At 45.7% G+C, this 247,774-nt stretch overlaps 3 protein-coding genes across 7 annotated transcripts; 1 reads left to right on the top strand and 2 right to left on the bottom strand.

Moving 5' to 3' along the window:
• Nucleotides 1-17,356: 17,356 nt before the first annotated feature.
• Nucleotides 17,357-54,713, bottom strand: CHRDL1 (chordin like 1). Of its 2 annotated transcripts, none has more exons than XM_088527544.1 (12): nucleotides 54,591-54,713; nucleotides 52,211-52,357; nucleotides 50,196-50,308; nucleotides 46,559-46,652; nucleotides 30,947-31,092; nucleotides 29,901-29,994; nucleotides 26,770-26,837; nucleotides 25,629-25,803; nucleotides 22,563-22,757; nucleotides 20,761-20,928; nucleotides 19,593-19,682; nucleotides 17,357-18,360 (listed from the first exon to the last, which is right to left on the bottom strand). In XM_088527544.1, the coding sequence occupies exons 2-12, from the start codon at nucleotides 52,305-52,307 to the stop codon at nucleotides 18,230-18,232; spliced, it is 1,371 nt and encodes a 456-aa protein (XP_088383670.1). In that variant the 5' UTR covers nucleotides 52,308-52,357; nucleotides 54,591-54,713; the 3' UTR covers nucleotides 17,357-18,229. The 2 variants fall into 2 exon arrangements, with proteins under 2 accessions (XP_088383670.1, XP_088383671.1); XM_088527545.1 differs by having other exon boundaries at nucleotides 30,947-31,089.
• A 16,374-nt stretch (nucleotides 54,714-71,087) lies between these two features.
• On the top strand, nucleotides 71,088-178,321 carry PAK3 (p21 (RAC1) activated kinase 3). Of its 3 annotated transcripts, XM_088527524.1 has the most exons (16): nucleotides 115,723-115,795; nucleotides 144,043-144,239; nucleotides 152,759-152,859; nucleotides 156,302-156,346; nucleotides 157,483-157,636; nucleotides 158,918-158,955; nucleotides 160,899-161,030; nucleotides 162,148-162,310; nucleotides 166,566-166,629; nucleotides 169,799-169,847; nucleotides 170,644-170,756; nucleotides 171,706-171,823; nucleotides 172,451-172,550; nucleotides 172,949-173,145; nucleotides 176,953-177,090; nucleotides 177,606-178,321. In XM_088527524.1, the coding sequence occupies exons 2-16, from the start codon at nucleotides 144,065-144,067 to the stop codon at nucleotides 177,693-177,695; spliced, it is 1,677 nt and encodes a 558-aa protein (XP_088383650.1). In that variant the 5' UTR covers nucleotides 115,723-115,795; nucleotides 144,043-144,064; the 3' UTR covers nucleotides 177,696-178,321. The 3 variants fall into 3 exon arrangements, with proteins under 3 accessions (XP_088383649.1, XP_088383650.1, XP_088383648.1); XM_088527523.1 differs by lacking the exons at nucleotides 115,723-115,795; nucleotides 156,302-156,346 and adding an exon at nucleotides 71,088-71,108; XM_088527522.1 differs by lacking the exon at nucleotides 156,302-156,346.
• A 7,261-nt stretch (nucleotides 178,322-185,582) lies between these two features.
• On the bottom strand, nucleotides 185,583-231,006 carry CAPN6 (calpain 6). 2 transcript variants are annotated; one of them, XM_010227427.2, is made up of 13 exons: nucleotides 230,856-231,006; nucleotides 224,383-224,557; nucleotides 204,669-204,800; nucleotides 203,981-204,189; nucleotides 203,426-203,618; nucleotides 200,859-201,052; nucleotides 199,088-199,165; nucleotides 198,639-198,834; nucleotides 195,733-195,855; nucleotides 193,901-194,103; nucleotides 193,133-193,254; nucleotides 187,304-187,440; nucleotides 185,583-185,866 (listed from the first exon to the last, which is right to left on the bottom strand). In XM_010227427.2, the coding sequence occupies exons 2-13, from the start codon at nucleotides 224,545-224,547 to the stop codon at nucleotides 185,684-185,686; spliced, it is 1,935 nt and encodes a 644-aa protein (XP_010225729.2). In that variant the 5' UTR covers nucleotides 224,548-224,557; nucleotides 230,856-231,006; the 3' UTR covers nucleotides 185,583-185,683. The 2 variants fall into 2 exon arrangements, with proteins under 2 accessions (XP_010225729.2, XP_088383630.1); XM_088527504.1 differs by lacking the exon at nucleotides 230,856-231,006 and adding an exon at nucleotides 227,602-227,709.
• Between the last annotated feature and the right edge of the window lie 16,768 nt (nucleotides 231,007-247,774).

Below are 247,774 nucleotides of genomic sequence, written 5' to 3'. Positions count from 1 at the left end.
ATTTTAAGCTGAACGTATTTGATATTATGCAGATATAAAAAGGCTGCAGGTGGCTGCTCTCTCAGCTTCACCTCTTGGCTTTTGGACTGTGCCTCTACAGAGGATTTTCAAACACTTCTATGCTGGGACAACAGTCAGTGGAAGGCTGCCCAGATACAACTCGTATCCTACTGAGAGGAGGAGAAATGACCCATCCTCGTGTTCAGCTTCCCTGTGCATGAGTGTTTCACTCTGGCCAACAGACATAGAGAAGGGATAAACAACTGAGCCGCACTCTCATAAACGCTCCTGCTCCAAGACCTGATCAGAACAAAGGCTCCAAATGGGCTCAGGAATAAGCTACTGAGTCACCGTAGAAGAGAACAAGTTTTGAGCAAATATCTTACTGTATATAGGAAGCTTTTCCTTTTGACGTATGTAAACAGATATTTATTCCTGTCCATTAAGTTTTCTTTTAGTGCTACTAAAGGAGTGGGACTGGGAAAAGCTCTTCTGCATTGGCTTTTATGAAGTGATGAATCTCATCAATTGTTCATGCTTTTATCGTATTTTATTATAGGGACGATTACAAGTTTTATTCTGAAACATCTCATATTAGGCTAATCCAGTCTAGACATTGATTTCTGGGGGCTTTGGAACTTTCTTAAATGTTTTCCAGAAAGATTTCTTTCATCACTAGTAAACTTGGACAGCAGACAAATGAAATGGATGAAAACTATGTGTTTGGATTATGACATGTAAGAGAGGGATCTCACTGCAATAGCCTTTCCTCAAGATGTTTGCTTTTGAAGTCGTTATTTTTCAGAAAATCCTTGACTTGCTGTAAAATGTAGTGTTAGTGAGAAGCTTCAAAGCAAATTATTCTTCCCTCTCACTTTTGATTATTTGATAAAGCAAAAGATTCTTTACATAATCATATGGTTAAGCTGATTATGTAAAATAGCTTTTTAGCAATTAATATTTGAGTGCAAGCCTACTCTGAAGGGAAACCATAATGGATGTTTGTTACCCTCTCAGATTTCATAAAGAGGATGTTTAGCTAAGCTTTTTTGGTACAAACAAAACAATAAAAAACAAGCATGAAAAATGGAGTTTTTAGGAGCTGCTGCTGTGGAATATCACTCTCCTTGCTGATAGGATGGCAGATTTCTCTACAATTCTCAATCTTTTATCTGGGGTTATTTTAACATAATCAGTGCTTTTTCACTCGCATCATAAGGTTTCATTAATTTTTTAAAGCTGCTGAAAGAGAGAGTGGTGCTTTGCGGTGGACTCACAACCAGCTTTGATGAGTTCCAGAAAAGTGACTGTTACCCAAATACAAAGAATGAAAAGAACTTGTTATCTTTAACAAGAGCTTGATTGAATGTAATAAAAGTTCCTTGTTAATTTACTGAAGTTAGCAGCTATGCTGGTAATGAATTTATAATCAACAACATTTGATCTTCTGCGGAAGCTTTTGCCCCCTTCTCCCCCCCAAAATGCTTCTGGAGAGAGTCCAGATAATTTCCTTTAATAGGGATTAAAACTTTAAAGGAGTGTTGCTTTATGGTGACCCTTTTGGGCAGTTTCTCAGAATCCTTATGCAGCTGGTGGAGGTAACAATGATAGGTTTCCTTACACAAGCTCTTCTACCCCTGCCCTGCCATGGGCAGCGCGGTGTTTACACCAATGCTGACAAAATAAAGAATCACAAAAATGAGTTACGTGAGTGGCAAAGCTTTGTTTAGGGGGAATGACTCCAAAAATGTCTTTTGTATAATGCATTTTAAGTGAAGTCATTATACTAGAACTTTGAAATAATCATATAATCCTACCCAAGCAGGGATAACTTGTTTTTTTAAGTAATTATGTTACATTTAGAGTTCTGAGAAATTGCCTGTGCTTTGAACACAAATTAGTCCTGGGGTTTGCACGAGACTCGCACACAGGCTTGCCAGGTCTGCTTGGCGCTGCGGGCAAGTTTTCCTGTTGCCTTATGGAGACTTACAGACCTTTTTTACAAACTGGTACTGTTGGAATTTGGATTTGGGGGCAGTGGTGGGGCGGCAGGGGGAAGATTATACATGCCTTGTTATTTTTGTTAATTTTCTAAAAGCCTCTCAAAGGCCTCTGCAGTCCTGCAGGTCCAGCCCCTCTGCCCTGGTCTGTGGGGTGAGCACCAAGGGCAAAGCGACACATGGACGGGGCAGACAGGCGGCCCATATAATCCATCCTAGGCTGGCTTTATAAGTCCATAGAAACGTAATAAAGAAAAGGGTCTCATTAGCTAGAGGCAGGGGGCTGATGGATTTGCAGGCCACACTCAGTTTATAGCTGCCTTCTGTGTGAAAGTGCCTGTCGCGGGTGAGCTGCCCTGGGTGCTTTGGGAGCCTTAATTTACTTGTGCCGCTGCTCGACGTTACTCAGGTGTTCGGGGTGACTTTCGCCGCTATCTGGCACGTAGCAATGGGTTTGATCTCATTTTGCTTTGTGCAAATGAAGCTCTTAAGCCAGAGATCAGGACAAAAGCTCCCACCAAGCATGTGTTGCCCTTGACGGAGGCGCTGTTTAATGGAAAAGGAAACTGAATCCTGCCCAAACTCTGGTTGCTATTTGCATATATGTCTATGCCTTGCAGCAAGCAGCACCTCTGAACCCCAGCAAGGGCTGAAGGAAAAGCATTTTGCACATTATCGTTTCTCAGAGCATTCCCCTTGGTATTTTGTTCACGTGAGTCTTTCCAGGGAAGAGCATCCTGTGCCACAGGGAGGCCGAGGGCCTGTTCTCACCTCTGCTGCCGGCCCAGGGCAAGCTGCATTATCTCCCTGAGCTTCAGGTTCCCTGTCTGCAAAATGGGACCAGGGACCCTTGTCATTAAGAGGCTGGAAGCCTTTCTGTTTCACATAGATAGGATAACTAGGATAGGATAAATTAAGCTCTTTCTCATGTATTGTCTCCTGTGCTTAGGAGTTTAGACAGTCATGTTCCTCATGACATGTTTTCTTTTTACCCGTTTTGAAATAGCTGCCTTTAAGTTTTATTTGATAATACAAATATTTAGTAAGAATAGTGATTAATAAGCATATGTGGTATTAAAGAAAGGACCAGTTTTTAATTAAAAATGCTTATACATCCAGTTAATGAAAACTGGATTGGTGTATTTGGGATTATTAGTATTCCTGCCAAAACAATTAATTGAATAGCTAAAAGCTCTCACAGTCTATATCAATGATATTTCAATTAATTTACTGTTTCTTACTGCGTATCTACAAGCTTTTCTTTAATTTTAGAGAATAAAATGAGAAAATTGGAAAACTTAAAAATAAGTAACATTATTTCAGCCAAAATGATTTGTTAGATAGTATTATCATGTCAAAAAAGATCTGAATTACTATATGAGCCTTTAAAGTCCATTGGGAAAATTTCTGTGTTTTTAGCTCAAACTCATTTGTTATTATTACTATTACTATTGTTATTATTATTATTACTACTATTAATATTATTACTATTAATCTGTCTTCTCCCTCCCACTCCTTTTTCATTCAAAGAAACATACAAGCAAATAAATAACTCTTATGTGATAAATAACTCTTATGTGATACAGCGAGCCAGGGAACTCATCCCTCCCCTTTGATACTACCTCTGCCCCACACAGTTGATTCTTCAAAGTCATTGACAGGATTCGAGGAGCCAGTTTCTGTTAATTTTAATGGGGATTAGACATCATACCCTAAGGGATCATTGAAAAATATCCACCAGTGTCTTTATAGCTCTTCTTGGGGGCAGCAAAACAGTTACTAGTTATTTAGCTTTATTTCCACAAACAATGCTAGCAAAAAATTCGAGGTCTTCTTACTTTCTCAGATATAGGCAGCTCCATTTTTGTATTCAGCTAAATATGCTATTTCATTTCTATTGAGACAGTTTCAAAGGACAAGTTTGGAAAGAACTTAGTAGATTGTCTTTGCATGCAAAAGAAATAATACTTCGTTTTGTGACAGGTACTTTGTAGCAACCAGTTCCCATCCTGTTCATTTTTTCTGCATGGCCCCATGGCATCCTTCTGCAGAAACCCTATTTCCTTCCATCCCTGAGTATTTCCCTTAAAACATAGGTTTCACCTCAAAACTATAGACTTTTGAAATAATGACGAAACCAGAGGGTGAGAGGAGAGCCACTTTCAAGCAAACTAGAGAGCAGTAAACCAAGGTACCTTTTCCATCCACTGGCACCCTGGCAGCAGCCTGGATGCCCTTTCTAAGGCTTCGCTCCTATTCTGTCCGGGTGGACTCTGTGCAGGAATAAGATCAAACCTCAAACCTTATGTTAGACCAGCTTCCTGAGAGGTGTCTGCTTTGCAAACATTTACTTTGAGAAAAGTAAGATGTTTGCAGTGTGTATAAACAGAAGTATTCCTAGTTATAGTAACGTGGATGGCTGCTAAATTGCTTTTAAATTGCCTTTGTTTAATTTATGTTCTACGCTGTCTCCCCTATGTATGTCCCTTAGTTATGTTTTTGTCAGTTGTGTTTTTTTAAAATGTATTATAAATCTGTATTTCCCTCATAAACCAGTCTGGAAAAGGCATCTGTACTGGAAACTGTTTTTAGTGACTTGACACTTTGGCTCTTTTATGTTGTGAAACGAGTTGTAATTTTCTTAACATAGGCCAGGCATGGCACATAAACCTCTTCCCCCCAGGGAGGCTTTTATGTTTGATTCCTTTAGTGGCAGAGCTTTTGAATTTCTCCCCTTGATTGACTTGATTATGATCTTCCCAGTATATATCCTTCATGCTGATGAATTCCTGGTAGGTATCCTCAAAGGAGTTTACAAGCCTCGGTGCTAGATGAAACAGAGGAATTAAATGATCCCCGCAAAAGCTGCTACTAGTGAAAATGGCAAGTTGAGTAGTTGTGGTGGTGATGATTATTAATTATTTGGGTGTCTAATTTGAGATACTGGAGAAAGATTCGTTTTTAGACAAAATGTTCCGAGGTGTTTGCCAGTTTGACTCACACGCTGCACACACTAAATCCGAAGCCTGTTTAGAAGTGTAGGTCAAAACCTCTAGCAACCCTGTCCTGGCTGGGTCCGCCCCTGCGCTGGGTTGTTGCGGAGATGGGGCGGAGGTGACGGTCCTTGGGCCGGCGTCCTCCTCACTGGCAGCATCTCCCTGCTCCTGGCACTGGTGAATCCAGCAGCCTGGGTGTAACCAGGTAGCAGAGTCGTTCTAGGGGCTCTCTGCAGCCCTCAGTACTGATTTTGCTAGAAAGGATGTTGACCTCAGCTCTGCCTAATGCTTAATAAACTATCCCGATTGAAGGATGAGTAATTTTTGGCACCCAATTTTACAGCCTTTTCTCTTTACAGACATAAATGTTAGTGCTTTTTTAACTGATTCCAGTTGGATGCCACAAAAAGCCTAGCAAGGACTTAGGAAAATCCGGCAGAAAGGTGGTGATTCTCCTGGGTGCTGCACATTTAAATGTAATCTTTGGACACAAAGGAGGCTGAGGAGCATGTCCATTAGGAGATGCTTCCAAAGCACACTGACCCACTCCTTCCCCTCTTCTACTTTCACATCCATCTTCTGGTTTTTCTTCATGCAAAATAAACAGAGATGATTGGAAAAGGAAGCAAAGTCGGGAAGAGGATAGTTTTAGGCATAACTTTAGGCCTGTTCACCTTTGTATATAAATTGTTTTCTAAGATAGGTAAGATAGAAATAATGCAGAAATGAAATAAAAGGAAGCATGACTCCCTCACAGCACAGGGCTCCCCGCCTCGCTGACGGGCTTCCAGCTCCCAGCTCGCTTTTGTTGTTGCCGTTGGAGAGTGCTGAAAATTTTCCAGATTTGATGAAATCTGTCATGACCTTTTTTCTTGATTTGAGAAAGAAAAGGATGTTTTTTCAGGGTGGGGAGAAGGGGAGAAGCCGCTGGTGAAAGCCAGTTTCTTTTTTTTTTTTTTTTCTTTTCTTTTCTTTTTCTCTTTTGGCAGGATTTAATGCCTGGTTTGTTGTTTGTGTCTTGCTAGATCTGTGTGTGTGGAGAACGATGGCAGAGTGCTCACAGTGTATCCTGCCAGAAAGCGCTTCTGATTTCCCTCTCTCTTGCTTTCCTATTATAAAATTAGCTCTCAGAGAACAGGAAATATGACTAAAAATAAGGAAATGAAATGATTAAGATTTTAATTATTGATTATCGCATTCGCATAAGTTTCTAATCTATTTTTAACACTCTACGTGTTCTCCTTTTGCAGCATTTTCACACTCACAGAGATCCTTTTTTACCATTTTTTGTAGGTCAAAAAAGAGGATAAGAAACATGTATTTGTTAAGGAATGTTGCTGGGTCCCAAGGGGTTCATGCCACTACTATGTTGTATATACCGACATTTGTGAACCATGCAGGGGAACCATTTTTGTCTTAGGAGCAGGCATGTGGCTGGGGGAATGTTTCATGGTCCATTTGAATGGTTGTGGTGGGGGAAGTATGTCTGGAAATAAGGTTCTCCCTATAGAGGAAATATGCCAAAGATTCCCATTTCCCAGCCAAGACCACAGCAGAAGGGCTTGTGTGCAGGCGAAACCATGAAGCGCTGAACAGGGAACTGCTCAGGAATTTCTAAAGTCGATTGACTTTTGGTCACCAAGAGATGAGGGAAGACTGGTAGCATGGTTTCTTCACTCTTTCTGTTCCGCTATAGATCCTTTCCTCTTGTTTGCCATTCGTTCAAGTGTCCAAGCTCTCTTTTTTCCCCCTTTTCCTTCCTTGTCATCTGCTGTCAAGAGTGAAGCTCTGTATTTCAGAAGGGCTGATCTGAGGAGAGTGGAATAACCTCTCACAAACATGCAGCTCTCAACAACCACAGGTGCTGTGTAGGGAGTTCAGGCTTTGTTTTGTATCCTTTTCTTTATCCTTTTATTCTTCAGGCTTGTGTTCTTGCCTATAAGATGACAGAAAAACCCCACTGTTTTGCAGTAGCCTCTAGCGTTTTTGAGTTGGTGGCCAAAACTAATTGGATTTGTGGAAGGAGAAAATAATGAGTAAAAATGCAGATGAAGTGGTAGAGAATGTGGATGAGGGAAACAAGATCCTGGGAATAGCATTACTTCTATTCTATTAACCAGGGTGAATTGAAAAATACATATTTATTTTTGCCTTATTTAATGGTGTAATCGATTTAGCTGTCACCCAGAGGCACCTTCCTGCATAGCAAGATAGGGTGACACAGTGTGACACCGTATTTCTCCCTTGCAGCTTTTTCTTTCTGGCACAAGTTTACTCAAAATGACCATCTGTCATCACTGCCTCTGTGCTGATATGATCAACTTCATAAAGAAGATGTTTGGAGAAGAGTGTGTTTTGCCAGGCAAAAGAGTAGAAAGGTTCCTTTATTTGTTGAGAAAGTGAATATTTGGAAAAACTCAACATAGAAATAATGTAAATGTGGACATGCCACCTCATGGCAGCTGGTGACTCCATCCCTGCTCCTCTCACTTGCCCAGGAGAGCGTGCTCTCGTGATGACGTGTAGCCAGGTCCTCGTGTGGAGCATCGTCTCCGTGTGAGCTTCCCGCGCTGGGAAGCAGGAGCCAACAGGGAGACTTGTGGAGGAGAGGGGGCTGAGGGGTACTTGGGCTTCAGCTCACAGCGGGTCAGGGAGGTGCTCCCTAGTAGTGATGCTTGGCTGCCAGTTTTCTTCCAAAGCTTCACAGTTTCACATGAGAAACTTTTATAGGGACAGGTTGTTCAGCCTTTTACTTGAGATAGACCTTCTGCACAAGGTGCAGGCGTTTTTGGGCTCCTTGCTATACTGTATCCTTGGAGCGTGCCATGGCTGTGCCAATCAGGTCCCAGAGCCCCTCGAATGGGTTGTCCTTTCAAAACCCTTGGCCTCTCTTGGGCCGAGCAGGAATTAGCAACACATGCCTCCAAAATGTGAAAGCTCCAGAGCTTCAATCCCTTAAAACGCGGCTCCCTCGCTCGCTTTCACTGCAGGATAATGAAGCCGCCCTGGTGCTCCGCGCCTCGCCTTCCGCCTGCTTCTCTGCATAGCTCCCGTCGTGGTCAATTATCGGGCAGGAGAGGCCCCAGTCGCTGGGGCTCATTTTCATTTCTAACACATCCAGTGCACCCTGCATCAGGAGTCCTGTGAACTGCACAAAAGTTAGAAAGTGGCAGCACTGTTCCTGGCCAAAGGCTCATTAAGATAGACGTCTGCGGCTAGTGAACATCGCCCGGATGACACAGACAGCTCGCTCCAAACGAGCAACGTGCCTTTGTTCTGCCTCACTGGGGCTTTCAGATAAAAAGAATTCGAGGCTACTCAAAGGGCCAGCTGTGATATGAAGGGAACAGGTTTAAAATAGCTCTCACGGGCAGTAAATCCTTAATGATCAGATCTTTCATTGGTCTTGGAACATTTGAGGAAACTCAGCCAGCTAAAATTTTTGTTGATTACTTTAACAGAGGCCCTTTGTTCATATTATCATGCCGAATAATTAAGCCAATGCAAGCAAGTCCCCTTAGCTATATACATAATTAAATGTTAGACTGTGATTAAGCAGACTGTATTGGCACAGAGAGCACCTATTCACTTCATAAAAGAGTTCCATCACTGCCTTAAACTTGTTTTCACCCTCTTTTATTTGTTATCATTTTGGAAAAATGAACTTTATACAAGACAGAGCGATCAACTCTATCTGCCAGGAGTAACATAAGCAGTAACTGTATGTTTTGGTGACACTTCACTACTCCAGTCAATTCTGCCGGGGTTTTGTCTTAGTCACAGTATGAGTTTGGATCAGAGAACCAAAAAAGAAAGAGCAAAACAAAATTAACCCCAAAAAAGCAAACACTACAAAGGGTAGTTGAAAATATGTCCACTCTTTTTGAGACAGTGAAAGTGTTGGGTTTCGAGGGAGGAGTTAATGAGATTTAATAGTGGAGAAAAGGGATGTAAGCATTTCCAAAGCATGTCTCTACAGGGCGACATTCAAGAAGTAAAAAAGATCCATTTTAACTCACTTTCAAAAGCCACTCTTCAAACATAGCATCTTGAGGTCTCCCAAGCCTCATCATCCACTTTATTTTGGGATTCTTTCTCAGCTGGCAATTAGTAGAAATAACAGTTATTTTTTGGCAGAAGCACACTGGCTTTTCACATATTTTTACAGAAGTAGGTCAGGATCCTTTTCAATATCCAGGGCAGCAGAGCTAGAATTTTACAAAGAATTTCTCCCAGATCCCAGATCTGAGATCCCAGAATTCTTTGGAAGTGGGTCTTGTTTCTTCTGCTTTTTAGGTCACAAAATCTTGCTTTGCTGGAATTTTTGCAGGTACAAGAAGTAAATGCAAGAAGTGGGTGTCCATAGATCTGACTGGGAAGAAGCTGGTGGGGAGGAGACTTTTGATAGAAAACAGGTTTATTTTGTTACATGGGAGATGACTGTATTTTCCTGGCTCTTTGGCTTTATATTTATTAAGACTGGTAAGTGAAAGTGTCTGTGTGAAGTAAAAAGGTCTATTGCTAATGTATATTAGATAACATGCTTGCATTTGGTTGTAGATCAAGAGAGCAGTGGCTTTAAGATATGCTCGCTGGCTGAGGCAACACCTCCTGTAAAGGACCTGAAAAGTGTGATTTATAAAAGAACATATATAAAGATGAGAAAAACCTGTGTCTTTACACTTAAAATATGCTAATGTCATATTTCTCCTACTATTTTCCCTTGTGCCTTCTGGCCAGACTTAAGTGCTCATTGCTCCATCTGGCCAGATGTTCCTCTGGTGGGGAACAAGACTCATCTTCACAGCAGCAGGGTCTGGCCTGGCTGGAGCTGGGCTGGTCACTGGATTCTTTGCTTTAAGAATCTCCCTGAGGACTGTTTTTGCTGGAGCTTCATTTTAAAGGTACTCTTCTAGCAACTGCTCCTTTCAGCATTTTAATCATTGGCAAAAAGATAAAATGTCTATTCAGAAATCTCCTACTAGGCGGAGAGGCCAGAGAGAAGAGCTCCAGTTTTCAACACTTAGTATTCAAATGCAGTTCTGCAGTTGTCAAGAGTTTCTATGCTCTTTATTTTCTCTAGGGTTTTCTTATCTTCCTGCTTGAAAAGTAAATTATCAGTGACTACTTTTTGTTAGGCTCTCTGTGCATTAATGTGGGCAGTGATCTCCATGAGCACGGTAGTTATGATAACTTGGTCTTTATTAAGAGTGATCTCATCACAGACATCATCTGGATGGGGTAAATAATTCCCAACACATGCTGACTAGAAAGAACTTGGGAGCTTGTTGCAAGCTTAGGTCATGGGAAGAGCCCAGCACATCAGCGGGAGACTCATCAGAGCAAAGGTCTCTAAAACTTGTCTGACTTTGAATTAAGAAGAAAAACCTAGTGGGAAAAGCTGTTGTAATTTCTTAAGTCTCTGTATAAAAAGCAAGGCTCTGACCATTATTATCAATTGAATCTTTCAGTTATTTATGGTTGCAAAATAGAAAAGACTCTAGACTGGGTTTTCTTTGAATTCATAAAAAATCCATTATTTTCCCCTCCCTTGTGAAAACAATCTGTAATTTATAAACTAAGCCTTTCAAACAAAATAGCAGCAGGGTTTTTATTTCCAGAAATTTAGCACATTGCTGAAGTTCAAACAACCCCTTAAAAAAAAAAAAAAAAACTTTAGCACTTGGTTATGGTTATTTACATGGTGTGAAGTGAGTGAGAAGAGCTACTGGTAGGATTTGGTTGCATAATTTTACAACTATTTTACATAGATACAAATGATAAAATTAAAATCAGTGGGAGACCAGTGCTGCTTGTAAACGTCCTGCAATGTTTCCTAATGCAGGCACTGGACCATTTTTGGAAGGATGCTACCCTCTAAACAGATTTAGAAATCAAGGTTTTGTGAAACTAAGTTATGTGAATAAATAATAAGACATTCAAAGCAAGGAAATATTTTCTAATAGTATCGAAAGGATACCATGATCTCAGGTACTCCCTGAAGCACAGCTTTCTGCAATGTATCATCATTTGGAGCTGTGCATGTGCATCTAAGAAGAAATTTTCCTTAAGTAAACAACTGTGTTTACAGTCAAGTCTTCCTTATTCTTTACAATCAAGTCTTCCTTATTCTAAAAAGAACTTTATGAAGATTAATTGATGACTGTTGTCTTTCAGCTTATACATATTTGTGCAACCACAACTATAAATACTTGCCTTTCACTAGTGAAAAAAATGGCACTTTTCTTGTTTTGAGCTTCTCCAGCCTTTGTCATTCCCAAATATCCTACCGAACGTGTTTCTAGGAGCAGTTGCAGCCTGTGCCGAGCTGCATGAGCTGCAAGGTTAGCAGCGTGCAGCCGGCCGTGCTGCACAGCGCCTTAGCACAGGAAGCAAAAAGAAAAGACATATTCCCTTCAAGTTAGATATTTTAACAGAAAAGTCAGAATTCTCCCACTTAGGGATGCAAAGCAAAAACACCCCCCGTACGTAAACCTTAAGCATCACTTAACTCCTATTTATGCCTTTAAAAGCGGAGCACACCCAAGGCTAAGGCTAAGGCGGTTCATGCCCATTCTGGCTGTGGGCCGGGAGAAGCGAGGAGCTGGGAAGAGCAGGTCCCAGCACAGCAGGGGAGCCTCCCGCAGTGTTCGTGAGTGGATGTGAAGGTCAGTCTGGCTTGCAGCAGTTTATAGGATCCTCCGAGCAAGCTAAGATAATAGAGTAAATTTTAAAGTAATATTGATACACCTGCTGATGGGTTAACGCTGACCAGAACAGGCTGGTGCAAGTTGAGACCACAGCTTTTTTTACTCATCAAATCAGAAATAACATCGTTTCCCAAGTCTCTATTCTCTTATCATCTTTCTTCCTTTCTTTCCTTCTTTCTCTCTTCCTCTCTCTCTCTTTCTCTCTTCTTTTTCTTTCTCACCTTCTTTCTTTTTCTCTTTCTTTTTCTCTTTCTTTCTCACCTTCTTCCTTTCTTTCTCTCTCTTTCCCCCTTTCCCCCTTTCCCCCCTTCCCTCTTTCCCCCTTTCGCTCTTTTCCCTTTTCTCTCTCTCTTCCTTTCTTTTTTTCTCTTTTCCCTCCCTCTCTCCCTCCCTTTTGTTGCTTTGCTTTGTACAAAGCCTTAATCTCCGAAGGGGCTCATTCCTGCCTTCCATATAGAGTATTCTAACAAGGAGCTTGAAAAATCAACAGGCACCAGAGTGGAGAGCTCAAAACTGGCTCCTGTTCCCTTTAAGGGACTGGGACTTTTGCTGATTGCTGCAGTGGAAATAGAAGGCGGTTTCAATTTATCTTGGCTTTAACATGGATGATTTCTTGGTGTTGTGATCCTGAAACAAACAAAAAGCACAAGAAGAACAGGAGAAATAAAACTACAGGGGATCAGATTGATCTTTGGGGAGAGATCAAGTGATGGGAGGTGCCACTTGAGAGTCCTGCAGCTGCGCTGGCAGCCTCATGTGGCCCCGATGTTGCAAACCAGGTACCTCCTCTGCCTCCCGAGCTGGGGTCCGCTGAGGACACCGTGGGAGTTCTTGCTTGGAGTGGCAGTGAAACGGGGCTCATTACCTTGCCTGATTCTATTGAACCACTATCCAGGGTTTCTACACTAAAAACTGCTTTCTTGGGTTAAAATCAGTTGTTTGTTTTTGCTGTGGATGCTTTGCATTCCTGCTCACAGTCGGCTGGTGCTACGTGAGAAGGGCAGGGCTGTGGGTGCGCACTCAGATGCTGGTGTAGGCGCAGACAGACTTTACCAAAGAGTGGAAGGGTCCAAAACCTCAGTGCAGAAGATGAAGACATTTTTCAAACCCAAAATGAAAGCAACAAATGGAAGTAAGGGCAGACTTTGTCAACTTCCACCCCTCCCACAATAAATCTTCCGAATCTTGGCTTTTATCGCAGATGGATAACACAATAGGCACCACAACACACCAATATTACGCAAATACTTCATGTGCTATCAATTATTTTGGAAGTATTCATCATCTGAATTGTGAAATGCTTTGACCTTTTTTCCCTAATGGAGCAAGTATGAAGATAGCAGTCTCGGGCTAACACACTCTTTCTCTGCTGCGGGGTTGGAGGTGTTTAAAATCAGAAGGGCAAAGCACTGAGCAGGCCTCTCCGCTGCGTACCTGGCCCTGCCTGCTTGGCCTGCGCAGTCACGGGGATGCAGGGACGGTGTCTGTCCTGTGATGGGCAAAGAGGAGACAAGTGAGAGGCGATTTAGTGCTGAGGCCTCGCACGGGGCACAGCGGGGACAAGTCAGGGCTCATCTGCAGTGGGGCGGCCGGTGACTTCCAGCCACAGCCCCTGAGGCGTCAGGCGAGGCCTGGGGAAGAGCAGCTCAGGCTGGGGCAGGAACAGGTGCTTAGCACGTGTACCCCTGGAGAGCAAGACGTTTCTTGTAATAGGCGTCCTGTTAAAATAGAAAGGTGGCTACGAGGAATATGCAGGCTAGGATGAAATAGCAGAAAATAATTTCATGCAGGATTTCCAGAGATATCCTGAATTTCAGATCTGATTGCCAGTAATTTACTGTGGAATTACTTTGAACAATCACTGAGGCTCTCCACCGAAGTTACACTGTTAGCTGTATATGAGATATTTTACACCTTTTTTCTTATTTTTCACGGGAGCATCTCTTTTTATTGTTTAGCAGAGATTCACTCCGTTAACATTTCCCTAATTATCTTGGTCTTCATCCAGTCACAGAAGGCAATATATCCTATACTGTTCACTCAATTGTCAATGTATGTTGTCGTTTTCAGTTGTGCTAAACATCTGCATGTTAGCACTTTGATTTTCAGAATTAGTCATGCTGGGTAGGTGAAAGCTGAATTAAATCTGGTATTTCTCAAGGGTCAGACAAAGTTCTGAGCAGAAAATCTCAGTACTGCAGGTCCTCTGCTATCTCCTCCTGCATGCGACTGTCCTGCAAGCAGAGACATGGCCCTTGAGAGTGAAGCTTGAGCTTCCTGCTGCTCCTTGCAGTTTGTCTGTGTGATTACCGAGTTGCAATTGCTTTAACTGCTTTCAGGCTAGCTAGGATGAGTGCTAGTGTAACCTGGCTTGCAAAATTCTGTATGGGACATTCCTGAGACATAACCAAAAAGATGATAACCTGACTAACACTGTATCCCAGCTCTGCATGCGGGTGCTTGTTCCAAGCCAAGCGCTTAGCATTGAATAGGCTGTCACCAGGGACAGCCTGCTGGGGTGACCATCACTGAAGGGCTTTCCTTGGACAAACTGGGCCATGGGCCTTTTTAGTGACATGCCCACCTGAAGCATTGCAATAAAACACACACACCTTTCTAAAGCACGGGGAGGTATATGGAGTAAACGTAAACTTTGAGTGCTTATTAACTTAAGGTATTTTTATATTTGCATGGTTTTTGTTAACGATTACCTAAAACCAAACTTTTTCTCCTACAAGTATCCTCCCACTTTTTATCTCTTATAATTACTTTAGTGGAAGCATAATGGCCTAATTAGGTTTAATCATTCTGTATGTATTAATGCACCTTAAAGGCTGCAGCAAGAGACTTAGGATGATAGAGCAGCAAAATGTGAAAGTGAAGTCACATGTGTGTAGAAATCTCGTTAAACTCATTCTTTCAGCAAGTATTGAAGTATTTCAACAACTATTGAGTACACTTCTGTTGTGACCAGGAGACTCTCAACTTTGAAAATACTATATCTGAATTGCTTTTACGAGCAGGGCAAAAGGCATAACTGAATAGCATCAGGAACAGAGAAGGATTGGTGTGAGAGATTCCTTCATCAATTATTAGGGTAGCTAACTACCATCTTTGTTAAGAAATCAGTTTCACACAGAGAAACTATGCAATCAGTAATGATTTTAAAACGCCTCCTCTCAATGTGAAGTGAAATAATAACTCTTAACTGATCCTTTTGAAACATTTAGTCTTAAAAAAAAAAAAAAAACTGCCATAGTGCTGGTGACACAGATGTCCCACTGCAAGCTTTAAATGTCAGATTTTGGCTGAACAGCCAGGACTCAATCTTGGTCCTGTGCATGCTGAGTTCCTTTAAACAAGAAGCTTTTACTGTCCTCGTCTGAAACTGCCCCTGCTTTAGTGTCTTTCCTGATTATTTTAATAGGAGCAAGATTACCAGCCCTATTGATTACAGTGGCACTGAAACTAGTTAACTAATTGTTAACAGGTAAATTCTGCCTGGCGAGGACCGTAGAGCTGTGCTGAGTGCACAAGGGCTCCCATGCACAAATGCCACCAGCTTGTGAGGCCTGGATTTAAGCGACTCTAAGTCAGAACCTGTTTTAACCTGAGAATCTCTCCTAAGTTTTTGGTAAACTGCTGTCTTAGGTGCACTGCTGAAGCTGGTGTGGTTTAAGCTCTGTTTTGAAGCATTAAGGATAGGAGTAGTGCTAAAATCCAACTTTGCCTTCTGTCTGGCATTCTAAGCTTTGCATCAGATTTTCCCTTAATTCAGTATCGGAATGCCACAAAATGCAGCCTTGCATTTCACCCACTGGATTAAACAGAGCCCAGCCCTGGGGGCCATGTTGCCCCTTTGGGCTTTCTGTGTCAGGTGGCAGCAGCAGAATGAAAATGAGAACTACAGCAGCACACACTGCACCAACATCATACACAAAAGGTCTTGTTTTATTAACAACTTTAGAGTTTATTAATTTATAAAATCAGGTCAAAGTGATACAACAAGTACATAAATAAGTACCATAACAGACATACATCCCATGAAGAGAATGAAAAACCATGACACTGTGTATTTTATTGCCTTAAGTGACCAGAGACTGTAAAAATGCAACATTGCATTTACTAAATGATGATTATGAGGTTTTTTTTTGTTTTCCTTTTTTGAAAGAGTGTTTATTATACAAATAAATACACAATCTGGACTCCACCTGACCTGTCACAAATACAAAAAAAAAAAAAAAAAAGAACAGGTTACCTTCTTCTTAAAAAAATTACAAACATTGTACACTTTCCACTTAGTCTTTGTCCACCAACTACTGCTACAGACAGACTGTCCATGAGGTGGGCCAGATCACTGTGTGTTTCTGACCGGGTTGCTACAAACGCCTTTGCAATGTCTTCGCCAGAGGAATGATAAGTTTCAGCCATGAGTTATTAGAAGATTTATAGTAGTATCTAGTACTTCTACAGCACATATGAACCCAGAAGACGCCACAGTTCTGGGTAAACTGTTTCTCCTCCAATTACATTGCAGTAACTTCAGGTGTGAAACCGCTACACAGCCCACAGCACCGTAACAGGGCTTAGGACACACTGTACCCCTTTCAGACAGCAAGACTGAATGTATAAAGGCAGAAGGCTATGTTCCTATTGGAAAACTGGCTGGGACAATTCACTTAACTCTCCTTTTTATAAAGTGATATAGAGCTTCTAACGGCCGCATGCTAGCTAAGACTTCATATATACAGCCTGATGCCAGTTCTTGGTCTTTCTTCTCTATATGGTCCTAGTGATATCAAAAGATTGTTTTGTTCTTGCCAATCCTGCTGGAGGAGCTCTGTTTTTAGCATGTTTTCCTGGTGTGCAATGGACCATGCTGAGCACACTGCAGTGAGGGAAGTGTCCCTGTCTACTCTCTATCCTGGCCTAGGGACAACTTGTTGGTTATATATAGGCAGAATTACAAAGGACTGAGAATTAGAAAGTCCTGGATCACCTTCTGTACTTTTTCCAAATTTCCTTTGCCTTTTCCATCACACTCGTGTCTGCCCTCCTCACATGGCTCCTTCTATCCAAGCCTACCGGGGCTGCAGGCTGCCCAGGCAGGGGGCCTGGCCTGGGAGCCCCTCTGCAGAGTGACAGACCTCCAGGTCCCCATATTCACTTCGCCCACCGGGAGGACCCAGCCCTGGCGCAGACCTTTCCATGGAGCTGTGCTTCCCAATGTAGGCTGGAGCAGCAGGATCCCTGTCTGCTTGCAGAGCAGAAAACAGGGGCAAAGGCAGGCAGGAGGCACCTTCATCTTGGGGATGAATCCAGGAGCGCAGCCACAAGCCAGTGTGGCAGGATTTTGGTGTCTCTTCAGAGATAGCGTTTTTCCAAGTTATGGCCTTGTACTTCTTTTTCTGGAGATGGGAACCACCTTCCTTAAGCACACCATGGGCACACTATACTCCACTTAACCTTCCAACTGCCTATCGGAGCTTTCTTTTTCAGGAAGAAAGCAACTTGCACAAAGCTGCTCTGCCATAAAGGCCCGCTACAGCCGATCGGTACTTGTCACGGGGGAGGCTTGTCCTTAAAGTTTGCTTCAGAAGTGAGAGGCCACCACGAGAAAATGCAGCACTTCCAAATTGGAAAGCATCAGTGGAGGAAGGTCACAATCCTAAGGAGTTATTAGTGGGGATGTTTAACCTGCTAGGAGTTTTGGAAGTGCTGGGAATACTTCCCCACCTTCCGCCACACGCCGGGTAAGGCAGGATATCAGCCAAGACGTGTGTTAATAGGGCCCACAAGAATGAAGTTATTAGGGCCGTGATAGGGAGCTAACACGTTACACTTTATTTAGAGAAGTGGGTGGTGGAAACTGAGTGAAAACCACTTAAAAGTGAAGATTTTCTCAAATTGCTGCAAAAATATAGTGATTCCCACTAACACCTGCTGTTCAGTTTATGGACTCAGTTTGCTCAACTGCAAGACATCATCCCAAAGGCAGGCTGCTTACAAATTTGTTAGCTTAAATCTGTTTTTTATGTCTCCAACACAAGTATTGTGTTATATTTGTGTTTTTCCTCCCCTTCTAAAAATCTGTGAGTCATTTCAACACCAGAAACGGAATAAACTCAGCACAGGAAATAATACTCTCTGTAGCTCCTGCACATTTATTAGGTGTCCTTCTTTTCATTAGTTTGAATAACTTGCCAAATAATAATAATAAAAATGTTCTGTTTTCTTTTTTTAACTTGTAAAGAAATGCAACTCTAAGAAACTACAGTCTCTTTTTCTCCTTCCCCCACCAGTAATACAGAGCCTCCTAGTCTTTTTGAGGAGATATTTAAACGGTTGACACAGACCACTACACATAAAGCAGCAAATTTGCTGTGCATGATGTGAATAATTACTGCATTATAGTTTTGAGTTTTAGGGCAACTGTTGACTTAAGCAAAATAAGCCTGCAGTCCAGCTGCAGATCCAAGTTTTCATAAGTTTTCTTGTGTTTCTCCCTCCAGTGCTGTCTCCCTTAACAGTGACCCTTTTCAGACTTTTCAAGGTACAAAACCTTTACCAAATCCTCGAGCTCAGTCCTGCACACTCTGCTTTCACACATTTGGCTGATCTGAGCTTCTCCCTCGCTAAATATTTTCCACTGGCCTGAAAACAAAAATACAAAGGAGAAAGATACTCAGAAAGGGCACAGAGAACGTCGGAGTCATTTACAAGCACTCTCTGGACAAACTGATTCACAATGGTAAAGAGAGACTGTCTAATCCTCCCATGGAAAATATTTGAAGCATCTTACAATCATGTAATAGAGTCCATGCAAAATAACTTGTTTAAAAAACATAATCTAGGACCAGAATATTATCTCCCTCTTTAATTCAGTGGTGCTATAATTGGCCCCTATTCATTTCAGCCATTTCTGAAGTGAGATACTCTGGTTTATGGCAAAGCAATGTGAGAACTGGAATCTGATGGTGAACTAAAGTTTTGAAAAGTCAGGAGGAAGTCTATGTGTTTCATGCAGTGAGAACTCTGCCTAACTGTGCTAAATACAGACTGTGTTCCTTGGATATTACCATTACTATACATTTTTGGTAATGTGAATAGACATGCTTGTGGTTCTGGTAACTCGAATAAACAGTGCAGGTGACAAGGACTGGGAAGCTTAGGAAAGGCTGAAAGGAAAAAAATCGGGAAACCTTTTACATGAGGTGTCTACCCCTCACTAATCCTGTATCCTCAAGTCTAGATTATTCCTGTGAAAAATACCTCCCTGCCTAACTGGAAGCTCATAAAAATGGCAACTAGTCATGCAAAAGAACTGGGAGATAAAAATAGCTATACTTTAATTAAACTGTCAAGTCAACTGTCATATCCCAAGGTGGATGAAATACAAAAAAGAAATGTAGTCAAGAGTGATAAATGAATTACAACTCCTTTAAAAAAAATCTGAAACATAGGAGTGTCTTCTTTCAAATATAACATATATATATAGGAGAACTCCTTTAATCATGTTGAGTTTTTCTATCCTGAATAACTTCCAGAAAAATTATGGTCGCTTGAAACGTTGCTTACACGAAGCCAAATTGTGCTGCTGCGCTGCAGCTCCGCTGCCATCAGTCATGGCAGTGAGAGCAGAGACCCGTCTATCCTGTATGTTCTCAAAATGACAGGCGGCCAGCACAGCATGGCCACGTTCCCCTCTTACATGTGCCTGTGTTTTAAATTGCTGCATTTTCATGATTTTGATTTATACCTACAAAATACTGAAGGCATGTACTGGGGGAAAATTAGCTTATCTGCTTGAGTATGTGGAGTAAAAAGGAGAATATTCTCTTCTCATATGGAGAAGAGAAACCCGAGGAGATCAGGATGTTACTTACTAGGGGTTGTTCTTGTTATCTGCTTGAAGTAGGGAAGTTCTTCAAATTCGCTCTTGGATATTTTCTCAGTGTAGAAGTGGCGCAGGATCCCTTGAGCAGAGAGAGGAGGAGCGCGTGTTAGCGGAGCGGCCGCGGAGCGCGTGCCGGCCTGCCCTGCGCCGCGGAGCCGAGCCGCCGCCGTGCCGAGCGCGCACCCAAATCCTGACCAGCAACCTGCATTTTGAGCCTATTCCCTTTGGCTCTATTTGCTACCTCCATGTTTTTCTTGCGTGAGTTTATGGTTGCAGAGAGTTTCTGGGCAGGGGGAGAATGAGCTGACACTTTTCTACCATAGCCAAACCTTTCCCTAGTACGAGTGAATGCAAGATTAGAGCAGAAGCCAAAATCCCCGTGTCCTGAAGAAAAGCACTATCATTTTGCTGTCAGATATCATTTTGCCTGTCATGAGCCAGCAGGCAACATCACTGTCAAATCATCATTTCTTGAACACACAGGGTGTTTATTAACCATCAGAGCCTCTGACTGCTCTTCTGGTCACAGTTTGGGTTTGGCTTTGTGCTTGAAAAAGAAATCTGGAAGTGTATCGTTTACATGGAAAAGGCTTGCGCTAAACACACTTCTCCTAAGAGAATTACATGCTTTCTGCTTAAAGTAGGTAAAATTTGCAGGGGGCTGGAGAAAGTATTTTTTGTCATACTAACTGCTGAAGACTTGCAGAAATGCTTGGGCTTCTGAAAGTTTTCTAGTTTTTTTCTAACTGTACCAGTTGTTCTGCTGAAAATTACTACTTCCATCCAAGAAATACTTCTTGCTGGTAGTTTAGACCATTACAGATGTAGTAACACATCACTAAGGCTGTTTTCACTGGAAAGCTTTTTCATCTATGCTAAATAAGAACCTTCAAGCAGCTGGTTAAACCTTGGCTGTCTGCTTCTCAGTGATAAATGACATAGCATTTTTCTGACAATCTGCCTGCTCACAGTGAAGGCCAGGCACTTTCAGAACTAGAATTTGGGGGTTTATTAAGGCTTTTGTGTAGCAAAATTTGAGTATGCTGGAAGGGGTTGTCATGGTGCTGTGCCAGTCAGAAGGACTGCACCCAGCATCCAGGCTTGAGATTTTAATGGAGAATGATGTGCTGTGTAAAGAAAGAACTTGCCTAACTCACCTTTTCTAATTGTCCACACATGTATTTCTATTTGAGGTGGCTTTTCAGTCTCTACTGCAATTTTTCTGATGGTTTCTCCTTCCTCTGTGAAAACGGATTCATAGACAGGCAATGTCTCTTTGCCACAGAAAAAATCTTTGTTGTCAAAGCTCTGACTTGGCGCTTCTTCTGTTAAGGAAAAATAAAAAAGCACAAAAACCAAAACACATATTATAGTTTTAACCATATCTATTCTGCTTGGTTCTGAATGCCTGTGCACGGTAGAGAGATAGTATATGGATTTATAACCCAGTTTCTTAAGGAAATGAGCTGTATATAGCTATGCTATTGATCTATCAGTATCCTCATAATTTTTGAGCCCATTGTCCACTTTTCTAGAAGATCTGAAATAATGGTAGAAGTCTCAGAGGTAATTAAATAACTAAATGAAAATCAGTGGTTGGACAGAGTGAAGAGACCCCAGTTAGTGTTTTGCTGAGGGGAGGAGCAGGGAGAACCGACACATCCTGCGTTTTGCTCGGCAGCAGCCAGCGAGCCAGCAGGCCCACAAGAACGCGGCCAGCTCTAGGTGTGTGCGGGCCCGGAGGAGCCCCGCTGCGCCTTATCTCTGCCCACCTGGACGAATAATGGGCCATACAATTGAAATCGTAAATATTTTGGTGGTCACTGGAGGTCGGACAAGAATGTAAGAGAGATATAAGATGCAGTTTAGTGAGAAAGTCAGACTTAGTAAGTTCTCCAGCTTGAGGTAAAACCTAGTAATAAATACATCTTAACATATATAAGACAGACGGAGTAGAAAGGCTCAACTTTCTTAAAAACTGACACATAAGATCTCAAAGAAAAAGTCAGTAACTTTCTTTTTACTATACTTTTTCCATTCAAGCCAGTCAGCTAAATTTTGTTGACTGTTCTCATCTTCGAATGAGCCCCATAAAAGCCAGGGGGTACCCAGTATTCACTAACATCCAGAGGGATCCAGCTGGTCGCCTCCCGCCTACCCACGGCCACTGCGCTGCGCTCCCTCCCAGGGAGTGAAGTGGGACGTGCCTTCGCGACCAGGTCTGTTCAGGAATGAACAACTCATTTCCTCAGAGTGTTTCTGCCCAGTGCATCACCAAACAAACAGGATGGGCCATACAAATCAAAAATGAAATGCAATAGGATACGCCTTTGCTCTTTATGTCATATGCAACATGGCTGGTCATTTGGCAGACCTGCCGGTAGATCAGCAGATTAGTTGTGGCATTAATTTTACTAAGTAATGATACAGAAGTTTACTGATTAGCGCAGCACAGAAAGGTAATACTAAGCTTGTATTAACTTAGTATTCATATCAAGGATTAAATTATATAATTGAGACAAATCATTTTGTAATCAGTGCTTTTGAATGCTTGTGGTATGTTTTGCAAAGCAGGAATGATAGTATCTCCATGCAAATCTTGCAAGCTGTAAAACGATCTGCATGTTTTGTGAGCTCCACGGTTGGGGCAGCAGAGGAGAGTCTTCGAGGGCACTGCACATGCACATGCACTTTCTGTGCGTGTTTTTGTACCCCTCTCTGTGGAAATGAGTGTCAAGAAGCCATGCTAATACTAGAGGGAAAGTCAGTGAGCAATGAGAACCTGTGTGCCCCAGGCAGGCTTGCAGAGGAGCAGTGAGGGGACTGCTCTGGCTGTCCCTGCACACAGACAGGATCACTGGGCACAGCTCGTGCTGGTTTCATGAGACGTCTCGTGACCAAGCCAAGCCCCTTAACATGCACAGCAAGAAGGTGGTCTGCAATCAACTTTTTGTTTTACCTGGACAGACTTTACAGCATTTTCCTTCTACTTTCTGAGGGTATTTGCAGGGATATTGTTCTGGACAATGAATTTTCTTACATTCTTGTTTGGTGACGTTGCAGGTGCACAACACACACTCTACAATTCCAAAGGCCCGGAGATTAGGATGCCAAGATTCACCATGTGAATATGTTTTGCCGTTTGAAACACACACTACAAAAGAAGAGAAAATGAAGAAAACATACAACTGGAAAAGGTATGCTCACCTCAGTGTTAGATTGCTTCATGCACATTTGTTTAAAGCAGTATCCTTGTACATAATTTGTTAGCATCTCTGGCCCATTCCACTGCCTGATAACTTTAGTGGGAGTTTTGCCCCTTAAAAGACAATGAGTATAAGCTTTTGATCATTCTTTTCTGAACCGCTTTGCCTTTATTCCAACTCTGCCAACACTGATGTCCCTGACTAATTTCAGCAGAACAGTGAAGGTGGCTGTTCTAGGTTTTGACCAGCTCTTCGCCAGTGCATGCGTTTCTGTTGTGCATCATTACCTGGCTTATAAAACACTCTCCTTCTCCCCCTTCGTGCTCTCAGTCACATACAGGACACAGCTGCTAAACTGGCTCTGGCTTCTGCAATTAAATCTGCACCCAACAACATCATGACATTTGCTACTGAGCCATCTGCACAATTTTTCTCACCATTAGCTGTGCGCTGCCTTTGCAGGGAGAGCCTTGCTATCAGCAGGGTGGATTAGTGCCACATGGGACTTTTATTGCTTTCACATGGGCCGGCCTGCTACACAACACATAGAGTAGAGCAGGATAATTTTGAAAACTGAAGTTTGATACTTTTTATTTTTGGAGGGAGATAGATATGTCTATAGGTATGTAGAGGTGTTTGATTTTTGTAATCCAAAGATAACATTAACATGAGAAGATGCATATGGCAATGAAATTTCATTCCAACAGCATCTAAGCATCTCAAAATATTCATTCATCAGTGCCCCTGAGACAAATACAGCTGGCAAAATGAGTGTGGAGAAAATCCATACCTGGTAGAAGGCAGTTTGGGTCACCCTACAGCTAATGGGAATTATATCACTTTACAGCATGTCTGCATTTGCCCTATAAACCATACTTCTTTCTTTCTAAATATTTTATAAACACAAAGAAAAATGCAAACTAATCCTAACAAGGTGAAGGAAAGGGCACTGCCTGATTTCTAAGAGCAACTGATCTGAAGCTGGGATATGTTGTAAATATTTCCAATTCTTCTAATATGCCATCATTTTTATTAATGCTTTTATTTGTAAAATATGTTCCTATTTTGCCTGTAACTTTCAAAAGCAATTTAATTTTTATCTGTAATCTGAAATTTACATCTAACTGGTAACAGATGTGACCAACTGGCTTATACTTTACTGAGTTACTGAGATTTATGGTGGGTGTTCTTTGTAATGTATTGTCTTTCATGGGGTTATGCCATCATTTGGTATATAATTTGCTACTTTTTAACTCTTTCCTAAGAACTGCTTTTATTACAAATGTAAAAAAACAGTTTTGCTTCTTCCATAAAAATGAATTAAATGTTATCTGTATAGTCAGAATATGAGAGAAAGCAAGTATAAGTGAGATAGAATTGGTAAGTATTTAGGTTTATTATATGATTAAATGATGTATTATTGGTTATATTGATGCTTATGTAGCGTTTTCTCCTAGAATTTCCTAGACTTCTTAGGGACATACTTGCTCTGTGATTTTTTCCTGATATCACGTGGATAGATATTCTTGCTGTTTTAAGGATGTGTTTAACAAAGTACTCTGGAGTAGCAGCTGAAGCCTCCAGTACAAGCCAAAATACGGCACATGTCGTCTTTTCAGTGCTCTTTATGTTCGGAATCATAAATCTCTATCCGTGCAACTGCACAGTATTTGCATGTTTATTTTTTAGCTTGTTGAAATGTGTCTCAAGGGGCATGTGCATTAATTAATAAAATACTTGTTAATTGCACAAGAACAAAAGAAAAGATGTGGTCAGCATTCTGGTTTCCGTTGTGGGGACCTCTCAGACACTCTCCGGGCAGTGACTGTCTGAAGTTGTGGCTGTTACTATACGGCGTCCAGAAATATGCTGCTCGCCTGTATGCTTTTTATTTGCTGAGACAAATCAGTTAGAAATTGCTTTGATGATGTCTTCATGTGTGAATTACACGTCAAAGATATTGCACTGCATGGAGATTCCTGCTCCTAGATTCAGCATAAAACACTGGCATGATCTGAATGTTTTTTCATGGTTGTTCAGGTGGATAATAAAGATCCTATGGCCAACATTCCTGCTGTTAGCTAATACCTTAAAAGATTAGTTGGCCATAATACAAGGGCTTTTAACTCTTTGTGGGTTGCTCTGGAGTTTGCACTGACTGGTACTTGTGGGTAGCTGTTCTTTATGGTTGCCCTTTACACCTATTTCCTTTATGGCTTTTAGTTGTGCTCCTGCAAGCCTCTGCACCCACAGGAGCAAGCTGGAACGGGACATTCCACCCTTTCTGCTGTCCCCACTACCTCTGTTTTTGTCCTTTCTGCAATGCAGCAGGAATACGGCCTATTCAAGGTTTGATGTATAAGCTTAAAGCCCTGACGTCCCTGTAACCTAGTGCAGTTGTGGAGCACTGGCTGCACACATGCTGCTTACAGGCACTTAAGTTACAGGATAGGAGACAACATAAAGAAAACAACCACAGATCGGTTGTTTCCTACTGACCAAGTCTCTCTGTGAACCTGTTAGCAAATCCAAAGGCTGGTGGTGCCCTCCAGCCCCGTGCTGCAAAGTGACACAGAGATGGGCGATGGAGCAATGCCCAGGCAGTGACAGGCACCTGTGTCCCATGTGCAGGCATGCAGACTCCCGTCAAGAGCTATTTTCATACCTTGAATCATTTACTGCTTTTCAGCTTTCCGATTTGGGTCTCTTGGTCCCAGTGTGAATTTGCAAGACTCTGCCCTATATATTGGGCAGCTTTTAGAGCTCTAGGTGGCAGATACCTGATCCCAAGTACCAGTGTAATAAAGACTGCTCTTTACCTCGCCCGTGCTTGTGCTTGTTGTTGAGGACGATCTGCACGATGGTCCCCGATGCCTGCTGGGGGTCGGGCAGGACGCCGCGGTTGCTCCTGGCGCCCGGGAAGCGCGGGGCGCTGCCCGCCTGCCTGGCCGAGCTGGGCAGCGGCTCGTAGTGCGAGCGGGGGTACGAGTGCCTCTGCAGACAGAAAGCAGCAAGGTCAGCGGCCTGCCCAGCAAACACGAGCAGGAGGCTGCGCTCCAAGGGGAGTTCAGGCAAGTGTGTTGTCACTGCCATCAAAGAGGCTCACAGTATAACGGATGGCACCTAATTGAATAAAACACACGGTGAGGATGACTCTCCCGCTGCAGCTTTGTGCTCCTTGCTAGAGCTGGTGCAACCCCGCTTGCACAGGCGAAGCACAGCCAGACTAGAGACTGGCTGAGCTCGCAGACTGCAACATTTCATTCCATGTGCAGAAGAAAGTAGTCCGTGCAGTGTGTTTTCTAGAGCAAAAATACTATGGTTGTTTTTGGAAAATTATTTTCCAAAATGCCCGTGAGCATGAAGGGAGAGTGTGTATTACAGCAGCTGTGGTGAAAGGCACAGTTCTTCTCAGTAATGTAAAGACCTGGTGGTTCATGTGTTGAGGTCGTGCCTCTGAATGCTTAAAAACTCCTCATATTTTCTCTGAATGCTACCGTAAGAATCCTCAAAATCCTCTCATATGAAATATATTGTTAATTGTTACTCTTAACGCTGGAGATAGTGAAGCCCTGAAGTAAATGTGGATATGTCAGCTGAGAAATGTTTGTCATTATGATTGAAAAGTAAATCTTTTTTTTTTTTTTGTATGACAAAATACCACGGTATTTTATTCACTGGTGGCATATACAGCCAATCCAGAAGAGCAAATCCAGAGCCCATGGGAGCTGACTGGAGTTTGTCTTTTGGAATTGTTCTTGAATTCAGGTTGAGTTTATTAAGCAGCTTGTAGAAGTGGAAGAAATCAATTTTGGGCTAGATTTACAGAACCCAGGACGTAGCAGTAGATATTTTTATACCTTGTCAGACCTAGTAACATCCTTTTACTTTTTTTCCCCAAAGTACTTGCATGCACAGCACAGCAGGAAAATGTATCTTTAAACTGCAGGCCCCACTTACAGCTTCCCTGTTGGCCGGCTGCCGGAAGATGTCTCCGTCGGAGTGCTCCCAGGATAATTCTCCATCTCCTGCAGGCGAAGCAGAACGGGATCACTTAGGGGAATAACAATGTAATGCCTTGGGAGATGTGGAGCTGCTGGAGAGAGTCCAGCGCAGGGCTACAAGGATGATCAGGGGCCTGGAACATCTGCCCTATGAGGAGAGGCTGAGGGAGTTGGGCCTGTTCAGCCTGGAGAAGAGAAGGCTGAGGGGGGACCTGAGCAGTGTCTATAAGTACCTCAAGGGAGGGAGTGAGGAGGAAGGTGCTGGCCTCTTTTCACTGGTGGCCACCAACAGAACTAGAGGAAACAGCCATAAACTAAAGCATCAAAAGTGCCACAGGAACTTGAGGAAAAATTTCTTAACAGTGAGGGTGCCAGAGCACTGGAACAGGCTGCCCAGAGAGGTTGTGGAGTCTCCTTCTCTGAAGATCTTCCAAACCCGCTTGGACGCAGTCCTGTGCCACGCGCTCTAGGTGACCCTGCGTGTGCAGGGGGGTTGGACTAGATGACCTCTAGAGGTCCCTTCCAACCTTAAGCATTCTGTGATTCTATGATACTTAGGAGAGAAGTCTCACCTAACCTTACAGCTAAGTTTAAAGTGCAAGTTGCATTTGTTTACCCTTGGATTTATGTGCTTATTTATTTATTTATTTATTTATTCTTCATTTAAGAGAAACTGATAATTTGGACTTCATCTCTTAGGTATGATATGAAGCAGGGAGGCTCTGTCATCTGTTCCTGCAGGCCAGACCTCTGCCAAGATGGACTATTTGCTAAACAGGAATGACACTGCCGAGTGCATAGTGCACTAAACAAAAAGCAGAAGCTGTTTCAGGCGCATGCAGAGAGTTACGTCAGGATGTATGAGAAATGGGCCCACTGCGGCTGGATCCCATCTAAGCACGTAGGAACCTCTGTTTGCATGTGTGGAGTGTGAACTGTCCAGCCCTGCTGTTCCAAAGCAGGCAAATAAAATACTGCAGAGTAAGACTCTCAACACCTAGTGCATTCACAGCAAAGTAAGGACATTCTGCTGGAAAAGAGACAGGGATTTTGCAGGGCAGTCTGTGTTTGTGCTGCAAAAGGAGACAAGTTGGTGAGACACCGTGAGGGCCTCACAGGGCCAGGCTCGGTTCCTCACAGCCAAACCTGTCATTTGCAGAGAGGGAGCTTGGAGGGAAGGGGGACCCCTCCATTCCTGCTCAGGAGCAGTGTTAGCTGCTTGCTGGGTAAAGGCGGCTTCATAAATACAAACATTACTGAGCAGGAGCCACCGCAGAAACTTTCACAGGGAAAAATCAGTTCTGGTTGGAGGGAGAGGGAATGTGGAAAGAGAATGCGGTTTAAAGAGGTTTTAAAGTCGTAATGAGAGATACTCCTTGATACGATGAGCTATGAAGCTTGAACTGACATTCAATTCTTGAAAAAATTATATGAGGAGAAATCATTCAGTGTGGAGCCGAGCTTGGCATTTTCCCCAGCCTGGGAGCTGAGACAGAGACAGAGATAAAAGCGAGTGGCTCCGAGCGGAGCTGCGGCTGGAACGCGGCGCCACGGCCGGCCCCGGCGGCCCGTGTGACCGGCAGCATCAGCGCCGCGCGGCCACGGGACACACAAACGGGGGGGCTGCCTCGAGAGCCGTGGTGCTGATATGGGAATGATGCCAGTCCGGGGCCCGGCTCGGTTCATTTAACTCAGTGGGATCCATCAGGGACCCACCTCTTCATTGCACCCTGCGTGCTCTCTGCTCGCAGCGTTTGAGAGCTTTGCCCTTCACTTAATAGAAGATGGATCCTGCTGTAAACTAACATTCGAGCTGTAGGGTTTGGAGCCTTCTCTAGTGGCTCCATTCTAGTGGAGAAATGAATGGGATATTCAGCAAGTTTGAATATGTTGTGTTAGTATTTCTTGGCCATGCAGGGAGCAGGAATTGACTCTCAGGTTCCTCCCCCCGAGCTGTGCTGGTGTCTTGGTGCCGACATTGCACTTAGGTTTGCATTTTGTAGGCGTCACAGGGGGAGATAAAACAGCTTGAGCCATGTTGCAAAGGATATGGTTGGGTAGGAGAGAAATGAAAATTCTTAAGGGTTTTGTATAAGACTATAAACAGTAGGAAACATTTCAAGAAAAAAGTCTGCAAAAATGGAGACACTGGGTCTCTTCTACTGCATAATCCAATTTAATCTCTTAATTTTATACAAAAATACTACTTGTAAAGATCTTATTTTCCTTAATGATTGCCTCTTTGGTTTCAGTGACTGATTTCTGCAGCAAAACTTTGATTTTTATATCTGTAACAGGTTGGTTTCAAATCTGCATCGCTATGGAACGTGCACAGAGATGCAAGTGGGAGAGATTTTCAAAGCAGCCTGGTGTCACTCATCTCAATAGAGCAGCACATCTGAAAACTATAAACACCATTATGTCCTGTCTGCATCTTTGAGAACTGTCCAAAGGTGCTTAGAGACCCTCGAGATGGTAATTCAAAAGCCACAGTGTCAATGGTGAGATAAAATGCATTTAGAAATTGTTAGGCATTTACATAGGCTTTTAGACAAACTTGTAGGCTTGGACATTTGGGAAGGATGCGAGGGCTGGCAGCACTTCTGGAGACTCAAGTTCCCTGTGTGTGCAAGATCTAAGATGCAATTACTAGTAAAATCCCCAAATTATCTGAATATAGGTTAGCACCTAGTGTAAAGGAGAGCAACTCGCCTTATCCTTTGAATTGAAGCTCTTGTGTCGTGTACAGCTAGAGCTGGTCTGGTAACTTGATAGGGGCTTATTTTTAATTCAGACCTTTTCTACCCAGAGCTGTGGCAGCTATTTCAGTTCATTGTATGAACCCTTGATTCACCTCTTGGTAGGGATGCAACTTTGCCATCGGTGCTTTCTCCCCTGTTTCAGTTTAGGAAAATGGTCAAGAAACGGTTCACTGCTGGAATGCAAGGTTAAATTTTCCCACATTTGCTACTGAAGGTAAATGGGAAAAGTGCAGGCCTGAGTGGCAGCACACAGGTCTGGCAGGACTCTGACAGGAGAAGAAGCAAATTCAAACCTGTGACCTCCTATAGATGGGCCAGGACTTACCTCTGCAAACTGGACAGCAGGACTCCGGAACAGAAACTGGGAAAGAGCAAGTTAGTTTGGGACACGTCTTCAGCCCACAGTACACATTCCCTTCCTGCCGGTGAAACACAAGGAGCATTTAGAAGGAGAGGCATTGATTCATATGGTACTGTGTGTGCATTTTTGATAGATATATGTACTGATGTTTACACAAATGTCACCCTGGTATTCAAAAGCAGAATGTTGGACCAATGAAAAGTCTGGATAGCATTTCTTAAATTTATCGTCATGCAGAGGAAAGTCTCCCTTTGAAAAATATGCAGGGAAAAGGAGAGGAGGTGGGGGAAAAGAACCACGATGATTTTAGGCTCAAAATATACCTGAGAGGGTTGGGACTAAAACAACCCTGGGTCAATTAGCCCTGCTGCCTCTTACCATCGATCTGCAGGGAAGACTCAGCAGTGACTGAAACCTACACTCACAAAGTCACTCCAGCACTTGGCCTGTTAAATCCCTAGTTACTGTTAATGTAGAGCATGGCCATTTGATCAGATGAGGTCCGGAGCTGCCAGGGCTTCTTGCTGAAGAGCTGCCTGGAGTGAGAAGGCTGTTTTGTTCAGCAGGAGCTCACAAGTGTCCCGGGGTGACCGCTGGCATATGCTGCATTTGACCTGGACCAAGCCCCCTGTTTTGAGATGGATTTGTGGCCTGAGTGAGCTCCCCAGTGCCAGCCTTGGGCTGTCAGCTTGGCCCAAATGAATCTAGTTTCAGTGGTGACTTAGTGCTGTATTTTCCAGACAGGCTGAAGCAAATTCCTCTCCATATGCCAAGCAGCAGTATTTTACCTGCTGCCTGTGCAGCGCGCGCTCACCTAGGGTAGCTGCTGGACAGGGTGAGCTTTGTACACTGTTTTAGTAAGAGGCTGCCTGGCATTTAGCAGGTGCTGCAGAGCGGCTCTGAGCACGCTGCGAGCTTCGGCATTAATTCCCAAATCCCGTTTCCGCGGCCTGTCCGCTGCAAAGGGGAGGTGAAGCACAGGCAGAGCATGGCTCCCCCGTGTTACTTACGGAGCAGCTGCACTGCGCGCACTGGTTCGCTTGCCGGTTCTGGAAGAGCCCCTCGGCCACAAACATTTCGCCATGGTGGTAGGTGGTGCCGTTGTACTCGCAGGATTTGCCCGTGATTTTGCTGCTCACTGAGAAAAGGGAGTCTTCTGGAAGCAATGGGAAAGGAGCACTTCACGTTCATGACAGTTAGCAGTATCACGAGTACAGGGAAGGAAAAGCATCGTGTCTCCATTTACCTTACTTCTCAGGAAAGGACAGGTTTGTCATGCTACGAAGTAAAAATGACTTTCTTAAGCTGCTTTTTTGCTCAACTTCAATAATTCTTGCTTAAAGAGAAGTGTCTTAGGATTTCTATGATCAGCTGCAGTGCCAGCATTGAGGGCTCATGCAGCTGCATTTCCTCTTGCCCTCTTACAGCACTGATGCCTTCCAGGGTAGACAAGTGCAGTTATGTGCCCACTTGTTACCTTCACATATTTTTAAAGCCACCCAAAAGTTTGTTTCTCCTCCGTGTGTGTAAGTAGCAGCTGCGCAGATCAGCACCCGCTGTTTGCAGAACGCAGCGCCCAGGACGGAGTGCCCAAGGTGACAACGTCAGTTCAACTCTAAAACCTGCTTGGCACCACATGGGTCAGAATTTCTTTTACAACCTAAAGCCATCCACACCTTATGGTAGAACATCCCCTGCACCGTTTTAACTATTACCAGTTGACACACTGTGCAGAGAAATTAATTTCACCTATAAAACGTGAGCCACTGATTCTTACTAGGCTATGATTCTGGCACTATGCATTTACATTCACATGAATTCAGCATGGGAAGAGGCACTTGGAACAAGGGCTCCATGGAAGTAACAGTGGGGTGTTTGTTCTCTGGAGCCAGAATTACTGCAGATTTTTAGGAATTAAGCTGAAATTTTTAGTGAGATGGGCCTTCATGTAAAAGAAGCCTGACCTGAAAAAACAGGTTTTGCTGCATCCACTTTCCTGTCTATCAGATAACCATGGGGAGATCTTTCTGTGAAATTATGCTGCCAGAGAATTCAAGCTTTTCAGCTGAGGGCTCAAGCAAAAGAGCAGAAGCTTTCTGATGATAAGCACTGCTGTTTGAGGCAGATATTCAGAGCTTTCCATAAGAGCATTTTTGCATGTTGGCACCATCGAATATTAATAATCTTTTCAATGGTAAATGTCAAATCTGACTGCGAAGCACATGCATCCGACAGTGTTTGAAGGTCTAGTTAGGTTAGCAGAGCAGCAGCAGAAGTGAAGTTGGCCATTTAGGGCTCCTTCACTGGCATTTCCTTTCTCTTCAGAGGACAGACACAGTCTTTGCACCTTTGAGTGACCAGAGATGGCCTTATTTCAGTGCAATTACAGAAGTCCATCGACACCTTTACAAAATCTTGTGAAGAATGCAAGGCCTGTGCTTGGCACAGCAGTGCGGTGCTTTCAACATGTTCTGTATGTTCTAGCAGTAATACACATCGTGGACGGGCAGGCTGTATGCACTCATTAAGACATATCTTGTGTAAATCATCAGCAAGAGATTCAAGTGAGAAACTCAGCTACTGTCACATTAGGCATGGATATTGGAAACCATGGATAAAGAGGCGCTTCTCAGACTCTGCCTCCTCCAGAGAGTTGTCGCCACAGTTCCATGGGCCTTCTGGAGATCACCTCACAGGAAGCAGAAAGAGACTGCCAAACCCCTGGTTATCCCCTTGCACCCCAGGCAATTGGAAGAGCAGTAGAACTGGAAGGGGAATGAAAGCAGAAATGAAAGGGGGATATGGAGGGTTCTTGCCTGTTGAGGGCCTGTTAGCGCCTCTGCAGGGCACTGCCTGTGTGCAGTACCTGCCCGACAGCAGCCGACGGTGTTTGGCCCATGCTTGCCAAGACCAGTGCTTGAAAGACTCATCTGGACTTTTCAGAGAATTTGGTGAAGAGTGTACATTTTACTGCAGATTTACCTTGGTATGCAACATTCCTCAATTAAATTCCTATGAAATCTCCAAATGCCTTTGAATTGTTGATTCTAAATATGGAAGAAGGATGGTGAGATTTTTGTTTACATGATGTTTCTACTTTTACTCCGACATCCATGGAGTTGTTGAACTACTGCAGTGCTCCTACAGGACCCCAGGCAGCCGGAGATTAGCCCCAGCATACCACAGCCAAGACGGGACACGCGGGCTGCGACGCGACCACCGCTGCCTTTCCAGCTCCAAGGAAGGAAGGAATGTGGCCGAGGGAGGAAGCCGACGTTCCTGTACAGCCAGTGCTCCCTCTGATTCTCATTTCTGCCTTGGCTTCCAGCACTGTCAGGTTAAGCAATCATCATATCTCCTAACCTGCTTAAAAAGAAGATGCTTTTGGTTGCTGCGTTATCTGTGGAGGAAGAGGCTAGGCAGCAATCAGGTGACTTGCTCTGCACCAGCTCAGGCCAGCAACTTAGTCTCTGCTGTAGTATTGTTTGCTTAATGGTAGGGCCTGCATAACAAATAGGTGGTCTCCTTGATAACCATAGTTTTCTCTCTGAGACCCTTGTAGGTCTCATGGAGCAGGGATAGGAAACTAAGTGAATGTGTCAGAAACGTGTCTGCAGACGATGCAGGCTGGCCGTCTGGGATCAGCAGAGGATTAGGAGGAACATAACGTAATTGCGAATTTTCTAAATGACACTTCAGATGGAAATGGGATTATTTGTCCCAAGAAGATCTTTTGGTAACAAAAGTATCATCAAGGGACTGTGCCTCATCCAACTCTGCTGCAGATGCTAGTGAAGAAAGGCTTTCATTTTAAACGAAGCCACTAAAATGTTCTTTGACCATGCAACCCTGTAGCAGATAGTTTTTCTCGCCTATATTTGTTTTGAATTTAATCATAGACATTAGGTCTAAAACAGATAAATTATAACATATAGCCCAAGACACCTGCCTATCATGGGAAAAATGGGACTGAATTCTATCAGTGCTTTCATGTAATGCCTATTCTGTCACTGCTTAGGTGATGTATTGACTACAACCAAAATCATTTTCTACCATCAGCTTTAGGTCCTGATGCAGCACATACCTGTGCAAATGATAATCTTTTAGCACCTAACTGAATAGTGTTATTTGAGTACATAAAATAAAGTTTGAAAGAAGGTTTCAGAATCAAGATCTCCTTACTGTTATTGCAAGAAAATACATACCATCATATACTGGGGACAGCATATTAAAAAGTACAGTTGATCCTCTGCAAACGAAGTATCTGTGTAGAATTGGAATGAAGCTGTATTTATACTGTATATCTATATATAATTTCTGTCTGGTACAATTTTTCTTTCTCTTTCTGTCTTTGCTAGTTTATTGTTGCCTTCCTACAATGAGCATTTGCCTTTTTTTTTCTAGTGCTCTTTAAATCATACCTAATTAGAGGACTTCAGACTCCCTCATGATATCATGTTCTCCTGCAGAATGTGAAATTAGAGTGATTGTGGATTGTTTTAGCAAGGGCCAGGTTTCAACTTTGAAAAATCTTGGCATTAAGTTCATATCAGCATGCAGTATTTTGAACTGCAGTTATGTTAGAATCAGATTAATTAACTACAAATATACTGCACTACTCAAAGTGCCTGTTGGTAAACCTTATTTCCTAATGAGTGTTGTTCCCAAAGCTTTATCTGGCATTTTAATGGTGCCGAATAACATTGCTTTAATTTGCCGCCTATGCAAAGTACCAGACAAACCATCTGTGCGAATCCTTTTAATTAACAGGGTTCAATCTGAGCTTTTGTTTTTGCCATTCACAGCATGTCAGTGGAAGCAATATAAAATGTATAGGGAAAAGATAATGTAGCATCAATGGAAAAGGAAGCAGCCTTGTTTCTGAGGTTGATATTTATTCTCTAAGGGCTCAGACTTCACTACAGAAGATGATCAGTGATGCTTACTTACATTTCTTGTGATTTTAGGAGGATCAGGATAACACCATGAGTTAGCAATAGCACTGATTTATCCAAAACATCAGCATTAGGTAGTGCCAAGGGGCTAAGATGTGCAACCTCAGCTTAGCACGTGACTTACTCTGGATTTGAACTTAGCCTGTAAGTAGCTTTAAAGATTGAACATGGATGAAGGAGTGTTTCAGATTTTACCAACAGGCAACAAAAGACAACTGTATCAAGGATGTGTTTAGTTTCAAATAATCTTTAAGATCCATTGGAGACTATGGCTACTATAACTGAATTGCTTGGATACAAGCATTTTTCTCTTCCAAACCTGGGATTTTGCCCACTGCTAGTCTACATAGGCTTTTTTTTTTTCACTGATTTTTACCATATGATCAGATAAATCCTGGCCTTAATGAAGTCAATAGGAAGATTCCATTCTGGATTCAGTCTAGGTTCCTGCTGTAATTCTCTTTGCTTAGGATGTGTAACTGGAAGGTTATCCGAGGAGAAACTACTGATCTGGACAAGCAAGATTCATATCAGTTCAGATCTACAGTACAATCTGATATGAAAATTCTCCTGAAATAGAATTGCATATTCCTATATTTCACTTATCCCGTGAACTATAGTCTCTTTGACAGAGGGTGCGGAGAAATAGTATGGCAAAAAGCTGACCATAAAGGGATGCTAACTCAGAGTGAAGTGGCAGCAGGTGCTGTGCTAATGCTTTCCTGATAGTTTCTGACAAAACAGTGCTAGATATGGATTTAATAAATAGGTGTTTTATGGAAATATGGAGTTTCCTCAGATTTTTCCACTGAATTTTCGTGGAAACCTGCCTGGTTCGTCATGAGCTAGAGGTTTCCATGGTCCAAGGCTCTGAAGGGCGTAGGACCCATGGTTTCTGGAGCTTTCAGGATGCCAGTGATGCCGAGTTCATGGATCACAGTCAGTTTCACAAACACCATCATTCATCTTCTTCTGTTTATAACTGTATTCCTTCCTAGATTCTTATAAAAGCTTGTTCCTGAGATGCTTTACCCTTACTTGGAAATGGAGCAGAAAAGCAGGAGTTATCTGCAACTAATCCCTTGAACAGCTGAGAGAAATTCCACTGGCAGATCCTGGTGTTTGAAACAGTGATAACTCCTGCAAAAGTATTTCTGTGCAGAGAGGAGAAAACAGTAACTAGCTAAGGGCAAACCAGCTTTTGGAGAGCTTCACGGAAGTGTGACCTATGTAAGGAAAGGCTTGAAGATCCAGACTAAAGTCAATGAAATTTTCAACGTGGATCCCTTAGGATGAAGTCAGGATGCTCAGATGCAAGAGCTCCCAGGCTGACAAAACAGCCTCAGGGTCAGGGGACGATCACAGCATGCTAGTCAGCAAGTTGTTGCGATTAGATGAACCTTCGAGACAAGAAAATCCATCACTTTGGGGCAGCCTTAGCCACTGTGGGGCAATGAGACCAAGTATCCTGGCTTTCTCCAAGTCACTGTGTTGGGTTTACTGATTATTCCTGATTTTACTGGCCTATTACTTCAGCAATAGACTGAAGTGGTAGCAGAGCGTCCCCCTGAAGCAGAGGTTGTACAAGAAGGTGTGTAGGTGACAGTCGTGCTTCTGTTCCCCTCTTGGTATGGTCTGTTAGGACCCCGCACAGCACCAGTGTATTTTATTACATCTCTCTTCAGATACTTTCTTGTACAATCCTCTGTCTGTTCTTGTTTGTACTTTCCTTAACACTCTCACTATTGCTTATTTTAGTATCAGAACATCTGGCAAAGATCACTTAAAAAATCTTACAGACTCTTGGCTTGCTGACTTAGAAACTATTTTTAAACTGCAGCATTCAGAGTCACCTAGTGTCATTTACTGCAAAAGATGGGCTTTTAACATCAAGCAGAAACACAAGGCACTCAGCCTCGCTTGCGTTTTGCAGTTGTCTGGTTTATGAACCACCCTTATAAAAACAAGCAAGTGCTAAACAATATGAAATGAATCACGAGGGTTCATGTCTTAATAAGCTTACCATACTGGGAGCTGCGCTGCAGATAGTCTCGCTGGTCTTTTGTAAGTAGACAGATGATAGATTATGAATTTGAATCCAGGGAGGATTTTGTGAAACATGTTTGCTGAAGCTCCACAGAGCGTACACATGCACAGACCACGGGGATGGGGCCTGGGTCCGGGCACCTTTTGGCCAGGTAAGCGCTGCACCCGGCTAGAGCCGGAGGCCCCGCTGTGCTGGCGCCCCTCCTGCACAGCCCCGGAGCCCCCAGCGACCTTCCCTGCTTCCTGGACACAACTGGCAACGCCAGGGTTGTTGAAACCACGTTGTGTCCTGGAGCAGGAGACTCTGTTTGGGCACCAGCTAATGGGTCTGCTCGTGTGCTGCTTCTGTATGGAAATCGGGATATCCCAAGTACACCAACGTAACATCACGTGAGACCATAATGCTTGCCTTGGCAGCTTGAATTCAGGATTTTAAATTGGTGTTTGGGGGAATTTTAAATTTGGCATGTTAAACTGTAGGATAATACTCATCTGAAGCAGTATATAAAGAGCAGTTCTGAAGAATCTTAATTGGAATAAAACCCAGGTCTTGCAAACGTGCAGATCATGAGCATGTCTGATGCCAAAGGAGAGCATAACTAAATGAATCCCCTGGGATTCATGTTTTGCTTATTGAAAATTATATGAAACCAGAACCTGCTTAGGTACATACAGTGTCCTAGACAGTGGGCAGCACTTTGATGACCTCAGATCTGTGTTTGGAAAACCACTTGTCTGGGTAGAGTTGCACATCCCCCTAATTCTCCTTGATAGAAATTTATTGTTAGCTCTCTCCTTCACAGCGTCAAGGGCTTTTCCCTGCAACCAAAATCATCTCTAGGGTAACTCACACAGAAGTCAGCAGAGATATACAGGGATTAATCTTGCATATCAAGTCTGTGTCCTGCTGGTTTTTATAACAAAGTTAAAGGCTAATAGAGTAGCCTTCACATTCCATTGAGAAGGATAAACTCTTAGGAGGGCTCAAATATTAACTGTAGTAGTGTAGAATAACAGTAATGGGATAATGTATTTATGTGCAAGACGTTACATTTCTGGATAAAATCCTGCAGGTAGAATTGCAACTTACACAGTGGGTTGAAATAAAAGTATTGGCAGCCATGGAGAATAAAAAGCTAATTTGCACTGACTGCAATTCATGCCAGGAGCTGGAAGCATAAAGTGCAGGGAGCAGAGTTGCAGATGAGATGCCAGAACTTTGCTTTAAGTGTCTTGTTACCTCCGTAGCTCTTTTCGACTGCTCCCAGCTTGCAAGTTACATTTGCCAAAGATCTACCATAGTGCAAAAAGTACTATTTATTCCTTTACCACTGATATATCTTTAATGTGAAACAGGCTATCATGCACAGGGTGCATGCATCTGTCTCAGACTGGATTTCACTTTGTGTTTGTGTATGGGACGGGGGTTCCCAAATTAGCCAGCCTGAGTACTGTCATTAGTACTGAATACTGCATTAATAGCAACAACTTTGTCCTAGGCCAGGCAGAGAGTAGGAAGGCCTCCTGCTCTGGTTTCCTTCCTTCATCTGAAAGTGGAGCTAGAACAGTCCCTGTCTGTTTTGCCAGGCACACAAGATATTGGAGTGACCCATAAATGTCTGCTTTGGAGCTCCTGGTGCAGAGCATTACAGTAAATCCAATTACTTTGAAATTGCCTTTGCAAGGTGACCTGGGCTAAACTCTTCTTTCCAGCTCTAAAAGGATGTGTGTGTCTCCCTGTTTTTTGGAACAGCCTTTTTGACAAAGGGATAACCTTGTTTAGATGCAAGCAGTCCTGCAGCTGTTCTGATTAATGCTATCTGACCCAGCCTGCTGTCACCAGAGGAATGGGGCTCTGAAAAGGTGGTAATGAGTCCTCTGACCCCTCCTGCCTTCATGTCTGCATCCACGAGGGTCAGCTGGAGCTCTCCCCAGTCCTGGAAAGAATCTAAGTGCTAGTGATGTTTCCAAGTAAAAGAAAAAGAATCCCGCTTCCAGGCAGAAATGCTCTATTTCTTAGGCTCTCCCCTCTACTACACCTAAGCTAATAGAAGATGGTTATTATACATCAGAAACAGCTACTCAATATAGACAGATATTTGGAATAAAGGAATAAATATGTGTTGATAATGTGATCCTTACAAGTTCAAAACAGAGCAGCCTGAAACTTAAAGAGGTGAGGGAGGCATCCTGCAGAAAGAGATTACAGAGCTTGCAAAGAGAGCACCAGTCAGCCAGATTTTGATCTTAGTTATGTTGAATAAATCTGGAACAACTCTGTTGATTGGACTAACCCCAATGCTTTGTGTTCAAACTAAACTGTGTTTAGAATATATATATAATTTTCAAAATGATCCTCATGCTTATATGGGAAAAGGATCACATAAATAATATTCATCTGTGTTTATGCAGTGCATTCATTCACAAATAGCAATATTTGTATATCATGCAGAACATTTGCCTGTTTTCCTGCAGTCCCAGTGAAAGTAGAGCACAGTGACAGCAGTGGCCTCCCTTTGGACGCAGAGATGCAGTTAGTGCTTATCTCGCGCGGTGGAAGGGCTGCCGCAAAGAAGCACAGAGCTGGGAATCTGGAGTTCCTCCTGCTGCCAACGTGGTTCTTTTCCCCGAGAGGTCTTTGGTGCTGGTAGTGCTCTTGGATCACACACGGCAGGACTGTGAGGTGTGGGGTAACTTGGTGAGAGGGCCAGAGAGATACAGAGAGGAAAAGCTGGCAGGGAGTCTGTGTAGCACTGGTAGCCCGGGGCACACGTGTCACGGTGTTTGGCTAGTGTGTGCTCTATTTCCGTTATTTGCCAATCCTCAGTATCCGTGGTGGCCTCTTGCTTGCGGCTGCCCCGGGAAGCCCTGGAGCTTGCGCTGCCCGTGCAGGCAGTGAGCACCTCCCCAGCCTGCTGCTCGTGCAGCCTCGGGCTGCCCCGCTAACCCCAGCCCCAGGGACCGTCAGCGTCTGCTGCCACAAGTGGCTTTTCCGTTAGACTGTTGCAAAGTCCACACACCAGCTGCTGAAAAAGCAAATGTTTTCACCACTCTCATGTCAAAAATGATAAAGCACAAATATTTTACAGCTATTTCATCACTGGAACTAAGTTCTTATTCATCATCTCCTGGGAATGCAAGAACCTCAGGTATAAAAAACCTCTTACGTTGTTTCAGTGCAAGGTTATCTTTGAGGTTTTACTTAGTATTATTTTAAATAATCTTTGTGGCAGGAATCCTTGGAGGATTACAGTAGTGTAAAAGAGCAAATTGATTTTTCTCCTATTAAGAATTCTCTTTACTTTTGTTTTTCCTCTACACAAATGTGTCACCTCAAGGTCTGATCTGAAGTCCATTGAATGAAATAGGTTTCGAATCTGGCCTAAACACCTACTCTGTGTGGGACGGTGTAAAGGCAGTTTCCTCTTTTACCTTCTGTCTCACATTTCTACCATATTACTTAGCATTTCTAGAGAAGGGACTATATCACAGTCAATAGCTACATCTGTTGTCATAGAAGGCTTAGTCCAAAAACTATCAAAGCTAATAGAAATTTGCTCATTGACTATAGTAGACAGAGGATCAGTCCCTCAGTCCCTCTGCATTTGGCCTTTCCCTCAGTCCCTGCATCACAAGCTTCTTATAAACCTCTGATTTAAAGAAACATAAATGATGTGTGAAGGTCCCTTTAAAAAAACAACAAAAACAGTTCAGTCATGTTGCTTTTAAAGCAGTGGCTAAGGTTGATGATCAATTTGGATCGAAAAGCTGTGCTATCCAAAAACTGCAAACACAAGTCCTAAACAAAATCCATATGTGCCTCTCAGTGATGCAGGTGTCAAAGATATTAAGGTACGAAATGCTTTACATTAAAATAACTTCAAGAACAAGGTTAAGCTCCAAAAACTCCCATGTAATTCAGAGTTAAGCGCAGCGGCTAGTCTTTAATACAATCAGATGGTAGAAAGTATATGAAACTCATTGCTTGAAGGTACTAGTAGCACCTTATCTAGGCAGTATGAACTTTCATACAGATTCATGCCAAAGATGTAGTTTCAGTTTAAACACTCAGAAGGTTGTTGGGTTTTGGTTTTTTTTTAGCTTTCTAGGGCCAAAGACAGGCTCTTCACATTATTTTAATATATTTTCTGCAGCTTAATTTCCTGTGTTTTCTTTTATAGTGGCATAAAAAAAAACAAAAACTCCGAAGTAGTTATAAAACACTTTCTAGTTTGCTTTGCTTTAATTCCTGGTGTAAGGTTGAAGCATTATATGAATATATCAATCACTCTCCCAGCCAAGGAAACAAATTGAAAGAAGTTTTAGTACATTTTGAATCCTGTCTGAGGTATCTCTGAAGCTCTGATGAAACAGTTGCATTGGAAAAATTCTGATCAAGCCATCGCGTCAATCCAAAGGCTTGAACTTCTAATCCTGCCCTCCACACGTGCAGGTACCTGCTTTCCTCAGTGCATATTGGAAGCTGGGTTACAGACAGCGATAAGATAACGACGGACATTAGAGGGGAGCAGAGCATGCACCATTTCTTCCATGAAATGAGGCCGATGCTGAACATGTAACAAAGTGGCCAGGATGCTGAGAATGTGGCCAGGCTTTCCAGAAAGTGAGATGTGCCTATAGCTCCAGACTCATAATTCTGTCAATATTCTCTTATTCAAGTGCCAGTTGTCTATTCCTTAGTGTCAGGAGAGCAACCATAGTAGGACTCACTGGCAAGGTGGTTATGAATTTCAGAGAGATGTTAATCAGGTAAGGAATATAGGCAGGTATTACTCTCTGGATGAACAGTTCACACAGAAGCATGCATGAAGGTTGCAAGTGGTCAAGATTTCCAGGGGTCTGACTGTTTTTATATTATCCGACAGACAACCCTGCTGCTTCCAAAACTATAGACAGTGTTGTATGAATAACAATATATTAAATCTAAATCTAAAATGTATTGTTAGGGCTTTTCAGCATTCATATTGATGATAAAGTCTCCTTGCTTTTGTATTTCAATAGTAATTTTGCAGATTGCTCTGCACATTGAATTCTCTTCTTCCTCACTTTCTTAGCACTGTATTTTTTATGGAGACACGTCAAGGGATTTTTGGTTGTACGTGTGGTACATTACCCCATCACTGACAGATTGGACTTTGTAGGTGATGTTTCGGTCAGATGTTTGATCTCCTCCAGGACTAGTGCTTGATAGATACAGCGGAGCTGCGTGAAGGCTGCCTTGCTCACAGCGCTTGTAGGAACCGCAGCTATTGTAACGTTGTAGTTTCAATGCCAAATATAACTGTTGTTTGTGCTGCCTTTGATTTTTTCATCTCAAGATTTCTGCCAAGATCTAACCTTTCTCAAATAATGACTTATGCAGAGATACTCCTCCAAGATCCTTAATCCCACCCAGTCTAAGTACCCTTGATGCATCAAACGTGATGTGCGTAGTGGACTCAGAATTCAGTATCGCAATCAGTAGCTGCTATTGATGTTTTCCACTAACGATGAATTTTATAAGGTTTCTCCATAGTTTTTCAAGTCTTTCATAAAATGAAAACTCTTACTGTATTTTTCATCTTACACACTGAATTTGGGCATGTGCTTCTTAAGAGGGTTTTACCCTGCAGTGAGCTCTATGCTGCCCTAATCCAGGCTCTAAAGTAGCTAGCACTTTGCAAGTGTGGGTATCACTAAGTCAAGCTGCAGTTTATCATGTAGATATAGCCTCATTTATTTTTAGGTGTTGTTCTCAGACCACAATGGTCAGATACCTGATCTGGTCCGTCTTTGTGTTTGGTCCAAGTTTTTATATATGTACCACCCGACATTTTGCTGTTATTTCAATATCTAAGTAACAATGAAAAGTACATCAGAAAAGTAGCTTGGTTTCAATATAGACAGAAAAATCATAGTACCACTGAGGCCTAGACATAAATATGTTACTAATCATGAATGTTCCTGGAATCCACTATGTTCAGTCATGGCAGCAAGCTTAAAAAATACTGGACCCAGATGGGCTGATTCATACATCAGCGTGCAGTCTAATCCACTGAGAAATCAAACCAGGAAATGCAATATGGAAACCCTGTCTAAATCTTGCACTATGCATCTTTATTTCTGGTGCAAGCTTGTTCCGTCTTGTATTTACATATTCCCCAGTGTATTCAAAAATTCAATTCTTAAACAAGAGTCCGAGAGCTTTCAGTGACAAACATTCAGTGTAGCATCTGAACAGTTTAGCATAAATGTTCTGTTTGTAAAAGCACTGTCCATAATAGTGCCATAAAGATGCTTTAAGAACTTGTATATTAAACTTATTTTCATGACAGGAGGTAGCAGGTCTGAAGTCCTCTTGGCAGCACCAGAGCTGATCCATCTCTAAAAAGGGCCGTAAATTATCTCCCTCACTCTGCAGACCATCTCTCCTCGGGGCTGCCTGGAGTATCCTGAGGTGGGAGAAGGCAGTTCAAGCTCTGAGGCTGTGCTACAATGTGCAGTTCTAGTCCCAGTTCAGGTGAAAACCCTTAGCCCAGCTTAGCATATCTGACCACAGACTGCCAGCCAGGGCACCAGAGCCCCTGACGTCCGGCTGGGGCTCACCAAGGAGGGCAAAAAAAGTCCCAGGGAGATGGGGAGCTAGTTTTGTTGGTCGTGTGTGTGATGATAAGAATCTTAATTGAGATAATAAAACAAAATATTTTTCAGAGGAATATTTAGTTCAGTGGAAGACACAAGGTCTGGATTTTGCCCAAACTGTGAAGAGTAAGTTTCAACAATCTATGAAAATGCTAGCAACTAATCTGGTAGAAGCTGGTAGGACAAACTGCTGTCAAAAAGTGGAAGATGCTTCATAATATATGTCTGACAAGTATTTAGGATTCATGGTGGCTGGTGCCAGGGAGACAGGATACAAACACTGCATCCCTTTGTGCCAGCAAGACCAGTGTCACTTTGGACGCGGGAGACATTAATTCCAAGGGGGGAGCAATGCCAACTTTTGTCAAAGGAATCCCTTCAACAGCTCCTCCACATAGGTGGTTATGAAGTTCAGTTTCCAATGAAAGTTGCTGCCTCCTGGCATTACCCCAGCTTCATTAAATAAGGAGGCACTTATTTGGGCAGTTACGCTCTACAGGGCCTGCAGAAAGTCAGGAGGAAGAGCCAGAGGTCACTGCGACTAGCACTGCTCAATTCTGAAATGCAGCTGGGGAAAGAGAGGACAAACATATGTGACAGACTGTAACAAGCATTTATGAGAGTGATTCAAATCTATGGCTAATGGCCAGAGCTTAGGCATCTTCCACTAAAAAATAATCTAGGGAACATGAGAGGTGAAATTCCTGTGTATCCTGGGATGCTGCACAAAAGACATCTTATGTCAGACACATGGAAACAGAAAAGTGGAATGGGATGTGCAAGAGTAATGATGGAGATCCTGTGCAGGTCAGGCATGAACATTACAACTGAACACAGAGCATGCAAATACGAGGTCTGTAATCACTGCAGAAAGCAGAATACAAATAACCATGGAAATCACAGGAGATTCTTGTGATTTGCCTAATATCAGCGCAGATCTATATGTGAATCACACATTCAATTAAGGAAAAAAGTATTGCCTAGGAGCATTCTTACTCATATTTTCTAATGCCCAACTCATACTGCAACAATTTAACAGCCCATCATATGTGGCAGATAGGCTGCAGCTGGATTCTGGGAGGGGTGAAGGGAAGGTAATGAATCATAATTCAGGAAAGGCTCGTGCTGATATTTTTCAGGACTTATCAGTTTAAACACACAGTATAAAATGCTTGCTGAAGGCTCTCTGAATAACAAGAACTTTATTCGATAAGAGATATTGGAGAGTTTGCAGGGGCCCTTACTCACTCTCTCTAGGTTATTGCAGAATGCCTTAGGTTCTCCATTGGTGTCATCAGCACACTCACAGCCAGGCGTACTGAGAAAAGCCACAGCTCACTACCAAAAAGCACTTCAGTCAGATACAATCAGTCTAGAAGCATTTATGATTATATACTAAATACTGAGCAAAGATATTAAAAAAACACTTCCTGTCACAAATGCCAATTACATACAAGAATGGGATCTCTTTTTTAGCTTTAGCTGTCCAAAAAGTAAGTATCGAGATAAGCTTTTTACCTGGGCTCCCTCAGCAGTCACCAGAGAAATACCTTGTGATCAGAAAGCCATAAAGATACAGCGACAGTAGTTATGACGCATTTTTATCTGTAAATTGGATCAGGTTGCTTTCGTTGACTATACAGAGGTCTATGCAAAGAAGTACTGCTTACTGAACAAGATAGAAAAGACAAAGTGCTAGGAAATGTCTTGGAGGAAACCCTGATGAGCAGGAATTAATCATATAAGTTTGGGAAGCTGCTGCATCCCTTCAATGATAGCTGTCATTCTGTTAAAACCAGCTGTTACCATCTTACGGCATACATAATATACATGCTCTTTGTACCCTGGGACGAGGCAGGAACATGCTGCAGGAAGGATGGGACGCCTTTCCCTCAGCTACCGACAGTAACAACGTAGGTGCGTAGGTGTCTGTGTCCAAAACAGCAGGGATTCATCTCTCTAGATGCAAAGAGCACTATCTGGATTGATGAACCCTACCAAAAATTGACGAGTGGGTTCCAGCTACACTCCAGTGAGAGCAACAGGTCCGCTCTGCTCCCTGCTGAGCAGCTAACGGGTCCCTGCACCCTCTGCTCACAGGTTTGGGTCAGGAAACAGCTGTTTTCCTCAGACAATGACACTCTCTCTGGAGCGAGTCAAATAAACCCCTTTCCTTGACGCTGCATGAATACTCTTTTATGCGTGGAAATGAGGGGTGCCACTAAGAGAGACATTTAGGGAAAAGCCCCAGTCAGATGTAGCAGCCATTAGGCCATGTCGGGAATGCTTGAACAGCCTCATGAAAGATCCTGCCCAGTCGCTTTCATACACTGGTTCTTAATAATGAGTATATAATAAATGTACAGTCTGGAAGAATTTACTATACAGTATCCAATTGGATTTATATAGCCATAAACTTCCACAGCACTGCTTCTGTGATTTACAACAGTGCCTAGTAATTATGAAGCGGTGCCTGGGTACGAGAGGTAGGAGGCAAACATTACCAGGCTGCTTGCATAGCGATATTATACAAATGCGCGTTTGCCGCAGCAATTTCAAATTATGTATTAACAGAGAACCATTGCAAGGAACGATGTATTTTCGCCTGCTCCTTTGGAAAGCACCAAGCAGGGACTGAAGGAGGGCTGTGGGACTGGGTGTTTATTGCGGTAGAGTTGAGAGGAGGGAATGCGCCTCGCACTCTGTGAAATGAACTTCTGCCTTCTGCCTGCTTGGAAGGGTCCAGACTTAGCACCTTAGCTGATCCCTCCCGAAACCTATGCTTCTGATTTTCTGAAAAGAAACCACCACAGAAAATACTATATCTTACTCTAGAGCCAGTCACCCTCTTGACCTGCATGGGTACAGAAGGACATTTACTTCTCAGAAGTTTTCTAGCACTGACATTTCACGACTGCTGCTACTCGGCACAGTAAAGAGCTATTGCAGAAAGCACCGTGTGTCATTAATATAAATTACCTGGGCATCGGGGGCAGCACAGCTGGGGTACGTGCACGGGAGAAGGACAGTGTAGGCTTGGGCATCGTATCCTGCTGCACAGCACATTTCCATTCTGCAGGCAGAAAGTGAAAAAAAGTGTTTTAATGGGATGGGCCAATTTGCAGGTTTCTATGCTCTCCGTTCTACAGCAAGATATTTGTAAACCATCTTTTTTTTTCTTTAACAACATCCTGATTTCACTCGCACTGTGGTAAGCACAGCCTGCTTCCGCTGCCTCTGGATTTATGCTGCAGGTCAGAACGTAGCATAAACCCGTGCAACCACTAGAATGATAGGAAGTGCTTATAAATGGATTTCAACAATCTTCATCCATGTTTTCTTTAGAACAGATTATGCTGAAGAATTGCTTTTGCAGAGCTAAGACTCTGATAGTGAATAGTAGGTCTCTGAGATATCCCCTACGGAGGGTTAGTTTAAGCCCGCAAGAGACAATAGTGCCTGTATTTTTTCCTGAAAACTGTGGAGTGTCTTTTGTTTGCCTGTGATGGGCTCCCTGGTACACAAAGAACACAAGTTGGGAAGTAGCCATTTTTCTAAGAAATACGAGCAAGTTTGAGAATAGTATTCATTATTCCTGTCATTAACATAATCTTCTTTCTGACCACATCTAAGCTTGGTTTATAATTAAAATACAGTGAAATTTCAGTCTCCAGTGTCTGTAACCAGAAAAGACTATCCATTTCAGATTCCCATTTCCCATCTATAATTCATCCTCCTAAATTAGATCGGAGTTGCTCATGTTTATAGCAAGAAAGATCTCTCAGCATGGACACTGATCCTATGCTATGACTGTCCTTTGGGTGGCATTAGAAACGAGGCCACTTCATTTTCCTGCGCCCTCCGGAGCACTGAGATGGTTCCAGGGGAGCTGCAGGCTCAGATTTTATGTGTCGGCTTTTCTAGCCACCTCCTTCAAAATAATCCTTTGGCTTCTAAATGTCTGCTGGCTAGAGGCTAGAATCACATTGTTGGCAGATCATTACTAGCCACAGACTATGTCTGTGCATCTCTGAAAGTTGCTCTGAAGGTGATATTGGCATCCCTTTCTGATATAAAGACTGAAATTAAATATACTGACTTTACAGAGCAGGGGTGACTTGTTGGATGACAGGGACTACAGGACTCCTCTAAGCGCTGAAGCCCAGAGGAGGCTAGTGACTCTGCTGGCCTCAGGCACAGAGCTTCTCACAACACGGCCTCCCTCCCCTTTTGCTTACTAGTCCCGCCACGTGCTTGTGCTTAATGGGACTCATGCTGACGTTCACTGAGATATTTGGGAGACGGAGCCCTGGTGACCTGAGGGGGACGAGAGCTCCGAGGCTCCCCCGTGAGTCAGAGCCGTGGTGAGCGGCTCTGGGTCGGATACCGCGCCGGGCTCTGCTCAGCCGTCCCAGCCGAGCTACGTGCAAAGGGCTCTTCTTGTAGCCCCTCAAGTCTGCAGATCTGATTTTGAACACAGGCAGGAGGCTGCTCTGCTTTACAGAGTGAAATAATGATCTGGCAAATTGTGAGTGCTCTTATTTAGCAGACAGTAAGAGTTAACTGTCTCCGCTGTGTATGCAGGGAGGGGAAGAAAAAGGAGCGGGGTGAAGACACTGAATTATGTTCAGTTTTATTCTGGTTCGAGTGTGCAAATCCTAACTTTAAAAAAACAATACCACACAAAACCAGGATATTTTAATGCCTTATAGAATAATTTGGCCTCTGTTTGCTTAGGTTTGCCTTGTATGCACATCAGCAGTGTGTGTGCTGGGCTGGGGGCACTGGGTAGAGCTGGTGTTGGGATCCCCCTCAGCCATCCGGGGCTCGTGGTGCTCCCAGGGCTGATGAGGAGCCCTGGGGACGTGTTTGCTTTTCTGTGTAGGGCGAGGGAGGAGATGCTGCTCCAGACTCAGTGCACGCCCTTTGTGTAGCTGGTGTCCTGCCGGGGCGTCACAGTGGGTGACACTCAGCCTTCTCTTATTCACTATCTGTGGCAAACTCTGTTTTCCTTTCTTCATGCTGTAATGTTATAAGGTCTGTGCCTGTGGCCCTAGGATGTTACCTAATGCCTTAATTTTAGCCTTTAGTAGCCTTAATTTTATTAAAATCAATAATGACTGAGAGTTCCTGCTGATCTGGAGTTCTCACTGCAGACCAGTGCTCTAGTGGCATTTCTCTTGTCCCGCAGAAAGCTCAAAGAAAAGGCTGGAGCTGGATGCTGCGGATGCTCCTTGGGGGCTTCCTCCCAGGCAACAAGACAGTCCCGCTCCAGCACTCACCCGGTGTCTCCTAGCTGTGTCGTGCCCCCTCACTGCACATCAGAGGTAAAACAGGGTGAGCGACAACCGGAGCCCAGAGCCAGGGAACAAGCAGAGCTTCCACTTTTGTTCCCCTCGCTGTCCTCCACTGCCACTCTGTTCTTTCACCTGCGTGAGAGCAGGACAGGAACAAACTACGTCCCGCCGCGGGCACTCGCAGTGCACGGGCCGGCCCGCTCGGCACCGCTGCTCTCCAGGGGAGGTTACTTGTGCTTGTCCAGCCCGCTGGGCTCTCCAACATCTTCCTGAAAGCCATTGAGCAATGACTTGTATCCATGTCTCTGGGGCTCCCAGCAATTTCATCCCCACCCACGGCACAGCCTTCCAGCAGTTTGATGAGTGTTTTACCACACACTGTTTCTGAGCGAGCTTTCAGCTTTTGCACACAGATCAACAACAGGGAATGGAAGCTCCTATTAGCTCAAAAGGGAGGCTTTTCTCTTCCTTTTCCTATGCTCCTACAGATGCTCTGTGCACAGATGTGAGATGCAGCCAAGCTGTGGGACTACTGTTTGTGTATCTCTGCACAACAGTGTAGTAGCAGATCCCTCAGAGCAAAATCCTGCACAGGGGCCCAATATTTTACACTTGCAGGGGGAGAATAGCCAAGAAGATTTTCTTTCACATTAAATACAGCAGGCAAAATTCAGCATCTGGAGTGTCTCATATGTTAGTGATTAAGATCCCTTATTGTTTAGTCATTTTTAAAGTACTTCAAGGGACAAATTCTGCCCTCATTTTCCTGTCCCCGCCAAGCTGCATAGGACATGCTTAGGGGGTCTGTGACTGCTGTGTCTTAGCATCAGGCATCAACTAATGGCAGCAAAAGGGCCCATCCTTTCATGTCCTTGCCAAGTCCCGCTGCTCCCCGTGTCCATCCTTGTCTCATTTTTCATTGCCTCATTCCTCTCTCCGAGGTTTCTGTAAATGGCGATACCCCTTGCTCCTCCTTCAGCACGGTAAGACAGCAGATGCCCTGGGTGTGGAAATGCCTTTTGGAGACTGTGGGCACTGTCTTTAGATCAAAACACAACCAAACTGGTACATTGCACAACCGTACCCATTCCTCTGCCTGTTGGAGCCTTCATGTCCGTCCTGTGCAAGTATTTGTGCCAGTCTCAGCTTCATCTGTTACTGCTCTCCCTGGATCACCTGCCTCTATTATCTACAACCTACAGGAAACCCAGCACAAACCAGAACCCCAGAGCAAACCAGGCTGGGCTCTGCCCTGGGGTAGATAGAAGGTAAAGGCCCCAAGAGGCAGAAGTTGTAAGAGCCGTAGCTGAGAGTCCTACCTCTGAGCAGAGACAGTTAACGCAGTAAACAAGGCCGTAGGGCTCTAGGTAAGGGTGCCATCTCTCTCCTACGCGGTACTTCTTATCTTGAAACACACAGTACGTATCTGAATCTGTAAAACAGGGAAGAATTGAAAGAGCAGTGAAGAAGTGATCCCCTGCCATGCTTTCCACAGCCATGTTTTATGTCTGCAGCTTTCTCTGTAGACCATGTTTGAGTCTCATAGGCAAAATTTGGTGAAGAATTACTTTTTTACTTTCTCTGGAGAATCACACTTGATAATTAGGATACCCTTAGTTTTTGATGCTGTTATTTCTAACTTCCCAAACTAAACTAAATAAAGTGACCTCTCATCTTCTCCAAAGCTGCAGCTCCTGAAGCAGGGGGAGCTGGGCCTTTCACTTAGGGAAAATGTAGGTTCAGATCCTGTTTAGGTCACAAAGTTAAAGCTTTCAATGACTCAGACAGGTTCATAGGAAACAAAACCTGTTCATTGCTAAGCCAAAGTAACTTCCTCCACTCAGGAAAAGCCCAAGCACTACAGCAGAGAGAACTACAAACAGAAGATGGGTGCATTGCATTTACACTGATATTCAGCATCACCATATTTTAACAATTCAGTTGTTTCAAAACACTTTGGGTTGGGTACATCAACCCAATACATCAGCTTCCCAGTTGTTTAAGCACTTCTAATCTTCCAGGTGTACTTTTGCAGGAGTCTGTCTACCTTCCAGATGTTACTGCCTCTCACTGTCACATTATAATGTCACATTAAGACCTCAAATCTCTTCAGTAGAAAGGGTTTTATTAGGGCAAAATGTCCATGAGAGAAGTACTTGCTGTTATCTTAATGATGTCAAAGCTCAGCTTGATTCACCATCCTCAGTATAAATGGTATTTTAGAATAGCAAACTGCATGTCTTCCAAGAGACAGTCCAGGGAAGGAGCTTGTTTAACATTCCCTGAGCTAAAAGGAGGTAGCAAGAGGTAGAGATTGCTAAGTAGCAACTGCGAAGTGCTCTGCTTTGACTATGTACAACAGTCTGACAAGTGAAATGCAGGGTGTGGAGAAACAGCTGGCTGAAGTGCAGGCTGGTGATTCCTCTCTCCACTTTCTCTGAGCAGGGAGACCCACACAGTGTTTGCTTGTGAGCAAGAAGGCCGTCTCTAAACCCTTTCCCCCTCCTTTTTCCTCTTTTTTATTTTTCCCCCTTTTTCATCTACCTACTTACAAGCAGAAGCTGCTGACACTGAGCTGAAGTTTTTAACTACTTCTCAAGTGCAGGCAACATGCTCTGCAAGAGGAAAGCCAAGACCCACGTGCACAGGTGGGGAAAGCCTTCCAGAGAGCCGCTAACAAGGCTGCAGCAGGCAGGAACTTCTACAGACTTTTGTGGGCAGTTATCCCTCCTTGCCAGGCTTTCTGAAATGTGTTAACATCTCCCATGGATGACAGGCTCTGTAGAAATATTCTCTTTGCTTTGTTTGTGTTCTTTTCAATGCATGTCATCAAGTTTTTGACAGCGCTTAGACCTTTAATTTTCTCAAAGGATATATCTAATCCAGTTCATATGAGGTTGTTTTTGGAACACCACAGAGCAGTCTTGGAAGAACTTTACACTAGCTGAAAACCTCAGCACAATAGTCTTACACATGGGACAAAATCCAGATAATCCGTCAGATGTTTATAGAGGTCACTAAAATGGCTTTAAGTACTCTCCTGATTTGGAGCATTTGAAATTAAACAGATTCTTCAGCTGATGTGTTATGTTCCCTGGGTCGCAATGAAGCCCGCTCGGCTTCAGGGAAACGCAGCCCGGTTGTGGGTGCGACCTGCTCCTCCTAAATGAAAGATTAGCAGGAAGAAGGCTGCGAGCGGGCTCCGAGTGCAAGCCCATGTGCCCCAGTGCTCGGAACATCTTTGTTTGAAGATCATTTCCAAAATGCATTTGTCAAATAGAAGGAAAACTCCAAACGCGAGTGAATGTGGCAGTGGGATTTGAAAGTTACTTACGTTTTACTTGTTCTAGTTTACCTCCGTCTAGGAAAAGGAGACAGAGCACAGTGAAAAAGATAAAGTGAAAGTTCTCCAATCTCCACTTTCTTCTCATCTTTAGCAACAAAAGTGAAAGAAGGAGCCTCCAAAGTAGAGAATGGGGAGCTGTTGGAAAGAAAAAGACAAAACTCAAACTAGGAGCTGTAAGATACTTAAGTTCTCTGACTTAATTTCAGCCAGCACACAGAATCCTGAAACTGCCCCAACCAAAAAATCTCTGCATCAGACCCCTTCATTCAACAGAAACAGCTTTAGCTTTAGATCGTTTCATACTTGGAAAAGGGACCTCATTCCCATTCTTGAAAGCTGAAACATAGAAACTGCATCCTAGAAAGCCCTTATCTTGCTCCCCAGCAGAGATACGCAGGTGTGAGGCAAGCTGAACTGATAAAGTTCTCTTTCATGAAAAAAACTACTTCAGTATTTTTGCAGAACAGCTCTTTTGGACGTAAGTAAGGAAATACAAGTGACAGTTGTAACATGTAACATAAAATTAACCGTGGATATTTCCTGCTGCGTTAGCCCCACAAAGTGGCAATAGAGACTTGGGGTGAAACGCTGGCCATGCTGCAGTCAGTGGGAATCTTCCTCATTGAATCTAATGGGCTTCCACCACTATTGAATTCACCCCCCATCTCCTGAGACTATTGTTCTGCCATTGCGTGTAATTAATTTTCCTACTGTTAACCCTTTCGTCGCCTTGAAATCGGAAGGCACAAGCCGGGAATGGCCCTCCATCCCCACTCTTGTGCATCTTTACTATCCTAACCTTGCACATGGAGCACAGCCTGATGTATCGTTGTCCGAGATAGTGCTGTGTTTGCTGCAAGCACCATTCTGCTTACGTTTTTTCTGGCTTTTTTGAAGATGAATTATTTTATAATAATAAAGGAAATACTCAAAGTGGGAGAATAATTACCTAAAGTAGAATTTATTTATTTTTAATAACCAACATAAGATTCTAAATTAAGAAATGTGTAGGCTCTTTACTGTTCAGACATCATTACAAAAGTATTATCTTCCCCAAATACACTTTCCCCAAATTTACAGCATTGGAAGGACTGGTTTTGATTTGAACAGCTTGCAAGGGGATTCACAAGGAGTTTCTGAAAGTGAAAAAGAGATTCACTGTCGGAAAAATAAACAATCTGCTTTGTAAACTAATTTGACCTCTTTGGAGTTCAAGTTAATAGCAGCACCATATAGAAGAGGTTTCAGTTGGCTGATACGCAAGGCAGCAGTGCTTGCTACACACGAACCTGCAGAATTAACCAGCATATGGACTGTTTAGACAATCTAACTGAAATGTTATTCAAACCATAAAGAAGCCGCTGCAGGTTCCCCAGCCCTCAATAGCCCATTCCTTAGCAGGACAATCCTGCGGGGCCTGGGAGAGGGAGCCTCACTGCATCTCCCTGGGGTGCCTTTCCTGCCGGCCAGGGCTTCTGCCCTCAGCGCTCCCAAAACACATCCATCCCAAAAGGACCTTGCCCGTGGCTGCCCGAGCCCCCATGCCCAGCAGGCTCGCTCGGAATAACACGCGCTGAGCCTAGAGCATCCACACGCACAAGGCTGCTCGGAATGCACCCTCCCTATGCAGCAACAAAATATGATTTTCCATTTATTTTGGAAGCAGAGAATAATATTCCAACCTCACAAGAAAAGCTGAAGTCATGTTTTTCTTTCAACATCTTCAAATCACACAGGACACTTGCAAGCCAAACAAACTTTTAAGAATTGTTTAACAGGAGAACCTCACCGTTTAGTCCCGGGACATAGTGCCTGCTCTGCAAACAACAGTAGCACATCCCTGGCACTGGCAGAAATGGGAATGTTCAAATACTTCGGCCTTTCTGGGGGCTGCCTAAGCAAATATTATTTATAAGCGGAGCACAATAATCCTTTGTGCAGCTCTTTACCTGCCTGCCGGGTCGGTGAGGAAGAGCTCAGAAATCCAGCCATACTAAACGTCTTCCAAAGGAAGGAGTGTTTGGAGCTCGCACCGCTGCGGCGCGGGGAGGGAGGCGCAGGAGTTAACAGCGCGCACGGGACTTTTGATGTCTTTCTTAATTCCCTTTAATTTCTGCATTGTTGTTACTCCAAATATCAACACATACTTTGCACTATTAGCACACTCCCTGCGTTTCCCCAAAGGGCACCGTCCTAAAAATATCCCTGCATTTGAAGCACCTCGGTCCGGATTAACCTGTTGGTTATCGGCGCGTCCCGCGCGGGGCGGCAGCGCGGAGCGGGGCTCGCTGTCCCCGCCGTCACCGGCCCCGCGCTGCCCCGCACCGCGAGCCGCGAGGGGGGACCGGCGCGCGGGGCGGCCACTCACCTGCCCGGGGGGAGCTCGGCGCCCGCAGATCCGCTCCGTGCCCGCGCTCACGTTGCCATCCCCTGCGGCCGCCTTCGGGGCTCGCCGGCTGCCGCCGCGCGCACCGGGGCACCTGCCGCCGGGCTGCTCGGGACGCGGCGCTGCCTCCGCGCGGGTGTCCGCCCGCCCCGCGCCCCTCCGCGCTGCCGGGCACCGCGCCGGCACTGCCGGGGCCGGGGAGGAGCCTGCGGGGCCCGGGGCAGCTCCGCGCCGCCCCCTGCCCTGCCCGCCCCGGCCCCGCCCGGCCCCGCGGGGAGCTGCCCCCACGCGGGCACGTCCGTGTGCCCCCCCCGAGGGGGCTCGTGACGAGCGGGGGGCCCCGCGGGGCCGCGGCGCTGCGTGGGGCGCCCTGTGCCGACACCCAGCGCCGCTCTGTTGTGCTGAGGGTTTCAAGGTCACATTGAGATTCTGGAGGGACTAAACTAAACCCATGACTCATGACATTATATGCTTGGTCAAACATTCCTGTTCCGTCTTGTTGTAGCCCCTGTAACTAATAAGAAGAGATCGGGTGAACCCTTGACAAATGATCTGAGAAAAAGGGTGAGGTAGGAAAGGACATCATGTGGAGAAACAAATTACGACCTATTTCCCCGGCTTTGGGAGCAGGGTGTTTAGGGAGCGCTGCTGGGAGGTCACACACCTCCAGGGCTTGGTGGATGTTTGCAGAAAGCTGGAAAGTGCACAGAACCCTCGTGCCTTCCATTTTAACTGGGCTGGATGAAATGCTGAAAAGACAGTGTGGGTGAAATCACGTTGTACCAGCGTCAGGGCTGGGTAGATGACTTGCTAAGTGTTTTCTACCCTGACATGATGAGTGAGCCGGGCTATGTGTAGTAAAGAATGGCTTTCTCACTATTCAAAAAGGAAAAGGAAAAGAAACCATGCTCTACTACTGAGCATTTTGAAAGCACTGCTCCACACTTACCGCTGTGTCACACTGGCACCCTTTGGCATGGTGTGCACAGGCAATAATCCATGTTCCTAAGGAAAACTCATCCCTTGAAGCCCTCAGTGGCTCCTTTTGCAGACTGGCAGCTCTGGAGGAGCCACCATGAGAAGTTGAAGTAAGTAACTGTGCAAACAAATAGTAACTTGGAGCCAGAAATGCGGCTGTGACGCGCACTGGAAGGCAGGCGGTCTGGGCTGCGCATGCCCAGGTGGACGGACAGGTCTGCGCTCAAGGAGAGCAGAGCGTGTCCACGCGTCCTTCCAGGCTGCAGGGATGCTCTGCCTTTAGGTGCTCACCTGGCTGGACTGCACGGGCACAGCCTGAGAGGTGAACCATGTGGGGACCAGACCGGTGACCGAACCAACCCTGAAGCGCTCAGCAGAGAGCCTGGCCAAAGCCAGCGTCAGTCCCCCATGAGCTGCCTCGGCTATCTGGGATGTGGGGGCACTAGTGCGTCCTACCCCAGTGTCCCTTCAGATATCCACATCTTACCCCAGAAAGGGAGGTGCAGATGCCTCCCAGCAGTGCGAGAGTGAAGGATGTAACACAAAGGTAAGTGAAGTCAAAAGAAACAAAGATCACGTTGCGAAAGGATGGCAGTTTTTTTACTGGAACAGTCCAGCAAGACATGTTGTGTGTTGTACATCTCCTGACGGCTGTAAATTTAAACTGGATTGCACTATCAGAAGTTTCTTCAATTTAGTGAAGGAATTATAAGTGAAATTCTGCACTTCTGTCCCGATGGTTTGTAAGGAGCTGAAGTTGGGCTGGTGACTCCGTATGGAGCGTTTTTTCATCGTAATCAAACCCCAAGGCATCCCTACAGCTTTAGAGGGGACTAAACTGATAGGACATCGCACTGCTCAGGAGAGGGTGAGATACTAAAATGCCTCTAGTAACATCATTAAAATGACTTCTAGTTAGAGAAAAAGCAGCATTCTATGTCCTGTCCGCATTGCAGCATGCTTTTCTCTTCTCCTCGCGAATTCCCATGTTACTACAATTGGATAAGGGCTTCTTCTCCATGCTGGACCCTGATTCGCAAGGGTTTGTTCTGGTGCTAATGTCACTGTTTAGATGATCTCTGCCGAGATGGCGGCAGCCAGAGGGAACATACATGTGGTGGGATTTGCAAAACTGCCTCAGGACCCCGAGCATCATAAGGAATGTACTGGTTTCCTTCAGTATTGCTGCAAACCCAGTGCACAGGTTGTAGGTCTCTGAGAAGAAACAAGGTGGCAAATCCCTGCGATTCAGGGCTCCTTGCAGCCGGCTAGAGCGTCCGGGTCGTAGTGCCGGCGTGGTTTTGGTAGGCGCTGCCTTGGCTCTGGGCAGGCGCTGGGTTCCTGTGCCCCCTCCAGGGCCACCTGCCCACGTCTGCCCTCCTCTGCCACGCTTCATCTCCACCACGTTCCTCACGGCTTCCTTCTCTGATACGAAGTCCCATTTGCGTAAATATGGACAACACAATTGTAGCTCTTCGAGCAGTGCTCTGTGTGCATAGTCAGAGCAATAGTAATGAGGAATGAAATGTTTTCTATAGACTTCTTGACCTGAATTCTTTTGCAGAGAGATTCTTTAAAGACGAATTCCTTATTTGGCCTGAAGAGCGCTTTGCGAAGCCTGCCGAGATGCCAGCACTTGTTGCTGCACTCTGTAAGGCTCTTTCCAAGGATGATGATGTCTGGCAGCCTCAGAAGAGATTAGTTCAGGTGTGAGACCTTTGCCGAACATAAATATGTATAAAATGGAGCTCTTTACCCACTCTTTGGCAGATCTAGGTTGCGGAGAATTGGCAGACGTTGAAAGAGCCTTTCCCTCCAGTGCGGCCTGGGACTCCCTGGATGGACAACATGGTGACCACCTAGGCAGGTGCCTTGGCTCTTGTCCTAGCCCTGCTGCCTGGGCTGGACTGGCCCCATCCACCGTGCGCCGTCCTGCATGGAGCTGATAGAGCTGAGGGAGCCTCTCTCACCTCCCACACGGGACAGTCATGTGAAGGCTCACACATTTTTGCACCATGTGGAGTCGTCTTAATTGGGTTAGACATTCAGTGTGCAGAGATGTTAGGCACGTGACACTATTTCCATTTACCTCCCTGCCTTGCTTTTTCCTCTATTGCTTTTAAGAAAAAGTTATTTTCTATGGTCAAGTTTTGGCTTCTGAAGAAGTGTGAGAGAAATCTTTAAACTAATGAGTTCCTTAGTTTCTTTCTGCATTCCTATAACTTCAGTTGAGTGCTTTGGAAAATGTGTCTTAAAATGCTAAAGATCCTTCCCAGGGTTTGATAATAATCTCTAAATTACTTTTTGTGGTTTGGATCAGCCCTGGAACCACCACACTGGGAATAGAGTCTGGATGTTCATCAAGCAGTCTTCTCATACTCTGTTAAACAGAAAGGGCTCGGGATGTGCGTGATTTTGTGATTATGGCATAGGATGGTCATGACATTCTCCACCCTCCTGTTCATTTTATAGCACTGACTTCATCTGGAGTGGGGGCTCACTCCTCGCACACAAGTAATTAACTACTTGTCTAGCAGTGAGCAGAGAGGCTCAGTGAATCTGAGATCCTTGCAGAGTATGTCAGAAAGCAACGTGACAGACAATTGGAAATTTCCCATTGATCTCAAAGCGCCCATCTGCAACTGCCTCTATTATCGTGTCATCTAATCTAATCCAGATATTGATAAGATTCCAATCACAACAGTCGTGTCTGTGCAGCTGTAATTGGGATCTTGTAGTTCTTCCTTTTACCTGCAACATCGAAGTCAGTAGGACAATTTGAAGGAATCAAGATTTTCCACGTTCAGGAGCTGCATGTAAAATACCCTTCAACCCAGTGTGTCACAACATCAGTGTCCAGCTCTTGAAATAGTAATCACAATGTAACAGTGTCCTCACCCAGATGTGCTGAAGCAGTTAGCGCTCAAACTTTCAAAAGAGCCCAAGGAAAGGGCACGAACTACAAGGAAATTGTAAAAAGGCTAATCTTTGTAACTTGTCCTGAATGTTGTCCCATCTTTCCTTTTACCTTCTCACCCAACTGGGCTAATTCTTGATCAGATACATCTTGTTATCGTAATCTCTAACTGAAACCACTGATCTTGAGTTTATTCTTTTTGCTTGTTTGTGCATCAAATTTCTTTTTTTTTCAAAAGGAAATTATTAGTCATGCCAGCTTTGCTTTTTTCTTTTCTATAGTATTAATAGCAGCAATAAATGAGTTTTTCATTATTTAATCTTATTAGTTATTAATATTGAATATTATTAATATATTGAATATATTAATATATTGAATTAATATATTGAATATTATTATTAATATGTTAATATATTGAATTAAGGCAAGGGGGTTTGGAGACATAAAATCATTAAGGCATTTGAAAACAGAACTGTGAAACCTTAGCTGATGCCACAGCAAACTAAAAAGACCATTTTTTTTGCTCAAGGTATCAAGTCCAAATCCATAGTCCAAACACCCACATAGAACTGTCACACAGAGACTCTTTTTCCGTGAAGCCCACACAACACACGGTCACTGCCCTACCCAACCAACAGCCACTAGCATGCCATGGCACCTGGGTGACCGTGGTAGCACCTCGGCATGACATCTTGGCCACTGAACCAGGCTCCGATATCTCAGCTCGCAGCTCCGATCTTTCCTAGGCTCCTGCTTAGCCACTAATCCCTCCTCGCTCCTTGGCCATCGAGAGGCAGCGCCGTGGGGCCGGGTAGTGCCTTGGCTGCGGTGCAGCCCTTGTGCTGGGGTCAAGCTCTCCTGAAAGCCATCAGCGACGTGGCACGTGCCAAACTTGGGACAGTAAGTCCTTCGGAAGGTGAGTGAGCAGCTGCCTCCCTTGCACCCTGCTTGCTCGCACTGTGTCCCTGGCGCGTGGATGTGTCCCTCACCAGGCCTCGTGTCATGGACCTGCTGTGGCCCCGGCACTGGAGGAGCCCCGGGCTGGCAACCAAGGTGACCACCTAGCAGGCCAGAACCTCCTGCCACTTGTCACTGCTGTCCTAGAGCTGGTTGCCAGCTTTGCTTGAGGTTGCAGGAAGAGGGCAGAAATACCTGTGCTGTCTCCAAAGGCATCCTGAGCGTTCGTCGGGGATGGGAACAGTGGAAATTTCCAAGGCACCAAGGGCGCTGGAAATAGCTCGTGGAGAACAATTGGCTACAGAGAAAGCTTAGAAAAAGGGAAGGGGGGATTTCCCTTCATCATTAAAAAATCAGTATAAAGCACATGGAGAAAATAAACAAACAGTGAAGACGCTGTGTTAGTGGACTGGCTTTTTAAGTATTCCTGGAAGCTCAACAACAAGAGTTTCCTTTATTCTTTTTACCCCAGCTGCTGGCTCGCAAGGTTCGTGTGTGAACATGCAGCAGTTTCCAAACTCAAGGCTGTGAAATTATCAGGCCTGGACCAATGCCAGTACAAACCAATTTATTGGGGTCCAGCAATTAACTAAAACCTAGAAAGCTTGATTAATTGTGGCACTGCTCAGCAGGGAACATGCAGGAAAAAAATCAGGACTCAGCTCCATGCAGTGTCTCTGTTCCATACCCCAATTTACGCTATATGTAAAGAAAGTTTCCTCTCTGTAACCACCCTTCTTATACTACTTTGCAGCAGGCACAAAGAATAATTATAATGCCATGTGTGAAAATGTTAGTTCATGGTTCTCTGGATAATCATTTCTTAATAGCTCTTCTCCTGTTATAGTTTTGTCCTGCTGAATTCATCTCGTAACTCACACAATGGGATATGTTATTTAAAATACTGTTTTGTTAAGCTCCTCTCTGGAGAGACATTTTGAGAATCCAGCACTGCTCTGTTTCTTTATATTTCCTCAAACAGTGTTGTGCGCGGGAAAGGTGGAGGGTTGGTAGCTCTTCAACATTATTTAGGCTACAAAAGGCAAAAAAAAAAAAAGAGTGCACTAAGAACAAACTTACCAGGGCAGAATGTGTTGGCTGAAATGAAGTCTTATAGTCTGAGGAGACAGACAGGCACTTATACAACTGGGATGTTTAAAAGCTGAATTAGAAATGTCTTACACATTATGAGAAGCAATTACAAGGTGTAATTGAGGTGTTAGCTGATTTCATTATGATAGTGCTAACAAATATTGTCCATGTTGGGTGTTTTACTCTAGGGCTTCTCATAAAACCCTACGTGTAAAACAGAATTTCAAAATCCCCTTTCTAGTTGCCTTACCAGTACATTAATCACGTTTATCATAGATTACTGAGCAGAAAGTAAATATTCTAAGTTAATGTAGAGCATGACTGCAGTGTATTATAATTGGAGATGCAAAACACTGGATCTAGCAATGCATCTTAATACCTCTTACCCCCAAAACAATTCAAAGGCTAATACTGGGGGGAAAAAAGCTGTCTGAGAGTAAGAAAATGCTTGTAAGAAGCTAGTCACTCTGCCCATTGGAAGGAAAGATGCCTGAAAACAGTTTTAGTTTTTCAATATCATTTTATGTCCCAATCTGCATCAATCGGTGACACTCATGGTTTCAGATTTGAGGAGCCATTAAGCAGTGGTGGAATGGAGTCTCTGCCTGCACAGCACCCCGCAAGGCAGCGAGCTGGGTCTGGGCAGTGATTTGGGACGTTCAATGAGGTAGGAAGGGTTGTCTCCTCCAATTTCACTGTATTTATTGGGGATTTAATGTATTGCTTTTAAAGATATTTGCAGGGGAAAAGGGATTGTCGGAGGTCATCTAATTGAATCTCCAGCCCTGGCAGCCCTTCACAAAAGCTGCCAGAAATGACTGAGTTGCTAATGTTGAACTGTGAATACCCAGCAGGGATCCTCCGCAGGGCTGAATATAGTCAATTATGTTATTTTTCTAAATATTAGTGACTCAGCTGTCTCTGCTTGTGAAGAGTTGCCAGGGTCACAGATACAATCAGACGGATCCTCCCCCCTTCGCCTCGCCGGGACGGGGAGACGCTCTTCACTCTCGCCTCCAGCGGGCCCGCGGGAGCGGGGAGGGCTCCAGCGAGGCGCCGCTCCCGCTCCTGCTCCCGCTCCCGCGCGCTCCGCGCAATCCACGCGCTCCCTGCGCCGCTCCGGGAGCCAGCCCCCAGCCCTGGCACGTCCGGGCACCCCGCAGAGCTCTGCGCATGCCGCTCCATGCTCTCGAGACTCCCCGTTGACTTAAACGTGCTTTTTGTCCTTCCTTTCGCCTCCCGCTCTGTGTTGCTCCAAATAACTCTCTGAAAAGAGCATTTTTTATGTACTATAACCATTCCGTTTCCTGTTTTCTCCTGTAGATTTGGCCAAGTGAGGAATACAGAGCGGGGGCTAAGGGACATGCACTAGAAGCAGCTCCTGAGCGATGCCGTCTGCCCAGACAAGTCTTCAGCAGGGACCTGCAGCTCCTGCAGCAACCCCGCTCCTGTGCCCCTTCACGGAGCTCTGCAAGTTCCTTAGCTTTTGATCACAGTTTCCTTAGTTTTTCACCAAGAATCTTTTCCAAAGCACAGCCTCCTGCAGCAGCAACACCCCTGTGCTTGCGGTCCACAGCCCAGCTTTTCTTATCTGATCTGCATTTGGCAGAAGGGAACAAATCCTTCTAAAGCACTTCTGTGCCAGTGCATCGTTTTTGGCCCAAATTTGGGGTAGTGCTTTGGAGTTGGCCAAGTTTCCTAACTTACTGCTGTTAAATTTTATCCAACTTTAGGAGTACTGTGTGAACATGGCCAATGCCCAGCTATTCTGAATCTTTGGCAAATTCTTTACCAGTGTGTGTGTGCAGATATAACCCGGTTCTGATGCCTTCAGTGCTGATACACTCCACTTCACTGTAAGTGCTTTCAGGCTTGACTTTTGGCCTGTGGTGCCCAGGAAGTCAGATCTGTCTGGAGCCCTGCTCCTAGGAGATGACAACTAGTTTTTCTTTGCTGTCCTGTTTCTTGTAGAGCTGGAAAGCTCAGTGCAGCTCTCCAGTGACCACTGCTCTTGCATGTCTGACTTGTTGGAGCATATACATTGTGTTGCATGTGGGGATCCCAACATCTGCTTGGGCTAATCAGAAAATTAAGCATCCTGAAATGTCTTTTGCTATTTGCATCATCAGTATGTTTTAGATTAGGGTCTTGGTGTGCCAGACATCCTAGGAATACAGTAGTCTGATAAAACGACAGTGAAAGCAGATGTTTAAAACCCATTGGTGTGGCAGAGACCTTCTCTCTGAAGAACTGGGCATTATCTAAAAGGTGCCTTTGTGCTCACTCTTGCTATAAAAACGGGGAGGAAACCAAGCCACCTTCTCTTCAAGCTGGAGTTCCCCTGGCTGGAGCACCCCTAGGGACAAAGAAAATAACCCAGCAAGTGAGAGGAGACTCGCTGTGTTTAGACAGCCTTTCCTCTGCGTGGGCCTCACAGGAGGAGCAATTCCCGAGGAAGGTTTTGATGCTTGGCTAATTACCAAGGCCCATGTCTCCCTCCTGCAGGAGGTAAGGATTTGGGGCAGGAGGAGGAACTCTACACCAAAGAGGATCTGGTTCCCTGAATATTCTCATTTTCTAATGCTTTGCCTTCTCCCCAAATTTTTCTCATGATGGACATAATGTCCTCAGGCAGTTAGGAAGACTCCGTTGTGTATAGCTGGGATCTTGACGTTACTAGTAGTGGAAAGCTAGACGATCAGGTCAACAGCGTCTTGTCTTGCACTGCAGCTCATCCAAACATTCATCATGAGCACTGAGGTAAATCTTGTTGTCTATTACAATCAACACCTAAGACTTTACAGTTAAAGGTATGTTACAGATAAAGGAAGATATTTGCAGCTTCTCTTTCAGCAAATACACCTTATTTTTTTGGTCGACATCAGCACAGGTTGTTGTTCGCAGACTTTCTGGTCTTCTGTAACATGCAGTCGCTTCAGCTACTGGCTAAGCTATATCAATATCAATTCTAATTTATTGGTTAGTGTGGCTTGCCTTGGTTTGTAAGGGGAGAATTTGCTGATGACTCGATCACCAAAGAACCTACCTGCTCTGTGCATTCGGAAGTTCAACTCTTGCACCAGAGATGATGAGATGGTTTATAGGCTGACTTCGTGGCCTGGGTAAGCAGGTAGACAGGTTTTCTCTCCAGTTCACTTGAACCCATTCCTGCAAGTAATGAGTTGCTTTTTAGTTCTTTTATGCCAGTGTTTTTTGACCAGCCGACAGAACTAGTTTAGGAAATATTTAGCAATATGTGATTGTATGATTTAAACACAAGGAAATTGCCATTGCAAAATCATGAGTTACTTTTGAAATTTTTCATTTGAAGCCAGGGTTGAATCCCTATCATGAACAAGGGGCAGAAGGGAGTGGGATTTCCAGCAGCTCCAAGTGGATGTGCCCCATCTGCCAGTGGGGTCTCTGCTAACCAGGGAATTGTCCTTGAGCTCCTTCAGTGAATCATAGCAGTGATACCTACTGCTATACTGCACTATCTTAGCTCATGGAGCTTTAAAAATTGTGAGCATTTTGTGTTACCTGTTTTAAAAATGGAGAACCTGAGACCCAGGAAGAGAAAAAGATTTGTGTGGAATCACCTGTCAAGCTCAGAGCAGAATTACAGGAGACTCTGTCTCTTGAAGTTCCCCCTGATGCGCTAACACCTGGGTACACTAACACCTGGGTGACATTTCTGCAGCGTGGACAAGCCCTTTCCTACATTTTGCATTCCTTTATGGGATTTCAGGGTTCAGGAGGATCCAAGTCTCCCTCTCCCTCTACTGCATGCAAGGTCACATCCTTATTTTTTCTTGTACAGTAGATGTCTTGTCGTGACCCTTTAAAAGAGAAAGGAGAAGAAGCTGATATTAAAAAAAAAAAAAAAAAGCAAGGAAAGAAGTTTTAAAATGAGCCAATCCTCTGTTTGCTTTTCCTTTTATAGGCCACCTTCCAAATTTACACAAGGGTAACTGTATTACAAGGGGCGGATTAACACAGAAAGGTTCTCTGAAGCAGACCTGTTGGAGTTATCTTTAATATTAAAAGCAGAGTGTTTGTTTTCTTTAATATGGAGGGCAGCACCAATAAAAACACCAGTGAAAGAGGCCAGTATTACTAGATCACATGTCTGCTTTTATCTCACAGTGGAGTTATAGTAGAATGATTCTTGCTTGGAAACTTTAAAGCTGGACTGCATCCTTTCATGCTGAAATCATATCTGCTGCAAGGATTATTGGAGGATATAATGTTTCCTTCGGCTTCTTATTTTCCCTACTCCTGAACTTGGACTCCTGACCTTAACTTTTCTCTTGTTATGACCGAGTGCCGGCCTTCAATTGAATAGCCGAACTTTTTACAATCACATCAGATCCTGCTCTTGTAATTCCAGACTCATTTTGTGACATTGATATTGTAGATCTTAATTAAAACGTCAAACATTTTATATCTTGGGTAATAGCCATACAGGAACTGCCAGCTTTTGCTCCCATGCGCGTAACCATCCCAAACATTCGATCTGTGCGATTGAAGTCGGCGGAGCCGGGCCGCGTTGGTGGGTGGCCCCCTCCTGCTCCCGTGCGCCCAGGCAGGGCTGCACCTGCGGCTCCGTGCGCCGCACAGCCCGGCACAAGGGGCAGGTAACTCAGACATCCTGGTGGCTGCTCTGGAGCCTCTCCTTAGCTGAAGCAGCTAATCAGGCAGAAATCTGTGAGGCTCTGCAGTTAATTACGGGCAGGGCTCTCTGGTGGGGAGCAGAAAGGTCTATCTAGCTTGGCTCTACCACCGCCTCTTGCTAGACGTACTGTTCAGAAGAATACTGAGATCTGGGCATCGTCCTGTTCAGGCAGATTTATTTTTTCCTTTTTATTTGCTCTTTCTTAACTGTATGTGGTTTGTCTTGTGCTTTATGTTGCCAAAGAGACTCCAAGGAGGTCACATCTTGGCTGTGCAGCTACAGTTGCAGCCTGATCGTGTGGTGACTAATCTTGTAGCCAACTATATCTGAATGTCTTTGAATGTTTTAGACTCCTAACAAGATGGTTGTCTTGAAATCACACTGCTGTGGGCTTGACACTGTTATTTATTTATTAGCACTGTAACAGTGACTGCCTGGACACTTTGCTGTTGCATGCGAGTGAAAGCAAGGAGAAGTGGGCACCTGTGTTCCATCCTCCTGTACCTGCCTGGCCTTTTGCATGTAAGCCTCAGCCATGAAGTGTATGAGTTTCTCTCTGCTAAGTGTGGGCCGTTTTTCAGAAATGCAAGTTCAGAGAAGATTGCTTGACCCTTGCGTCCCTTTTCTGCAGGAACACACTTTGCAGCATATAGCAATGAAGAGAAGTGGAGTTTCTCTGGTTAGTTTATTTCTCAGGACATAAGAAGGGCCTGATGAAATGGACCACTAAAGAAGTTTGTCCCTGCAAATAGCAACCATTTGGACATAATCTTCACTCTATGGGAAGTCAGAGACAGAAATGCCTTTGATATAAATGGAAACATAATTGGTACCTATCAAGAGCATCAAGTTGCAGGGCTATCACTGTTTAAATTGCCAACACAGCTGAGGACAGTTTATGAGGTTTTTCTAGGTACAAATAATGTATCTTGAAGAATATACCAAAGTGATACATTTTAGAAAACTATTTGCGCATTTTTGTTAAAACCAGATTATAAATCAGTTATATTGGACTAGACATCCTAAGGCTTCTAGTATCACAGGAGGAACTGCCTCAGTATTATAATATGCTTGTTTAATTGCTCCATGCAGCCTGCTGGTAGTCGAGAGAGTTCGTAATGGGTCTGTAATTCACTTAAACAAACATATCACAGAAAATACAACACCTCAAGCTCTAAAAGGAGGCATTGCCCGTTGCTAATAAAAACTGGACTTTGGTCTTGCAGAGTTGCTGTTCCCATCAATAGAAATGTAGGAAACACTGTCCCTTAGTGGTGGTACAGCAGCATTGCTCGAGGACAGACACACCTTCAGGCCGGCTGCCCACACTGTGCCACTCTTGGGCACTTGTCTCTTGAATCCTGCGTATAGAGGGTTCGTATAGAGTATGATTTAGTAAAGCTTAGCAGTCTCCTAAGAATCCGTTGGGCATAAAGAAGGCTCCGCCTGCATGTAAGATGGGCAGGAGCCTGCTCAGAAGCTTCAACTATTGATTTTCATCTGCTGCTCTCTAGATAGAGCAGGAAAAGGAATTACTGTTTTTAGCAATAAAGTAGCTGCCCTCTCGCCACTGCTTTTAGCTGTGTTTCCTGTGTTCAGTCTTCTGCAGTCATGGTCTTGTCCAATGTTTGGTCTAAATCCTACATGTAAAGCTCTGCGATGCCTTCACCTAAATCCTCGTCCTCCATCCTCCATTTCTGGGAGAGCGGCCCAACCTACCTGAACGCCTGCGCAGATGCTTTGTCTGAACCTTTCTGCTTCTTCTCATGGGGTCAACCTTACATGGCTTTAAAAAGCAACTTCCTTGGGAAATGTCTGTGGAGACCTTCTATGGAAACTTGGGAGTTACTAACCATCAATTTACTCTGCTAACTTAACAAGCAGATGTTTGGCTACAGCATCAGCCAAAGTAAAAGAAGTGATAGTGAATAAAAGCAACATTTTTTATTAAAAATCAGTAGCATGATATGAAAATTGCCAAGTTTTGAAGAGAAACAGTCTTCTGCTTCATTTTTCTCTCATAATTACTTCATATGTAGCAGTGTTTTGTTTTTTTTTTGTTTCAAATCCATGATTTTTAAGAGCATTCATTTCCTTTGGGAATTTATCTGTTTTATTAACAGCAGATTGTTTTTTTCCATCTTCTAGCATTTACGTGGGGAAATATGCAATTTTTGCACACAATAATAATATGTTATTAATAAAATACTAAATAATATTAATGAGACATCGATTACCAGGCTTTAGAAGAAAAAAAAAAAAGGAAGCAAAAAAAAGGCAGCTCACTTCCCAGCAGTAACCAAGAGGTGATGTCTAGAAGTGCGGGGGCATCGCCACCTGCTCTTTCCCCAGATGGTGCCCGGTGCCCGTAGCCACCAGGCAGTCCTGCATTCAATATATATAATGCGGTGGAGGTGCAGTAATACCAGACTGGGACTCTGCGTTGTGTCTCTATATTTTGTAGGCCCCCCTGATGTCTGGGAACCTTTGGCTTCTCTCCATACGTGCCCCTGGCTGCACTTCAAACAAGCGGCTGTGATTCCCGAAAGGGAAGCGTGTGCTGCGCCCGGGCTGCCACGCGGCCGCTCTGCGCAGCCTGGGCAAAGGCAGCGCTCAGTGGGCTCCAGCAAAACATCATTTCTCTGCCCTTCTCTGCCTGTGAAACTGCCACGGGGTTGCTCAGTGCATTCCTTAACAGACTAACTTCCTCACTGTGAGCAGACTACTACTCAGATTGCTAACTGGTGGTGAGAGCTGAACGTATGTGCACCCAGGACACCCGTTTCCTTCCGGACATTTTAATGCTTCCTGTCAGGCGGTGAGCAAGTCTCTTTCCTTCTCAGTTTCCCCGATGGAGAAATAGCATGGAGGTGTTGCAGGATTTACTTCAGCACCATCTGCAAGATGCTTTGCAATGGCTGAATGGAAGCAGGGTTGTGGCATGTGTGTGTACTGATGTATCCTGGAAATCAGAATAGGATTTTGGGGAGCAAAGAAAGATTTGTAATAGTCTATGTTAGACTTTTAATGGCAGTTTTCTTTAATTAAACAGTTTAGCAGGACATATTTGGGACAGCCTGGTCCCTTTTCTAGTCTCTGTGTGGAGCCAGGAGGGGATGGTTGGTTTCCTACATTCATACACACTGGAGAAGAATTTAAAACACTTGAAAGTATCAATAGCACTTTAGTGGTTTCATGAAACTGTCAATTTTTTTCATTGGTTTTATGAAGCTGCTAGATTACAACAGATGGATTCATTTATCTAGCTCTGTCTTTATATATTTAGATGGCTTCCATCTCTGTGGGATTTGTGTGCCTCCCAAGTATTTTAAAATAGAAAAAAGCTGTTTGCTTTTCTGTCTTGCTTTCTATCTAGCCCATAAGAGAAATCACTTGATTAGTTTACAGAGCTTGGATTTGCTGGGCTGCATATTAGCATTCTCTGCATGTTTCTGCATGAAGAAATGAAGCTGTGGGAAGAAGTTTTACCATTATTTCTAAATGCAATGGGATCTGTGTTATTTGTGCCTCTGGAAGGCAAAATAAGTTTCCTTGGGCAGGAATACTGCCTGTGAAAGATCAGACTCCGGTCTTGTCTTCCCCCATGCTGTAGCTGGCTGCGGTGCTCCAGTGAGAGGTGGAAGGGATGCGACAGGCTTCGCACATCAGAAAGCAGAAACCCCACGTCTGTGCTTAGTGAGGAACTAGTGCGAGCAAAGCAGCAGGCTGAGCTCCGTGGCTGAGCAGACATCTGCTCGCTTTTGCACCAGCTGTGGTTTATTTCCAAGCAGAGACAGTTGCAGTAATTAAGCTGCAAGGCGCAGATTCACACCGCAGCGTGTCCAGGCACGCAGGGGTCGGCACCGGGACAGTCTGCCGGCCAGTCCCGCTGGACAAGGCCATTCCTGCCGGCATGGCTGGTTGGGCACTCCCCAGCAGCACGCGGGGCCGCAGGGCGCTGCCCGCTGACCAGGGTGGTGGCAGTGCCACTGGCTATTTCACTTTTCCTGGGAATAGTCCCCATGCTGTGAGCAGGTGGCGGGTGCACCTGGAGTGCACCCGGAAGCGCCAGCTACCTCTCGTGTGGACCTGCGTGATGCGACGTGAGCGTGGTTCGGAAGAGCCTCGTCCTGCCCATCGGCGCTGACACCCGTGCAGCTCCGCACGGTGTGCGTGGCCTGCCCGTCGTCTCCTGGTCGGGGCCATGGAAGCAGTGTGAACACGGTGGCCCGGATCTCGCCAAGCTCGCCAGGGGCTGCAGAGCATCTTTAGGTTGGGCGCTGCCAGATTTTTGTGACTCCTGGAAGCTGGATCCCTGGTAGCTCTGCTGTGCCTGGACGTGCTGCCTTCACCCTTTACTCCTGCACATGGATAGGGTCTGGTTTTTGGTCTGTGCACCCAGCTCTGTTCCATCAGGTTTTGCCTTCTTGCCATTTGTGCCATCAGCTCTGCAGTGTGCTGTGTGAGAAGGGGATGGACAGGGAAGCTGGAGAGGAACAGGGTTCCACTAATTCATCCCTTCCCTGTGCTTCTTGGCTGGGTGAAATGTTCCTCCAGTCTGTTTCGACATGATACCGCATGCTGAATTAAGAAATTAGCATTTGCCTTAGGTGGATGTTCATTCAGTGCCTCTCACTCGTCGCTCCTCAGTCTAGACAGGGTGCCAGTCGTGGCCTCAGGAGATGCTCCATGTCTCTAGAGCGCGGTCATCGCAGCCAGCACCTTCCCGGAGCAGCGGAGCTCTGTGGCAGCAGCAGGAGCCGGCTGGTTTAAAACAAACCTGACTTGGTTTCCTGAAGCACCATCCTCTGGCTCCAGCACGCCGACTGTGCGGCTGTTCGTGCCACAGTCCGTGGCAATGCTGAGCCCACAACCTGCCAGCCCACTCGGGCCCTTGGGGACAAGTAGAGCTCCCTTGGCCTCGAGCAGTTGTGCCCCCATGCCACAGGATGTCACTACGGAGCTGGGAGAGGCTGCTGCGTTCGGCTGCGTTTTACAGCTTCTCCTCCTGTGCCACAGCCATAACTGTGGGGCACTGAAGTAGTCGCAGCTGCTGCCTGGTGCGTCCCCAGCCCATGCTGCATCCACCGCTGCAGGTGCTGCCTGAACCTCCGTGCCACAGTGGGATCATGTATATAGGGACACTGCACCCGTCGCGTGTCCCCTCTGCATGTGGGGAGCGTGTGGCACTGCCCTATGGTGCCCTTTGCAGTGCCTTGCTCAGCGACCCAACAGCTTAGGGACTGCCCAGCTCCTGGCACAGGAAGCAGCACCAGGGGACATCAGACAGCGGCAGGGACATTTCCCTCTTAATGAGATTAAGAATTTTTTCTTTTTTTTTTTTTTTTTTCCTTTCTTGGCTCAAGAGCAACCTCTACACTTCAGGGACAGGACTGCATCCCCATCCCGCCTCGGGGCTGGCAGCAGTGGGGATGCCCCAGCCACCCGTGAGCCTCAGGGGGAGCTGCTAGCCCAAGCAGGGCACCTGGGAATGCATCCCCATCCTCCCTGGTCCCCATCCTCCCCGGTCTCCATCAGCCCCAGCCAAAGGCAGCGCGGCCACCGCTCAGCTGCATCCAGCCCCAGAGCATCGTGGAAGGAGGAGGGGGGCGAAAACGGGTTTCACTTCCGCCCGCTTGCAGGAACCACAAGCCCCCAGAATATATTAGAATAATCATAATAGAGAGATCCCCCCTCCTTCTCTTTCCCCCTGCAAAAAGGGGGTGGAAGGAGGAGGGGGAGCACAAGTGCAAGCGGCTGCTGGTGGGCAGAGCGATGCGGAGCGGCTGAGGCACCGCGAGCCGCCCCGGCCCCGCCAGCAGCGCGGCCGCAGCCAGGAGGACAAGCGCAGCCTCCCCGCGCCGAGGAGGCCGCCGAGAAGGTCTGTCCTTTGCTTTGTCTCCTTGCCTGGCCCGCCTGGTGGAGAAGGCAGGCTCCTTCCCGCTCGCCCAGCCCGCAGCCGCGCAGCCACAACGCTGCGGTGAGGTCTGCGGGGCTGTGAGCGGTGGGGAGCGTGCCCGAGGGTCTGACTGCCCCTCTGCTCCCTGAGCACAGCCTGCGCTGCGGGCCCGGGCAGCGCGAGGCTCCCGGCAGCACCGTCTGCATGGAGAGGGTCCCGTGGGCGCCTGGCCGTGCCGGCGGGCCTGGCTGCTGTGGGCGCTTGGGGGGCCTGGCTGGAGCAGGGCACCTGTGGGGCACAGGGAGGGCTGTGCAGCCCCAGGCTCCTCGATGTTGGGCCAGCTCCTTGTGCTGCAGAGCTGAGCCAAGACCATCCTGTTAGTTATGCTGGAAGCGGCTTCCCCTTCCAGTGTTTTGGGATTAGGCATTTCCCAGCAAGTTGGTCCATCTTCATTTTTAACCTGAGGGCTCTCTGGGATAGCCTGGGCCATCTCTGTGAGTCACTTGAAGAGCCACAGGAGGAGGGTGACTGGAAAGGGCTCCTTCACAGCCAGTCACAGCTTCACGCTGCTTGTGTGGCCGTGCCGTAACCGCTGGGGTTGGCTGAGGTACTGGATATGGCCTAGCAGAGCAGCATCAGCCAGCCCAGCGGCACGATGATGCTGAGCAGGGTATGGGAAATGGTGACAGGCAACATGGATTTCTTTTGTTTTGGAAGTAGCCGTCCTAACAAACTATTGCACCCTCACTTTTAAATAGTTTCCACCACAAAGTTGAAGCTTGTATGTATGTCTCTAAGTTAATCTCATCTAACTGAGAATTGCAGGATCATATAGAGATTCAGCCTGGATAAATATGCCGTAAATGAGAGCATGTTGGCTGTTGTGGTCTGTACCGTGCATTTTAGCAATGGAGCGACTGGATGTAAGGATGGCTCCTTCCATAGCTCTGACACTAATCGTAAATGTGCTGCTTCTGTTTATATGTATGTTCTTTTGCCTTTTTAACTTGATCTTTGATGCCTAAGAGCCGAACACCTCAGATTCCCAGGGTGTTCTGATGACTTAAACCTGGATGCTGGCATCCAAGCCTTGTACTTGGAAGAGTCTTGCTGGAAGCCTGCTCAGTTTAATGTTACTTAGATGTATATAGCAAAGTATAAGGGAAGGGATTTGCTTAAGAACATTACAAGTCTTTGACAGAGCTGGGAAACTGGGCCTGACCTATCTCTGCCATGTTGTAGGCTGTGCTTCCTCAGCCTTTTAATTTCGTTCTTCATCTCTTGGCGAGCTGCAGGTGTGATAGGTGGAGGTGGTTAAAGGTCCTTTGCCCTTGTTTTGTAGCCTTTTGCAAGAGCCGTAATCACAAGAGGGGAGAGAGAGTACGGCCTGTTGAGTCCACTAAGACTTGGAGAAACCCAGCGTGCTGGACTTGGACAACAGGGCAGAAGAAATAACTTAAGAAGCAGGGAAATAATGCAGACCAAAAGCTTTCTGAGAGAGGAAAAAAAAAAAAAAAAAAAGATTACATCTGTCATCTTGTCTGTTTCTTCTGTAAAGTCTGAAGGTGTGTTGAAAAAAATGCAAAAGTTGGAGTTCTGGAGCAAGTGAGCGAGGTCCCTGACCCGCATCTTTGCCCATGAGGTGACTTGTTGGTGGCTCCATGTTGGCTGGCTTGGCTGGCACTGCTGGGGGCCGCAGGCTGCTTTAGGAGTGGGCTGTAAAGCGGTCATCCTGGTGAGTGTGCAGGGGAAGGGATGCAATTTCTTTTGGTTCTACTTCCCTGAGAATAATTTCTTCCAAGGCCCTTTCTGCCTGTGATGTGTCTGGGACAGGCGGTGGCTTCAGCTCCTGGTGCTGCTGGGAGGAAACCCAGCTTGACTGCAGTTCGGGGTTGCACAGACATCTGCTGTAGCCTGGTGAGCAGCTACAATAACGGGGCCAACCAGTGTATGTCTCGTGCAACCCGAGTCTCACCAAGGTAGTCAACATGTCAGAGCTGGTTGCCCAGGGTCCATGGGAAGCAGGAGCAGCACTTTTGGGTTGTCTTCCCAGTGCAGATATTTGAGTTACAGAGATTTCATCTTACTCTTAGAAAGTTAAGACCACAGCCCCGTTCTGTCTGCAAAGCCCCCAGGAGCAGCAATGTTAGTTCCATGCTGTGTGCAGATTTCTCTTTTAAACTGGGCTTAGTCTCCAGAAGCCAGGGAAATCTGAATACTTATCTGCATTAGCAGAATGGCATTAAACCCCAAATCCTTAGCTGCAATGAATATTTATGCATTTCTTAGCTGGCTTCAGACTGTACCCTGGCTGATTGCCATTCCTGTAGGTTACTTTCACTGAGGTTTTGGACTGGCCACTCACACACTGATACATCTCCAGATTTCATGCTTCATGATATTTGTAAACAAGTTATCACTAGTTGGCAAAAGAACTACATGCAAACAGACACTCAGCAGAGAAAGGATGGGCTCTAAAGAACTTATGGGCATCAGTAGATATCGCTTTAAATCTTGTCCAACTTTCTGCTCTAAGCAAGACCAATTTACAGTAGGTTCCTCAGTGTCTTGTTCAGCTGAGTTATGAAGAACTCCAAAAATGGAGATCCCATGACCTCTCTGAGCCCTGTTGCAGTGTTGGACCATCCTCATGGTGAAAAAAATAATATTTAATGAGAATTTCCTATGTTTCAGCTTGTGTCCATTGCTTTTTATCCTTTCACTGTGCACCTCTGAGAAGAGTCTGGCTACATCTTTTCTGTACCTTCCTTTTAGGTAGAGCAATGCTAGAAGAGATGTGAAAGGGACCTTTCTGTAGCTGCTGCTGGCTGCAGGCAGCCCTTACAGTTCTCTTTATGGTCTGAAGTTTTCTTTCTGGTTAAGTCTAGTTGAGAGTGGGTTTTGGAGCTGGTGCTGACAGTGCCTGCATGTATGCGGTACACTGAGAACCCGGTGCGGTTTGCTCTGATGGGAAGAGGAGATTGGCACTCCTGTAGCCTGGTGATAATCCCGGATAGTGATATCAGCCTCCCCAAGCCCTGCCTTGAAACCCACTGCTATAGGGCAGGCTCTGGGTATGGTATCACAGGCCTGGACCAACGTGTCTCCTTCCACCTGTGGATTTTTCTGCGAGTCTCTTCCTGTTTCAAGTGCTTCACAATGCATTAAATTCATTTGTTGGCAAGTTTTCCCCAGAAGGAGTTGATTATTTTTTGGAGTGGATCTTGGTATTTGTGTGGGGGGAGATATTTCCTTCTCCAGCACTGCACTGTACTCAAAGCAAAGACAGACACTAGTGTGTCAGTGGTTTCCTGGGCGGTTGGGGCTATCGGCCCCGTCCGTCTCCCCTCCTGGGCCATCGCTGCATTTCCATCCTCCTGTTGTTAGGCCACAGAGGGCAAGTCATGTTTTGCTTATGGAATCTTTTCCGATAGGCTTGAACAGGGTAATGCACTTTGACCTACACATGATGATGCATTAAAAATCAGTTAAACGCTGATTGAATTTTCAGTAATAATTTCTGTCCTAGTCCTTAATGGCTAATTTATGCAGAGGTGAGCCGAGGGCAATCATCAAACTGTCCATCTTACCTAATAGGGCAGAGGATCAGCTGGAAAAACTGATCTGCTCTCCGTCGATCAGCTTGAACTGCTCTTATTTTAGTAGAAGCAGAGAACTGCTGTGCTGGAGTAGGCCTGGAGGTCACCAGCTCTGCTGGAATGGCTGGTCCTGGCTGGTCCAGGGCACAGTGCGGACCCCACGCTGCAGGAACTTGTGGGCTAATCCGTTTGCCCACATTATGTCTCATTTTTGCCTTCAGACATGACCTCGCTATTTAATAAGTTTTTCCAAAGTTTATTGTTATTAATTTTTAAAAGCTTTCCAGCAGCAGTGATATTAAATCCTAGAGCAGCCTGCCTAGGGAGATGGCAGCATCTCGACAGCTGAGGATTTTAGGAGCAAGAAGGCAAACACTGCTGGGGACAGAAGTACGCAAGTGGAGGACTCAGGTCTGCAGCAGCAGCTGAATTTTTGAGAACCGCTCCTGCCTTCTCCTCTCACAGCTCTTGCCATCAGAGACCTCACTGCCATCGCACCCATGGGTGCGTGGACAAGCCAGGGCTGCCCGGGACCGAGCAGAGCCGCTGCAGGAGGAGCGGGCACAGCCGTGTCCGGGGAAGCAACTTTCTTCCACTCTACGGTGGATGATGTTTATGTGTCTTTCTAACCCCTTAAGCAAAGCCTGCAGAGGTTACTGTCCCCCTCTCCCAGGAGACTGCGGGAGAGGGGGGCACAAGTACAGCAAAATATGAGATAGAGCAATGGGAAAAGAGAGAGAAAAACAAATCCTAATTACACTGAACTCAGTAGAAGTTTTTGTCCTTTTCTTTGGTTTTGCTGCATGCCTAACATTTAATGTATCTCATGAATCTTTGCATTGCATAAGGGCCTCATCAAAGTTTGGTTAGTCCTTTTAAGGACAAAAGTTCCTTGCTGAGAAACAATGAATCAAATCCTTCACATTAAATTAAAAAATCAGGGAAAGCCGGCTTGTAAACCCGAACAAGGTGGAAAGACAGCTGCCCTCTGGAAGGAGCTCCTGAAACCACCCTCCTTGCCATCCATGCAGATGCCTGTCACGGGGGTCACCAGCCCATGCGGTCCCTGCACCGAGTACGTGTAGGGAGGGCAGACGTCCCACAAGGGGCCCTGGCAGCACGGGTGGCACCGACCGAGTGCCGCGAGCGCGGGGCTGGAATCACCGACCTGCTTCTGCGTGAGAGGCTCTGCTGCTCAGTTAACCTCTCTGCGCTTCGCCTTTTCCAGATGGGAAATTATTTCTATTTATCTCTTTGAGATCTTTGTGAAGAAGGATGCTAAGTACCATCTTCCCTGTCTGCAAAGACAGCCAAAGGCGAAGAGTACAAAAGCTCCATCGGAGCAGCTCATCGGGGCCTGGCAGGTCTTTAACTACCATTTCACCGGAGCCGCTTCATGGTTGCAAGGGCTGCGGGGAATATTCTGCTCTCTCGTACGCCGGCGACAGCATGTGCTCCTGACAGATGACACGAGCTTTCGTCACAGGGTGGGACTTGGTGTCTGCCTCGGCACCTGCAAACCGGGCGGCCGCGGGACACGTGGGACAGGAGCCGTATGCCAGCGTCTCCTGTGCCTGCGTCAGGGTTTTCCATTCAAAGGAACTCGCAGTTTTTATCTGCTGCTTGTTGTCTGTGGGATTAATTAATGAAGGGGGAGATAAGGAGTTTGCTCAGTTTGCCCCTCTTTAATGTTTAGCAAGGGGGAATAGTATACCTTTAATGACTTATTTATTTTGAGATTTTTTCCCTCTGCAAACAACTAACAGCCCTTGCCGCTGATCTCCTCAGCTACGATTGGAGCATCTTTGTCTTGGAGCCTGCTCGGGAAGGATGAGGGAGGAATAAGCCGCAGGGCCGTTCGGGGGGGCTGCCTGCTGTTTGTTTCTCCGTAGCGCCTGGTGCTTGCGTGAGGAAACGCGCGGGAGCCGCCGCTGCGAGGAAATGCTGACGCCCTGCACCTCGGCGCGAGGGAAAGGTGGGAAACCTGGCGGGGAGGAGATCTGGGGCTAGTGTTTAAAAGCTCTGTTGACGCTTTTGCAAAATATTCAGCATTTGCCTGCAGTACTGTAGGTATTGTGTATTTTTGTTCTGTGGACTGCCCCAACCTGGCAACTTAGCAGAGACTGGGAGGAAAAAATGTCATCTTAGAGATCATTAAAAAGCAATGCTTTTCTGGACACCATCAGCACAATGGCTATGATTCTGCAGCACATGCACGATGTAATATCTTTAATTGCAATGTTTTGCTGCAGCATCTGTGTTTGTCCTCTTCCCTTCACCCACTCGTGCTGTGAGATGAGTGTGAGAAGTCTCAGCAGTGGCTGAAGGGGGAGACACTTCCCCTCGAGCAGGGCTCGGCACCTCTCTGCATCCGCCAGCCTCCCGGACCCCCCTGGCAGGAGGCACCTGCAGCTGTGGAGTGGTCCTTCCTCAAAGGTAGTGTCAGGAAAGGCAGCTAAATTTCCATTTTCTCTCCATTAAATAATGCTGAGTATTTTCAGCAGGCTGCCTTCCACTGGCAGTGCTGCAAGCTCTCATTTGATATTGCTGGTCCCAGAAAAATCTGACTGAAGGAGGTCGAAGCTCTGATTTTCAGGGAGTTAAGTGAAAATTGAAATTCTTGAAGCTCAATAATTCTGAAAACCAAGCCCCAAGGAACTTGTCTAAGCTTGTACAGGGAAGCAGCTTTCCATCCCTGTTCCCAGAGGTTTTCCATATTTCATCTATCCATCACAAAATCCTCAGCCTTCCTCTGAACCCCTCATCCAAGTGAGGACCCTGGTAATTTAGTGGCATCCAATAATTTTTGTGGCTCAAAAATCCTCCAGTCTACACAGCTCTGCCCAATACCAGGGTGTTTCTGGAGAGCTCGTGGTGTTCGGGGCAGTTTGGTTAGTGGGAGACACACTGAGCAAGACACAAAAATTGCAGTTCCCTTTCAGTGCCCAGATACAGCGTCTTGGATTTTCCAGTCATGCTCAAGAACTATTGGTATTTATTCAAGTAGGATGATGAGATGACTTGTTTTCGGTTGGCAATTAGCACATTGGCTTTAGGGAATGAAAACAGTATTCCATGAGAAACAAGAACAGCAACATCAACAGAAGATTGTCTTCTGTTCCTCGTGCCAGTGCATGTTGTGTGCGGAGCTGTTGGCCACTCATGCCTCCCTGCGGGCCCATGCCTGGGATTGGGATGTGCCTGTGGTGCCTGCGGTGCCAGAGATTGGTCTTGGCCTTGACGAGCCCCTGATCATGGCAGGTTGTTTCAAAGAAGGGCTTGGGGAACTATGGCTCGCCACCCTGCTGAAATCCTTGCTGGTGAATCCGTGGCACCTGGATCTTGCCTTTCGGGACTTCAGCCAGGCAGGAGATAAACCCTCTGTCTGAAACCCTGCATTTTTTTTTGTGCCAGGCTTCACTGCAGACGTTCCCATCATGAGGATCCCAAGGATGATCTGAGCAGGCCGAGGCATATTTGATGAGGAAGAGATACACGGGTGCAAACCAGCGTGGATTGGGCCTGCTTCTCTTTTTAATGCTTTGGGTTTCAGAGTAGCTATTATACCTACCCCCCTTTTATTTTTCTTCCTGTCTCTTGGATCGAGAAAAAAGAAGAAATGAGATCTGCCCTTCTGTGTCTTTCTTGCAGAGAACTTGTGAAGTTGTCAGCAATCTCTCAATTCAGTCACTTCCTTTTTTTGTAGACTGACTTCTGGTAGAGTTTTGCCAGCTTTGATTTGACTGATATGCGATGAGTGGTGTCGAAACAGTCTCTTGATGGTTAATCCCCAGCCAGGAAATGAAACTGGCTGAGGATCCCTATCCAAAGGTGCAAGGAGTGGACTGAGTGAGTACTGCAAACTAATATTCTCAGAAATCAGGAATTAATTATTAGGTATTTACTTTGGAAATGTGTCTTAATTCAGTTATGAAGACAGAGCACTGAAAACCCAAAGCTCTGTTCACTGCTAATGGTCACTCTTCCAGGAGCAGGTCCCATACACATGTTCTATGAAACACGTTATTTAAAGAGGAACTTAGCAGCGCTTACCAGAAAGGGCACAACGCCTCGTGATGGGCTGCGCATGACATCCCGACTTGGGCTCGGAGCTGCTCTCTGAGCAGGGCCCAGGCCTTGGCTGCTTTGTGCTTAACACCAACACTGAAATCTGGGGGATAAGTTTTGCTCTGTTGGAGATCGGGACCATTATGATGTTGAATCCAGATAAGCACACAGATTTTATGCTATTAAAAAAAAAAAAAGTGCCCGGGTTACAATACCAAATTTGGAGTGTGTTGTAGTTTTCCACAACAGAGTCAAGTTGGATATGAAAATGCCGCCATTTGTCCTTGTAGCTGCAGTTAATTGCACACAAAATTAGAGGGGATTTAAGGAAAAAAATAATAATAATTTTAAGAACTGTAGGTCACTTGTCCCAAATTGTTTTGGTGCAGATTATGAAGGATTTCTCATTTTCTTTTGTTGTTCCCTAAATTTGAATGTGGAGTTTATGGAGTGCAACTAGTTAGGCAGGAGGTGGATTTTTTTATTGCTTGACTTGCTTGTGAGATGCATTTTATGTAATGAAGCAGCACTGGCTGCCTGCATTAGGAACACCCAAACAATGCTGTTGTCTCATTTGGTAGAAGGCGAGAGATTGTGTGGACAAGGAAAGCTTGCTTAAAGGCAATCTGTGACCCACTCCACGCTATTCTCATGCTAATGTGAGAATGGGTATCCTGGGCACCATCTGCTGTCCCTGAGGTCCCGGCCTTGGGCATTCAAAATTGGTTTGCTTTATTAATGCTAGGCCATCCAGAACAGCAGCAGTGCATATGTTATCTTCTATAAAATCAGGAGTTCCGGTCGTAAGCATACGGAGATAATTGTCACTTTTAATAATGTGCTCACACATGATAGCTACCAATTTTTCTAGCCTCTTAGACAAAGCTGCCATCCTTCAAGCTGCAGTTGGCTTCAGCAAAGCCAACAAAGGCCGCTCCAGCTTTTCAGGGAGATAGTTTTTACTTCCGAGGAAGGCCATTTCATTATATCAAGGATGGATTTATTGGCTGCTTCTGTGTTTTAACTTTTACAAATGCCCCTTAGAGAAATAGAGGGATGTCTGGATATAAATCAAGATTAATAAATAGGACATATGATGTGATTATTTTTAGGAGGGCCAAAGGGATGGAGTATCAAATATCCTCAACTAGTCTAATTAAACCGGTTGAGGTTTAAAAAATACAAAACATCAGTTTTACCTAAGCTTATTGGCAGAACAAATGGCTACAGTCTCGGTTGTAAGTATCTTAATAAAGTCTCCTCTAATGATAATTATGTTTGTGCTTATTAGCTAGTTCTTTGGGTGTCCGTGCCTCTAATTAGAAAGCAATTCCTTCTGCTCAAGCATCTGAGTACTCAGATTGCTTGTTACCAAGTATGAATGAGAAACAAGGGAGGATGGTTCGATGGGCAGCCAGAAGCTAGAGCTGCCCATGCCCTGGGAGGGACGGAGATGGAAGCTCAGGAGCTGCAGGTCTCCTGCCTCCCTTGGCAGCAGCGCGAGGCCGTTCTGAGCAGAAGCAGCACCTGGACTTCCATTATACAGGTGGGCCAGCTGGGACCTGGTTGTGCCCTGGGTCCCTGGTCCTGGATGAGCTCCAAGGGCATGAAGGCAGTGGTAGGCTCTCCCAGGGGGAATATCAGGGAGATGGAGGTGTGAGGACTGCGAGGGAACAGCAAAGCAGTGGGACAGGCAGTGATCCCAGGTGATGTGAAGCTTTTTGTGGCATCTTGGTGAGAGAATATTTCACGTCAGGGTCAGGGGGAATGGGTTGCTCAAGGCTGTCGGGTAAACTAGCGAGACCTAATTTGGGAGTTGCGAGTCCACGCCTCCTGCTCTCACCGTTTCAACAAGGTGTGCATAGAGAATTTATTTACAGTGTCCTCTGGGATGTGAAAAATTAACCAACAAGCCAACCGTCTCCAGCTAACCTGAATGCAGCCAACAGGGAGAACAGCTTCAGGAGTTGCTTTCATCCCCTCCCTTGCCCCCAGAGCTTTCTGTTCTTCCCTTCAGTTCTGGGTGAAGGAGATGCGTGCTCCAGCGCCAGGGAAAATGAGCGTTAATTACACTGTGCAAGGGAAATCATTGCACAATGTTGTTCTTTCCCATCCCTGTCTGAAATACATGGGAGTACAAAAGAGCAAACCCAGCTGTTCCTCAGTACCATCCTTTGCCATTCCAGAAGCAGCTTTTGAAACATGACTTTGGCACCCCATTCCCTGGTGTGAAGATAATGAAGAAAAATCAGCAGAGGAGAATCTGATATGACATATATATTTCAGCAGGGCAAATAATGCCTTAACAGTGTGTGTATGCACTCCATAAAATTCTGGAAGATGATTTTATTCCCCCCCAAAAAAAGCAGTATGCAGCAATTTTTGCTTTGGTCTCCTTGCTGTAGGAAGGTGAGGGAAATCCCTGACACCTGCACAGAAGAGCACCTAGAAGAGGGCTAAGTCTATCAGTGGGAAATGACTGTGCTAGAAATCAGTGTAGGCAACGTTCTCCCTGGATCCCTCTTCCTCACTCTCTTATCTGTCACTCTTGCATTTGGCTCATGGAAAAAGAATCATCATTCAAGAAGTCCTCTGCTAATGGAGAACTGGTGTAAAACAGGGTGAAGAAAGGGGAAATGTGATGTTCTGAGAAATCAGGACGGGGAAACAGAGAAGATGGTCCCTTCGGCACTTCTATATGGATGTGTTGAAGTCGTACTGAGATCTGAGGAGACAGGACACGCTTACAAATTGCTGATTCTCTTAAATTTCTCTGCAATTGGGAATGCTCAGCTCTCTGTAAAGCAGGATACTTAGCAAATGGAGATGCATTGCCAGCCTGTTAGCAGGGGCTGCCACTCATCTGCTGTGCTGTCTGCTGCCCAGTAGCATTCTGCTACATGAAAACACTACAGTAGGTTTGTTTTCATTTAATTGTAGAAGGCACTGAAATACTGAAACCTCAAAAGTGCCATGAAGCAGAACTGTTCTTTTGTTGACAACCTACATGCCTTACCTTCCACTCATGGGAAGGACTGAAGAGTGGCCGCAAAAGGTGTTTATTTGCATCCACAGCAGAGAGGACTTAGAGAAATGCTTATTATGATCCAGGATGCAGATCTTTTTCTCTGCTTCACATCCTATCAGAAAACTCTGCTCTGCCTGCACCTTGCTGATGCCTGTAGTTCATGGCTGTTCACACAGATAGTTCTAACAGCACATGGTGTGAAGCAGTAAAGCATTCAAGGAAGTTCTGGTGTTCCTAGTTTGTCCTTCCCTATCCCATGCCAGATATTATCCTGACATGGTTGACTGAATGCTTTTGAAGTACGCTTTTAGTTTTTGCTTTTGAAATAGCATGTGCCACTCTGCTGGAACTTAGTTGGCTGTAACAACAGGATTCCAACAAATGAGGGAAGTCAGAAGTGGTCCAGCTGACTGCTGCTAGAAATTAGGGTAAGTGTCTGCACATGACCATGTTGTATCCCCAGTGGCTTTTATTGTTGCCTGGATAGACAAAACAGTCCTGTTAGCATGCTGGTACTTACACAAGATGTAGGTATGTCTGTCAAGATCCATTGAAGTGTCTTGAGAAGTTGTGAGATAACATTTCTGAAAAGAGTGCAGGAGCTCTTGGAGCAACTGCAGGGGTGCTAGACAACCTTTCAAGATGTTTATCACAGCCTAGCAGTCTCCATCTTCAAGAAGACCATACTTAGACATTTAGACAAACACGAATAAGAGAAAGTTTGTATGTGTCTGAAGAAATTAAAAGAAATGTTGAAGATAAGCATTCAGACATGGCAAGACTGCAGTGGCTAAGTCTCAGTTCTTACATTCACAACTGTACAGAGGCAGCTTTAGTTAGGTATAATGCAGTTGTTAGCTTTCGGAAGTGACTGATATGGTGTTTCCTTGAAAGTGAGGCAACCAGCATAGGTCTTGGTTATCTTTGTGTCTCTGAGTGTGCCAGATACTCTGTCCCTGCTATGTCACTGCCATATGGAGAGACATATTTTAAGATATATATTTAAGAGATATATTAATATATTCATATTTTAACATGCTGAAATGCCAGCATTATACATATACTTTGGAAAACAGATCTTCTCTCCTTCTTACCATGGTGGCATTTGCCTCTTTGGAGTGTGATGACCCAACTGACCCTCACTGTTACCTAGGGGCCAGGCACTAGAAAGTTGGGACTTGTTCTTGCACCTTTTTTCAGACATGGCCTACAGCTGGATACAGCAGGTGGGCTCTGGAAGCAATGAGTTCTAACAGAAGTGGAAGTACCTCACCCACCACCTTGCAAAGCCAGGAGAGGGCTGAGCAAAACCACTTCCAACAGCGGTGGGCCAGAAATGAGCTGAATGTACCTGACCATGTGGGGATGACTGTTGGTTGGAAATCAAGAGCCATAGTAGGTTCTCCCCAGTCACCAGCTTCTCCTTTCCCCAAATTCATGTGAGTATGCATTTTCTACTGCAAATTAAAATGCTTTAAATATTAAAAAATATTTTGTGGCATGATTTGCAGCCTACCATTACAGCATGGTCGTGTTTCTTTCTGAAGCAGAAAGAGAAAAGCTTCTAACAGAAGACAGAGGGGGAGAAAGCTAAGTAAAACCCCAGGAAAGGGGAGAGAAGAGCACAGCTGCCTTCCCTCCCGCGGCTCCTGCTCTCTGCTGGCGTTGCGGGCCCAGGCCACGCACAGCCCCTTGCTGCATGCGCTCCTCAAGAGCTGTTCCTCAGCTCTGTGTGTGTGTGAAGCCACTGATTTGCAACGTCTAATTTAAACTGGTAGATCAAAATGCTTGCACCTCTGCATACACTTCTCAGGAGAAAGGAATGTTTTCTCATTCCTGTCTTATTTCATATTTCACAGCTGCCGTTTGTCTTGTTTCCCGCTGTCTGAGGCCCAGCAAGTGCTGCAATGCACCAGGGTTTAAAAGATTATTTATTTTAGGGCATTGATGCCACCTTTGAAAAGCCATGTATGTTTAGTTTGTTTTACCAGGGACTCTTACTAGAAAAACATGGGGAGTTTGAAGAGAGAAAAGGAAGGCAGTAAATATTCCTAACTCTTTCAAAAATATGTTCTACAGAGATAGGCCTCCCAGATTATTGTTGGGCGGGACAGATTGTGATGGTCTTTCTCATTGCAAGGGTGCATAAGGTCACTAAAGATATTGCAGCTAGTTTGGCCTTCAGTATACGGTAGAGAAGCAGCTTGGTTCAGGCAGGCTTATATAATATGAGAACTGTATTTAATGCTTTGCTCCCTCATATCCTAGCCCAAAAGGAGTAACATACAAAGCCTAGTCTAGTCTTGAGCCTCTGCAGTGCTTTGGAAATGTTTGGAGCAAGGCCTCCCTAAGAGCCTGAGAGCCCAACCCAAAGCTGTGGAGCTCTCGGTGTGTTCCTCACAGCCTTGATATCTATCTCTTATAGCCAAAGGGACAGAGCCTCCTGCAGCATCTCAGCCTGCATGAAATGGGTCCTTCACAGGTTCCAACAATGTGAGAGATTGCTTGTGAAACACTTCTGGTATAGACCTGGAAGCTCAACTGCATATGGGCTTCATTGCTGAAGGTAGGTGACCATCTTGGGATAGCTGGAGGAGCGGAGGGTAACAGGCAGAACCCAATCAACAGCATCCCCAGTGGAGGGTGCAAAGAGCCAGCAGCTCTTATCTGGAGCACACCTGTACAACCAAACCTTGACGTGGCAAGTACAAGGCAGTCTGATCCATAAATGGTTTTGCTCTGCTTCTAATGGGGATATGGGCTGTTAGTCACCCCTGTGCGTTACTGTGAGTCTGGGGAATTTGTATATTCTTCCAAAAAACTGTTGCTGGAGTCGGGTGATTTATTGGAGGATTCTCTGTTTTCAGTTAGGAGAAAATATTTAGCTCTCCTTGCTGTGAAGGGGAAAAAGGAAGGCTTGAATACATAGCCCCAAAGGGCAGAACCACCAGAAGGCAAATAAAACGTGTAATTTCTAAAGCGGTCCTGTTCTCTAAGCCAGTCTCATTATTTTTTAGGATCTGACTAATAGCTTTTGAATGCCCAGGTTGGCTTTGGAGACAAGAGACCTGATTTTCACAAGTGCTAAGTACTTCGTTCCAGCTGTCGCACTTATAAAAATCACCATTAAAAATCAGGTGTGGGGCCCAGTAGCCACACTGAATCATTGGAGGCTGGTGGGAGGAGAGGGGCAGCCCCAGGCTGCTGTGTGTTGTGGGGAGGGTGGGCAGGGGACACAGGGAGCAGCAGTGGGGCCTGCTCCTGTCTTCTTGGTCTGTTAGAACATAAAATATTAATGTAAAAGTATTCGGTACTAGTTAGCAAATCAGTACAGTTGAGATTTACATCTAAGGAGTGAATTAGGTTAAAGGGAGGGGGAGGCAGAGGAAAGCACGGGCTGGCAAACGGAAGCCCGAGCGAGCTTTCTCCAAGGAATATCCCAGAATGAAACTGCGCAAACTGGGGACTTGGACTTCATTTGCAACAAGGTATGTGTGGATGCCACGATGGAAGGATCTCCCAGAGACAGAGCCCATTTCGCAGTGTTATTTTATTATAAAGTCTGCTGGTTTGAGGTTTGCCTAAAAGCTCCAGCGCTTGGGTTCAGAGGAGATCTTGACCAGGAGACTCTCAGCATCCCCTCTCTTACCATGGTGGAGTGAAAGGAAATCAGAGCCTGTGGTGTGGGACAGAGCAGAAGGTTCTTCTGCACCGGCCCTGCAGTCAGTGTGTGTTGGAATGTGTTTATTTTGCGGCCAGATTTGCAAATTCTGGGTGCTAGGGAGGAGCAGCTCTCACCCTGAGCTGAAGGTGCTGCTGCAGCTCCCATGGAGCTCGCCTCTAGCCCCGGGCCAGGACTGTGCCCCATGTCGCTGCAGGGTTTGGCCTAAGGATAACAGTTTCCCTGCAAATGCACTTTTTTTTGCCTTTCTGCAGTGAAGTTCAGGTTGAAGCCCCACAAATTACCACAAAGAATAGAAGAAGCCAAAGCTTTAAATGTTTTGTAGTTTTAAAATAAAGTAAAAATTTATAGCACAAATAAAAGAGGAGAAATTGCCTGACATAAATTTTGAGGGATCGGGTTTTTTGTTTGTTTTGGTTTTTTCTTTTTTCTTGTTTGGATTTTTGGGGAGGAAAGTCTGGCACGAAGTGCGTGAATCTGCATTTGAGGCGTCAGAAATGAATCCCCAAGTCACAAGCTTGGCCGTCACTTTGCAGCATCTTTTGTGCTTAAAAAATGCCCTGAAATGTTTTTTCCAGACGGTTCTTGGAGCTTTGCAGATTGGAACGGGGAAGAAGATAACTTGGCTTTTAAGTTAAGATGGTAGAAAGTTGTGTGTGAACGGCTGCAAGGAAAGGAGAGGTCTTAACGTGGGCATGTGATCTATATCCTACCTGTTCATTTCTCATATATGTGTGAATATCTGCCCTTGTGCTGGGCAGAGGAGGAGGGTGTCCTCCATCAACCCGTCTGCCCGTGCTGTGTTCAGGAGGCAGCCAACATCCAACGGGTGTTAGTAGCACTCGTGGCTGTCAGATCCCTTTGGGCGGATCCGCTCACGCTCCCTCCTGCCTTATCGCATAGGAGTCGTAAGCAGAGGCAGCATTGCCAGGGAAACAAAAGGTATTAAACTCGCTGCAAAGCTGCTTTTAAAGATGAACAGTGATGAATTAGCAAACTGATGAGCGGGGTCATTTGTTCCATGGGAGCAAAGCATTGATCCCCCCACCCCCAAGCCACCATGTTTTTGCTCTGTTTCAGCAATATAATTGGGATTGGATTCAGCTGTGACTCAGTTTAACCCCTTGTTTGTAGGGAGCGAGTTTGGAAAAATACAACCGAGGAAAACATGGAAAATGATATTTAGTGTCTCAGAAAAGCACTGGACATTTAACAGCAGTTTGCTTGTTTTTCATATTCTTATTGCCTGATTTCCAAGCTGGTAGTATCCTGGGGGATGGAGAAGGGCATGTGGAGATTCACTTTCAGAAACCTGAACAGTCCTTCCTAGTGCTATTTCACCTGGAGAGGGGAAGGGGAAATTCAAACTCATGGTGGTCCATGGAAAATAGCTGTAAGTCCTTCCTGTGTATGAAGCAACAAGCCAGACCATAAGAATTGTCTGCCAAGATATGTCTTCAAAGTAAGCACCACTGCAGGTGGTGTTTACTAACAGCATTGTTTTTTCCTAGCACAGGTACATCCTGTGTGATCAAAAAAGGAAGGGGCAGGAAGGGGCTGTTTGTCTGCCCAGAGACTTCAGAGCTCCTTGGAAACAGCTTCCAAGTGAGCAAGAGCAGGTCATCTTCCTCGCTGTTGCATTAGTGGCTCACAAGCAATCGTACATGTTGCTTAATTAGTTGAGCTTCCAAGCCATGTAATAGAATGTTTGCTGAAAAGGTAACTTTTATGGCACCACGAAGAGTCCTTGAGCAAATTAAAAAGACATCGCTGTGAAAGGTAACTGCCATAACCCACACAGGGGCTTTCTGGAAATGCCTGGGTTGCCTCAGGAAGAAAGACACTTTGTCACCAGAAGCAGCAGATCCACACCTGCTCCAAGATCTGACAGCCAATGTGCCTTCTGGGAAGCACATGTATGTGTGGCCTTGTGGAACTGGTCTCATCACACCCAGCAAGAGGTTCCTCACCAGTCTTATTAGCTTTGGAGTGGTCCCATAAATGCTTTGGTGCCCTATTTAGGGCTTTTGAAGACAACAAACTGGGCTGGGAACTGTAAAATATCAGTCATGCATTTGTTGGCTCTCATCTTCCCATCTTTCTACACTTTTTGCCAATTTATTTTCATTTCTGCCTTTGTCCAGGGCCCTGTTTTCTGGCCGGTTACCTTGGGAACCTGCCCCAGTGCTGTGAGGTCCCCAGACATGACTTCAGTGGCTTGGGGACTCCATTCAGCCATGGCAGCAGGGGAGCTGCCCAGGCAGCCTCTGCCCAGATAACTCCTCTCATTACCTGGGTGCTGACCGTACCAACTCCACATTTTGGACAGGAATGTAATTTGCCTGAGGAATAAAAAAGTGTGGATCAGAACTTTGGTGCCAGAGCCACTGGAGACGGAAAGTGCATCCTAACACCAGAGCCGGGAGGGCTTTAGCTGCAGGTGCTTTCAATTAGCCCAGGATGAGATGTGAAGCTTGAGATGAGGCCAGCCGTTGGTGCTGGGGCTAGTTAAAGCTCATTGCCTTCAGCTGGCCCCTGTGCTGGCTTCCTGAAGGCTGTTGCCCTGCAGTGGAGGCAGGAGACATGGAAGGGTCTTTACCCTTGACTTGCCCTGTTTTGGGAAGAGCAGACATGGAGGTGAGAGGGCACAAGTGAGGTAACAGGTATTGCTTTGGGCTTGTTATGTGGGGGAACAAGTTAGGTCTGCTGTTTTTATTTGCTGGTCTCTTTCCATCTGATCTTCTTAGACACTTTGCTTGGTGAAGTTTTTGCTTTTGTACCTTCTCTGCTGGTGTGGGACATGTTGCCTTGGGGACCATGTCCAGGCCCTGTAGGGCAGCATGTGGAGGAGGTGCGGGTGCAGTAGTGACCCTGGTCTGGCCCTGTGCTGGGAGGGGACACTGAACAGTGTGGGCTGGTCACCTTTGCTGTTGTGCTTCCCTCCTGATGCCCCCAGCCATGTGAACACCCTTCTCTGATTGTTGTTCACCATGTATAGGTCTGCTGAACTTCCACCTCCTAGGGAATGTGAATTTAACACTGAAGTGTTTTGGTTTTTGGAAGTAATTTATTGATTTTATAGAATACAAATTCATTCAAGACCAATATCTCCCCTTCTTTGCCTGATAAATATTCCTTTGATGAAGGAAAGCAGTGTGTGCATGTGAAGCCCTGAAGTGGTAAAAGGGAACTCCCCAGCAAAAGGTGAAATGTTAGGGTGTGTGAGGTCTCCCTACAGGAAAACAAGTATGTTTGTAATAAAATTGGTTCCTGTGTAGAGTGAAACATCTTGATCTGAGCATTCAAGCTGCCTTCTGCTGTGTGTAAGGTCCGCCTGGGTTGTGTGGCAGTCCTGAGCTGAGGACAATTGTGTAGAGGAGTGTGCATGGCAGCCCAGAGACGGGTTACCTGGCACCTGGGGGAAGCTGCTTAATGTATTAGAAATATTTTTATTCTATGTGGGTGATAGTTTGCCTTTTGTATGCCCACAGAAGGCCAGACAGGCCTGTTTGACAGTCAGGTAGCTCCCTGATTTTTTTTTTTTTTAAATATATATATTTTTTATCAAGATATGGAAAGGCAGGGCCTGCTCTGTGGAGAGGAGAGCGCTGCACAGGTGGTTGCCACCCAATGCACTCAGCAGCCCAGAACTAAGTCTCTGGTTATGCAAAGCAGTGTTGATCTCTCCAATGGAATTAGTGGGGAATTAGGTATTGATGATGGAAAAATATCATCTTGCTCTCAGGTAGAGGGCTGGAAGGGAATCATAACTCTTTATTTCAAAAGGAAGTTGTTTGCTTTCTCATCTTACTTTGGATTTTCTTGAATCCTTTTCCATGCCCCCATCATTGCATTTTCATGAATGAAGGTCAAGATTTTTAGGGTTTTATTATTATCTAATTGTTATACTTTTTCTTCTTTGCTTTTTATTTATAAAAAGAGAAAAAAATATAAAATTGACAGAGAAAAATGGAGGAGAAATGCAACACTGGAATTCTGTTACTCCCATTTTATCAGAATTGGAGAGGTCTGGAAAAGGTAGAGAATAAGAAACAGAACAACAAAGAGGAAGAAAAGCAGCAACCTCCGCACTCCTATTTTTACACTTAGGGGCAGAAAAGATGATCTGAAAATCTCTCATTACTGGAAAATGACACTTTAAGTTCCGCAGCGCTGTGCGGGCCCCGTCCTGGGCACTGTCTCGGGGAGGGGAGGCGGTGAGGAGCGTTGGCCGCTCTGCCCGTGTTGCCACCCCGAGCGGGCCCTGCGGATTCGCCTGCCACGCGCTGTGGTTAACCAGGGCTGGAGAGGGTGGCAGGCAGCACTGAGCTTGTGGAGGAGCCGTGTCCATCTAATTAGACTGGATTGATAATCAGGAGGGATGTCTTTCGAATCCTGCATGATTCCCAGGTGGAGGGGGGCAATAGTTGGGAGAGGGGTCTTGACAGGAAGAGAAGTCCCTGCTGCTCTGGGCCGCCCATCACTGGTGCAGGGGGAAGTGAGGAGGGTTCAGGATGCGCCAGGACTGCTGGATGCACAAGAGGGTCTAAATGTTCAGCTACAGAAAAGAGTGGCATAGAGCAGCTTTGGTTTCTTGATCCTGTTCTGGAGTCTGATAGCACTTATTCCTGCGAGATACTCCTTGAATTTGATGGTGTGAGCTGCCCCCCAGGCAGCTAAGGATTGCCATGGTTAGTGAGGAGGGGTTCATTGTAAAGCCTCCTAGGCCTTTCCAGGTATGGATCTATTAAACACAACAGCAGGGAAAGCCCTCTGGGAATAGGGGATTGGAAAAATGGAGCTACCTGCTCGGTATGTTTCAATTTAACGCACTCATGCCATAAGCAGTAGATTCGCCCTGTGTTGAGAAATAGTGGACTAGATTCTGCCCATCTCCTGAGCAGCAATTAGTTAAGGAGTTAACTTTTTGTTTTTGTTGTTTGCTTTTCCTGCTTGGAAAGGAAGCATGATTTATTTATTTCTCTCCTCAATATGATGTTGTTTTGGAAATGTGCTAGAGCTCTACCTTGTGACAAATCCTGGAGGATTTTAAAACTGGGCTGTATTGCAACCAGCAAACCCAGGGTTTTCACAGCTATTTTACCTTGTGGTGTGGTTAGGTGTCTCTAGCAGTTACGCTGCTGCGGGCATGGATGGGCTCCGCATGATCCAAGTGAGGCTGTTAAATTCTCTTGCCTGGGACCAGTAGAATCAATGTTGCTGACTTCTCCTTGTGATAAAAGCTGAGGAAGCAAGAACTGTGTGTTTTGGCTACCAACTTCCTTGGCCTAAAAGTGGTTTGGTGTGTTTTCTTTTAATTGGATAAAAACTGCTTCTAGAATTGCTTCTGCATGGAAAATGCTCATCCTTCCAGATATGGCACTTTCCAATACTCCTCCAATTTGGTTTCATTTCCCACCCCAGGCTTATACTTTCCTGGGGGATGCAGGGGAAGGCAGCACAGTCCTGGTGAGTGCTGTGATGGGCACCCTGTGCAGTGTCCTGCTGTAGTGTAGGGCCTGAAATAGGGCTTGAATTTGATGTTGCTCTTGTGATACTGGTTCTGCTGCTGATCTGCTTTGGTTTGGGGTGACTTACTGTGCTGTGCATCTATAAGGGGCACAACTGTGGTCACTCTGCCCTTGCTATGTGTGTGGACTGGCTGCCTGGCCAGGTCTGGGTGCAGGGTGTGTGGGTGCCAAGGAACAATGTGAGGTTACTTGTCCTCCTGCCTCAAACCCAGCAAGCGGGAGCAAATGAAGCAAGAGCGCTTGTACAGCCGTGCTGGGTGAGGTGCTGTGGTAGCTTGTCATCCCCTTGGGTTGCGCTGTCTGACTGCAGCTTGTCAGGGACATAAACGTGCGTCTCGTGAGCTTACAGGGCATTCGTTCTGGCAGGGTTTTCCCAGCTTATTAGGCTCATTTGGAAAGGAAGCTGGATGTGTCTTGCTTGAACAACATTTTGGACACTCATGTGGCCCTTATCAGTGCCCTTAACTTTAAGGTCTCATTTCTTATTGGGCTTGCTCTGCCTTTCCTGAGGAGAGGGTAGACAGAGCACATAGGATAGGGGTCCTGGATCTGGTCCTGGCCTGGTTCCTGTGCAGGGACACAGGAGCACACAGGGGACGTGTCCCTCAAACCCAGTGGCAGTGCTGGGTATCCCCAAGACCTCATGGGCTGCCAGCAGCTTCCAGGGTGGTCATTCCACCACCATCCCAGTATGTGTGAGGCGATGCAGGCTGCGGCCTGAGATGAGGCCTGTCTGAGCTGGGTTTTTGAGACCCACAAAAGGCACCTCTCAACCAGGAGCAAACACCAGCTGGTCCCACAAAGTATGAAGGATGGTGCCCTCCTTGGGAGAGGCTTCTCCTTTGTTTCTTGTTCTGCTCTCTTACTGCACACAGAACAGAATGGTAGCTCACACAGCTGCTCTTAATTGCTGCTGCTTGGTGACATGGTAAAATGCTGACTTTGCTCCTGGCCTAAGGGGAAAGGAGTAGATACGGCTGCCTGCTCTGGAGGGGCACAACCAGTGATGGGGCAGAGAAGGCAGCTCCAGTGCCTTTACTCTTTGTAATGTCTGCCCAACAGCAGCAATTCTGACCCTAAATTCTAGCAGCCAAGTTCCTGAAGGCCTGAGGTGAATTATTTGGGCTGCCTGTGTCTGTCTGCAGCACAGCCTCCCTAAATAGATCTGTCCAGACACTGCTAGGGCTGCTTGCTCCTGGCGTGCGCGCCGCGCAGCACAGAGCTCCCTTCGGCTCTTCACAGCTGACTAATTCCTTCCTTTTAAGAATGAGTCACTCCTAAACGAGAGGTGACAATGGATTTGCAGACAGCGGGAAGATAGGAGTGAGATAATGAGCATTAGAGAGAGGCTAAACTAAATCAGGAACAGGAGCATAAACTTGCTGCCCTTATAAATAGCACTGCACTAAAAGGATGAGCTTTTTATTTAGAAACATAGTTCCCAAGGAGAATTTAGGTTTCCTGACCCCTAAGTTTCTGTGAACTTGTGCTGCCTTGCTGGCCCTTGAAGGAGAAGCAGGTTGGCAGAGTCCAGGGTTTGGTGAGGAGATTCCTAAGGTAACATCACCCTCTCCATTGACTGGAGGTGGAGTTGGGGACTGCGGAAATGCTGCTCTTGCCTCTGAATTGGTCTCACTGCACTGCAGAGCAGAAGGAAAAGGAAGGGATGGGGCTGTGCTCCTGGGTCTTGGTGTTCCAATTGGTATGGAGAAATCCCCTGGCTATTGGCTAGACACCGCTCTGGCTCTGCTAGAGCCACTGCGAGGTGCGAGCAGCTGTCACTAGGGAAGTGACTGTCCTTCCGTGGAGACGTGAGTCACCCTGGAGTTTTTTTGCATTGGTTTAGGCTGGACGGTAGCACAAGGTTATTGCCTAAGGCAGAGATTTGCAGAGCTCTGAAGGGAGTTAATTGTCCAAATTGCATTAAAAGGCAATATAATTATAAAATCCCAATAAAACACAATATAATAACATAGCTTTATTTTAGCTATATTTTGTGCAATACACAAGTTTTTTTTTGCTTGCATCTCTGTTAAAAGCATTCAGCAAGGCTAATGTCCCTCCTGATGCTGAAAATTAACTGTTTACTCTTCCGAATTCCACACTGTGGAAAAGTAAATGTTCAATTACTAAAGAAATTTTAAAACTTCACTTATCTGTACGCACATCCAAAAGTGTTTGACATGACTAAAGATCAATTATTTTTTTCCTTTCATTCTCAAGATAAGTGAATTGGAGTTGGGAAGCAGTCAGGAATCTTGAAGTGAAATGAGAAAAGGACCTCAGATGCAATTGTATCAGATAAATGGAAGATTATCTGGTGGGGGCTGTCATTGGCTTCCTGAGGCTTTCATTCATAATTAAATTAAATGAAATTTAGCTGTATGGTGATAACATGAGTAGAAGAGGGATCTGAATGTTGTCTAGTAGCTATGGGAATAGCAGGGCTGAACTGAGAAAATTTTGCCTGTTAATATATAAAATGGCCCATGGGGGGTTGAGTTTATTAATTTCTTCTCAGCGGAAATGGCAAGCTGGAAGCAAGAGGAGGACGGTGAGAGGAAAGCAGTTCCTTGAGTGCATAAAGACCACGGAGTCCTCAATGGATGTTCTGGGCCAAAGGTTATCCTGGATGTTTCCGGTATTCTTGGTGGAAATGTTAGGAATAGGACTGAACCCTATTGTGATCCACAAGCATCCCAAAGCAGCTTCCCTTGGGGACTGATTCCCTGTGGCTGATTGTCAGGAGGACATTGGCTGTGCAAACAGTTACAGGATTGTTTGGATTGTTTTGAGAGGGCATTTGTATTTCTACCTCATTTTCCTTGGGAAGAAGCAGAGGGAAAAGGAAGAGGGTATTGCTGGTAAGGAAAGTGGGGGAGGATTGAACAGATAAAAGGGCAGTAGATGGGATAACTTCTCCATTGCAAGAAAATGCATGGTTTGTGGCACAAGGATTTGTTCATTTAGGAAAATGTATGGGAGGGATTGAATTGAGGTACCAAACTTGATTTCTTTTTGTGTTCTGATCTTGGAGACTTCAGAGCAAATTTAATATTCTTTGCTAATGGTGCTGTTTTGTCTTGGTGAATGTGGAGCTTTGGTGTTATCTGCATCACAGATAGCAGCTTAGACTGAATTATGACCTGTGCTTGGGTTACCTTTAGCTACTCTTCAGACTTTTTTTTTGTGCATCCAGAGCATATGGAGAGGTGGCTGCTCGTGTGTGTGTGGTTTTTTTTTTTTTCTTTTTTTAATCATTATTATTTTTTTTTTTTTAAAAAAGTGTAAGTCTCTTCTGTCCAGATCCTTTTATCATCCTTCTCGGAGAGCAACAAAAGCTGTCAAGTCTCGTTTTACCTGTCCAGTTACTGTGAAGGTCGCTTCTCTGGCTGATGGCTTCATTTCCCCTTGCTCAGGATGTCTCCAGTGCCCTCTGCCACCTCTTTTCTGTCGGCCCCAAGCTCTTTATCTTCCTTCCCTGATCCTGTCTGCTTGCTGTCCTGATGGCTCCTCCCAGTGTGAGCCCTGCTCTTTGCCTGCATGTCCCAGGAAACCACAGGCTGAGGAGCCTCTACTAGCCTAAAGGGCCATCAGCCTGGAGCAGTTCCCTGACCACTGACCTTTGGACTTCAACCTTTGCTGTCATGCCCCTGTCACCATGTTCCTCCAAGGTCCCCAGTGTCACACTGTTTTCTTGCATCTTATCCTGCCTCAAAACTGTTTTCCATAGGAGCATTTGTGAAAGATGAGTCTTCAGCTCCTCTTGACAGTGGGCAACACAGTTCCCCATGTTTGTCTTGTGTCTTCTTGTCATTCCTTATGTTCCCTTAGATGTACCCATGGAGTGTCTTTTGCTCTCTGCTTGGCTCCTCCGCTTGCTGGGGAGGGCTGGCTGTGCTTGTTTGGCACTCTGAATTTTGACTCATTTATCTAGTATTTTATAACACCACTGCCAGTCCCAAAGCTTTGTCTAGGGCTGCAGCACTCTGCTGCACAGTAACTGCACAGCTCTGATCTCGGCAGCTTTCAAGCCATTGAGTCAGGGTGCCTGGAGCCAACTGCTGATGTAAGGTACTTCCCACCCCTTTTATTGCCCTATGTAAAACACTTCTGGGCTTCTCCAGATACCTGGTAAGATAGATATTCTCTGCTGTCTGCTTGAAATGTCCCTGGTCCTGGGCTGTTTGAGCAGAAGCCTGAGCGCACAGAAGCTGCTGACCCAAATGTGTGGCTGTTCTACCTCATCTAGCCCAGTAGAGCAGATAAGCTCTGTGTGTGTTGAGCTGTAGGTGAAACGAGTAGGGTAGTCCAGGACCTGGACTATGCAGGCAATCCTCTGGATGTGTCCTGGAAGGCAGGGGTGCTCTTGGGGACAGTCCAGTCCTGCCCTCTCCCTTTGTAGTTGGGCTGGTCCCACCAAAACAGCTCTCCTGGCCCCTGCATAGCATCTATATAGCAGGCATCAAGGTGTTGTGTGTGAATCCCTTCATTTTCTTACCACTTCTTTATTGCTCTCTATAAGGCTGTTAGTAGCTGTGTTGGGAAGAGGTGGCCTCCTGTAAAACAGAAGCAAGCAGAAACCTACTGGAAAATACTGAGTTGTGAATAGCTTAATCTTTCACTTTTTCTTGGTGTTTATACAGAGTGGAATTTGACTTTTGAAGTATTTATGTCTGGACAGCATGCAGTGCTGTGTCCGAGTCCTGTTTTATCTCTTTGCTGGTGAAGAACAACATCCCAGAGCTTTGCTGACCGCTGGCACTTGGGAGTGATTTGGGCTGTGCTGCTGTCAGTGTCAGGAGGGCTGTTGCCAGGCTACTTGAGCAGTCAATAGTGAATGCTCATTAATCTATTTTCCACTTCTTGATGACAGTTTTGTGATTGCCTGATCAATTTTATGATTGCCATTTGTGTGATGGTCTCCTGCTGCTTTACTCTTCCTTTTAAGAAAGGAGAGTAAAAATCTGAGCTGTAACAGCGTCTGCCTCCTTCAGGCCTGAGGATGAGGTGGATTTTTCTTCTTTAACTTTTGCATCAGTTTTCAGCATCAAAATCCCTTGCAGTAATTTCTGTGACAACCCTGAGAGTATAAATATAGAAACCACAGACAGTTCCCTGGAGACTGGAAGCTTAATATGTGAATAATCTCACCTCCCACTTCATAACAATATCATGGGGGAGGAAAGGTGTGTAATGCACACCCGCTGCCTTGCTTCGACAGCGTCTAGTCTGCTCTGGGAAGTGTCTGTAAATATTTTAAGCGTAGATCTCAGCCACCAGTGTGGGAGAGACTACACAAATAAGGTGATATAACAGGGTGCTGACGCTCAGGTAAGGCTCCGGCTCTGCCCTGCTTCCAGGAGCCAGGGCGCTGGTGGCTTGTGCAGTTAGTGCAAGGCTGCTGCTTTCCAGTGCTCACCGGCATGATGTCTTTTGCTGTGCCTGTGACTATGCAGTATATTTAAAAGCACAAGTTCTTTCAAGTAATATTTTTAAAAAAGACGCTCTAGTTCAGCTGTCTGCTTGGCAAGCGGCTCTGAACAAGGAAATTGCTCTGAAAGCGACAAAATCCCCCTAAAATGTTTAATTATCCTAATTATAGGGCTGAACGGGAATGCTGCAGACTGCAGAGGTGACAAGTCCCCTCCCTGCTGGTGTCACCCCTTCTCCTTGGAGCTGTGTAGCTCTTCCATGGGGCCCAGCTGTGGGGTGGTCAGTCCTGCCTGAGCTGCCAGAGTTACTCTTGATCCCCACTGATTATGGTCTAATGCAGGCAAGGTCCTAGAGCAGAGTCTTGTTTAGTTGGGGTAGGAGAAGAATACAGGGAATGGGTACATATACGCACAGGGCTATGTGTGTCTCTACTTATATATACACACATTTATGTAAGCACAAAATGTGTATATACATACATGTGTGTATGTATAATAAGACTGAGTCACTTAACTTTGTTACTCATGCATCCTGTAGAAACATCTCTGAAGGCTTCCTGAGTGACACTGCATGGGTTCTTCTATATAGGAAGCATTTTATGACCATTTGCCTTGGTGCAACAGCATTTCAGAAAGTAACTCCTTTTAGATCAATTCAAATGAGCGTTTCTGCCAGATTAAATGGATGCAAAGGTCAGGCAGTGTTTCATGTGCAGCATAATCAGCTCCATGTCTGTGAATTGCTGATTAGTGTTGCCTCCTCAGCAGCACGCAGCAACATGGAAATTGAAGCAGAAGTTGGGCAAGTGGGATGGTTTGGCTTGTGAAGGGCAGTAGCTGTCAAGGCCTCATTGAGCAGAGCCTTCTGGAAATGGACTCTCCAAAGCTGCCCCTGGCTCCTGTGCTCGGGGTGCTGGCAACTTCCTCACAAAAGCGTTTCAGCTAATCATTGTCACTCTGCTCCCTGTCACCTGCAAGTTTCTGCACTTACCACTTTTGTTTCTAGGAGGAAATGCAAAGCATTTTCTTTAAAGTCATTGAGATGCAGTATAAAGACATGACAAAGTGCTTCTGTTCTGAGTTTTAAGCTGTGTAGATATGCTGAAAGGCTGCTAGTGACCACTGAGATCAGAAGTCATGGTTGAGAAACAAATTACTCCTCAGAGCCCTTTTTATCAGCACAGCTCAAGGTGCTCTATAAATGAGCATGCTCTCCAAGTGTCTCCTTTGTGGCTGAGGAAACAGCATCGGGGAAGGATGTAGTGATCCAGCAGGCCATGGTGGAGCTAGGATCAGTCTGAGCCATTCTGAGATGGGAGAGTTGTCCTTGGAGTCTCCCCACTCCTGTAGGCTTCTTTGTGGACCTCTAGAAATGTTTTGAAGATGCTGGAGAAGGAGCCACAGAGAAGTAGCTTCTCCTGGCATCCCTTCTAGATTATGTCTATGGCTGGTGTTGTGAAAGGGATTGACCTGGATGGTTACACTAATCTTTTAAGAATTAGTGTGAGTTTGCTCGTTCCTGCATGACTTGAGTGTCTACCTGTTCTGCAGTCCTTGCTCCTTGAGGGAAAACCTGCCCTGCTGCTCCTCATGCTTGTTGGGGCAGTCTGTTTCCCCTCTGCTTGCTCCTCTCTGATGGAAAGAGCTGAAAGTAAGTGTGGGCATAACAAGGCTATTACAACCCTTCCTACTGCTCACGCGCCTTCCATTTTGGAGGTCACATCGGTCCTGGAGGTCCCAAGGCACTGGTAGAAGAGCCCATCTTTTGAATCGAGGCTGAGTCATGTCTAAGCATCCTGGGGGCAGGGCAGCTCATCTACCTGCTGCAGCAAACAACCTTCCTCACTGTGTAAATTGTGTTAGCAGGTTGTGTCATGATGTTAACACAGTTCAGCCATAACTCCTCATACAAATGTCCTCAAGTCCAGGCTCTTCCAGCTACATCTTGCATTGGTCCTAAGAGATCTACAAAGTGATCACTTCTTCCCTGAGGAAGACCCCAGCTGCCTCTCCAGGCCCTTTTGGCAGGCCAGGACCGCTCACTGCCTTGTCAATGTCTCCAGTGTCATTTTTCTTCTGAAGGGTTTCTGCCTCATAATCCACCTGCCCCAGAGCACATATTTGGGTCCCCCTTCCACACATGGGGGAAGGGACAGAGGAAGCATCACTGACACTCTCTTACAGAAAGTCTGAATACCAAATTGCATAGGAAATCCAAAGCGGAACAGGGATCTGCATGCAGGCTTCTCGCCACCCCACCGAGCTATCACTCCATGCAGTAACTCTGCTTGGTTTTACCCCTGAGGCATGAGTTATGGCCCTGCCCCTTGAATCTAGGATTTAGTCGTGTCATTTCAAAAAGTTTTGATTGATGGAAAATGAGAAGGGGATGAGAAGATCCTGTACCATGTTGACAAATCACCCCATAGATTTATCTGCAATGAAAATAGCCCTAAATGAAATGCTCTGATTTATCCATCTTCACTTCATACTTGTAACGGGAAGGACTGATTTAGTGATGTTGAGCCTGACAGTTAATGTACTGTGTTCATAAATCATGGTATGCATGTATTTAAAGAGGGACTTACAAATCCCAGGCAGAGTTCCTGATTTTTACCTCATAGCTGTGATATTGGGCACCTTGAATGTTTTTTCTGCTCTCAGTGAAGTAGTGTCAGATAAAGGAACACTATTTGTTCCATCTCATCAAGGGTTTCCCCTCTTGGAGTTTGTGGATGCCTGTGCTTTGGAGTTTGGAGGTCAGATCAACAACCACCAGTCCCCCTTCTTCACCTGTAAGTCAACAGAAGGGAGGATGCAGAGTGATCTCTTGTGGGAGTGCTGGGGAGGAGGAGGGAGCTGGGCTTCCTGCAGCTGTCTGCAGTAACGGCTGGTGCCTTTATCACCTGCTGCTTTATGTTCAGTGGAATTGCAGGAGATCAGCGTGGGGAAGGGGGAGATGTTGAATTTAAAGGGAGCAAGCATTGCTGCAGTCCTTCCATCTGACTTCCTGAATTATTCAAGACCTGGTATTTCACCTTGGAGCTCTTGCAATGAGGCTAATAACTTTGTAACTGAGCTAAGCAGCTGAAGGGATTTAAGCACCCCTCAGCTCCTGGAAAATTTACTTTCAAATCTCTGCTGTACAGAATGAGTTTTCTGGGGTATAAAATACAGCTGTTCCTTTGCCCTGTATAGCTGTAAGCTTTCTGCCTTTCTCATATCTCGCTTTACGTCAATACTGGGCTGTAAGGAGCCAGACTTGGCAAGTCCTGTATTGGAGATGTGCTGTTAATGGCTCACCATGAGGTGCAAGGTGCAGGAGCTGCTTGTCTGTGGCAGCTTCTTCAAAATGAAGTGCTTTTATCCACGAGTACAGGTAGGCCATGTTATGCCTTAAAGTGAAAGCTGGCATTGGCTGCTGAAACAAAGTGGACTTTTAATTAGATTAGGAATTAAACCAAGCTGCCCCTGCAAGCTCTCCCCACACTGCTAATTGCAGATGCTGCCTTGATTATAATAATGGTGTCATGATTGTTAAAGCTTTATAATGCACATAATGATGCTTTAAAAATGACCTCCTGCATACTGAGATCTATCAAGTTATTACCACTTCTATAGTGTCCAGATTAATCTGTCATAAACAGAGCTACAGGAGAGTTGAGGAAACTATCTAAATTGAATGTTCTCCTGAGACTCATATCTGGGCAGGTTGACTGAGTGTTGGTGACTTATCAGCCCACTTTCTCCCTAGTCTGTGGTCTGCTCCAGTGTCTGTGATCCGCATCAGTTGGGGCAGCTGTACAAAGTGTTTTGTGTGTGTGAATACAAATGAATATTTCATTCCCTTCAGCAAAAGAGCATTCTTGCCAAAAGGATGGATGGGTAAATATTTGCCTGTTTGTAGGGCTTCACATGTGCTTGTCTGTTGGTTTACCAGAGCAGGCCTATGCTGGGGAGATGCTGTGGGGTGCCAAGCAGCTGGGTTTGGTGGCCTGGTCCCAGGGCTTCATTTCCACCTCTCAGGTGCTAACACTACCCACACTGCTGCCCAGCTGCCACACTTGCAATGTTCAGATTGCAATGGGTCAGAGCAAGCCTCTCAGACACTTTGTAAAATGAAGTCTAAAGATGTAGAAAATTTTCACTGAGAGGAGCCTTTTCTGAACAGTTAGTTGGATCCATCACTGACTGCTGCTACCCTTTCTAGTCTTTGCTACAAATACTCATTACCACAGGGAAGGGCTCTTTTCTTCCCCAAGTTCTCATCAGGTCTGCAAGTAGCATAGGTCTGCTTTTGTTTATAGGATCAGTAACTCTTTTGTTAGGCAACTGTAGGAAAACCTGTGACAGTTTTTACTTAGCGACATTCCAAGTGCTAACTGTGCTCCAAGCACTAACTGTTGGAGTGAAATCCAACTTTTTTTTAATCAATAGCAGAATTTTTACTGGCATTAAGAGGGGCAATGTGCCTTCTTGGCTTTGTGAATAATTCAAATTTTAGGCTAATCCAGTATCAACTGATGGTGTTTAAATAACGATTTTGCTCTGTAGCAGCTCTTAGATCTCAGAGCAGATAGGACTTTCATGTTGAGGGTTGGACAAGGAGGCATTGAGCAGCAGACGCTGCTTCAGAGACATTAGGGCTTGAAGTCACAAGTCAGGAGGGTGCTTAGTGCGTGTCTAACTTCTGAGCCCATGAATAGCTCCTGTGACTTCAGTGAGATGGCTCACATGTCTAACCTTAAGTAAGTGCTGAAATACCCAAGTTCTTCTAAATTAAGACCTGATACGCAGACAGTCTTTCTTCAGTTCAGGGTTTTCCTCTTTTCTTATAGCTCCTGTCTGGCTGTCTGGACTCTCTAAGCCTGTGGAGGGCTGGAGACTGTTGCTGAAGACAAGCTCAGCCAGTGCCGTTTAAATCTAGTGATGGTAGCCTCAAAAATTGGAATATGTAACCCCACAGCACGTGCTTTCTTACATTTGTGAATTTAAGATGGATCATGCTGTTGAGAGCAATGCTGTATGTGATGAAGTGGAACTGTTGGACATTAAAGTTTGGTGTCTTATTAGTCTGAAGAGCAGAAATGTGGGGACGGGAGCCTTCTGGAGCTGCCTGGGGTGTGCAAGGCTGTTCTGGGGCTGCCTGACGCTGGTTGGGGTGGCTGAGCTGATGCAGTGCATGGCAAGGAAGGTGCCTGCACACCCTGCTCCTCTGCAGTGCGTTGTCTTGTCTGCTGTCTAGTTTTGGGGCTTAGATCGACCTTAAGATCAAAGGCGTTCAGGTGGACATGACAAGCTGCCTTTCTCATGTGGAAAACAGAAATAAAAATCCAGTAAGTTATTTTGCATAACTTCTATGTCCTACCTATCAACTGGGTTTGCTCCTGTGATTAAACTGGAGTATCTTGGTTTAATGAGCTCAGTAGCTCTTATTTTTAGGTGTCTTTTGGCTGCTGCCATCTGAGGGAAAAAAAAAAAAAAAATGCAAGGAGCTGCTGCCTTTGAGTGAGAGCTTGGTCTTTGCAGCCAGGCAGTGGCTCCCCCTTGATCTTGCCTCTGGCCAGATCAAAAGTTGGTTTTTGAAAAAGGTGGCCCCAGTTTTATGGAGGCTGTTTTCTACTTGCTTCCTTAATGTCTGTGAAAAGGCCCATGCGTTGCTCTCGCCGAGCATGAGGCAGACAGGAGCTGAATGGGAACTTGCAATATTTTTGCTGTCATGGTTGTTGCCTTGGCTCACAGTCCCCTTGTGCCACCAGCGTTTTGCTGACAGATGCATTAATTGAAAGTGGTGTCAAAAAGGGACTGGTGCCTCCTTGCTTCTCCATGGAGAAGGGATCTAATCTTTTAGCACATGCCTAGAAACTAATATTATGAACTGATACTTGCTTACCACCTCCTCTGGATAGTAGCACCAATGACTGCATGTTCCAGAGCATCTTTTGGCCCGTGGGAAGATGCCCCATATGCCGAGCGAGTGCTGGCTGACTGGTTTCTCTAAATGGCTGATCCGGGTGGATGAGTAATGATGAACCATCCTTCATCACTTGCATTCCCCCTGGGACCCAAGTAACCCCTCTTGTCTGCAAGCACCGAAAACACCAGTGTGTGCCTCCCCGTGTGGGCTCCAGGTATATTCATATCTGGTTCCCCCAGCAGCTTGGGGCACACTTTCCTTCAAAAAGTTAAGACTTGAGACAGAAGTCTTTCTCTTGGTCCAATTTCAGAGATTAAGTAGAGTCCAAAAAGAACAAAGACTTGAGCACTTCTCAACTGATTGCTTAACTGCAAGTGCTTTTTGGGGTTCAGTTACTGCACTAGCTTTCCCAGATGGTTTCATGCTGCTGTATTGCAGGCCCTGCAGAAGAAACCCCAAGGGCAACTTGTCCAGGGAAGCAGGTGGGGGATGATTCCTGGCTGTGGAGAGGCACAAGTGCTCAGGGAGACTGCATTCAAACTCATGGAGATGCTGTGTTTTACCTCTAGGCATTCTCCCTCATGGAGCCTGCTGTCTTTGTGGCCTAGTTTTAATGAGGCATTTTTGACAGCAGTGGTGAATGGTGATGTCTCTCCCTCCTGTCTTTTTCCTGCCTCCTTTGCTCTTGAGTTGAGCATCCACTGTAGCAAGGAAGCTTGAGGGTGCCTAAGCTCATCCCCTCCAACTGCAGGTACCATGTCCCTACCTAGCGTAGTGAGGGGAAGAGATGCCTGCTCTGCATGGAGAAGGCTGTAGGACACTGGTGCAGCGCTTACTGCTCCTTCAGTCTTTGCCCTTTCCACTGCCGGTGTCACCAGAGAGGTTATTTTGAAGAATTTTTCCCTCTGAAAAGGAAAGGAGATAGAAGTCCTCCCTGTGTCAGTGACCCAGCTCCAGACAGTCCTGTTTATGCTCTTGCTAGACGACATTCCTGGTGCATCAGAGAACCCCCCTCGGTGATGAAAGATCAGCTGGTGTGTGCTGTGAAGGGGGCACTCACAGGGCACTTTGTGCTCTGGGGGGGGGGTTCCCTGAGGTTCTGAAAGGCTTAAAATGACTTGGTCATCACAAGAGCCACATGTGACTTCTAGATATTTTTTTTCCTTTGTGGAGGAAAAGAAATTGCTTAATGCAAAAGCAAAGTGATTCCTTTTGGTACTTGAACTGTTCCAACCAATATTTCATCCTTTAGCTTTCCAAAATACTGTCACTTCCTTTCTCCAGTTAGAGAGACAGCCATTAATTACCATGGTCCTTTATAGCATGCCTATTCTATTTTATTTAGAGCTTAGCTTCTTTAGCTAGGGTTTGATATGCAGTAATGAGTGGGACATTCAATTCCAGTTTGTATGGGCTGGGTCTGAAGTGGTTGATTATTTATAGTTCACAGCAAAAGCTCCAGAATCTGGTTCAATCTGGAGAATATCAGAACAGGACTTGCCAGGCAGCCTGGGTCTGGACTCTGAGCCATGCAGGTACTTCTAGAAAGTGTTTGACTGGGTACAAGTGCCTGTTCAGCACAGCTTGGATGCATGGGAGAGCATGAGGGCATGGCAGAAACACATGCTGGGGAGGGCTCTCCAGCTGGCAGGAGAACCAGAACAGAATTGCAAGGTGGAAAAGGAGAGGCCTGGAGAAACCTGCCCTGGGTCTGTAGAGCTCGGTGAGCGAGGCTCCCTGCGGTTTGAAGGTGTGGGAGGTGCAGGTAGCACGCAGGAGCTCTGCTGCAGCAGGAAGTCACAGGTCAAAGTTTCAGTGAGGGTAATAGAGAAATTGATGGTCTACGTGGCTTTCTGCCAGGCAAAGATCAGCCCTAATATTTGTTTTCCCAAGTAAAAGGGTTCAGTCAATCTCACAGGCTGCCTGGAGAACAAAAGAGTGGGATGATTTAATGCACGCTCTGTGCATTGCCCAGTGGCCCTTCTTTCAGCACAGCTCTGTACTGATGTGCCAGAATAATTTGGGCTTGTGTCTGACACGGGTCTGACTTGTGCAGGGACTTGAGTCTGGGCCGTCATGCCTGGAGGACGGGGAGGTCGGGTCCCCTTGTCCTCATAGTCTGGAACCAGGAGCACCTTGCAGGTAGGAGCTGCAGGCTGGAGGAGGGGAGGGATGTCTAAACCCACCCTTAAAGCAGAAGGAGGAAAGGGAAGAGGCAGGAAGGTCCTGCAGGGTTTTCTTCAGCTGGGCTTAATTCAGAGGCAACACTTCATACATCAACTTAAATTAATCTATTTCAAAGAGCACCCATCCCAGTACCTCAGATGCACTCAAGACAGCAGCTGTGGGAGTGTGGGTGACAACACAGCTGGGATGGGGACAGCAGCGGCTGCGAGGCCCTGAGCCAAGGTGATTCCTGGCAAGGCTGCTTTGCCTCCTAGTGTGTGTGTAACACCCAGCATGTAGTTCACCCCTCGGGTCCCCCCTTATGGCAGGTTTTGGCCTGTATTCTGGTGTGCTAAGCCCAGGTATGTTGTGCAGGGGCCACTGCTTTCTGCAATGCTCTTGATTTGAATAAGGCTTAAATAGGAAGTTTGTCTGGATGCTGAAAGGTTAATGTAGGCAAAAGCAAGCCCACGCAGCTGCAGCCTTGTCCCCTAAATGCAGCTGAAAGGCTTTTGGGAATGGCATGGGGAAATAATACAGTAAAACCAAGGGCTGCACTGTGGGAGATGAAGGGAGCTCAAGAGGGGTGCAGGTCACTTAAGTTAATCTGAAGCAAATAGGACTGGGCTGGGGAGGGGGCCGAGCTGCTTTTATGTTTGGAGTTGCTAGCACTGGGGCTCAGGCAGCACTTCATAGCGAACACTTGCAAAGCAGCCATGCCATTAACCTCCTTGCTGAGGAGGAATAAACAGTGTTTTCCTGCTTCAGTGTGCAGGTCTCGCATTTTGGTGCGTATGCAAATCCTGCTGGGTGGCTGTGTCTCATACAAATGAGCTTGAAATGCAGAGGGAGCTGTGCATGCAGAATGGCTCATCTCTCCCTGCAGCTGGACCTTGGTCACAGTGGGAGGTCTGGGGAGGGAGCCCAATCCCTAAGGAAGCACGGGGAAGAGAGAGGGAAACGAGGAGCCACCCTCAAATGACAGCAGCAAGTGCTGCACCGCTGCCCTGCGCTTCTGACACCCTGATGAGTATCCAGCACTCTGTTTTGCTCCTCTTCTGGGAGTGTCCCTGTGCAAACTGAGGGTGAACGGCGTAGCTGCAGCCTGTACCGGAGCTCACCAGCTCTTCCCTCCTGCTCCTTGGTCTCCTGCCCGTACCAGGGCACGTGTGGGGTGACCGCAATGTGATGCAGTGCTCCGGCTGCCCATGGCCACACCTGAAACACATTGCCTTGGAGCCTGCAGCCTGTCTCCTGGGCTGCTCCCTGCTGGAAGCAGGAAAGCTGGGATTTCCATGTGATTGTGATGCTCAGAGCCCTGGTGAACAGAGATCCTCCCTCTGTGTCTCTTCCTTGCTACTTCTGATCCTTTCTCCTTTCTCCCATGATATCCAGTGCTTCTGAAATGCTTCTCAAAGCACTGTCCCAGCTCACGGACCCCTGCTCCCCTGAGCTTTGCTGGAGGTATCCCATGTTCATCAGGCAAGGCAGGGAAGTGGGCAGAGCTGTGACCTCATAAGGGAGTGTGTCCCTTATCTTCAGTTCACGGTTTCCCCTTCTCTAGAGCAAACGTTCAGGTGTTTGGTCACAGCCTGTGCGATGCTGCTTTGGGCCCTGCTTTGGCACCCTGGCTCTGAGAGCCTTCGTGTCCCTTAGCCTTTTGCCTCTGGTCCCTCGTGAGCCGGTGCATTCATGGTGGCTACGCCAGCATCTTGCTTGTTTGTAGCTCTTCACTGCACAGGCAGCGCAGGTGAGACCTGGAGCCTGACTCGGATCTTCCTTGAGAGCTGAAAAGGCCTTGGGTCCTCCTGCCAGCGCTGCCTGCACAGGCAGCCCATGTGGTGGCAATGGGGGGCTGCCTGTGCCTCTGTCAAACCCTTAAAACTTGCTGAAGGCTAAGCAAGCTAAACTGGTCTTGTTTCCCTGACCAGACCTTACCCTCTAAAAACAATTTTTAGACTAAATGCTCTGTTGATTGTGCTGTAGTTCTCCCAGCTGCATTTTGTGTCTGGAGGTTAAAGCTCTGGCTGATGTTTCCTTTTCATAGTAATGAAAGGCCTGCAGTAAATCATTGCCCTTTCCTCACGGGCGCATCGCAGAGATGGAGCCCAAGCATTGTAACATAGATGTCTGTGTTCACCCAGTTTCCCTGGGATGGAGATGGCACGTGATTGTGGCTTGATTTTTGCAGGTTTCAGTAAATTGCAACTGAACTCTGACTATTCAATGCTCACTGGTGCCAGTTTGCAGCCGCTGGGTTTCTTGCCCCTTTCGAGGGCATGTCCAGACTCTAACTCTCCCGACATTGCGATTAGAGGCAACTTCTGCCTAGTGCCCTGGCCCTGTAGGAAGGGAGGCAAGGTGCAGGGGATGTTTTAATTAGACCCCAGTTGAGCTAGGCCAGCTGTGAACACAGCTGAGCCACGCAGCACCACTGCCTCATGCACCCCTGCTTGTCCAGGGGTCGTTACCTCCCTTCCCTGCATGTGGGGGGAACCTGGGGCACAGCGGGCCAGGGCTATTGAGCTGCTTGTGGCCTTGTGCAAGTCCTGGGTTTGCTTGTAGGGCTACAGATTACAGGAGAGATGGAAATACTTCCCTTGCCTTTCAACACTTGTTGTGAGCCCTAAATAGAAAGCTAGGAGCTTTGGGCTACAGGATGCTGGAGTATATTGCTATGGAAATGCAATTAATAAATAACATGTGGCATAGAGTTCCCCAACTGCGTAAGACAACAGTTTATTTCCCTAGTCTGTTTATTGCCTGCAGTCTGTATGAGTCACATTATCTCCCTGATTTTCATTGGATGGTGTTGGAGAAAACCTGGGCAGACAACACTTCTACCTCCTAAAGCACCAGCTAAATGGCACAGTGATCCTAGGTTATGGAAAACTTACTGTTGAATCCTACTGGGCTTCTGGCTGTAGGGTCTCAGCCTCTAGCTCTCATGCTGGCATCGTTCACACATGGAGACCATAAATGGATGGGATGTTCTCACCAGCCAGTCTGACCTTCTGTGTAAAACAGACCATAAACTGGTACCCAAAGGCTTCTGATTAGGCCAGAGCATCTCACTGGATGGATATCCAGTGGGGATGCAGGGCTGTGCCTCAGAGGGGATCTCCTGCTTCCTAGACTTATTTATCCCTTCTCCTCTGTCAGGGAAATAGGTCATCTTAGCGTTGGGTGAAAGTGCTGCTGTCCCTGTTACAAGGCCAGTCCCTTGCAGAGGGGGCCAGGTCTCATGTGGCAGAGCCCCCCTAGCAGGCTCAGTTAGACATCAGGGCACCTGAGTCCTGAGGCTTTCCCTGTAGCTACAACTGGTAGAAATCTAAATGACATCAATGTTCTGAGGGCCAACTCCCCTTTTGAGGAGGGAGCTGGTATATGTGTGTGTGGATTTTTTTTTTTTTGAATCTATTTACTTTTTTTTTTCTTTCTATCCAGGAAGAAAAAGCAATGATAGAAATCTGAGATCTCAAAAGCTTCCTTAACAGGCAACCACCAAACTTACCTGGAGAACATGTTCACTTTCTTTAAATAAGCCCTGTAGCAGATCACAGAATGAGTGAATCCACCCGTGTGACTTTGCACTTGATGAGAGCAGAGGTTGGCTGTTGCAGAAGGCAATTTTTCTTCCTCCCATAGATGAGGTGACAGGAGCCTGTGCAGCCTGTGTGCGCAGCAGCCAGAGAGCTCCCCGTCCCGAAAGGTGGGTTCATACAGACAGGTTAATTCACACAGATGGTGCCAGTAGATGGCACTCCTGAATACCCCGTGCTGTCTCTGGGGTTTGCTTTGGAGCAGCTCTGGAGACCCAGACAGGCTCATCCCCTATTTACTCAGGCAGGGGTCCAGCCACGAGGCCCTCAGCTGTGCAGTGGGTATTGCCAGTGCAGCCAAAGGGTTTTTACTCAGTCCTTAGCACCTCATGGTAGGGGTCTGGCCATGCAGATTCAAGGGCTGGTGACAGTTTCCTTCCTTGGCAATCTTGTGTTTGGTGAAAGGATACTTGAAGGGGTTGGCAGGAAACTCGTGCAGTTTTCATGCAGGGAATTACCTGCCCAGGAACTGGGCTTGCAATCTAGTGCTGCAGGTCACAGAGCTAATGCAGCAGGGGTGGTCCTAGACAGGAGGGCATAGAGGACAAGTGTGGTGAGGTGTTCTGCCTGTCTTATGTATGGGACTGGCTGTGCCTCTCCATTTCTTTTTCATAGATAAGATTGGGCTGTTTCTCTTGCTTCTGGGCATGTTTGCATCAGGCTGCGGTAGCTCTTGGAGTGGAATTCCAGTGGATTGGCTGGTACTTGTGGGCCAGCATCTGCAAAGGGGTACAACAGGGCAATGCAAATGTAACCTTCTATTGGGCCCTTCGCAGGGCTGCAGCCCCCATCTGGGGTAGACTTTGATTTTATGTTTTTAGAGACAAATAGGGTGAGGAAAAGTTTCATGTTATGTGAGAACACCTTTGGTTTGGTGTTTAGTCTTTAGAATAGCTCAAAGGCTCTGAACCCTGAGATATCTTTGGCCTCAATGCTTTCTGCAAATAACCCCTAAACAGCAAAGAGACAAGACCTTCCTGTCTTTTGAATTCCTCCAGCAGGTCCCGAGCAAACACTTGAGTGAGAATGCAATGCATTTTCTTAGCCTCCTTCCTGGGAGGCTGCTGTTGGCATCACAACCCTCTGCTGTTCCCAATGTGTGCTGAGGGCAGCAGTGATAGGGGACCCCAGCTGGGATGTGCAAGGTGCTGCTTGGTCATGCTCCTGCTTTGGGAGCTGTGGCAGGCCCTGGCACTGCCCTCTTGGGGACCGGAGCTGCCTGTTGCTTCTGCTCAGTGCCCTTCTCTATGGCGAGAGGCTTTCAGCCAGTGCCTGCTGCAAAAAGTAATCAGGATTAGGCTTCATTCTGCCAGTGTTCATTCCTGATGGCAGTTTTTCAGCTTCCATTAGAAGACCAAAATGGTATCATAGGCCATCTGAGGATATGTTTCAGTGGTTGGAGGGACGGTTCTATGGGCTCTGCTTCTGAGGCAATGAGTTCCTGGTCCATGGGATGTGTCAGCCTAGTAATAATCAATGAGCCAAAAACAAAGGCTGCAAAGCTCCTGCATGGCCAGCTCAGAGCAGCTGCTGAGGGATGCATTGTGCAACCAGGACATAGCTGGCAGTGGTAGTGCAAAATGCTGCCAGTCCCTTTTGCCACAGCAGTGTCCAGACACCTTGTTGGCTGCTGTAATTCACCTCGCCATGCAGCTGCTGCACTCAGGGCTTTAATGGCTTTGCAGGGAGCACGGCTGGCATGTAAAGTCAGGTGGGATGGCACAAGGGCTGTGTGCAGGGCTAAGGGCAAAAATTCCTTTTGCTTGTGTGAGGTGTCAGGGAAGCAGGCAGTGTGATCAGCGTGCCTGGGCTTGCTCAAGGTGCTCCATTGGGACTGTCAGCTCGGGTTTCAAGATCACTGGTTGCAGCTGGAGTCTGCAGTGTTGCTGAGGGGTAGCCTGGCCCAGTGTGGGTCTCTGTGCGTGCTGTGGTCTATGAGGAGGTGCTCTCCCCAGAAAAGGCTCCGTACCTGCTGTCCACAGAGCTGCATGCAGCCTGCAAGGTGTGGAGAAGGCGGCGCTTGCTGGAAGGATGGTGCTTCCCTCCCTCTGATGGGGAGGGATATATCTGGCACCTTCTCTGCTTTGCTAAGGCTTTCTGAACTTCTAGCACTTCTCCCTGTCCCCACAGGGTAGCAACGACTCCTGCAGGGGCGAGCACCCTCCTGTCTCCCTGAATAGCATTTCTCCCTGTGTCCACACAAAATAACTGGCCTGATTCCCTAGTTTGGAACCAAATGGCTGTGCAAGAAAGCCAGGGTAGCAACTAGATTAAAAATATATCGAGGCATCTTGGTTTGACTGCAAGGATGCACTGAAGCATAGCAGCCTGGATTCTGCAGTGAGCCAGAGGCAGCGGGCTGGCACGCAGGCTGGCGGCTGCATGGCGCTGGCACCGCAGCAAAGTGACTGCAGGAGCCTCCTCTTACTAAGCTGCTGTCAACTGGAGAAAGGGCCTGGGGTCGCTGCTTGCACTTAGTTGTGTCCTGTAGGCTGGTCTCCCAAGCAGGTATGTGGTGGTAGGAGCTATGGATGGATGCTACAGAGTCAGGTATCAGCCTCTGGCTCTGTTCCTCTCCATCCGTGGTCTAGCTAGGGAAAGCACCTTTGGTTGCAAAACTCCTTTGCATCAAGCCATTTTCTATGAAACAGTTAAGAGCAGGGAGGTGGGCACTGGGACTGGTGATCCTCTCCTGGCAGGCCCTGGCAGAGGTTCAGGGAGATTATCAGTGAAGGTGTTAGGGTGATGACAGAGCAGAGTAGATGCTAAGCATCTTGCTTTTTCTTTAGTAGGGTAAAAAAGGTATTTAGTTTTAATTTCTATTTTTAGGGTGACTGTTCTTGGCTAGGTTGGGTCCTTGTAACACTTCAGAAAGTAAGTTTCAGATAGTTGAAGTCTGTCAACACACCCTATTCATTTTCCTCTTATGCAATGAGGGAGTCTTTGGAAGGAAGGTTTGACATATTCTTGCACTGAAGCAGCTCAGTCTAGCAAGGGCTCTTAGCAGATAATTACTAAGTTATTTCTCTGACAAGGAAAGCTAATGTTGGACCTTGGCTACAGGTTGGGTACATGTGACCTGAGGGGATGGATGCCTTCTATGAGAAGATCTCTTCCCGGAGAAATTCACTCATGTGGATAAAGATCACTTCTCTGTTTATATACTGGGCTTATGGACCATAAATAACCTGAGCTTGAGATTTCATGGGTGCCACAAGGAGGAGATTGCATGGACAATATAGGTTAATGTAATAACTGGGCATCAGTGCAGGTTTGTAGCCTTTTGATCCATGAGAGCACCCATGGCAGAGACTCCCTTACACCATTATGTGCTCTCCCATCCTGTGGCTCTGTATTAAAACTGATGTTCTTGAGTGTTGTGGAGGAAGATGAGCCTATGCAACACACTTCTCCTTGGCTTGCCTGCACACATGCTTTTAAGGGCACAGAATCCTACTGAGGTCTTTTTGTAGACAAAACAAAACTTACTTTTGGGGGGAAAAAGTAGTAATAGATTTGTTAATGCCAAATAGTATTTCATAAGCTCTCATTTCTTTTGCATGATGTGTAGTGAGACACAAACATGTAGCGTCTCAAAGGAGAAAAAGGAAGGTGCAGGAAGATGCCCATGCACAAGGGTGTATGGAGAAGGGAGTAGTCTAGTTTTAGAAGTGACCACACTAGGAGAGGTTGGCAGTAAAGCTTTGTGTCTCACAACTGTATAACCTCTGTGTTGTAGGCTGTGCTAGGTTTTTTCTGTACACAGAAGCTTTTCTGGCAGTCTTCACTTACCATGGTGATGTGGCCAGTCTCGTGAAGGTAGCAGCCCTGTCTCGGGCACAAGCTTATGCAGACCTGTTTGAAATGTCTCATGAAATGAGACTTCAGAGGAAACTATCTTTTGGTGCAAATGGCCCCTGTCACAAAGGCAGTCTCAGCTCTGCAGTGGATGGCATTAGTTAATTTAGTTATGCTAAAGAAAGGAGGTGTACTTCAGCTAGTTCAGTTGATTTAGCCTTAAGCCATTGATCCTTGATCTGATGCTGAATGCTTTGCCTGGTCAGCAAGCTGGAGACTTGCTTTGCATTTTAACACTCTAGGTCACAGCTCACACGTACTCATTCTTGTTCTGATTTTAAGATTTCAGGGTATGCTGTGAGACTAGGGACAAGCCCTTTGTAATGGTACGGAAGGCCCCTAACCATGCTTGAACAGTCATGGTGATTACTGCAGGCAATGAAGCACCCATTCTCTGAGTGTGACCCGCATAAATGATCTCAAAGACCTTTTTCTTCTTCTCTTTCCTTGGGCCAATGTTTTCCTGATGCCTCTAGTACCTTTACATTGCAACACACTGGAAACCCATGTTTCTTTAGTACTTGGGAGCCTTTGCTTAGTGCAGTGCATTTGCACTCATGGCACCTTTGTTCAGAGGCACCCATGACATAGCTGCACTGATGTGAGTAGGGGGTTGTCAGGCTGGGATATTAGTATATTCCAATTACCAGATTCTCATTGCTGATTATTTTTTCTGTGATGTAGTTGAAGGGCAGTCAAGAGAAACTTGATTTTTGGCCTTGCCCCTGACTTTCATCAGTGTTAAAGAACAGTAACTCCACTAATTCTATGAGAGTTATGCTTGTCTGGATGTGCCCAGAATGAGGCCCCTCTTCTACCAAAGGTCTGAGCAAGTAGTAATGCCTTATTTATCTTCCTTAGCTCAGAATAAGTGCAGAATAATCTATACATGGAACCACTATAACCACATCACCAGCAATAACTGTGTTGTGTTCCTAGGAAAATCAATCTTACTCTGCAACAGGAACTGATCTAGTAGGAGACTACTACTTAGTTTCACTGTGTTAATGCTTGTTTGGAAGAAGTGTCTTCAGGTCAGATGAGCAGGAAGTGTGTGTGTGGGGAGGGGGTGCATGCATGGTCATAGCTCTGTGATAAATTTGGTATTTGTGGGATTTGCAGCTATTTGGCCAGATGTTTGCATGAGCTGAGCCCCTGCCCTGTCTCCAGTCATGCCCCTTCTCCAGAGTAGCATTAGCCAGTGGTCCCAGGGCCTCCTAGTTTCCAGCAGCAGCTTTGCCATGGCAAGGCACATGCAGGGCTCTTCAGAGAGGCTTCATAGGGCTCTTGAATCTCTAAATCCAGTTGATGTTTGTACTTGTTGTGTTCAGTTTTCCTAGTTTCTGGAGATTAATTATAAACTAGCTGATTGTTTACAGCAGTTGTGAAGATTCAGCAACATTTTAATGAGGTGTAGCAATCCTATGTTAAGAAATGTCTATTAAACATGGTCATTAGTATTTGATTGGTACTTAATTGGCATGTGTTAATATTCTTGTTATAGCTCAGTAAAATCCACAGTAGAAGAATTAATTTTAAGTATGGAAATTATGATTTAAGGATGAAAATAAACTAAAATGACAGTACAGTTGCTCTTAATGTAGAAAGTTTATTAAGTTTCTCACACTAACTTAAACTTCTACAGTAGTTTCTTTAAAACAGATGAAGATGAAATGTCAATTATTGTAATATTAGTAGTTATTTTTTCAGAAGTAATTTCCATCTCCTCTTGGGAAAGATTCAGACTTCATGTTGCAGGAAAGCGCGTGTGTCTTTTGGGGAGTGAGGGTGTTCTTGAACTGAATGTGGGAGTTTCCTTCCAGGGGAGAGCATGAGCCATGGGGCCTGCAGTTGGGCAGCTGAGTTTAAGCTGTGACATGATGATGACTCATGAAAGTTGCTGCCTTGCTGAAGCCAGAGTGATTTGTTCAGCAGCCTTCAGTTGCCACTAAGGTGTATCTGGGCCCTGGAAGGAGATATCCCATGAAGGCTGTCCTGGATGGGGCTGCCAGGGCTGCCTGCAGAGCTGCTCTGAGTCCCGGCTCTGCCTGACCACTCTCCTATGAGAGCAGGACTACAGAGGAGGTCTTGGAAGGGCTTCTTCATTTTGCTCAAGAAAGTTGTTTCTCTGCTTCCTGGACACATCAGCTTCAGTGTGTGTTTGATTTCTCCCACACAGACTCAGAGTGGTTGAGGTTGGAAGGGACCTCTAGAGGTCATCTAGTCCAACTCCTGGCTCCAGCAGTGACACCCAGAGTATGGGGCACAGGGCGGCATCCAAGCAGGTTTTGAAGACTCTGACCTACTGATTTGGCTGAAGGCTTCTGGTGCTGAGGTGCTCATCCTTGCCCACCCCTGCTGCGCGTGAAGGAGCACTGGCAGTTTTGGGCAAGGTGAGTGTGCAGCTCTGCAGTTGGTTTGGTTGAGTCTCAGGTTAGATCTAAAAGGTGAGGTTGCATTGCTTTTGCCTTTTAAAGTCATCCGGCATATTTCAGAAGAATCAAGGAGAGGCTTCCAGAAAGTCTAGGAGAAGACTGTGTTGCTCAGAGCTAATATATATATATTTTTCCCTCTTGCTCTGCTGTGCTGGCCCTGTATGCAGTTTGCCTGACTCCTGTGTCTGCCCTGTTTTGGAGGACTGGGCCCCTGCATGTGCACACTCCAGTAGTGCAACATGCCGGTTTGTTGCTCAGAGCACTTTAAGGCTTGACAACAGTGTGACCGTCATGTGAGAGTGACATCTCACAGGGGCCTGGTCCCTTTTTCCCTCCCGGGGGGAGGAAGCCAGTGTATTATCCAGCCCTGGGGCCTGGTCTTGCTGGGCAAGATGCTGCTGGCTGGTCCAAGCCTGGGCCTGCCCTGGGCCCCAGAACCCTGGAGCGAGTCCAACCTGCACTGCTGAACCAGGGCCACACGGATGTCATGGCTGTGCAGTCACTGCAGCATGAGATGTTTTTTTCACCTGTTGGGGGGACCATGAACCCAGGCCTTTGTAGACTCCCAAGGCCACCTCTCCTGGCAGAGGCTGATAAAAAGCCCCTGTCATTTTCGAGAGAAACTGCAGCCTGCATAGTTGCTGTTGGGGTGGTTTTCTTGCCTCCCAAGAGCTGACAATTCTGGGCCAGTTAAGGCTTGAGGCTGTGATGCTCTCTCTACTGCTGGCAGTGCCTGTCTTGGGGATGCTTGTGCTTGGCACTAAGACCATGATGAAACTCTCCCTTCATGGGCCTTGGCTCAGGCTCTGATAAATCCAGGCCTAATCCTGGGTGCAGCCTTTGTGTGTCCTGGCCCAGGTCCGTGAGGGGGGAAGGCCCTCTGTTCAGGCCTGAGTGTAGGGCAAACTGTGCTGCCTTATCTGAGACCAGGGGAGAGCAGGTCCCCTGCATGGTCCTGAGGGAAGAGCTGGGACTGGTGGTTATTCCTAGGTAAAGGGTGTCTCTCGCTTGCCCGGGGCCTGCTGCCTCATACTAAAACCGCCGAGGCGCAGGGGCACACGGGCCCACCACAGAGAGGCCCTGGGCCGGCAGAGGCAGCGGGGGGCGCCGCGCCCGCCCGCCATCCCCGGGCCGCGGCGGCCGCCCCCGAACCACAAGATCTGCTGTGGCGGCGGCGCCCCGCCCCTCGCGGCAGCAGCCAATGGCGCGGCGCGGCGGCGGTGACGCCAGGGCGCGGCGAGCGGCGGCGGCGGCAGATGGGCTGCGGCGGCGGCGGCGCGCGGGGCCGGCGCAGCCCGAGCCCGCGCCCGGGGGCACGGCGGGCGCAGCATGAGCGCGCGGGCCGCAGGTAACGGCGGGGGGAGCGGAGCCCCGGGTCGCCGGCGCGGGGCGGCGGGCGGGCGGCCCCTGCCCGTGGGCGGCCCCTTTATCCTCCCTCACCGCCGTCTCTGCCGCCCCCTCGGAGCCCTCGCCCCGCACGCAGGGCCGCGCCGCGGCCCCCGCACCCGCCGCGTCGCGTCTTTGTCCCGGGCCCCGCGCTCCATCCGGCGCCGCGCGGCCTGCGCGGAGCCCCCGCTGCGCGACGTGCGGGGAGGCGGCGCGGCCCGGGGGGCGCTGAGGCGCGATCTGCCCCCGGCCCGTGCGGGGCCCTGCGGGAGGGAGCGCGGGCGCGGCGGGGAGGCCGCCATGGCAGCGCCGCGGCAGAGCGGGCACGGGCCGGCGCGGGGGCCGCAGCGGGGCGGGAGGGCTCGCTCCGAGCCGCAGCGCTTCTTCCCAGCGCCGCTCTGGGCACCGAGCAGAGGGTCCCGCCTGCCCGGAGCTGCCGTCGCGGGATTAGGGTCCCGGCCTCACCAGGCAGCGGTGCGGGGGGCGGCCGCGCCCGGGGCCGGCTGCTCCCTGCGCTCACCTGCCCTGCCCCGTGTTTTAGCAGGAGCCTGGTACCTGCCGGGGTGGCGTCTGACAGGGCCCTCGCACCCTTCAAACTAAGGAGCCTGGTGCGATCCTGGCCTGGTTGCGTCGGCAGGTGTTTTGCTGCTGGCTCGCGGAGACAGGTTTTCACCTCTGCTATGTAGGCCATTTGGTGGGTGATTCCCCTCTAAGGGCATAACCAAAGCTTGATGCTTAAAAGCATATGGAAGTCTGGATCTGAATCTGCTTGTGTGTCCTGAGCCAGTCTGTGAAAAGAAAGCTCAGTGCAGGACATCATTCTGCTCTACTAATATTTCTTTGTGGCCCTTGTGGATAGAGTTCCGAGGACAAGCGAGGTGAGTTCAGCTCTGACTTGCCGTTCATCATGACTGGTCTGGCTCCTGAGTTATTTATCTCCTGGCCTGGCAGCTTTTGCTTCTGAAAGAGAGCGAGTTTGAGGTGGCAGTCCCGTTTCTTTCCCTGTCCCTAGAGGCTTTCTCTTTCATTGAGTAGGTTAAGGGTGATGCTGGATCCCATGGCTTCCAGAGATCTGGGATCCCAACGCCTGGTAGTTAGAAGTCTTTCCACTCTGCCTGCGGCTCCTCTGTCATTTTAGCCACGTTCGCACGGAATGGGGCATGAGGAGAAGCTGCCAGATCTGGCATCTGATCCTGCTCTGGCCGGGCTGCCCGTGACTTGGGGATGTTGACCCTGCTCGCAGCCTCCCCAGCTTGAGATCTAATTTCTGCTCCTTACTATGCTACGGAGCAGGCAGGCAAGAGTTGCTTGTGATCTTTCTCTTTCAGTATCATCCTCAGCTCCTGCAGAAGGTGCTTGTAAGCTTTTCTACAGGTGTTTTATGGGCAGAAGGAACAGAGAAGTGGGTGAAGAAGGCAAGAGAAATACAAACCGGCTTTCGCCTACCTTTCTGCTCACCAGTATTTTGCATTTCCCTGTCGATTTCCTTGTGTAGCTGTCTTGTGTTTTTTTTTTTTTTGTTTTTTTTTTTTACCTTTCAGATGCAAATAGTTAAAGTTTATTATGCTCATGGGGAATACTGCTAGATTAACTTTGAAAAGGGGGTAGTGCAAGGGTAACTAGAGGGTATGTCTATAGGTTCACGTGGCCATCCTGCTAGTCAAAGGAAATTCTAGTCACTCTATCTTAAACAAGATGCTTTTTGCAGCTTCTTAAACTGTAATGGCAGAGCTTGAGGCACAGGGTACTGCAATGTGGTCACGCAAAACGTTCCAGCATGGATTTCCCAACATTCAGCTTAGAGAACTGTTAAGCCCAACTAGTGCTGGCCAAACTCCCTGCGTGGTGTCTGCAAGGCAGTAGCCCCATTTGCTCTCATTTTGGACTACAAGCCTGAAGCAGCTGGGAAGGAGCCCAACTGCAGGTGGTTCTGCCGAAGGCAAAGCAGCCAGCACCAAGGGACACCATGGAGAGGTGAAGCCAAAGCCACGTAGCCCAGTTTGAGAAGACAAGTAGCCCAGGAGCATTAAAGAGGCAGGAAAGTGGATTTCTGAGCTAACTTAAGCAAAGGCTACAGTAGAGATTGAAATAAACTATTGTTTCCAGTAGCTTTAGAGGAGAGAAAATTGAGGCCTTCCCAGGCAGGACTGTTTTGGAATAAATTTTTCGCATACAAAATTACTCAGAATGGTGAGTAAAATGGTACAAAGGAGTTCAAGAGACATTGGGAAGCAAGGCTGTGAATAGTTCTGTGAGCAGCAAAGCTACTGAAACCCCTTCTTCTTACGGCTTTGCAGCTTGCGCTTGGATTCTCTGTTGTCTGACCAGAGATGAGACCCTTTCTCAAGGGCTCACTCTCCCTTGCTGGTTCTGCCAAGTTTTGCTGCTGTGTTAACTTGGGGAGGTACTCTGGAAGGGTCCCTTCCTTCCCTGCCTGCCAGTTGTGACAAATCTGTAAGAAATTGGTGTCTTCCAAGTCTTTAGTAACATGAGGATAAAATTAGCACACGGGTTATGTGGTTTTTTGAAGAAACATAGTGTAAACAGATGCACAGTCAGGCGGGGGATCCCTTATGTTGTGTGTCTAGGACTAAAGCAACATAAGAGCAGGAGAGCAAGGTTAGAGACAGACAGCAGAGCCAGCGTTTTCAGGTGTAATAGTATTACTGTCTTTATAAAACCTGACAAATTTGGTTTGTTGCCTTGGAGATTTTATTCACCTTAAAAAGCTATGACTTCTGTGAGTATCTAGTTCTAGTTGACTATTGGAGTGGGTTGAGATTACGTGGGATCAAGCCTCAAATCTTCCTTTTTCTTCCATGTTTACTTTGATTTGCCCGATGCTAGGAAGGGAACGGCACTAGGATGAACAGTACTTGGTGGCACTCGCTGGGCCTGGGTGGGCCCAGCTGCAGATGCTGATGCCCATGTCTTGTGTCAGACCCCCCATTGTTGGTGTGTCCCCTGCTCCAGGAGCTGCTGCTTTAAGGGGAAAACATGGCCAAAGGGTCTGTGATTTGTTAGTTATTTGTCTCGGTGCTTCTTTGACAGAGAGGTCCCTGCAGACCTTTTCCAGGTGTGACCGATGGCAGGGCTGAGCGTTAACCACTGTGGCTGCAGCGTGGGGACGGCGAAGGGGCTTTTTGCTGTGCATGTTAAGCTGTGCAGATGCAGCCTGGCCTGGGCAGCATTCACCTCCCGGGGTTCTGGGCTGGACAAGGGCTCCTTGCCAGCACGTGGAGGTGCCTCAGGTGCCCGCTCCACACTCCTCCCTTCTCGAGGCAGGCTGATAAAGTCACAGCCGTAAAGCGGGGCCGTATCCTGCTCAGCTGAGGAGGCTCTGCCATGAGCACTGCTTAGCACGAGCAGAGGTTTTTACTGGTTTGTCTTGTTCTAATGAGCTTTGATCATGAGCATGTGTGTTAAGTATTCAAGGGTAAGACAGTGTTATTATATAACCAATGTCATTTAAAGACTTTTTTTTATTGTTTTCAGTTGCTTATCTAGTAACAATTTTTTAGATCTAACTGGCCCTTGACTGATCCAGAACAAAGCGCTTCCCCACCCTGGCATCTTTGCTCCTCAATTCCTGTAGCTGGCATCATTTCCGTGTGGAACCCCAGACCTCGTCCTCTCTCTGTTCAGGGCATAAGGGAAACATTGCAAATGTTTCTTCCTGGTCTGGAGGACACACAATGTGTTTTCTCAGAGACATGGAAGCAGTTAGTCAGTTAGGAGCCCTGCACTCTTTAAAGTGATACCTTACTTGTGGCACAGTGAGAACTGCACTTTGATCAAGCTCTCTACACCATCCTGTGTCAGGTTTCCCTTCCTTCGAGCTGTCATACTGCAATGCCACCTCTGTCCCACCTCAGTACCCAGAAACCCGAAGCAAACTGCCATTTCAGCGCTGCAGCACTGAGCGTTTTCGTTTCCCTTCTAAGCCTCGAGTGTTGAAAACGCTCGGATACCTAATAGGTTCCCGGTTGCTTTGCAGGGGGTGTGTGTGTGCCGGCATGGCTGGCTGTGCCTTACGAGGGGAGTACAAAAACACTCCTCTTGTGTCACCTGGAGCGCGCTTGTTTTCCCCAGGCGACATGGGGACACGGCCCTGGAGAGGCAGCACCTGCCCGTGCTGATGCGGTCACTCACTCTGTCTGGGACTCATTTGGGAAGGACACTGGAAGGTGCTTCTGTGCATCTGGCCAGGATAGCGAAAGGCCTCACGTTTTCCATCTTCTGTTTCCTCCTCCTTGTCTATTCCCCACTACAAAGGAGAAAATCCTCCAGATCTGAACGTTTCTAGCACTTCCCCACAGCGATTTCCAATTCGACCTGCAGTGCCCAGATGCCAGCTCCTATTTGTGAGGTGCGAGCAGCACAGTGAGGATGCAGCACGAGGCTACACGGGACCTGTGAGATGGGATGACAAGTCCCATAAAAACCTGGCACTTGCTAGCACTGTCTTCTCTGTCTCCCGCCTGCACGTGCATTGTCGACTTGGATTTGGGATGCTCTTGTAGTGTCACCAGAAAAGCTGTCAAACGTGCAGTTGCAGAAAAGAAGGCTTGAAAACCGCTTTTAATTGCGCTTCTCCTCAGTAGAACACAGATTGTGGTGCTTTGAGCTCAGGTTTGTTTGTATCAGGGACAGACATTGATACCACAGTTCCTATTGGGCATGAATATTTCAACAACTGAAACTATGCCTGCCTGCTCCAGAAAAGAGTTGCTTGCATCCTCGTTTGATCTTTTTAATGAGCCAAGCCAGCTCAGGTTGGCATCCCGGCTGTTTATTTCCTCGAGGTATGGTCTCTGTTAGCCGAGTCCTGTGTGCTCTCCCCTCCTCACTGCAGATCCTCTGGGAATGCAAGTTGGGAAGAGGTGACATCTCTAGAAAGAAAAGAGGAAAAAAAGGACTAATGTAGTAAGGATTTTCCTGCTGATTTGTTTGTGCTGAGAAGTCTCCTTGGATGCCTGACCCAGATAAAGATGGTGTAATGCTGGGAGCTCTCTGGAGTGGCAGTTTGTGGGGACAGGCTTCTCCTTGCATTCTTGTGCTACCTTCTCTCTTGCCCTTCCAAGTTTGCTGTCCCTTCCTGTAGCTGTGATCCATAGCACGGGCAGGGGACACTTTTGGGGCACTTGCTCTTCAGGGATGGTCCTGTCTTCTCCTAGGGCCTGTGGAGTGCTCTGGGTGAGACCAGGCTTCATTGTGTCGGAGGGAGAGGTTATCCAGAGCCGAGCAAGAGGTGCCCTTCCCGCTGTGACTCCTTGGTGCCGTAAGCTGTTCAGTGAGGGCCTTTAGAAACAGCATGTGGGTGAAGTTAACACTCCATGGATGGTGCCAGAAGTCAGCAACCTGCTTCATTAATGTCTTTTTGCAGCGTGGTTCGTTGTGTTTGCATCACTGCTCCCGGCAGAGAGGGTTTGGTGTCATGGGTATGGCTGAAGGGATGGGATGCTCCATTTGGAGAGACGATTCTGTCTGTGAAGGGAACCTCCTTTAAGAGCAGTTACCCAAATATAGTCGCTTGTGTTCCAGGACAGAAATTTTACACAGAGAGTTAGAAAAGCAGCCTCCAGTGAGGATAACACGAAGTCAGGCCACTGGAGGATTTACTTTAGGGCAAGGAAGGGGAAAAATGGTGCCCTTTCATTTTACAAACTGTCTCCAAAGCAAAAACTCTTGATGGACTGATGGATTTTGTTGGTGAATTCATCTGCTAGAAGATGCCTTGCATGTGTGCTCAGGGGTACCCAAAGCTCATTTGCAGCGCTTGGGTACATGCAAGGCTCAAAAAAACATGTAGCTGCAGGAGTGGCATGCTGAGCATGAGCTGATATTTATGACATACTTGGTGATAAATCCATTGATACATACACAAAGCTTGGAAAAGAACACAGACTGTGCACTACTTGTGCATATGCTTGTGCACGTAGCAGAAACGGTGTGTTTTGGTGCTCTTTTGAGCAGGAGACAAGCCCTGTGGCTTCTAAGGCCGTGCGCAGGTGCCACATAATGCAGCATGGTTTGTAATGGAAGATGTAGCGACTCTTCAGGGCTGGGGATTTGAAGGCCTTTTTTAGAGACTTTGTGTTGCATTTGACTGGTATGTGTTGGGGGGGTGTATGCATATATATCATATGCAAATGTATTTTGAGTTGCTGTGTGTATTTAGAAAAGGAGTAGTTTGGAGAAAGAACCCTCTGGGAAATGTTGGTTTTGCAAGCACAGACTCCTAACTGCAATTCTGGGGGAAGAAGAGGTGGAATGAGGAGGAGGTTCACTGGGGTGTTTTTTTTTTTTTTTCCTTGTAGCATTTTGGGAAAACTCCAGCCAGGGCCCACATACAGTCAAATGAATCAGCCTCCCTTTTTGCCATAAGTAATCGGCAGCTCTAGCTGCAATGCAGTTTTGATGTGTGGCTGATAGTTTTTTGCAGTTGGTTGAGGGGAATCACTGCAGTAGCCACATGATGTTGGGTTTGCCTTTGCATGGAGCCTCCAAGCTGGCAGGGAGGTACTTGAGGCTCCTTGAAGGGTTGGGGTTTGCTACAGTGCACTGAGAGCTCTAGTCTTCAGGCTGGCCCCGCTGTTCGTCTGCTGTAGAAAATGCATCTCGTTGCAGACAGGAGTAGAGGGCACTGTAATCTGATTGCTTGGCATGATGTTTGCTTCAGGAGTCTCGTTTTATAGCAACTTCAACAGAATATTCATGTTCCTGGAGGAGTGACTGTTCCTGTGCTGACAAATAAACCATTTTGGTCTTCTCATATGCCTGTAGCAAAATGAAATTCACTTATTTTCTAAAGCATCTGGTGCCAGTTCAGTCTCAGAGCTTTCTCTGTCTGCTGTAGGGTTTACAGTGGACTTGGAAAACTTATCAGACAAGCTCAGCATTCACCACTGGCCCTATGTGGGGAAACTGGAAGGTTTCCTTGTCTTGGAAACAGGAGTTGTAGAAGTTGCCCTTGGCAGGCCGGCATTTGCCAAATGCCTCATTTCCTGTTGCAAGCCCAGTTTTACATGGAAAATCTGTACCATTTGCACAACTCTAGTATCTGTTGGTAAATATTGACTTTAATAACAGGCACTTGGCTTTAGCAGGGTGACGACAGTGAGGGACAAATGCTGATGGTGCAGAATGCTGCAGGGGGGCAGTGCAGTGGGTTGGTTCTGAAGCATTTTGCACCTGAAAGGAAAGAGAAAATGGCTATTTTTGCTCTTTACCTTTGTGGGGGCAGAATTAACTTGCGGATGTGTAAAGATACAAATAATAGAAAGGAGGGTGGCATCTCCTTTCCATCCCCCTTACCTGAACAACAGGTCTGCTTGTTTGGTTCAATGTTTAATGTCTATCTAGAGAGTGATTATATCCAGGCCAGTGGGGCTGAAGTTTGCTCTTTCTCTCTCCAGTTCACTGGACAAGTGTTTTACGCTTTCTTCAGCATAACTTTAAATGGACATTGTTTTACCCCGTTCTGCAAAGGAGCTGGTATTTCTACAACTCATGCTGTCATGTAAGTAACCTTTTTCTTTTCTGAGCAAGGTCATTACATCACGATGCAGTAATCCTCTGCCTGGGGGATAAAACATATTCTCTGCCTGGGTCTCCGGCTCGGTCTACTGCTCTTATCTGTGTTTGTTCCCTCTTAAAGTGTGCATGACAGGGGAGAGATGAGGAGAGAGAAGTTGTTCTGATTCTGGCCTGTTAAACTAGTCAGTGTTTAGAGAGAATAATGCATGGGCTGTGAGAGGCAAAGGGCTGTTGTCTCCAAGATACTGCTTTGATACTTTACCCACAAAGAGAAGCTCCTGAGTCACAAGTCAGAGGAGCCTGAGGATGAAATTACACCTTTGCCAGGCTCTGACAGGTTCAGCTTTACAGAGATGCAGGTAGCAAATTATCCACAGACTGAATTGCAAAGGAGGGATTTTAAATGGGCTTTAAAAACCTGTTGGAGAGATAGAATGGATAAAAATAGTTAGTACTTGTATCTCTGTTTCCTCTGTAAAGCAGTGTACATCCTCTTGGTCTTGTTCAGAGGATCAGGGGAATGGGCAATGCCACTCCACTAAGGCAGGTCAGCAGGAGAGCCAGTGCCAGGACCCAGCTCTCTGCTGCCCGACCCATGGCCCAGCCATAGGTTAAGGTGCCTCCCTGCTTGCTGCAGCTTCTGATTGGCCTTGGATGCGTCTGCATGCTTTTTCCTGAGTCAGTTTACGTGGCAATTTATCATTCATGGCCAGCCCGGGGCAGGCCCAGTGAAGTTTGGTTCATAACTATTTTCAATTCGTATGTAAAGGGATTAAGTAACGTGGTTGCCTGGACAGCAGGGCCTGCGCTCTATGACTCGCTGGGCTCTCCCAGGCCTCTGCTCCAATGTAACCTGAGGTGATGCCATCTAAGCTGCACCAAGAGGCTGCTGATGTAATTTCAAACTGTCTGGCCTGAGCGCCAGCAAAGTCAGGCAGGCTGCACATGCAGAAGGTGGCATTGGGTTTGATCCTCTTCTGCCCAAACAGAAGATAGGCAGGGTTTGATTCAAAACAAAGCCAGTTAAGTGAGCAGAGAAAGTGGAGCAGACGTCCTGATGGCCGCTTGCATCCTGCACCTGCTGTGAGAGGACATCACTGGTCACGGTTTGCTGTGCAGCTCCCTGGTCTCTTGCAGTTTAGACAGAATAACAAAGTTGAGTCACCAGGTTGTAGTATCTCAATAGGCTACTTGAGAAGGTGTCAGGCCCTTGTTACGGGTGGTTATTATAGCAGAGGAGCTATCAAAGAAATAGACCTGGAATTGTATTAAGGCTTCACTGTTACCATCATGTCGCTCTATGGCTCTTCAGAGCGTTGCAGTGATAGTGTATGTGTCCTAATGGTGCTGGCCGTATCCTCATGGAAACGTTGCAGTGCTCTGTAATTTTATCACAGTCCTGGAGTCCTCTCACAGATGCTGCCTCGCTGACAGCATCTTTGAGCGTGTTTCAGCTGTGCCGCCTCTGCTGTTGAAAACAGGCTGTATTTTTGTCCAATGCCTGAATGTTTTAATGGGGGAGAGGAGATTTCCAAATCAGATTAATTCATTATGCTCTTTTATCATTGCCTGTTATTAGAAAAAATCTAGCAAATGAGTTTGTGCTGCTTCATTTGCGTTACTGGTTTGCATCTCTAATTCCGGCAGAATCCACGGACCGAGATTCCAAAGGGATGACTGCATCGCGGGAACCGCACAGGCGCAGCACAGCCACGCAGCCCGTAGCTAGGAGAGCTCCCACTTCTCCAGCAGATGCGATTTCAGAGCAGCGTTGATTTTTTTTTTCCTCTTTTTTTCTTCGTGTAACTAGTGATTTGCTGAGTTAGAGCTGACAGCAGCTTTTTCCCATCCGTATAGGGTCATTCTGTGTATGCGTGTGCACAAACTGGAGCACTGCAGTCTAACAGAAGCCCTCCTAGCATGCTTAGCTGAGTGTGATACCCTTTCCTTTGCACTTAGTTTTAAAGCCAAATGTCATGAAAACAACTTCCCAGGCTTTCATGTGGGCTCATAATTTTCTCATTGATACTATTAATACTGCATGCCCACTTGCTCCGTGGTGGGTGTCAGCGCTTGCTAACAGCAGCCATCTGTGAGAAGGGAGCTGCTTCCTGGCACGGGGAGAGCTTGGCCAGCTGCGGCTGCCGGAGCCGCCTTGCGGAGGCTCTCCCTTCCCTCTGCCTCGCCCCAGCTCAGTGCTGGTGCTGGGTATTCCAGAGCCTTCTGAGCTGCTTTATTTCCGTGTTACATCCGTGCCTCGTCCTCTGAGGGCAAGAGGTAAAACCCAAGTGTTAGGAGCATCCAGCTCATGCTCTTAGTGTCCCAGAAAGCTGTTAGCCCTCATCTCAGGGGGGTTTTCTCCCCCATATCAATCCTGATAACTGCACATGAGATCATTTCTTGAATTTGGGCAGTATTTGTAACATGGACCCTCCCACTGCATAAATGGTCTCCTCCTTTTGGTGTATGGTGATCTGAATGAAAATGCAATTGCAGCTCTGGCCTAGCAGCCTGAGGAAAGCCAGTTTTTCTGTGCTTTTTCTCATGTGTTGGAAAAGTGTGCTAACTCTGCTCTTTAGCTTTAGTTCCTGGGAGCATAAGCAGGTTAAAATGGACTGGGAGGAGGACCTCCAAGTGCCGTTGCAGGTAGGTCCCACGCAGAGAGGATGTGTGGTTTTCCACATCCTGAATCACTTTGCAGCCCAACTTGTGGGGTTTGAATGGATTTCGAAACCTGTGTTCGAGCTCAGTGATGAGATTAGTTTCAGCAAAAATCTGCTAGCGCAGTTCTCGCAGTGTGGGTTAACAGTGTTGCTCACGGTTTCGTGGGACAGCCGTAGTCTCAGGGCACTCTCCCTGAGAAAAATAGCGGCCTTGGCCAAACTCTGCCTCCAGTTGTGTGGTCTGACCTCAAGCTTTCCATTTAATTCACAGAACCACGTGCTCTAGGTGTCCCTGCTTGAGCAGAGGGGTTGGATTAGATGATCTCTAGAGGTTCCTTCCAACCCCAACCATTCTGTGAAATCTGTGGAAATTGAGGTTTGTAAGAGAGATATGTTTAGTATCTGCATCAACTTCCATCTTGATGCAACACCTTTTAAAAGGCATTTATTAGAGGAACGTGGCTTCAGATTTTCTGTTGTTTCCCAGCAGGCATTCATCCTTCCTAGTGCTCCCTTCCAAACTCCTCTCCCTTTCCTCTAAATTTCCTTCATTAAACAGAGGATAGGCAGCGTGCGGATGGCTGCCGGCATCATCCTGTCGTCCAGAAAGGGACTTCCACCATGGAGGCTATTCCTTACAGATAGGGAACAAATGCAAGTTTCCACCATCCAGGGAGCCTACAGCAGAATGGAAATGGTGTCTCTTTGAGGGCAAACAAACCTTTTGCAAAGGCTTAGGGAGTGATTCATCTACATTTACACAAGCTACAATATCAGCTTGTCAGACTTAAGATCACTTTATGATATAAGACACCCAAGTGTGAATCAGATCAAGGTACTCTTTTACAATTTGCAGCAGTCAAAGATATATTAGTGCTGATGAATATCACTAAAAGAGAATAATGGTTACCTAAATAATCATGACTCAAGTTTATTATTTGTAACAGTGAAGACTGGCCTTCTGATAAGGGTTTTAGCTCTCAACTGGGATGAAAATTTGCTGAGCTGAGAATGGTACAAGCCCAGAAAACATGCCCAAATTTCTCTCTTAGTGGCCATATGAAACGTGTGAATGTTGAGTAGGAATCAGAAGACAGATGAGCACAGAACTGGTTTATGCTTTTCTTACTCAAGCTGCTTTCCCTTGGAGATCTGTGAAACTGCTGACAAGTAAAGGGCAAGGAAACTTCCTTCAAGTTGCAAGTCATCAGAGATCTGTCCTGTCTCATGAATCCTGTTCCAGCCATAAGTGAAGGAAGTGCGCTCCCAAATCCTTCATCAGCTCCTGCTGTTTCCCTGAAAGCACCAAGAAAACTGCTTAACCACCCTCCTGGCAGTTTGTGGGGAGGGCTCTGGCTTGGATGGGCTGTAGAAGCACCAGTAACGCGCTCGTTCACTGAAGTGGGCTCTTGATATCGAAGATTTTGGCTTTGGCGAGACACAGCAAGTACCGTACAGGGCTGTGTCTAAGTAACTCCTGTCTGGCAGATAAATGGAAGTTTGCTTGGCGCTTGGATGGTGAGGCAGAGCTGGGTTCTCCCAGGAGCTGGACGGTGCTTTCTGTGGGAAGCAGCAGAGCAATGCCAATAGCCCAGTAATTCCTGTGCTGCCTTTCTGAATCCCAGAATGTTATTTGAAAGTGAATATATGAGATTTAGGCCTTGACTGGAAAGAAATGTAGGGGCAAGATGTTGAGGGCACAGGATTTTTGTTTCAGGAAAGCTCAGAGGGTAGGTGCAGACACGGTATTGCCTTGGTGGGGGCCCTGCGGAGGCAAGAGCAGGCTGTGGTGTGTAGTTTGCTAGTGTTTTGTAGCCAGGTTGGCCTCTCCTTCTGAACAAAGACTGAGACGAGCTATGTTTTGCCAAAAGAGACTTAGAGGCTCCCTGTCTCTTTTTTTATTTTTTATTTATTTATTTTGTCTCCTTTATAAAATCCTTAATGGAAGAGAGAATTCTTATGGTAAGAAGCACTTGTGCCAAGTAAAACAGTAGAAGGTGATGGCTGGAAATAATATTTCTAGGAGAAACGTAAAATGTGTTCTATTTTCCATGCATGCTTTTATTGCTGCGTTTTAGACTTTCCTTGATAGGGTTTCTGTTGATAGCATTTCTAGTCAGCAGGCCCTTATCCGCTCTCTACTACTATTACTTGCAGCTTAATGACTTATTATATTGATTCTTTATCCCTCAACTTGCCGAGTAATTTATTGCTTAGTGGAGGGGTGGAGAAGAGAATTTATTGCCTCCCTGTTTCTTGCTGTTCTGCAAAACCAGTGCCTATTTTGCCAGTGTCTTGGGAAGGTGAGTTGTCTGAAACTGCGCACCTAGAAGTGGAGGTGCTGCCTGCGTGGATAATCTGGCTGCGTCATTTTAATACCCTGCTACTCTATATCCACAGAGTTTGGTGGGAAGGAGATTAGCAGATAGCTGGATGACACGTGATTATTTCTGATTTTTGATGTGTGCACACACAGCACTGGCATGCACACAGATTGGATTTAAGACAGTTGTTTTGAGCAAGTTATCAAGGGGGATTTTTCTCCTGGCTGTAGATCAGGTGCAGACTGGAGGTACATGATTCCTGTGGTACTGAACTCCCTGCCCATTTCTCCTCCCTGGCCAAGCTGCCAGTGCCTCCAGAGGGGAGGCTGCAGCTTCTCCTCAAGTCTCTCACCACAGCACTTGCTGCTGGGGGGAGGTTGTAGCCCTGCTGCGGAGCCTGCTGGAAACGCCTGCTGGAAAAGTGAGTTCAGGGATGTCTTTAAGAACTGCCGGCAAAGCTTCGACTGCAGTGTACACACTTCGTGGGTCTTCAGGGTTCCAAAGAGATGAAGGTAATCCGTCCTGTCAGCCTGGGAGGAGGAAGTCGTGTGCTTGTCAGGAAAGTGGCAGTGGCTTCACTGCGTCAGGTTTAAATGTGCTGCTCTGAGGGGTGCAGACGTCTGGGGTAAACGCGCTTGCTCCAGTTCAGCCTTCGCTTCAATCCGTTCTGTGTTGGAGTGCCAAATTCAGTAATGCTGATTGCTAATAGAAGTAGGCCCGTTTTAAATGTGTTGACATCAAAGCCTAAATTGTGATTAAATGTTTTACTAAGGCAAGCTTGACTAGCGTCTGCAGCAGGGTCAGCTGGGCCGAGGAAGCCACAGGGCAGGCAGGTGAGTGTCTCCGATGATCCCGAGCCCAAGCTCTCCTGGGGGAACAGGAGCTTTTGGCAGAGGCACTCTTTCAGAAGAAAGCATGTGGCAGAGCTGTATTTTGTGGCTAAGTTTGCTTGTTAAGAGAGTGTGGGTCTGTGCTCTGCATCTTCAGAGCACTCGTAAGAGGTCCTGTGCTAGGATCCCCAGCTCACTTGATACAGCTCTCATGCCACGCTTGGAAAACGTCTTCAGTTGGAGTCCAGCATCACAGATTCATAGGCAGGATGGATCCACGTTGCCTGCGGCATGTTTGTCAGAGTGCCACAGTGATAACAGGAGATGACAGTCATGCCTCACCTTCCACCTCCTCCAAGTACTTTCCAGCCTTTAACTACTTAATAACCTGCACAGGCTCCCCGGGAGGTGGCCAGTGGGCCAGTGTTTCGTGGTTGGAGGGAGGTTGAGTGGAGATCCTAATGTCCTAAGGCTTCTCTGGAAGCTGAGCTTGTGATATCCTAGTCACCATGTGTACATAGCACCACTTCCTGCTGGGAATTGCCAGTATTCCTGGTAACAGCCCCAAGTCCCTGCTCTGCAGATACCCTCCAAGGCAAGGAAAATGCTGTTCCCTCTCTTTTATCCAGAAGCATGTCCATGTGATGAAGTCGTCCTGAACAGTAGCACGTTCCCAGGAAAAGATTCAGTTTCCAAGACGCTGACGCACCACTTGCTGAAAAATTCATGACCACCTCCAGTCGGAGACCTTGGCTCTCCCCAGAGCACGGCCTGTTCCTGTCGGATTGCGTCGTGCCCGTGGGGATGCAGAATCCAAAGCGCTGCATCCGTCCCAGGCAACCAGGGGTTTGTTGCAGCATAACTACAGGAGCGGGGAATCGAGGCACACTGTAATTAGACGGTTGGCCAGAGGTCCTGTGATAAGTAAGCTACAGTGCCAGAGAACATCGTATTCCCGGCCCCAGTGCTCCCACGTGGAGACAGGATGGGAAAAGCCTTTCCACTTCTGTGTCTGGTTTGGATATCGAAGGGTATATTTTTAAGACCATATATCCCCTTGAGAACAGCAGAAATTTTGGGGATGTTGTCAGCGGAATGAGTCATTTAAAAAAAAAAAAAAAAAAAAAAAAAAAAAAAAGCCACTGACTGAGGAGCAGAGGCTGCAAGCTCGAGGGATCGTGGTTGTGCCTTTAGCAGGAAAGGTGTGCATTCAGCAGGGGGATGAGTAGGTAATGCCTATGTTATAGCTGTATATGGCTCTATATGTAGCAGTGTAAATACACCTATCTCTAGCTATAACTCTAGCTAGAGACAGATGTTTAGATGTTGAAATATTGGGAGTAAGCATAGCAGAGTGTGTGCCTTTATAGGGGACAGGACAGCTGTATGGCAGGTAGGAGTTGGTGCTGCAAGTTGCCTCTGCTGTGGGGTAAAGGGCTCATAAAGATGATACTCCAGCTATCTTTATCTGGAGCTGGCTGTTCTGCGTGGTGGATAGGCAGCATGTGCAGAAGTGTGGTAGTGCAGAAGATGATTTTGCTGTCATCCTCTTCAGCTATCACTGTGATTGCTCTTTACTGGAGCATGGGAGATACTTTGTGTGTGTTAATTCAGGGTATAGATTTGAGACTCTAGATGTGGTGCATACAGCAGGGTAGAACCTAGAAACTCTGAATTCATTTCTTGGCTCAAGAGGTCACCACTGCTAGAGGTGAATGCCAGGCAGTGTGTGGGGTGTATGTCAGGGGCAGGTGGTGGCATATGCCTGTTATTTAATTTCTACATCCACAGGCTTATTAGGCCAATTTGGACTAGTAATTTAATCCCTCTGTGCATTGGTATACAAATTTGTAGATTCTCTGCAGGCTGGTGTGTGTCCTGGCCAGCCGTGTGAGCTCCGCTGAGCCGGGGGCAGAGGACGGGCTGGGCAGTGAGCGGGATGCACCGCAGCAGCCTTTGGAGCTGCCTTCGGAGCTGCTCCCCCTTCTCCCGAAAGGCTGGGGCTTGACTTTGGGCAGCTTCTGACAGCCCAGGGCTCTGGCTTTGCAGGCAGGTGTGCGACTTATCTAAATAAAACCTTATTGATCCTTCCGGAAGTACCCTGAGATTATCAGATTTGCGTATGGGTGTTATTGAAAATTACCTGTATGGTGTTAAGGGTTTAGTTAGCTGGTAAAGGGTGTTGTGGACCTGAGGTAAATGGCTGTTTGGATGGGCAGAATATTATCACTCTATGTAGTCTTTTCTGGATAATGAAAGGAAAATATTTTAAAACACCAAGTAATACAGAAACAACACCAGTTAAGTGTTGTATTTATCTAGGAGCAAGAGCTGCTGGAGGCTGACTTGAAAAGGAAGATAATGAAATAGTAATAAACAGTGATGTGGTGGCCCACATTTTGCAGTAGGGACTGTTCATGTGTGCACACATCTTGGGTAGGCAGCAGGCCCAGATGAGACCCCAGGTCCCAGGGTGAGGTGGATGTGTGGCAGTGTGTGCACGCAGTGGTATAGATGTGCCCGTGCTGGGGCCTGCGCTCTGCGCTCCTCCCCTCCACGGCTTCCCCAGCACCAGTGAATTGAGTCCTTGCAGGAGCCTTTACCTCCTCACATGGGAAGGACCAATGGAAACCTGATACAGCATTACTGGAGTCTATTCAGTGACTTCAGTGGGAATTGAATAAGACTCAATGTGTTAAAAGTCTTTGTACTTTTAACTGTGCTGTTGATGCTGATAAGCAGAAATTGAATTAAATAACAGTAAAGAGCCTTCCTTGTGCCTGGCTTCTCCTGGTGGAAATGTCAACATCTAGATTATTTCAGGTTTTGTTTTGCTTTCCTGTAGTATCATACGCTCTTTAATAAATAATTTGTTGTTCTTTGTGGCTTTTACTTATTTTTTTCATCTCCCAAAGAGAAGAGATCCAGTTTCGTGTCCCTCCCGACTGTGAGGTGTGTAGTTGCAAACAGCCCCTATGATCTGCTTTCTTCTTAGTGCTTCCTCCTGTTTACAGTTGTGCCCGCACCTTGGGAAAAGTTTGCTTAATGCCAGGTAAATATTTGCTCTTTTCTGGTGCACCAAGGTTTTATTGTCTTATTTTGTTGCTGATGGCAAATAGGAGCTGTTTGCGCTGCAAGGAATGATTAATTCGGCCAAGAGCCTTCTCTGAAATGTAGGAGGATGGTTTCTTTCAGGTTTGGAGACCAAGCAAACAGGATGATCGCTGCCTTTTCATATGTGCTGCCCTTAAGTTTCCCTCTGATATTTATTACAAGGGGGAAAAGAACAAAACTCTAAACATCTGCTCTAGGGTATCTTTGGCCAGTTCTCTGTGGAACCTTTGTCCTTGCCCAGGTTTGTGACCACAGTGAGAAGGTCTCTGAGCAGCCTAGCAGTGCTGTCAAAGGCGAGGACATAAGCAGACGTTTTATTTTTTTGCTCTGACTGGTCTCACCTGGGGCAATGGTAGCCTGGTGAGAAGGGCTGGCAAAGGTGCAGGTTATCAACATAAGTTGTGAGGATGTTGCTGGCTGCTGTATCATGACATGCAGTTTGCAAAGAGAAGGTAGTATTTTCTTCTTATGATGGGTCCAGTTTTGCAGCTAGCATTACTATGCTGCCTGCAGCACTCTGAAGTCCCCCGAAGTCTCCCATTAGGAGACAGGCAAGTTTTTCTTGGATGCACTCTGCAGGGTTATTTTGGGGTGCTTTCTCCTGGCTTGTGACCAGGCTGTGCTGGTGACTAGCAAGGTGCGGAGGGAAATGTCACGTTCCCAGGAGCGCAGCTTGGCGCTCCTTTTCCGTCTGAGCAAATGTCTGTCGTGATGTGTTAGGCATTAGCTGGCAAAGGGGATGGGTCACTGGCTTCCCACAGTTGCTGTGCTTATTGGCTTCTGTCCCACATGCCTGCAGTGTCCCTCCCTGCCTTGACCGTGCTGGGGCTTCCGAGGGGGCGAGCAGAGGCTGCAGGACGTCTACATCTCACACTAAGAGTTTCCTTAAACACCTCGGGGTAAATACGGGGCCAGGAATGAACCTCACCAGCAGCAGACTTGCTCAGCCATGACCCTTATAGCACAGTTAAACCCGAAGACCTGCTGGTTGAAGTGGGTTTTTTAAATCTATTTAAATTATACTGTGGTCTTTTATTGTTCTTCTGATTTCTTAATCAAAGCCTATTGTAGTCACATAAAACCTCACAGAGACATAAGTTTTTATCTCAGTGGTTTCTATTATCAGCTATGTTTGTCATTTTGTGTTTGCATGGCCCTGCTGCAAAGCAGTGAATCACTCTTGTGTGCCAGCTCCTGTCCAGCTAAAGTGATGAAAGCCACTGGTTTTGTGGGTGTGTTTTTTTTTTTCCCCAACTTGTATTTGCCCACTGGCTTCAGAACATTTTATTTCACATTTCCAAGGTTCAGTGGCTCTTCTGCAGCCCGAGGCCCCTCTTGGTGCCTTGGTTGGCGCTGGGCTCGGGCTGCGCGGTGCCCACCTGCCGCAGGGGAGTGAAGGAGCAGTAGCTGCCGTTGAGGTTTCCTCAGACATCTCCATGCCTAGGTATTAGTTGCCAGTGTTTTCCTCCCCAGTTCTCAGCCTGCTTTGCTGCTTGTGCGGTTTATAACAATGTCATTTTGTGCCTTGTAAATTCCTCAATTAATTTACTTCAATTTTCTTTAAAGGCCTGAAGTTGTTGTAAATACAAAGCAGGGGGTATGGAGCAGTTCCAGGCTTGAGCCCATGGCAGCCCATGGCTGATGAGTTGTTCTAAGAGCAAGTTCCTTTGCAGAGCTTTTCTGCCATTAATGTGATGTGTGGCTGGCACAAGAAATCTATTTTGGGTCCTGTTGTTGTCCTCTTTCCTCTTCAGCCTTTTTTTCTTTGTTTACTTATTTCTGTGCTTTTTGATGGCTCCTTATTTTTGGTGCTTTCTTTGACCTCATACAAGACTGCATTAGTGTCAACTGCTGCTTGAGGAGTTTGTATTTTGCAGGCATTTGCATGAAGACCTGGGGCTGCCAGAGAAATGTTTGCTGAGCAACAGAGGCTCTGCCTTTTTAAAGGAGCAGTTGCAGGCAGCTCTGCGCATTCTGCAGAGACCTTCAGCACCGGCACATGCCCCGATGTGGTGCCGTGAACACGCACAGCTTGGCATCCTGTGCTTGTACCAGACATCTGCATCCTTCTGTGCCAGGTTGTGGCTGTGCTCCCAGGTTGCTCAGCCGAGGTGTCTTTGTGCAGAGAAGCTGCCGTGGAGAGTGGCAGGAAATAGGAAGCAAAATCCAGCCGTGCGCGATACCCACACGCTGGTGTAGGCACGGCTCGTAGCTGACGCGTTGCTGTTCCTAAAAATAGGGCAATCCCTGCTGGCTCACACACTTTCCATTTGGTTGACTGAGGTAAGGATGTCCTTATTCCTGGATCCCACTGCCATTTGGGAGGTCATTTCATCCTGTGCTGGACCCATGTTCTCAGTGGTGGGAGCTGCCGACTGTCTGCAAGGGGCTGTGGGCAATGCAGCTGGATCCCTCTCCCTCCCTTCTGTTTATTTTTTCATATAGGTGGAAAGAGATCTGTAATCTGTTTTCCTGTTGTTAGGTGGAGTTGGATAAGAAGGTGCAGAGCTCTACTCTGGAGCCAAAAAAAAGACATATTTTTTGAGCACTCAGACATAAGCTGACGAATGCTCGTTTTAGAGAGTTGGAAATGCTGGACCTTGGTGGTAGCGCTGGGTTTTTTGCATGTGTGTTTAATTTCTCTCCCGACCTACTTTATTCTAAGAATAGCATTTGAACGTTTGCTTTCCTCGCCGTTCCTCCGAGCCGCTCTGCAGCCGGGGTCTAGCTGGCGACTGGAAATCGTGCGCAGCAACCGCTCCATTTCCCCCTCTGCCTGCTCCGCATCCGCAATACCCCCAAGGTAGATGTGCCATTACGCACGATAAGATCACTAACGTAGCAGGTGAATATTAGATATATGAGGCTAGTCAGCTGTAAATAAAAGGCCTGGTGAAGAATAAAAGGCAAAACGTTGTCCCTGGGGAAGTAAGTGGGGATACGAAGGCCTTCCTGCCCCAGTGCCCTGAGGAGGTGCTGCTGAAGGTGGAGCTCATCCTCCTTGCGGGTGAGGGCAGCGAGCCTCAAAAGGGCCTTTCTTTACTAATGGTAGTGGTGGCTGGGCCAGCACTGCGCTGGGGGTCCAGCAGGTCTGTGCCCCCCCTGTTTATCACAACACAGCTTTGGCGAGGGTGGCAGCGGAGAGTAACCTGCGGAAGAGCAGGGACAGCAGCAGCCCTGCAAGGAGCTGGAGGAGCCTGTCCCTCACTTCCTTCTCCCAAATTTGATTTAATTCCTTTTTATATAAACAAAGACAAAACACACAATAGGTAAGATGCCAACTGCATTTTTAAGAGCCATTTTAATGCACCTACTGCAGTTTAGTAGGACTACGTAGAATACGAAGTCAAGGACATTTTATATATTGAAACTTTTTTACCAAGTGGCAGAGCAAGCATTGGCTCCCTTAGCTCTCACTGGCATGGTGCTCAGAGCCAGCCTACCTTGGCTGGCCCTGTGGCTGCTGCTCCTCTCTCAGCCCAGCTATAGCCACGGTTCAGAACTGCACTAAAGAATGGCCAAATTCAGGTTGTCAAGCTGCTGGTTGCCAGGGCCCTGAGCCCTTCCTTCGCTTCGGCAGAGCTCTGTGGGGAGGGGGGCCTGGGATGCGCCCTGGTGCTGCCCAGGTCTGTTCCCAGACCTGGGGCTGCCTGGTAGCTGTGTGTCCAAGCATCTGTTCTGCAGGCAGCACCGTCTGCAGTGAGGTGCTGTGCCTGCGAGCGGGAGATAAACACTGCCCCAGCTGCAGGCGTGCTAAAAAGAAAGGGAAGGGAAGGAAACCATGGTAGAGATTTTTGACTTGCCAAAGGCCTATGGAAGAACAGGCAATTCAGCCAGCGTGTCCCAAAGCCTTGTCTGCAGCTGAAAGACAGGTTTTCCTACCAGCACTAGGAACATTGCCTGCTTTCCTGGCTCTAGAACTCTTGACGCCCCTTCATGTAGAAGGGAGGTGTGTGATGTTAAAATAAGGCACGTTGGCTTTGATACCATACCACAGCATGACTTTCCCTGGGTGCAGATTAGCCATGAGCGATAGTGTGGCGCCTTACTGGACTTGCCTAGTTTGACGCCTAATGCATCTTCATCAGGCTTTTGGAGAAAGGGGTGAAATTCTTGTGCTGAATTGCCACAATCATTTTTCCGACCATGCTCAAGAGGGATGTGGAGCTGCTGGAGAGAGTCCAGCGCAGGGCTACAAGGATGTTCAGGGGCCTGGAACATCTGCCCTATGAGGAGAGGCTGAGGGAGCTGGGCCTGTTCAACCTGGAGAAGAGAAGGCTGAGAGGGGATCTAATCAGTGTATATAAATACCTCAAGGGAGGCAGTGAGGAGGATGGGGCCAGCCTCTTTTCACTGGTGGCCACCAATAGGACTAGAGGAAATGGCCATAAACTAAAGCATCAAAAGTGCCACAGGAACTTAAGGAAAATTTTTTTAACAGTTGAGGGTGACAGAGTGCTGGAACAGGCTGCCCAGAGAGGTTGTGGAGTCTCCTTCTCAGATCTTCAAAACCCACTTGGATGCAGTGCTGTGCCACGCGCTCTACGTGACCCTGCATGTGCAGGGGGGTTGGACTACATGACCTCTAGAAATCCCTTCCAACCATAAGGATTCTGTGATTGTGTTTCCTGCCATGTAACTCCAGGTACTGCTCAGATCCTGTCAGATCGTAATTTCAGGTGTCAAGGTGCCGTTGTGCTCAAGCCGGTGGTGTAAGTCACCAGACCAGGTTTAGATTCAGAGGATCAGTTTGGAGACTAGTGTTTCTCCAGCTCAACTAATATAAACATATGACGTTGGTTAAGCTACTTGAAATTGACTGTTCCTGACAGAGATGCATTTTTCTAGTAGAAAAAATGTTTGGATAGTGTAGGTTTTTTTGCTCTGAAATCAGATTGACTGGCCAACTAAGCAAAGTATCTTCAGCCTGAATCTGCAAGAAGTTGGTCAACATGGATTATGGAGCCTGTTGGTTTACTGTGGCTGAAGAATTACTGGTTGTCGCTTGAATTGGGGTTGGTTATGGCTCCACTTTACCTGTTAATTATAAAGCATTAATTTAAATCACTTTAAAGATGCTGTGAGGGGTCGAGTACTCTTTATTATGACACTTAATTGACTCTTAGGTCATTGGAAGTAGATTGCTTGGAGTATGTTCACAGGTTACCTTCCTGGGCTGTGCTTTAGGTTTGACTTCAAGTTGCTAACTCAAAACTGAAATAATTGTGTTGCGTATTTTAATCCAAGTTAAGGTCATGTGATTTTTGTTGATGTTGTCATATAGGTGTCTCCAAACAGCAGGTCTTTTTGGTTTATTGTGACTTCTTTGAGAAAACAAAAGTGAATTAGAGTTTAAACAGGGCTTCAGAGTTCACAGCTCCATCTGAAGTGGTTTGACCTCACAGTCCTTTTCACACAAAAGCATTCACTTGTAGGCAAGAGCAAAGGATGCGATCCCATGGGATGTAGGATATATGTATTGGTTTTAAGACATCCTTTCAATTGTGTAGTGCCTCTCAGCTGTCTAAGCAAAAAGGAAAAGGAGTAGAGTGGTAAGCAAGGCTTTTGGCTTTTTTCCTTTTACATGGAACTGCTGATTTTTTTTCAATATATCTCATCAGTCAGCAGGAACTATTAACCATTATATGAAAAAATGCTGCATGGAACAGTGCTGGGATGTGTCACCCCATTTTGGTCATTTCAGCTCTTCCCCTTTTGGTTCCTTCTCGAGTGTTCATCACTGTACTGCTTTAAGCACGTACCAGATGCAGTGATTCAGAGACAACTTCCTTGTTTTGATCTGTGATTCACAATATGACCAAAATGTCCTTGTAGCTGCTTGGGATTGGGTGCAAGGGGGTATTGATGGCTGGTAGATCTTCCAAGGCACCCAGGAAGCTCTCTTCGCTGGGTGACAGAAGGGCCCTAGTGACCTAGTTAATTGGCCACTTTTTCCATCATCAGCATGTGACCCGTCATATGAAGTTAGGTCACTCTTCTGATCTAAAATGGTCACCTAGAAGTGTATTTGTTAACGCTTCAAGATCAATACGCCATCAGCCTTTTCTGAAAATAACCACCAAGAGGCTGCTTGGCCTACTGTTGCCACGGTGGCTTTTGTGATAACGCAGCTGTGAACGCTCCGTTATCTTCCTTATGGCCCCGTGTCTCTGTTTTCGTGCCCGGCAGTGTGTGCATGAGGCGGCTCTGCAGTGGTTTCACAGACCGCCCTCCAATGCTCGTGCTGCTGCGAGGTGCTCGCTGTGCACGGCCTGTTGGAATAGGCTTCCCTGCCTTGCTCTGCTGCTAGGAGGTTTAAGCAATGAATACCCAGGCAAAGTTTCAGTCTGCAAAGCTGTTTTCCTCTCTCTTAGCCTCTATACACACTCTTCTTCCCCTCCTAGGGCATATAGCCATCCCAAAGCTCCATGTGGTTTTAATGAGTGGCCAGGATCCCGGCGTGCACATGGTTTGAATGGATTGCTTTTGTTTTGATGGGATTAAAAAACACCCACAAGGAAAACATGCTGGTCCGAGGTGTGTTACAGGCCTCAGTCCAGTCCCAGCGTGCAGGAGAGCGGCTCCTGCTCCATCCCGTTCCCGCTTCCGTGGCGGCTCACTGCTGCGCTCGAGCCTCGGTGGCCTTTTTGGTGTTACCTTATGCGCTCAAGCACTGCCCCTAAACATATGCTTAGCTTTAAACATTGCTGCCTTTAGTGATTTTAACACAACCCTGTGCTTTGCAGGATTGGGACCGTAGCCCAAGGAACCGTGTCTCAGGGTGGAGAGGGGAAGCTATAGGGACCCTGGTCCCTGGGGAAGTCCTGGTACTTTCTGCACCTGAAAAAGGGAATGTGTGTCAGGCACCATGGAGCTTTTGGAGTCTGCAGAAGAGCAACACATTTCCATTGTGTGGGAAGAAGGCCTTAAAGGGGGTAAAACAAGGAGAAGCTGAGAGATGAAAACGTCAGGCGCAGTTTGCGGAGTGTTACCCATGGTTGGCCTGGTGTCTGGCAAGCAGCGTGATTAGGGAGCAAGGTGGAGGGTTTGGAGAGCGGAGGCTTCGCTTGCAGGTTTCCTTTTTTAGTTTTGGCAAGCTCCAAAATCTTGGTCCATTCCTGCCTGGAATGTCTCATTTGGTGAATTTTTTCGATTCAGGCAAAGACGATACTGAAGAACTACTAGCTGAATAAAACTATGACATTCACTGTTAGTGCATTCGCATTCCTTCTGTGCTCATTTCTGGATTATATTCCTGAAAAAATGCACTTACTGTCAAGAGTGAATTTTGAACCAGAATTAATGAGTCACTTAAAGTGCTTAATGCTACATTTCATAAGAGAAACTTGATTCTTAGCCTTGTGTTTATCCAGTCTCAGAAAAGAAATAGTTATGCGCGCTGGTGACCAGGGGTGGTTTTGATTGGATACAACTTGCCTTCCAGATACCCCTCCATCCGATGAGTTGCCTGTGAACAGTTAGTTCAGAGGCCAGAAGTTACTTGTAGAGTTTCTGGGAATAATTTTGAAATAACTGAAAACATTGGAGGAGATCATAAGCTTCTTACAGGCTGTTTGCTAACAGAAGCAGAGTGTGCTCTCCTCAAAGATGTTATTGAGCTTGAGTAAGTTGTGTGGCTCGGAGCCTGTTTTCCTGCCTTAGTTTAATGTTTTAACTTCTCCGTGTGTGGGGTTTTTTTTTTTTTTTTTTTTTTTTTTTGGAGAAGGCATCAAGTGTCTCTTGTAAGTAGTGAAGCACTCACTGCATCCATTCTGTCCTGCTAACCAGCTGTACTTCCCAGTGAATTGCAAGAAGACTGCAAATATGCAGATGCTGAAAAACAGATGCTGTGCTGGCCTGGAAAGTGCTGTATGAATACCTGCAAATAGAGCTTAACAAACAGAGCGTCTCCCTGCTCCACAGCGAGGAAGGAAAAGCTCCTTCTCGGTTACAGCCCCATGGATTTCTGGGGAATGGACCAGTTGCCCTGGGAGCAGAATTTAGCCTGTATAACCAAGTAATAAAATATCTTTTGGAGGAAGTATATTTATAAACAAAGAGCTCTGTGAGAAAAGAGCATTGCATCTTCAGGTTACGTTTGTGGCGCGCCTGCCTGAGAGTTGGCAGAGCTTCTTCCAATCGAGGGAGCCAAGGGGCAGTTCTGCTGCATCACAAGCTGCAATAGTATCTCCGAGGCTTTGAAAATGAACACCAGTGTCTCTGAAAACAGGATGCTCTTTGTGAGTTTTAATTGGAACCAGTCATGTCTGAATGCTGCAGTCTTGGAAATAACGTGACTAACCTAAGAAAGCTATTTGAAATGGAGCTACAAACAGTGTTCCCCAGATCCATGCAGGTGAAGAGCTCATGAGGATAAAGGCTCTTCATGAGATTCTGCTCTGAACTTGAACTGAATCAAACCATTTTTTTTGCACCTGTGTTGTTTGGAAGGCCTTTGGGTGCCTTATATATCTTCCTTTCCTTTACCTAGCTTGGCAAGAACTAGGTGCAAGAATATTACAAAGCAGGTTTTTGCACAGGGGGAACTGAGTCATGGAGGAGCTGAGTGCCATGGATTTAAAGTCAATGTTTGCTTTTACGCTGGGGTGTTGTGCAGAGGCAACTGACCTGGCTGAGAAGTTTCTTTCAGCTTTTGAGACTGGGCAGCGAAGCCCTGGCTGGAAGGTTTGCATGCACTTTTGTTGCTCTGTTTTAAGTACAAGACTCTATTTCCATAAATAATCCTAAATGCCAATGGATGCTGAAAGGGATTTTCTCTGGGAGTCGGTATTGGATGTCTGTCCTTTTTGTGGCATGCATGTTAAATCATTATCAGCTTATTTAAAATCAAAAGAGTTACCAGAGCAGCCTGGCCCACACAAATGAGATCCTGGAGGACTGAGGTGAGAAAATCCTGTTGATGGTGCAGCCTGTTCTCGTGGCAGGCATGGGCTGCCTCTTCCCAAAGTGGCCCTGAGGAGAGCCCGGCAGCTCCCGCGGCTCTGGCATGGTTTGGTTCTGGGTGCTCCAGCCTGGGCTGTGGACAGGTCCCTTCTGCCAAGTTGGGTCACTGGACAGGTCACTTGGAGCCTCCAGGGAGACACAACAAAAACTCACGGAACTGGTGCGTATTTTAAGTGGAGAATCTCATGGAGGAAGAAGGGATGTTTAATAAGGAAGTAGGTGTCATTTCCAGGCATGGAAATGTGGTGAGAGTCCCTTCTAATCAAGGGGCTGAATGCATCGTTTGGGCCCAGGTTTCCTAGACATGCTTGGTTGCATGTTGCTTATTTATCTGATGATAAGAGCGATTTGTTTTGAAAGGTAAAGTCCAAAGAATGAAAATCTGAGTAAAATTCACATTTATTAGAAATGAAGCTTTTCAGCTTTGAACTTCTAATCTCATCAGCATCTCTTTAAATAATAAAAAAAAAAAGTAAAAGGGCAATAGAATTTGACTGATGCAGTGGATACAGCAGAATTGCTTCCAACAAACAGTAGGAGATTTGGGATGGAGACACCCAGTGCAGTATAAGAATTGCAGGACAAGGACTCATTACGGTTGCAGGGAAAAGTGGCCCCAGGGTAGTCTTTAACAAGGGTTATTGGTGCTTCTCTGCAATATAGATCTAAAGTGTTTGTGAGGTGACTGTATCTTGCTGGCCCTCCGTTATTTGCAGGTTTTGTCCCAGTTGAAATCGGAGTGAAGCAGTGCAAAATGCTGAAGTCTGTGCTGTGTGTGACAGTGAACGTGCTCTTGTCGTTACGCAGTGGTACGTTGAAATGCTCAGAATTCAAGTGACCGAGAGCATGGAGGTACTCAGAGCGGGAAAACCATAAGCTGCCAGTCTCTCGGTGTGTTTTGCCTTGTTTGCTTTAGTTTTTCTTCAGACCAGTGCTAGGAAGCTGATATCAACTGTTAAACCTTTCAAGCTATCTTCCCCCCTGCCTTTTTTTTTTCCTCTTTTTTTCTTTTCTTTTTTTTTTTTTTTTTTTGGCCTCGGAGTGAATAAAAGAGCTTTGTGCAGTTCTTGAACCCACGCCTGAAACAGCTCTGAACAAAAATATAGTGTTCCTTTGAGCGTCGGGGAAATCATTACATCATGGGCAGAGTGGGCCAGGAGCCCTTGACGGGAGCCTTTGTGGAGCCGAGGGCCGCGCGGCCGCTGCGGCAGCGCCGGCCTCGCTCACGGTGGGACGTGGCCGAGGGGCCGCCGAGACCTCGGGCGGTGCCTGCGGGATCCCCCGGCTCTTGGGAACTGACCCGGCTCCGGCCTGCTCTGCTCACCCGGGCAGGTACCCGTCCGTGGCTTGTGGAGGGGACACAAGCTTTCTCGCCTCTGGCTGTTTTTTCCTCGTTACTGGAATACCTCATCTGTGTGATGTTAGGAACTACGCAGTTATTACCGTTCACTGTTTGACCCACATGCACAAGAAGTGCTTGGTTCTGTGGGTAAGTAGGGTGGCCGCGCTGGGGAGCCGCAGCGGCGCTCGGCCTGGGCTTGGTGCTGGCTGCTCCTGTGGGACCGCACAGCTCAGAGCCCATGCACGTGTCCTGTCACAGGGCCCTCTGCCGGGCACCAGCTGCTGCCTCCCACCCAACAAAAGCAGCTTTCTGCCCAAAAAGCAGCTGCCTGGGAGCCCGTGGCTTTGCCAAGGGAGCGTGAGCTATTGCACGATGCCGGGCCTGGGGCAGAGCTCTAGCTGAGCTGCCCTGCAGCGGGGGAGCTGCTTCAGTTCCCTAGGTTTGGGTCTGCCCCAATCCGAGCAGCGTGGATTCAGTTATCCCCTAATAACCTATCAGCTGGAAATCCTAGCAGAACCTCAGTTGTATCCAAGCAAATGTAGTTGCTGGGAGCTTTAGCCTGGCTGTGAGCGCATGGCAGCAATAGCTCACCTAAGCAAGAGCAGCCGTGCTCATTAGCGGTGCTTCGGGACCTGTTGTGTAGGTGACAGTCACCAGGTTTGGCTCATACTTCTACAGGAAATCACGACTTTCACGGCTAAAAAACAAATTGCTTCATTGTAATTTTAGGAGAATAGATGGTGGCTGTAATAACTTGCGTTGTCTGTGAATCAGCACAGGGAGGGAGCGCAGTGGTCTGCACACGCCTGCCTTAAATGGAGCTGCGCTGACTGCAAAGGAGTGGGAATGAAAGGTACTTGCAGAATTATAACCTTTGAAAATATGTAATATAGCCCACATTGCATCTGATCGATTTGAAATCATACTCTATTTTCAGGTCTTAAATCAGTTGGAGTTCGTTTTCCCAAGCAGTGCTCATTTGTTATATCAGCTGCATAGTCCAGACTTGAATGTGAATATTTAAGATACACTAGAGAGGGTGGGAGTTTCACAGGGCTTACCCCACTTACTGAGACATGTTGTGTAACAACTCTGGGTATTTGTTTTCAATTTCTTTTTCAATCAGTGCTGCTTTTCTCAGAACTGGAAGAAGTCTGGTGTTGATTTGAGAGGAAGATTTGCAATTTGCTTTCTAAACAGCAATAGCAGAAAAAGAAAGTTTAAAAGCCTTCAATAGGGGTAAAACCCTTTAATAGTAATTTTTACGAATTATTTATAGTGCCCAGCAGTACCCTATTCAAAGCAAACTCCTAATAGCCAGGTCTCCTTATTCCACCAAAGCTTTTTCTTGCCCTCTCCTTCATGTCCCTGCCAAGAAACCAGCCTTGGTGGCTTCAAGTGATAGGCATGCTTTCTGTTCTGCTTTTTTGCAGGAGGCTGTGAGGGGTGCTGAAGATGTCCGATAGTTTGGATATTGAAGAGAAACCTCCAGCCCCGCCGTTGAGAATGAACAGCAACAATCGCGATTCCTCAGCACTAAACCACAGCTCAAAACCGCTCCCCATGGCCCCGGAGGAGAAGAACAAGAAAGCCAGGCTTCGCTCCATCTTCCCAGGAGGAGGGGATAAAAGTAACGTATCAGCAGTGCAAATGGGCTGCATCCTTGCTGGATTTTCTCTCGGTTGTTGGTTATGTGTCTACTTTCTGCCTCTGTTTTCTTTCTGTTTCAGTTGCTGAACATGGTAATTAAAGTCCTTCCCAAGCCTTCTGTTCCAATTACTGCCATACTTTAAAAGAAGATGTTTAGTCAGTTACTTTCTTGCGTTTGAGAAGCTAGTAGGACATGTGCACACTTTGTGTTCTGTGTAAACCATTTTTAAAATACCTTTCCAGTTAAGATGGAGAATCTTTTTTCTTTAGATTTTGCTTTGCATTTGTGGTGAAACCAGGAAGCTGCGATTCCATCCTTTGGGAATTGCAATTGAAGAACTAAGAAAGCAACATGCCTCATTTTATTTATTCATTTATTTTTTTTAATGCACTCGCCTCGCAGGAATAGAGGCAAGTTATTGCTTGTTACTTTTACAGTGTTGGTGGATATGGATACCTTGTTATAAAAGCTGTTGAGTGTGGCTACACCAAAAGTCTTGGGTTTTTAAACATGCAGGAAACAGCATTTTCTTTGAAATGCCTTTGCAGAAAGGACTGTGGCTTAATTAGGGCATCTGAAGAATTAAGGGAACTGTAGTCCTTTTTTTTAATAGTATGGGACCAAATGAGATGCATGCTGAGTGCGAAAGGGACTGGCCAGTGTCATTCTGAAGGCACTCTTAATTGTCTTTGAAAAGTCATGGTGATGAGAGAAGGCTGCTGAGAACTGGAAGAGCATAAATATTGCTCCCATCTTCAAGAATGGTAAGAAGGAGAATCCAGGGAACTACAGGCTGCTCAGCCTCACCTCAGTGCATGGGAAGGAGATGGAGTAAATTTTCCTGGAAACTGTTTCCAAACACATGAAGGACAAGAAGGTGATTGAGAATAGTCAGCATGGATTTGTGAAGAGAAAATTGTGCTTAACCAGCCTGATGGCTTTCTACAGTGACCCCAGCTAGCTTGGAGGATAAGGGGAAAGCAGTGGATGTTATTCTTGACTTCAGTAAGGTGTTTGACACTGTCTCCCATAGCATCTTCCTAGACCAACTGCTAAAGTATGGGCTAAATAAGTGGAGAGCAAGGCAGATTGAAAACTAGCTGAACTGATGGGCTCAAAGGGTGGTGATCAGTAGCATGATGTCCAGCTGGAGGCCAGTCACTAGTGGTGCACCCCAGACATGGATGCTGGGTTCAGTACTGTTCAGCATCTTCATTAATGACTTAGATGTTGGGACAGAGTGTACCCCGAGCAGATTTGCACCTGATACAAAGAAAGAAGGAAAAAAAAAAAAAAAAAAGAGGGGAGTGGATGATAAATAAGATGGCTTTGCCACCTTGACTTCTGGAGAAATGGATCAAGAGGAACCACATGAAGTTCAGAGAAGGAAAATGTGAAGTCTTGCAGCTGGGGAGGAATAAGCCCATGCACCAGCTGGCTAGAAAGCAGCTTTTTGGGAAAAGACCTGGGGTTTCTGCTGGACAGCAAGTTTACCTTGAGCCAGCAATGTGCCCCCATGGCAGAAGGCCAACACTATCTGGGGCTGCATTAGGCAGAGCATTACCAGCAGGTCAGAAGAGATCCCTCTCTTCTGCCCAGCCCTGGTGAGATACACCTGGAGTGTTGTGTCCAGTGCTGGCAGGAGAGACATTAAGCTATTGAAACAAGTCTTGGCCACCAAGATGATTAAGGGATTGGAGCATCTGTCATGCAAGCAGAACCTGAGAACACTGGAATTGTTCAGCCTGGAGAGAGAAGGCTCAGCAGAAATCTTTCTAATTTGTAAAGATATGATGATGATGGCAGGCCGTAAAGAAGACACAGATTCTTCTTGGGATATTCAGTGACAGGACAAAAGGCAATGGACATAAACTGAAAAACAAGAAATTCATTTGAAATATAAGAAAAAACTTTTTACTTCAGGGATGATTAAGTGCTGAAATAGGCTGCCCAGAGAGGCTGTTGAGCCTCTGTCCTTGGATGCTGTCAAAATCTGACAGGTCATGGTCCTTGGCAACTTGCTGTAGCTGGTGCTGCTTTGAGCAGGAGGATTGGACTATCTCCAAATGTTCTGCTCCTCACACCAACTGATTCGGTGGCAGTTAGCACAAGAATCTGTGTTGTCTTACTGGAGCTGTAACTCATGTCTGCAAATGAAGGCAGAGGTGAATCTTGCATTAAGGCAGAGCAAAAATAGGGTATATTTGTGTGTGATGACTGTGTCAGAGGAATTTTTCTGTTAGGACTGGAAGAAAACAAGTGTTCTTGTACTTGTGCCAAAAGTATAGCACTGAATTACTGAAAGGTAAAAAGAAATGACTTTCCTTGGAGTCTTGCAAAATAATCATAGCTATTCTTCCTGCTCTGGAGGAGCTGTTATTTGGAAAACCTTACTAAGCCTGGTGACGCACGTTAGAAAAGAGCAGAGATGCTTGGGGTGACACTGGGTTGACTGGGGAGCAGATGAGGAAATGCTGCCTGTGGTGGTGAGCATGCAGGCCCCCGGGGGTAATTGCTGGATTTCAGGAAGGATGTGAACCAAGTGATGTTTGGACTGAGGAGTGAGAAGAGCAGCATGCAGTAGGTTCTGGGGCTGTCTCTGTGAGCACAGGTACTGCCCTGGAAAGCTTTTTGCTTGTACTGCCTGATGCTTTTTCCCCCTAGAGTCACATCCCTGCTACTGTGGTCCAAGGGCTTTTCCACCCGGCCTCTTGTCTCTGAGGAAGGGACCATGGGCTTGGCTTGGGCTTGTGAGGAAGCAGCAATGCAGCAGGAAGGATGCAGGATTAAAATGTTTTAAATATTTAAAACAAGTGATCTTGTAGGGAGAAGCAAGCTAGAGAAGCAGGACTGGGAGAGGGGAGGAGCAGAAGGCACTAGGATGTAGGAAACAAGGGAAACAATGGAAATAAACTAAGGAGAGATCAGTGGGAATAGGGGAAATGAAACTGTAGGACCTAGGAAAATCCTGATCCCCATCCTCTCTGGTAATGAAGGCAGTCTCTACCCTGCCACTGCCTTCTGTGTGCATCAGTCCCCTCAAAGTCCCCATCGTGGCCCATGCCTCCAAGCTCCAGCTCACCCTGTGCATCTCTTGTAGGGCATGTGATGATGTTAGAGGGCATTTGGCACTCAGAACTGCTCCCCAGCAGTGGGAGTCTCAGTTTATATATACCTGTTTATATATACACATATGTATAGGCTCAGTTTCTAATATATCTGGTGCTCTTAGCCGTGCTGGACGGGCCCATCCGGCAGGCAGCTCTCATTGTTGGCTCTGTGTTCCTTCTGGGAGCCAAGTTAATTTTCAATTGGTTCTTTCTAAAGGCCACAATTAAAACCCCTCCTAGTTTGTTTAATTCCTAGAGTGACTTGGGTCACCTGAATGACTTGGTATTACCTGTCACTAGGGAACATTTCTGAAAGAGGTGGTGCTGTGTGAAACACGTGCAAAAATGGGGAGATTCAGAAATATCCTTCTTGGAAAGGATTTGTGTCATTAAAGATAGATGCAATTTAACTATCAGTCAGAGCAGGCTTAGCAAACACAGAAGTATCATGATTTTAAATGTGACTGTGAGGGAAAATAAGCTAAAATTTATAGCTTAATTTTGCTGAGTGAAATAATAAATGGAGGAAATTCAACTTGGCTGGCCGAGCCCCTTGAGGTGGATTCATCTCGTGGCTGGCTTGTAGGTCAGGGTATCAGCTGGCTTGTGCATGCCTCAGAGCCTCCGCGACACGCCGCGGGGAGGCCTGCTTATCAAAACAAAAGATGATTAATATGGCTGCTCTCATCTAGTGCAATGCTCTGCGGCATCAGAGATTTATTTTAGTAGTCCGGTGCTGGAGCCAGTAAACAGATGGTAAGAAAACACCATGGCAGGGTGTTTCTGCTCAAAACTGTAGCAACTTGATTCTTTCACGTATGTAGGGTTCCTCCATGCATCTGTAGTCCAAACAAGACACTTCAGGCATTAGTGTCCTGATCTTTTCCTTCAGACCTGCCCTCCTCTCATTGCTTGATACAGCAGCCAAGACAGAGGTCCTGAAATGCTCGTTTGGTGTCCCTTAGGAAATCTCTGCAAAGGAGGAGCTGGAGCAGCTCTCCCACAGTCCACGCTGTGGCTGTAAAACTGCCCGTCCTTTCCCTCAGGTGGTGATGGTGATGGTAGCCTCAGTGGAGCTCACAGCATTAACATCTCTTTAAAAAACAGGACTGTTACCTCAGGAGATTTGGGAGGAGGAAGAAAGGACTTGAATTCTTCCAGTTGTTCGGATACAGCTTTGTTCTTTCTTTGAACCTCCCGAAATTACTGTGTTTTAAAATGAATTAATGTCATGTGTGAACTGGTGGCTCCACGGAGGTACTGTAGAACATTCGGCCTAAAGAAATGGGAGGGGAAGAGACGCCTGTGGGTCAGACCCCTTTCAGCTAAAAAGTTACATCCGTATGAAGGTTATTGGGTTAAAAATATCACACCCAGTGAAGTTGCTTTACATTTGGCGGTAGATAGGAGCAGAGTGTGACCATTAGTCGTCTGGTGGCTTCCTGTATTTAATACCAAGAAAAGAGGGATGGTGAAAAGCCTGAGGGCTTAAAGACTATGGAGGAGAAGGAAAGAACTGGATGCTGGGGTAGGGCAGGAGGGAGAGAGTGGGAAGGAGGGCAGGAGGAAGAGCAGATGAGTGCCTGCAGGGGATGTGAGGGGACAGAGGAATAAGTGGGATGTGATGAGTGGAGGACAGTAAGCTGGAGGCCATAAGCAGGAGGTCAAACCATTCCTTCTCCAGGGGAAAAAAAAATTGCCACTTAGCTGAGTCATGCTTGCCTGCCAAAGAACTGCTGTCCTGGCGTCATGAGAGGAACGGGGATGGCGCAGTCGAGAAGAGCAAACACTTGCCGTGTTCTCTGTCCGCCCGTGGTAGCGGTGCTGGGGTGGTGTGGGTGGCCCTTTGCGGCCAGCTCGCATGGCGGGGACTGAAGTGCCTGGGCAGCTGGAACCTTTTATAAAACATCACATAGAAATGCCCTGTATAAAACCATTAAATCCAGCCGTTCATTGCTTTGGAGCAGTCAGGCCTTCACATTACTTTGAGAGTTTACGTAAAACAGAAGTGATTTGGGTTGCAGGGCGTAGACAGAAACGTCAGTGTTTAGATGGAGGGATGTTACAAGGAGGTGTTTAATTTCCTGTTTGATTTACATTTTATCAGGTTGTTTTGGGATGGAGGGTTTACATACACAGGCTCATGGCAGAGATTTATGAAGCAGAAGAGCCAAATCTTGGGGGAAGTGAGTGAGAATACTTGTCTTGTGGCAGGGACGGCCTGGAAAGGACAAATGCCATTTTTGATGGAATGTTTTGTGTAACACCTTGTTTCGCTTATAGATTTAACTGTTGTTTTCAACTGCATTTGATGACCCTTTAAATCTAACTTTCACTGTACTCGCTCACAAATGACAAGGTAGGGGAGCCAATTTTGATACCTACAATAAAGTTGAATCTGCGGAATGGAGGCAACGTGTTGTTGCTGGCAACATCCATCCTAAGAATTAAAGCAACAGCACCTTAGAGGAAAAAAAAACATGCAATCATATTGAACACATTGCTACTGTCTCTATCAAATGCCCAATGAAAATAATTCATCAGTTGACACACAAAGGGTTTTGGAGTATGGGCAGAAGGTGACAATTATTTACTGAGGATGCATGCGACGGCGCAGAGGAGGGATGAGAGCTGTCCAAGATGCTCTGGATTTTAATTACGAAGTGGAGAGCATCTTGCAACTGTGGGAGGCTATAAGATAGAAGAAAAATGTGGGGAGACACTTTCCTCCACTGCAGTGACTTGCATTGCTTGCATTGACTTGCCTCCTGGAGCTGCTCTGTGTGAAGAGAGGCCCCAGCTGTGAGGGATGTGGGTATATATAGTAAGCTCTGCCTTTACATGAGACTTTTAGGTAAACTCATAAAGTTGGCAAGCATAACACTAAAACACCTAATGAAACTGTATATTATTAATCAAGTCCATGAGCATAGTGCAGTATATAAGAAGGCTGGTGTGCCAGAAAAATGGATTTCACTATGCTCCTGCTGGAAAATGGATTTCACTATGTATGCTCCACCTCACCTGGTAGTGGTAGGAGAGGGAAGTTTGCGTGTGAAATAAAACACACACTAAGTTGTCTCCATCGAATCATTTTTAATGCGTGTGGATGGCAGGCAGTAATGCTGCAGAAGGCAAAGGCAGAAACTGAGCTATTGCTCCTTACTCTCCCACTGATGTGTAGCTATAATGTGTACTCTTTTTCCTATTAATATTGATAAATGGCAATGCACTCATACCTAGAGATCTGATGTGACAGACATGGTACGAACTTCTCATATGTCCTTGGAGCTCCCACAACTGTTAGTGTGAAGCTGTCACATCAGATTCACCAACCCAGCCTGCTCAGGACCACGATGTGCAAATCAGATTCACATTATACCAGTAGGAAGAGGAGCAGGGGAGAGATGGGATCCTGAGAAGCAGAGTGCTTGGTTTAAAGACTGGTGTGATTTTGTGCTTTCAACACATTTTGTGTACCTTATTTCCTGAATTTGTCCTATCAACTTTTGCTCCCTGCAAATGGGCACTTTTATATTTCATAGAATCATAGAATGCTTAGGGTTGGAAGGGACCTCTAGAGATCATCTAGTCCAACCCCCCTGCATACGCAGGGACACCTAGAGCACGTGGCACAGGACTGCATCCAAGCGGGTTTTGAAGATCTCCAGAGAAGGAGACTCTACAACGTCTCTGGGCAGCCTGTTCCAGTGCTCTGTCACCCTCACTGTTAAGAAATTTTTCCTTAAGTTCCTATGGAATTTTTGATGTTTCAGTTTCCGGCCATTTCCTCTAGTCCTATCAGTGGCCACCACTGAAAAGAGACCATCCCCGTCCTCTGCACTCCCTCCCTTGAGGTATTTATATACACTGATTAGATCCCCTCTCAGCCTTCTCTTCTCCAGGCTGAACAGGCCCAGCTCCCTCAGTCTCTCCTCATAGGGCAGATGTTCCAGGCCCCTGGTCATCCTTGTAGCCCTGCGCTGGACTCTCTCCAGCAGCTCCACATCCCTCTTGTTCTGTGGAGCCCAGAACTGGACACAATACTCCAGATGCGGCCTCACCAGGGCTGAGTAGAGGGGCAGGATCACCTCCCTCGACCTGCTGGAGACGCTCTTCTTAATGCAGCCCAGCATTTGTTCTGCTCCTTTCATTAGCTTGTTGTTCTTCCACTGTAATGGCAAGCATGCTTGGTGGGATGGCAGATCCCCATCTCAGCAGCTACAGATATGCTACTTGCATAAAAGAAAACCCTACAAATAGCTTTGCGCAGTATTTTTCAACCACATGATAGTTGTTTCTGGAGTATACTGCTTCTCCAGGGAAGCTGAATCCTTGAGGTACCTGCTGATAGGATGGATGGATGGATGCATATGTGTTACCTGCTACGTTTATCTGTGTTTGGGAGCCGTCCACAACTGTCGTTATCATCACTGTGTTTCAGTAAAGTCTCAGAACCTAGATTCCTGGAGCGCCAGGGCGAAGGCAGCGGCTCTGCCTTGCTTCCATTCATTCTTTGCCAGGGCAATAAAAGTGGACTGCAGTGAGTCAATGGTCAAGAGCATGAGAGATGAGTGACCACAGAGTTGTTTCAAAAGCTGTTAGAGGAGAAACTTGACTGGCTTTCAAGTCTTTCTCCTTCAATAAGATATTCCAAACTCTGTCAATTAAATTGGAGTGATTTAAAAACAAGAGACTAATAAAGCCCCTTTTTATGGATTTCTATCTCTTAGTTAACTGTGGGCTTAAGTGAAGCTTTTCCAATGGTAATGGTATCTATGGGATTTTGTTGCTGTGCAGATTCTCTGTTTCTTAATAAAGATGGAGCTGCTGGTTCAGTCTTTTGCCCAGTGAGAAGACAGGAATAGGATCTGTGTCCTCTCCCCAGCTGCCTCTTCCACAGGGCTTGTAGGAACGTCATTATCTGTAAAACTGCTTCCTCCAACGTGGTTGAGTTTGACAGCAGGTTCAAAATGTGTCTGGAGAAGAGAAGGGCATGTGAACAGGCTCACCCCTGCATGTGCTGGGTGCAAAGTCAAACAGGACTTAGTAGCTGGATGTGAAAACTTGATTAAAAAAAAAAAGAGTGAATAGGAGAGATGGTACTAGTTAGAGATGGCCTATGAAGGCCTTTTGATGAAAGTAGGTCCCTGATTTTGGCAGCTGTGATATTGATTGGAAGAAATCAAAATTGAAATGCACCTTCCAGACCTGCTCAGAATAGGGATGATGATTTCATTTTGTAGTAACTTGAGTCTATTTGTGAAGTAAAATTCACTTTGATTGACTTTCTCTTTTTAAAGTACTATTTTGACCACACATGATTGTGAAAAGTTTTGTGTGAAAAGCTGTGCAAAAAATAAGTGCGTGTTAACGTTTTGCCTCTAGCCAACAAGAAGAAAGAGAAAGAGCGTCCTGAGATCTCTCTTCCTTCAGACTTTGAACATACAATTCATGTGGGGTTTGATGCTGTCACTGGAGAATTCACAGTAAGTAACCCCTGTATTGCATGCTTTACTAAAACTTTTATTTTGCGATGGTAAGAAAAGCCTTCTGTTGCCAGAAACTTCAGATGACAGCAACCAGGCTGTGAAGAAAGAGTTTTTTATTTGTGGGGCTTGCAATTTGGCGTGCTTCACTTCTGATTCAGGCTCCTTTTTTTTTTTTTCTCCAAGGATTATCAGCAGAGTATCTGTGGAAAATGAGAACTAGGGAGAACGTAGGTGTTTGCTTTTATCAGTCCTCTAGGCTGCTATAGGTTTTGGTTATTTGCTGTCCTTAGGAAGGCATAAAAATCCTCACACGTGCACAGTATATGATTTTCTCTAGACAATCACCCCTAAAATGCAAAGTCCAACTGCTCTGCAGACAGCTCTTGGAGATGGCTCAGAAAGCTGCAGTGTTGTGGAAGGCTGTTTATTTTAATTAGCTTCCAAAATATTTCCATAGGTTAGGTGATTCCACGTGTTTCTAGCCCATATGCAGTAGTAAAGGAGCAGGCAATCCCAAATTGTATAAAGCATTGTGGAAAATGAGTCTGATGGAAACTCCTTGGAGTTTGCAGGGGACTTCAAAGCCTTTTCTGGATCAGTGAAGCACAGGTGACAGGCAGCTGGCCTTCAGTTCAGCTGGGAAGAGAGAGGGAACCCGAGTGGCTCCCCAAGCTGCCAGTACCCTGTGAGCTAAGTGGTCAGACTGTGTTACCATCGTACGTCCAACTGTCTTGTGTGCTACCGTCGACCGGCTGCATAAACCCAACAGCCAGGATGGGACAAATCAGCTGTCTGGGCAGAGGAGGAGCTGTTGCCAGAATTTGAGCCCCATGTGTGATTTCTTCCTCACTTTTCCTTAGAGTACTACTTTTTTCCTCTCAAAAAGTTTCAGAAACCTGTAAAACTTAGCATAGGAGTAGCAGTAGGATTCAGCATAATACAAGCAAAAAAAAAAAAATCACTTGTTTGATGGTAGCGTGTCTTCAAAGAAGAACTGAAATTGAGACATCCTTGGTCATTTGCGAGAGTTGTACTTGGAGTGTATAGATTAGTTTATTTGTTTTTAAAAAATAGACAGCACTTACAAAATCTACCTTTAAAACATATTCAGTGCTGATCTCCAAGGCTTGATTAAATGGTCATTTAAAATGTCCAGATGTGCTCATCTCTCTCCAGAAAATATTCATAAATCTGCTACTTCTGAGTTTTCCAATTTTCCAATTTTCCAATTGTACTGTCCTGGTTTTTCTCCTTTTTCCTCTGTCTATCCCTGTAGCTGCTTCATTGTGCAATTTAATTTTCATTGCTGTTCTTCATATCTTACTACCACAATTCTGTTGTTTTTTTAAGTTACCCTTTTGTATTTGCATCCCTTACTTCTTTCCATCCTACTACATTTCACTGCTCTCCCCACTGCACGCTCATTTACTATTCATCCTTTTCTGTCTTCTTTCTGCTTTTCACCCTTCTGCCTCGATCTCTGCCCTCACTTCAGACCCTTCCAGCTCGCACAAACGAGATGGGGCACAAGCAGATGTTTGGCACATGGGTTGGTGACGATGGGCCTAGTTAATTTTGTGTCCCTGCTAGTTGGAGCAGAAAGGAGGGAAGCAGCAGTTAATACATTTCAGTTCTAAATACTTTCTACTGGTTCTTCTAAGATTGCTGTTAATGTAACTTTTATAAGCTACCAGGTCAAAACAGTTAAGAATCAAAAAAGCCTGATGCTATTATGTTAGGTGCTGCATGCGCAGGGCCCAGCCTTTTGCAGAATGCAAGACTTGTTCTTGGCTGAATTTATGTAGCTTAACTCCTGTAGCAGCAATTGCTTTTTAATACATTTGTCCCTTTCACAGTGAAAATTAGCTGGGTAGTCGTTGCTACAGTGGTGCTTATTGCTAAAACTGGAAGGGCAGCACTGCAGACTGAACAGCTTCGAACATCCCCAGGGCCGGGTGGCCCCGTGCAGGTTGGTAGGACAGGGCTTGACTCGCAGGCCTTAGTGGAGCAAAATGTCAACCAGACCAATGGAGTTTTGCCATCAGCCCCCAGATAATCCCCAGCTACAAGGACTGTGTTACGTTCAGCACCTCTGATTTGTCCCAACCTGGATACAACTCCTGTGTCAGCCAGGTTGTCACGTGGTAAGTACCTTTTGCTAAAGGGACTGCCACTAGCCACCATGCAAAAATATTCCCACTGTCTAGTGATCACACTGTCTGTCTCCTTTAAAAAGTTTGGAAGTGCCATGGGAATGTGCAGTAAATGTGCAAATAGCTATTTTTTTTTTCCCAAATAGTTGCCAATATCATCTGCTTTACTGCATTGCAATGCACTGAACAGTTTTCTGATGCCTAACATTCATCCTCTTGGCTGTATGACCTGATTGCTATTAGTTGCATCTCAGAAACAAAGTTGGGAAAACCTGCATGGGCTTCTAATACTTGGCTCTTAGGCTTGAGCACCAAAGCGTGTTGTTAATCATGAACATATGTTATATCTCCATTTCACTGTGCTTGGAGCAACCACCCTTGCTAAAAAGTAGGGTTTAAAGTGCAAAATAAAATTGTTAGGAAACTATTGGTGGGAGCATGCTTCTAGAGCTTAGCATTGATTTATTTTGAAGAAACAGTTGCATTTTCTGAATGGAGGAAAAGGTGTGGTTTGCACTGGATTTTGAAGCGCATGCATTTTTGAAATAGCTACCCGATCCCCAATTGAGGAAAAAAACTGGTCACCTGCCAATCTGTTATAGTTTACACGTTCTGACAATAGCAAGTGGGAGAAAGTTGTGGGTATTATAAATCCAGAGAAGCTGCACATTGTTAATCTAAGCAAGCATTTTAGAGCTGTCCTGGTTTTCAGACTGGCACATGTCGGTTATTTGGATTATAGCAATGCATGAACTCCTGGTGTGAAAGCTGAGCTTAACAGCTACTTTCTCCATTGCATTTTGTAAACTCATGCACTGGCCAGTTGTCATCTGGGGACTTGAGAACCACTGGACAAATTTGTGTAGGATCATTCAAAACTGCTAGCTTGGCTTCAAAAACTAGCTGAAACAGCTGAAGCCCAGTATGTCCTTTTATTATATATATTTTTTTTAATTAAAAAGAGGAATCGCAAGTAATTTTTCCAGTTGCTTGCCGTTAATCCTCATTAATGTATTTTTTTTGAGGGAGAGAAAAACTGTTTTAAAAAAAGGAGGGGGAAATGATGCTTCCAAACTTTGGAACAGTTGTGATTTTTCTGTTTTTCCTAAGCCTGCCTCCCTGTAGCCTGTCCAACACCTGATCTGTTTGATGTACCTACCTCATAACTCCCATTTTAGATGGGATTTTCCCCATTTTAACCCATTGGTTTCATCTCCTACCACCTTCTAAGTTGTCCCACATTCTGTTTTAACTTTCTTTTCTTTCTTTATTTACGTCCATTACAGCCAGATCTCTATGGCTCACAGATGTGCACAGGGAAGCTTCCAGAGGTGCGTCACAGGCCCAAAAGAAGCTTGCATCAAAGTGCTTCTTTGAGATGTCATAGCACTGCAGCAGCAGGTTGATGTGTGTGCAGTAGATTTGTTGCTTGGCTTATCCCACTTTTTTCCATCAATCTGAAACTCTGGAGGCCCATGTCACACATTGTTTTGCCGAGAACTTCTTAGGAAAAGGCCATGTTAAAATGTTTATCTAGATTGGGGTGGCGCCAAGGGTAAGCATAAATGCACTTCAGGTGTAGCTTTTGTTTTTTTCTTCCCTAAGCCCTATGATTCGCTGATAGATGTTGGCTGTGCAGTAAATGGGGAAAATTATAGGCTCTCAGATTTAGGAAATTATACTGGATATTTAAAGCAATTTCTCATCAATATAATTTCAACGCAGAGTTGCGGCTTTCAGCAATTGGACCAATTTTCAGATGCCACCCTCGCTCTTAATGTGTATGAGAGTTGATGCAAGGCTTTGGCACTGTCAGTCTCTCTTCTGACTCCCCAGTTTCCATATATTTGCAGCAGAGAATGTAGAGAGCTTCAGGAGCTCTAAAATGAGGCATCCTTAGCAGCAGCTGCGTTACAGCTGAGTGCTACAGTTTTTAGAATTTAAATGCAGATTCTTAACTCCTCAGTTCTCTCCTGATATGCTGAAAATAAGTGTATCAGGGTGGGATTTACCTTTTAATCAGACAGCAGTAATCATTTCAGCAATGTGCATTTGCACTATTAAGCATTAAAAATCCAGTGTAAAGCTCCTAAAATACACTATATTGTCCACAAATCTAGAGTAGTCTTGTTATGTCTGCATTGAATCACCAGGAAAACAAGCTAAGCCTTAAATCATTATTCCATGGAAGAGCAGATTTGATTTAAAGATGAGTTTCATGCACTTTTTTTCCTGTCACAGTCATAACTTTCTTTTCTTTTTAAAGTTGGATCCTGGTTTTAGCTCTCTATTTTGATAGAGAAGAGAATGATTGCATCTACTGTATTAGCTTCTAATCTTAACTGTAAGGTGTCAATCAAAATTTCTGAAAGCAATCTTACAGGTAGCATGGGATCTTGGTAAAGAACTGTAGTACTGTGACTTTTGGATTATCTAAATTAGTATTTTTTCTGCTTGACATCTGCAGGGCATTCCAGAGCAATGGGCCAGGCTGCTACAGACCTCCAACATAACAAAACTAGAGCAGAAGAAGAACCCACAAGCAGTTCTAGATGTCCTCAAATTTTACGATTCCAAAGAAACAGTTAACAACCAGAAATACATGAGCTTTACTTCAGGAGGTAAGTCTACATCTCTCTGCAAAAAAGAGAGTGTCAGGCCCCAAAGGAGGGAAACTGAAGCTCAAGGAAGTTCAGTGTCAAGAAACAACTTCAGAAAAATTGCACTCAGAAAGATTGTTCACTGATGGAATGAGTTAGTCCCAAAAAAGTAGTTGAAAGTATGACGACTTGTCAGTTGTTTTCAGAGATAGATAAGACGCTAGATGGAACAATCGCTACCATTTTTATTCAGAAACCATGAGTATCAATAGTCAAAAATAATGTTTACTTTCCTTTTGCTGCTTGTTTGCATCCTCATTGCTTTAGTGTTCAGATTGAGATACAAGGTACATGTTTTTGTCCATTATATAAGTAACTCTTGGATCCTAAAAGCAATAGACTGCAGCCTCAAAGGACTTTTTTGGTACTTCTTGGTTGAGAAGAATTTTCAAAGAATTTTGTATATCATTTATAGCCAAGATTAGTTTGCTATGCGTAAATGCACAAATAAATACCAAACAGTTGCTGTCATGGTGTCCTAAAAAGGGATTTGGCCACAACACGTGATAAGGACGGTGGCAATGTGCAGGGTAACCTCCATAGCACATTCATGCTGTGAAGTTCTTCGGATTGTCATTTGGGGAATTACTGTTGAAGAGCCTAGGGATGTGATGTTGCTGTAATTTTTCCCTTAGTTGTGAACAATCTGCAAAACCATAGTGGAGCATTGCAAAAGTGAGAAAGCAAGTACATGCACTAAAATGCCAGTTGACTTTGCGATGAAATGCAAAGTTCAAATCGGTTAGTGTATGTTACAGAACTCAACATTTGCGTTGCCAAAAGCTGGGAAGATGGATGGATTCCTGCCCAGCATAATAGGGAAAAGGGTATAACATCTTCATGCTGTTGTGCCTATGCTGTGCCACAGCTGAGGACAGTTTTGGGAAAGCTTCCATGGAGAAATGTTTTCAGCAAACTAGGGAGGATCAGGGCAGGCATTAATGAGGGGATATTAAAAGCTGCCTTAGCGCTTGGGCAGAAGTCTTGGATATTAAAGAACAACTTGCATTTTCTTAACTGTATTTTCTTGCACTTTATTTGCTGGCAAAACTGTGCAAAACTATAGAAAAAGAGTAACCTAGCGTATCATACTGTCCTCTTGCTTGCTATGTTAAATAACTGTTTTTGCTGAAGGGATATGAAAGAAAAATGATTTCAGTTTGGATTTGCCTGCTCTGTGGGATTCCCCACGAGAGGCACTGTTGTAACAAGTGTCTGGTTCCTTTTCCTTGCCTTTTGCAGATAAGAGCGCCCATGGATACATCGCAGCGCATCCTTCGGTGAGTGTGAAAGCAAACTTCTACCTTTGTAGCGCTTAAGGACCCCGGTGCAGGCTGTTGGCTTTGAATTTTGTGAAAGTTGCCAACCTCTTAGGCTGAAGGAAAGGACATTTGTACATTTCAGCCTCTTTGCAGCAGCAGGAAAGGAGTCACTGGCTGTTTTCTAATTTTCTGCGTAAAAAATTCTAAAAACAGAAGAAATTCAGGATCTGCAGAAGATAGCTCCATGTTTTTAGCCATGGTGGACTACATAATTTGCAACAGTAAGCTGTACTGTCTACTTAGGCTGTTCTAATATAGTTTTAACAACTTAAAATCCATTTCTATTAAGTTTTATGCTTTCCTTTTAGTACAGCTGGATATGTAGCTGAATCTAAATAAAGTTATAATTGATATGTAACTCACTGGAGCCACTGAAAGAAAGTTTTAAATAATGATCCACTCTAATTAATACTGAATTGCTATAGAAATCTCAAAGATGTGCTCGTGACATCCTCATTAATACTGACCGAATTTATCAGTGTTAATGTTAGTGCATTAAAGAGCAAATGATTGAATGGGGATTTGGCCTTTATTTTCAAGGGTTAAGCAACTTAATTTTAGGTTTGTGATTACACAGAGGAGAGTGTATATAATGAAACGAAAATCACCATGGAATAGTCACACTTGCAATTTTAAATTGATGCCACTTCCATTATCCTTAATAAAACAGACTTTTAAGAGGAAGTTTGAATTTCACTGGAGCATAGTAAGGCCTCTCAAATAGCCATTTCCAGCAGGGATGGAGACACTGGCAGTGCTATGGGATTTTGTTGTAGCAGAGACAACCAGCAATGAGACTGTTGGGATGATTAGAATATCTCGTGTATCATTCTCTGCTTTGGCCCTCTTAGCAGCCGGTTTTATCCATTATCTTTAAAAGTGGGGCAATAGAGCTGCTCCTTCTGGAAAAGGTGCAGTTGGATATATCCACCAGTGTGTTGAAGTACAGGGGAATTAAAACAGAATGCAGTGATCTGAGCAGGAAGGCATGGGGGGAAGATTAGTCCCTTTTCCCCCCTCTCCAGTGGCCCTTCCAGCGCTGCCCTAGATGATACCATTTAAAAGATGATCCCAAAGAGGTACAAATGGGTAGAGCAGCCCATTTGATCCACTGCAGTTCAGCAGCTGCGGAAGCTGCGGCGGGACCCGCGCCTTCCCAGTGGAGTCAGGGGCACTCGGCGTGTTGGTGCAATAAAAGCCAAACAAATAGCAAAAATATCCAGGTGTTAGCTTGTGATTAGGGAAATATGAGGATGGTGTGGAAAAAAAGGAGCTGCTAAACAGGGAAATTCAGTACTGTGCAAACATGCAATATGATTACCCCAAGGGGAAAATAATATAGAAGCAAATAGCCCTTCTCTTCAAAACCAAATTCCCAGTAAGACAGTGAAGGAGGCTTTGTGCTTTAAAGTGCAATAATTAACTTAGCCAGAAGACACCTGTTAGTCTAATTAACTGTTACCATTCCTGCAAAAAAAAAATGCCAAAGCCGTTTACCAGAAACTACGTGGCATTTCTAAAGATATATTCAAATATTAGTCTTCATTAAATTAGTCTCTGACTGAGCATGGAAAGAAACGATGTAGTTGTTTTTATTTAATTCAGTGCTTCAGCCATATTTATAGGACAGAGTTCAGTAGCCCACTGTAGTTTACTAAACTGTAGTTTACTGTAAATAAGAGCAAAAATGAAAAACACAGAGATGGATTAACCAAACCACATGGTAATTTATAACTGTAAAATTGTAGTTTGCCATGTGTGACTTACAGCCGAAGCCTCTAGGGCTCTAGGAAAGTATGGATTGGTTTGTCACACCCAAATGGACTGAAGTTATATGTGATTATCAATCCTCTCAGGTGCCAAACACAGGAATTATCGCTTGTGCTTCTGTCTCTCCGTAGAGCACAAAGACTGCATCAGAGCCCCCACTAGCTCCCCCTGTTTCTGAAGAAGAGGATGAAGAGGATGAAGAAGAGGAAGATGACAATGAACCTCCACCTGTTATTGCACCACGGCCTGAGCATACAAAATCAGTGAGTCCCAGCTTTGGTTAGGACTGGTTATTGTATAATTCAGAGCTGAGTGTTTCTGATCAGCCAACACATGCTGGTTTTGGATGAAGATCTTGAAGGCTGGAGGCCTACCCTGGGTTATTGCTTCACCCAAGCCACCGACACCAGGAAAACTTGCTTTGTTTCTTGTTTAATTATCAGTTTCCCAAGATAGGAACTCTGAATTTTATTTTAGTGTCAGATAAGGGTAGCATTATGTATCCTGATTCTAGTACTACTGGAGTAAAAGTGAGCAACTTTATCTGAAGAATCTGTGTAGACCCCCACAGTTGTTGTTGGAGACAGGCCAGGAGAGGCAGTTCATATGCAGGAGAAGCCGTTCCCTGGAGGAACACATCTTCCTCCACTGCTCATAGAAGGAGCTAAATATACAGCTTAGACCATACTCCTATTTTTTCTAGACTGAAGTAGGCTTAGTTTGGTGAGAAGAACCCAAGTGCACCTCCGAAAGACTGCCATGAAGTTCCTAATTCCTAATGCTGCTCCCTAAAGTCTGAAACAGTGGAGAAATGTCAGTTCAAGAGTTATGATCAGCAAAGAGGTATACTCCCTGCTTCTATGCAGACATATATCTTATCGGCTAAAATGAGTTTTATTGCTCATTTGTTTTGTTTGGTCTGCAAAGTCTCAGAGCCTCTGGAGGGTGAGCAGCCACTGGTGCCATCCATGGAATTTTTAACAGAGTTCCATCTAAGGCGGCCTTTTATTACATGTGAAAACAGATGAGCCAGGGGTCAAGGCTGCCAGGCCCTGAACAGATTTGCTCCTGAATCCCTGACGTGCAGTAAGTTCATCCTCTCAGTCATCTTTCAGAAAACTTACAAAAATGAAAATTAAAAATAAACTGGATATGGAAATGTGTAAAACTGGCCTTCATTTTTGCTCAATACAGTTGAGCTGTGGGATAGTGAAAACAAATATGTTGAGAGCCTGCATATCCAAGAAGCATAATTTGGGCTTCATTTGTTCGTAGTGTGATTTTTAGGCAAACACTATTGTAAAGATTTGTGTTTGAAATACAGTCTCAGGGGTATCTCTGCAGGATGCCTTTCTGACACAAAATATTTTCTTGTCTCAGATCTACACACGCTCTGTAATTGAACCTGTTGCGGCACCAGCACCAGCTAAAGAAGCTACCACCCCCCAGCCTGAAAACTCAAACACAAACACTTTATACAGAAATACAGACCGGCAGCGAAAAAAATCCAAGATGACAGATGAGGAGATCCTAGAGAAGTTGAGTAAGTATTCAGTATGCCTTGCTTGATAAGGCAGGGTAGTGTGGGGGTGTCTTAGGACTATGTGTACCAAACATCCTCATTTTGGTGGCACAGGGGCACCGGCAACTCCATATCCAAACTGTTATTGCGCTTAGAGGAAGAGAGCGCACTGGGCAGCCCTTCTGCCTCTCAGGGCGTTTATGGCCGGGTCAGATTTGTCTGAGCTTCCTTCTGTGCTGAAGGCCAGAGAAGAGATTGTTTCTGGTTGAGCAGAAGATTGTGCCCTGGTGAACGGCCTAGTGAGCTGCTTTCTGTTGAGGCCCAAATTCAACAGAGTATTTGGGCTCCTAAATTCTGTTCAGGCTCCAACTTCTCATCAGTCATCAGAGCCAAAATACAATTACTACCACTAGTACTGTGCTGGATTTTTTAAATAAGAATTGTCTGTTTTTGTCAGAGAGCACTCCTTTTAAAGAACTTTAATTCATACCATGGGTAGAAAGGACATGTGTTTTCAATGTACTCCAAAAGAAAAGGTTTAGTTTTATAATAACCTTTGTTACATTTTTTCAGCTATGTGCTCATAAAGACATGTCCAGGGGCGTGCATGCACGCCGCTTCTGTGTGGCATGATCCCACAGGATTGCCCTGCAGGCATTTCTTGGGAGCTGCCCTGCAGCACATCCCCTGCGTGTTCCGCAGACACGAGGCACTTCCTCATGGCCAGTTCCCAACCAGCCGATACCACTGGCCCAGTCCCCGCACGGATCATGTTCTAGGAAAACACCCCAAGCTGCTGTGTGGCTCCTGATTCTACAGCATAAACAGTGTAGTAGTTTTATTGCACACAGTAGCTGCCAGTTTTATATTATCAGATAATAAATATATCCTTGGGTTCATAACACAGACCAGCTCAGCCTGGTCCCTGGTATTAAATGTGAGGATTAGTGGATTATCTACATCTCCTTGTGTTTGATCTCCAAGCCACTAATGTTATGACTTTAATGGTGACAGCCCCTTGTAAAGGGATGCTGTCTGGCTGTGGCTTCAGCCCAGCAGTGTGTCTGTGTCATTCCTGTGCTGGACTAACCTCTGTCCTAACTGCCCCATCGCTGACGGCTGGTGGGACTGCAGGTGCTGGAGCCTCGTATGTGGGACTGCAGCTGCTTATGTAGAGTTTTAGGAGTTTTTCTTTAGAGAAAATGAAATTCATTAATGCATTTACTCCAGAGTTGGTAGTTACCTGTATATCACCTTATAGCTGAGGCTAAATTTTTGAGACAGGCTTCCAACATGAGATTTGCAGGTACATTGCGTGCATGAACATAAAAATATGTTGTACATAAGTGTTATTTTTTTTTTGAGCTTCTGGGTAGCACAGATCAGGACTGAGCCATATTGCAGGTTTTATCTTTGAATGTTACATGCTTGTATGTATTTTCTTAAGATTTTGGTACTCAGCCAGGTCTGAAGGTCTGGCTTCAGCAAATTGCAGTGTAGACACTGAAAATCTTAAGATTCCACACAGCCATCCAAAAGCTGGATGATGCCCTTTTATTATAGTCCTGGGCTAATTATATTTAAGCATATGTGCTTTTTTATTTGTTTAACCCATATGACTCTTCCACCTTGCCTACTTCTTCCACAATTGGTTTTATTCTACTTTTAGGAAGACTTTCCCTTCTCTCTTTTATCTTAAATAGCTTTCATAATTCTTTTCTGCTTGAAATAACTTGTGGATTTTAGAGCCACTTTCATTATAAGTTTTATTAGGAAGTAAAAACTGTAATATTGAGATAAGATCAAATGAAATTCTGCCTGTGGTGAAATCTTGAATATGTTCCACTGTAGTTATAAGACATAAATGGCCCAGATCTGCTTTCTTAAATACTGCCTTGATAGAGGAAAGTGCTAAAGACATCAAAATAGTTGATATGTTTGTCTTTTGTCCAGAATGGGAAGTGCTTTTCTAAACTGCGGCCACACTCCAGGCTGTTGGTTTCAGTCCTATTACATTTGATGTGCATGAGAAAACAGCCACAGGCAACTGACCTTCCGAAGTAGCTCCGAAGTAGCTACTCAAGATCTGAAATCTGAGCTGCAAAATCTTTTGGAAAAGGCCTACTGAGAATATTTGTAGTTCAGTCTCTCTTTCTCTTTTCTAACACGAGCTTCTGGCATTTCTCCTGGTAGATACATTGTGCCATTAACTAGCTGAAAATAGCACCTGGGCAGACAGTGACAACACGGTATTTTTCCTGCCAGCCAGCCCAGCCCAGGATCACGGCAGTGCTTGGTTTAGTGCTGCAAAGACGGGCCTGTCTGAGGGTGGCGGCGCGCGGCCGTGCGAGCATGAGCCTTCTCCCAGTCACATCCTTGCCTTTCGCTTGGTTTAAAGGCAGTCCCAGATTCCTCTGGTCGCGTTCTTCTCCACAAGATTATTTTATACAGAAGAACCAGTTCAGGGAAGTAGACAGCAAGCTTTTCTTCCATTGCACATGTCAGTGAGTTCCCACTTTGTATATTCAAGAAGTTTTGCTGCTAAGCAGTGACTACAACATTTGAATCTCAGTGCTGGCTACTTTCATCCCTTGACTGGGGCAAAATACAGGAAGTTAACTGACTCCCAAAAATGTATTGTCTATAGCTTGGGCTGCAGGCAGTGCCGTTGGGATAATTTTCACAGGTTGGGATGGCCGGGCAGGATCACTTCAGGCTGCGTTGGCTTCCTCAGCCCGCAAGCTCCTGCCGAGCAAGGGAAGCCTCTTGCCCTGCAGCTCCCCATTAGCGCCCTTGCCGTGGCCAGCGAAGGTGTTAGCAGGGTTGGTACCAGATGGTCTCGATGCCTCTTCTTGCTACACTGATGGGCTGGATTCTTGGCTGTGCATCCTGCCAGATGCCCGTTTGGGTGCTAAAAGCATCCAGAGAAATAGCCTGGACAGAGGAGAGAAATGTGTAGGTTGATACTTGCAGCAAGAGGCACATCACGTAGTTTAGATTTGGAAGCACTTGTGAGTGAATAGGTTTGTGTTTGTGATGGAGGAATGTTGCCAGATCACTCAAAAAAAACGTGCAGTCGCACGTTGGGTGTTTTTGCTCCTGAACTAATCTTCTCTGAGGAGTTCAGTGATGTGCATTCTGAGCTAAATCTTTAGAAGGCATTTGCATTGCCATTAAACTGTCAGCTTTTGCTTCTTGTTGTTTGTATTTTATCTAGGAAACTAGTGGACCAGAAAAAACAATATTGTTTTTTAATTATTCCTTTGGATTTGTTTGAGTTTCTCAGATTTTGGCTTTTCCATCTCATACAAACAGACTATCCTAACTGGGGCTTTCCTTCCTTCTCGTTCAGACTGGCTGCACCTCGGAGTGTGCAGGAAACCACATCTGTGTGTTTTGATTTTAACGCTGAGCGGCCAGTGCGCTGCAGACCCGCCTGGGGAGCCGGCCTGTCCCGTGCCCCGTGCAGGGCTGTGCCCGGCGCTGCAGCGAGGAGCTGCCGGGAGGTGGCAGCAGCCCGTGCAGCCCGGCTGCGCCGCACAGCTCCACGGCGTGTTGTGCAGCGGCCTTTGTAACAGCCCTGCTGCAGAGTGGGGCTGTTGTCACTGCCCGTCACGGGTCCCTTTTGGTTGTGAGGATCAGTATGTGGAGACTGCGAGTCTCCTTTTGTGGCGTGCGACTTCAAATGACTTGGCCTCTTCCTGGCTTAGCCTCTGCAGTGAATTCTAAGGGTCATAATTCTTAAAACCCCATAGTAGTTAGTTATGATGTTAGCTGCTCTAATTCAAAAGGCAAAAGCATTCTTTTGGTGAACTACTGAAAAGTTGACAAGATCCCCTCCTGGAAACACTTTATGTTTTTCCTGTTCTTTAAATGGCATCTGCTTATAAAAGGTGATTCTAAAACCCAAGTTGTATTTAATCTTTGAAAGTATTAAAGACTTTGTAGAATCACACAGTGATTATTTGGAAGGGGAAAAAAAAGTCACTTTGTTATTCCAACTCTTGTTAGCACTTAAGCAGCAAGCACTTGCACTGGTGTTCATTCTATATTCATATCTGTCTTCTGTGAGTGTTTCCTCATGCTCTCACTTTCCTGCCTACTTCCACGGACACAGGTGCTCTTCAGAGGGCTGTAGAAACCAGCCTCTGGGGAGGCCACCAGCATTTGGGGGCTGAAGGCCAGCAGCTCAGAAGCCCAGAGTGAGCGGTGAGGGGTCTCAGGGCAGGAGGAATCTCCATTTTCAAGAGAGCTTCTTTAATTTTGTTTCTTGCAGGAAGCATTGTGAGTGTGGGGGACCCGAAGAAGAAATATACTCGATTTGAAAAAATCGGCCAAGGGTAAGTCCAGTCATAGTTACTTACACAAAAATACAGGTCAGCTACCTTGCTGGTGTGGTATCAAGTGTGAAGTTAGGCAAGATCCAGCACATTTGGACCCAGAGCTTAGCTTCTTTTGTGTTGACCAGTATTTTCATAGTAGTCAAAATGAATCATCAAATATACTACTGCTGTTAGTGCCTTGTTTGCTAAGACTATTAGCACTTGGAAAAATTTTGTTGCCTTAAAGAGCAACCTAACAGGTGCCAGGTAGGTAACAGCTAAGATTAACATTTATCTAATATTTTACTAAAGAAATTCTTTCAGTCATCAGGGTTGCAACAACATAGTTTAGAAACTTAAACCGGAGATTATTTATCTCTCTTTTCTAGCATAGGCAGTAAAAACAACAACAAAAAGTCCACCTAATATGCAGTAATAAAAAAAAAAAAAAACAGTTCAGATACACAAAGTGCTTGAGGAAAAAATACATCATCTACCTGACATTAGAACGTTCTGGAATCCTTCAAGTTTTAATAGTTTGCTAAAATTCATCTGCCAAACTATTCCATTTTGAAATCCAGCTTATTATAAATAGGATTCTTTTGAAATATTTTATGTGAGAAAGGAAGAATTGGGGAAATAACATCAAAATTCAATATTTGTCTTGCAAATATTATCCAGGGCTCCCTACGCAAAGCTTCCTGGGCTGCATTGTAATCCCAGAGGGAACTCCACTTGTGCAAGACCAGCATCACGCGGCTGTCATCGTGTGACAGTCGTCTTTGACACAGGTGGATACTTTTCTGCCTTAACTATTTTGTCAGATTTGAACTCAGGGTAGCGTGTTGCTGACCTACAAATGGTATATACTGAGGAAGGCCAGCCACGCTTATGCTCTTTCTCTTGCAGGCTTTATGGCAGAAATATTTTATTTGGTAGGGCACTTGTGGGAAGATGATTTTGTGCCATTCCTTATATAACACTCAGGCTCCAGCTTGGTTTCTACCCTGAGCTTTGGTTCTTACTGTCATTTATCAGTGGACACTTCAATTTGTGCTAGTTTCTTGAAAGAAAAGTGTTGACTGAAGTAGAGAGATTCAGAATAAATGTGTGTGGAGGAGGTTATTGCTGTCACCATGAGAGAGTGATCATCGTATCTGTCTTAAAAGGGCCTCTAAACTGTTGTCCTTCAGCTTGTAGTACAGTCTGAAGATTTCTGTACCCTGGGAGCAGAGGAGTGAGTGTGTGTCAGTGTAACCAGCTTGTGACCCTAATGCAGCCAGGTTGACTTGTGGAGCTGGGGGTCAGATCCTAAAAAACCTAAAATATCATCCTGGGGACACTGTATCGGATGTCTTTAGTATCCGAGTTGCTATTGCAATGAACAGTTGAATGTGAGACCGTTAACACACCTTCATTTGGGTTTCAAATACATGCAAAGCTCATTGGTTTGTGCAAGACTTGCTCTGGCTCTTATTATCTAAATTACAATATTTTTCCTTGCAAATGCTAAAACAGCAAGTGCATTCGCTAGAGTACTTCCCTCAGATCAGTTCATCCCACAGGATGCACATGAGGAATGGTGCACTGTGGGGAAAGGTGACCTATTGTACATCTCTGAACTTCTTTCAAATTACAAATGTATATTGAAGAGCATTCAAGCATATTAGACAATATTGGGAGCAAGGAAGAAAAGAAAAAGGCAGTTTATTACTGCTGGGGCTGTGGCTTTGCAGTTGCAGAGTGCCTTGGCTGCTCAACCTAAATGTAGGAAAACTGCTGATCACCCTCTGCCTGTGATCCATGTTCTTTCCCTTTGGTATTTTACACAGTAGGAAGAGGTAAGGTAGCAAGTGGGGGAGAGGTCTGCAAGAGAAGAGCCAGAAGAGCCTCTGTCCACACCTTTACCTCTGAAGTAGAGGTTGTTCCTGTATTTGTCAAATATTGCCCTACCTTCAATAGTGCAAATAGGAAAATAACATCTGGTCAGGACATGCACTTGATTTCAAAGTTAGTTAACTAGTGCTTGATAAAGAGGCACTGCTGGCTCCAGCAGTGCTCAGCTCCTGCTGGAAAGATAATTGAGTGTGGAGCCATGAGCAGTCTGGGTTTGGCTTCCTTTTTTTTTCTTTTTTTAAGCTTGTACTGCCCTGCATCACAGTGACACAGATCTAATTGCTGTCTCTGGTACTTGCCTAACTGCATTAGAACCAAGATATTACAGAAGAGTTTAAAAGTTAGATACAGATCAGAAATTATAGCTGCTTGGAAATAAAAGTCCCTAATGCAGAATCACAGAGACCTTGCAATTAATTCACAGCTTTACTTAAATTGTTCACCTTTATCTAAGCTCTTCATAGATGGCCTGGAGCAAACCAGAAGCGTCCTTATTTAAATAGCTGTTTTTAAATAAACCCTGACAGGAGTTTGCTCGGGAGGTACAGCACATGTTAGCAACCCAAAATAAATGGTTTTGGCTTTTTATGAAGCAAATTGGATTAATCTCAACAATTAGTCATAGGAAAATGCATTTGCATTTATATTAAAAGAAGACACAGCATGCCCGATGATAACATTGTTCTTGACATGGGCGCACGGTCCCCGGTGCCTGTTGAATTAAAGAGCTTTGGAAGTGTTTCAGCCCGCAGGTAAACAGGAGCGAGCGGGGTGATCGCGTACGACGGAGCGCACGAGCCCCTCGGGGTTTCGTTGTTCACGACGTTGCCACACGAGCGCTCCCGCTGTCCCGGCTCCGCGCTTCCCGGGCTCTCGGTGACGATGGCAGCGAGGAAGAGGCAGCCGGGAGGGTGCGCGAGCCCGCGGGAGCCCTTGCTTTGCACCGCGACGGCGCTGCCGCTGAGCGTGGCCTTTCCAGCCCCTCGCAGCACCACGAGGAGGAAGCCGCTTCCCTAGAGCAAGGCCGCGTCCAGCCCCTCCTTCGGAGGGGATTCCCAGAACGGCTCTGGGATGTGGGCTCAGTTTTGCCCATTCCACATCCGAGGTGTGAAAAGGTGTGAGAGGTGGCCAGGCCGCCTGGTGCGTTTTGTGGAGAGAGGGAAAGAGAGAGGGAGAGGGATTTTTGCTCAGCTCCTGCGTCAGTGGGGCCTGGCGCTCTGCGTGGGCTGGCTGGCACATGAGCAGCCCGGGCTCCTTCTCACCCCTTGGCCACTTGTTTTTTTCCCCCTAGGGCCTCGGGCACCGTTTACACAGCAATAGACATCGCCACGGGACAGGAGGTGAGTGCCCGCGCGCCCTGCGCTCGCGCTGCGTGTCCGGCACGTGGGAGCACGGAGGCGGCTCGTCCTGGGCACGGGCTAGCTGCAAAAGAGCCCCTGCTGGCAGTGGCGCTCAGGCCTGTTCAAAACTACTCAATTTTTATTGCCAGTGGAAAGATACTGGTTTAGAAATTGTTGTTTCTGTTCTTCCCCAGTGCAGATAAAGATAGGCTCTTACAGAGCATGTTTGAGTATAGTTTAACTCTGTAAATTTACAGCATAGAACCTCTCTGTGGGTCTGGCCATAGATTGATGAGCAAGGCAAATTGCTAAATCTAAAGTCTGTCGTAAGTAAAGGCCTTGGGAGAAGTCTTGTCACAGGTTCCCTTGCTGGCATGAGGAATAAATAGCTGATGAGGCTGGACAAGCTTTATCTTTATTAAGAGCTACTGCAAGGAGGGAAGCAATACCCCTTGGAGACAGGCCCGCTCACTCTGTCGTAATTACTGAATATATTAATGCAACAAGTAGCTGTTGGAGGCTGCCTTCTTTCAGTCCCAATTTATCTTAATCTTTAATTCAGTAATACTAGTTTTGGCATTTTTTTTTCTATGGTGTGTTTCATCTTTGAAGTATAATACAGGTACTAGGTAAGGATAGATTGTGTTTAGGAAGCAACTGCGTGTTTCAGTCATATTGAAGCCGGTTGGTTGTTACCTCAGGATGTCACTGCAAATATCGAAGATGTCAAAAGATCAGAGTTGCAAAGTTAAAATGTCCGAAGTTGGAAAGGTGGTAATTTTCAATGTCATTTTAGGTGGCCATAAAGCAAATGAATCTCCAACAACAGCCCAAAAAGGAATTAATTATTAATGAAATCCTGGTCATGAGGGAAAATAAGAACCCCAATATTGTTAACTATTTAGACAGGTAAGTAGTGCTGGTGTTAACATTTTTAAGTTCATTTACACACTGTAGGCCAAATGTTTAGAAGAATGGAGAGCCTTTGGTCTCTAGCAGACAAATAACCTGCTTGTTTTTGATATGTACAAATATACATATATATGTGTGTATATATATACACATATAAACACATATACATATATATGTGTGTGTATATACACACGTATATATATATACACACACGTAAGGGGAGATTGCTCTTCATCTGCCTTAATTTTCTTGCATATGCAGTTCTAAGTGTTTTTGAAAATCTGGATCAGCCATATCTTACTAAAACAACGCCTGTGACTCCACTATCTCCAAGATATTTTAGTGGGACATATTTTCTGTGTATTCTGATAAATGCTGATAAATTATCACAGGAATTATTTCCCTTGGAATATTCCCTTGTTTTCCACTGCTGTGGATGCCAGGAAGACAAGGTTTTTGTTTCCACACAAACATAGTCTTCCAATTTTTATATTGTTTTTTTTTTTATTTCTGAGTGTACTTTGTGTAACATTTTTCAACCTGTTGATGAATTTCTTTGCTCAGTTGTACACCTTGCCACTGTTGACAGTTATGAAAGTTTTGTCCTGCTATTTCTGGAGTTAATCATGACATTTCTGGATATGTTAAGATGATGAATGAGATGATGTGATACACCTTGGCTGAACATTTATCTTTGCCTTTACTAAACTGCATTTTTCACTTGCTTACCGTGTAAGATCTACGTTTTCCCCTCATAATGCCTTTCTCATTTGGACTACACAGATTCTTTCTAAGGACTATATAGCCTAGAAGCAGTGTCTGTTGGCTTTATGCTCTCTTCATTTAAAAATGATCAGAAAGCAAAAATCAAGTGTGTTCTTTTTCACAGGATAACTTAGCCTGCAAATAGAGCACATTCAACTCTGTCGCTGTCTTCTTGTTCCAGCTACCTGGTGGGCGACGAACTCTGGGTAGTTATGGAGTACTTGGCAGGAGGCTCTTTAACTGACGTGGTTACGGAGACCTGCATGGACGAAGGGCAGATAGCAGCGGTCTGCAGGGAGGTAAGGACGCTGCCCGTGCTCACCGTCGCCTGGGTAGGATGGGACTGGGAAACAGGTGCTAAGAAGAGTGATTTCATGTTCAGGTCTCCATTTCTGGGTTGTTGTGATACAGTTTGGCTGCCTGTATCACTGCACTTACTATACTCAGTTATTGTACTCTCTTATTATACTCACTTTTTTTTTTTGAGTTTTATTATTCTCAACTTCTTTAAACGTTTGCTTGGGGCATGCATGTATGTTATCCCATGCCTATAAAAGCAAGATGCTTGTAGCAGAGTTTTATAATAATAGCAAAGAAAAATAGAGGTTCATTTGTCAGAGTCCTCCCCTTAAAAGGATAGCATTCCATCCAAAAATGATGATTGCTTCTGAAAAACTACTAAAATGCTATTTTCAAATCTCCTGTAGAAAGAGACACAATAAAATCTTTGTCATAAACCTTCTCCCTGAAAGTGATCCTTTTATCCTGAAGGAAGTGAGTTTTTCATTTTTGGCAAATACTAGTTTGTCATATGGACAGAGTGAGCAAATTCATACAGCAATTAAATCTTTTAGAGATATTCCACTCTTGTGTGATGAAATCGGATCATTATTTTTCAACTTTGTGTTCCTTTTTTCCTGTATCAGTGCCTGCAAGCTCTGGATTTCCTGCATTCAAACCAAGTGATCCACAGAGACATCAAGAGTGACAACATCCTCCTCGGGATGGATGGATCTGTCAAACTGAGTAGGTGTCCTTGGCCGGGCAGCGTGTTCACAGCGCGGGCTGCGGGGCGGCTCGCCGACTGCCCGTGCCCAAAAGTGCTGGTGCTGTGCTAATGCCCTGACCTCTGCTGCAAGCCCAGGGCACAATTCTGGTACAGAGAGGCGGAAAAAAGTATGAAGACTGGCCTTTAATTGCTTAGGTGCCTCCCAGAGATTTGATTTGAACTTTCAAGGGAAGTATTTACTGCATTTTTTTTTAAGTGGCTAATTTAATATTTACTTGGCTACACTATCAGCTAAAGAGAGCATGGATGCTTTTCCAGATAGATCCAGCACTACCTTTTGGGGCACAGAGTGGGGGTTTCTCTTGCTTGGTTTCATGCTTTATCTTGGCTTTAATGACCCTTCTTTTCTCCGCAGCTGATTTTGGGTTCTGCGCGCAGATCACCCCTGAGCAGAGTAAACGCAGCACAATGGTGGGGACTCCTTACTGGATGGCACCAGAAGTGGTGACGAGAAAAGCGTACGGCCCCAAAGTTGACATCTGGTCACTCGGGATCATGGCAATAGAAATGGTGGAAGGAGAACCTCCTTACCTTAATGAAAATCCTCTCAGGGTAAGGTGCAAATCAAATGAGATACCCCTCTCTTTTTAATCTGGCCCATGCTCATCCCGTCAGCTTGGACTAGTTTCAGCAAGGGCTATTTCTGAAAATGTTGCAGCATTTCAGCATATACTGTAGCTTTAGGTGCATAAATGGGAGAGCCTCAAAAGAGAAGTGATGTGGAGCTAGTTCAGGAATGTGTCATTTTTGCCTTCAGCGATGCTTAAAATTTCTCAGGCAGATTTTGAAGTTGCTTTCAGCCATATCTCCAATGACAAGAATTTTTCAGTGGCAAGTTTCTCCAGCTGATGAATTTTTATGGAGAGAATTTTATGGAGAGAATTTTATCTTATTTGCAGGGAAAAGAAGTATTTTCAAATTCAGATCAGTGTGGATCCTTTCAGGAAATATCCTTGGTTGTAATAATGCCACAGTTATGTATTACCAAAACATTTCCGCAAGTTGCAGTTTAGCATAAATACCTGTGCTAAACAGGTAGTAAACTGATTTTTAATATTTTTGAAGTTTTCCTTGTTACTCTAAGTACTTTAAATGAAATGACCTGTTCATACCCCAAATGGTTATGTGTTATGGAGGAAGGCATACCAAGAACAGAAATAGAATTGCTGGTCTGGCTGCTCGAGTTATTCTTCCTTAACCTCAGACGTTGGTTATGGCTCACCTGGAAGCTTTGGGTTGACTCCTGCAAAGATTTGCTTATCTCTTCTTATTGCAAAGTATTTTTCCTCTCGGTCTGCATTCACATTCAGCTATTCCCACCCCTGCCCAGGTTAAATTGCAGAGAGGCTCTTTTTCTCTGTCCGTGCTTCCCTTCCTGCTAGAGCCTAGACCACCTTGAACACTCACAGTTTGGAGGCATCCTCAAGGTGTTGGAGGTGAAACATGAAACCCAGGCATCTGGAGCTGGCAGCCTCCGCTTTTGTCCTGCTTCACAGAGATGGTTGTCCCCGGGCTAGGAACAGAGGGCAGTTTGTGAAGCCCTGCCTGAAGCACCCGAGGTTTCACCTAGCATTATTGGGGTAAAACAGCCCCAGCGGACGCAGGGTCCCCTCAGAGAGTCCAGGGAAAGGTCGCAGCTGTCTCCAGCAGCTCCTAAAGCAGGGTTGGGTTTTGCAGCAAAGGGTTTCAGCTGGTGGAACACGGTAATTGTTGGGTTTAATAGTCCCATTTTGTCGATGTTCAGGGACTTCTGCGGAGCTTGAAAGCAAGAGACTCCTGGTTTATTTTATGAATGATTGTTATAATAAAGTGAAGCATCCAGGTGCTTCAATTTAAATGTATAAATAAATTATAAAGGCATTAAAGGATCATTAATCCTAGAGTTAATGGCAGGCTTAATGCAGAGGCGTTTGCTGTAGAGCAAGCTCGCTGCATGTTGCTCGCTGCCTCCGCAGTGCTCGGCCCGTGAGGCCGGAGCCGCTTCCCAGCCATGAGAGAGGCCTCGGATGCTCCCGTGATGATGTTTGTTTTCTCTGGCTGTGGTTTCCTTCCAAAGGAATATGTCTAGCCCCTGAGGGACAATCCCTGGAGCAGTAAATATCCTTTGAAATGGAGGTTGGACCTCCTCGTTTTCAATTTTTTTTTTTTTAAAAAAAAAGGAGGATTGCTGTTTCCTTTTTCATCTGTCACCTTCAGTGCCTCAATTTTCATAAAAACTGCAACAGAGTTTTCAAATGCTGTGGACCACCTATGGTTTCAGGCTTCCAAAGTGCCCGGGTGGTGTTCCTGCTGTTCAGCTGGGTGGCCTTGGGTGCCTTTGGGGTGGCGCTTTCACAGACTGCAGCTACAATTATATGCTGCTTTCCTTCTAGTTTCTCGATATGTTAAAACAAATTAATGATCTTATTGCCCCTTTGCAGCTACTGCAAACACTCCTTTGTGCAGGATGTTTTTCTTTGCCAGCCACAAGGAAACGCTCCCTGGTGCTGCTCTTTCCCAGTCGAGTGTAGCTGGGTGCAGGTTTTGAGGACGGTGTCAGTGCTGCTTCCCTCCACGCCAGGGGGTTGTCGGCCTCAGATGCCGCGAGCAAAACACCTTGGGAGAGGCTCCTCAGCCCCCCGCTGGCCGAAGTCAGTTAGGATGGACAGGATGAGATTCACTTTGTGGCATTTATAGTGTGATAAAATAAAGAAGGGTATTTAGGACAGTTCATTTGCCTAGTTCGACTTGGAAAATTTCCCTCTGTATTTAAGAGGATAACTTTCAACTTGGTGAAGGTCAGCTCGAGTGCAGAGCTGTTGTTACCATGGCTGGCTTTTTTAATAGAAGTTTTCTATGCCTATTCTTGTTAATATAACTATGTATTTTAGGCGTATTCAAGTTAAAATAGTTCAAACCATTTGTCTTAAGTTTCTACCAACATCTTGCAGTAGCAGAAGGAACTCGTCCCAGCTTCTCAGCATCATAGACCTAGGTTACAAGTGAACCATGTTTGGTGATTTTCACCCCACATTTTTCAAAATTGAATTATAATTCCTGGGTCTGAAGAGCTGATGAAGCATATCAGGGAGCTAAGCTGCATGGACTCTGCCAGATGCCTAGAAATGAACTTCTTGGCTTTAACTGGGAAATTTAGGCTTCACTTAGGCTGGATGTTATTGCGGAGTGGAAGGGGCGGCGTTCAGAGGTGTTTGGCTGGGCCTTCGTGCAGAGATGGACCGTGCTGGGCAGTGGACGTTCACGGGCCTCACAGAAGGGGGTTCACAAAGAGCTTGGCCCTTAGCACAGTGCAGTCTCCCGCTGTCAGGTTACGCTTTGCTTTGTTTCTTAGATAGTTCCTCATTCTGCTGTCTGTGCAGGTGACCCTGAAAACATGAAACATGTAACATTTAATGTTAGCTTCCCACCTTGGCTTTGATAGACGAAGCTACATCATTCTTCTCGGTGGAATGGTAACCTGAAACATGAAGTTTAAAGTCAACATAATCTATTCAGCTTCATATGTGTTTTGCTGAAGTACAGGCTAACATAGTTCTTGTGTATCCCTGAGCCACCTTCCCCATGTCACCAAGCAGGAGTTTTCAGAAACCCACTTGCCAGCACCTCCTGCAGTGTCTGGGATGGGGACATCATTAAACATATTTTCCCAAGTATCAGAGTTAGCATAGGGTTACCATAAGGATGGAATTCTTCATCTTTCTAATTAAGCTATTAAACATTTTTTTTATCACATAAACAAAGCTAATCTGGAACAGGGAGCTGCTGAAAAATACAATTCAAAGTGCCTCAACTTGTCCAATTCCCTTTTTTTCTACTAACACCATGTGTGACTTACATGGCTGTGCAGAAAATGAAGTTCTGAGTGTTTCTGTTTCTTTATCCATGGCATAAGCTCCTGGATTTAACTTTTTCCATCAAGTTTCCATTTTTTATCAAGAATGCAGCAAAAAATGTGACTACCTGTTTGTGTTTTGTGCAAGCGTGCTGCTTTAGGGACCAGTGAGCGCCGCAGAGATGCAGTTTATATAATAATCCTTTGAAGTAATAGAGTTGGGCCTAATTCTCTACTTAAAATAGCCTGTAAAGCTCATGTCAATACTTACAGAAGCAAAATGTGCTTTTGCTGGTGTAGCTAGTATTAACTAGGTCAGGCAATGAAATCAGCTATCAAGGCAAAATCATTTTGATGCTGGAATAGCTGTCTCTGGATGAGGCTTTTTGTTGGGGTAGAAAAACTGTTTCTATCCGTCTGCCATGGAAAAATATTCCTGTGGGAGAGCCGCTCTTAACAAAGCGGGGTTGGTGCGAGCGCGAGGGGCTGCAGGGCGCGGGTGCAGCCGGCTGTGTCCGTCTCCCCAGGCGCTGTATCTGATCGCCACCAACGGGACGCCGGAGCTGCAGAACCCGGAGCGGCTCTCCGCCGTCTTCCGCGACTTCCTGAACCGCTGCCTCGAGATGGACGTGGACCGGCGAGGCTCTGCCAAGGAGCTGCTGCAGGTAGGCGCTGGAGCGGCACGGCGCTTAAACACGTGGGCCACAGAGTCGCGCCCTTGTCTCCAGTTTTGGAGCTTTTCAAACTAAAAATTGTGTATTTTGGTCTTTGCTCAGTTTTACCTGGTGGCAGCTGGTGCAGGGGCCTGGCTTGGGCTGATCCCTTCTGTACTCAAAGATGGAAGTGGGAGCAACCCAGTGACATGGCCAGGACCCCAGTGACGAGCTTGGGCTGTGTGTGGCTTTTGTTCATCTCCACCTTTCCTGAAGGGAACGAGGCTCAGGGAGAGCAAGCAGCTTCCCAGGGCAAGGGTGCCCACAGGCTGCAGGCACCGTGGCAAACACGTCCATAAGACTGTGGGCTGCACTTGCCTGCAGCAAGGGGCCCGACGTGGAGATGTAGATGGCCGCCTCAGCCCTATTTCTGTATATTCCTGGTAACCAGAGGAGGAATATTGATTATGCCTGTGAGTGGGTGATTCTGCAGAGTAACCATTTCTTTCTTTCTTTCCTTTGGGTAGCATCCGTTTTTAAAACTAGCCAAGCCTCTCTCCAGCCTGACTCCTCTGATCATTGCAGCAAAGGAAGCGATTAAGAACAGCAGCCGCTAGCGCTCCAGGCTGGCCTTCTCCCACGCCAGCTCCCTCTGGAGCAGGACTGAGCAAAAACTCTGTAAAACCTCAACTCTTGTGCTGCAGGACAGATGGATGGATGGACAGACAAACAGTCACAGTCATGGTGGTAGCAGGGAGGAGGGGAGAACAACTGTTCTCCGGTCCCTCCCAAGGAATAGAAATTTATCACGTGTCTTCTTCCTGCTTTCCGGCTCCTTAATTTATTTCTAAGATGAAACAGGGCTTAAGACAGAGAGGTAATGACAGAAAATGCTTTGCTGTCTCAGCCATTTCCAAGGTAAAGCAAATTCAGTTGGAGGATTCCCTTCCGTCTCACCCTGTGAATAAGCTGTACATTCACTTTTAAATTGTCAGTTGTTTCTTAAAGATGCGAAGTCCCTTTTTGGGTTTTTTTGGTATGGTTTGGATTGGAGAAGGATCCTCCTTCATTCATGCACTCCAGACTGCATCGCCTTTTGAACACAGCGCGCTCGCTGGTGTTTGCTCGCTCGTGGTATGCCTAGCCGAGGAAGAAAGCAAAATTGCATTTCCAGCCAAAAATGAATCAAGAGCGGAGCAGACAAAACATCCTGTTGAGATACAGGCTTTCAACTGTGAATATATAGTGTTTCAGTTCTTGTATAACTAATTGTAATATGTTTGCCTGGGTGAGAGTCTTATTAAAATGGAAGGAAAAAAGCGAACGATGAGCCGGAGTGCTCGGAAGAGGCTCGGTGTGTGGCTGTCAGGTGGCCGCGGGCCGGGGCCGAGTCCCGCAGCGCCTTGCAGGGCACCCCGGAGCCTCCCAGCCCCGGGTGCCGTGTTCGATGCGTCAGCAGAAGCAAAGTGGCCACGGGTGCTCCCTGAACCTGCCGTTAATCGTCCACCTCGGATGAGCCCTCTGGGGCTCGTGCAGGAGCAGGGACAGCTCGCCGTCCTGGCCCTGCCAGGGGTGAGCGCCCGTGTCCGGCGGAGCGGGGAGAGGAGGTGTCCTGGGCTTGGCTCTGCCTCAGCCCATGCAGCAAACGGCTTTGGAAGAAACACACTTGAACACCGAGCGAGAGCAAAGGGTCGAGGGCAGAAACACACGTAGGGCCGTGAAACTGGCCGCCTTCCTGCTCTCCAGGGAGCAGTGAGCTGCTGGCAGAGTGGCCCTGGCACGGGCTGGGTGCCGCTCCATACGGAGCAGGGTAGCTTACGCAGGCTGTTGATGGGGTTTTATTCTATTTTGAAAGAGAGAGCTGCAACCTGGCTTCGCTCAGAAAAAGCATATTTGTTGCTGTATTGTAGCGGTACACTAAGAAAAAAACTAAATCAAAGACCTTCAAAACAGCTTCTGGATCATGGCTGTCCTAACCTAGCAAACACAGCAAGCAAAAACGTGCGAGAAAGCTGCAGCCCTCCGTTCAGGCCTGACCCTGCAAAAGGCTGAGCAGCCTCTAAGGTACTGAAGACGCTCATGTGTTGCTGGTACGAATGAAGGGTGCTGGGCTGTTCTTGAATGAGGGCATTTGCTCATTTGCTTTTGGCTCCTTCCTTACAGTCTCGGTGTCATGACCGTCGTCGATGCTGCTGCTTCGCCCGCGCGCTCCCCGTCCGGCCCGGGGCCTTCAGCTGCCCAGGCGCTGTGCTAGGTAGGAATTACCCTTTCCCAAGTGCCCGGGGAGCAAAGCAGGTTTGACTTCCTGACCCCTCCCCCCCAAAAACCCCATTTCTTTTTGAGGCTGCTGTTTTCTCCATCAGCTCCAGCGAGTTACTCTTCTTGGGGGCCAAAGCAGCAGGGATTCAGCCTGGAGCAGAGCCACCCTCGATTTGTAAAGCATTAATCTGAGTGAAATGTGTTCGTATTCCATGTGAGAAATGAAGAAACAAGTGACAGTTTCTGTTTTCCAGTATAGCTCTTATTTTTCCCTGCCCTCAGAACAGACAGCCGTCCTTTAAAAGGAAAGCACTTTTTTTGTGGCACACATTTGCTGGACATACAACAGAAATGCTTGTGCTGACAGGTTACACTACTTGATTTATTGTTTTTCCCTATTTGTTTTCTCTAGTTATAAATATTTCAGCATTTTCCCTGTCTCCACTTTTCAAAGAAACTTCCAAAACAAAATAGATATGAGAGGAAATCAAATAGAAACGTTTTTTTTTTTTTTATGATTAGTGCATGCTCCAGCACGCAAAATATTGTTGGCACTGGCTTTTTAAACACAGCTGCTTTAAAGAGAGGCCTTAATTTTTATTTTATTAAATAGTATATTTATTTTTCTTTGCATCAACAAATGCAGTTATTTTTTTCTTTTTAAAAATTCTTTCAAATTCCTTTTAAAACCTTGACAAGGATTCAACAGAAATAATCTCTGCTAGTGACAGCTTTTAATGTGGACTGTAATTGCCCAGCTGAGACCACCTGGGACCGGCTGTTCTGTAGCCAGTAGAACAAACCTGCCAGGTCCTTGTTGCTCTTTGCTTGGGATGGTCTCTGGCACTGAATTCCCACTCACTAGATCCTGGCAGGTGGCAGCTGTACTTTGTATCCTCCTGGATTTGAAGGGAAATATGGACAAGGAATATCAATGCAAAAAATCAGTCCTCTGAGAGAGAAGTCTTGTACATTATTTGCAGTAGCAAATAATAGTGTGTTAGGATAGGCATTGCCTTTGCAGAAAGGAAGAAGATGCAACCTAGAAAAGCTCTGGATCCGTGTTGGGAATTTTTTTTTTTTTTGAGTGCTCTCCCTGGCTTAAACAAGTAGTTGCATATATTTTTGGAGGAATTAGATATAGGCAGTTTCTGTTGCCCAGTGCATAGGTAAGTGTTGTATATGTTTGAAACACGTTCATTCCAAAGTTTTTAAAACTGGGTAATAGCATTTTTTTTCCATTTTATTTTTAAATTCATTGAATAGTTAAAAAAACAAATGATCAAACAAAACCAGCCCTGCAGAGCTCACCTCTGGCTCCCATCGCTGCAGCGACGCTGTGTGGAAAGGGCCCACTAGTGAGCTGAGGTTGTCTGTGCTCAGCGGCGGCAGTGGGGAAGGCAGGGGGTGCGAGCTGCGCAGAGCAGATTATTCATTGAAGGGAAAAGAAGAGGAGGGAATGTTTGGGCTTGCTGCTTAGCTGTCCTCCCAGGAAGTTCAGTCAGACACAGACTGAGGAAGCTGTGGGCAAAATAAGCTGTTGAAACTGCTAGTATGCAAAACTAATAAAATTTTGATGACCTGTGGAGCCCCGAGAGGAAACTGGATGGTTTCCCAGCAGCCCCCACACGAGTGGGGGTGTCAGGGAACTGTCCCTGAGCAGCTGCCGCTTTATAGGTGCTGGCCGCACGCTCGGCCATCCTGGCTGCGTGGGGGTGAAGCCAAAGCCCGAGCGGTTGTGGCTGGGAGCAGTGACTGGCCTGGCACTGCGGCTGGAGGGGCCGTGGCCCCGTGCACACGCGAGGTTGGAGCACAGCTCTGCAGGAGGGCGGGTGGGAGCTGAGCGCTAGGATGGCTCGCGTGTCCTCCCCGCGGTCCTTCATGTTTTTCCGGTGCTTGGCCCAGCAGCAGTGGTATTTCTGAAGAGAAAGCCGAAGGTGCTACCTCCCCTTGCTCCGTGCTGTCACGCTGCGCCCTTGCTGTGCTGCCTGCTGGGCCTGTGCCCCTTCCTGAGGTCGGGCTTGGCGCTCGCGTGGGGTGGTGGTGCTGCCCGTGCAGCCCTCACTGCCTACACGTGTGGAAGCAGCTTCCCCGTCGTTTCTGTCTCACGTGCAATACTGTCCAGTTAGAAGTGGGTCAATAGAGTAAGTTTGAAGTGTGCAAGTCTTATATCCCTGTCTGCTGAGATTTGTGACTTTTGAGCTAACGATACACCAAGACAACTGCTTTTTGTCACAGTTTCTATGAGCATTAAGCAACGCTGCTAATCACTCTGTAGCATCAAAGAAGAAAAGCCCGTCAGCCCTTCGAGTGCCTCTCTCGCACATCCCCAATGCTGGTGGGTGCCAGGAGCCACTAGCAAAGTCCTGCACCCGCCAGACCCCTGGGGAAACAAAGCCCCGACCCCTTGGGCAGCTCCTGAGCGCGGTGCCCCCCTGGGGGTGGCTGTGATGCACCCCGGGGAGCAGCCGCTGCCCTGCGGGCCGGGAGGCTCTGCAAACATTTCTGCAGCTCGCAACTGGATCAGGCTCTAACCAACTCTCTACTCCAGTCTAGGCCAAAGCAACCAGCTTTCCCCTACACTGGTGGCTGCTAAGTTTTTTTTCTTCAGGGTATCCAGACAAAAGCAAGCAGAGGAGGAGCCTACACTACATTCTCATGTTTATCAGAAACATATTTCATTTTGCTGTACATTCCTTTTATAGGATGTGTTATCTGTTTAAAAAAAAAAAACAAAAAAGAAAAAAAGAAAAAGATAAAAAGATAAAAAAACAAATGTGTAGTGAAATTCTTCTGTAACTTTGGATTAAGAGGTACTTATCTTTTTAAGAAGAGGACTAAGTTATTTACTTTGTAAATGTGCTGATGGCATGGATCCATCTTACTGACCTCAGCATTTTTTTTTTTTTTTTTAAAAAAAAGGATTTGGGGTTTTGTTTCCAATATTAAGTTATTTTAAATTGTGGTTGAAGCAATAGAAAATTGAACTATGGATTGTGCATGACTGTGTCTTGAGTGTAAAAATATTGCAGTTTGAAACTTGGACCTAAAGTATTGCAAATAAAAGTTATAAATACCAAGGGCCTGTGTGAGTGCAGCTTTCCCTACAGGATTTGCTAGTGGAGGGCTTGGCTGAACACACACTAGCTCGGCTCGCCCCGGAGGCAGGAAGGCTTCAGCTGTTTGGCTGCGGGTGCTTTGAGCTTCACCTGTGGCACTAGAGCCTGGGGGCCAGGGCCACTGAAGCAGGACTTACCTGCTGCAGCCCTGCTTGTCCTTCACCTGGACAGCCTGAGCGCTGGGTCCCCCGACGCCTTCTGCGAGCTGAGGAGGTGGCACCCCCTGCATGCTGGCCCAGATGCCTTCTGCAACCCTGTTGTGCTGTGCTGGCTGCCTAGGCTGGGTGATGGCCACAGCACCAGCGAGGAGGAACCTGCCTATAGAAACCTTCCTGAGGCTTCACTGCTAAAAAAATTAAAAATATAAAAGGAACAGAAAAAAAGCCCCCTCACCCCAGGCAGAGCTATATCAACCACCCTGCTGCAAAGGTTTAGGGGCTGTGCCTTGATCACCCCCGCCCCCCACCCTTCTGTGGTGCTCATCAGCAGGAAGCAGCAGCACCTGGGGTCATTGAGGCAAACCAGGGGCACCTGTGACCATTGGATGCACGCAGAGCAGCTGGGAGCAAGGGGGAAGAATAATAACAATAGTAAAAAAAAAAATAGATCTCTTCCAGCCCTCCCTGCTGAGGACCAGGTGGGCTGTTGGTGGGCCCCAGGGGCTGCGCAGTGTCCTCGAAGGCCCTACTTTGGGGTGAGGAGGCAGTGCCATGGCCTGAGCACTGCGCCCCGCTGGAGGCGCCTGCCTGCACTTGTCTACTGCAGGGTTGCTACCTCCCAAGAAGAGCTGCCATCTCGCTGCCCCCTCTCTCTGGGGAAGCAGCCCTCAAAGAGCCAAGGCGGCTGCTGGAGCCTTTGTGTGGCACAGTGGTTGCCACGGTCTCAACTCCTGCAAGGGCCATCTGCATCCTGCAGCAGCGCCAAGCCAGGTGCGGTGCAGCACCACGCTGAGCTCCCCCCGCTTCTCTGGAGAAGAATGACACTTGGGCCTTTTTACATTGGTGCCCTTACACTGCAGCCAGTGCGAGCAGGGTGCTGCGGAGGCAGGAAGGAGCCCCCCCCCCCCCCCACCCGAAGCTGTGGGACATAAGAGCACAGTGCCTGGGACACACGTGCTCACCAGAGTCAACAGCACCATCGTTTGGGAGCTGTCCTCCCTGCCCTGCCAGTGTGTGACAGGAGGGAGCAGTGAAGGAGAAGGAGCGCTCCAATTTAAAAAAAAAAATTATTTAGTGCATTCTTTGGCTAACTGAAACATTCACTTGGGGGGAGAGTTGGTCTTTCTTTGCTCTGAAAGCAAGCACTTCATTTCAGAAATTACTGAACCCATTTATTTTGGGCTTAACGGTCGTTTAGGTCACATTATAATAATAATTAAAAAAAAGACCATTTCCCTCTGCTATAATTTTTTTTTGGGGGGGGTGGGGAGGGGGCACAACGCCTTTCCTCATGCAGTGCATGGCTCTAAATACCTTCAAACTAAAAGGGAAAAAAAAATAGCTCCAATTTTCCCACAAATTCACCTTACCTGTAGAAAACACTGCTAGGCAGGCAGTAAACGCGTGTAAAATGCTGAGCCTGCCTGAAAAAGCAAGGACATTCCCATATGCATGTCCCATTAAGCCTCTATCCAGGCTGGAATGCCCGGCGCTCAGGCTGTCCCCGTCACCCTGCGCCAGGCGCCTGTTGGCTCGGCTGCGCGCTGGGCACCAAGGCAGTCCCTGTGTGTCGGCCCCTGAGCAGCAGCGCCAGCGCACGGCTCTCGCCGCACCTCGGGCCCAGTGTGGCCAGGGCACCGCGCCAGGCCGGCACCACAGGGACGGGGGGTGGCTCCAACCACAGTGCTCACGGCCGGTGTCAGCTGCAATGCTTTGGAGTGCTTTTTTTTTTTTAAAAAAAAAAAAAAAAAAAAAACTCTTGTGAAAACATTAATTCTACCCAGAGCCATTTTATAAACAATTAAAAAAAAAATGCAGTAAGTGGTGATCCAGGTACAAAGAAATTTAAATGAAAGAAAAGCAGCATGGGCAGCCCTGGCTTCACACTCAGAATCACACTTATAGCCAGACAAGAGCATTTCTGAGGGGGCTCTAACACTGGGAGCCTCTCACACGACCAGAGTCACTGCAGGTTGGCGACACAGGAACCCCTGCTGAGGAGCCCCTACCACTGTGCTACATGCAAAAGGCGGCGTGACCTGAACCCTGCCTTGAAGGGCAGCTACAACTCCTCGTCCTGCACCACACTCATGTGTAACTTTATCAAGTTTATCATGTTAAACTTTTTCCAGTCCAGTGCAACCCATCACATCCAGTGAAGCAAAAGGAGAGTTATTCCACCCAAGCAGTGAGCGGCTTAAAGAAAACCTTCATGGCAAAGGGGCTCCATCACTGACTTTGTCCCCTGGGCAAAGTCACAGCTGAACTGGGATGTGCCTTTCTCCTGGCAGAGGTACCAGCTTGGGGTGAGGTATAAAATACTCTGAAAAATCAATTTGAGAGCAGACACATGGTCAAAGAACTCACTGGCTGTTGTGTTCGAATAGGGCCTACAAGGGCTGTCCTTCTACTTTAATGTTGCCATGGCACATACATGATCTTGTGCTTATGACTACTCAGGTAAGCACATTTTAGCTAAGGCACAAGAAACATGTAAAAGCAACAGTGAAATGCACGAGAATGATTATAGCAATATATGTAAGAAAAATTACTGTCAAAGCTCAGAGAAACCCACCGAACAGATGGGGTCCCGCAGCAGACAAGGACTGAGCCATACGAGTCCACTGCATGTCCTCCACCCCACCAACCTGCTGGTACCCTGGAGATGCAGTCACCCTGGCTGCCTCCCCTCCTCCACTGAGGACTGATACCCATGGGCAGGGAGAGTCACGTGTGCCTCCTGCATCCACGTCAAGAGTTAGGAAAGACAGTCTTGGCTTAACGAGATGGGCTGCTGACGTTTAGTTTGACCCATCTTCTACTGTGTTTGCTGCATCTATCTATCTATGTGTGTGTGTGCGCTTTATATTACATAAAAACATATAAAAATATGTATTTTTGTTCCCCCTCCTGCAAACCTCCCCTTATCCCCGATAACATGGAGAGTCTTCCTTTGTGATGATGATTCTGTGCAACCTTTGCTCCCGAGCCATTCACACAGAAAGCCCAGACAAGCCCCCCCCGCCGCTGTGAGGTGACAGCTCTGTCTGGGTCTGCAGGGTTTGGTATTCAGAGCGCCACGAGGTCATCGCTCGAGAAAACCTTGATGGTGATGCGACCTGGCACCTCGGCTGCTTCTCGGCTGCCTCTCCCTTGGAGCTGCAGAGTCTGCTCTTCTCGGGGGTCACCGGGTGAGGCTGCCAGCAGCGCCTGTCCGAGGAACTGGTCACACAAGACATTGCTGTTCCAGACCTACGGGAGAGGGAGCAGAAATAACTGCAGCTGAGGCTGCACTTCTCCTTCACACTCCACTTGAAAGGGCCGTGGCACAGAAGGGTCATTCCCATTAACCCCAGCAAGGGCAGTGAGGAGGGCAGACACATCTTGGTGCAGCTAATTTCCTAGAGCCCATGGGGGGAGGAGGGAGGAAGTAAATCTGCATGCTCATTTGCATGTCCTATGCAAATAAGGAGCTAAATGCAACTTTTTCTCTCTAGGTCACGGCCTGCCTAGGTATATAGAGGTAATAAAAATTACCTGTCTGAGCTGCCCAGCGTTACAAAGGCACAGGCAATCAGCCTGCCCACAGCACGGTGCCTGTGTCGCACCCGACACACTGTCGCCCTTGCGGCACCCTGCGCTTTGCTGCTGGCTGTGCAAGAGCCAGGCCCTGGCACCGCTGGGGACAGCAGGGGCTTTGCAGCGCTTGGCCGTGTCCTTCCTCACTGCTCGGGGATGGGGCAACACGGCACGCTGCTGGGAGGCTGCTGCTGCTGGGGGCACGCATCCATCGGATTGCTTGGTCTGCGAAACTCGTTAGTACCCAACCTGCAATTACCCTGGGAAAGTGCCTAAGCTGCACCCTACAGCAGGAGGCGGTGAGGTCCCACCTGTAAATGCAATCTTTGCTATGGACTAGACAGCACAGTAAATGCTACACGTGCCAAGAAGACAAACTGCCCTCCAGCAGCCATCGTATCAGCTCCCTGTAAGCCACACGTGCAGTGTGTGGGTCAGGGGAACACTGCTATCATCTTCCTTCTGTCAGAATACTTGCAGGCTACACTAATAATTCAGAGGAGCATCAGGGCACAGAAATTCCTGATACTGCAATAGGCAGCGAACAGTCACAAAGATAATTCTGCTTACAGCACAGTGCTGTAAAAATACTTCAATTTCTGGCACTTGCAAGGCATAGTGAACTGATTCAGAGATTCACTGTAGCATCTGATCAAGGAGACATAGCTCTTATATTTGCCTGATGCTAAATGACTGTGTGTATCAAAGTGAAATGCCAACCCACTCACTCCCTTGGTCAAAAGCTTCTCAGTTGTAGCCTTAACTTTGGTTTCACTTCAAAGACTAACTGAAGACAGCACTAGTTTTTACTTTCTTCCTATTTTCTCAGGTAGCAAATGAGGTATTTGGGAAATTACTTCAGAGCTCAGAAATTGGGTTTTCTGATCTCTAAGTGTCATCACTTGCTATTCTGTGGAAAAGAACCGGACTAGAGATTCAGTAGGGCAGCCAAAGAGACTCAGATGTAGCCTGGTAAAAGGAACAGTAATTCCCACTGTTCTGCCCTGGGTACCTGCCTTGTGACGGAGACAGTGCTACGTGTCAGGCATTCAGACTGTGTTGTGCTCCCTCGCCCGTCTTTGACGGCCCACCCAGCACAGCCCAGCTCACCTGGATGATGATGGGACTGTCGATGTTTTTTCTGTAGAAAATCACTTGTGTGTCAAAGACAGCACTGGTAGCGTCTTGCTGAACGACGGAGCGCACTTGCTGATTCTCACACTTGATAAGCACATAGGGATCTGCTCCTAAAACACAGTCGGTGGCACAGCTGTTAGGAGACACAACAGCAGCTGGGAATCCCAGCAGGGACAATCCCCTTGTGTTCCTGGCTGAGGACCAGAGCAGGGGACACATGAACAGGGCACTGCCGGCTCCCTACCTGCTGCCAAGGTGAAACATCTCGTTCTTGCCAATGCTGGCTGGTTGTTCAGTGGTAGGAGCTGAGCACTGTTTGCTGTGAAACCAGCTCAATCCCAGCCCTGCCCAGGGACATGGCTCTTGCCACGAGCACGTAACACACACAGGGCTATGCATGTTTGCACCTTGAAGGAACTCGGAGCACTCTAATGGAAATATACGGCAATGCCCACTGCAAACTTCACAGCCAACAGGCACTTTGGTGCCAAGAAGATTATGGAAAGGATGCTGACCAAGCCCTAATGCCATGAACACCCAGCAGCTGAGCTAGCAGCAATATTAACACTGCTCAACAGGCCACCAAGGGGCCTCCCGCTATGCCTTGGGGAGGGTCATTCACTCGCCACGTTTCTTTGCTGTACATCTCCTGGCTTAGGAAAGAGAAAGGTTTTAAAGTGAAACTCTAAGCTCCTGCCACTGCTCTGTCTCAAAAAGCAAAATGCACGTGTATGTGCATGCAGTGAGACAGTACTCGGTGCCTGGGTCAAAATGGAAGGTCAAAAAAATTCATCATCCCCCATCCCCAGGGAAGACAGGCCAGAAAGGCACAGAGCTGCTTTTAGATATTGAACACCCATCTTGGGGCCTAGGGACTTGCACGCAGGAAAGTGCATTTTGATAGGAGTGTTAGTGTTAGCAGGGGCATTTGCAACAGGCCTGAAAGCCAGAGGAAAAAATACTGTCAGAATGTAAACCACTTTGTAGGAGCGCGTTGGTTTCGACAACATTTTCTGTGGGAAACTATCAAAGCAAACGCTCACGAGTTTCTCATTTCCTTCCCCCGACGCGAGACAATTTCTTAGAATCTATTATTTTGATTCATGCCATTTTAAAGCTTGTATTAGCATAACATCACAGGTTAATATTTTAGATTATATGCTAATCAGATGTAAATTAAATGCTTTGTAGCTACTGATAAAACATTCTAGAAATGTTTTGCTATTTTCAGACTGAACATTTTCAGTTTGTACTAAATGTTGAAGGTTTCTTTCCATTCCAGTAGAGAGCAAGAGCCTCTTTGGAAACACCTGCCTTCTCCTTGGAATGGACTGGACCATTCTATATTTAATATTTTCATTAACTAAAATTAATATTTAACACAGGCTGTACCATTTTTTATATTTCAACACAGCTATTTCTGTCCATTCCTATCGTTAATGGCAGCATCCCTACTAAAGATAGCTCTGTCTACTTTTTATATAAAGATTTTAAGCAAGTCCATTGAATCTGCCTAAGCCTTAAGGCAGACTCAGGCAACCATTTCTTATATAAGTTTTGTCATCATCTACTCGAAAAATGCCCCCACTGGAATGACCACCATAAGACAGCATAATTATAAAGCAGCTTTCATTTTGTAACAATTCATACATGCTAAGATTTCCCTCAAACACCTCACTCAGCTACAGGAATGGATATCAACATTTCACACAAATAAATCCTGTAACAGCCACATCCAAAGCAGAAGGAGCCACTTCCACTTCTGAGAAAGCAGCAGCCTTTTCCATCTGCCACACAGTGATTAGACCTGGCCAGAGCCCCAGTAAGCCTGTTACCCTGACAACGTTTCACACTCTCTCTAGCAGGTAGCAGCATGTTGGCTTTTCTGGTATTGGCTTTTCCTTTCTGTGTCACTGAATGTGTGGATTTAGCTCTGGGGCAGGAGGCTGCACCAGGCTGTGTGATAAGGGAGGGAGCAGCTCCTCCCTTTGCAAAGAGATTTGGAAAGTGGAGCCAAATAAAAAGGGGTCTTGCATGTAGTAGTGTCAACTGCTTTGGCCTTAGGCAAACAGCAAAGCAACAGCCCATCAGTAACTGTAATCAGGAGATATTGGGTATAAGCAGGGCTGGGGAAAGGACAGCACTTTCAGTGTTAACAGACATACCTGCTGGACCAGGATGCTGTTGAAGAAAGACTTACCAAATCAAAGAAGCATTGGAAAGAAACAGATTCAAATTCTCACAAAGATGGAAGAAAAAAAAAAAAAAAAACAGGAAGATTCTGGAGGAAGCATGACCCGCACAGCATGACTTCACGATGGCATTGCTGAACGGTCCGTTACGTTAGTAGGACCATCTCCCAGCTCCGGAAGCAGAGAACGAAATGCGAGAGCTGCATATGCGCGATGAGACGAGAGCGCCTCTCAGCTGCAGTGCACCACAACCTTCATAGCTCTTTGCCTGGTTTATTTACACCTGTACGAAGGCACTGCAGGAATGGCTGCTAATAACATGGAAAAGCAGCACTTTAGCCCACTAGCTGGGAATGAAACACCAGGAGCGGCTGCTCTGGCAGCGGAAGTGGAAGGTTCAGTTCTCAGGCACACGTCTCAGACTATGCCTTGAGCACCAAACCCTGTATAAACACTGATACATGAAAGTTATTGCCAATCTGATGAGTGGAAAAGGGGTCAAACAGAGCAGACAGTGCTGAGACATATGGACCGCCTGGGCAATTGCAGCAGTTTGGACTGCTCTGCCTTTTGCAATTGAGTCCTAGCCCACATGATGCTTCTTATCTTCTGCAATTCAAAAAGTAATAAAAGGGAATATTCAAAGCGGCATCTGCAAATGTTCCCCCCACCATTTTCTCCCCACTTCCCTTCTCGTGCTCTGCCTGGCTATTTAACAAGCTGCTTTTTGCCCTCTCCTTTCCTTCTCTCTCTCAGACTTCTCCTTAGGCAACTACCATTAAAGGTGCCGGATACTCTGCTTATCAGCTATGTCACCTACCTAGTGACATAGTGATCATAACACCTAGTTTGGAGAAGGGGCCAAGAAAGACAATTAAACAATTGAATTCAACTTAAAGGTTCTGTAGAAAGATCTTAAAAAAAAAAGGTTTAATCTGAAAGCTACACTGTTAGGAAAAGACTGTGATAGCCAGTAGTGAGAGCAATTTTTAAAACAGATTGGGAGATGCAGAGAGGAAATGCTCCAAGAGTGCAGCACTTCTGCGTCTTTGCAGATCTCCCACCATACTTGGCTCCCAGATGGCTGGATCAACTTCAGAATAAGCTAACTCAAGAGAGAGGTACTTCCAAGAGAAGCAGCTAATATACGGATAAAAAAATGAGCGTGGGCAGCTAGACTCATCCATTAACCTTGGCACCAGCAAACCATCCATTCATTTTTCCAGACAGGAAAATGGATCAAAGACAGCGCCAAGCAGGAGCTTTCAAATAAACATTTAAAATAGAGATTAAACTACCTCCTCCTGGCAGGCAGAAGAGTCCTGATGACAACCAGCACGGGAGTCAGTCAGGTTGCAATTACCAATGTAATCTTCCTTCTGCCTCCTGAACTTTTTTTTTTTTTAAGGTAATTGCTCAGAAATTTGTGCTTTCTGCTTAGTGCAGCTCTCACATAGGAATGATGGACTTTTGTGATGAACAGTGCATTCAAGTCTGAACTCCCTCCAGCCAAGCTTAAGGTGCATCAAAACCAACATCTCTGTTCAGGCTCCTCTCCTCTTGTAGGGCCATCTTCCCTTCCTCAACTGCACACCCCAGTGTCAGCGGTTAGATACACTACAGCTGGTGTTTTCAGGGCAGACTTTGTCACAGAGATGCAGTGATGTGTTTCAGTGCTCAGAAGCCTCCAAAAGAACCCTATTCTCCTTCTTCACCATCAACTTCACCATCAACTTCACCCTCTGCAGGTAGCCAGACCACAGGGAATACAGCTGATGCATGGCAGATAGCCAGCATAAGAAAAACTGTAGCTTGGCTGAGATGCTGCAGCAGGGGAAGATGGAAGATGCTGCACTCACTTGCCTATGGGTGTTGCTGGGTAGCTCTTCCCTCACCTCACTTGATGATCACACTGTTGTTGACTTTGAAGTTCAGTTCACACCGTAAATGCTGAGCAAGCCGCAGGCAAGGCTGGCATTTTGATAATTGCCCATGGAATGCTGTGGTCTAAACTCACTTCTTTTGAGAAGAAATCATGCACGTACAGAAATGAAGCTTTCCCAAATGCATGGTCCCTATTTCTCCTTGAGATAAACATGCAAGAGGGTCCTGATAATGGATCCAGAGGAGACAGAGAGGAGAGCGCCACAAGGAGCTGCATTCTTTGACAGCAGGCAACTGTTTTGAAGGATCTTATCATGACTGCAATTGTGCTAATGATTGTGAAATGCTGAGGGTGGAGAATTGGCTTTTATTGCTTTGCTGCATGGAATGTTAGAGGACAATGTTTAAGGAATTCAAAAAGGGAACAACAAAAAAAAACCTTTAAAATGAAAGTATCTTTCACAGGGTAAGAACAAGAACTGTCTCTTTTCAAATCATACTCTGCTTTTCTTGTCATGAAGCGCCCCTTCAGACTCAGCAATCCATCCTGCCTTTCTGAGGACATGGAGCCACGCTAGGTGTTCGACTGAGGTGTATGCGGTCACTGTTGTTAAAGTGCCAAGAAAAATGAACTGAAACAGTTGCCTGCATCTCTCTTTTAGGGGACATTCCTGTTCCCTAAAAAGACAACCAGAGTCAACAGAAAGTGCCTTGAGCAGTGAAAAGTACTTTTGGTCACCACTCTGTGGGTGCCAGGAATAACTGTGGATCGAGGGACTGGAACCAAATTGTAACCAGCTGGAGATGTTTGCAGCTGTTTTTTGAGGCTGGAGATGAACTGTATTACAAGCCTATGCATAATAACTTCTCTACCACCGGGAGTTAATGCAGCTGAGTTCTGCATCTTAAGCTAATGAGCGCTGAAGAGCTATCTGGAGCAAATGCAGCAGATGTTTTAACAGTCTCTTCAGTTTCCTGTTCCAGGTTCACCAAAGTGTCTCTGCTCCTTTGCTTCCTCCCTACCAACCACTTGATGCAGGGTGTGACTGCCAATTTCTATTGCAATGGCCATGGGAAGTGAAGGATGACAGATGGAGAGCAAGTGTAGAAAAGAAGGAAGCAAATGACAACCGCTGGACAATTTCTTAATTAACTGTCACAATCAGGAACTAAATGACATCTTAGTATTCTCATTTCAGGACACTTCCTTTGACATGTAGATACATAGTCCTGCGCAAATCATTTAACCTCTCCCTCTCAGTCTACCCAGCTGAAAGTATTTGTTTGAATACTGCACTTTCCTCCCTGAAACGCTATTAAGCCTGTGATAGCAAAGAGCTCTGAAGGCCTTGAATGACACAGCTGAGGTAAGAGAAATGCACTGCCTTAGTGTGTGCTATTCAACTGCCTCCCTGGACAGCTTCCATCTACAAAATGGAAAGCTCTGAGAAGTTAATTTCTTGCTACTCTCCAGAAAAAGTCCTTCGGGAGGGTCTGACTGCTACTGCCCGTCTGGGCCAGCAGAAACGACGCATGACTCTTGCTGTTTAGCATCGTCATATCCATCTCGTCTCTCCTTTCAAGCAGACTGTACGAAGTGCTGCAAAAATCTCCCACAAACTTTCAATTTGCTGGTGTAATTTCTGACTGCCTGCTTAATAATTCAGCTCAGCTTTGGACGGCTGAGAAAGCCCTTCCCATCTTTCCAAGTTTGCTTTTCACTTACCACCTGATCTGTCTTGCTTCTGTAAGCCCTCTGCAGAGTGAATTTTGATTTGGGTGACTCTACGCGGATAGCCACACAGAAGTCTCCAACATGTCATTTTGGGCTTATCTGCCTTCAGCTCTCTGAAAAAAAAAATCAAGGCAAGAATTGAAATGATGAAAGCCAGGCAAACAATCAAACAACAGTGATGGAAGCTGGGCCTTTATGGAATATCAGATTTATACTCTCCCCCGACCTGTCATCTTGGAAGTTTGTGGCACAGGCATGACATACTTAAGGAAACAAGAGCAAACCAAACCAAACCTAAACCAAAGCAAACCAAACTCAGAAATCTTCAAACTATAGAAAATAGTATCAAAACAAGACAAGAATTCAGTGGTCCAATTTCACTGTGCACTAGTTTTACACTCACAGATATCCAATGGTTTCAAGAGAGATAGAGAAGTGAATGGTATGAACTGCACCTGTGAGCCCCAGCGCTCAGGGAGTACAGATCTAGAACTGGAGGCAACTACAAATGCCTAATGAAAGGGTCAAATGACACAAACTCATTTGCCTGCTCCCAGGTCCCTAAATAAACGTGTCCTAAATATGTACAAATCCCAGTGAGCCTCTGGAGATTCCTGGAGGTGACCATGACTATCTCAAGGCCTAAATCTCAAGTGAGGTATGTCAGTGAGCCAAGGACATTTGACAGCAACCCCTCCCAAGTTGATGCAGCCAATATGAGCAAGGGAAGATCCCATACAACTGTGATGTCCCAAGTACCTGAGTTTTGATGGCACATCTGTGAAGAGTCTCAGGATAAACTTTGTAATGATGCCAGGATGGTACGTAGTTGGAATAAGCACATAGCGGCCTTGTTTAAGGACCCTCTTTAGGAACATGGTGCGTGTATTGATGTACATAGATGTAGCCACTCTCTCCTGCACAGTCAGCTTGTGTAGCCGGTAGCGTCTGTTATCCTCCACCTACAGCCACAAAGCAGCAGAGGAGCTGATGCAATGAGGGGTATCACAGCCTTTTATGAGCAGAAGAGACAATGTAGAGTCAAAAGGTTTGGCACAGTTCACCTGCTGGAGATGGGGCAGAGACATAGCCTTGATGGTCAACCTGGTGCTCAAAGCACTTGACTGCATTGTCTCCAGAGCAGTGCTGTTCTGTACTTCACTGCAGAGGTATGTACATGTATGCTCCTAAGTGAGGAAGGGTTGACTTGGCAAAGACACACACCTACTGACAGAGTTACAATACTGCAACAGCAGAGTTAGGGATATAAAGTCCTTCGGACATGCACACACTCCAAGGACTCCATTCAGTAAGCTACAGTGCCATCTTAGATGAGACAGAAATTCATCTTGCTCCCTTCTCCAGCAAACTCTGCATGCCAAAGTGCCTGACAGCAGGTTCTCCATCCATAGCATGAACAAATGCCCATAGCTCTATTTTTGTTGTCCTCTTCTGAACACAAAAAACACAGAATAATTATTTATGATTTGTTCTAAGCCTTGAAGCTGTGCTCAGCTATTAACATCCTTTTTTGGGAGCTGTTGTTTGCAACAGCACAGTTTAAATACAAACTGTTTTCTTCAGCAATTCCTGGGGCAAAGACAGCCCTACATTCTTTTTTGGTAGCTCTCATTTGTCTTCAGATAATTTAGGCCATGGTCTTCCAAAGGCCCTTAGTCATGTTAATGCATTTGGCAGGCAACAATACTTCTGAAATATAAAATATTACACAGAAATAACAGATAGAGCACTGACAATTTCTGAAGGTGTGATTTTCTTTTTGAAGCCTTTCGCCTGACATGCTGACTAGCCAAGAACAAGAAATAAAAAAAAATATGCCACTTCCCATAACAACACCTTTAAATATATCTGGTTAACAGGTTATTGTCAAATGCGTAGGTGTGATGCAAATGGCAGAAGCTCTATATGGCACCATTATTTACTGTTCTCTGGAGCAGGGCCACAGTCTCAGTGTAGCCCCTCCAACTGTAGCAGTAGATGATAAAATAATCCTAATCCCTAGTGAAAAAGCAGATTGACAGCTGTTTTTCTTGCTTTTCTCTTCTTTGGTTTCTTGTGGTTTCATTTTAATCATACTAGTCAATTTGCCCTGGAACTGCAATTAAATTATTGTTTGTGATCCCTCTGCTTCTTATTGCACATTTGTTCATTTGTTCTCACTATTCCAGCTTTTGAAAACACCTGACTCTTCTGGCTTTTCTATGTGGCAAAAGAAAAACTGTAAATTTTTCGAACTCATTTGACTGTATTTCCTGATGAAAGGGAGGCAGGAACAGAAAAAAATCAAGTGAGAAGGGGAAAGAGCAAATGAAAACAAAAACATCATCAACAACAAGAGCACCCTCCAAGTTTCAAGCATTAATGTTTTTTATGAAAGAAAAAAATCTCTCTTATCCAAGCTTGGGGAAGGAAAAGTACTTAAAATTATTTTACAATATGGAAAAATGACTTACGCTACTTCAGTTCAAGCAGCGTTTGAATGGAACTAAGTTGAATTTACCTCAGATAGAACCTAATGGCAGCTCTGGTGGGGAATGCAACATACGTGGGAGACTCAGCTGGCTGCCTACCTTGAGGATTTCGAAGCCAATGGGGATGCTCTCGCCTTTCCCCTCTTTCTTGTACCTGCGCCGATCCTCCTGCTGTAATGAGACCAACACTTTGTCCTCGGTCTTCTTAACATCAAAGATGTACTAGCACAAGAGAGGAGAGATGAGCTGTTAAAAACGTCATAGGAGACAAATACAAAGCCATCACCAAAGATATACAGACATCTAGCAGAGGTACCCGAAAAGCCTTTTTTGTGAGTGTGGGGAGAGAGTTCTGCATGTGAGAGAGATTCTCAGAAAATCAAAGATGAAAAATAATGCTAATAATAAAGGTCTTTTTTTAAAAAAACTAGAAGCACTGAAACAGGTAATTCACTTAGCAGACAGCAGGAGACAGTATTTCAAAATAACTGTTGAGGCAGCAGAAGAAAATATCTGCACAAAAAGTAGAAGATGAAAAATCAGGTTGTATTTAGATTTATATAAACTGGGAGAGATTTCTAAAAAAAAAAATTGATCGGACTCCAGATAGGGTATTTGATCATTTTGGATTCTTTTCATAACTTGGATTTCTAAATAAAGCCTGTGAACCTCAAACATAATTTTTGCACTTGACATACAAATGAAGGAATCTTCTGAACATCAGCTAAAACTATTCTGTGCCTGCAATTCCTGTTTAATATAGGAATGTCAGGAACACAAATTTTGGTCTTCCTTATTTTTCTTGAGAGCCTTAGGAATACCGAGATAAAAAGGGCCAAGGGAATTCAGCACCCTTAACATGCAAACATTTTATCTAACTGTTTAAAGTCATTCTAAATCAACTTGGATTTAAGACAATTAAAACAAACTACATAAAGTTTAGACAGCAATTCCCACCTCAGAAAATCAGATTTGGATTCCATACATTATTAAAATATCACTGTCAGACCAGTTTTCCAGAAAATGCAAAGGTTTTCAATAGGCAAAAATGTCCGACGGGTGTTTCTTTGCAGGGCAAAAATTTAACACTCAAACGCTTTCACTCTTAAAAACTCATTTAAATTTTATTTCTTCTTGTATACTCAGGGCAAATCTAAACTGGAGGGATGAATGAAGGCAAGGGATGCTATTTTAAAAAGTTGAGGCAGATGTATTCTCCATCCTTACAGACTACTAACTGCGAAGCAGATGCATAACAGCATAACACAGCAGCAGGCACTACCAGCCGACTACTATACACATCACTCCCCCCAGTTAGAGCAAAATCAGAGACCTCTGACTAGCAGGAAGAGGAATATAATCAGAGGTTCAATTCCCTCCTCTCCAACAGCTGCTGAAAAGCGCTATCCTGCCCAAGGGGGATGCTGAGATTGCCGTGGTTGCTGCTGTGGAGCGATCCCCTGCAATGACTCTGCATCCCTCTGTGGGGGAGCTCTGCAGAATGTGGCATCAGCCCCTTTCTCAGGCCGACCCTCACCCGCACAGGTGGTGTGACACATACAGGCAGGAAAGCAACCAACGCAGAGCTGGCTGAAGTACAGCAGTATTGCAGGGAAAATCGACTCCTTCCCAAGCCTCTGGGCTTCATTAGTTATTCCCAGTATTTACAGTCCAGATCAGCTTCCTACTATTGCAGGCAGAACTATTGCTTGCTGTTCTGGACTGGTTCTTTCTTGGTACAAAATCAATGCTTCTTTGCGTCTTCACCTGTGTGCTATTCACCACTGGGCATATTTCCTAAGGACTGTAAAGAGCCTCTGCAAAGAGAGCCTAAGAAGAGAAACATAAGTATGCTGTCACACATATTGGGGCACATTCAAATGCTTGTCCCTGGTACATCACATGCAGCATGACTTTGTCAGAGAGCCTGGGATGTCCCAGGGCATATGGAGCTGCAGAAAGGAAACTGAGGGCTCCATAGTCTCGGTGTGATGAGATGGTGTGTGGCTGTTAAAACCTATGATGACATTTCAGCTGCACTAATGGGTAATGACCTGGAAATCAGCAGGAGGCTGTGGAAATGCATTTATATCTGGCTTAAATTCCCTTATTTTAATGGAACTGGAAGTGTCACAATTCCCCTCTGAATAGGTGAACTTCATAGGAGGTCTCAGAATCAGGGAGTTGATTTTGGAAAACCAGACAGATTGTCTCTAGAATATCATTTATATATTTTTATATATGTATTATATATACATATATATATATATATATAGCCACAATCATTTATAATGACCCTAAGCTAACACAAATATGTTCCAGCACTGCTATGAAGAGCCTTTTAATCAATCGGCCTCAAGACACAACTGGAATAAGTAGTCCTTCCAGCGCACCAGGCACTGCACTCGACCGTAACAGCTATGGATTTTGTTCTCTGTAGCAGCTAAACACTTACAACCAAGACCCATATAAACACTTGAATATATCCAGAGGAACACCTGAATAAAATCACCCTTTGAGAAGGAGCACTGGCACAAGCTAGAGTAGTGAAGAACTGCTTCTCTGCCTGTATCTGTAGGACAGGATGGCACAAACTGGATACTTTCCAAACCTTAAATTAGAACAAGGAGATACTAATTACTGTGGACCAGACCCTCTTGATGTTTAAGGGTGCTAAGTGAGCAGATTTCTGCCAGTAGAAAAGCAACCTGCTGTTTTTCTACAAATGGGAAAATGAATTCTAAATGAATTCTAGGCAGGATTTCACTCATTCATGTGTCCCTGTTTCATAAGTCTTAAACATGATCAGTTCTAAATGAATATCTGAACACTTCTGAAAGATCTCACAGAAATCACTGCAGTGAACCAACATACTCCCAGAAGACAGACACCTGCAATGAGATTATATCAGGTGGTCATTACGGGGTCCTAAATAAAATGGATACTTCAGAAGCCTAATTAAGGTGGACACCCTTTAATACTGTTTGAAGTACAGAAATTCCCACCTGGGGGTTTTGCAGGAAGGTGTCTCTGTTATCAAAGCATCCACCAGAACGATTTAACAGGGGCTCTGAATTCTTTGTCCAAGCCCCCTGCATCATTTTCTTCTCCCAGGTCTTGTGGATACTGAAGTAGGAGGTATTTACTATGCGGCAGATGTCCACATCAGTGAAATTTTTACACCAATCCTCAAACGTCATCCTGAAGCAGGGGACACAAAGAAATTAGTGGTTTATTTAAAAATAAACAGTGCTACTGACCCAAAGAGCCAAAATAACATACAAAATCTTCCAGTAATTAAAGAAGAGACACTGCCCAGTTTTCCAGATTAAGTCAAGGACAAACTGCTTTACTGGAAATCTCTCCATGCAGAAATGATTGTGAAGCTGTAATCACAGTATCTTAGAACCCAATATGCAGTGTGTTGGGTCATCTTGAGATGACTCCCACTTACCAGAACTCTCCGTCATTCTCAACAGTGAGTCCCAACCTCTTACATTCAGAACTGCTGACTTTCTTCCACTCTTCAGAACTAGAAGGAGGTGGGGAACAACCACAAATATCATTTATTAAATTAAATATTATTACCTAGAAGAAAAATAGTTCCAGGTAAAATTCCCTCATGGTCTCCTTTAAAAAGGTAACATCAGAGTACTGAAAGAGTAGGTGATATTGAAGAACGGAAGGATAGTTTTAAAACATGCATTGATTTGAAAGTTACCATAAAAAAGATACGTGGTGAATGGCAAATTGGCACAACTAGAGCAGAATTTTATTGATTTCTTCTATTACACTCTCCCTTAAAAGGGCTGGTTTGGAAGGGCATATCAGACCGACTCCATTCTCTTACAGAGAACATATTCAAAAGTAGATAATAAGAAACCTGCATTGCAGCTTACTGAATCTTAGACCTTCACTTAGACAAGAGTATTATCTCTGTCTTTCAACCTCCTTAGATAAACCAGGGATGCAAACTGCCCAGATTACCCCAGAGAGCCTCCAAGAAGAAACTGTTCCAGCGCAATCTCAGGGTCCAGTTTCCAGGGTAACTGTACACTACAAACACACCCCATTGCCTGCACTACCCTGCGACTTAGGTGCTCTACACTGTCCCCTGGAGGCACCTGCCTCTTTCACTGGCTGCAGTGAACACTAGAAGCTAACTTCAAGTGTTCTGATGTTTCAGTCGTCTAACAGGAGACAGCATGAAATCCTTTCCACATACGTTACATACGGAGCCATGATTTCTTACTCCCTTTCTAAGGATTCCTTGTCAGATAAAGCTGAAAGGAGTTGTCGGGAGCGAAGAGGTTGCTTGTCATAACAGACTTTTTTAAGCACCTGAGGATTTCTCTGTTTAATTCTAGTAGGCCAAAATTACAGAACAACTTCAGAGCCCTTTCTTAGTGTTTCTATCAGAGTGAGTGGCAACTCTGCCAAGGTTAAGACCTAGCTGAAAATCACATGGGTTCAACTACAGACATTCACTCTTCTTTACATTCTGCCAGCTCAGCATCTCATCTATTTAAAGTTGTGTTTGAAAGTAATAGATTTTTGCCATGTAACCTATGGAAGATGGATATTTAGCATACTGTTATTAAGAGTATTGCATTATACAGTGCTAACAGCTCTGAGTGAGTGACTGTGAAGCACAGGGTTGAACTGTAACGACCTAGTTGAATGTTCCTCATGTGTAACTGATGGAATATATCTCTTCCAGGAGTCACTTCCGTCTGTAGGGGGAGCTACGAAACCCATGGTCCACACTGAAACTCATGACAAAATTATTCAAGACATTACAAATGTAGCAATTTTACAGCATTTTTCATCAGTCTGTTTTAAAATGAAGGACTCATACCATCCCTGGCAACTACAGATGGGAAACTGAGTCACAGACAGATTCCATGGCGAAACTAGAACAGAACTCCTGTTCTTTACTCATCGCCTAAATTGCAGGATATTTTTCTACCCATGCTCCTATGTGCCAGGAAAATGATGTATGCAGTAAAGTAAGGGTTGGGAAGTCATTTCCTCCTTGCTGTTTCAGGATGAGACACTCATTTGCTCACAGAACCTTATACTCGTGAAGGGATGGCAAAACGCTTCAGCCATCAATGAGTGCTGCAGACTGACGTTGTGTCTCAGAACGTTTAATCACACATTCAACTTCCAGCGGCCCCAAAATGCAGCTTCATTCCTTTGACACTGGAGCTCGTAGCACTTACTTGTCGCTCCAGGCGCCGTTCCATTCCCTCTTCCCCCAGGGATTCCTCAGCCTGATCATGAAGAGCTTTTCTGCCTTAAAAGAGAGGATGAGCCTTTCTCCCAGGCGTAGTTTCCGAACTGCGGTCACTGAGTAGGCATGACCGATGACGAGACCCGTTGCTGTCTCCATCTCATTGGCAAAGCCAGAGGAAGCCTTTAGCACCAAGAAATGACAATTAGAATTTGAAGCTCCAAACTAGTGTTTGAGCAGTTTGGATTTCCATGTGACAGTGCCAGACAAGCCCCGGCAGACAGAGACCCGGAGCACAGAAGACTGCCTGCTATGCCCATTCTGTCTCCTCCTGGCTGCATGGAGTGAACGCCTGGCTGATAGATAACCTGATTCAGCCCCTGCAAAATCTTGTCAACTTTACAAGTGAGCATTCTGGATATTAAAGATTGTGCACAGGCTTAGTACTGTCTGGTAGTATCTTTAACTGGACACTTCGTAGGACCTAAGCTGATTCCAGCAGCTGTTTCTTTGTTGGGGTGTATCTCAACCGTAAAGAACTACTCACAGTGGCTAAAAATAGGTGGCACAACCAAGAAAGCTTTTTACCTGTTTGACAAACCTGCCTTGTACCTCACTCCTGACCTGGTTGGCCCCTCTCATTTGGCAAGGGGTAGCTCTGCAGGCTTTGATAGGAACTTGGTTTGTCCCTCACAGACTTCATTTAAGCAGCCTGTTTTCTAGCAGTGACTAGGCAGTGAACTGCCCTATTGGGTGACCTAAACTTGATCAGATGCTGATCTAAGAATACGTGACAATTTCAAAGGTACCAAAAAGATCCCATTTTCATTCATTGGATTAGGCTCAAATCTTATAGGCATATCTAAAAACAGAAAAGCAATGTCATATAAAGATGCTGGAGTGGCTCTGAATGACCTGGTCCCTTTTCTCTGCCTTAGGAGGAAGACCACATCTACCTAGACTAGAGTTGCAGGAGTTGCACTGAAACAACAGTGCTCAGTCCTCAAAGATAAGAAATCAGTGGGGAAAAAAAAAGAAAGAAAGAAAGAGAGATAAAATTCTAACAAATCAGAACTGACAGATGCTCTGGCAACTGCGAGACTCTCACCAAGACCCCTGCGCTTTTCAGTGACAACAGCTCCTAAAGAATGAGCTCATGTGCTACATCAAGACTGGCTGGCATTTCCAATGGGTTGGGGTTTTCTCCAATGTAACACTTTCACTTGCATTTTTCACAACTAAAAGCAAACAAGAATCCCTGACGGCACAGGAGTCTGTGCTCACTCCTGCTCCCTTCATCATCCCCCAGGCGTTTCTTACTGCTGTCTGCCTTTGCCGTTTCATTCTGAAGCCATTTATTTATTTATTTTAATAATATATTTAAACATCTCCTGTCTGTTCAAATTTCCAAATGCTGAAGCTCCGGGCTGTTCTATATTCCAAGGAAAATGTTGGCATGTTTGTAAGTCAGCAGTGAAGCCGCTTAGGTATTACACAATCCACATTTAGCATATTTCATTGTGCACATAATGCATCTACCAGAAAGTGATACATGGCAAATGAGTGAAACCAAATCAATAGAAGCAGCCCTGTGTAATCATGCTCAAAAACATTTGTGTTTCATTTGACAGGCAGAAATAAAATGCCATGAAAAAGTGAAGGGATTCCAACTGCCTAATTAATTAATTACTTTTCCAATGCTAACCCCTCATACTTTGCCTGTCCCCTCACAGGATTCCTCTTAACAAACAGAACCCACGGTAGTGTTTGGGGGAATGTTTGTACAGTATATGGTCAGGCCTCGCTAGACAGATGATTTTTTAAGGCATCTCCAAACTTGGCTGGTTTCCCGTTGTTCTGGACAACTGCACAACTACCACCATATTTGCAAGAGTCTCTCAATGAACCACCACTGTATCACCCCGAATCACCCATCGGGAAGCCAACCCTCCTCTACCAACTAAACGAACCTCAGGCTAGTGCAGGCACTTGTGCCGGCTGCGCGCCGCAAGCCAGCACAGGCAGTTACGCTGGCCAGCTCTCATGGGGAGTCTTATCAACAAACAGGCCTGCCTGAGCGCCTAAGGGAGCTCAGCCTTCAGCTCAGCTCCAGTGTCACACTGACAAGGTGACTCTGTTAGCACAGCCGGAGTCAAGAAGCCTGAGCAGTTTAGTGCCAGCAGTGTTTTCTGTAAAGGGATTTCCATAAGAAATACAGAAATTGAATGCTGCCATTTGGACTGTAAATTAGGGCATTCTAGGCAGATTAACCTTGGGTCACTACCCAACTGTGGCCGTTCAGAAAGAACAGCACCGCAGGTCCACAGCGATGTGGCGAGCAGCACAAACAGCTCTGTGGTTTTGCGACTCTGTTTGGTGGCTCTGGGAGTTGTACTTGGCTGACAGCACTGCCAATTTGCTAGCTTTTTCCACACCACGTGCTTCCAAAGCTCACAGCTAAAGGACAAACTCAACATACTTATACTGACAGTGGTATTTTTTTCCAGATAAGAATATTAATTGAAAAATTCTTTATATGCCGCTGTCTGTACATACCGCGATGGAACAGCTGATCAACCCGCCTCTTTTATGTACTTTCAGCAACTCTTCAAACAGCTTCATCTGTTCAGAAATAGTCTCTTTGTATTTGCCCTTTATCAGATCAACAGATTCTGCCACTGCTCCAGTGAAATCCACAATTGCATCTGCAGCGCTGCCTCCATCCAGAGCTTCGTAAGATCCAGCCATCCTAGAGGCAACCCAGAACATTCTCACTCACCCAGTGGTCATTAGAAAGGCTCTGATTTAGCCTGAGCATAGGTAATATATTTATGAAACACCAGGGGAAAAAATGAAGCAAAAAGTGCAAATTGGAGATGAAGCTTTGATGGGCTTCCAGAAAAGGAGTAGAAAAATCCTTAAGGGTTTTGAGCTGCTGAAGTTGAATGCATTGGGCTGCTTTACAGTGCATCTCCACCATGCAGATTAAGGGAAGAGTTTTTAATTATTTTAGGCTTCCTGCTGGCAGCAAACCTAAAATCTGTGGAAAGTATGATAAGGCTGAGAGACAAAATGAGCAGATGGATAGCAGGACAATGAAGTGGTTCATACTTTGCATAAGCTTTCTCCAACAGCGCGCTCCAGAATTCGTTTTTCACATTGGAGTGGCAATAGATCAACTTCCCATCCACTGTTGGCAGCAGATCATCAACAACCACCTCTGTCCATTCTCCAAAACACCAGAACCGGAACCGGAAAATCCCAGCATATTTCTCTGTTTTTTTAGGGTCCCATTCTTGTTCTTTAAAGTCTGGAATAACCTGAGAAACCATGCAAGGCAAAGTTCACCAAATGCAGTATGTCAACACTTACTCAGAGAGCAGACTGCCCTGGAGCATGCACTGCACTGGCATTCAGCTTCATGAGCAGTTAATCTTAAATAGCTGAAGCAGTAAAAATGATAGTGAATTTGGTACAAAGCTAAGCGTAGCCCCATTTGAAATAATCTTTCAGGTACATAAAATTCAGAATTGTCTACAGAGCATGACTAGCAGAGCAACTACAGACACTCCTTACGTTCACTACATTTCTTCTTTGGTGCACAATGGGGCTGTGGGCTGGAGGGGGCACTCATAACATGAAATATGAACTTGCAAAGAAAAGGAAGATTTGAATCCTCCAAAACTTAACTGCTCATCAGCTGCATATTCGTCTCAGAGGAAAAAACATTTGTAGATAAGTAAAGAATCAGCCAGGCTTTATTAAGCTTATTTCCCGTACCAAGCAGATTATCACCCACCTTCTGCCAGAGGGTCTCCTGCAGAGCCAAGCAGGAGCACGCGGCCACAAACCAGCAGTTGCCCAGTATGCCTTGGTGCAAGTCATGGGAGCTGATTCCGTTCACAAACAGGCGAGGATCTTCACAGAGCTCCTGTCAAAACGAATCACAAACTGCTGGAAACTTCACAGCAGAAGTGAACATGGCATCTCTCACCAGCTAGTGCTCTCCGCACTTGTTCCACATCATATTCACATTTTCTATTTTCCCACTGTCAAAGCTTGGAGTCCTCTGGTATCAAGTGTATTTGAAAGACAAGATGTACAGGCTTATTTACGCCCTCACACATAGATTACGCTGCCTATCTAAGCAACCAGCATTTGATAGTTTTTTTGGAAGTGGTCCTCGGTCTGCTCAGAACTGAAGGTGAATTTTGAGGACTAGCATGAATGCAGCATTCAGAAGATTTATTTGACATTGGGGCAATATTTGGCAAGAGAGCTTACTCACTGACTAACAGGAATTTGCAAAATAAAAAGTTGAAATGTCTCTTATGAAACAAGTGACTGATCACTGTATGACACACTATTCTTTGTCAATATTTCTTAAATGTGGCTTCACTCAGAAAAAAAAATTAAAAGCTTATTGCCAGAACTTACTAAAAATTCTGAATAAAAAATGGTGAGTATGAGGAAAACTGTCTGTGCACAAGATACTTATCCATGTAACACACATTCAGGCAGTTTGCCTGGACGTTTTGACACAGAATGGCAACAGAAAGGCAGGGCCAGCACTTTAGCTAGTGTCAATCCATACAGCAGTTGGCATCAGAGCTCAACATCAGTTAACTACCTGGCCTTGGTTTCAACATGGGGGTAGATAATCCAGAGCAAGCATGGGTTGGCTCAAGTTTCATATCGCTTTTCCATGCTTCACTGGCAGTATTATATTCAGATTGCTTTTTCCTTCAAAACATTGTTTTATCAGCATAATAAACAGGGATGAGTTGATCTATTAAGGTTAAACTAATCCAAGCTCTTCCGTCAATATAGGAAGCCAAAACTTTTACTGTTTTTAAAAGAAATTAAATACTACTGTATATCAGTTTCCTGTGCCAAAAGTAACCATAATTAAACTATCATTTTTAATTGAAGCATAATTAAACTATCATTTTTAATTGAAGCATAATTAAACTATCATTTTTAATTGAAGCATGTCTTGTATCTCTTACAGTCTTTGGAGAAAAAACAGAACACATCATTTGTCAAATGCTAAACATATGGATGAGATCAGCATTCACTGGGGTCCCAAAGTAAACACAAAAAGAAAATGGACTTAGAAGCACCATCTCTCTGTTTTCACAGTAGTCATTTAATTCTTCAGGATCTCACTTCATAAATCCTTACTTTTCAAACTGCCTAGGAGACCTAGACATCTGAGATGTAAAAGTAGTGATAGAAAATGACATTATTCCTGTTTCTTTTGCCCTTAGTTATAGGCATTATAATAGCTTCTATGATGACTGTCACTGTATGATGCAGATGAGAAGCACAGTAACACCCAGGTAGAAGCTACAGTTAGTTTGAACCATTTTCTTTCCTCTGGATTTTTGCTTTTCACCATTTATGCAATAGAGAAAATTCCAAGGAATACTTCCTAGATGAAATTAGCAATCTAAATCCTGAACAGAAATGTGCTATTTGAATATGTTATTCTGCAGACCTTGTGAGGATTTTAAAGCACTATTGGTTTTCCCTGGCATGTTTAAAAAACCATCAGTTTTCCTTAGCTATGACCATTTTGGAGAAATCAGCTATTAGCAATGGAATTAAAAGTAAAAACTTGAGATAACAACATGCCCATGGCATTTTTGAGACCCCTGACGCCTGCTCTACCGTGTCCTGCGGGTGCAGCCTACACACCCATGCTCAGGCTCTGAGTATCACTAGGAGCATGCCCTTGGCAAGCACTGCTATTTAGGCCAAACTCTTTTCCTCTGGGTCAGTCTGCAAAATATATAAACTGTGAACAAGAAAATACCTTCACGTTTCCAGGGAAAAATCTTCAAGGAGATTACCAGGTCTTATTATACAACATTAATGAATGTCACACTATTTCTAGCAGAACAACACTAATAAAAGCAGTTTGCTGTATTATTTACATGCACAGACAGCATTCTGCCATCCAAGATACAGAGCTCTCCCGGGTTCTCTTCTTCATGTGCATACTAAAACAAATGCCATCTGCAGAACTATAATTAGGTTGCAGAGGGCCTGCAAGGGAGCTTGCACAGGCTCAGGGTTCTGCTGAAAATCATGCCCTTCTCAGTTTCATGCTCAGAATTTCACTCGCATTCTGGAAGTCCGTTTGTGCCACTTTCTATCTGACACTGCATAGGCTCAAGATATCTGACATTTAATGCTACTGATTTAATGCCACTAATGCTGTGAGAAGTCAGGGTGGCTCACTAACCACCTTGTCTGACATTAATTGGCTCTTCTCTTTCCAATGGAACTAGTAAATGAATTACTAAATGAGAAAATGGAGAAAACACTGAGCAGCTTGGAGAAGAGAAATGTGTTGAACGTGGGAACATGTGAAATAGCACTGGGAAAGCCCTTGAGAAGTTGGCCAGTTTCAACACCTGCCTCAAGTCCAAATCTGCAAGTCCTTAGCCACTTGTGACAGATGTTTCTCTAAGCTGTGCTCAGTACAATGGAAGAAACAACTGTCCAACTGGGCTAGATACTTTATCACAAGCAAAAAGCCTTCTGAAACCTTGTTAGGTCTGAGAAAAATTCGCTCATGAAATGATAAAGGTGTTAAGCAATAATCGTGCTCTCTATGGGTATAGTTTGAGCCCCTTAGAGCACAGAGAAATTTTCACCAAAAGGAAACTGGGGTCCAGTCATAATTGAACTGCAAATACGCATGATAATCCATCAGAAAAGAGTATCCGGTTTGCTCCAGCCTTGCATATAAGACAACTCAGTAATTGGGAGATTGAGAAATGCTTCTCCCCACTCTTCTCCCTCCAGTAAAACATGTTCCAAAACCAAACTCATCACAAACTTTTTTATAGCATTCCTCTTTTGGCTATTTCCAGTTTGGGGCTAGCAGTAACTAACACTAAATGAAAGTCATAGGTTTCAGTCTTGCCCTGTCTACAGGACACATACTTGGCAAGAATCTGAATCAATGTTTGGAAAGAAAAAAAAAAAAAAACACAAATGTTGAGCAATGTGATGCGTGTCTTGGCTGCTGCTAGATTTCACCTGACCCTTGGCGTGCTGGAGCTGCTCTCATGCAGACTGCTGACAGTGCTGGAAAGGGCACAGCTGACTTGCTGCAGGGATGACCTTCTCCTGAACCTCAGTAACAAACACTGTGTTTATTTGCAGCTCTTGGAGCTCTCTGCCACATGTACCTAGAAATCACTCGAGACTGTGAGGAAGGACTTTCTGGTCTCCGATCATCCTCTTAAATATCCCCTGCAACCATTTGTTGTAATGTCTTCGCCTGTGACGGTTTAGATCACTGTGCTACTTTCTCTCATGCACCAGCAGTCAGGCCTGCCACGTTCAGGATCAGACTCACCTCAGGTAACAGCCTTGCTATCCCAGCTGGGTGCCTGGACTCCGCTATGATCAAACAAGATGCAAATGCTTGCGAAGTCTGAATTAAAGCCTTTATCTTAAACACCTCTCTCACAGTGGTATAATCCTGGAGAGAGGCCTGTCTCTCTCCAGTGACCACGGAAAGCAAGGTAAAGAGCAGTTGCTACATAAAATGATAACCTTGGTGTTTATGACAACAGCATCAAATAACTCCAGTGCTAAACATCAGATACATATGTCCAAATAGTTACAGAAAACGCATTCAAAGTAGCACAGGTCAAAATACAGAATGTAACTATTCTTTAGGCTATTTTTGCTGAAATATAAGAAAGTATTAACCAGTCTGAAGCTAACTTCCCCCCGTAGAAGATTTTGATCATTTCTGGTTTAGCCAACAAGGTGCTGAGGAGCTTTTCGCTGAGATCACCACTTTGGTCACGTAATGTTGCTGCCTACTGTGGAATACTTAGTTTATTTTATGTCTCCTTCATTAATGATTCTATAGACCTTCATTCTCCGACATTCCAAAACTACTAGAAGTTTGATGTAATTTGGGGAGAAGAGTTTAACCAAACTATGATTTCTGTTGGTAGCAACTTCATATATTACTTGGAAGAAAGAGGGAGGGAAAAAAAAAAAGGCAGTGTTTTCTATCAGAAAAGACACTGTTTTGTAGAATCTAACCCAAGGTTTTCTTGTAAAATGCTTTCTCTACTGTGATTTTAGATAGTGAACTCCATTAAAACCAAGTGTCCTCTTAGACAGTAGATATTACTTGGGGCTGAATGATGCTCAACACAGTGTTGTGAGCAAAAACATTAAAGGATCTTTTGTTGGATGAGCTGCCCACGAGCAGGAATAAGGAAATTACAAATCTAGTCCTTGGCACTGAATAAAGTCAGTTACAAATGTATGCAAAATCATTAGCAATTAGAATTTGTAAAGCCTAAAGCAGGGAGTTCAAAATGCTCATCTTTCTATTCCACTCACCTGCAGAATCAAAGAACTCAAAATGGGAGATACACAGACCCACGGGCCTTCTTGCCACCAATGCAGAGCACCTCCAGTGACCTCCTTTTTCCAGGCATATGCTTGTGCAGCTGAGGTCAGACCTGGGCTGTATCTGTGTCCATCAGTCTAAGAGGCCACCCACTCTCGAGCAATGGGCTTTTACTGAGAAAAAACAATCTAAAAGGGAGGGTGGGTGGAACTTTTGATGCACAGTTTTTCACTACTCTGAACGGCTCCGTGGCAGTGCGAGCGGAAGGCCTGTGTCCCGGTGGATGCTGGAGCTGCACCTCTGGCATCGCTCTGCCCCAGCAGCCGTAGCCTTTCCACGCCTGCCTAGCTTGAACTGCTGCTCCGTCTCCAGGGGCTCCTGCAGACTGAGGTCTTGGTCACCGCCTTTTAGGATGAAGTGAATTAGCTGTTAGCAAAAGGACATTAGGGATATTGTAGCAAAACAGATTTTGAAATTAATGCGTTTTGGCTTTTTTGATAGAAGTTTTGTACTAGCATAGCTCAACTTTTTTTGAGTTTATGTAAGTCAGTAATAGCCTTCCATTAGTTTTAACAGGGCACAGCCCAAACTCTTAAATTCTAGTCTGGACATCCTTTCTGGCAACGGTCAGTGTATGGTCATGTAAAATAGAGAGTATGTCTTTTATTCATACAGATATATGCAGATACTTTTACAGAGAACTGGAGTTAGTGCTGTTGGGCCACCAGGCCCTTAGCAGATCACTTACCTCCCGGCTCAGGAAAAGGGTCTTTCTAGCAGCCAAGTGCCCGGCCCTCATGTTAGAGTTTCCTCCGTTTCCTCATTGCCCAGAGCGGTGGGAGCTGCAGCCAGGACAGTGATACCAGTGTCTAGGCTTGTCTCCAGCCCGAGCGTAAGGAAATATCATGGCAGCATCACCATGGAAGGATAAACACCCACAACCTCTAACAGGGTCCAAAAGGTCAACAATATTGCCAATTTACAGCCAAAGAGAATAACAAATAGAAAATGTTGCTACGGAGCAAACACCAAGATGACTGTGAAGAACCAACCTGAAATATATGATACCAGTTTGCCCAACAGTCTGTAAAACCATTTTTTTTTCCACTTTAAGGAATATTATTGCCTGCCTATGGGTCAAACTCTGAGTTATAAAACAAAAATTTTGCACAAAATGACACAGTGGCTTCAGCTTTATTTCTTGCTACTAAAAGCAATTATATGCCTCAGCCAAATCTAGTAACTGCAGAACATCTCCATTAATTCACAGAAACTAGCAAAAGGGATTTTCTTTATACACCTTGAAAACAAGGAGTAGCTGCTACTTCTAAAACATCTTTAAACCTCATCTTGGAAAGATGCTCTTTTAACAGCAAGAAAGTTATCAGCACATGACTTGTGTGTCGGTAGTTTTGAATGATGGAAAGTGAACAACTTGCAGCAGCAGTGCTTTCTGCAGGAGGACGCTTGAGGAAAATCACAGCTGCCTCATCTATCTGCCAATCAAGCACATATTTTTCCTTCTCTGTAGATTAGGTTATTCTGCCTAAGATAAGTCACTGTTAGAAGATATTGAAAAGGGACTGAAATTAGTAAAACATTTGGGACAAGCTTTTTTCCCATCAAAAATTTCAGGAAATTTTGGAAATCAGGGGAACAGCAGCAGCTGCTGAAGGGTAAAATTCTTAAGGCTGGTTGCGCAACTAAATATGCTCTCTCTGCAGCTGACAGGAGAAAGACCTGTGTGCCAAATGGCCAGCATTGCCACTATATCCATGAACTCACTTATCTTCATGCTTTAGCCAGCCACCTTTCTAGTTTCTAGCTGCCTCTTTTCACAGAATACTGACAATTAGAATACATAGAAACAATAGCATCACTGAGCTATCTAACCATTTACCAAAAGGGGCTGAAATGGGTCAATAGATTCAAACTTTGTTGGGGGATGAGGGAACAGCCAGACACATGCTCAGAGATGATGTAACCAAACAATTTTGCTTCCCTGGGAAATAAAAGCCAAAAGCAAGCAAGTTTGTTCCACCTCGCAAGTCAGATCAAAACTGCGACTTAATGTCAAGGCTAGAGATGCTCCTCTTCCCACCCATTTCTGTCTGGAGGCTTCTATTTATTTGATATCAATTGCGAGTGACTCCAAGCTCATGATTCCCGTCAGATATCTTCTGTCAGAGCCCAGGATTTTCTTCTGTTTCAATTCAACCCAAAAACTAGAGCACAACCGGTGAGACAGAAACACTGACTCAGGCCTTTGCTCCACAGACTGACTTCCCCAGTGAAGAGCTGCAACTGACCATTTACTTGACCGTGATCTTATCCTAGTCAAAGCATAATCAGTTTCATCTCTACCTATAAACTGCTTAGAGGCTTAAGGCACCTTTTGTTTGGAAGAACATAATAATTATCCTCCTCTTGTCTTTTTATAATCATGCTGTTTCTTCCTAGAACACTGATTCTGCATGTAGCAGGCTTTTTTTTTCTCTAGTTTTCCCAAGGGGATATAGATTGGATTTTAGTGCTTCATTTCAAGCAAAATTCCTTTATTAAATACTAACTTTATGTCTATCTGATGTCCATCTTACACAAAAGAACACTACCCAGCTGCCAGAAGACAAGACAACATCAATATGGCAAACAAGACACAATCATTTTGTTTTAAAATTCACTGCCAACAGCCTGCATCTTCACCAGTTTAAACAGGGTTAGTAAAAGGTGCATATTAGAAGGGATGGTAGTTCCTTAAGGATCACATGGCATTCCTTATCTTCAAGGAAGGCATCATGTGTTATGGATAAGGAAAAAGCAGGAACTCTGGAACTGTCTACTTAAATAAATCATTAAATTAGCAGGAATTGAGCAAAGGACAGTGTTGACCAACAGATGAGTCACTGCCATCACTTGAAAATTACCCTCGTTTGCCAGTTAAGGCAAAACAGTAAAGAGAAATTCTGGCAATCCCAATATGAAGTCAGCTCCCATTTATCTTAGGCAATGACTGCTGCTGGCCATGGGAAGATTCGCAGCGGCCAGTCCCACAAGAGTTTTGCAGAGAACACAGCCTGTTAGATTTGAAGTTATGGGTTTGAAGCTGTGTTCCAGGTAAAACAGAAGGGATCCAGACCTCTGCTTCCTATCAAAGCTGCTCAAAACAACAACAACAAAAAAATCCTTTAAAGATGGTCACTGTTGTATGAACATTTAGGAAGCGCTATGAAAATTTCAAGCCTCCTGACATTTCCATGATATGATAAGACAGAATTCCTGAGGTGCTAAGGACACAGACATGAACCCAATTCAGTCTCACCAAACTCCACCTAGACTTAGAACATGAAGTTCCGCATGTATGTGCTGGAGAGCCACTCCAGCCCCAGCACAGCTCCTCTCTTGTCAAGTTTAATTTCTTCATGATGTGCCATGAGGAGCATGTGCCAGTAGGAACACCAAACCCCATCAGGCACCCTGAAATCATTAGGGCTCGTTAGTCTCTCCAGCAACATCTCCAGTGCTCACCACGCAGACTGCTTCCAAGAGAAAGGTTATGAGTCACCTCTTAACCCCACCCTCACACTAGCAATCACGTCAATTATTTTATTCAATCAGCATCCCACAGCCAAAAAAGAGTTAGTGGAAAAACACAAGGAAACATTTCTTAACTCTCAAAAGGCTAAGGAAATGGTCTGGTTTTAATAATGTTGAGATTTGCCTATATATATTTTTTTTCTTGTCTTACAAGTTGAGCATTTACAGTGCAGCCATTATTTTTGTCAAACTTTTTTTTTTTCCTCTTTGGTTTTTGGAATGACAGCAGAAATAGCTTAGTATGGAGTCCCCATCTCTGCCAAGCAGAGCAGCCCACCTGGTGTCTATAGTTTTTACTCCATTCAGATGCAGGGAAGCGTGCCAGATCCGCAGCTGTAAATCAGAATCTCTTTAGCAGAACCAATGGGCTGCTTCATGTCAGCAGAGGCCTCTCAATCCATCTCCATCCACAGAGAGATACCACTTCATTTCTAATTTGCCCCTGCATAAGAAATTGATACTGTTTTTAGGATCAGAGAAAGACAAGTAAAAACAGGGATGAGAAATGCCATGTCCATGTTATAAGTTGGCTTTGAAATATTCCTCTTATAGCCCAGGCATTGACTATTTTGTTAGTTAGATCATGTACTCAAATAGGAAAATAGTTTTTAGCCAACAACCCTGTCTGAGAACTTTCCTCTGAGGAGAGCAAGGTCTGTGAGCGTAAAAGAGAGAAGGGAAGATGGGAGAGATGGGGGGCAGAGGGCAAGGTCCTGGATTCACAGCTCAAGTTAGGGAGAAAAATAGGGTGTCCAAGGCTCCTTTATCTGATGGGAAGGGAAAAAGAATGACAGTGACCATGCATAGGAGTTACAGCAAAAAAAACCCTCCACAAAGTCTTTGCAGAAAAATCCGGGTATCTACAGGGTTAGCCTAGGGAACGAGGGGGGCAAAGCCCTGCATTCGCTCTCTTCTTTGAAGAGCTGAAAGAGCAATAAACCCCTAAAATTACAAGCCAAAATTCAACCCACAGCCAGCTCACTGCCAACTGCAATCCAGTAAACATACAGCTTTATTTAATTTTAAGATAGAATTAATACTGAAGGGAACTTGCATTTAAATGACCAGGAAACAGCACGAAACTCAAAATGATTTTGCAAATCTAAAACATAATGGCTTAGGAGACCTCAAATTCCAAAACTTTAGTCATCCTAAATATTATTTTAGATGTGGAAATAAACCAAGAGCTTTAAAGCTCTTAACATGCAGTACGTTCTTTCAAATTCATTCCAAAAAATGCTCCACATCTGGGGCAAACGTTGACAAAGCAGCACCTTAATTTTCCTCACAATTGGCACGTTTGGGCTATAATTTGCCTTCACTGCAGCCAGACATTTAATTCTTTAGGTAGACTAAATCAATGAACTAACAATTACTGTAAGAACAGCTGAGGATCTGATCCTCAGGCTTTGTTTTACAGGCTCCAAATAAATTCTACTGTGTCACTCTTAACGTTATCGTACTGCCTCAGGACAAACAAGTTGACTCCTAGAAACCTATTTTCATTTAATAGCGGTTAAACCAGCTAAACAGAAGCAGACATTTTAAACTTTAAAGAAATATTCAGAATCTCAAAACTATGTTTATGATCTAGATGTGACACCGAGGTCTTTTATCACTTTTTTTTTCTTTAGAGGCAACAACAGCAACAATGCAAAAAAGCCTCCAACCAGTCTGAAGGAGGGGAATATAAACTGGAAAAACTGCCAAAAGAGAAGATAACAAAATGCTGACATCTGTGGAGCTGTCTGCTGGCAAGCATGCATACCATTTACTAATGTTTGCTCCTAATTATATCCCTGCAAGATTCAGTGAATAATACTGTTGAGAAAGCTGCCTCTTCCAAAACACTGCCTCTCCTGCACGGGTAAATAAATGCAACACCCATGGAGGGGCGAGCATGTTTGAGGATATAGCCACAGAAAAGGCAGGGAGCCCCGGCCCCTCTCTGCCCTCGGGCCTACGAGGCAGGGAAGAGGGATGAAGCTGGTGTGAGGGCATCCACTGAGCCCCCAGCTCCACTGCAGAATCCCAGAGGAGGGAGGACAGGCATCCTGGAAAGGTGCCAGGGCATTTTCTGCTTCCTCTCCCAAAGTGGCCAACAGAGATGGGCACAATTAAGAACAAGGAATTTTCTGAAGTGACACCAGAAAGTGGATTGAGCAGCCAAGTTCATGTCACACTAGGTCCACAGAACCACCAGATGGTAATGGAGAGATCAGATACGGGGTGTTTGCAGACAGGAGAAGGCTTTACAGTTCCTTGCTCATTTCCTGTCCTGAGTAAGCTCCATCTTAACAAGATCTTTCATGAAAAATAAAATTATAGAATTAACAGAATGAGGGTGAGCAACAGCTCCATTCTGGGAACGCCAGCAATTCCAGAAAAAAAAAAAAGCATGTCATAATTTTCCCAGAAGAAAACATGAAGGGCAAAATATTCTGGGAAGAATGGTCTACCCGGTCAGAAAATGAGATGGAAACATATCAAACTGTTTTCAAAATGCCTTCTGTACTCAGATTACTGTCAACAGGCAAGGTGATAGGCTGGTCACCAGCAAAAACTCCCAGGCTTTGAAAGGAGCCAGGTATTCACCCCAAAAACATGTTAATTTTGAGCTACACTCCCTTATGAGAGCAAATTTAAGTTTATGAATCCCTACTCTTTGGAAAAGTAACAAAACAAAACAAAAAAACCTTAGAAGATTAAAACTGTATCCATTTCAGTTCCTGAAGCACTTCTTAAACATCCATGACAACAAAAGAAAGGAAAAAAGAAAGAAAGGAAAAAAAAAAAAAAAAAAAAGGGAGAGAGCTCCTGCAGTTCTGGAGCACTAGGTCCTCCTACCTGGAGAGTTTTGCATTACTTAATGCTCAGGGAGGCACAACTGAGGCCTCTCCAGGATGACAGTCAGCAGAGGGTGAGGAGAAACAAGAAAACTTGGATAGAAGCAGAGCTCCTGCTCCTATTCCTGTCGAACCTTCGCAAAGGCAGAAGTAGAGCCTACTTCAGGTCCGATGTCATATATAACATTTGCACTTTGTACTGCACTGTACGTTTGTACTACATAACATTTGCAGAGCTTCATTCAGAGCATGGCTCAGCCACAACATACTGAGTTCCCTCATACACCTCCCCTCATCTCACTGTGCGGAACGAACTTCAGACCTTAATTTGAAAAGCAGATTCTGGTCTAGAAAAATGGGCCACGGCTGAGGGTCACCCAGCTGCACATACCTCTCTAAGACTTGAACAGCGGCCACTGCCAGCAATAACTGCTGGAACAGATTAGGGGAGTTAAGAGATCCCTGCTTGTTTGTTTGGCTGAGACAAGTCCTCGGGGCACTGGACGTAGCTCTGCTCACTTCCTCCCTGCAGGAACAAGACTTTTGTGGATGAAAGCACTAGGCAGCACATCTGCGACCAGTGACAACCCTCTGCATATGAGTGTTATGCTTGCCCTGCTATCTCCAATAACTTCTCCATATTTCCATGACCCATTTTTCAGAAAGGCAGGTGGCTGCATCTTTTTAGCAGATGCAAATACTGACTCATCTCAAAAGGAAGATTAAAAAAAGAAAGAAAGAAATCTCCTTTACAAAGCTAGCCCTGGTCAATCAGCAGAGGCTCCGAGTCTCGAGTCCAAAGCAGAGCTTTCTTTCCACTGCACAATTCTCCCTTCCAAGTCCCCGTAAAGTATCCACATATCCAAACAGCCATACCTGCCTGCCCTGGTGGGAAAGGGCAAGTGTGAAGCACTTGCAGTTCATGCCAGTTACTGGGACCGGACACAAGCCTTCTCAGTACTTAGTGCCCTCACACCTACAGCCCTACGTCCTTGACATTCATATTAGATATTTGGGCTGGTGTTGTCTCCAGTGGGAATGCTATCACAACTGAACCAAGGAATCAGAGTGGTTCCTGGGGTTTATGCTGACGAAATATGGCCCTCACCTTTAAAGCTCTCTTGCAGAATGCAATCAAATACAAAATATTTGCTGTTCGCAGGGTTCTGGCAGGGCCCGGGGCACAATAAACTCCCAGAGACAGGCTTGTTAATTATTATTCTGGTGCTTGAGTGACAGAGGTTACTGCAGAAGAACAACAGGCCGAATCTGCAGACCATGTCAACATGCATTTTCAAGGCAAAACCTCTGACAGCAAACCTTACCTAAAGCCGTTGCAGAAGATGAGGCAGGACTTGCAGGAGAGCATGTCACGCTGTGAGAGCATCACTGTCACGGTCAACACGAAGGAGCCAGCTGGGCAAGGCCTGGGTACTTTTCCCCAGGACAGTCTCCCATCCTCTTTTACTATGATCAACGTAACGTGTCCTCAAGTGCTGGTGGAGGGATACCTTGTGGCAGCTGTCTCCTCTACTTAGGCAATAAAAGCCTTTCCCCTCTCTTTAAAAGGGAGGGATTTTACTCCCTAAGAGACTAGCAAAGAAGAACAGATGAATAATAAAGTTAAACTCAAACATGGGAGATTAATACTTTTCAGTGCCTCTTTTGGAGCCTCCCAAGTTCTCCAGGCTGCTCTCCGATGCTGCAAGTTGTCAGCCACGCTTTGCATGGCTGGCCTGAGATTTGCTCTCTTTATGCTGGTTTGATGTGGAAGTTGCATCAGCTGCATTTACAAAGATCTTGTCACAGCTCCACATACAAAGCCCTCGTGGAGCAACTGGCAGGATGAGATGGGGAGAGGCACACAGGCCAGAATCTGCCGCTGTAGAGAGAAACCCTGTTCCCTGATGTTGTGTGTCCTTTTTGGACACATTTGATCCTTGCTGTCCACCCACAGTACTATTTGTCAGCAATGTAAACTTGCTGAAACATATTTTACATTTGATGAGGGAGCTCCTCCCTGGGCTTCCCAATCCCTGTTTCCCATCATTCAGGTTCTGGTCCCTCCTCTAACTCACTTTGGCTGCCAGCTCCATATACCTGATCTCTGAGGCAGCAGAAACATCCCAGATACGGAAGACACTATTGTTTCTGTGACCCAGTGGGATGCTACAGGAATCTGAGCACTCTGCTGTCAAACAGGGGCGATATTCATTTGGCCTTCACCTTTCCTCCTCATGGAGATGCCACCTTCTCCCAAATCCGAAGTGTTTATCACTACAGAAAAATCTAGAGACAAAGAAAATGCTCTGGTATCCTTATCCTGTCAGACCTACATAGTGCTTAAGGCAATTATGGCAATCAAATTCTAAAAATAGGTCCTAGAAAAGAAAGACTAGAAGAAAAAGGCTGGAAAAGTCCAGCATGACTTTCCTCAGAACTTCTAGATCATTGGCTAAGGCATCACAAATAACCAAAGTTTGAGAGATCTGTCTGGACAATCTGCTTCCTTTATTTCTGCAAATAATATGAGCACAGAAGACATGACTCCTTGCAAAGGCAGAAGTCATTTCCTTTTAAAGACACATTCACTGAGGAAAAAGTCAAAATCTTAGGAGAAAATAATAATGCAAGAAAACAAACAAAAAGTCCACACTGTTTGCAGGGAATTGCTTGGCTGGACACCATCAGAACATGCCATTCCAACTACCTTAGAAGATCAACGGAGGGAAGTCTCTTTCCAGCTGGAAAAGTCTCCTTGTCTACAAGGAAAATTTCAAAATGTATGTCATGTTTATTAGCCTATCTGTGGGAAAGTTGCCATTGCCTTTTTTAAAAAATATTTTTAATTTTTTTTTCAAAAAAAAAAAAAATCCTGCCAAAATCCTTCTCCCTCCCCGCCTCAAAAAAGCTTTGCTTTTACAAGACCAATTATTGTAACCATTTAAAAATTTTAATAGTCCTGGCCATTCCTGGATCATACTAGAGCAGCAGCAATAACAACTCATTGTCACCTTCTTTATGACCCTGGGCTGCAAGAACAAGAACTCAGACTCCAGTGGATCCCAAGTACTTGCCCGCTCTGTGCACAGCAGCTTTTAACTCATGTATTTAGGTTATTAACAACACTGGCATCATTGTCAATAAAAGAAGATAGAGGGAAGTCAAACTTTGCAGTGGTGGGTGAAGACACTTCTCAGAGCAGCCTTGATTTTTTGCCATTTCCACCATTTTATATGATCCACATTACACTTACATTTTATCATAAATTCCAGTGCTGCCATCACATCATAACCGATATTCTAGACCTTAAAACAATTCCCATTAATATATTAGAAGCAATAACGTGAAGACCTAGTTCCTAAGATTCTATGTGATTTTTAAATCCCTGGCTTATGGTGGAAAAAGTTGCTTTTCTAATTGTCCTCACATTCTCCTCAACCTCCCACCAAAAAATACCAACAGGTCTGGGTTTTTTTTTCATATCAGAGCAAAAAGACAGCACCACTATGACTGCATGTATTTATTTCCCAGCCAATCAACCTAAACATGGTGAGTTCATGTACACAAGAGAGCCTACGCAGAAGCGCACTGCTCCAGGCTGCGGACTCAGCAGGATGCAGGAACAGGAACAGCTGATGGGTAAGCAAGGCTGCTAACTCCATTGAATCCCCCTCTTGGCTTCATTAAAACGTCTAACAAACTCCAGAGCTCTCGAAGTATCTTTTTGGTCTCCCCGACAAGAAAACAAGGCTCAGAAACCCACGGCAGTACTAATTGTAACCTTAGAGAGACCCACAGCACGATGCACGCTCATGCCGCGACCTCAGACGGACAGCAGCTCACAGGCAGTACCACAAGTGCTCACCCAGCCCCAGCCTTTCCCTTGCCCCCCCTGCAGCTCAGAATTAAACGTAACAACCTGCAGATAATTTGACTTAATTGCAACTGCACAGTCGCAGGCAGGAGGTGGCTGCCAATCAAACAGCCAGTTGCCAGGGCAACGGGTGAAGAACAGGCTTTTGCACCACTACCCGCATCTGCGGCTGGGACAGGCTTAACACCTTCCTCACCAGAGCCGGCCGTCCTCGCTCCCACCACGGCAGCCTTGGCCGCTAGCCCCTGGCAAGTGGCTACTGCTCCTCGGCTGACTGACACGTGCACAGCAAGGACAGACGGCCGCCACCAAGCGCAGCTGAACCAGGCGCCAGGGACACCGTGACACATTAGCAACTCAAGCGTTCAGCAGTGCCAGGCTTTGCTTCTGGGGAGCTGTGCAGTTCCTTGTACATATAGCTAATGAGGAAAGGAAAGATCATTCCCCATCATTAAAAAATAATTTTATTCTGATGGTCTCCTGTCTGCTTGCTTTTGCACCCTTGCAAATGGTAGTGTCATATCCAGATGACTACAGCCTTCTCCCTGTTGCCGCAATTCCAGCCTAAGCAGCACGGTTAGGATTTCTACGTACGCTTTCCAATCAGCCTCTCTGATTATCCTTCCAGTTCCGCAGCTTTCTTTCCCGAGGTTAAGTCTTAATTTATTTCATATTTCTTTAGCAATGGAAGGTTTAGACCACTTAGCCTATTTTGCAAATGACTTTTTATATCTCCTTCCTGGGAGAGCCTTCAGGCTCTAAGGCTAATGCCCTCCTGTGAAGACCAAGGTGCCCGTCAAGCCTCGCCTTTACATATCCACACATGGATGTTTAGGGAACCAAACACACCTGAGCTAATCTTAACAGTCATGGGGAGCAAGGGGTTCCTATATGGAGCTCAAGGTCATGAGCCAAATCTGCTTTTAATGGTAAGTAAAACTGTTGGTAATGGTGGCCAAGAGCTTCCCTGTTACTGTGTTGATGTAAAATCACAGCTAAATGCAGCACACAACACAGTGTATTAAAATGACAAAGACCATAATTAGGAAATCCTGTCCTCCCCACAGAGCACCAGTAATGGGATGCAGGATCACAAAGTCACCTGCAGAAGGTCATAGTGAGTACCTGGCTCTTGCTTGGGATGCCTGCGGACAAGAACAACCACAGTGTTAACATATGGGGATGAGAGAGACAGAAAAGGAAGAAGAAACTAGCTGAATTTTCGTGCCAGTACAAGGCCAACTCTTCCACTGTCCCTTTTGCCTACAAGGGCATCTCAAGAGCAGCACAACATAAAAACAAGCTGCACAATATCAATGTGTGGCTCACATACCACCCTACAACCCAAAGCCACCTTCTGTACTCTCTTCCCTTTGTATAGTCACTCACACACTTTCTTCTGCTCAAGGCTAAGAAACATAAAGGAAATTCCAGTCTCCTTTACAGCTCCCTTGGGAAAGTCTAGGCTGCCTTTCTCCTTGAAAAGCCACATCATCTGAGAGTGAGCACACTGTAATTACAGAGCCTTTTGTATTCTTCTGTAACTTAATACTGAGGTGCCATAAAAGTTACATCACTCTGACTTCGTTCCCTTTCCCAAAAGGATTCAAAAGTACCTAATTAATTAATGTCAGATTATTAATGACCTATTGCTGCATGTCTGACTGGAATGAGAAAAAAAATGCACTGCAGGTGCAGAAACAAGCAGGAAAATAAAGAGGGAAGAAACTCTATCATCTTCCTCTTTCCTCATACACTCCTTTCTTCACCTTTGGAATACACAGGCACAGCTTCCTAAGGATTTGTTCTGTTTGGCCAACACCCAGCCACTGAGGGACTGAACAAACTGAGCATATTTGCAAAACTAGAATAGCAGCTTTTGCCTCTCCTCAGCTTGGATTTCCAGATCCCAATGTCCTTGTTTGGACACCAGTACCAGTGACAGCAATTGCAACAACAGCTCTCAGCTCTGGGTGCACTGGGCAGCGTTCCTCAGCTGCTCAGAGAGCTTCACAGATGGCTTTTCAAAGCAAAAACCTGCTTGTGTGCTAGTATGAGCATCTGCGCAGGCTACGCAGGTAGCACTGCCTGGCTCAACAGAAGCACATTGGGCCTAACGGGATCATCCCTGAATGTGCTGCACACACACACAATAGTGGGGAGCAGAGGGAGCAACAGCAGCAGTTTCTGGATGAGCTGTGAATATAGGCTCGGCAAGCAAAGATCTGCTCAGTATCTGTCTCAGCAGTTGACAGTTTTGGCCCCTGTCTTTCTGTCATATTGCAAGGCTAGGCCACTTCTTTCTCCAGAAGAGAAACACTGCAACAATTTAAGCACAAACATTGTTCCAAGCAGCAGAAAGGACATAATCCATGAACAGTTGTGGGCGAGGTAGATCCTCAGCCCTGCTCTCATGCATAAAGACAAGCCTCTCTCCCTCAAGAAGTTTCTCCAGGCCCACCATGAGAGCATAGGCAGCCTCCACCACCTCCTCAGGCATCTACTCCCTCTCCTCTGCTGAAGGGCTATTTGCTACCAGAGTGCAGAAGCAGCCCTGGGTGGACCCTGAGGGCAAATACAGCCTGGAGCAAGGAAGGAGAACAGAGAAACAGAGCTTTAGGGTAACACAAAAGATTGGCTTAAAATGGCATCTTTGCCTTGAGTCTAATTCTTGCTTCACATCTCTTAGGAGGTAAAAGGCCTTTCCCTGACCTTGTTGTGAGCAGTTTCATGGTATTTTCTCTTCTGGGAAGGGAGGAAGGACTCAAGTAACTAAGGAAATAAAATAAATCTGAAGACTCTGGAATGCCTGCATTTATTCCAAACTGCTATTAGGGTTATTTTCACTCTCCTTGTTCTTCAGTATCACCTCTTGGAAAATTAAAACCAGAAGCAGAAAAGCAACTTTTGCTCTGCTAACTAAAATATCAATATTCAGGCTGCCAGGAGAAATAACCATCAGCAAGCAAACCTGGCAAGTACAGGGCAGCCTTGGTCAGCCTGCTCTGCCTCCCCTTGTCACAGAGGACAAGGGACAGCTCTGACCATACTCGAAGTAGATCATGTTGTCATTGACTTTTCTAGGAAAAGCCACCCAAGTTTGTGCTTCCAGAAGATTAAGCCTAATCCCAACAGTGGATATGAATAAGGTTGAGGCCAAATTCTTCATGCTTAAGGTTAAAAGTACTGCATGCATCTGGTCAAGAGGCTTTCTTCCTCCTCTTCACTACACTTGTCAGCATATGAGAACAGATTACACACTCTCACACTCGGAGGGAAAGTCCCGTGGTCAGAGGTGAGAATGATTTTATGCTCCTCTGAAGTATTTGCTTGTGGTTGTGAATTGTTTTAGGAATACAAATGCAAAAAACTCAGCAATCCAATTAACAGACTCCAAACACAAGTATTATTGTTTGAAGCGTGCAGTATATTAGTGACAGTTAGATAAGAAAGATGATATTTCACTTCTGTTAAGATGCTAATAAAGATAGTAAATAGTCATGAACATTATTGGTTGCGTGCAGACAATAGCTGTTCACTTTGAATAGAAAGTTGCTGGTAGTAAAATCCATGTTTTACAGAAGTCAGTGGCAAAATGCTCTTGTTAACTTCAGCGTAGCCATGGAACAACCAGACTTGATGTCAATCAACAAAGGAAAATGCTCCAGTCACTCCAGACAACCTTTGCTGTTGAGGTATTAAACGAACCTCTTGGAAACACAGCACAGAAGGAAGGTTCATGCCAAACTCAGTTTGGCATAGAATGAAGGATTTCAAACACACTTCTTGGGCACAGCACCTTCCTTCTTCTGCATCAACTTAATCTACTCCATCCCAAAGGCACCCAAAGCACATCTGCGTGGTAGAGCACTCCTTGGGAGGGCCTCTTGCCTTTACTTCAAAAGACATCCAAACCCACTTGTGGTTCCAGTACACCTAATACACAAAGCAAATTGGAAATTTGGGAGCTAAAACAGCTGCACACACATGATGAGCTAAACAATGGATTCTGGAAGCACAAGTAGGTTCTCCTCGGAAGGAAACAAAGCTATTTACTCTGAGCTAAAAGTGAATATGTGCTGATAAGGAGGGCCTGCAAGTCATTCTGGTTTTGGCACTAAGTAATATCCCCCAAAACTTTTCACAGGGAGATAGTATTTCCTATAGTACTGTTTTCACAGGTTATAGACTTCCTAAAAAACAACTCCCCCCTCATACACACACACACTAAACTAGACATAAGACATATGTGAGGAAAAATACACCTCTGATCTTATATTGCAAATACTGTGCCTACATAGTAGGGTTTTCAAAAGTGAATGAGGGTTGAACAGAAACCTCAGTTAAGAAATTTTTACACACAGCTGAATTTGTTCTGTCAACACAGCAACCCAGACAGGTATGTACCTACACACTGGCCCAGCAAACTAAGAATTTAATCCCACATTATATTCTGTGTTGCCTGATATGTTACAGATAAATATTTCCAATTAAATACAGAGTACTGATTTAAATGGTCCTAGGACTGAAGTCACCTCACGTTGTTGCTTGTTTTTAGAAAGGTGTCAACAGTAAAAAGCATGAATATGCCATGCAGACCCCTCCTTTCTTTTTATCTTTATTCAGTAAAGTATGACTTTCATTTTGAACAGCAATGTAACACAGAGGGATTGCTTAGTCAAACACTGATAAGAAATTAATGGGAAAAGGAAGGAAGAACAGGCTAACAGATGGAGTTTTAGCACTGAGGATAGAGGAGTGGAGGAATACAGAGCTCCTCATCATGAGGAGTGTTGGTTACCTTTGGGCGCTTCCATTCAACTTTCCTTGGTGGGGCCGTCGTATAAAAAAGGGACTCGTCCGAGGCTGGAAAGTCAGGATCTTCAAAGAGTCGTCCATGCTCAATACACTGCCCTTTCAGCTCCTTGTATTTCTGGTCTCTGAAGAGTCGCACTGATGAAGACATATCCCTCTGTCTAGGCAAAATGAACATTGGCTTGTGTAAGTTATAAGTCTTTTTGAAGAACACAGATAGTGCCATTCGCCACCCTTTTACAAGAGGGCATATAACTGGTTGTTCAAAACAAAATTAATTATTGATCTCAATCAAAAATAGGACTATAAATCAGATTATCCTAAGGGCTAGACAATAAAACCTTAATAAACAAGATGATCATATACATTAGGGTGACATTAGGACAATATTCTGGCCGGAGAGATACAGAAGAAAACATTAAATAGCACAGACCAGGTACAAGGACAAATGTTTGCCTGGTCTGATGGACTGGAAAAGTAATCTAGATAAGAGTGAGGATTGCCTCTCAGTTTGTATTTTCTGTGAAGGACAGGACCGTATTTCTGTCATCATGGAACTGTAGCACATTCTTCCTCTGGCCACTAAAGCTCTAATTATCTACTTCAATCTGAAGAACAGGAAATGAGAGAAAAACAGAAAACAGATTTCCACAACTATCCATCTTAATTTCAGTGACGATACTTTGGCTGTTATTGTTGCCTTTCATCTTTATGTTATATTCCAGGGAGTTGCATTCACAGAAGTAGCAAATATTTGCAAATATTGATGGGATCTGAAAAAGTTTGTTTCCAGTTCTTCATCTGAGAACTGTGACTGTCTAGTCTGGCAAGTTTATGGTCACAGCCACAAGGCTCAAACAAATCACTGAAGAACATGCTGCAAATCAGAAATTAACTGCAGAAATTGTTTAGGACAGCTTGAAGGGGAATGCGAGGGATGCTCCCATCTTTCTAAAGTGCTATTTGAAGAGAAGAAATGGAGGGAATATGTCACTTTACTGTTTGAAACGCTCTTGCACATCAGTTGCTTTTCCCTCCCTTCTCACCACTGGTTAGGGATACATCTCCCTTTCCTTATCTACAAAAATGACGACTAAAATAATTTTTTTTAGAAGACTAAAATAAGAATAAAGTAAAAGTAGGTTATCTTGCTGCATGCAATGGAACTAGTTCTGAGCCAGCACTTCAACTGCTAGTCTTGTCAATTCTCCTCCTTTCTCAAGGCAAAACTCCAGCAGTAAATTTTGCGCATCTCAAAACTGTGATGACTTTTAAGTCAAGTCCCGATATTGCTGTAATCAATGGAATAAATCCCATGTCTGCAGTTATGCTAGGGCTTCCCATTTCAGAACTGGGCCAGAGAATCCCTCACTGTGTTAAGGATCACTTCAACAGACCAAAACCAAACATAAAGGAATTGTTCAGAAACAAAATGGTTCACTGCTAGTGTGTCATTTCTAACAATTTCTTTTTTTTTCCTGAGAGGCTATTTTCTTGTTAATTATGCTGAAAAAGTCACACCAGGCATCTCATTTGGCAGATGGCCTCCCAAGAAAAGGCAAAATAGACAGACTTGCTTCCTCCCTACCATCCAATTCTTCAAAGTCAAGTGCACAACAACTCGTTGAGTATACAAAGATAGCTGAGGAACGCCCTCCCCCCCCCCAAAAAAAAAGGCTAATTTAGGCGTAAGAGAAATTGTCTCATTATAACTAGCACCCTTGCTTATTGAAAACTCCCCACCAGCTAACAAAGATTCCAAACTGAGCCTATTTGCAAGATAGGCCTGTTTTTAAAATAGCCCCAGGGTGATAAGGTTTCAGCTGTCATTGCCTAATTCACACCGATAGGTCTGTAATGACCTCATTCCCCCACCCTTTTCCCCTTCTAGCTGCTGTGCTGCAGTGCGAGACCTTCCAGCATTAACTCTCCTGGGTCAGGACACAGCATCAAGTCTCGCAACAATGCACAGAACAAAGGGAAAATGCAACACAAAATGCAGCATGGGAAGTTAGGTTGCTGCCGGCCTCACCCATGGCCCCGGAGCACCGCTCCCCAAGGGACCGCTAGCAACAACGTGCTTGTCCTGTGAGCTTGTTAAAATGATCCTCTGCGAGCTCCCTGTGCCATTCTGAGCACAGCAGATGTCTTTGAAAGGGGCCTCCGCTGCTCCCCAGAATGGCTGTTATTGAGCTACCCAAGAAACACAGAACATCACAGCTGAACCAGATCCCAACATTGCTGCATACACTGACAGGCACTCAAAGACACCCTTTGGAAACACAAGGGAAGGCTCTTTTCTTGTTGAAAAGTACACAGGGAAGGAGGTCAGTCTAGCTTCTCTATAATAGAATGCTTCTCTCTATTTTCTCTATAACGTGCTCCTCCCGCCAAGGTGGTCACCTACCGGCAAACTGCCTAAGCTGGCTGAGGCTGAGAGCAGGCACACGGCTCCATGCTTCAGTTCTGAAAGAGATACCGGATTTTGGCCCTCCATTGGATGAACAAGCTTGCAAAGCACAGAATCAGGCTCCCTCCCGCTCTCCCAAGCCCACAGCATGCAGCCCTCAGCTGCTCCCGCTTCTCCCTGCGGCAGATTCACCTCTGGTTCTGCTGACGCTCGGGACGCACGGCTGCAAGGAGCAAGGACAGTGAGGCCAGGCAGCCTCTCCAGAGAGGGCTCCCACTGCCGCCCTGCAATACAGAGCAGCGTTGCAGAGTGAGGGCTAGCAGCACTGTCCTAAAAATGCTGTACTGCTCTTTGGAGACCCTCTGCTGCTCTACGGCTGTATGGAGAGGGTGGGATGATTCCCAGGGCAGGGGATCAAACAGCCCTACAGCACAGTCATTTCTTTGGGTTTAGTCACGGTTTCACTCCTTTACCCTACTTGATTGCAGTTTTGCTCCTTGGAGTTTTTCCACACTCCAAGCTGAGCTCTTAGCACTCTGCTCCACTGACGGCACGGACAATCCTGCCATCTTAACTGAGCCATGAGAGGTGCTCTCGGAGTCAGCACAGAGGAGTTCCTGCATCTCTCAGCTTTCAAATACCAAGCTGTGAGTCTTTCTCTAACCCTCTCTTTCCAGGGGGATTTCTGTTTGGACTGGAAAAAGGATCTCAGCAAAGACAAGTCAGCACAGGCCCCTTTTTCAGCAAGTCCCCTCCACAGCCTGGCAACAGCGACATTTTTAGGATCTTACTTACAGCTAACGCTTGGAGATGCTTCCCTCTGACGGAGCAAGCACGAGTTCGGCTAAATTGCCTGCAGCGCAGCTGCAAATGCCAGCTCCTGGCACTATTAGCAGTTCTAATTAAAGGGACATCCACTTGAAATGCAATTCTTCCCAAGAGTATCAAGACAAATTTCAAATATTGTTCCAGCTCTGGAGAGCCACTACCAGGCAGTTTCTTTACACTCACATTTTCCTCTCTTAAGCTTTCTCTTCCCCCAGCTGCAGCACAGGAGACACACAACAAACAGGGTGAATAACTGTCCAGAGAGGCGCGTGCGTGAAAATTACATCCTAGTTGCTCTTAAATTTATGGAAGAATCACACTAAAACTAACAGAGAAAGTCACCAGTTCTTAACTCCTTTTCTGTTACTCTGTGCTATTAAGCATCATGCAGAGAAATTGGAGAGAAGTGGAGCTGAGCTCCCTGGGCCACTCAGCACCGTGCTAGCCCATAGGTGTGCGGGAAGGGCGCAGGGATGGTACCGAGCTGCTTCATCTTGACCAAAACCAGCACTTTCAATTGCAAAGACGTTCTGAGACATTGCAAAGTGCTACCGTAAGCCTCGCCTTCTGCATGAAACCAAGGAAGAGTCTTGGCACACTGCAGCACATTCATTTCATCAGGCATCCAGCTTTCTGTTCCAACTGCAGGACTCGCAGGAATTTCCATACAGCAGTACCAAGACTAAACAGACAAAGTGCACTTCTAGCCTGTATTTATCTCCACAGTTGAACACAGCTGTGAACGGGCACGTCGCTTCTTCCAGCAAGCCGGAAGATGATCGGGGAACACCAGAAGGGATGCACACAGCATATGCCGCGCACTTGGGTAGCACCCCCAGATTTAAGATTAGCCCTTAGCTAGTACTGAGCTTGCAGTGGCTTCATTTAAACCATAACAGCACCAATACCAGTAAAAACCTGGTTCTTGGGTTTCTCTTCAGCTGTAAGCCTGCCTTGATAACATGCAAAAACCCCAACACTAAACTCCGTTCTTCTAATACCGAGTTATCACGCAACCGCAGAGTCACTGTTTGGGCTGTGGGAGCAAAACAGAGACTCAAGTATTCGACTGTTTTCAAACATAGCTCTAGTTTGCTTCCAAGCAATCACATTGTGAGTACTTCCCAAAAAGCAACCCCGTGGCCAAAAGCTTTAAATTAACGTCCTTCTAAACCGTTTCCCTGTAAAACTCCTAATTGAAAGCACTCTCAGGACTCCATCTGGAAAAGGTTATTGCGTTGTCATTCTGCACAGCATGATTGAAGGTCTTCAAGCAGTGACTTTTCAAATTTGTACAACGGGTACAGAGGAATTCAAAGTTCTTGCAAAACCTCCACTTCATACATGCTGCGGCTTGGTGCTCTCGGCTGTTATGGCTCCCACTGATACATCAGGAGCGTCACTGCCTGTAATACAAAGCACTGCAACCAGAGACATGCAATTCTTCAAATTCTTCATAAAGTTAACATGCTGACTGCACCAGGTTCTGATCCTATTTCGCTGTGCAGTTTTGCCATACTTGGCAGTATAATTGAGAGAGGAAAATTCACGCACATTTTCTATTAGGAATATCCATCCATATCCTACTATTTCTGAGCAGAAATGGAAGGGAGACTAATTAAACACCAGGAACTGGACTGGCCACCACTTGGCATCAAGAACTGGCAGAATCATCTGGCTACCTACCAAAGCTCTGCTGGAATAAAAATAAATAATTAAATAAATCACAGCATTGTATGCTTTCTCCACTGCTGCAACATGGCGGTGTTAACCAGGCTTTCCTTTCAGTTTTCTTACAGGTGGTCATTTCCCTAGAAGGAAGGATTCCATCTGGTATGAGCAGAAAGAGGCAGAATTTGTGGAGCAGGGGTCAAGAAAACAAACAAACAAATTCTTCCAGCTTGAAAACTGAGACAAACCAACATGCATGTGCACATCAGAGCACTGTGCAGCATGATGCTGGGTTTTATGGTCAAAAGCACTCAAATCCTGGCAGAACATGCTTGGAGAGGGTAAGCACTGGCTTTACTCCTGTCTCTTGCCTCCTTGCCCCTTCTGGAGTAGTTTATCACTAATAGCTGCCTGCAAAATAGCTTTTAACTATTTCCTCTGTCACCCCTGGGGCAAAGGCACAGATTTCACAAGAAGCAGAGTCCAGAACAGTGCAGAATTGCTGTCTCCAGCTGACAGGCTTCCCCATGAAACCTTCAATGACTCAAACGCCTCAACTGCCAGGAGAGCAGAGACAGAAACCCAGGACCCCCTTCTTGGAATCAAGTCCTCCCTGCCCAGGCTGCAGGGAGGCCCTCAGGACAGAAACTGCCACTTTGGTCGTTTTTGCTGCCATTTTATTCCCTAGTGAAAGGCGACCCATTTAGGGATGTATACATTGCACAATCTGGATCCTTTAATTAGGATCTGCCAGGGGCAACATCTTCAAGGTACTGCAGGCAGTCAGGATCTTCCACGTGCATATGTTAAAAAAATTGACTTTTTAAAAAAAACTTTGAAAAAAGTGACTTCCACATCTACCTGGATTTAGGGTTATTTTGCAATTAGCTAGAGAGAGGTACAAGTTAAGTTCTGAATTCAGAAGGAAGTGATTTAGTGTGGTAGATACTGGTTATTAAAATTACTATTAATTCAACTTGAGAGATCTTTAACATGCTGTACAGAAAATGCTAACAGCAATACTGGCTGATTTGTTCAGGACACACTTTTATGCCAAAACCACCAGAAACTTAGCTACTACGTGAGACAGTGCAAAAGCCTTCCCTTTATGCAAAAAAAATAAAATAAAATAAAATAAAAATACAATAATCCACAATGAGAACTGATAGGATTTTTACCAGACCAGAGACACGATGAAAACCAGAATTATATGAGCAACAAGATTAAATCACTTTATCAGCCTGCCCCCCTTATCTAGGGTAGCTGTTAATCAAGTCTGTAGAGAGAACAGTCCTGTCTGTGCTAGGTTGGCCAGCACAGGAGGAGTGGGAGCACTGACACTTTTGCAATAAATCACAGAGAGCAGCTGGCTCCAGGGTTAGCTTGCAACTGAGATGCAACTTTCTCAAACGCATGTTACGGCAGCACACACAAACATCTCTTCCCTGTGCCTGATGAAGCATAGTTTACTACTAAGAAAAAGTTTTCATGCTGGTGTTAAAGAAGCAAATCAAGTAAATACAAGTGTATGTGACACCTCTGGCACTTACCTGGTGAGGCCAGTCCTTGCTCTGAGGCACAAAACTCCTCAAATCACTTCTGCAAACAACATCCCCTTGCTTCTTAACCTGAAACTCTCGGGCCGTACCACGATCCCATCACTAGAGGGGTGTGCTCCAGGATAACCCTTCCCAGGAATGAGTCACAAGGACACCAGGAAACCATCGGAGCTGCCCCAAAACGCACAGCCTTGTTTATTCCTCCCAAACTGTGTGCTGCAACTGTGGCCCCAACTGCAAATGAATTTTTAAAGAAGGAAAGGAGGCAAGGCCATCTGGCAAGAGTTACAAGCTTTTTTTTTTTTTTTTTTTTTTTTCTTCCTCCTTTGTATGGAAAACGGGGCAGATTAATGTGTACCATAAAAGAATGATACTCCTTTTTAGGCTGCATGCTGTTTCCACACTTGCGTAAAGCCAATGCCAATGCCTGTTGCTCTCCGCTGGGTCCTGGCCACAGAGGGCAATCGCACCAGGTTTCTGTGGGACTCGCGTGGTTCTGGTTTGGGGATTCATGAGGCTATGGTTTTGCAGCTCCTGAGCTGTGGGAAAGGCTAATGGGCACCTTCATGCCCGCAGCTCCGAGCACCACATCAGTGTTGGACATTAAAAAGAACCTTCTCTTGTGTCTACAGTCCAGTATATCCCCCATCCTGCTCTTCCCATTTCACTTGTGCAGGAGAAAACAATGTGAACAATAAATAAATCCTGCATGGCCAAAGGATAGAACATACTCCAGAGGTCCCAAGTCATTAAAGAGGCTGGAATGCTCTGGGGACATGCGACACTCCTGGCCTGCTCACCCAAGCCCTGACCCAGCTCCACCAACCTGCCCTGCACCACTCGAGCACTTGGCCTCTCTTACTGCTCTGCCCTGCTAATGAAGGGAGGATACATCACTTCATGTGGGTAATGACACAGTTTAGAAATGGAAAAATGATGTGTTTTATAACTAAAGTACAATAAAAAGGAGAAAAATAAATTCTCATCAAAACACAGTGATTTTGCCAAAACAAACTTCTCTCCATAAACACCTCAGCCTCAATGCCATTTTGAGTAAGTCCAGGACATATGAATTTGACATGAAAGCTACATTATTTGAGGATTCTATAACTTATCCCTTTATATAGCTTTTGTTTATGTTTTTATAAATATAGGGCAATTTTTAAACAAGCACCACCTAAAATACATTGGAAAATTTAATCTGACAGATATTGAGACAAACTCTCAGCATTTTTATGCAAGGGAAATATTTTCCCTTGCTTTCCTTCACCACCACCCTCCTATTTCCACAGGGCTGATCTAAACTTACAAGCAGGTCCATTTCCCTTGCAGGCTGGGCATTCAGCAAAGCTCCTACTTGCCCGAAGAAGCTTAGATCTTCAAGGTGAGGCACATCCAGGAAATGTTCTGAAGACAAAGTGTTAAGTACTGCCATAAATCTCTGTTCTGCAAGATTCATTGTCAGACTATTTGCTCTCTTACTTGACTTCCTTTTGAAGGCATGCTGAAATTTGGACAGAAAGTCCCTGGAAGATGGCACTACAGTTTAAGTATTTAATGCCTTAAAAGAAAGAAACAACTCCATGATAAAGCCATATGTTTTCAATACTTGACTGAACATGCAGACCAGAGTTTAAACCATAATAAAAACTGGCTGCCTCCGACATATACCATGCAGGGTTGAGGAAGAACATGAAAAGTCACACTGGGGTACAACCTAATTCCACTGTTTTGCAAGCTGATAATATACACGGCTTATGCAGTCATGTTCTCACAGTAGGAGCCTTTGATCCAACATTAGAACAGAGTTATAAGAATTATTTTTCAAATAAGTAACAAAGCTGGTAGTATAAACCAAGAGTCATATAGGATTTCTCTGAACTAGGGAGAAGCTTTTGATGAAGTCTCCTCAGAAACAGGAATTGCTTTAGAAAAGGAGCAGGGTGAGCCACACAGACAGACACTCAAGGACAAGTGGACAACTCTATTCTTACTGCAGAATCGTAGCAGAAAAGAAGCTTATAATTCAGTGAGGGAATGCCAAAGTAATCAAAGGAACATGCGCACCACATTCTGGAAAAAGGTCTTGCTAACCATGGACAGTTTGGACCTCCAGCACATCCCCTGAAAATCCTGGATGCTGCTCCCAGCAGCTTCTAGGCTCCTTACTGGAGAGGTGCCCTCAGCATGACCATGACACCCTCTTCTAGGCTGGTTTACATCAGTGACTGTTGCACCTCTAGGTGTTCCAAACTCCCTCCTTCCCCTGCTCCTGGAAACAGTCCTGACTACACCTAAGAGTATCCCTTCCCTAGACACTTGCCTAGACCCCTGCACCACACACACTCCCAACCCCTCTCAATCCTTGAGCCAGCCACAGGATCATTCCTTACCTCCTTACAGTCCACCAGCCCCTCTCTGACTGGAGCTCCACAGCCTGGGCTGCAGCACTCAGCCTCATCACTGGTTTGGGGACCACCTGTGCCTAACACATGATGATTCACAGCTGAGAGGCCACAAGCAGTGCCACAGCCAGGCACTTCATTATACGGCTGCCAAGGACTTCAAGAGACTGTTCTGAACCAGATGGTTCCCTTCAGTTCTGTGCTCCTGTGAGGCCACGAGTGGAAGGTCTGACCCCAGGACAAACACAATAACCGAGCCTAGCTCCAGGCTTACAGATCAATGGGCAACACTTCTGAACAGAGTTATTAAAGGGCCTAACAGCTACCCCAAATACAGATGGCGATAGCATTCATTCTAACTAGTGAAAAATGAACTACAGTAATTGGAAGAGAAGCTGTTCCTTTGGTGAGCAGCTGGAGTTCTCATCCTTGTGGCCCAACTCTCCACTGTGACAGTAAATGCGGTACATTTCCCATTTGAGCCCTATGGCTCAGTTTTGCCAGCATGGTCACATCTTTTAAGTTTCATTAGGACAAACTCTACAAGATCCTATTGTGCCTGAGACATGTCCAAACTACTGGACACCAAACTTGAACAGACTATATTCTAACACCACCCCATTTCTTAGATTCAGTATTTGCAGCACCCTATGTAAAACAGAATAAATAGAATGCCTAAGGTTGGAAGGGACCTCTAGAGGTCATTTAGTCCAACCCCCCCTGCACATGCAGGGTCACCTAGAGCACGTGGCACAGGACTGCATCCAAGCGGGTTTGGAAGATCTTCAGAGAAGGAGACTCCACAACCTCTCTGGGCAGCCTGTTCCAGTGCTCTGGCACCCTCACTGTTAAAATTTTTTTCCTTAAGTTCCTGTGGCACTTTTGATGCTTTAGTTTATGGCTGTTTCCTCTAGTCCTATTGGTGGCCACCAGTGAAAAGAGGCCAGCACCATCCTCCTCACTGCCTCCCTTGAAGTACTTCTAGACACTGCTCAGGTTCCCTCTCAGCCTTCTCTTCTCCAGGCTGAACAGGCCCAGCTCCCTCAGCCTCTCCTCATAGGGCAGATGTTCCAGGCCCCTGATCATCCTTGTGGCCCTGTGCTGGACTCTCTCCAGCAGCTCCACATCCCTCTTGTACTGTGGAGCCCAGAACTGGACACAATACTCCAGATGTGGCCTCACCAGGGCTGAGTAGAGGGGCAGGATCACCTCCCTCGACCTGCTGGAGACGCTCTTCTTAATGCAGCCCAGGATCCCATTGGCCTTCTTGGCCACGAGGGCACACTGCTGTTGTCCACGAGGCCACGAGGGCACACTGCTGTTGTCCACGAGGACACCCAGGTCCCTCTCTGCAGAGCTGCTCTCCAGAAGGTCGGTCCCCAGCCTCTACTGGTGTCTGTTTCTCCCCAGGTGCAGGACCTTGCACTTGGCCTTGTTGAATTTCATGAGGTTTTTCACCACCCAGTTGTCCAGTCTGTCCAGGTCCCTCTGGATGGCAGCGCAGCCCTCTGGGGTATCGGCTACTCCTCCCAGTTTCGTATCATCAGCAAACTTGCTGAGGGAGCACTCTGTGCCTTCATCCATGAATAAATTGAACAGGACTGGACCAAGGACTGACCCCTGGGGGACCCCGCTAGCTACAGGCCTCCAACTAGACTCTGCACTGCTGATCACCCTCTGGGCTCTGCCATCCAGCCAGTTCCTAATCCACCTCACTGTGCACTCATCTATCCCACACTTCTGGAGCTTGCCCAGGAGGATGTTGTGAGGGACGGTGTCAAAAGCCTTGGTGAAGTCGAGATAGACGACATCCACCGCTCTCCCCTCATCTATCCAGCTGGTCATTCCATTATAGAAGGCTATCAGGTTAGTCAAGCATGATTCCCCCTTGGTGAATCCATGCTGACTACTCTTGAGCACCTTCTTGTCCTCCATGTGCCCGGAGACAACGGCCAGTATGAGCCATTCCATCACTTTTCTGGGAACAGAGGTGAGGCTCACTAGCCTGTAGTTGCCTGGGTCCTCCTTCTTGCCTTTTTTGAAGACTGGCGTGACATTGGCCTTCTTCCAGTCCTCCGGCACCTCCCCCGTTCTCCAGGATCTCTCAAAGATGATGGAGAGCGGCTTAGCTATGACATCCACCAGCTCACGCAGCACTCTGGGGTGCTTCCCATCAGGGCCCATGGATTTGTGGGTATCAAGTTTCCTTAGGTGCTCTCTGACCCAATCTTCCTCTATCCAGGACGAGTCTTCCTCTCTCCAGGCTTCTTCTCTTGTCCCTAGGGCCTGGGGCTCTAAGGGGCTGCCCTTGGTTAACACCGAAGCAAAGAAGGCATTCAGCAACTCTGCTTTTTCTGTGTTATTCGTAATCAGGGTACCCACCTCATTCACCAGCAGACCCACGTTTTCCCCGATCTTCCTTTTGCTGTTAATATATTTGAAGAAGTTTTTCTTGTTATTTTTAACATCCCTTGCCAGATTGCATTCCAAACGTGCTTTAGCTTTCCTTGTCACATCTCTACATTCCCTGACTACGTTCCTGTATTTCTCCCAGGGGGCCTGTCCTTTTTCCAACATTCTGTATACCACTGCTTTCTGCTTGAGCATTGCCACAAGCTCCCTGCTCATCCACACAGGTCTCCTGCCCCCTCTGCCTGACTTCTTACACACAGGGATGCACTGTTGCTGGGCGTGGAGGAAGTGCCGCTTGAAAACTAACCAGCTCTCTTGGGCCCCCCTCCTTCTAGAGCTCTAGCCCATGGGATTCCTCCGAGGAGGTCTCTGAAGAGGCTAAAGTTGCAAGGCTACTTACAGTGCTGCCTCCTCCTTGTTGGATCCTGAACTTCACCAACTCATGGTCACTGCAGCTGAGGCTACGCCCCACCTTCACATCTCCTACAAGTCCCTCTCTATTTGTTAGCACCAGGTCCAGTAGCCTACCTCTCCTCATTGCCTCCTTCACAACCTGCATCAAAAAGTCATCATCAATGCACTGCAATGGACTGCCTGGCCGTGTTATCCTTCCAGTTGACGTCAGGGTAGTTTAAGTGCCCCATGAGAACCAGGACCTGTGACCATGAGGCAACATCCAGCTGACTATAGAAGGCCTGGTCAGGTGGCCTGTAGCAGACACCCACCACAGTGTCTCCCACATTAGCCTGCCCTTTAACCCTTACCCACAAGCTCTCAACTCACTCATCATCCACCCCCAGGCTGAGCTCCATGCATTCCAGTTGCTCTCACATAAAGAGCTACTCCACCACTTCGCCTTCCCAGCCTGTCCTTCCTAAAGAGCACACAGCCTTCCATGGCAGCGCTCCAGTCGTGTGAGCTATCCCACCACGTCTCTGTGATTCCAATGAGATCATGACACTGGGACCGCACACAGATCTCCAGTTCATCCTGCTTACTCCCCACGCTTCACGCATTGGTGTACAGGCATTTCAGGGAAGTAATAGAGCCTGCAGGTTCCCCAGGAAGTTCAGGACCCTCTATAATCACATCCTATCCTCACTACCATACTCCCGCTGATGGTACTGTTCACCCTGTCTGTGACACTCCCCTTCCCCCTTCTTGTCTAGTTTAAAGCCCTCCTAACCAGGTTGGCCAGCCTTTTGACAAAGAGACGTGTGCCCCTCTTGCTGAGATGGTTCCCATCATTCCCCACTAGCTGGTGGTCATAAAACAGAGTCTCATGGTCATAGAAGCCAAAACCCTGTTGCCAAGCCCAGCGGCGCATCCAGTTGTTAATCTGCCATATCCGCCTTCTCCTCCTTGAATCCATTCCCCTCGTTGGTAGGATAAAGGAGAACACTACCTGGGCTCCCATACCTTTGACGGCCATCCCTAGGGCTCTGAAATTTCGCTTGATATCCCTCAGTTTCCCCATGGCATCACTTGTGCCCACGTGAAACAGTACCAGGGGGTAACAGTCAGACTACTGGACAAGCCTTGGGAGCCTTTCTGTAACACCAGTTTCCCCATGGCATCACTTGTGCCCACGTGAAACAGTACCAGGGGGTAATAGTCAGACTCCTGGACAAGCCTTGGGAGCCTTTCTGTAACATCCTTTATCCGAGCCCCTGGCAAGCAGAAGACCTCTCTCAATGAGGGGTCTGGTCTACATATCGGTGCCTCCATGCCCTGTAGCGTGGAGTCACCCACGACTATCACCTGCTGCTTCTTCCGGGTGCTCCTTTTCTCCTTAGCGGGAGCAGCCTCAGGGCGTGGACCTGACTGCCTCTCTGTAGACAGCCCCCTAAATGGGCCTTGGTTCATGACCTCCTCTATCTGATCCCCAAGTTCCAGGGCCTTGTACCTGTTGGACGTGGTCACTGGTGGAGGTGAGGCGGGCCGTGGAAGGGTTCTCCTGCCACCTTGAGTAGGGACCTGTTTCCATTGTTGATCGTCCCTCAATACTGTTAATTCTGCCCCCTCTGCCCTATGGCAAGAGGGTACTGGATTTACAGACTGAATTGGGGGGTTCTCTGAGCAGCTTTCCTGGGAAGACTGCAGAACGCAGCTCCACCAGTCTATTTCTCTTTCACATTCCCCTTCCTACCTCCTCCTTTACCTCCACCACCAGGCTGAGCAGGTCATCCACCTGCTCACACCTAAGGCAGGCGATGTTTTCGCTGCTTCCCAGTAACATGGAGAGGTTCAGACATTCCCCACAGCCAGAAACCTGGACCTCTGCATGTTTCTGTGGTGGTTCAGTCTGTGTCCCCACAGTCTTCCTGGCGGAAGCTCTCTGCCGAGTGGAGATCATGGCTTCACCTGATCTCCTGCTGGTGGAAGAGTCTGTGGAGAGAATTATTTTCCACACCTGGGAGGAGACTCCCTGCCTGCGCAGACTGCTGCGCCACACTCTGTTCGCCGCACTCCAGGGGGCAACTCCCTGGGGCCAGCTTTTTAAATCCCGCCTGCCCTGCCGGCTCTGCCCCCGCTGAGTCAGAGCCGCCTCTGGCCCAGGGCTCAGCACTGCCAGCACGGGGGTCAGCGCTGGGGCTGCCTCTCGCTCTCTACGCTTTCTCGTTCGGCGGCTTTTGCAGCAGTTGTTCGCCACTAGACAAGGTGCTCTGGCACCAGTGTTCGCTCCAGAGCCCTTCCTTTTGATCAATCAGAGACATGCACAGAGACAATCAGACACAGCACTTTTTTCCTCTCTCCCTACTTAAGGTTAAGCAGAGCTACTATTAGGGAAACACTCATTGCAAGGAAGTTGTGATGGCAGGGTCTGCCTGGTGCCAAAGGACTTTGGGGTTTCACAGTAACGGCATCAGCCTTCGATCCAGACCCAATTCCAGGTTGCTTTGTGTTACTATCTGTCCTCATGCCTGACAGCTGAGCTATTCCTGCAATGTGTCAGGGAGGTTTTGCTCCACTCATGACTGTTTATCACAGGTGTCTGTGACCTGCTTGTCACCTTGCAAACATGTTCCACTGCCAGTGCCTCATGTTCCACCAGAGCCACGTTCATCTATTATTCACTTATTTGCATGGGGCAAATTGTTAATAAAACATGAGGTGGTTTCCAGCAGAGATTCTCCTTAAGGGCTACATGGCTGTTTTGCTCTTTCTCACTTAGGCAGTTTTGTATAGACAGGAACCCAAGAGGCAAAAATGGAAAACAAATCTGGGTCTACAAGAGCTCCGAGTTCAGCCTCATGTTCTCAGCTGAATCTGGTCAAGGAAAGCACTTGGAAAAGGGACCACTCAGAGAAACGAGTTGGGGGAAGGGGACTGTGAAACAACCCCAAGACCTTGAAGGGGCCCAAACCCAACTCACCTGCGAAGCCACCTGCAGCTCGGCACTCCTGCTGGCCCTCTTGGGTGCTCTGCACAAACCAGCTTTCGTCCCGGAGCCTCATGGCCATCTCCTCTGCCCACAAAGCCCCAGCGCGAGGCTCGTGGGCCCCTCAGCCTGTTGCCACCGTGTCCGTGAGCAGGGAGGTCCTGCCGGGATGGAATCCCCTGTGGCACCTCGGGATGCTGGGGTGCTTTTCCTCAGCCCTGCGCTGCTCACAGGCACCACGCGTGGCGCCGTGGGTCGCGGGGACGCAGAGCACCTGAGCCTGCCCGGCAGGGAATGGCGAGCAGCTGCCGACGAGACAGGCATCCGCGCAGCGCTCCCTGCTCCCACGGTGGGGACTGAGGCCGCCATGGAGGGGGTCTGGGGCCACCCGGGCGCTGCGGAGACGCGGCCGAGCGCTAATGGCGGCCCGGAGCGCGCGGCGCAGCCCGCTAGGTGGCGGCCTCGCCCAACGGTCCCTCAACGGTCGCCCAACGGTCCCTCAACGGTCGCCCAACGGTCGGCGCGTGAGGGGCTGCGCGGGCGCCGCCGCCCCCTGCCGCGGGGGGAGCCGCCGGGCGCGGCTTTCGGCGCTGTCCCCTGCGGAGCCGCCGCCTTTCCCCCCACGAGGCCCTCAGTGCCGCCCGGTGCCGTTCGTGCTGCAGGCGCCCACGGAGAGGACCTCCCTGAGGAGCGAGAGACGGGGTTGCGTCCTCTGTGAACTGTATCCCCAGCTGGGTCCATGTTAAACGTTTAAGGCTCTGCCGGGAGCGCTGCTCTTGCTGCTCCGTGGGGTATGGCTAAAGCCATTCCAGCCTCAGGGCGAGGAGAAAAGTGCTCGGGCTGAAAGGTTCTCCCCTCTCCACCCGAGCCACTGAGATCTCTAGGACACAGGCTTCAGGTGACCCCTAGAACGATGCAGGCTGCCTCCCTGCAGTGCCCTTGGCACAGGATGCCATTTTATCCATTTAATTTACCAGAGAAACATGCCTTGGCAAAGCACACAGTGCCTAGTGTGTATCCTTGTGCATATCTACTTGCTTCACTTGTAACCTTAGTCACACAGAGGCTCAAGGGGCAGTTACTGTTCCTGCCATCAGGATAAACACGCAAAACAGCAGTTTGATGGATCCAGCTTCTTGTCTGCAGCTGCCCAGGAAGACTTCTTGACCTGCTCTGGCTTGTAGTACCAAAGCCCACTGTGCATATCTGCCCTGCTCCTTGGCTCTGGCCCTAGGTGACTCTCCAGGTCACACAGAAACCTGTGGCAGCATCAGGATGAAACCAGCTCTCCTGAGATGTAGCCTAGTACTCTAATTACTCTTTTTTGTAATGTTACTGTGTAACATTTTTAAAAGTCACAGCTGATCTACTTTTCTGACCATTCAGATTGCAAGATCAAGAACATTAAGGGCAGGTTTGTTTTTTTTTTTTATTATTGTATCTAAATCTATGTCAAGGGGGCTGAAGAGTGATTTAGCCAATGCTTTAACAGAATAAGCTACGAGGGGAATGCTGTGCTTGTGCATGTGTGCCCGGGTGCCTGTCCCAGAGCACTTTGTGATGAGCTACTTGCATAAGGAAGCTGTCCTTCAAAAAGAGCAATGAGAAGGGCACAGGAGGACACATTTGCCCTTGTTTCAAGTTCTCCAGCACGTAACTATGCTGCCTCCCCTTTCGGTTCACTTTCCTCTCCCAAGGTCAGCCTCTTCATTCGCACAGCTCCAAAAGCTTGGCCTCATCTCACTGCATTTGGCTCATCTTCCTTCTATATATGTATAGCAGTATGTGGGTGGGTGGCCTCATTTGAGAGTTGATTTCATTATAGATTGAGGGTTTTTCTCCCATCACGTATCTCTTAGTTATCATCTTCCCTGATGAGGATATCTCAATTAAAGCATGAGAAATTTGTGACAGAACAGCATCTTCCAAAGATTTTCTCTGCTGGATCCACAGATGCATTTTTCTCCAAAGACCAAGGCCAATAATATGTTAAACTAAAATCAAGGCTCTGTCCTTCTACATATGCTGGTCATAACATGCTCTCAGTCATAGCTCTTATGCCCAGGTGTTTGTAAGTTTTTAAGGCAACTAAAGATGCAGGTGAGCCCAAAGGGATTGATAAAGCACTGATAAAATTAAAGTGCTGCCACCGAGATGTTTAGACCACTAATGTGTTGTCAATGCTCTTATGGGGCTCTTTCCATGGTTAAAATGCTCATATTCATTTGGACATCTCCATTTTACAAGGTGGACAAACACTGGCTGATACCTTTTCTGTAGAGCACCAAACAGCTGGTCTATGGTAGCAGTGCCTGAGAGAAAAATTGTTAAATTGCAGATTTTAATGGCAAAGGTTTAAAAGGTACATCTGAAAATGTGATCAAACTCACGGTTTGTTGCCCTAGGCTTAAGAAGGCCAAGATTTGAACAGGGATGCGGAACATCATTTCCAGGTTGCAGAAGGATCTAAAATCTGCAAGTGACCCTCAGTTTCTGCATACCATTAAAACCAATAAAACTCCTGTGAAACCTCTGTGCTGTGCGAATAACAGCTCGTATCACTAACACAACATACTGCCAGAGACCTGCTGCAATACCTTACTTCTCGGCTTTGGCTGTCACCCTTTCAAGGTGCCTAGAAGAACAGAAGTTTAACCAGCCTAATGACACTTCCCATGACTATACATGGGTGATAAAAGCCCACTCTGAACACTGAAATTAGAAGACGACACACACCATGGCTAAAGTACAGTTGACAGAAAAAAGCAACTCAAATCTTTTCCAAGCAGCTGTTCAAGTGCTAGCACTTGATGGGTGCACCAGCTGTGGGAATACCTATGCTTAAAATAAATGAGTTTCCAGCACAAGACAAGCAGCAGTTTTGACTTATTTAGCATCCTTTATAGGTTCTTGTGTTTGCTGCAGCTTTGCACCATCTTTGTAGCCCAGCTGGATTCCATCCAAAAAAGGTCAGAGAACATCCTTGGAAGAAGTTGTGTCTTCATTGTGGTGCATCACTCCAGCAAAACCCTGCTGTAGAGGGTGGCTTGGAAATTAGACTTCATGCAGGAGTGGGGCTGAGATAGGACATCAGGAAGGGATGTCACTGCGGGGTCAGCACCACATTTCACATAGCAAGAGGTGCTTTCCCGAGGGCTTTGCAGTCTCCGATTATCCTGGTGCTGCCCAGCTGCAGGTCAGTAACTGCACCGCGGCTGCGTGCCAGCCTGCTTTCGCCAAAGGTGGCTTGCAACATCTTTAGTGCCCTAAAACTCCACTAGTTTGTGTGGGGCTTGAGGCACTCGGTGCCTTGCTACTCTACAGTACAGCCTCAAAAGAGAAACACAAGCAAAAACAAAACGTCTGCAGCATTTAATTACCTGCAGTTTTGGGAGAAACAAAGCTGCAGTCATTGTGAAGTGGGATACTTCTGGGATCTCGAGAGGAATACATTTATATAAAATATTTATTTTTTTTAAATAGATTAGGACTTGTGAATAGAATTAAAACAACAAGGATCGACAACACATTATTGTGGTTATTGTTACAGTGACATAGGTGTAACATGGGGTAACTGAAATTATACTGCATAAACCAGACCCCTGCTGCTATGCACACACATACTTGATGGCTTTGTAAGACTTACGCAAGGAGCCCAAACTAATTCAGTGCACCATACAGGGCCCACACAAGCACTGCTCATGTTAACAAGAAGACAAAGATAGGTCTGAGACCCTATAAATTGCAAGTCATTGAGAGTTTTATTTAGGGGGCTATAAAATTAAACCATACTTGCTTGGTGCCTTAAAAAAAAAAAAAAAAAAAAAAAAAAAAAAAGTTTTACGATTTTTTCCCAATGGACTTCTTTTTTCCCCATGGAGTTCATATCTGGTTACAGATGTGCATGACCTGCATTATGGTACAGGTGATGTGTGCCCAGAAACCCAAACCTTTGCCAGTCAACATGAATGCACTTGAGAAACATCACCATATAAACCTTGGGCCACAGATGATGCTACAGCCACGTTCCACATTTTGCAGGCAGCACATGCTGACACAGTGCTGTAAATGTCCTGTTACACCATGGATCTGGCTGCCATATTTTGGGCTAGAAATGAAAGCCAGCAACCACAGAAACTCCGAATCGTTTGCAGCTGACAAGCCCGACAGGCAGAAAATATGCTTGGTTTGATTGGAAGCAGACCTGTACAGCAAGCACTGTCTGAGCATCAAGTACTGGAGATGAGGTCAAGAAACCAGGCAAAGGTTTCCAACTAGGCCCAACATTTATTTCAGACTAAACAACTGACACAGAATGAAGCCAATGCACTTAGACCTGGAGCTTTTACAGATGAACAAGCTCTGTTCTGCTGAGCCCTGACCTGCATTTCTGTATGGAGCTGGGCTGACGTAGTAGGAATTCTGGGCTTCGGAAACTTAGTTTTGCTCTCACTGAGATGTAAATGTGGAGTCATTTCATGTGTGTCAGTGGGGCATATAGTAGCAGAGCAGCATTAGTTCCAGCGGTTTCAAGTGCTGGTTTGTGATAGTTAAGTAGGACACTATCCCAGCCTACTTTGCCTCTTGACACTAAAACCCCTTGGATAGCTGTGTTAAATGCACGCAGCCGGGTAAGGGTTTGAAAGTTGCCATTTTCAGAAGATTTTCTGTAGGCAGGAGCACTCATTCTTTTGTCTATTGATCTCATCTAATGCTTAACCCCTAGAAAAGCCACCAGGAAGCTTTGTTTGCTTTTGGGGTGCATAAAGACACAAGCCAAATATTATTTTCTGAAGTATTTGTTCTGCTTTTCTGTTAACATTTGCTTCAGTTCCAGTTCATGCACATTCAAATAAAGGCTGCTCGAATGGCATTTTCAATCCCACTGCTTTTATTCTGGGAACTGCAGTTTATTTAGTGTGGTCTTTCAGCAAAAACAGTACTGTACTGTGTGCCCTGCTCTGTCCAACCCAGCACAATAATGGCGAGCGGGTGCCAGTAACTGGCCAAGTGGGGCACTGTGCTGGCAGCCACTGCTACTCCCCGTCCGTGTGGGGCCCTCTCTGGATGTGGGAGGCACGGAGTGAGCCCTCTGTGTCCTGAAGTATGGTGAAAGCAGGGAAAGAAAAGGATGAAGGGCTCCCTCCAAGCACATAGCAGTGGGAAGGAGCTGAGCCTTTTCGTGACAACTCTGTCCCCAGCCAGGAGGGCCAGAGCTGACTCACCGCATTCACTTTTAATTTTGCAGATGCGAAGCAGAAGCAGCCAGGGAAGTGGCTTGTACTGTATAATTAAATAAGGAGGTTTAAGCCTTATGGATGTTTTTCAGGCCATACAAGGTTTTCCGTGTGGCTCTGACAGAGTCACTGTCAAAGAAGAACTTGAGCCTTGTTCAGGCCCATGGGGAAAACCAGGACAAAGACATCTCTTTCAAATCTCACCAAACCTTCCAAGCTGAAGGGAGAGCAAACAGGTCTTGCCCAGACCCAGATGCAAACAAAGAGCTCAGCTTAGGGGCCAAATCCTGCTGTTTCGAATCTGCAGCTCTGACTGACATGTGGCACATAAGGAAACAGCTGGCCTTACCTAGGTCGGCTGTGTCACATGCCGAGCTAGTCGCTTCATCACGAGGCCGAGTCCTTCGCTGGTTTGGTTGTTTAGTCCAGCTGGTGGGTCTCAGTTAATTCGGGGCAGTCACATTTCCTCCCCAGTCTTTTTTCTCCATTTGTACAGCTGGCTCTGATTTAGGGAAGTTAAGGAATCAAAATGAACAAGTACCACTGTAGTGCATAAGATACAATATGGATAGTTAGATAACCTGAGATACAGTTCGTAAGTCAACATGCATTTTGTCAGGCCAAATAAAAGCATCCAAGAAGTTTTATTGGCCTAAATATTGAAACCAAATTTTATTTTTTGAAAATGACATTACACACATCTTGCAAATGTACATTTAGATGAGAAAACAATGAGTAACAAATATTGAGAGCAAAGCTATAAAGTGAACAGGATCTCTGCTGCATGGCATTGCATTACAAGAATAATCAGACCTGGGATGTTTGTTACAAGTAGTAAAAACAGTTCACAACACCTCACAAAAACAGAAATTTGTTCTAGAAAGTCAAATCTTCTAACAAAAGGAAATTCTACTACGGGAAAAGAGGGATGGGGGATAGTGATGTGGATGTAGGTAGATTTTGTGGGTTTGGGGGGTATTTTTTTCAGTCCATTTCTTACAAAATCCATCTTTGCAAGTGACTATTTTTCAAGCCTTTGGCTGTTGTCTGTCCCCTGTTGCCAGCAGAAAGCACAGCTATCAAGCAAGCCCTGCATGCCGAACAGTGAGTTCAGAACTGTGGAGAAATGGTTTGTTTTCCGAACCCATAACAACACAATTCCTGTATATCATCCCCCATTCCCTTCTACTGCATATCCAGGAAAATCAAAAAGCGTGTGCAAACTCCGCAAATCAAGGGCCTTGCGACCAGTCCCATGTTAAACAACCACATGTGGGACGTCACGGCCAGTACCCCACCTGCCTCAGCTGCATGAGCACACATTTCACCAGTGACACGAAGTTCCCAAAGTGTCAACTGTTCCCCAGCTCAAGCAGAGATAGCAGATGACTGATCTCCATCTGTTTTGCCTTGACAGTTAGAGTCCAAACAAAGTGCCGAGGCGAGGCAAGGCGCTGTGAGAAGTTCCCCTAGAGAACCTGTTGAGAACTGCTTTTCAAACCTCATTGTATGCCATTTTATTTATGCCCAAATCTGTACTTTACAACCACGAGAGAGACAAAGACAGAGTAATAGAGAGGGAGAGAGAGAGTCTTTCCAGAAGGAAAGGAAGAGCTAATTAAGAAAAGAGGTACAAGACCATGCATTTACTCTCAAAAGCTTGTTCACGAGCAAGCTAACATTTCTAACACTACAACCACTCATCTACATCTGTTTGCTAAGTAATTGAGTTCTACCTACAACTAGGGAGTAGAAGGGTTTTTTTTTTTTTTTTCTTCACCTTCCCTTTAAAATGTCAATAAAAATGTTTTCTGTACAAGTTGAATGGCACAAAAGGTGGTTAAAATGCTAAATAACTCACCACAAATGCAGAATGCGAAATTAGTTCAAAACATGCACGGACTGTGTACACGTAAGCGAGGAATCATTGGCATAAAGCTGCAATATATTACAAGATGATACAGTCTAGATCTTTTGGCATAACCTCTGCTTGTTCTACCCCTTTAAGAGAACTCTGCATTAAAATTCAGTTTAAAGGGACTTCAAGGTATATCCCCAAGCAGAAAGTTAGCTCTGGGCAACATTATTTGTCTGAAGTGAAAGAATTCCCCCTCCCCTTCCCCGCACTCCCCCAAAGTACAAAAGTCAACATAATGCTACGTGGAGCATTGCTGCAGGCTTGCCAAAGAGAAAGGTTAGACAGTTCTGGTTTAGGAGAACAAAAGCATCATTTAAATTAATAACTCTTTGTACAACATGTCATTAATTAAATACTTACTATTTAAACAAAATCAAAATGAAATTCACCAGTCCAAAAAAATAACAGCTCAACCCACACCACTTGTGTCCTCCAGGGTTATGTACACAGAGTTTAAAGTATACCAGCTAAACTTTAAACCTGGCTGCCCCACCAACCCCCCCATTGAACGACAATAGAAAATACATTGTGGCCTCTCAGTTATATTATATTGCAGCTTTGCTATTAATGACAAAATCATACAAAAGAAATCAATTAATGATCTAAGACAGTAATCCATGATCAAGCTCCAGTTCATCTGCCATCTCCCCGCCTCAGCACGACTGGCTTCTCCATGGAGTTGCAGACGGCTGAGAGCCGCCAGCTCTGGGTGCTGAGCGAAGGCAGCTCCCGTCCTTCGGGAAAAGCAGTGCTCAGCGTGGGCTCAGCTCAGCGAGAGCCTCTTACTCTACCCTGTGATTATATCTGTGACTAAGGAAATAGGCAAAGGCTAGTAACAGGCAAGCCAGCAAACTGGAATTCCTTCCTGTGCTCGGACTAGACAGTGTCCTAAGATTCAGAAGATGGAGGAGGGAAACATGTCACGATTTCAGAGAAAAGAAGGAGATGTGGCTAGACAGGGTTCCTCTTTCTGAAAGACCCTGGGTGTCCTTTAAATTGACAATTGTAGCAATGCTAGTCCTGCCACAGTGGTAAAGCCACTTGGATCATACATCATTTAAATAAGAAGCAAACTTAATAACTTTACACGTCAGAATTCAGCATGTACTTATAACTCACAGGCTTTCTTGTTCTTACATTCAATACTTCTGCTTCACCTTATCTATAAAGATTAATTACAGTGCAATTAATTCCCTAGACATTCTTCTTTTTAAGGACACACATCATTAGACATCATGCCAAATCTGGAAAAAACTCTTCTGTTGTGCTAGAAAAGGGGGGACAAAGGCAGGGGGGAGTGGTATGCTGTTCTGCACCCCTCGGAGACACAACAGGGAGACAGAGCAGGGCTACGTTTCAGCTGCCACCTGCAAAGGGAGTGACAGACCCATCCATACCTGCTACGGTTAAAAGCAGAGGAAGAAAAGCAGCCTACATATGTTGAAATTCTTCACTTTTACAAGTCTAGTTCTGGCATCCAGACCCAGATTGGGGTCCCTTTGTTCCTATACAGACATTTCCTAAGTTTGACTCTGTGCATGGGCGTCACAGAAACT

This window comes from Tinamus guttatus, unplaced genomic scaffold, assembly GCF_059628265.1.
Source record: "Tinamus guttatus ecotype Peru unplaced genomic scaffold, ASM5962826v1 Tinamus_guttatus_pri_ptg000287l, whole genome shotgun sequence".
NCBI classification, from domain to species: Eukaryota; Metazoa; Chordata; class Aves; order Tinamiformes; family Tinamidae; genus Tinamus; species Tinamus guttatus.
The sequence above is the reverse complement of the archived record's forward strand: the minus strand, read 5'-3'. Positions and strand labels throughout refer to the sequence as shown.

Coding starts and splice junctions, on each gene's coding strand:
- PAK3 (XM_088527524.1), top strand. CDS start 144,065: ATGTCCGATAGTTTGGATATTGAAGAGAAACCTCCAGCCCCGCCGTTG. Junction 158,956..160,898: donor ACATCGCAGCGCATCCTTCG/GTGAGTGTGAAA, acceptor GTCTCTCCGTAG/AGCACAAAGACTGCATCAGA. Junction 177,091..177,605: donor CTGCCAAGGAGCTGCTGCAG/GTAGGCGCTGGA, acceptor TCCTTTGGGTAG/CATCCGTTTTTAAAACTAGC.
- CHRDL1 (XM_088527544.1), bottom strand. CDS start 52,307: ATGAGAAGAAAGTGGAGATTGGAGAACTTTCACTTTATCTTTTTCACT. Junction 46,653..50,195: donor TTAACTGTCTCTGCTCAGAG/GTAGGACTCTCA, acceptor TTCTGCCTGCAG/AATGGAAATGTGCTGTGCAG. Junction 26,838..29,900: donor CTGCTGTCCAGTTTGCAGAG/GTAAGTCCTGGC, acceptor CTTCGCCTGCAG/GAGATGGAGAATTATCCTGG.
- CAPN6 (XM_010227427.2), bottom strand. CDS start 224,547: ATGTCTTCATCAGTGCGACTCTTCAGAGACCAGAAATACAAGGAGCTG. Junction 195,856..198,638: donor CCTTCCTGCAAAACCCCCAG/GTGGGAATTTCT, acceptor CTCTTGTGCTAG/TACATCTTTGATGTTAAGAA. Junction 193,255..193,900: donor GATGTGCCATCAAAACTCAG/GTACTTGGGACA, acceptor TTTTTTTTTCAG/AGAGCTGAAGGCAGATAAGC.